This window comes from Sander lucioperca, chromosome 11 (assembly GCF_008315115.2).
Source record: "Sander lucioperca isolate FBNREF2018 chromosome 11, SLUC_FBN_1.2, whole genome shotgun sequence".
Classification (NCBI taxonomy): Eukaryota; Metazoa; Chordata; class Actinopteri; order Perciformes; family Percidae; genus Sander; species Sander lucioperca.
The window spans coordinates 2,983,714-3,272,071 of record NC_050183.1 but is presented as its reverse complement, the minus strand read 5'-3'; the positions used below and the strand labels follow the sequence as shown (position 1 = coordinate 3,272,071).

The window sequence follows — 288,358 nt, the reverse complement described above, 5'->3', positions numbered from 1 at the left end:
CCTCCTCTCAGTCTCCCTCTAATGTGTCTGTTCTGGCTCTTTTCGTTTTTGTCAATCCCTAACTGAGCTGGTAACACTCTCCCACTCTGCTGCTAAACTGCTGATGCATTTTTTCCCATTCACATTGTCTTTTCTAGTTTAATTAACCACGGTAGACGCCTCAGTTCATAGACAAAACTCTCTTCTCTTTGCTTTTAAATTGTGGTGAAAGTTGGTGTTGAGCAATCCCCAGCATTTTTTTTAAAAGCATAGTAACTGACCGGAGTTGGCTTTTAATGATGTCTCCTCGAACTACCCTCATATTTCTCATTAACAGTTTTCAACTAATTCTGTCCAAAGACAATACTCCTCTCCTGCACACAGGCAGAGCAAAAATAATGTCTTCATTTTGTGATGGTACAGTAAATTTGGTTAGATTTTTAAAACATGCCAAACATGTAATATTTTTATGAATTTTTAAAGATCTGAAGAGGCCAGCGGTGTGAGGCAAAGTGGTTGACTAAGTTAGCATAGCAGGACCCACCCTGTTATCTCAGCAAGATGTGGTCAGGGGATCACTTCCAATTAGAGTGGACCTGCCAAAGCAAGTAAACAACCATGCTCCTGGAGGCCTACCATAACTAACTCAATTTGTGCTGGAAGCAGGGCCATTGAATCAGCCACAGGGTATGTTGCAGGCTGTTCCAGGAATAAGTACAGTGTTTAAACTGTTGGTCTTTGTTCTACTTTCCTAAATGGTCTCAGTACAGAATAGGTTAGACCCCTTTTTTTTTGCTTGGTTGGTGTATGTTAAGTATGCACAGACTCATTTGTTCTTGTTACCAGTCTGTACTTTGTACATTGAGAGGGGTGGGCTACGTTGAGCTGATGGATTATGTAATGCTCCAGTGTATGTGTTGTAACTTTAGATGTTAACAATTTGAGAATTTAATGACTCAAGAATATATTAACCAAAAATACATTTGTCTTTAGCGTGTTCTTATTTTACACATCGGTTCCATCTGATGGAAACAGTTTTATTCAGAAGCTGGATGCCAAATTTTCATACGTAAGGATAACTGACCAGGGGCCGGTTCCATAGAGAGATTTTAGACTGGTCTGTAGTGTTATGTCAGTTTTTATGTTGCTCTTAGATTAGTCTAATGCAAGTTTCACAAAAATGAAGACTATTTTAAGGCTAGCCCCATGACTAAGAGCCATGTTCCCATGCTAACAATCGGTGAAAAAGAGAAAAGTATGGCTCATAATTAGTGGTAACAATGTTGTGAAGTGAGTATTAAGAAGGGAAAAAGCTTTTAGAGACAGCCGTTACCTGTTGAAATATTCAGCAGAGATATTGTTAGTTGTTTTGCTTGTCCAAGGAAACTATCCTGTGCCACTACATCTCAGTTCTGCTGCTGCTGGAGTCGGGCCTGTGTGCTTTGAAGCGGTTCATCTGTCAGACTTTTTTTTTTTTTTAAGTCTTAATTTACCCAGACTTAATGGCAAATTAGTCTTACTTAAAGTGGCTATATGTAACTTTTAGTTTGTGTTGAGTCTAGCTGCGCTTTGGACAAAAGTGTTAGTGTTTTTACCACACCTGCTTTTTACGGTGCTTTATTGCCCACTGTATTACCGAGTTAGCATTACCGGGAGGTCATATAGTCGCGATAAATGTTTTGCTCTCAGACAGAAAATCATTAATTTACAATAAGAGAATATGTTACAGATGCATCGTTGCATTTCAAGTGTTGCATACAGTAGTTTAGCCTACTTTGGATGCATCGTGAGCTAAACTGGGTAACAACGTCATCACTGTCACTGTGTCACCAGCCAAAGCATTAAGAGTTTGTTGTAGCAACCAACGTAATAATAGCAAAGATTTATATAGTGCATTTCATAAAACCCATCAACGCTTTACACAAGTACAGGGGGACAAGGGGAAAGAAAATAGTAGGCCAACACAAACACGGACCGAAAAGAAATAAAAACCCTTCACTAAATGGAAGGGGGACTTAATTTAATGTTGGCTACTGACGTACAACCACATCTCGCATTGTAGAGTTATTTTATAAATGAAATAGACATATTACATACTTGAGGGCCAATCCGGGGTGAGTTTGGAATCATTTACAATCCCGCAATTGTCTCCATCTGTTGAAAGCCCGACCGAAGTTGACTCGCGTTTTCGCCTGTCGTCACTTTCCCTTTCCCTTTTAGTTGTTGTTCGTTTAATTTCCTTCTTTTTTGTGATTGTCCTACACCAGTATCAGCCATAACTACAACAGATCACTTAAATAACTAAAAATAAAATTAAAATACAACAATGCCTAGCCTATACAAATAAATCTTCTGCTACCTTTCACCTGGCTGGATATGCTAACACAGGCTTTTCCGGTGTTGCAAAGAAATCTGTGACCCTTCAGAATGTGTTACTGTAATGCCGTCTACCTGCCGTATTCATTCATGTGAATATGCAGGAAAAATCAAACCTGAGCAACGGCACTAATAAAAAGTACGTAAAAATAGCGTTCTCATTTAAGATCATTACATGAAAAATGACTGTTACAGAAACACTAAAAAGTTACATGTAGTCACTTAAAGATAGTCAAGAACTAGACAGCTTGGAGCAGCGGAAGAGTTTAGACGTCTATCTGAAGTCTGACTATTACTTTGATCTAAGCCATTGTCTAAGCATGAAAAACAGTAATACAAGTTGTTTTCATACTACAACGACAGAATGTTAATGTTGAAGTTCATCCAAACTAAGCCCAGTATGCAGTAGCTATACCTCTAACAAGCTCACTTTGGCTGTTTCTTGTGACATTGACATATGGGGGCTGCTGTGGCTGCTGACCTAAAACTGCAGCATGGAGCACACAGTGGAGGGTGATATATTAACGGACTTAAATCAGTTTGAACTGTTTGGCAATAAGATATTTAAGTGTGTCTAAAACAACACCCTTCTTGAGATCTGTGCTGCTTCAGAGTTTCCTCAAATGTCACCCTTCGGATTTCCGATTTTGTTGTCTCATTGGTTTACAGTAAAGTCAGATATTCTGACACAAAATTGAGGAAGTGAAAGAAAGAGAACAAGCACTGGGCAGAACTGGCCTCATCTCAGAGTTTGTCTTATGCTAATGATGAGCAATAATAAATCTCAAAGTGCAGTGGTGAAAAATATATTTCCGAGCAAGTAAAAACATAATAGGGAAGGGGTAAATGAAGTGGTTAGGTGATTCAGCAGTTCTAGGACAATGCCTTTTTGTAGAGGCTTTTAAAACTGCAGATCAGACCTTAGTCTTCAGGCATTGAGGAAAATATTTGACTAGAGGTCTGTGGGATATAAATGTCTTTAGCTCTAAATAAGCTAACCAGTTGCTGGAGAAAATGTTGAGCTGTGTGTCTCAGCCATTCAGTCTCCCAGAGTGTGAAGCAAGGGCTGAACAACAGGTTTTCAGTGCCTGGGCCCCCTGGAGACCGAGTTGACTGAATAGTGAGTAATGAGGATGTGTGGAAAGCATGGCAGGCAGATGCATTTGAGTCATCCATTCTCTTCTGTGCTCTTGCTTGCTTTCAATGGGTGTCGTCTACTGATCTGGCTCACTGGTGCTTGTGACTGTTCATCTGTTCTGTGTGTGTGGTAGTATGACAGTGGGATTGGCTAAGCGAGTTGAAGAGAGGCTCCAAGTTTGAAGAAAGAGTGAATAACAGATTTTAGGGGGTGCTCATGTTTGGCTTATTCTCGGCGTCTCCAGGGTCTTGGAGTTTTTTGTTTTCTTCAGTTTCTTTTTCATTTACCAATCACTGCCTGCCTTGTTTTTTTTTCCAGTCCGTCCCAAACTTCTTTCTAATGGGTTATCTGTGGGTACTTAAGTCCACACACAGTGAGACAAATCACTTCTAGGATAGAAGTTATAAGATATAAGATAATTCAGTTTTACTGTTCTCCAATGAACGTTTCTCTCTTAACTGAGAAGTGAAGGCTAAAAGGTTGTGATACTAAAGCCAGACTGGTACTACATTTTATATTCAGGCTTACGGTATATCATTATACTGTATATCATATATATTTTTTGGGGGATCTCTTGAATTTGATTTTTGATAACCATTAGGATCAAGATGAAAAATAAAGATGTGAAATTGTCAGAAAAGGGCTGCAATGAATGATAATTTTGATTACTGACGGATCTTGCAATTATTATTTTGATTATTCATTGATTATTTTTTTAAGTATTGTTCTAAAATTCTGATAGATTTCCATCACATCTTCCTGAAGGTGAAGTCATTAGATAACCAAGTCAAAAACTCATTTCTTTATCTTGCCCATCGTATCACAAAGAAATGAAGAAAATCCTCACTATCGAGAAGCTAGAACTAGGGATCGTTTGGCATTTTTGCTTGAAAAATGACTTAAACAATGAATTGATAGCACCTTTGTTATCAATAGCACATTTGTTATCAGTATCTATGTTTTTATAGAAAATCTTGTCTTGTCAGGTTGTGAATGTTTAGCACAGCAGTGGATTCACTCTCAAGTGTTTTTCTTTTTTTCTTCCACAAGTTCTCATCAAGTAAGTAAACATGAGCACCACCTGCTCTGAAGGCCAACTAAGGTTATGGATCTAACATCGAGGCAGGCAATGCAAGTTCTTTAGGGTGCTTTTTTTTCCTGTCTTCAGCTGAGAAAGGTGCAGGTTTTGCTAGAACCTACGTTTCCTGCTTTGCTTTGATGTCCGCTTTCATATTCTGTCAAACACTTCCTCTTTTGTCTTCTTCCTCTTCTTTTTCTCGAATCAACTTCATCTCAAGTGTCTCCTCTCGCCAGCGGAGAACCACTCTCTGCCCCCCCACACACCTCCTCCAGTGTCTTACAATGAGCAGGTCTTTGCAAGGAAACGGACGTGAGTCATTGTGGCTGGGTAGACTGATAACGGTTTATTCGCTCATTCGAAACGGCTATACCAAACAGATGGTACCTCAGCTTATCACTCAATCAGGTTTGATTTGTCATACGTGCCCAGAGAGGCCATCCAGAGAGGCCATTATATACTTTATTTTCTAGCTTGCAACAAATAACTTCCTGTAATTATGTGATCATGTTCTAGTGTGTGTATAACTACTACCACTTTTCATAACTCTTTGTTGAACTTCATACTGTTGTGAATCAGACTCTGCTTACTTGATTTCTTTAGCAGAAATGCTGAAAACAATAAAAAGTCAAGTTGTCATTGTGATAATCAGAGGCCTTTCACCCTTTTTGAAGCTTGGCTATTTTAACACTTTCAGTCCTTTTTTATCTTATGTGAACCATCATCAGGCATGTTGACCTCTTGGTTAACACTATGGTGAGGTGTGATGACTGGTTCATTTTGAACTTTCACACTATGATGCCTCTGTCTCATCTGAGTCAGCGTCTAAGTTTAACATGTTAGAACATTTCACCCATATTCGTATCTATCTTACAACAGTCAAACAAAGGTGAAAAAGTGTTAACTGAATGTTAACTGAAGAGGGTCACTTAAAACCACCTATTTAGTTGATATTTATTTTTTATTTTTTATTTAATCTATCAATTCTATTTTTGATTTCTACATTTGGTGCCCCTGTGCGCTGCTCTGCCACTTTGCTACTTTGCTACCATCATATTTTAAGAAACACTTTAAATAAGTGTAAGGGTTAACATGGCATTACCAATTTTGGTATTTGTACAACATTCAATTTTATCGTTATACAATCGGCTATACAATTTTTATACCGAGAAGTGCAGAGAAATGAAATGTGTAATGTTTTTTTTTAATTAAACTAAAGAGACTAGAGAAAAACGGAAGTAACACAGTAGAGATAAAGTGTGATCAGGGTTGCAAAGGGGTGGAAATTTTCCGGTAAATTTCTGGAAACTTTCTGGAAACTTTCCATGGAAAGTTTAGCTGGGGAATTTTGGAAACCTTCCAATTTTGGAAACTTTCATGGGAATTAACGGGAATAAACGGGAATTAATGGGAATTAATGGGAATAAACTGGATTATTAATATCTGGATATTGCTTTTAGCTGGGGAATTTTGGAAACATTCCAATTTTGATTTACTATGGTTAGTGGGCTATACAATTAACACACATAGGTTAATAATAGCAATGGGTTATGTATTACACCCCCCCCCCCCACTAAAAAAAAAGTATTTTAAAAACTAAATGTTGGCAAGTATGTAATAGCCTATGTTGATTACTGCGTGCGTGCATGTCATTGACGAATATAGGGAGGACATTCAACTGAAGTTGCATTAAATCAGGTTGTTTTAACCAAGATTATGCTGCAAGATGGGTTTTTTCAACTACATTTAAGTTCCCTGTTATAGACTAACAGTATTATAACAAGCAATATTAAAAATATCCAGTTTATTCCCGTTAATTCCCATTAATTCCCATGGGAAGTTTCCAACTTTGAAAATTCACGGAATTTTGCAACCCTAAGTGTGATAAATGAATAAGAGGATTTGTTTGGCTCAAAGAATACCCAACAAAGCTAGGCAGAACTGCTTTTTTATGTCCAACCTGTCAAAGATGTTTGGTGCTCTGCGCCATGGATGTATTAAGAGAACAGCGCCCCTCTCTCTGTCAAAACGTGCAGAGGTGAGAACAGAGAAGCTCGCGCTTAGCACTCTCAGGTACAAAAATTTGGCTCCGATTGATTTAACGTGAATCGGTACTTGGTAATCAGACATAATTCGGAGTTGGGTACCCAACCCTAATTGTTACCGTAAGCATAATGTGCACAGTAAAATAATATGTTTTCAGACATTGTTAAGGATTAAATATAAAAAGGAGTATCACCTTAACAGTGATACACATGATAATGTTGTACTACATTCTGGATCTAGGCCCTTGCTCTGCATTATCCTTTTCTCACATACAAAGACCTGTAAAGGGAACCATGGCACTGTACGTGTCCTGTACTAGAGCAAGCTTTAGATCTAGATAAGTTTTACATGAGGGCAGTCGATGTAAAGCTTACAAGACACACCCAATGTACTGTATGTAAAAGGAGTTGCATGTAATTTGTCACAGGAATCTGTTGTGCTTTATCTGCACAGAGATAAATGCAGAGAAACCAGCAATACAACAGCTGGGCTTGGATCAAAGCCAGAGTATGGTATAACAGTTGCAATAACACTTCCATGGTTAGAAGTATGGCTCCTTCTGATGCCATGTTTGATAAAGTGAAGGAGTGTATGGTAATGTTGTAATGTTTTTTGGATAGAAAATGATTTAAAGAGACAAACTGCCCTGCCAAAAGCTGCTAAGAAACCGGCTCATTCTCTCTCTTAGGCCAGAGTGAGAGTGTTTACTAAATGGCATACTAATTCTTGTATGTGCAAGCTTTTCCGTTATAGTCTAGTCATTATAGTGAAAACGGGTAATGTATCTTCCAACTTGAATAAATACAATATAAACATTTCATTGAATGCCTTGTTTTAAAATGGTAGAAAAAAAAAAAAAAAAACTAATCTTCCTATTTAGACACATTATTGTTAATAGGCAAAACTGTAAATTAGAGTGATGAATCAATCACCAGGCTTATTGCTCAGCGCCAGAAAAAGTCACCGGCCAGTGTTATTACACAGCAGCTGACAAGCCGAGACAGAAACAGACCTGAGGGCCAGTATGGCAAAGTTCACTTGGCCAGCGTCACGCTCCAGGAACCAATTCTACACTTTATTTAACCGGCAGAGTCAACGAACTTGAGCCCTTCTGGGTGAAATTGAGCAGATAGGGTGGCTTTGAAGCTCCAGGGTGAGGCTATCAGCTGCCACCCAGCTGAATGAGCCACCCCAGATCCTAAATTATACTGACTCATCGGTACTCACGGTAACAATTATGTGTAACCCGAGCAGAAATTAACACCCTCTGCTTACAAGAATGCTCATATCAGTGTGACATATTTTACTCCTCTTTCACTGCCTTTACCTATTTGCTAGTCTTTGCTGATGTGTTCGAGCCTGCCTTTAACATTGCTAAAGCTTGAGCTGTGATCTTATTTACTGAGGTTTTTTAAGTTGAGTGAGTCATAAACACCCCAGAAACCTCTCTTCTCTGTCCTACCTGCTGTAGCCTCCCATAGGAGAGTAAACAGGGTTGTCTCGTCTAGAGCCCGACCGATATAGGCATTTTCCAAACTATCGGTATCGGCATTTATAATGGCCGATATATGAATATTTAAAAAATAAAATACGACGAAACACCCTTCAACCTTGTTATGAGTGTTGGCGTTGCATAGTTTGTCTACCAGAGGGTGCTCTACAACGTCCCTGTTGGCAACACTCATGTTTAACCCTTTAAATTTCATATCTTCAGTTTGTATTTTTATGCATTTTATCAGAACTTTAATATATTTTGATGTTCCTCTGTTTTGTTGTGATAATAAAACAAACAAGTTTATTTTTAAACTTCTTTAAAAATTATCATTATTTTACTCATAAATAACTACAAATAACTAATCTGTTTATGTTTTGTTACGCGTTTCTGGATTTTAAAAAAATATACAGTATATTGGCCGATATATCGGAATATCAGATTTTTAAATCACCAAATGTTTGTATCGATATCGGCCTTAAAATCCTTTATCGGTCAGGCTCTAGTCTCGTTGGAGGTGGTTAGCTGCACAGCTAGGACTCTGCCTGACTCGCGTGTGGCTGCAGGCTTGGCCCCATGCACAGGGTTATGTCCCTGTTTGTCATTGAGCTTCTTCCTCTCTCTCCCACGGCATCTCCTAATCACTACATTATGAAAAGAACTCCTCCAACTGCTGGGTCACATCTCATCCCTCTGCCTGGCTTCAACCCCAAAACTTTGTATATTTAACTTGATATGAACAAGGAGAGAGTTTTGTATGCATGTCATGAAGATAAAGATATATTTTCACATGTGCATTCAGCAACATCAGAAAGTCAGCTGCATGAAAAAAAAAAACTTCAGGAAAACAACCCGCAGTTCAAAACCCAGTGTTTGCAACGTGTTTAGTCTTTTGTGTCGTGTTGCCTGTCCTTTTATGTTTTTTTTTTTTTAAAGGATTGAATGGGGTTTACAGGCAAAATTCTTCTTGCGGTTCTATTCTCCATCTTGTGCATGTTGTGCCGTGATTGTTAATCTGTCAGAGCCCAGGGATTTGTATTGACATACTTGTTTTCATAAGTTCCTGTTACACAGCAGGGAGTTGGAACATCATCAAACCATTATGTCATTGTTGTCATATTACATGTAACAGAGGAGTTTTTGAATGATCACTTTCTGTTCTGAAAACCTTTTTGTCATCATCAATCAAATTGTGTAATATCCTGAACCTTGGGTACTGCAGAAAGTAGCTCTGTATGTTTGACGTGACAGGGTCTTTATGTGTGATAAAGAGTTACGACACAAACAAAGCTTCTCTATTGACACAAGTTCTGGCTGCTAAATCCCTTCACGTCAAGCACACATCATGAGACTAGGGAATGGCGTCTCAGATCTGACAGTATAGTGTGACTTCAGGCAACCCACCCAATGTGAGACCTAATTTTTGGCACCTATTTGCAGGGTGTTTGCTTAATGTGTAAGGTACTCTAGCCCATTGGTTGATGGCGCTTTTATCCAGATTATCTCACTTTAGAATGACTATATTTATGATCTGAACACCTTTACCACACATTGTTTTTGCTAGGAGCGCAAAATGTCTTTAACTGCAAAGACATCGGTCCTGAAGGTATTTCAAATAAAAACTGCACTCCATAAAAGTGCACAGAACTATTTAAATACTTGATTATTACAGATTCTCAGTCATTGTATGATAAAGTTAGTTGCATCTTATAATAAGTAATGTAATACTATTATTATTTTCATAAGAAGGTATTTTTCATTTAAATGGAACTTGTAAATGTTCCAGTCAAATATGGCAATTAATAATATATACACATTTTACAGTTGCCAGATGAAATAATGACTTATCAAAAACAAAATGTTTACATTGTTATTTCAAATGTTGCTTTGATCACATGTCCTTGCTTAATTATGACATACATTTTACTGGCCTTTATTTGTTCAAAATGCTTAATAGGCAGGCAGAGAGAAGTATCATAATGTTTATTACCCACCCGTTTATTATCCTGCATTGTTACTGTAACCTGTGCAAACTTGCTCTAAAGCGATTTTTAAAGTGAACATTTTTCAACATATCTAGTCAGGTAAATAGACACAGGCAACCTGTTTTACTTTGATAGGTGGGATCAGAAATTACCTCACACTCCCCTAACATCTTGCGGATTTGGAGTGTTATACAGTCAGGCAAATAGTGGACAAGCTGTGGCCTGAGCTGGAGGCACTGCAGGGCTTCTCTCAACAGCAGGGACAACCAATACATTCTGATGCACAGAAAATGCCTGAGGGGTGCACATAAGTTCCCAATATGTTTTCTGGCAAATCTTACTACAGGGCAACAAGAATGTTTATCATTTTGCATATCTACCAAAAAACATTCTGCCTTTTACTTTGAACACACTAAGCAGCTTATTTGATTGTAGTCCCTTATTTGCTAATATTGCGAATATTTGCTTCCATCAACAATGGAATTTCCGACAACTCAACTAGGCCAAATGAGTTAAGGCCGCAATGTGACAGAAGGTGAGCTGTGCTGTGTAAAGACGACTTGAATATGATCATAATTAAAGGATCTGATTATGTACGATAAGGGCTGCCATTACCGATCATTTTTAATATGCAGATTATTTAATCGATATTTGTATACAAATATCTTGTTTTGTCCAACCAAATATGTTGAGTTTACTCTCATATACAACTAAGCAAAGCACCAAATCTTCACATTTGAAAAGCTGGAACCAGTTTGGCGTATTTGCTTGAACTTTTCTTTTTTTATTATTGATTATTTTTTAAGCTCTTTGTCTTCTGTATTATTCAACAAAGACAAGCAGTAAATCATTGTAGAGTATGAACAACACAAGATTAGATAGATTAAACAAACTCTTCTTTCATGGAGGCCAGGCCTGTATGTGATGATGAAATTAGGTGATGCATGAATTTATATGAAGGGTAAAATGCAGTGAGTATGGCACTACCAGTCATAGTGATCAGGAAGCAATTTCTCACCATTAGCAATTCAATTTTATTTATAGTATCAAATCGTAACAAGAGTTATCTCGAGACACTTTACAGATAGAGTAGGTCTTAGACCACACTCTATAATTTACAAAGCCCCAACAATTCCAATAGTTCCCCCAAGAGCAAGCATTAGCAGTGGCTATTGCGACAGTGGCGAGGAAAAACTCCCTTTTTAGGAAGAAACCTCGGCAGACCCATACTCTTGGTGGGCTGTGTCTGATGGTTGGGGTTATGACCCCAACTCCCGCTCCCATCCAGCTCCGGTCAGTGTACTTCATACGCACATCAAATCTATCACCAAATCTGCCTTTTTTCATCTTAAAAACATCTCCAGACTCTGGCCGTCACTCTCTGACTCTGTGGCAGAAACCCTCATATGGTTTCATGAAAGGGGCATCATGTCTTTGGCGATAAACTCCGTTACTGCTTGAGTAATTTCCTCGTTCCGTTTTAAAGTACGTTCATATTGAGTTAACGTTACGTTTTCAAACATTTCGGTGAGTGATGCCTGTCGGGTGGTATTTTGCTTACTTGACAAACTGGTGTTCAGCATTTTAGCCATGCAACTGTCTTAGATGGCTTTGTGTTTTTTTTAAAGTGCTGATACAGGTTTGTAGTGTTACCCCGTGAGGTAGCAACATTAGCAAGACAGGTTTTGCACAATACCTGAAGCTGCGCATCATCTTTTTTTTTAAACCAAAATAGTCCCACACGAGTGACCTACTGTTCCTATTTGGGACAAAAGTTTCTGTCGAGAAATATATAGAAATAAATAGTATAGTTGATGCTTTCTCTGCGGAGTGCAGACTGCTTTGCTCTCGCGAGTCACATGACCAAATAGCAGCCTTTGCGATTAGGAAATCGCGTTTTAACATATCGCAATATTATTGCAAATGCGATTATTCGTTCAGCCCTAGACTTAATGACTGCATTGGTCACAAGCTGTATGAAATATGACAAGTCCATGTTCATTAATGTATACATTTATTGGGTCAGATCTGTATTTGTGTTGTCAAACTCAAACCTTTCCATATTTTTTTTTCACGTCTCCCCCAGACATATTTAAGTTGCTTTTTTCAGTTGTTCATCTGACAGAACTGATGTACTTCAATTTTAGTCAGTGCTGTTACAGTTGCATTTCTCCTCTTTACTCATACTTTACCTGCATGACCCAAAGCATCTTTTGTCACCTCAAGTCTTTTTTTAATTTAATGTACGCATTTTAAGGACATGATTGTGTGTTGAGGTGTAGGCTCTGTCAAATGATTATTAATGTACAGTGGTACTGTGACTGAACGAAGGACTGCAGCTGCTTTAACTGTTTGCTGGTGTAGACATTTTGTTTGTCTTGTTATCTCTTAAAAAAAGTAATGCCTACTCATGAGATGGTTTTGAAACCTGGTCTGTAACTCCATTCTATACTGGTCTGTGCACAGCACACATTATAAAGAGACGATGTTTGGTGGGCCCTTTAAAGTGCTGTGTACAGCATACTACTGCATGCTACATAAAGCACTGAAAAACACACTTCACACACACATCCTACAATTCCGGCTGCAGAGGGTGAAGAAGGTTGCTGAAGAGCTTTCAGGTGAGGTGACACGCATACCTTTTCCCTGTCTCCACTTTCATGATTTTGAATTGCTGCTTTTCTCTCAGCTTCTTTTAAGATATCTCTACTTGGCTCATCTCTGCCTGATGAACTGGTCATGCATACAAAATTCTCACCCTGTCCCAATAAAACCAGGTATTTTGGCTCTCCCAGAGAGCTGAGCTCACAGCTGCTGTGTTGATGTACTGTATGTTGTTTGTTAGCTCTTTAATCTGCAGCAGTGTCTAAATACCTCACCAGTTCATGAGGAAACTCGAAGGTCCTGAGCTGCTGTTTGTGGGGTGTGGCGCAGATAAATCTGTCATGGGCTCAGCTATAAAAACTCGGCTGCAAATCATAGTTGACAATTGCCAATACAGTAGTGGATGGTTAACCATGCTTTTCTCGTTACGTAATTTTTTTTTATCCTGCCTGCTTTTGTTTTTCAGTCCTTAAGGGTGTCATATATAGTGAAACTGTCCACTTTACGGTTTTGTAGACCACCCCTGCTTTTATTGTATGACAAGCCTTTCATACAAAGTTTTACATTTAGGGTAACCCAGCTTCAGCATGGCTTGTCCGATTTGAGAGCCGTTATGTGATACCTCACCTTGTTTCCATTTTTGTTTGTAGCCAGTGGTGTTACCAGAATGTTGTTTTGGTTTGAAATGCATGCTCTCCTTCTCAGTTTAATGAAAAGCTTTGAATTGAATTGGCCCATCAAAGCATTAAATGCAGATTGGTGTAGAGCAAATGTCACAAGTGAAAACATTTTTTTTGGACATGCCATGCATGCTGAAAATGTAATGGTACTTGAAGGCACTTTGACAAATAGTAATTCAAGTAACTAAAGTTTATTTACAGACACAAAGACACAAGACCAAGGCTTAAACCACAGACAGTATATGACTAATAAATAAAACCGAGAGCAAAACAATAGAATCAAACTAGACAAGGCTACATTTTCTGAAGAATACTTCCGTGTCCTCTGAGTGAAGTTGAAGTATTTTGCATCTTAAAATAAATCGGTCTGTGTTTTTGTAGTTAAGCTTATTTGACTGTTTTTAAACTCGGACATCCAGGACTGAGATTTGTTACCAGGTTATATCATTAACATCCTCTGCAAGCAATTACCTGAATGCTGATATTTGATGTGGTTTGTAATTTTATCACCCCTCAGGAAAACCGCCCCTGTTTGGAGTTCACTTTCTCTTCTACAAATCAGTCTGGCCAAGTAGTTGTAGAGTAGTAGTTCATTCATGAACGTTAATAGCTGATGGGGAAAGTTAACTTCCTGTCCAGATCATTCCCGATTGGTGGTGACCTTTGACATTGTTTACTGCAGATGAACGACAATTTCACACAATATCCCATGATTTAAAAGTGTGTTAGTTGCACACTTTTAAAATATGCAATCTGCGATAACGTTGTTGAAAATAGCGATAACGATATTACTTGTGATAAACAAACAGATATTAAAGTGTACTCAGTTCTGCTGCTTTCAGTATTTAGCTAAAGTACAACAAATTGTTACATTTATAACAAATGAAAGGAAATTATTTCCAACATTTTATATATATATATATATATATATATATATATATATATACACACACACACACACACATGGTTTGAGTAATTTTTTAAGACAAAAGTAAAAAAAATGTATTCCAGCTTCTTAAATATGAATATTTTCTAGTTTCTTCTTTCCTCTGTGACCTTACACTGAATATCTTTGAGTTGTGGAAAAAACAAGACATTTGATAACGTCATCTTGGGATTTTGGGAAACACTGATCCACATTTTTCACCATATTCTGACCTTTTAGAGACCAAACAACTAATCGATTAATTGAGAAAAAAATCAACAGATTAATCTACTATGAAAATAATCGTTAGTTGCAGCCCTAGTGAAAACGTATTAGTTTAACATCTATCTAAAACAAACAATCATGTATTAAACTCAAGTTTAGACTACATGGGGGTTACTAGGGCTGCAGCTACAGTTCTTTTAGTAATGGAGTATTCTACCAATTATTCCAAATATTAATCAAGTATCAGATAAGAAATACTTTTGCTTTTTAGTAAACAGCAATAGTAAATATACAAAAGAGAGGTTTCCTTTTTAGAAAAAGCAACATTTTTATTGCCTAAATTGCATACAAAAACAGGGATAGATGCTAATATCTTTAACCACTGGCCGCATGGGCCGCAAAGCCCCTTATTCTGTTGGGAAAAGTACATTTTTGGTGGCCCAAATCTTTTTCGCTCCCTTCCCCTTCATGCCTCTGGCTCATTACGCTGGATATGCAAAAGAGCTGTTCACTAAACCCAGGAAAATGTGACTACAAAAGGGCTATTCAACTATAGCTAGTGTTCTGGGGGACACATTTTCAGAAGACTAAAACCGAGTGAGGAGAAAGAACAGACATCACCGGCATGGTCCGATGACGTCATTCACGTGCATATATACTGCTCCAACAGTTAGACTACAAACTGACAGCTTTCCTTTTAGCTTGTTTGTAAAACATCGCTATTTGCAGAGTAGCATGCTGTAGTTGTGTAAAACAGCCTGGTGGACGAGAGCAGCAGACGTTAAAGTTACCTTGTGTTGGGATCGTTCCGTGGAATGGATGAGTAGACCGGATGTTTTCTCATGAGATGATGTAGCATTGACGCCCTGCTATTGTGGTACGCTACGTTTTACAATAGACACACTGTACAGAGTTTTGGGGGTTTTTTTGCAGCTTAAAATGATCTCAAACGTTGTTTTCTCTTGCCTGTTCCTTCTCCTAGCCCCTCACTATTTTTGCTCTCTTCCTTCGTTTTTAATCCGCGCCATCAGTCTTGTGCCTACAGCGGCCTGTTGTGCGCTAGTAATAATCACCCGTGTGGAAACACTGGGAGCGGTACAACGTTAGTTACATTTATTAAACAAAGCTTCCAAGCAAAGAATTTTGCATTGAGGATTTGTAGTAATCAAATTATTTGAGTCACTTGAGGAATTGTTTAAGCCCTAGGGGTTACAAGTGATTGAAACTGATAATGAGAACACTTTGTCCAATTGTAAGTCTATCTTTGCATTTTGGTTTCTAGTTTAGGGAATTAATTGCCCAAAACACCTGGCTGATTGCCATTATTCTTTTTCTGGGTTTTACAGATGCACCCAGATTTTTATAGCACCAAACAAACATTTTGCATTATTTCAACAATAATACATTTATTATTATTATTATTATTATTATTATTATTATTATTATTATTATTATTATTATTATTATTATTATTTTAATATACTTGAGTCTATACTAGAGTCAGCTAGAAATAATCCTCTATGGATGAATTGTACAGATGTTATTGCCACATCTTACAGCAGATCTGTTAATTAAACCAGATGTTGGTAGGGGTTTTAAATGGTAAGAAATTGATACAGGATGGACATGAAAGTGATTGGCTGTAATGCAACTAGTCAGAGATGCAATGGTTTTAGACATAGTAAATATGGCCATAGTGCGCTTGGTCTTCATGGTGATCGTGTCATTCCTGCAAAGAGCTGGGCAATCTGGATCGTATCATCATTTCCTCTGACCTCTCAGTGTGGTCCAGGATCTTCCTCTACGCTCATTCACAATCTCTTTCCCTCTCAAAGCACAGTTTCTTTCCCTCATGTCTCTCTCTCCCGGCATACATGTTTCCTTTCCTTTCCTTTACTCATGTTTCTCTTGTCTCTGTTTCCTCCCCCATTTAAACGCAGGAACCCGTCCACTGCTTTCTACCAGGCTTTCCGGCCTAGCAGGTTACGAGGGTCAAAGCCTGTCAACGATAGGTATGAGCTCGGGTGTGTTTACGTGTGTGTGTGTGTGTGTCTGTTTGTTTGTGTGTGTGTGGGTGTGTGTGGCCTGGACTGGCTGACTAAACCAGATCCTGCAACCCTGCGCACCTTGCAAGAAAATGTCCATTTTGACTCATTGTTTAGCTGTTTGAGTCTTGTAGCGTCATTTTTCTGAAAACACGCCAGTTACTCTGTCATCAATTTCCACAGGAGTCCTAATTTGTTTTTAATTGACATTCTCAGTTCCACTTGCACTGTTTGTAAGTTAAAGTCAGATGTTATTGTAGTTCCCACCTGATCACAGCTGCATTAAGTCTTTAGACTCAAAATAAACATTTTTTATTTGATGAAAAACAATTAAAAAAGTAAAATTATAGTTTTTAAGATGAGGATTTCACCTTGTGGTGGATAAGCCTTGGTTAAAAAAACATTAAGTTGAAATAATTTCTTTGGACTTGGGGAGATTTAGTAAGTAAGAATAATTTAAATAGCAAGCAAGTAAACACCAAACAGAGAGACAAAACAAAGAATAAGTGTCTCATTATATTTTAAATCCTGTGTCGTACACATTTCTGCTGTAACAACAAGCATAAAGTGCTTGAGGAAAAAACTAAACATACTGAAGAATCACCACATGAAGATTGTAGGTAGTTGCAAAAACATTCTGCTCTCAGCAGATCAGCAGCAGCTTCATTGTTATATTCAAAAACAAATGCATCGTTATCTCTACTTTTGAGACCAACTACTGAATGAAATGACATGTCAAGCTGGACATTTCCGCAGCTGCGAGTGTGTAATGCATGGTGAAAGCATGGCACTGTAGGAAGCGCCTGGGCTTTGTGACACTTGCTATGACACTTGGAGCGCCTACGTTCTGCCAGTTCGAGGATCCGGTGCTCGAGTTTCTCTTGCCCCTATGACGTGTTCGGCACAGTGCCAGGGGGTTTCAGCACTGCAAATAGCTAGGGATGTAATGGTGCATAGTGAATCACTTAAATATTGATTTAAATGTGTAAAGATTACAACCGGTTGACCGCGATGCAATTTTTAAACATCCTAGGGCGTGACACTAGTTAACATACAGCAGGTAACGTTAGCCTACCCTAGCTGGCTTAAAGTCTGCGGCTAAAGACACAGAGGAGACTACTAGCTGCACTTTCAGACAGCATGGACACACGTCGCTGTTGTGGATAAACAACAGTGACGGGACTTGTGTTGTGTTTGGGTCTGGCTCCGTAAGCTTGTGTTGCGTTCAATGTTTTTGTAAAATACCCTTTCAGCCATCTAGTGTTTCTTCTTTTTGTCGTTTTAACAGCAAACGACTGGTGAAAAAAGTTATTGTTACTACATTTTAAATAAGTCATTTACATTTAACCAGATGGTCTTAGCAAAAAACAAGCCTTTCTTTAATCTTTCATTTTTTATTTATTTAAGATAAAATACTATTTCAGTTGTACTTTTGATTAGAGGACACATCTGCTGTTTTGCACGGTTTATATAAATAAAGGAATATTTTTCAGTAATTTCATTCTGTTAAAAGAAATCGTGAGAAAATCGTATCGTGAACTTAAAATCAAATCAGATCGTTACATCCCTACAAATAGCATATCACAGTGAGATAACATGACAGAGGTTGTGTTGTATTATGTCACATTATCTGAAGTCTGTTTTGTATTCTCGGATTTGGATTGGATTCATTGACACGGGGAAGTGGAAAACTATTAGTGGAGAAACAATTAGTACATTTATAGATAACCTGCAACAATTGTAGTCATTTTTCAAGCTTATATGCAAAAGCTTTGCTGCTTCCAGGTTCTCTGATGTTAGAATTTGCTGCTTTTCTTTGTTTTATATTACTGTAAATTGAATTAAATTGATTTTTGGACTGGTTTGACAAACGTGCCATTTAAAGATAGCTTTAGGAAATTATGGTGGGCATTTTCACAGTTTTTATAGACTTAACAAATAACTGAGAAATATATTGTCAGATTAATCAGTAATGAAATAAATTGTTAGTTGCAGCCTCAGGGAATATGACTCAACATTCCTCAATAATTAAGGATGTTATACAGACAGGGAGTGACATTCACTTCTTTGCAAAGATAACAATACGGAGAAAACGCTGCTACAAAATTATATTTGATTTAATAGCTGCACGGATTTCGGAGATCATGCCAACTATGAAAAAGGAATCACTTTACTACTTGTTGGTCGTAAAAAGTTTGAATTGGACAAAAAAAATGGGGTAAAAAGATTGACTGACTGACTGACTGACTGACTGATGTGAAAGGGGAGAGAGAGGGGGTAATGACATGCAGCAAAGGGCCACAGGTCGGAGTCGAACCCGGGCCCGCTGTGTCGAGGAGTAAACCTCTATACGTGGGCGCCCGCTCTACTAATGGCGTTTTTCCAATACATGGTACCTGCTCGACTAGCCTCAACTCTACTCGCCTCGACTCGACGCACTGTGTGTCCGTTTTCCGTTGCAGATTTTAGTACCGCCTCAGCGTGGCTGGTTGTCATAGTGGCGCCGCAGTAAACTGCCGTGACCTAACGCGACACACAGAACGTCGAAGGTGTGTTGTTGTTGCCACAGCCAGAAGACACATTTTGTTTCAAATGAAGCTGGAGACAGCAAAAAAAAAAACACAGCTGGCTAAACTATTGAAATTGTGCGCGTTTGTTCAGGACACTCTCCTCTGTCGCTTTCACGTCACCTTTTTGTATCGCCTCAGCTCGCTTGGAACCTCGACTGAGGTGGTACTAAAAAAAGTACCTGTTAGCAGGTACCAGGTACTTTTTTTCGTAATAGAAAACCAAAAAAGACGAGTAGAGTCGAGGCGAGTCGAGCAGGTACCATGTAATGGAAAAGCGCCACAACTGAGCTATCTGGGCGCCCTCACATACAAATATGTTTTATGCAGTTATGCTACCTCCATACAGGAGCAACCGCCATTGCTCCACAAAAAGCCATCTTAAAAATGTGGCTCTCTTTCTCCTCATCCTAGTCCGCGTTATCATCTGCTCACAAATTTGCAGGCTTCCACTGCACATGAACTTATAAATGAAACCATAAATGCTGACTTCATTGGCTTCCATGTATACTTCCGTACGACAGCGCGCTGCATGTGACATCCTTGTTATTGTCCTTTTGCGCATGCGGGTCAGTTCAGTACCCTGAACTGTTCACACTGGCATCTGAAATGGGCCACATTTAATAAATAATATGAACAGCCAAACAAAATTAGATCGGAGCAATAAATCAGAATTGAGCACTTAGGCTAACTAAGGTTATCAATGGATTTTTAATTATTCTAAAACATGCAAGTACCTGTTGACACATCCGTACTATAGGAATGAATACCAGTTGGTTTTGAGTTGGTAATAAATACATTTGTGGTTTGAGTGCAAAAAACAGCTTTTTGTTCCCATGTGCTGTCTCATCGAGGCTGTTTGAGGTCCTGACTCCCTGCCATGGATAGTTAAATTGCTACCAACAAACAGCAGCAAACAAACTTTGAAGTTAAGGTGGCAGCATTTCTATGTCTAAGAACATGTGGTTGGCTTGTCAAGTCATACAATTATATGATAATGATCAAAGAACTCCAAGGCAACAGTTCCCAGTTTGGATTCAAGGACGTTGGAATTCCATTGAGCATTGGCAGGAAAATTAGAGTCATTTTCATTTTGGAGTTTTACTTAATAAGCCAGTGGGATGTGTTGTTCTAGCTAGAGGATTCACTCAGCTAGATTTTTCCAAGTGTAATAAACCTATAATACCTTTTCAGCCCGTGGTTGTTCCTGGGACCAAACTGGTCTCTCATCTAAATTGTTAATCAATTGTTATTTCACAGTTGTAATCAAAGAGAGATTTGTCATATGTAGTATTTGATGTAATTAACATTGATCACTGCATGATAAAAGGCTAAAGGATAAAATGATTTGTTACAGCTGTTGGCAACTAAACGAAGACAATAAGTGGAAAAGAAGAGACCTTACTGTCACGAGTTCAGAGCTGTTTGTAATGCACTGCAGTGAGCATGTGATGTACCAACGTCCATATGACTATATTCTTCTTCAAAGTGAGCCAATCCGTATGAGATGTGGAAGTTTTTTTTTTTTTTTAAGATTATTTTTTGGGCATTTTCAGCCTTTATTTTGAGAAGAAGACATGAAAGGGGGGAGAGAGAGAGGGGGGAATGACATGCAGCAAAGGGCCGCAGGTCGGATTCGAAACCGGGCCCGCTGTGTCGAGGAGTAAACCTCTATATATGGGCGCCCGCTCTACCAACTGAGCTATCTGGGCGCCCGAGATGTGGATGTTGATGTAAAACAACAGTAGCAGTTGAGCAAGTGTGAGGCGTTGCAGTTGGATAAACGATTCTTTCTATTTCCCATCCAGCTCATGTTTGCCAATGGGCTCTGTGACTAAGAGTTCAGCTTTATTCAAAACTGTTTAACTAACCGCAGGAATACCTGACAAAGTCGCCTCATTCCAGCTACCTTTGTCCTGAGCTAGCCTTCCTGCAAGGTTGGACTTGTTAGAAGTTAATTGCACATAAACAGTTTAAGGGCATTAAGGAGGATTCCTGGAAATTATTGCTTTGTGAAAAAGGTAAAACCTCAGCTGGGCAGCGTACTCTCACATCACTTGTAGTTTTTGCACAACAAGCCGTGTTGTTTGGTGCAAGTTTCTTCTATGTTGTTGTCATCGAACCATGCTTACCTGTTGATCTATCTATAAATCGGGATATCTCTGTGCGTGTGTCCCCACACATGCACAGTACAGCAGCGGTGGTGGGGAGTTGCTGCATTCCTAGAACTAGAAGGCTCATTGATTTGTGATTCACCGGCTACCGGCGTCATATGCCAAAAAGTGGTCATCCGCCAAAAACTGATTGCTGTCTACCCTACATTCAAATACAATCGTATACAGACACATGTTAGATGAACGCCAGGGCTCTTGGGCTCTCCAACGCGTTTTGTTGCCGGCGGTTGCGTACATTTCTCCGTCCATGCTGCACGCTGTTTAAGGCTGATCCCAGCTCCCTTCTTCTCTCGGCCTGGTTTCTCCAGCAGGTTGAACCGGGCTCTCTCCTTTCCCTACCCGGGCCACATCGTTACCTGGAAGTGTGGCGGCTAGATGAAAAAAAGGGGGCATGCCAGATCTCTTGATGAGCCGCAGCCGAGTGGGGGTTAGCGAAGTCTACTATCTTAACGTGACTTTCTCATAACATGACCAAAGTTCACTACCACTGCCACCATGTTATATTCTGGACACTCACGAAGAATCCGGAATATCAGTTTAGTCACCCAACGGGCGATAGTTTATTTACCGTTTTTCTGGCATACAAGTGGGCTCACACACATGGCTGCTCTGATACCTCTAGGTGCAACCTCTAAAACGGTCCATGCTGCAACATGTATACCACAAACGATTCCTGTTTTTACACTGATTGAACCGCGCTTATAGTTAGATAAAGTTGTGGGGAAAAAATACTGGGAACCAAGCAATTGGCCCTTTCTGAACAGACACACACTCCAAATGGGCACTGCACTAGTCTTTACAATGCCACATCTGCTGCAGCACTATGGGCTCAAATACGGGTCAAAGAGATTTAGAGCTTGTTAATAATGTTCAGAATTTCAATCACCCTATCACCCTTTGTACTGTGACAAGACTCTGCATGACAAATTCAAGTTTGTAAACATCCGGGTACAGATTCAAAGCAGAAACTACAAGTATATTTAAAAAAAAAAAAGAAGTACATTTAGTGTGATTGATTTTGGCTGTAAAAACAGGGCCTAAAGTCTTTTATGATGGTAAACTGGATATCTTTTAGGTTTTGGACTGTTGGTCAGACGTCACCTTGAGCTTTGAGAAACTGTGATTGCACAAATTGTATTTTAACATTCTTAAATATTTCTACAACTACAAATTTGTTCTACCCATTCCCAGTCTTAAATTTCCAATGCAGTGGGTTTTTTTTGTACAGGTTTAAAGGCTGATGATTTCTGATCGTCATTTCAATTTTTTTTTATTGCCCTTTATTTGATCCCAAACAGCTCTGCTCAAATCTCCTCTTGTTAATAACGTGACAAACGAGATATTCATTTATTTTAGCCAAACTTAATTATAAGTTACACTCTGCATTTGTAAACATTCCAGGAAAGCAATTTGTTGGTCTGCTGAATGGAATCATTGTGAGACTGTGATTGGTCTCAACGAAAGCCGCAGCAGCCCTTTTACTGCCCTCAGTCCACAATGATCAACTTTATGATTAAGGACAAAAAAGAAACGACAGATTTATATTCCGACTGAGCAAACTTGATTAGTGGCCCCACGCTCAGCCACGGAGAGTTATTTGATCCAGACCAGGTATGCGGCCACTGTTTATGACACAGAAACAAACATTGCATTATTGAAACAAGGCGGAGGAAAGTTGAACGTGGGAGAGCTGCACTCATGATGTGCTGATAGGAGAAAAAAAACGCAGCAGTGAAATTCTTTAATAAAATGATGCTGCTTTTAGAAAATATCACGGGTTCATTCAACATCTGTTATTAAAATAAATAGGCCTTTTTTCTTTGCATAGATTTCAATTAAAATCAATTAAAAACACACAGAAATGCACTGTAATTACTAACAGGCCGTGAAACATATCCTCAGAGAACCTAGCCCAATTCAATTTCAGTGTCTTTCTTAAAAGCACACAACGGTAGGTACATAATTTTGAACGGATTACTCAGCGGTTGTACAGAAGGTCCCCCCCTCCAGCGAAATCACATAACTGCAGAACCTTGATGGACATGACGTGACTTGACATTGTGCAGAGCTCTCATCTCAAACTTAAAGCTTCTGAACACCCATACAGGTGATTTCAGTTATTCTGGCTGATTAGACCTCTGCTCAGGTTGAAGTGGGCCGGAGCTTAGATGGGAATTTATTAGGTCACAAATCTTTTCTACCAATAACAATGATAAGGCTGTCATTTGTCCTGCCCTAACAGGTGCAACAAAGCTAACAGGAGACTCAGGAAGATGTCAGCCAGTCAGTCTACACACACCCACACAGTCCTGGGAAGTGGCCTCATCTACCAGGTTAACTGAAAACACCTGTGTGGGTGTCCAGGGCCTTTAAGGAAACTTCTTTTTAGATACAGGGAGGAATTGATGGATGGCAAAGATTTTTACTGCTTATGCAACAGACCTACTGTCTCATAGACGGCAGTGTATAAAGGCAACATTTTCATCATGTCAACTTTATCTTTGGAAACTGCAGGCATTTGACCTTTATTTACTGAGCACACATGCCCCTTTTTTCAGCATCGTCTGACTTCACACTCAGTCAGTTAAAGTCATTCACACCTGGGAGATGCCTAATATAACCATAGGCGTCTACTGTTCTCCATTAAACATCCCTTCTGGACTAGCACGTTGTCTATCACTGCACGAATAGGCACCTGAATAGTTAATGAAGGGGAGCAAGTTTCGCATTTCACCTCCACCTCAATTTCAATTTCAAACTGTTGACCCTCCAAACCCCATTTCTAATCTTTAAGATCTAAGAAGCTTTAAGCTGTATCTCTGCTGTGTAATTTAAAGTCATGATTGCTCAAGCTTTGCGAAGGCCAGGCAGAAGCCCAAGACAACAACTGAGACATGCATCAGGCCCAGTGTTTTTGCAGCATAGTGCCTAATGACATTAGCCTGACCCAAACCCTGCACTTCAGAGAGGAAGCCCAAATGAGGCTAAGTCCTTGATCCCGTGATAAATGCTCTGCTGAATACAGAGGCTCATTAACGGTGAGGTGCCAGGATTTCCCCATTAAAGCCTCAGAAGTAACGGTTGTACTTTTAACACATTTCAGTGGGTCTTAATCCACACTGAGCCAAACGAGTGGCACAGGCCTAAATCACTCAGGGAGGCAAAGGAAAAAGTAGTGAAATGTGATATGGAGGCACATGGTGCATGCTGAAGATCTGGTTTTAGGCACTGATTATTTAAGGCTTGGGGACCCCTGCCCTGGATCCCCCACTGTGTTTGCATATGTAGTTTGATGGCCACATTAAACTGTGTCTCTGTCATTTATTCAGGAGCTGTAAGGGTGGCTCGGCAACCATTAACGAAACATCCGTTATTTTAGCCTCTAGAAAGGCTAAAATAACAATGTCTTCCATAAGCCATTTAAATTAACAATAATGATGTCTCATGAATTCAGATCTTTTTTTATTTTTTATAATTAAGCCCCTGAGGGCCTTGTTTCCTTCTCATGCTCCCTAACGTCCGGTTCATCCACTAAGTGGTCTGCTAGAGGTGTCCATGTCTTAAGGGAAGACAGGAAGGTGGGTTTTAAATATGTCACGTGGGGATGCAGAACGAGATATTTGTGCACAAGTCTGGGGGTTATGTAACAGGCAAGGGTCAGCATGGGACAGTTCCTTCGGTCTGTTTCCAAGGAAGCTTGGGGGCAGCAGACACACCTTCTCATGACTCTGAGTTAGTGCTGGAAAAATAAAACCTCCATCTCCAGACAAGGGGTATTTGAGGTCTGTCTTATTTTGTTTAGTTTCCATTGTGTCAGTCTGGACCACCCTTTATGTAGACAGCAGGTCCCAACAATACAGCATCTGAAACATGTTCAGAGGCACATATTAACATACGTCCAGCATCCTGCAATTCTCACCATTGTTTAAAGCTTTCCAGTGCAATAGGGACATAAGTGGCTAGTCAAGATTCTTTGTTTTGTGACTTTTTTATTGCAATATGCAAATTTAAGTATGTATGGGGAATTGCATTTAAAGTATCCCTTATGTATTGTTTACCTTGTCAGGTCATTTGTTAGCATCCTGACGAGCATGTTGATGGCATTCAGGTTCCTAGTTTCAGACACCTAGCAATGCAAATTACAATTTTACTTAGCGCTGTTTGTCACAAATGTGGTTTAATAATATACATCTGAGAATACTGGGGGCAGAAAAACAAACATCTGTTGTTTGAATAAAGAAGTCAGGCAGTATGTGACCTTTTTCCATTTTCATCATTCTGTGAGCAACCATGATCTGATTTTATGCTGCACACGGCATGAGTCTGCAAAAGTGAAAGTAGTTGGTTACAACAACTTACTGTGGCTGCTCCTTGTTCCATTCTCAGTAATATTTCAAACTGATCCGCTGTCAAGAAATGCCAGAAAATGATCATTGTCTTGTTTTGTAATTTTTTATGAATGATAGCGGTCAGGGTCAAGCTCACTGACGTACACAATGTATTTTCTTTGACTACCTCAAAATAAAAGTGAGAAAGTTTGTGACCCCGCCGCCATGTTGAAAACAATGGAGCCAATACCAAGCTCGCCCACTAGCCGACTGGCTGGAGCTAACGTTCTCATTTTACAGTTAAACGGTATACTAAAATATGTTTCTACAAACATTTGAGGCGAGAAATAGGCAATGCAGCAACTGAATCTGGATTCATATTTGATCAGTGCTGCCTAGTTTGTCAGTTTGATCAGAGTTCACAAGTAGTTATTGACACTGTTTCACTGTGATTTTGTCACAGATTATCTGTCTCATGTACTACTGTCAGGATATTGACTGTTTCAGCAAATGACAAAAACTTATTTTTTATTAAAGTTACCACCTGAACTTTTAATAGGGGTCCACCCCCAAATACATTACACAGTGTGTACATAACACACTATCGATAAATATCTCACGTAGATCTCTGACGAGGACCTACCAACCTGTCTCCGCCGACCAGAAGTGCTCGCAGACGGGGTTGAGACCGTAAACAAAGTGGGGGGAAGAGAGGAGGACTAACTCCTTATCGGCTATCACTACGCAGCATTTTCCTCGTCAGTGTACAGTCTTTAGCAAACTAAATGGATGAACTTCGGCTGCGGATCACCACTGATAAATGGCTTATGGACTGCACCATCATGATTTTCACGGAAACATGGTAACAACAGCGCCGTGCAACAGCATGTGCATGTTTTGCCATTGGTTAACTTTTACGGACGATAAGTGTGACGCCACGAAAGCGAGACACGCAAGTGTAGATGAAGTTACCCACGGACCCTCCCCCTCACACACATTGGCCGACTCTGGCAGACTCGCTTCCTCCTCGTTTTTCAACATGAAATTTAAAAAACAATGTTGTCAAATTTGCAGGTCGCACATGTGCAAGTAATAGATCTCAAGAGCTTGCACTCAACCCTGTACTTCCTTAGGTCCTCAGCCAGCCACGTGTGAAAGACAGACAGACGGAGACTTGATTGTTTGAAGATTCTTGTGTGACTCTTTTAGTGCAATATGCAAATTTAAGTCTTCATGGGCAATTTAAGTGTGCGTCACCAAATACCGAGTATTTCTTATGTATTGTGTAACTGCTCTCTTGTAATACTAAGGTTTTAGGTCATTTGTTTGGAACATGACGGCTTGTTAATGGTATTTAGGTTACTAGTTTCACACATCACCTCTCGGAACTTAACAAGGAAAGATTTCATTGCAAAACCTGAATCTTGTGTCCCGTTTAAAAAAAAAAAAAAAAATGTTTGTGGTAAGAAATTAGACTTTTGTGTGTGTGTCAGTGTGAAAATTGTACTAAACAGTCTCACCACAAGGTCAATTTAGGAGCAGTCCGGGGCTTTTGATCTTATCCACACAATCTTCCTCAGATTGCCCAATTGTCATGGAAACGTTATGTATTTGTTCAAGTTTCCTTTTTTTTCCCTGAGCACTTGAAGGACCCGTCTGTTTGCTTAAAAATATTAACTTTTTTGTCGCAAGTTGAAATGTAGGAGAAGAGGCGATATCTTCGAAATAAACCACACAACTAAATAGGGTTTAATAACTCCTCAAACTGACATTCCATCAAGTTTTGTGTTTTGTTTTTTACAGTGGAGGAAAACTGGTTTTGAGTGCGGCCATGATGTCATTTATCTAAGGCTACAGCCACACTAATACAATTTTGTTTTAAAACGTATATCGTTTGCTACGTTTACACCTTGTTTCCACACTACTCTGGCGTTCAGAGCCCCTAAAATGGAGACATTTGGATCCTATTTAAGTTTGAAAACTCCGGGGTTGCATTGTAGTCTGGACGGGCAGAAACGGAGAACTTTTGAAAGTCTTATTGGTTAGGTAGGCTTACATACCTTTTGAGTAACTTCCACCTCGTCGTCGGTCAAAGCAAATAAATCCCTGGTCCTACTTTTCGTCAGAAGTATTTTCTGTTTGTTTTTTTGTTACTAATACATCCACGATTTTCAACCTGCAGAGTAACGTTAGACAAACTCCTTCCTGTTTACACCGGCATGTGCTTGCCTAGTGTATGCGAATGGTCATTTGATATGCGTTGTCAGACGTGTTAATATGGACAGAGATCATTTCTGATAAGATGCCTAAATGCTGATAAGAAGAAGCCTAAAAGCCTCTGTTGTTACAGCCCCCACCCTCCTGCTATTGTTTTGAAGTACACTTACCAAGAAGGGGTTATGACTGAAAGGCTGAGGTCTAATTTATTCAGCTGCCTCCCCCTATGGTGAGTGTTGGTATGCTTTGCAACTGGGACGTGTGCCGGTGCATCTGTGACCTAATGAAGAACCATAAGACATCATGTGATACACCTAAAGGGAAGGAGGAGACCACACTTTGCTCCTGCACGTCTCCTGTGATATAGACCCACATAAAGTCAAATTCAGTAATATTCAAAAGTCTGATTCAGTAATATTTACATTTAAGGCATTCAGATTACACCTTTCTCCAGATTAGATTGCAGTGTGTGAGCAGGTATAGGAGCTTGGTGTTAAACAGGAGACATGCTGATGATGGAAGAGGTCACTTTAGTCTGTATCAAACCAAAAGGTGGACTGTTTTGATAACTAGTCCTCAGTAAAGAACTTGACTGTGTCACAGCGTGATGGTGGCTCTGACACAGATGTCTCGGTTTAGAGGCGCTGGCCCCCGGGGCAGGAGGCGTCCAGAGTTGGAATGTGCTTCCTTGTGGTCCTGGACAATTTGTTAGAGGGGGGACGAGTGCATGTGTGCACTGCTGCAGTCTGCAGGGAAGGCCCATGTTGAGGTTAACGCAGCAAGGGGTCCTTGTATAAACCGCCACATGTCTTCCTCCTTGAATAAAATGTACAGTTTGCTTTGTTTTCCTTGGACACCAAATGGCAACAAATTAGTTTTTCGTCTCCCTAACATTTCTTGTAACTCCTTCAGGCTAGGGCTGTGACTGTATGGATTTTTTTCTTACCGTGGTGAAGAAACAGTGTGACAAAGGACGACCTCCTCAGGCAGGTAAACTGGCTGCTTGAGAATCGGCCAATCAGGAGCGTCACTGCGCTTCGCTGCTTGTTGAAGAAGACTGCTGTATCAACGTAGTATGACATATGCACTCCTGTACACTCCTGTAAATGAAATCCAAAAAAAAAATGAAAAAAATGTGGTGAGGATGTCATCACCGTGGGAGTGTCACGTCACCGCTGTGATGCGGTTATCACAGCCCTACTTCAAACTAGATCTTGTCAGTCATTTGACAAGCCAGTTTGATCCAGCCCGTATGCCCCTTGTCTCTGTGATTGATAAAAAACAAACAAAAAACATCCAGCCGAAGCTTGTAGACATTTTTCTCACTCGTCCCAGATGTGCAAATGGAGGGTTGTCTTCTTGCTTTGTTTATAGACCACACAACAGAGCGAGTCGTTCGTTGTGGAATGCAGCTCATTTACCCTGCTATCATCACATCAGTGTGGATCTGTCACGCTATATACATCACCGCCAAACCCATTTTAGATGCTAGATTCAACAAGAATTCCACTGATCTGACATGTTTGTCTGAAGTCTTTATCTGCCTTATGTGTTTCATTCTTCAAGCTTTTCACGCTTCATTTACATTTCTTGTGCACATATTTGACAATTTATCTTTTCCTAACCACTCTTGATATGGAATAATTATATTGAAAGGGCACTGCACAGTCAACACATGGAGAAACATGATTGGAAAAACTCCTCTGGTGGATGAAAACGGTTGTGGAGATACATTTTGAAAGAACTAAATGGCTAATTTGGTTGCAAAAAATGCTGCCAACTCAAGAGTTCCCACTTCATTGACACTTTACGTTTTATATACTTTTACATACCGTTTTTACAACTGTTTACACTGCTGTATATATTTATACTCATCATTATGCATACATTAACTACATTCCTGTTTACATTCAGTTTATTCAATTACAGGTTTTTTTTATATTATAGTAATTTATATATTTTTTTATTTTAACTTGCACTATTTCATGTTTAGATTTTTTTTTACTTGTGCTTTTTTTTTTATATTTGATTAGCATTGTTGGAGGGAGCATGTGATTTAAGATTTTCATTGCCAACGACTGCTTCTGTGTAATTGTTGTGCATTAACTTAAACTTGATTTGTTTACTGTAACATAAAGAAACAGGGACAGACCGACTTCTTTGCCAGTACATGCAAAACACTCTGTCCTTTTTAATTAACGTTTAGTTTTCAATAAGGCGTCCTGTGCCTCTGGGGTCGCAGTGTCTACTTTTTGGCAGACAGTAGCAGTGAATAATGTCATTTGTACGAGTCTTGTTAGAAGTAAATTAGTGGAGGGAGGAGAGAGGAGTGAGAGGCTGAACCCCGCCCCCTTTGTTTCTTCGCCATGTGACCGAGCGGGTTTTAAAACAAGCTCCGCGCCATGCAAACAACAGACAGACACTCGTGTGTTAACACTCAGCGGAGTTGTACTGCTGAAACACTTTGGAGAAACGGAAAACATGCGGTGCAAAAGGATCTACAGTCTGCCCTGCTCGCCGGGAACTTCACCGACATATTCAGGTCGTTTGATGTCATACAGGGCAAGATGCGTCAGGTAATGGACTTTTACACAGCTTACGGTCTCTGTCATGTGTTTGGCTTTCGGATGAGTTAACTTTCACATGTCCTGTGTGTGGTTGTCACAATATTTGGGTGTAAAGTCCTTATGGTCTGCGCATTTGGTTTTATGTTTTGCTTGTGGATCATTTAGGGTCCACATTGTTTAAGTTTATGTGCATTATTATACTTGCAGTTAAATATAAAAACACTTTATGGCAGTTATTTAACTTTCATTCGCGTGCAGCTGAGTGTTTAATGCCACATTGTTGAAATCCAATCCAATCTGCACCATGGCCGTTTCCTCTCGGAGTATTTTGCCATCAGCTGTTTGGTATGCAGGCCACTCGGGGTTGTGGCACACCCAACCCATTTTCCTCTAGTGTGGCATCTGTGTGCTGTATCACCGGGCTACCCCCAACGCTATGGATTACGTGCGCTCCGTCACGCAGTACGAACATAGCTTACTGGAGACTCTACTGAAGCTCTGTGGGTTGTTGTTGGTCACTGTGTGGTCATGCACAATGCTCACCTTTTTATTTTATAATATTTTAAATTAATATGTGATTACTGAAGTTGATGCTTTGAGGGGACCCCCCCCCCTGTATTTTTCCACGTTCAAGCTCCATCACATTTGTTATATAATATTTGTTTCAAAAGACTCAAACAAACGTGAATATATTTTAATATAAACGTTTGTGGATTTAAGATTTTTCCCTCCATATCTGACTAGTTTAACTGTGTGTGTATGCATGTATGTGTGTGTGTGTGTGTGTATGTATATATATATATATATATATATATATATATATAATATATATATATATATATATATATATATATATATATATATATATATATATATTAAAAAAGTGTTTCTCACTAAACTTATCACAAATGAGTTCCAACCACACGATGCTTTGGGCACGTCATGTTCCCTCTCAGGTCCCCGCCGGTCCCAGCTTCATGGCCAGAGCACCGTCTAGCGGCATGTTGGGGTTTGCATCCACATCCGAGCAGGGCGGTGATTGTGCAAGGGAGAGCGTTATCTGTTGAGAAGGATAAAGATTTATTTTCTTTTTCGTGAGGTAAACAGTTAAACCTGGCCTCGTTTTTGTTGTTTAAGGATCTTTGGCTTGGCTTAGTAAGTTGATCGTCTTATGTGTAGCACGTTTTTTTTTCTTTTTTTCTTTGTTTCTTTCCTTAAGAGGGGGGAGGGGAGGGGAACAACATGTTGGGCTGCTAAGAAGTGATTTGGAAACGTTTTAAGAAAATGTGGTGTGGTCGCTTCACATTTCGCCAGAACACGATAAACTGCGTGTTTTTACGGAGAATGGCGAACAATGAGATTTGAATTAAATTTTTAGGGGATCGCTGACGGTGACATTAGCCACACCCGGAATACAAGTCCTGCAGGAGAGGAGACCCACTGCTGTCTCTAATCTGTTTTCACTGCTGGCATGCATAGATAAAATACCACTGCGACTCGCTAAAAATGTCGGTATTTAAACAATATCCGTGGGCATTGTTATCGGGGCTCCAGCTGCTGTTTCTGCACGGAAGATATTGTAATGAATCGTGTTGATGAACAGCGGTTCTTTGTGCATTTTACTTGGTTTAAATGTTTAAAAATCACCTTTTGACAAGTGGTCTTATTTTTTCTTTCCGATCAGACTGATTCATACATGGCAGTCTACACTGTATTTTATTTAGAGTTGAACACTCGGTTTTACACTTGGTCAAGTTTATTTGTGTAGCCACATGTCACATAGTACCTCTCTAAAGTTATAAAACCGTGGCTCTTTGTAGATTTTTAAATGTTCATCTGTGACACTTTATATCAAGTACACTGAAAATAGTAAAGTTATTTATATATATATATATATTTATTATTTTTTTTTCTTTTCATTTATGGTCTCAGTTTTGGTTAAATCTCAAATCAGTTCATCTTGTTCTCTGGTAACAGAGTTGACTGTTAATCTACACATCAGAGAATGTTTTGTTTACTTCCGAAGTACCAGTGAAGTCCTCTTGAGGTCAACTTTGGACCACAGTTGTGCTGTTGGTGAATGTGAAATGAGCTGATCTCATCTAAAACGCGTGGCAGACATGAGATGGATATCTCATGCTAACTCTCTCTCTCTTTGTCTCCACAGTGCATCCGGCGCCAGTGTTGTCGCCATCGATAACAAGATTGAGCAAGCAATGGTGAGTTTTTCACGGATGTTGAAGTTAAAACAAATGTGGTCTGGTTACCCACTATCTCTGCTGAGACAATTAACTTAAAACTCCCTTTTAATAGGGGGCATTTCATGTAATAACCTGTATTCAGTAGGGATGAGGATCGTTCATTTTTTGTGATATTGATACCAAAAAAAGATCACACTTCTTTAAATTTGGAGAGGTTATGTGTTCCTTGTTTGAGGATGGAATCTGCTTAATTTGTGTGCTTATTTTAGTTTCCCTTTTCTCTCTTTCTTTCAGGACTTGGTGAAGAGCCACCTGATGTATGCTGTCCGTGAGGAGGTGGAGGTGTTGAAGGAGCAGATCAAGGAGCTGTACGAGAGGAACTCGGTGTTAGAGCGCGAGAATGCTGTGCTGAAGTCCCTGGCCAACACGGATCAGCTCGGCCAGCTGTCCAGTCAGCTCAACCAGGGCAGCAGCACGTCGCCGACGCTGCAACAGCAATACCCGCTCGTCACAAACAACAACAACAACAACAACACCCCCCCCTTGGCTCACCACGAGGGGAGTCAGAGTGTCCCTCAACAGCCTAACATCACCTCCGCGTGATCCCCGTTCCCTCAGTACACATGCTCAAACACAAACCTCCCATGGGCAGAAACAACTGCTACTGTCCCCTTCATAAAGCAAACGGCCCTGCTCTGCGTTCAATATGCTCCATTTGAGGAAACCTCAGCAACAGCGACATCTGTGTTTGCCACCAAGAGCCATGCTTCAATGTGTGCACGTTGCCGCCACCAGGCTTTGCATTATTAAGACATTACCACCCCTCAAAAAGTCTTATTCTGTCCCGTGGCTGCAAGAAAGCTGAAAAAGGAGGGGCAGGGGGAGCCGGTGCACACCATAAAACTGTATGCTGTTCTTGTGCAGGAGGATGGGGGTCAAAGGGCACAGTGAGATTGATTTGTTGGGGCAACAAGTGGTTGAAGAGGGCGGTGCAACCCTGTGAGGGGCCTGTGACGTGATGAGGGTCCTGTGATATCCAGCAGGGACTGTCCTCCCAGTATCCCCCCAACCCCACATCACTCCAGGGCTGGAAGAGGCCAGAGAGCCGAGGGAGAAGTGAGGGGAAAGGATTCGTCGTCCCTGAGTGGAGGAGGAAGCCGGCGGGTGCCTCGGCTTGAGTGGAGCGAGTCGAGAGCCTCGGGTTGTTATATGCTGCAACAAAAGCTTGTGTTGTTTTCTCAGAGCCACCGTACTTTGACATGAATCATAATACTTTTTTTCATTAGTTCAGTTTTAGTATTTTCATTTATTTATTTCAGGGCTGCTATTTTCATAATGTAAATGAACAATGTCATGGAGATACTTAAAAACAAAAAAACAAAAACAAAACCTTTCTCTTTGGTCTTTTGGTATTTTAGAATCTGTCAGGTATTACATTTGGTAGTCTCTCTTGCAACAAGTAGGCAATAAGTTCCATAATAGAAAATGTATTTCATGAAATAGTGCTAACACTAAAGCCGAGCTTACATTAGGTGAAATCCAGGTTGAATGTATATTTTGTAAAGTGTAAAGTATTAAGAGCATGGAGGGTTTGTACAGGGGAACACCTGTTGTTAAGATGTGATGGGATGTTTGGATAAAGAAAACTATTAATTTACTTTCTTTGTCAAAACAAAAAAGATGAAATTAATTTGGGGGTTTGGTCAGGGGGGTAAAAAGCTGTGAAAATTGTTTGACCTACTTTATAACCAAAGATGCAAAGCTGTGTAAGTCTTCCCCTCCCCCCATTTTTAAATGCACACATATTTTTTCCTACTCTCACTTTCCCTATATTTTTTTGCGCTGTTTTGCATGTTCTGCATGATCTATAATCAAACCACTTTCTTACCTCATGTTTTTATCCACCACTTTTTGTTAAGTTGTCAGTCTGTGAAAGGATTTATGAAAGAGGATTTATGAAAGAGAGAACAATGGGCAGAGAGGGCGGAGTAAGTAGTTGAGATAAGAATATGAAAGAAAATAGAATGACAAGGTGTTGTGTCAGATGGAGGGAAGGGCCTCGAGCACAAAACAGTCAGAAAAGGAGCCCCATGTATTTTTTTCCCATGTAAATGCTGTTGAATTTCATAACAAAAGATTTTGTTACATTGCGGATTTTAATGTATTTAATGAAAGCAGCATTTCGATTTTGATTGTAGTGTACCAACACTTTGCTTACAAAGAAAAATAAATATCTGCAAAAACCAATGGAAACTATAAAACATTTCACACTTTAAAGCTGGATCCCAGTCGATTGTGTGTGTGAGCATATTATGGGATGTCCTGTACGGTCACGTCTTTTGTGCCTCCTGTGCCATCGTCTGCTGTTGTCAGGCGATTTGGTTTCTTTCTCTGTGGCTTAGACCCCAAACCAAAATGCTTGGTAACTGTACAATCAGTCATCTGTCTACAGGATAGACTCTTTGATTTCCTTGTTTTATTTTTCTTTGCAAACAGGCTTATTTCTTTTCTCATTTCTTTCTGTTCTTTCATTTGAAGGAGATGTGTACATGCCAAGTGTACAGTATGAAAGTAATCACTGAGCCTGGGAGAAAATATCTTAACAATGCCCTTGTAATGTGCTGTTCAGACAATTTTAGTTTTCAGTCAAAAATAAATTACTGTTTTATTAAGAGAATGTCTTCATGCTTTTGTTTTATTCCCCCACCAGGAAAACCACTCCTAAAACTTGTTTTGTGAAAAGAATAAGTCTACATCAGTCTACAAAATACTGAACATTTTCCTTTTAATCAGATAATTTCTCTAATCACATGGAAAAACATTTTTAAGCCATAAAAGGTTGTGATCATGCAAACATGTCAATAGTATGTTTTGCATGAGGGCGTCCCGATTCGATTTTACTTTCGGAATCTGGATCTGATAAAACTGTTCGGAGGAAGTTGTTTTTCCAAGATGGAAGTAACGCTTCAAGGACAGATAAAACCTTTCTAAAGAAAGAAGGAAATCTGAACCCTGGTAAAGAGACAGCTGTGAAATACTAAATAACGCCATCCTTCGTCACTCACCACCTACCTGCCATTTCAGACTTAAGTTATCAGTTCATACTTGTTCAAAGACGTGGCAGTTTTCAAAGGAACTCCGTCATGTAACTTCTCCAACCGGTCGAGGCAGATGGCCTCTCATCACAATCAGAATCAGATTTATTGGCCAAGTATACTTACATACACAAGGAATTTGACTTTGGTAGGTGTTAACTCTCTATACATAGACAAATAGTAATATAGAAACATACTGTACAATAGAGACAATATACAGTACATATAGGAACATAATATACAAAAATACAAATAAGATATATCAAGACAAGTACACATGGAGTGGGATGTGGAGTGCAAAAAGTAATAGTGCAAAGTAGTGTGCAAGATGCATATTCTCTCATCCAGAGTCAGATTCTGTTTGAGGTTTCTGGAAGAGGAACGTTTACGTGCTGCTTGTTGCACCAAATGCATGCCCTAGGCCTAATTATTGGGTTTCTGTAAATTATAGTGTGGTCTATACCAACCTTCTTTTTTCTTCTTCCTTCTGTTGATTGATGATTTGACACTATCAATAAAATTTAATTTAATTGAACTTTAATGCATGTGCTGACGTCCACTGACAGCTGATGTCAATTCCAAAAGATCTCAATTCAATTACTACTTTCTAAATCGAGCAAGGGATATGATTTATTATTATTATTATTATTAGGGCCCGAGCGCCGACGGGCCCTATTGAAACTGAAGGAATTATTCATATTCAAAAATTATGCAAATTAATTGCCTTTTTGATGGGGCTGAACATACTCAAAAACTCACCAAAATTGGCGGTCTCAGCAATCCTGGTGAAAATGTACGTATTTTAAGGGTTTTCGGGAATAGGTGCACAAAAATGGCTCTCTAGCGCCCCCTACAAAGTTAAAAAAAATGTAGCCCCTGCAGTACGTTTAATGTAGACTAACGGAACTTGGTACACATATGTAGCATGTCAAGACGTACAAAAAAGCTCATTGGAGCCATACCATAAACCCAACAGGAAGTCCGCCATTTTGAATTGAATGTTCGAAATTAGTGCGATTTTGGCCATTTCCACGTCGTACTTTAATGAACTTCTCCTAGAGATTTCATCCGATCAACTTCAAATTTGGTCTATACCATCTTAAGACCTTAAAGATGAATAGTTATTAAAAGAAAAACTTTTCGTCATAGCCATGGCGGAGCGGCCATTTTGTGCATTTCGCCATCGAAACAGGAAGTGGGTGTAACTTGAGTGTAGATTGTCTAATTGGCTCGAAACTTTTCAGGATTCATAAGAGTCCAACCCTGACAACTTCTACAGGCCGATATTGGTTCAAAGTCATAGCGCCTCCTAGTGGCAACAGGAAGTAGGCCTAAAAGTCAAGGTTCTATATTTTAACAAACTCCTAGAGATTTCATCCGATGGACTTCAAATTTGGTCTGTACCATCTCAACACCTTAAAGATGAAAAGTTATTAAAAGAAAAACTTTTCTTTAAACGGTGTGAGCGTGGCGTGGCGGCCATTTTAAGCATTTATCGATGAATGAAGAAGTTGTTGTAACTTTAGTGTACATTGTCATATCTGCCTGAAATTTCTCACGTTTGACAAGGGTCCAGGCTTGAGGACACCTACAGGCCAAAATTGACTTTTGGTCATAGCGCCCTCCGCTGGCAACAGGAAATCCGCCTTATATGACAAACATCATCCGATTTACATGAAATATAATGTGTGTGTATATATATATATATAATATAATGTGTGGTCTACATGTGATACTGAGCCGCCCCCTATACTGTAACCATGCCCACTTACTCGGGCCACGCCCCCTTTCATAAAATTTGAACCGTTTAAGGTAGACCCTTGTGTGCGGTGTCATTGAACTCAGCAGAGAGTTTATTTTTGATTGGTGATGGTTTGACCCGCCCCCTATACTGTAGCCACGCCCCTTTCATAACTGGTGACCCATTTAAGGTAGAGTGTTATGTGAGGTATCAATGAACTCAGCAGAGACTTCCTTTTTTATTGTTAAAGGTTTGCCCCGACCCCTATGCTTTGGCCATGCCCCTTTTCACAGCTAATGAACTGTATGATGTAGAGTCTTGTGTGAGGTATCATTGAACTCAGCAGGGAGTTCCCTTTTCATTGGTGACAATTTGCAGTGTCTGAGTGCAAATGCAAGGTCGCAAGGAGCGGCATCCGCCAGTAACCCCGACGTGCAAGGAGGTGCGAGGGCCCGTCCAGCGCTGCTTGCAGCTTTAATTATTATTATTACAGTGGCAAGAAAAAGCATGTGAACCTTTTGGAATTTCATTGTTTTTTGAATAAATTTGTCATAAAATGTGATCTGATCTTCATCTAAGTCAAGGGTATTGACAAACATAATGTGTCTAAAATAATAACAAACAAATTCTGACCTTTCATGTCTTTATTGAACACACTCATTCAACATTCAAAATGGCAGTGGAAAAAGTAAGTGAACCCTTAGAATTAATAACTGATTGAACCCCCTGGCAGCAATAACCTCAATATCATAACCAGGTGCTTCCTGTAGCTGTGGATCAGACCTGCACATCGTTGAGGAGGAATCTTAGCCCATTCTTCCTGGCAGACCTGCTTTAGCTCTGTCATAGTCTTTGGACGTCTCATGTGTATGGCCCTCTTCAAGTCAATCCATTGCATCTCTATTGGGTTGAGGTCTGGGCTCTGACTTGGCCACTCCAGAAGGCGGATTTTGTTTTTCTGAAGCCATTCTGTTGTGGACTTGCTCCGGTGTTTTGGGTTGTTGTCCTGTTGCATCACCCACCTTCTACACAGTTTCAGCTGACATACAGACATTCTCACATTACCCTGAAGAATTGTCTGATATATGGGAATTCATCTTCCCCTCAATGATTCCAAGCTGGCCAGGCCCTGATGCAGCAAAGCAGACCCAAATCATGATGTTTCCTCCACCATACTTTACGGTTGGGATGATGTTTTCATGATGATATGCCGTGCCATTTCTACGCCAGATGTTGTGCTGTGGTATTTCCAAATAGTACAATCTTAGTTTCATCAGTCCACAAAACATTTTGCCAATACCACTGTGGAGTGTCAATGTCCTCTTTTGCAAACTTTAGGCGTGCAGCAATGTTCTTTTTAGTAAGCAGTGGTTTCCTTCGTGGTGTCCTGCCGTAGATGCCCTGCTTGTTCAATGTTTTACGTATTGTAGACTCATGAACAGAGATGTTAGCCAGTTCCAATGATGCCTTCAAATCTTTGGCTGTCATTCGGGATTGTGTGTTGACCTCATTGATGAGTCTTCGTTGTGCTCTTGGGGTCATTTTGACTGGGCGCCCACTTCTGGGTAGAGTAGCAACAGTCCCAAAGTGTCTCCATTTGTAGATTGCTTTCCTAACTGTAGACTGGTGAATTTCTAAAGTCTTTGAGATAACTTTGTAACCCTTGCCAAGTTTATGTAAATCAACAATTCTTGATCGTAGATCCTCTGAAAGCTCTTTTTGGCGAGGCATGGCTCACATAAGCGTGTTCTTCTTGTGCATCGCAAACTCCAGAAGTTTGAGGGGTTTTTATCAGTCAAAGTAGCTGTAGTCCGCACCTCCAAACTCATTATCTTAACGAGACTCCAGGTGTGCTAAAACCTGACTCCATTTAGCTTTTTTGAGGTCATTAACTCAAGGGTTCACATACTTTTTCCACAAGCACTATGAGTTTTTTTGGTTGTTCTCAATAAAGACATGAAAGATCAAAAAAATGTTGTGTTATTATTTTACACACATTATGTTTGTCAATATCCTTGACTTAGATGATCAGATCACTATACTTATTCAGAAAACCATGAAATTCCAAAAGGTTCACATACTTTTTCTTGCCACTGTATTATTATACTTCCTCAAGCTTAAATTAGACCATGTTAATGCTTTTTTCTCTTTGCAGGTACTAACTCAGTGTTGTGTTTGGCAAGACTCTGACACGTTTGTCACGACCGTAATCAAACTGTGAGCGTCATCCTTTGCATTTCGACAAAGGGAAAATACGTGCTCTATAATTACTCATCTATGTCTGCCTGGTGTTCAGTTTCATGACAGGTGTGCTGCAACCCGTTCTGAGTCATTCAGTATCTCTTTATGCAGGGATGAAGTTAAAGGTTTGTATAATGGCTTCAGATAATGATCATAAGGAATAACATGTTGTAGCGTCAGAGAAAAGCATTAAATAATCTCTGATCTTTAATGATCTTTGCCAGTGACCAGGAGAAAATGCAACAATATGTATGACCTTATTAATTTCCACCTTTTGTTCCTTTGAAATAAATTGGTCTGTGGACACAAATACTGCCCCAGTTTCAAGTGGGAGTGGAGTTTTGTTTCAAAACAGAAAGCATGCCTCAAAAGGGGTTTTTAAAGAGGAAGAAATATCAGCAATTTTCCAAGGAACTGAGTAATAATCCTATCACTTGCTTGGAAGCAAAGCCTGACTCACTGACCCTTTAAAATATGCTATCTATTATCATAACCTGCATCTGTTTCATACTCCTCATGAATACCTTGAACATTTTTACCTGTAATCGTAAAAATTACAAATTGCTGTGAAAAGGAAATCAAATGAAATGAAAGTTTGGTCAGCACTTATTTGCACAAAGAAAAGAAAACACCAGCTTCTATGAAATGCTGGTTTATATGTTTACACATGCCACCATGTGAATCTAATTTCCTTTTTAGAGTTTCACAAAATTACATGTAATCTGATCATTTAGGTACAAAAAAGGTGAAATGGCCCCTCTGGCTATTTTTTACCCCAGTGTCTGGATTGACTTTTGCGGGGCCTTAGATTTTTTTCTTTCTTCTTTTACCTAATTTTTGTTTTATCATTTCAAAAATCTTGTGAGGAAGCTTTTTCTCAATTGAACATTACACTCCCTGCCGGAAATAAAAGACAGAGAGGTGCCTTGTAGGAGAGAAAGTAAGGAGAGCGACGCTACCTGGCCCAAAGATGGTGCAGGGGAATGTAACTGTAAAGTTGAGCCTTATATAGACTAAAGGCTTTTATGAGTGTTTTCTACACCATAAGTCTTTCTCTGTGTTGGGTATGCTACTTGCTACATGTTTGCTAAACCATCTGAATAGAGTTTTGACTTTCTTGCTGCATGGGACCAAACCACATCATAATTTTGCTGACTCCTTGAAGATATAACATTAAAGAGCAACGAAGAAAAATGCAACGATTGGCACATTGCTACACACTATGAAAAAAACTGGGTCAACTGGCCTCTGCTTATCATGTGTGTTCATGCCACAGCGAGTTACAACTCTGAGTCACAGCTGCTCACATATAGTTACAGTAAAAATGGGATGTTTTCTGTGTCCCTGGGAGCAGATACAGTTCAGTAAATGTAAGACCGTGAATTAAGGGTGAAATCAACATTTCCTCTCCCTGTGACTTATCAACTTATCCTGACATGTCCTGACTCCTGACACTATCAAATATGTGCCAGGAATCAATCACATAAGGATGCTCACCACAATTCATTGTGCACAGTTATTAAGTATAACTTTGTACCTGAGTACTTCCATTTTTTGCTACTTCATACTTCAACTACGTTAAATGGATGCTAAATACACATTTTTACTTACTGGCCTTTTTAAACACACTAATTTCACAATCTGTTATCACTCTGTATTTTGTAAATTGCTGCTTATTGTTGTCGTTGGGATGTGCTTTTTGGGTTTTCTTTCTAATTTTTCTTTTTACATTTTACTGTTCTTTTATACAGCACCTTAATGCTTTTTTTGAACAGCACTTTGGTCAGCTTAAGCTGTGTTTAAATGTGCTCTAGAAATAAACTTTACTTAATCATGCATCAATCTAATAATTACTCTGAAAAGGGCCATTCTGCATAATCTGTACTTCTACTGTTGATACTTGAAGCATATTGTGATCAATACTTTTGTTCTTTTACTTGAGTAAGATTGTGAATGCAGGACTTATTTGTATTTTGTGATATTCTTACTTAAGTAAAGGATCTGAATACCTCTTACACAGGTTCTATGAGGTTGGAATTGGCAAAACCATCTAGATAAAGACATAAAAACCTTACTGTAAGGATTTTAGTATTGCCCTATAGAAATTCAACAATAGTTGAACTTTATACTATTGCACTTGTACTAGCGACACTCATGGGGGGTTTTAACATGTTTTCAGAGAGTAAATATGTTCAGAGATAAGTATGTTGTATGTATGTTAAGTATGTTCACTAAAGAAAATTGTGCAATTATCTGCGTCACCGAAAGAATCTCTAGTGTCATATAATGTCACACAGCACATGAAGGGAAGGAAGAAGTGATTTGTGCTTTGCAGGAATTGCTCACATTGTGTGTGTGTGTGTGTGTGTGTGTGTGTGGACAATTACTCACAATTCGGTCATTTGCAACCACACCCAACAATTATTGGGGATGAGATTTAGAAGTGTAGCACTCTGCACTCTCTTGACTCGCCACTGCCATCAAGTGATAAAAATTATTAATGTCAGCTTGAGTACACGGAATTAACAGACAATTCAAGACTGTGGTGCCGTCATGTGGGTATGATATGAAAGTGATTACTAAGGTGAAGAGCCAAGGGCTGCATGTTTTTATAGCATCCACAGGTTTTATAGCTACTTAATTTATACTAGAAATTAACTCTGAAAGAACAAAAATATATTCTGATCAAAATGTATGTATTTGTTTATTTAACAGGTTATTGACTGTCTAGCTCAATAGCTAAATTCCATAAGAAGTCCCAGGGCAGGCAAATTGAGAAAGTTATGGCATCAAATGTTATGATTCGGGTACAGAAAAATAAACCACATCAGAGAGGGCACCGAGGCAAGCGTGAAGGAATTGAACACAGACTGAGACTTCTCTGCTGGGCATCCTGCTGGCCAGTGCGCAGGCGTCCGACGGAGAACTGGGTGGCCTACGTCGGTTTCCTTAGTGATGTGGGGAGCTGAGGTGTCTTTTCGCCGGGACTTGTCTGGACCCCGGAGTGCCGGTGCCATTCAACCGGTGACTCGTTTTTCCATTACATGGTACCTGCTCGACTCGCCTCGACTCTACTCGCCTTTTTTGGTTTTCCATTACGAAAAAAAGTACCTGGTACCTGCTAACAGGTACTTTTTTTAGTACCTCCTCAGTCGAGGTTCCAAGCGAGCTGAGGCGAGCCGAAAAGGTGACGTGAAAGCGACAGACGGGGGTGTCCTGAACAAACCCGCTATTTTTAAACAGTTTAGCCAGCTTGTCTGTCTGCCGATCTGACACATTCTGCTTTATGATAAATCATGCACAAGTTGAAGGGACTGATGGGATAACATTTCACTGGAATTGTACCTCGTAGGATGATAATGTGAAAAATAAAATGTATTGATTGATTGATCGAATTACATCATCTAGCGGTCATTTCCAAGAACAACCCCACTCAAGTCAATTGTAGTGCAAAAACTTCAAGGATTGTAACGCCCTGCCCTACTAATCAATCTGAGACTATAGCCTCTAGGTATTAAAGTGATAATTCAATTAGATGGATGGCACTGGGACATGATTATATCAAAACTAAGGTGGAGGGTCACTGGTATTGTGCATAATTGATTGCTCACCACTATGTAGTTACACCTGCACCTTACCTGCCACGACAAGAAAGAAGAAAGACAAACATAAAAAGAGTAGCCTACATATTCAGCTTTTTGTAGGCTATTTTATATGAGGGGGTATGTCACATATAAGGCTCGATTTGATTTAATTTGAAGTTTGGGTCAATGGTAATGCCTAAACCCCCACTTTCTCCTAGGAGTTTTAAAGTTGGGAAAATAATTGTATTCTCTGTATGACAGTATAACATATAAATTGTGGATCATCTTGTTCCGGGTCTTTATTGAAGGTATTGCGGCATATAAACTTAGAAACTAATCCAAACGCCGCAGCAGGCTAAGACATGTGAGTTTACACTGAAGACGCGTCACGCTGAACCATTGCACTTGATGGGATGTCTTTATTGATCCATTTCACAAGCTTAGCAAAAACAGCACTTATATGAGGTTCCGATTGTGCCAAAAATAAGGTGACATGCTATCTGTCTATGCTACGTGTCGTCTTCCATGTCTATGTGTCTTATTAACTGTCGTTGTCTATGTCTGTCTGTCTATGCTATGTGTCGTCTTCCATGTCTATGTATCTATTAACTGTCTATGACTCAACTTTTGTCTGTGTCAACTCAACTTACTCCTGTCGTCTGTCCTTGTCATTTGACTGTCCTATTGCTGTGTCAATGCTGCATGTGTCATGACTAGTGTTGTTTCACTCTGTCGTTGCTATGCGCCGTTGCTATGCGTCGTTGCTATGTGTCGTTTCCCTCTGTCGTTACGATGTGTCGTCTTCTCTCTCTTGCTTCGTTGCTTTGTGTTGTTGCTATGGGTCGTTGCTATGCGTCCTTTCCCTCTGTCGTTATTTTATGTTGTTTCCCTCTGTCGTTACTTTATGTTGTTTCCCTCTGTCGTTACTTTATGTTGTTTCCCTCTGTCGTTACTTTATGTTGTTTCACCCTGTCGTTAGCAAGAGCTAACGTTAGCTAGCAAGAGTTCCGGCAGTTGACGTCACACAATCCCAGCATGGACCAGTCAATATCAAAACACGCATCGGAGCTGAGCCAGAGTTAGCTAGCTAGCTACGTTACTAGCTAGTTGCACATATTGTAGATATATAGCTAGCTAGCTAGCTAGATAGATAGATACTTTAGTGATCCCCAAGGGGAAATCATTTGCTGCCTATTTCAATAAACGCCTTGATTCAGCATGGTGAATAGCTGCTGTGCGCCGGGATGCCAGAACCATCGGAAAAAAGACAATGGATAGCATTTTATAGGATTCCTAGCTGAAGATCCCGAGAGAAGAAGTGGCTAAATGGATTGCTTCCATAGAACGTGCTAGAAGCAGACCGAACCAAACCGAGCAATGGGAGCCCACAAACAATGGATTTCGGTTATGCTGTGACCACTTCATATCGGGTAACGTAACAGAAATACCTTATCTATGCTAGCTAGCTAGCGTTAGCTAGCAAACAGGCTAAAACGGTTTGTAACGGTTGAGGCTACTAGGGATACAGCTGCTAGCTAGCTACATTCCTTTCCTTTCTAGCCACAACCATTAGTTATTACGAAAAGGTAAGTTCTACCTCTGCAGTATGGCATGGATTTTGTGTGGATTACAAAGGCTAACGTTAGCTAACCTAAAGGAAGCACTGTATTCATATTTAAATCCTAAAATCTCAGACTATACTGACTGATATTGCACTATTCCTTCCCTCTCTTTTGTATATTTTTTGTAAAATTGTAAATTATATGTGTATATGTTTATACTGTACACTTAACAGTATTTTTTTATATTTCATACTGTCCTTTCTGTTTTTATTCTTTATATGTTAAGTGAGTATTGTACTTTAGAGCAAAGATTAACCAGAGTCAAATTCCTTGTTTGTTTACTCAAACCTGGCCAATAAAGCTGATTCTCATGTTGTTTCTGACAACTCTCTGTCACCTGACTACGTTCCTTCAATCTTCAATCATGTTCCATCCCCGGAGAAGAGAAAAAGAAGAATGAGGTTAGACGTAGTCAACAGAAGACAGAAGAACAAACTTCAAAGAATAGAGAAAGCAGCAAAGCCATCAGCTGCAGCAGTAATGGATGTAACGGATTGTCCTCAAGACAACAGCAAGCGTCCTACTGCAGACCAGGTGAAGGAATCTAACATCAACAAAGAACTTGAAAATGAAAATATTCTGCCTTTTCCCGATGAAAATGACGATTCAGCAACTCCACCATGAGAGAGTAAAAATTGTAAGAAACACATTCAATCTCTTGAGTTGGAATGCCAAGCTCTGATAAATGAATATGTTGTTAAAAGAGAAAATGAATACAACTGCACTGAATGAGAATGGAATACATAAAAAATAATAAATAATAATAAAAATACTGACTGTCTCCTCACCCACACCCGTTCCCGTGATCACATCACTCCCGTCCATCAGAACCTCCACTGGCTCCCTGTTTCCCAACGCATCCAGTTTACAGTCCTCCTCCTCACCCACAAAGCCCTCCATAACCAGGCTCCTTCCTCACAGACCTGCTCCACCACCACAATCCCCCCCATAACCTCCTCTCCCCACCACTCAGAACCACGCACCATACCTGGGGTGACAGAGCTTTCACCATTGCAGCCCCCTCCCTCTGGAACTCCCTACCCATACACATCCGTGACTGTACTGACTCATCAAAACACACCTCTTCAGATACAATAGTCTTATATTTCTCACCTGATAGTTACTGATTTTATTGTTTTTAATTATAATTATAATAATTTTAATAATATGCTTGTTTTATGGTTGGTTTTATTGCTGTTTTTATTGTGCTATATGTGCTGTTTTTACTGTAAAGTGTCTTTGAGTACCATGTAAAGCGCTATATAAATAAAATGTATTATTATTATTATTATTATTCACTACTGACAGTGTTCATTTTGTAGCTCCCTATCTCAAATGTAAGTCCACCCTAACATTATTTCATCAGTACATGCTGGCTTTAATTAAGATGAGAATTAATTTGTCTTTTGATTTTTTTGATTTTGGCGTTGATTTAACCGCTGTTTCAAAGCTTTTCAAACACTGTATTGACGTAATGTATTGCAGATTGGTGCCGATGTGCAACATGCTGTGTAAGCGTATAGTGAAATACTGTGGACTGTTGGTGCAGTGTTGGTGAATGTAAGATGCCTAAACCAAGGAGGATTAATTGTTGTAGGGCGATAATGACTATTAGGCAATAATGACAACAAATAAGTATTACACTAGTTATATTTATTTAATAGCATTTCTTTTTTTTATCATATCACCCCTTGATTTCTTTTCTTCTGCTGTTACAGTTCCCTGTCATGTCACCAAATGTACAACGTTTAGTCTTCTCCCGCTTGTCTTGTCTATTTTTTCTAAATAAAGATTGTGGGCCAACTCCTTTTCTAATCCTCTCACGACTAATTCTTTCTTTTTGGTGAATTGATCACTTTTGTGCAGCTACGACATATCCACTGTTTAGGAATTCTTTCAATGCAAAGGCAAGTTTGGTGAAAATACACTTGAAACTTTGAACTGAACAAAAACCTGACACAGACCAACATGTTCCATACTCCTGGCTCACTGCAGTAGCACCACTGTTGACCATGATTTTGAAATATTGCTGCTGGTTTTGGAGCAGAAAAATACTTGGCAATTAGCTCTGAAATTATACATTTGCTTAAAATCTTCTAGCCGCTGTGGCATCAGGGCTTGCCAGTGTTATCTCTTCTAAAGCAATTACACCTTGCCACATTAATAAGAGCAATCCGAATATCAGGAAAGTTGGCTAAATGTAATCTGGGTTGATTTGAATGGGCTACAGTATAGGCTAATTATAAAATATAAGTATTAATGATGAATCTATAGCGTAGTAGTTATTCAAATTTTTTTCACAGAATACATTGAAATAATAGGTCAACAATGTTCATCATAATGTCCATTGTAACAATATCCCCCAAAAGTCTAAATTTGTTTGTCTCATAACCAGATCTCAATAAATACAGTTTGAGGATTGTTGCCTTAAGTAGTGTTTATTCATCTTCAAAGTTTACTGTACAACTGATGCCAATTTATTTTAAAAGTTACAGTATACAAAACCTGATTAAAAAGTACATTTGTGACTAGATTTTATTTTATTAAAAAAAAAATCTGGTCTTCATAACATATTCTCATTGCAGTCATGGGGGGGGGGATCTGGGGTTGTTCTGTAAAGAATGACAGATATCAGCAGAGGACACATTACAGAGAGGCTCTTAATGAGTCACTGAAGGGAAAAAGACCATGCTAGGAAGTAAGGATCTCACACACAAAAATCTGCTTTGTAAAAATAACTTTTACAGTCAGATGCTTAATATACTGACAGAACTGAAGCAGTCCCATGTTGGCCCCAAGGTGGCGCTCACACCAAAACAGATGTTACCCACCCTTTGCTAAACTAACAAGAAATTGCCACTAACTCAAAAAGTGACAGATGTGTATTGACCACAATCTAACACTCCACCCCTACTTCACCTTTTAAGCTCTACAATGTTTTTGATTTGACAAGTCATTAAAACAGTCAACAAAACCTCAATGTAAAAACCCCCATTCAGTACCATGCCTTAGTGCTGTTTCTTTTGGAAAACTACATCAGTATGTTAAGTAAAGAAAACTACTGCTGTCCCAAACTGCTACATGTGCTTACTTCTGTTTTTTGTTTTTTGTTTACAGATGGTGTATTTCGATAAAGCCTATATATTTGGCATGCATGTTGTCATAATGTTTTTGTTGATAATGTGACATTTAAACACATCATCTAGATTTTACTAGCAGCTACCTTGGGAAGGAACTTGTTGCATTGATGTTGCACCATTTAAACAAGAACAAGGCAGGAATCTGATAATAAGTAGCATGATAACCCGTGCCATCCATCTTTACATCACTTACAGGAGATTTGACACAAATACGAATCATCTCCCTGTTTGAAATATTTATTTTTCACTGAACACGATACATACAGCATAACTGCTTTAGTGTAACATGGGAAGTTATTTTCACAAAGCAGATTTTTGTGTGTGAGATCTTTACTTCCTAGCATGGTTACAAAACAAAGACCAGATTTTCTTTTTAATAGAATAAAATCTAGTCACAAATGTACTTTTTAATCAGGTTTTGTATACTGTAACTTTTAAAATAAATTGGCATCAGTTGTACAGTAAACTTTGAAGATGAATAAACACTACTTAAGGCAACAATCCTCAAACTGTATTTATTGAGATCTGGTTATGAGACAAACAAATTTAGACTTTTGGGGGATATTGTTACAATGGACATTATGATGAACATTGTTGACCTATTATTTCAATGTATTCTGTGAAAAAAATTTGAATAACTACTACGCTATAGATTCATCATTAATACTTATATTTTATAATTAGCCTATACTGTAGCCCATTCAAATCAACCCAGATTACATTTAGCCAACTTTCCTGATATTCGGATTGCTCTTATTAATGTGGCAAGGTGTAATTGCTTTAGAAGAGATAACACTGGCAAGCCCTGATGCCACAGCGGCTAGAAGATTTTAAGCAAATGTATAATTTCAGAGCTAATTGCCAAGTATTTTTCTGCTCCAAAACCAGCAGCAATATTTCAAAATCATGGTCAACAGTGGTGCTACTGCAGTGAGCCAGGAGTATGGAACATGTTGGTCTGTGTCAGGTTTTTGTTCAGTTCAAAGTTTCAAGTGTATTTTCACCAAACTTGCCTTTGCATTGAAAGAATTCCTAAACAGTGGATATGTCGTAGCTGCACAAAAGTGATCAATTCACCAAAAAGAAAGAATTAGTCGTGAGAGGATTAGAAAAGGAGTTGGCCCACAATCTTTATTTAGAAAAAATAGACAAGACAAGCGGGAGAAGACTAAACGTTGTACATTTGGTGACATGACAGGGAACTGTAACAGCAGAAGAAAAGAAATCAAGGGGTGATATGATAAAAAAAAGAAATGCTATTAAATAAATATAACTAGTGTAATACTTATTTGTTGTCATTATTGCCTAATAGTCATTATCGCCCTACAACAATTAATCCTCCTTGGTTTAGGCATCTTACATTCACCAACACTGCACCAACAGTCCACAGTATTTCACTATACGCTTACACAGCATGTTGCACATCGGCACCAATCTGCAATACATTACGTCAATACAGTGTTTGAAAAGCTTTGAAACAGCGGTTAAATCAACGCCAAAATCAAAAAAATCAAAAGACAAATTAATTCTCATCTTAATTAAAGCCAGCATGTACTGATGAAATAATGTTAGGGTGGACTTACATTTGAGATAGGGAGCTACAAAATGAACACTGTCAGTAGTGAATAATAATAATAATAATAATACATTTTATTTATATAGCGCTTTACATGGTACTCAAAGACACTTTACAGTAAAAACAGCACATATAGCACAATAAAAACAGCAATAAAACCAACCATAAAACAAGCATATTATTAAAATTATTATAATTATAATTAAAAACAATAAAATCAGTAACTATCAGGTGAGAAATATAAGACTATTGTATCTGAAGAGGTGTGTTTTGATGAGTCAGTACAGTCACGGATGTGTATGGGTAGGGAGTTCCAGAGGGAGGGGGCTGCAATGGTGAAAGCTCTGTCACCCCAGGTATGGTGCGTGGTTCTGAGTGGTGGGGAGAGGAGGTTATGGGGGGGATTGTGGTGGTGGAGCAGGTCTGTGAGGAAGGAGCCTGGTTATGGAGGGCTTTGTGGGTGAGGAGGAGGACTGTAAACTGGATGCGTTGGGAAACAGGGAGCCAGTGGAGGTTCTGATGGACGGGAGTGATGTGATCACGGGAACGGGTGTGGGTGAGGAGACAGTCAGTATTTTTATTATTATTTATTATTTTTTATGTATTCCATTCTCATTCAGTGCAGTTGTATTCATTTTCTCTTTTAACAACATATTCATTTATCAGAGCTTGGCATTCCAACTCAAGAGATTGAATGTGTTTCTTACAATTTTTACTCTCTCATGGTGGAGTTGCTGAATCGTCATTTTCATCGGGAAAAGGCAGAATATTTTCATTTTCAAGTTCTTTGTTGATGTTAGATTCCTTCACCTGGTCTGCAGTAGGACGCTTGCTGTTGTCTTGAGGACAATCCGTTACATCCATTACTGCTGCAGCTGATGGCTTTGCTGCTTTCTCTATTCTTTGAAGTTTGTTCTTCTGTCTTCTGTTGACTACGTCTAACCTCATTCTTCTTTTTCTCTTCTCCGGGGATGGAACATGATTGAAGATTGAAGGAACGTAGTCAGGTGACAGAGAGTTGTCAGAAACAACATGAGAATCAGCTTTATTGGCCAGGTTTGAGTAAACAAACAAGGAATTTGACTCTGGTTAATCTTTGCTCTAAAGTACAATACTCACTTAACATATAAAGAATAAAAACAGAAAGGACAGTATGAAATATAAAAAATACTGTTAAGTGTACAGTATAAACATATACACATATAATTTACAATTTTACAAAAAATATACAAAAGAGAGGGAAGGAATAGTGCAATATCAGTCAGTATAGTCTGAGATTTTAGGATTTAAATATGAATACAGTGCTTCCTTTAGGTTAGCTAACGTTAGCCTTTGTAATCCACACAAAATCCATGCCATACTGCAGAGGTAGAACTTACCTTTTCGTAATAACTAATGGTTGTGGCTAGAAAGGAAAGGAATGTAGCTAGCTAGCAGCTGTATCCCTAGTAGCCTCAACCGTTACAAACCGTTTTAGCCTGTTTGCTAGCTAACGCTAGCTAGCTAGCATAGATAAGGTATTTCTGTTACGTTACCCGATATGAAGTGGTCACAGCATAACCGAAATCCATTGTTTGTGGGCTCCCATTGCTCGGTTTGGTTCGGTCTGCTTCTAGCACGTTCTATGGAAGCAATCCATTTAGCCACTTCTTCTCTCGGGATCTTCAGCTAGGAATCCTATAAAATGCTATCCATTGTCTTTTTTCCGATGGTTCTGGCATCCCGGCGCACAGCAGCTATTCACCATGCTGAATCAAGGTGTTTATTGAAATAGGCAGCAAATGATTTCCCCTTGGGGATCAATAAAGCATCCATCCATCCAGCCATCCAGCCATCCAGCTCCGATGGGTGGTTTGATATTGACTGGTGCATGCTGGGATCGCGTGACGTCAACTGCCGGAACTCTTGCTAGCTAACGTGAGCTCTTGCTAACGACAGGGTGAAAGAACATAAAGTAACGACAGAGGGAAACGACGCATAGCAACAACACAAAGCAACGAAGCAAGAGAGAGAAGACGACACATCATAACGACAGAGTGAAACGACACATAGTAACGACGCATGCAGCATTGACACAGCAATACGACAGTCAAATGACAAGGACAGACGACAGGAGTAAGTTGAGTTGACACAGACAAAAGTTGAGTCATAGACAGTTAATAGATACATAGACATGGAAGACGACACAGCACAGACAGACAGACATAGACAACGACAGTTAATAAGACACATAGACATGGAAGACGACACATAGCATAGACAGACATAGACAGTTAATAAGACACATAGACATGGAAGACGACGCATAGACAGACAGACATAGACATAGACAGTTAATAAGACACATAGACATGGAAGACGACACGTAGCATAGACAGATAGCATGTTACCTTATTTTTGGCACAATCGGAACATAGAAGACGACATATAGCATAGACAGATAGCATGTTACCTTATTTTTGGCACAATCGGAACATAGAAGACGACATATAGCATAGACAGATAGCATGTCGCCTTATTTTTGGCACAATCGGAACCTCATACACTTACTTGAATTGATGCATTTCATAAGCCGTGCAAAAGGTGACGCATCTTCAGTGTAAACCCACATGTCTTAGCCTGCTGCGGCGTTTGGATTAGTTTCTAAGTTTATATGCCGCAATATTTTGTCAACAGAAAGTTTCTCCACGTGCTCACCCTGCAGCAACCATCCAAACACTCCGCAGCCCCCCACAGGTGAACACACACGCACTAATACAGACACCATACCCCCGGTGACACCCACAGTAACCAACGACGTCACTATGCGCGTGCACATACACAACAGTGCAAGAAAAAGGAGGAAAGATCATAAAAGACTAATCAAACCCAATGTATGGCTCCTACAGAAGGTATACAAGGTTTTCACAGTGAAATATTTCAATTCTCAACATTACATAATATGCTATATTATATTTATATTGTACGTCTATTTTATCAAAGACAAACAATGTCATTACTTAATCACATTATATATTAGTCTGTTGTAGCCTACACTGTTTACATAGGCTATTCTAGACTTGCTGCTATAATTTTGTCTTTAATTGCTTTTGTATATCATTTATGTTTAACTTCTATTTTTATCTCTTTAGTTTTACACATCTCTTATTATTATTATTTTTACTTTCTCTATTCATCTGTAGTTAGGCCTATGTCTGTCCTTGTGCTGCTACTGCTGCTGCAGCAGCAGCAACAACAACAACAACAACAACAACAACAACAACCGACTTTTCAACTCTGGGGATCAATAAAAGCTTATTTTAATTTAGGATCACATCGCATTTCTTCAAAATGAAATACATATTTGGTTACTTTGGAATGAATCATCACTGGGAAATGACGCAAATAAAAAAATATGCGAGTTCAAACAGAGGGCAGCAGTCATAAGTGCAACATTATTTTCTAACAGTAGGTGGCAGCGATGGCTAAGGTTAATTTCAAAGCTCTTTATTTTACCAGCTGCTTCAGAGCTTTTAATAGTTAAGTTTACACATTGCAAGTAATGTAAACGCAGTGATACCCGCCAGCATACTCGCAAAACAACGGAGGTAAATTAACTATGGTCTTATTTGAGAGTTAAAGCACGATTATCGTTAAAAGGGGGCAGGGCAGAGGATAACATCACCGCCCACTTGCTAATGATATCATGCGGCCTCCACTGTTTTGATTCACAGCTCCGACAGGAGGGGCAGAGATGACGGAAGACTGGAAGTCCGGGTAACTTCATCAAGCTACCCTACTACTGCGGTTAAAATTTTGTTTTACGAAATAAGATATTGGAGTTATCGGGGAAACTGGCAGCTTTGTACGGTACTCGACTCCGCCCGGAGGACATGGAGATATCGGCGGAGGGAGAGGCGGAGGAGTGCAGGTGAGTGACACCCGGGGCTGTTTAACGTTACCCGACTGGCTGTGCTAAGAGTGACCGTGATTATACAAACAGCAAAACTAGAAACTGTATCACCGATAACCCACTCGGTAGTTAACGGTAACAAAGACGACCAATAATGTTTTTTTGGAGCGGTAACTCATTTGAGCTGAACCATTGTAATATTGTTGCGTAGCTAACTTTAAAACACTGGTGGATTACTGACGCTGGCGTGCTAGCGGCTAGGCTAGGTTAACCTGGCATGTTAGTGGTTGACCACACCATTTGCTGCGAGGCTTGTCAACCTGTCTAATACCAAAGGTCAACTAATTGACTAATACTGAAAGTTTGGTTGCAGTTAAGCTATTCGTATGCACATTTGTTAGCTATCTGCTAGGACATTCACTAACAGTTAGCTAGCGTTAAGAATGCTAACTGTTAGCTAGCTATCGCCTAGCTAGGTTGTGTTAACAGCTAACGCTAGCTGTCAAATGAAGTTGACATCTGGGAGATGTCGCTGTAATGTGCAGGATAATCATACACTATTATAATACACTAAATTCCATCCATGATTGGGTTTAAAATATTGCCCAATTTAGCAAGCTACATGACTTTTTTTACACAAGCTGACACCCAAAATAACACATTGCATTTGTTGACAACACGATTACTGTGTAATGATTTTAAGCAGCGTCAAGATAAATTTGAGAGAAGGGACAAATGCCTTGATGCTTCTCAAATAGAACACACACACACACACACACACACACACACACACACACACACACACACACACACACACACTTCATCAACTGACGCTATTATCCAAAGCGACTTCCAATAAGTGCATTCAACCATTAGGGTACAAACTCAGCAAGAATCACATAGAAGTACATTAGCGTCAAATACGCTAAACTACAAAGTGCAACGTGTAGGTGCAATTTTCTTTTCGCACACACACAAGCAACTAAACAGAGTTTATCCTTATCCTCAACAACCTCCCTGAGCCTTGTAGAATTTCACTCCATGATGTAAACACACACACACACACACACCACTTGTGTTGCATAAATACAAGTTGCATAAATACATCATGCTTTGCAGTATGTGGAGAATGTTCTCTAACATTCAGCCTCCCTCTTTCCATGTTACATGATTTGATTAGTTAGCCTGGTAACTGAACTCGTGATGCTGCTCGGCACTGCTGCTCTCTATGAGAAAAAGGCTTGTTGTGTTCATAAATGTGCCATTCATAGGTTTCATAGCCTTCACTTTTCACAAACTGCATCTACTTCTCTGCCTGAAATGATGTTTGTGAGTAAATAATAAAATGATCAATTGTGGGTTAGTCAGTTCTGCTACATGACTAAATTGTTCTTGCACAAAACAAAATTGATTTATTTTATACAACAAATTATGTGTGGGTGCTAACTTTTACATCTTATATTGCCTTTAAGCACACTGCACACACTACTTACTAAAGTATAGTATGCTAGATTCAAGATTAGATTAGATTCAGGTGCAAAAAAAGCAGAAAAGTGCAATGCGATATACAAGTATAGACAGGGTTGCATAGGCAGGACATATATATTACAGTATAAGTAGCAGATTACCTGTTATTCTTCTATACTCAAAGAATGCATGCTCAAGTGTGGGTGTCTTCTGATAACAGATTTTTTGGACCCGTTGCTGCAGTTATGTGACTAGTTTTTAATAGCATTCAGTTTGACTGCTGACCAGTGGTGTAGCCCAGAAGTAGTATTTTGGGTGGGCCAGTACAAAAGTGAGTGGGCCATTTTCAAAAAGATGTAGAAGTAGCAAAAAGGACAAACTGAAAAAAAAACAGCAACAATTTTACCTACCACCATACTGCATTACAACGGCAATAGCAGTACTGTCTACAACATGCTCAACCAACAAAGCTCAGTCTAAAAAGTTTGTACACAACAATATAGACAAAAACCTGCCGATTTTAACCTATTCAGACTCAAATATATTTGCACCGGCAGAACCAGCAGCATTGGCTCTGCACAGCACTGTTATAAAATTAACCATTTTATTGCACAAAGTGGCAACTAAACATGAACCCACACAGCAGAGAAGCCGTTTACATGCTGCATGGCATAGAATAGCCTACATCAGACAGAAATCGCACATGTAACGTATCCTTTGTGCATTCATAACAGCATTGTTGCTTCAGGACTATGGTCAGATCATGAGCAGCAAATGTGCTACCAGCAGTCAAAGAAAATCAAAGAATGAAAACTTCCAGCCAAGCATTGTTTGAATTATAAAAGATATAATAAAGTGGCCAGCAAGGCTCCAAATCTTAGACATTGTATCGAGTCCACGGCAGTGACAAGATCAAAGAAAACAAAACTATCAACACTCACAGATAAGTTATCTTCTTACTTAATGTGGGAAAAACACAAACGCGTTTCAGCTAGAAGCCATCATCAGTGTTCACGATTTCTTACTTAATAGGACGGTTACTAGGTTACTTAAAAAATAACGCAAGAAGCATGAAACACGTTTTACTTAATGTTACCTCTGTGAGGGCCAGCACTCAAACCCACTCCTCTCTCTCTCTGATGGACTGTCAGCTCTGCTGGGGAAATGTCTGCACATGCTACAGAAAAGCTCGTCCTTATTTACACTGTATTCCATCCAAGAAAACTGTCCATACCACTGTAAAGAGAAGCCATTGTTGTCGCGGTAACTTTTAACAGTACATTGCTTAACACATCCACGGTACATTGTCTAAAAAGCCAGCTAGCTAACGTTAGCTGCTCATGACAGCCCGGAGAGTCTGCCTGTTGTTACCACAGCAACCACTTACGTTGCGAAGGCTTCCTAATTGTTTGATCCTTATTCTATGGTTTGAACAGTTTTCTTTTAATCAACAGAGAAGACACATTAAACACACACAACTAGTTCTGTTACTATTTCTTTTTTTTTTTTTTTTTACGTACATTTGAACATTTTTCATAACAAAATGTATTTTTGATCAAACTTGTCTAGACGGGCCAGTGAGTAAAGTGGGCGGGCCAGTGCCGCCCTGGCCCATTACTGACTACGCGCCTGGTGCTGACTTAGCGGAAAAAAGAGGAAGTCCTGGATATGAGCCAGTGCTTATGGCTCTTTGGGAATGTGACCTGAGATAATATTGTTTTGTATCCGACACTTTTGGAGCAACAGCTTTCCATAGCTGTATCCTAAAGCTGAAGTTTGACTCCCTAAACTTACACATCTTGAGCACAGGACTTCTAACTTCTAGTTAAAGGAATCAATGGCAATTGGCTCCATAGCAACCAGTATTTGTGGTTTGTAATTTAGGGTATTAACATTGAGATTTTAGGAGGAAATTAACAACTTTAAAACTTTGGATGCACACACATCAGGGCTCTTCTACACAGTTTATAGTTTATAGGGAGGGGTTGGGACAGTCTGTAGGCAATCTGTCTTTTTAGGCTTACGTGTGTTAATACTGCTAACACATTTACTGATAGTCAGCACTCCCAGTTAGTCACCGAGTTCAGATTAAAGCTAGGTTATCTTAACTGCTGAGGACTTGATTTTTAATTTTGGGAAAAGTATTTTTGGTCATGTGAGTAATGATTTAAACCACAACACTGCTAACACCAGCACTTCTTAACCTCCTTCCTAAACCTCCTCCGTCACCCTGTCTCACTCCTTCCTGCTGCCCTGTTTACCTCACAGGAGGGAGCACTGGAAGCTACTGTCCAGCCTGAAGACCACAGTGGAGGGTCTTGTGTCCACCAACAACCCCAACGTGTGGTCACGTTACGGCGGCCTGCAGCGGCTCCACAAGGACATGAACAACATCCTGAGCCATAGGCTGAAAAATGAGCAGGTCAGCACTCAGGAGATCTGACTGATGACACACTCCCTTCTGTATTTATTTATTTATTTGTTGTGAACCAACTACTGATCACTTTCTGTGTGACCTCCAGCCAGCTCTGACAGATTTGCAGGTCAAAGTTAGCTTTTGTTAAACTTTCCTGGAAATCTGCAAGGAAGTCTGTTTGAACATGGAGGAGTAATTGGTTCTAGGTGTTTTCCCATAACCCCACAAAAATTGTACAACAAACTGCAGTATTCATTTGCTCAATATTTCCAGATTACCCATGTTACACCCGTGATATCACTTTCTGCTATGGTGGGAATCTAACTGCAGCTGCAGATGCTAAGACAAATGCTACTGACAACATACATACAGAAGTAATTAAACTTAAGTTACGTTACCAGTGAATGTAACCCTTCTCTTCATCAGCGAGTAAGTTTCTCACTTACCCGCAGGTTGTCAGGAATGGGTGTAATAGGTTTTATCACATGATTTACCAGCGTATAGGGTAATGTTTCTTACATTTTGGCGGTATAGTAAGAATCAGTTGACTTCCTGAAATACAGAGGAAAACTTTGCACTATGAGATGCACTCCATAATGGCTTATTGGGTATATTAAACTGGTATTCTTTGTAACTGAGCCATGCTGTTTTGTCTTGCAGGTGTACTACAAACAGAGAGACTATTGGCCGTTTGTGTGGTGTGTTCGCTACATCAGCCCCCACCTCGCCTCACACGTTGAACAGGTATGACCACTGCTAGCCACATGAAGGGTGTGTGGGTATGTCAATATTTTAAATTTAGTCTGCATCAAATCTCTTGAATTTGTCATGAGAGGGAAGTTTGTGTGAACACATGCCTAAACATTGCTACCTTGCTCGAGGCTGTTTTTTACAGATTTTAATTGTTAACTGCTACATCTCATTTAACAGTGTAAGGTAGGATTATCATGAGCTTTCAGATTGTGAAATTACTTTGCGATCCAGTTTTCATTGTGTTCCCAGAAAACCTTGGTAATATGACCATGTGAAAATATGGTATGCGGCGCTAAAAAATAATTAATAATTTCCCCTAGTGCGATTATTAAAGTATGTCTTCTTCTACCCATAATCTTAAGCAGGTTAAAACTGAAGAAATAATAGTCACTGCTTACCTGTGTCAGCAATTAGGAGTTTACTGATAAGACATTCATCTCGAGTGGGAGCATGGGCAAATGTAATTACAACTATAAAATCAGTTTTTGGATCACTTGTACATGCACAGGACCATAAAGGGAAAAGAAATCACAAAACCTGTAAAGCTGACTGTGTATGAGCCAAAAATGTATTTAACAAAAATGTTACTAAAGTTTCTGCCCTGTTTCCTTTTTTTTTTTTTTTTTTTTGTTGCACAATAGTTTTATTTATTCCTTAATCATGAGTCATGCTGTTGCTTGTTTCAAAAGCTTAAGACAATGCTGAAATAAAAAAAAAAAAACTTCAGGTTCCACATTTACTGCAAGAGAGTGCTGATGTGTTTCAGATCTGTAATTCATATTCTCACACACACAAACAACAAATGATATGCCTCTGCATGTATTCACTGTTATCACGTTTAGGAGAGAATGAACTGCTGATTTACTCCTGAAAGCATAGTAGCCAGGCTGCAAAAATAGCAATGTGTATTATCCATATACAGATGAAGTTTACATTTTGGCATCTGCAGATTTGTTGGTTTGCTCCACCAGCCACTGTGGCAGGAAACTAACCTTCCTTTAACTGATACAATGCATTCAACGTAGCTTGTTGGACAGTGAAAATACTGTAGGTGGTGAATTTGAGAGCTGGTCTGCCTACCAGTCAACAATGGTCCTTTTTTTTTTTTTTTTTTTTTTGTAAAGTTTTTAGTTTGTGCAAAGTAAATACCTGATAGTTCACATTGTCAGATGCCCTCAGAGTCACTACACTTCCTGGATTACCAGTTGTGCTAACTTTTTGTGTGTTGTGGAGAATGGTCCCCTCTGTCAAGTGATAACAGGACTGTGCAACAATAAAGAGACAGAGTAGTTTGAGTCTTATTATGATTAAATCATCATCTGACAGTTGGTTATGGATATATTGTCTGCCGTCTCTTAGTTTTGCGCTGATATGTTTTTTTCTCACTCTTCATTCCACTCACTCTCACGCTCACTCTGTTTAGGCTATCAGGCCTGTCATCTGCATATCACACCTTGTCAGACCTGTCTCTTCACTACTTCCCCCCAATCCTTATTTAGATGAACGGATGTATCATACAAACTGGGCTGCACACTAACAGTATGTTTGGAGTAAATAGAATAAAAATTGGAACAACATCCCACGATACTGGTTGTCGTGTTGAGACAATAATCTGTTTGAGACAAAACATTAAAAAAAATGTTGTTGATGTTCAGATAAATTTTATTTATTTATTTATTTAATGTTTATTTGACAGGGACAAATGCATAGAACATTGCTTTATAAAGAATACAAAGTAGATGCCATGCATACAGATTTATAGCCTAATAGACTAATTTGCAACCCCTGTCACTGGTTAGGCTTTTAAAATTAAAACAGAAATTACAGAGTAATAATTTAAAAATGTATAACTATTAAAATACATACAATAAATACATCCCATACATGAAATAAAACATGGACTTAAATGAATGTAGAAATCACTATAAAACAGAGTCTAGACACATTTAACAATACAAGAACACAAAATTGTGCATATGTCTGTGCATGCTAACATATGCAACATTATGTTGTATCTTGTACAGTCAGTGTTCACAGTCGTTTCAGTTTCAGCCATTGCTTTAAATGTGTATTAAAAACCTTGAGTTCTGTCAATGTTTTAATTTCTGATGGTAAAGCGTTCCACAATTTTATGCCTCTTACTGAAAAAAATGTTGTTATAAAATAGCGTTTGTCATGTCACTCTGCTTTTTGCACCCCTGTCAACCTCTTTCCCATCTACCTCTCCCTTCACTATATGACCCCGTTTCACATTTCTTAATTTCTTTTGCCCCCTCTCTGTCCGTTCACAGTTCAGTCACCTGGAGCCGGTGCTGAGCAGCGCGATGCAGAGTGCTGGTGAGAGCTACAAGGCTGAGCGTTGGCTTCTTCACAGCTTACAGGTTCACATGCTTTCGGCTCAGCTCCGACCTCTGCTCCGACATCTGGGGCATACACGTAAATACTATAATGGTGAGTTTTAATGTTCACAATGAGTTCAGTTAATGGTTCAGTTTAATTTAAAAGACGGTGATGTGAAGTGTAAACTAAAGTAAGAAGCAGCTAAATAAACGTCTTTGTTCCCCAATTCTCTTTGTCTGTTCCTGTCCTTTTCTGTGACTTCCTCTCCTCACTTTTCTCTTTGTGTCTTCACTTATGTTCCACTAAATAATTATCTCTCATCATTTTCTCTTTGTGTCCCTCATTGTTTCTCTCTCCTTCTCTCGGTCTGTCTGTCTCTGCCTTTCAGACGATGCCTTTCTGCTGAGCGAGCCTCATGTGATCGCCATGTTCCAGTGTCTGGAAGCAGTAGAGCAGAATAACCCCAAACTGCTGGCCCAAGTAGACACTGTCGGGGTGGGTCTCGTGAAATGACCTCAGTAAAGTCTGTCTACTTTGCTGCATTTACATCCATTATCATTTTGTTGTTAATCTTTTGTTCATCGTCTATTTATTAGTTTTTGGTTCATGACATTATGTAATGTTGATCTCTATTTTAGAGATTGATCTCTGTTTTTGACAATGTTTTTACCTGTTTTCATCCATTATGTTTTATCACTGTAAGTATGCCAAAAACAGATTTAAAAATTCACTCTGTTTGGGTCTAGAATTATGCGGCTATTTAATGGTACTCGGCTGTTAGAGGGCCAGTCAAAACTGAGAGTGACTTTAAAACAAAGGAAATTTTTAAGGAGGACATTTGGGACGAAGCCTTAAATATTTTATCCTTCCCTTTTCACCCTCCAGCTGTCCCCTCTGAAGGGCCCACCATGTCTGGGCCTATTGAAGAGCCAGAGCCTGTGTGTGTTGCCAGGGGTTGGTGGTGCTTGGAGGAACGCTGACTCGGCTCCCAGAGGAGAATCTCTAAATCGCAGACTCACCACCTCTAACTGCTCCCTCCGAGAAGCAGTCACCACTAGCAACAACTCTGGGAACACTACGGGAGTCGAATCCCAAAACAGCAAAAGCACAAGTGAGGAAAGGGCGGAGAGTGACAAGTGTATGTGGGGTTTGTTTATGTTATGCTTTTATTGAGGGTTTTCCTTTTGATTCAGCAGTTCTCATAAGACTCAACTAAATGTGCTGTAATAATAACGCTCAAGGAAGGCAGACAGCTTGCAGGTGATCTGTTTGGGTTTCAGTCGGGTAATTTGTGTCTTTTACAAAAAGATTCACATTAAAGAGCCCCTATCATACTCTACAAGAATAGGTTTACATGCTTTGATGTTAAAAAAAACATTATGCTTCTCATACTGCCCATTGCTGCAGCACCTCTGCCTGAAACACTAGGCTCGTTCGAGATGAACTGCGCCTCGCCTGTAAAGTGGACGAGAGCAGCCGGGGGCGGTGACAAAAATCCGCTGTCAAGTCGGACAGTTAACAGCCGTTTCCTGCAGCCTTCAGGCTGAACAGGAAGTCACAGAAACACTCACATCCTGTTAGGTCCTATTTTAATAAAATGTTATTAGACCCATATATCAGCTTGTAGGCTACACAGACTCCAGTAGTTTTTATTATGACAGAGTAGCTGTTAAAATGCTTTACATGCGATCTGTTGGCTGATTTTAATTAGGGCTGAACGATTAATTGCATTTTCGATAATATCGCGATATGTTAAAACGCGATTTCCTAATCGCAAAGGCTGCGATTTGGTCACATGACTCGCGAGAGCAATCAGTCTGCACTCCGTAGAGAAAGCATCAACTAGCATGCTAACGCTACACCGTACCTTGAGCTGATTTCTGTCATTCAAACAACTCTGAGTTGTAGTTTAAAACTTTTACAGCCATTTTAATAAAATGAAGGGTTTTATTCGGGCTTGAGTCTATACATGCAGTTAATGGATACAGGCACGCAGAACTCAAGGCTCGATTGGCAACGATTAGCTCTGATTAGCGGTTAGCTCTGATTAGCGGTTAGCTCTGATTAGCGGTTAGCTCCGTTATAAAGATATGTGTGGAGGAGCTGCCACTGAGAGGGGTAACAACCAGACTGATAAATGACGTTCGGGGAGCTTTCACAGCAGCGTGGCCGCGGTGTTTCGACGGTTTTATTAGTACAGTTAATCCCACGGCAAGAACACCAGCAACTAGCTAACGCAACGATAGCCTCTCTGAACAAGTGCACACGGCAGCACGCAACTTCACGAGGGGGAGGGGCTGGAGGCAGCTCCTCTCTGTGCACTGTAAAAAATTACGTGTGTGTGTGTGTGTGTGTGTGTGTGTGTTATATTTTTACTTATTTAACTGTCTAGTGTGTAATTGTGTGTTCATACTATACATTATTATATTATTCTTTGTTGAATAATACAGAAGACAAAGAGCTTAAAAAAATAATCGAATATCGAATCGTAATTGCAATATTTGGGAAAAAAATCGCAATTAGATTATTTTCAAAAATCGTTCAGCCCTAATTTTAATTAACACTAGATGATCCGTAATCTGAACGGATTTAGTCTCTCTGACTTCTAAACGTAACTATCAGCCACACAACATGTGGTTTGTACAGAATAAGCCTTTAATGACAAATAGCAGTTAAAATCCCTCCAATTCAAAATCAATAAAAAGTTTATATAAAACGTCATAATGTTGAGTTGATACTGAACCAGTCAGCTGTTAGATCAGCTGAGAGCCAGGCGTTTCCCATCATGCCCTGGGCCTTGCAGTCGGTGAAAAGCAACTGCGCTGCCTGCGTCTCAAACCTGCGGCTGCCTTGATCTCGTGAGGTTATCGTTGCCCACGTGTGCATGACGTCAGAGCAGGTCAGGATCAAGTCGGACACAAATCTAACCGGCATGCATTGGGCGGCGATCGCCGGTGATCGATTCTGCGCAGACCTGGATCATCTCGAACGAGCCTACTCTGTCTGAGCTCTTGGCTTGCCTACCTGAAAAGCTGTGTCTGCTCTGATTGGTCAGCTGGCCCTCTCTGTTGTGATTGGTCAACCTAATTCAAACAAGCCACTGGGCAGGCTATGCTTGCTCAGGCAGCACCTATTGGCAGCACATATGAAAAACTGGGCTGGCATTCTCAACCAGTGACATCAATAATTGAGGAATTTCAAATAGGAATGTGTTCGAGGCGTTTCAGGCAGTTGAGAAAAAGCGCTGTCTGTGGGAGAGAGAGCTCCATTTGGAGTACAATGTTTTTTTTGTACTTTATACATTTATTACATTCACAAAAAACTATACAACACACCAAAAGACAGGATAAATCCACAAAAAGCATAATGGGGGCTCTTTAAGTAATGCATTTCAGTATCATGAATTTGTATCAATCTTTGGTCCATTGAAAATAAGTATAGGAGTTAGAAAGCAGTATTCCCTGAAGTGGAAAATGTGTATTTATGACAACAGGGATTAATGGTAGGTTGACATGGAGCACATGAACTTTGTTACAATATTTTGCCACATCTGGGTTTGTTTGTTGATTTTAGGAATTTTAGCAAACCGTTTCGTCTTGGACCAGACTGAATGTATCTGTCTTTATTTAGGAGGATTTTGTAGTTGTACATTGAGTGAAGCAAATGAAGAGTAGATGGTCACTATTCTGTAATCGGTACACACAGTAATATGGGGGGTGGTGTTAGGAGATGGCACTATAAATGCGCTACAGTTTGTATGTGATCTGATTTTACCATACAGAGGACTGATTGTTTGTGGACAAGGTCAGTTATTGAAAAATGTGTTGATACAGCTTCAAAAACTAAATGTCCTGAACTGGCTGTGCTCACTAAATTGGATAAAGCGGTTTCTGAGTGTTTTTTTTCTAAAGGTATTTCAACATTATTGTTACTTTTTTGGACTTTTTTAGAAACAATCTGTAAGATAGGCTTTATCCATTTCACATGAGCAAAGCTTGAGCAAGTGAAAGGGGGATAACAGAGGAGCAGACCTGTGGTCTTGTGTCTCAATCCATCTACCTTATCTACTTGTTCTGTTGCAGACACTACCTCTCCAGCCAGCAGCCCTGGAGCTCCCTGGATATGTGTGTCCCAGCCGGGGGAAAGCGAGCGGGGTGTGACACCCAATCCTGGCTCTGTCTCAGTCCATTGCATCTCCCTCACAGAGTCTCCCTTGTCCACCACCTTTCAGCCTGAGGCCGGGGACTCTGGTGAAGGCGAATATGACGATGGTCCGGAGTACTTGGCTATTGGTAATCTAGGGCAGCGCAGCCGCTGTGACTCTCAAAGCTCCACCCACAGCAGTGAGCAGGGCGTCCCCCTGGAGCAGTCCATGCACCAGAGTTCCATAGCCCCGCCCCCACCCAGACGCTCATCTTTCTCAGAGGGTCAGAGGGGGGCGGGGCGGGGGTCCCGAGCACACACCCGCTCGTTTTCTGACACAGGAGTCAATCAGAAACTCAGGAACGGTAAGAAACTTGGAGGTAACTCATGCTAGTTCAAGTTGTGTTGTGCACATCCACGTAATTGCTGATGCAGGACAAAAAGTGAATGTTCAAATTGGGTTGTGGGCCGTAACGTGGTGTGTCTTATTTGCACTATTAAAGTTTTTATTCCGGAGCATTAAGCTGTTGTGCGGACTTTACCTTCTTTGAACATTGCTTTGTGCTGCCTGCATGTTTACAGATTAAAACCTATTATGGTTCGCACTACTTGTAGTAATCAGTTGAAATCTGCTTTGGTGGCATGGGATTTTTGGGGGGAGTTTATTAGGCCGGTTACACACTGCCTGCGTGGCGTAAGCGTGGCGTTCCTGTTGCGTGTCAGCTGCGTGGCGGCTGCGTGCATTTTTCTATGTCTTTACACACCAGAAATGTGTCTGACGCGGCTGCTGCTGATGCTAGCCTTGTCTGTACACATGTATGTTTCCCATTGATACAATGATACCATGTAAAATACCATGTTAAACATAAATATAGACTGATTTGATTACAGCAAAGACAATGTCGGCAGAATTGACGGCAAAATAGGCTACAGGATATTTCGTTCTGTATTGACAGGTGCAATATTATTTTTAATTACATTTATATCTGCATTTATATCAAAACCTAGATACTTTCAAACATCAACATGTCATTTATTAATATGCATTAGTGTCAAAATGACATATAAACATCTTTTCCTATTCTATTTCGCCTGGAAACGCTTCCAACACGCTTGCGAAAAAAAGGCATCGGTCCTATTTCTAGCATGCACGCGTTTTCGGCGCGGCTCGAGCTGCGCCTGAGACGTGCTTGTCACGCAGGCAGTGTGTAAGCTCTAACCTGTTAACATGGGAGCCAAAATATAAACGGACACGCCACGCAGTTGACACGCTTGCGTGACGCATCCAAGGTGTATAAGGCTTTAGGCTTACATTTGAATAATTTCCAGAATTCAGTTGCTTTAGACTATAGTGAGGCTTCAGTTTACTGCAGATGATGAAAACATACATACCTGATTAACAATTCCTTTTTTTGCACAATGTTTGCATAAAATGAAGGTGTGATTCAGATGGGGTTTATTTGTAGCTCTGTGGCGAGGCCACACTCTTTTTCAGAAGGTGCACACTTCCTGTCTAAAGGTTTTAAACGCTTCCAAATTAACATCTTTATTCTCTCTGCTCTCTATTTCCCCTTCTTGGCTTGAGGTAACTTTCTGTCCTTCTGCTCTATCTCTCTCTTTTTACCGTTTGTGCGAAGGAGGGGGCCATCGAAAAATCACCATAATAATAGAAGATCCGGTAGCAGGTTGGCAGTGCAGTTCCACTGTGCTCCATCATTATATCCCACCCCTCTTTCCTTTTTTTTTTTTTTTGCTCTGCATGCTGATGAACTCTCTCCATCCCTCTCATTTCAAATCTTGCCTTCAGCTCCTCATATATTTTTTTTTGTTCTTTGATGTTTTTTAAACTGTTTTGGTTTGTGTTACTCAGGACATATTGATGTGATGAGGCCATGACCGCTTTCAGTGTTAGTTTTTGCTCATGCACACATCTTTCATGACTGAACAGTGTTTTGTTGAAAATATTATGGAAGTTATATGTAAACTGTGTGTAAACATATTCATGTCATTATAGTTATGCTAGTATTGGCAAAGCAGTTGTTTTCCTGTGTGTTGCATGTACAAGATTTGTACATAGAAGTGTATCACTTCTGTCACTGATTTTTTTTCTGAATCTGTACATCCCTAATTCAAGTCATTATACTGACAAAGGGCAGCAGTCATGTTTTTGTTTCTGCATGCAATACAATGAACCATTTCCATACATTTTATTGATTGTTTTAAAGAAAAACAGAATAGCTTTTAACCTGCTTTTTGTATGAATGGTGATGCAAGTTCCCATACATTTCAAAGGATACAGTGTTTACTTTAGTGACTCTGGCATTAGGTGATAAAAGCCCTTAACATATACATGTACATGTCTCTTAGAATCAGCAGTTGATGATTGCTGTGTAAAGAACTACAGCCCTTTCTCACCTCAGCGCAAGGATGCCAGCACCCCTAGTTCCCTCTACATGGAGTCTCGTGAGTTTTCTGTTTGCAATACTTTAAAATGTGCTTTTACTTATTTTTTAAGATTTCTTTTGGGCATTTTAGGCCTTTATTTCAACAGGACAGATGAAGACATGAAAGGGGAGAGAGAGGGGGGAATGACATGCAGCAAAGGGCCGCAGGTCAGAGTCGAACCCACGGCGTTGCGTCAAGGAGTAAACCTCTATATATGTGCGCCTGCTGCTCTACCAACTGAGCTAACCCGGCCACTAGCTAACCCTGCTTTTACATTTACGTCGTAGCTACTGTTGCACATAAAAGGAGTGCATAAGTGTAGAAACAAATGTTGCTCTTAACCTGTGATTGATAGATGTTTAAGAAAGACTTGAGCCAAAGAAAGTCCACTGCAAATTTAAATATGGGAGGAAGTTGGACAGGAAAGCTGACATGGAATTTTGAAGAAAATTTTTTTTTCAGTTCCTGAATTTGAATGTTGCGAGTGAGTCAGCCGATCCATAAACGTGACACTCTGGACCTGAACAGGAAGGTCATAGAAAGGTTGATTAGGTGTGTGTATGTGTTTTTGGAATGTTATGGTTTAGACAATAAAATATCCTGATAGCATGCAGTTGGCTTTTGGCAAGCTAAGAGCATTTTATTTTGTTCAGTTTTTACCAGGTGCTTTTGAGACATTTATTTTAAAAGCTTAAACGGATGACCTTAAATAAAACAGAAACACACCTAAGTGGAGAAAATACATTGTTAAATACTAAATATACTGTTTCTATTTTGTGTATTGGTGTCATGTATTTTTTGTGTTCATGTTTTGGTCTCTTCAGACGGGTCCCAGTACAGCAGCAGCGTTACAGATGGGATGTTCAGGAAGCCGTCAGAGGGTCAGAGCCTCATCAGCTACCTGTCGGAGCAGGACTTTGGCAGCTGTGCTGACCTTGAGAAGGTCAGAGTCCATTTGAACGCATGACTTATATCTGACTGGTGCTGATTGATCAATTAGTCCGTCATTAATTTAGTCAATTAGTGATTATATATTATATAATCACACAAATTGATGCAGTTCAAAGTGCTTTACAAATTCCAAAACTCTGTACTAAAATTTAGCAAAAGCTGTGATAAATTTAAGGTTTAGAAAAAGTCCAGCGTTGAACTTATTATGTTGCGTTACTGAAAAGATAGAATTAGTCTCCTCCTCTGATTGATTGATCATTTTCTCTGTGCTCTGTAGGAGAATGCTCATTTCAGCATTTCAGAGTCCCTTATCGCTGCCATCGAGCTGATGAAGTACAACCTGCGGCGTCAGGAGGAGGAGGGCGAGGAGGAGGGAGACAGCGACTGTGAGATTCAGCAACTCAAACAGAAGATCCGCCTGCGGAGGCAGCTGATCCGACGCAGCCGCCTGCCGCCCTGCGCAACCTCCCAGCACCGTAAGGCAACATTAGTAGTGGGGAGCTGTAAAATGGGAAAGTAGTCCCTTGTACGAACACATGATGTTGCAATTTTCTTTTGCAAGTTTCTTTTCTTCATATAATTCTTAATTGACTAAGATATTTTAGTTGTATATTAGCCATTTTATGGTCTTCTAATGGTAAACATGCTTTTAGTTACTAAACATTACTTTAAAATGATTCATTTTTTTGCATCTCAGTAACTTTCACAAATGTACTTTTGTTTCTTCAATAAGCACTAGATTATAGATGTGCTCTAATTCAATTCAATTTTATTTATAGTATCAAATCATAACAAGAGTTATCTCGAGACACTTTACAGATAGAGTAGGTCTAGACCACACTCTGTAGTTTACGAAGCCCCAACTATTACAGTGGTTGCCTCAAGAGCAAGCAGTAGCTATTGCGACAGTGGCAAGGAAAAACTCCCTTTTTTGTTAGGAAGAAACCTCGGACAGACCCAGACTCTTGGTAGGCGGTGTCTGACGGCACCGGTTGGGGGTGTGGTGAATGGTGGCAATAATAGTCATAATAAAGATAGTGAAACAGTGACTACAATGGTAGTCGTAGTAGTTCATGTTATAGTAGGGCACAGCAGGGCGTTACGGGGTGTGGTGTGGCACAGCAGCCTGGGTGCACGCGGTTGGACGCAGCAGGACGCAGTCGGACACTGCGGGGAATCGCAGAGCGTAGCAGGGTGTAGTAAGTCCATAGCGTCAGCTGCACCCAGGACCCCGGTGTAGGTGCCACCCAATTCCAAGGCAATGTTCTGGGTGAAGAAGAAGCATAGGGACTCTGGGGAGAAAACTCCCCAGAGCTAGGTTAGTAACAAGCATTTCTGGGACTAAGATGCACACAAAAGGAGACAAGTGAAAAGGGAGAAGAGGGAGCAGCTCATTGTGTCCTTGGAAGGAAGGAACTTCCGACAGCAGTCTAGAGTTATAATAGCGTAACTAAGAGAGGGAGGCTAAAGAGAGGGGCCCTGGACCGGGCTCGTACTCTCCCCTGCCGGAACGGGCTGTACTTCCTGCCTCCCTTTACTCTACTACGCTGCAACTCCTCACTCCCTAACTATAAGCTTTATCAAAGATGATGGTTTTCAGTTTATTCTTAAATGTGGCGACGGTGTCTGCCCCCCGAACCCAAGTTGGGAGCTGGTTCCACAGGAGAGGAGCCTGGTAACTGAAGGCTCTGGCTCCCATTCTACTTTTAGAGACTCTAGGAACCACAAGTAGCTCTGAGTTCTGGGAGCGCAGTGCTCTAGTGGGACAATAAGGTACTAAGAGCTCTTCTATGTATGATGGTGCTTGACCATTTAGTGCTTTGTAGGTCAGGAGAAGGATTTTAAATTCAATCCTGGATTTTACAGGAAGCCAATGCAGAGAAGCTAATACAGGAGAAGAAACAGAACACGTGCTGCAGCATTCTGGATCAGCTGGAGGGTCTTGAGGGACTTATTTGAGCAGCCTGATGGTAAAGAATTACAGTAGTCCAGCCGGGAAGTAACGAATGCATGGACTAGTTTTTCAGCATCGTTTTGCGAGAGGATGTTCCTGATTTTGGCAATGTTACGGAGATGGAAAAAGGCTGTTCTTGAGGTTTGTTTTAAGTGGGCGTTAAAGGATATATCCTGGTCAAAAATGACTCCTAGATTTCTGACAGTAGTGCTGGAGGCCAGGGCAATACCATCTAGGGTAGCTATATCTTTAGATAATGAAGTTCGGTGGTGCTTGGGTCCCAGCACAATAACTTCCGTTTTGTTTGAGTTTAACATCAGAAAATTGTGGGTCATCCAGGATTTTATATCTTTAATGCACGCTTGAAGTTTAGCTAACTGACCGCTTTCGTCTGGCTTAATTGACAGATATAATTGGGTGTCGTCTGCGTAACAGTGAAAGTTAATTGAGTGTTTCCTAATGATATTGCCTAGAGGAAGCATATATAAAGAGAATAGAATTGGTCCAAGCACTGAGCCTTGAGGAACACCATGGCTAACTTTAGCGTATTTGGATGGTTTATCGTTAATATTAACAAATTGGGATCGCTCAGAAAAATAGGACTTAAACCAGCTTAGTGTGATTCCTTTAATGCCAACTAAATGTTCCAGTCTCTATAAGAGGATGGTATGGTCAATAGTGTCGAATGCAGCACTAAGATCTAATAAGACAAGTACGGAGACAAGTCCTTTGTCAGCAGCAGTTAGAAGGTCGTTAGTGATTTTCACCGGTGCCGTCTCTGTGCTATGATGCTTTCTAAATCCTGACTGAAAGTCTTCAAATAGACTATTTCTATGCAGAAAGTCACACAATTGATTAGCGACTACCTTCTCAAGGATTTTGGAGAGAAAGGGGAGGTTAGATATAGGTCTATAGTTGGCTAAGACCTCAGGATCGAGGGTGGGTTTTTTCAGAATAGGTTTTATCACAGCTACTTTAAAAGACTGCGGTACGTGACCTGTTAATAAGGACATATTGATCGTATCTAGTAATGTGGTGTTGACCACGGGTAGTGCTTCTTTAAGTAGCCTCGTTGGAATGGGGTCTAAGAGACAGGTAGTTGGCTTAGCTGAAGAGACCCTTAACATTAATTGTTGGAGGTCTAAAGGATAAAAGCCGTCTAAATAAGTATCAGGTCTTATCGTTCTCTCTAGCCCTCCTGCGCCCAATGGTGAGCCGTTAGAAGCTGTGGGCAGGTGATGAATTTTTTCTCTAATTGTTATAATTTTATCATTAAAGAAGGTCATGAAGTCATCACTGCTCAGAGCTATAGGAATAGATGGCTCAACAGAGCTGTGACTCTTTGTCAGCCTGGCTACAGTGCTGAAAAGAAACTTTGGGTTGTTCTTATTTTCTTCTATTAGTATTGAGTAATAGTCCGAGCTGGCATTTCTGAGGGCCCTCCTATAATTTTTTAGACTATCTTGCCAATTCTTCCAGTTTGGTGGAACGCCATTTGCTTTCAAGTTTTCGTGAGATTTGTTTTAATTTGCGAGTTTGGGAGTTATACCAAGGTGCTAGTTTCCTTTGCACCGCCACCTTCTTTTTGATAGGAGCAACCGAGTCTAAAGTAGTCCGTAGGCAGGCCGCAGCAGCGTCTACAAAGTTATCAAATTGGGAGGGACTAAAGTTAACATAACGGTCCTCTGTTATATTAAGGCATGACATTGAGTTAAATGCTGTTGGAATATCTTCCTTAAATTTAGCTATAGCACTGTCAGATAAGCATCTAGTGTAGAAACTTTTATTTAATTTCGTATAGTCTGGTAGTAGGAATTCGAAAGTTATTAAAAAATGGTCTGATAATAAAGGATTCTGCGGAAATACTATTAAATCGTCAATTTTGATGCCATTTTCTAGCACAAGGTCAAGGGTGTGGTTAAAACAGTGCGTGGCCTTATGCACACTCTGACTGAAACCAATTGAATCTAGCAGTGAATTGAAAGCAGTACTAAGGCTGTTGCTGTCAACGTCCACATGGATATTAAAATCACCTACAATAAGTACTTTGTCTGATTGAAGGACTACATGATAAAAACTCTGAGAATTCAGATAAAAACTCAGAATATGGACCTGGTGCTCGGTAAACAACAACAAATATAATTGGCTGTACTGTTTTCCATGTTGGGTGTTGAAGATTAAGAACAAGGCTTTCAAACGAGTTATAATTTAGTTTAGGATTAATTAACAAATATGGCTGCAACTCCCCCTCCTCGGCCTGAGCCTCGTGGAATTTGGGTATTATTATGATTGGGAGGAGTGGCTTCGTTTAAACTAACATATTCGTCATGGCCCAGCCAGGTTTCGGTGAGGCAGAATAAATCAATGTGGTTATCTGATATCAATTCCTTTACCAATAGTGCTTTCGATGACAGAGATCTAATATTTAATAATCCACATTTGATTTTCCTATTCTGTTCTATCGTTGCAGTGGTTGTTTTAATTCCAATTAGGTTGTTTAGTATAGCACCTCTTTTGTTAGTGTTTTGTTTAATCGGTCTCAGTCGGGGGACAGACACGGTGGTTATGGGATTATGAATGGGTGATTGCTCTGAAGGGAGCACAGAGGGGCGTGTAGCGCTGTATCTCTGATTATTGATTTTGGGAGAGTGTCTGGTCAGTGTGCTTGTGAGAGTGTTTACGGGATGCAAACAGTCAATCAGAGGTCTGGGTATGCAGGGCGTGGTGCAAATTTCCACGTAGCATCTGGCTTCCGCGTGTATTGGGATGAATCCCATCCCTGCTGAACAGGGAGCCACGTTCCCAAAACAGATTGAAGTTGTCAATAAAACCTATCTTGTGAATGCTGCATGTGAGCTGGAGCCAGGTGTTAAGGGAGAGCAGTCTACTAAAGAGGCATGATCCGCGACGTAGAGATGGAAGTGGGCCCGAAATAAAAACCGACTTCCCAGTGCTTTTTAAAGCCACAATGAGAGTGGGAAAGTCTCGCCTTGTGCGCCCACACTCCTGAATCCGAGTGGACATGTCGTTATGTCCACAATGGACCACGATGCGTTTGATAGAGGTTCGGAAATGAGGGTATCAGGTCCACAACTTTAGCCAGGATGTCTGCAACTTTGGCTCCAGGAAAACAGTGTGTGACAGCATTATGAAACCGTAGGTCTCTAGTGATGGAGTCCCCAATAATTACTGTGATTAGAGGGAAGAGCGGACGAGGAGTGGGGGTGTGTGGATGGCCGGTGACGGGAGCAAAACAGTCAGTGTCGGTTTCAGATGGGCAGGGAAAAGAAGAGGAAGATTGCTTACCGTTCGGTTGTGGAGATTGTTTTTGAGGAACGTTGTCATTTGGCCAATCCAGGCAGTGTAGACCACCGGACCGTCTGACTACCGCATCCCTCAGAAGCTACGACTCGTCCCCGCCGACTGCTGTCGCTTGTGGATGACCTGTCTGTGTCTGTCTGTGTATTTTAAGGTCCGTTAGTTAATACAATCCATAAAATGAAATTTATTTATTATAATTATATATATTTCTCTTCATCTGGGACATCCTGGGATCTGTAATGTTCTTGCAAAAGCTTGCAAATTTACATGACAACTTGTCAGCTCATAATTGCTGGGATGAGAACATTTTGACGTATTTGAACAATTTGAATCTGAAGTTTTTCTTCTTGCTCAGTAGATTATTCTCACTGCATCACAGTGTCATTTGCTACTGTAGGAGCCATGTTTCTTTTCAATTTGATTTTGTGTTCAAGTGCAATTTGCTCCCGAGCACTAGATGGTGTGTTGTTTAGGCCGAGACGCCACAGGTTAATTAAGTTCATGTCCCTAACCACAGGTGTTGCTGATTAGAAAGAGGCAAACAGTTGTTGACTTAATTGTAGTGACTATAAACTATACTTATAACTATACTTAGCCGATACTCGCTGCTAATTGACGTAAGTTGTTTAGACGTGAGCTCAGAAAAACTTGACTTTATATCATAGTGTGTTTATTTTCTTACCAGTGTCCACATTCAATAATGTCCGCCACTTTCAATAAGTTAAAATGAAAACATGGCTCCTACAGCTACTGCTGATTTCTGCCTTTTTATTTCTGCCTCATTCTTTTGTTTTGTCTCTCGTCTCCTTCCTCTTCTGCAGTTTTCCACTCCACTGACAGCGGATGCTCCCGGAGGAGCTCTCAGGACTCCTGTGAGGGCCTGTCTGACTCCGGCTCAGCTGAGGAGGTGGAGGAGTGTGAACTACGAGGTAGAGAGAGGGAATGAGGGAACACCAGGAAAGATTAACAGTATTTGTTTTTGAGTGTCACAATTTTCTTATCAGTGTGAACAAACTTCCTAAACCAGGCATATGACTGCACATTTTGTGTATTTGTCAGTTCAGCTAGCATCTTTTTACTTGATAATAGACAAGCTACACCAAAATATTCACACGTACAATGGAAGTATTGATTTTTTTTAATCATTTGAAATATGTAGGAAGCCTCTGAATAATTCATCAATGGTCTGCATGAATGAGATTTTCTGTTCCAATCATAATTCATAACTTCATCACTACATTTGCTTCATGTTGCTCACCAAGCATGTCACGTTTCATGATCACGGACCATAAACTTGGAAGTCTGAATGATAGTCTGTAAAATGTTTTTATTAGTTTTGCTATTTATACAGACTTTAGAGTCATGTGAGTCGTCATGATAATTTGATATGGATGTTTGGTCTGGAAAAGCTTCTGGTATATTCCAGTCAGTGTTCACGAAGTCATTTAGCAACATTTTCCTCCTGAATTATTATTTTTATTTATTATTTAATTGGTTTAGATGTCAATTGCTGTTTTGTGTAACAAATAGTAACAGCAAGAGACTAATCACTTACACACAGAAATATCCCAACATGTATTGCTTTGATACTGTTAACATGGATTGTGGGATTGCATATGTTCATGTACTTTATGAATTGTTTTGACTGTGTTTGTGTATAACTGCACTTTTCAGTACTGCTGTTTGAGCATACAACATTTATTGTATCTTGTAGCTGTATAACTGCATGAGTTCCACATGTACTGTGTCGGTTCAATTTGCCTGTGACACTGACATGCAGCTCTGTGGAGTGTTAAAATTTTTTGTGCTTGTGGTGACCGTTGTGCTGAGTGTTAGTTTCTGTCTCTCAGATGGCTGTGAGGGTCAGTCCCTGTTGGCGGTGTCTCAGAACGGCCTCTCCCTGTCACTCGCCTCCCTCTTCTCAGGTATCTGCAGGCTGCTCGGGTGGGCGAGGCTCCACAGCTACAAAAAAGACAGTTTACTGTAGCGGCGCTCCTCTGAGAGAAAGCTGATGGCTCCACTCCAAACTGAGAATTTCTTCCTTTAATCCCTCCTCTTAAACTGGATGGCGCTTCAACCATAACCATTTACAGTTTATAGCTTATTTCTTGTCTTTACATAATCATACTTTCTGATTCTGTTCAAATCTTCCAGTGAACACAACTGTCATTAACTTCCTAAAGTTAATGACACTTTAGGAATCAACCTCAAAAATACCCAAACTATGTACTTTCCAAATTACTGACATCTACTTTGTGGATATAGATTCTTATTTCTTAGTAAATCCATGGACTGGCAGCTTTCACTTTTGATTCTGCATGGCTGTATGTACTTGCACTTGAGGTCACGCAGTACCAGCCTGAAGGAAGTACTACACTATGCAAAGGCATGACTAAAGAATCTTTTTTTAACATTTAATTTTGGGTTGACAATGAACAATATTAATAACAAAACTTCTAAAAGTTGGAAATAAACTACTTTTTACTCTGTACCAGGCCGTTTAAACTGCTGTCAATAAGTTTGTATGCTTTGTTGTACTGCGGTGGCCACGTTAAGATAAAAACATGTATGGCTCTCAGTATCCTACAAAATGTACTGCAAGTTTTCAGCTTGGAGTCGAGCCAGCTGCCTCCTCACCTCAGCTGAATAGTGCTCTTGGCGGTTTGTGTTGGTGCTTGTTGTTCAGTGCTTCAGGGATTTGTTGGACAAATGTGCCTGTACCTGTTGAGTTTAGGGAGGCTCATAGGAGAAGACGAGCGAGTAAAGAAGTGATATTCTTTGGCGACTAACTATTCCTCTATCCATCCACCCCATTATTCATTATCTCCAAAGCGACTCCAGTCAGAATAAGATGTGATTTCTGTCACATACACATCCTTTTCACCTTGTTGTTCCTTTTTTAAGTTTGAAGTAAACCCAATATTAATTGTCTCTTTTGTGACAGCTTATATCATACGGCATATTGCATACAGCATGTTTTAGTACTGGCAAAGTGATAATTTTATCAAGGGCACAGGCTGTTTTGTCTGAGGCCCATTATGAACACGACTGCTCCTAAAAATAGTTGGACAATATATCAATATAATATCAAACATTGATACAGTAAAAGACCAGCTATTGCTTTTGGATTTGGGATATGGTAAAATTGTGATATTGATAACAATATTGTGTTTTCCTGGACTGCATTAAGTGGTATTTTTTTCTGAACATTAAATGCATCTATCTGTCCTAATAATCCCAAATGATTTATTCTTAATTGCATCCTTTAACCAAAATATCTTACCCTAATTTAACCCAAATCCTTAAACCTAATCAGAATCCAAAATAATTGAACTACAACTGAAATCACATGTGTGATTACATTTTAATACTGATGAGATGAAAATTAAATTTTGGTAGTACTGTAACAGAAAATCCGCTGTCATAGTATTTATGTGATGTGAGAAGTCAATCACCATGCCTGTGCTTTTTGCTTGTGCCGCTGATAAAAATCATGCTGTGTTTCACTTTGCAGTATCAAACTGTAAGCACAAATTAAGCCGGATATTTTATCAGTTTTTTTTTTACAACGGGGCTTTTGTTGAATCCTGCAGATGACTAACTTGCTCTATCCTGCTCATGCTCAAATTTGACTGACTGTAACCCAGAGGGGTTACAGTCTAACCAGTGTTTTATTTGAATAATCAAGAATGCTGCACTTATGACAGAATGATGCTGTTATAGTCAACCAAGAATTCATGCAGGCAGTCTCCTGTTCTACCAAACCCATACTGCTTACAGCAATGTCTTTGCTTACATGTTGTTTGTGAAGTGTTACTATAATATATGGCAGTAATGCTCTACTTTTGAAACTTTCTGGCTTTCCTGCATGCTACCCGCTAAATTGCATTTAAAACTCTCTCACTCTCTTTCTCTAAACATTGAACGCTGCTTAGCTGTAGTAACTGTAGTAAATAGTGTCATGGTGAGAAGTTAACACAATCCACCAGCTAACTGTTTTTTTTTTTTAAACTAAATTTATTGGAAATAAATTCAATTCTACAAATCTTAAAGGTCCCATGACATGGTGCTCTTTGGGGGGGCAGGCAAGGTGGGGGGTGGGGGTGTGGCCTTGATGAACTGCCACTTTGCTCGTTTGAAAGCCATGATGTCTCTCTCTCATGGGTGGGCCAAATTCTCTGGGCGGGCAAAGTAGAGAAAGGGGAGGTAAACTTGCTCCTTATGACCTCATAAGGAGCAAGATTCCAGATCGGCCCATCTGAGCTTTCATTTTCTGAAAGGCAGAGCAGGATACCCAGGGCTCGGTTTACACCTATCACCATTTCTAGCCACTGGGGGACCATAGGCAGGCTGGGGGAACACATTAATTTTAAAAAACCTCATAAAGTGAAATTTTCATGCCATGGGACCTTTAAAAGTTTAGCTGCCTGGTGGATAAAAACGTGTATAACTGGTACACTGCTTCTGAGTGGTCAAATCTCTTTTATTTCACTGTTGCCTTATTGTCTTCCAGATGCAGACATCAAGCGCAGGGTAAGCTCCAGCAGCAGGTCTTTTCTCAGCTCAGAGTCCATGTAAGTAACACAGCCACTTCCTTTTTCCATTGTTCCTCTTAATAATAATAATAATAATAATGTCATTTTTCTGAATCTTAATAATTGAATGCTGTTGAATGTTACTTGAATTACTCACAGAAAAAAACAACACATTGGTTAAAAAAACTCCAAGGTCCTTACCAGGGACTCATTCATTTTAACGGTAATATCCCCACAGTGGGGATTTTTATGACCGCTCTGTGGATTAGCGGCAAACAGAAAAAACGTATTCATAAAATATCTTTTTGTATTTTCAGCTCTCCATCCTTCCTCCAGTCTAACTCGGCTGAGTCAGTAGCCATGGGTTTACTCAGGCAATTTGAGGGCATGCAGCTTCCTGCAGCCTCGGAGCTCGACTGGCTGGTCCCAGAACACGACGCTCCACAGAAGGTACAACATCTTCATGCAGTTCTTTGCAGAATAGCAGTTCTCCACACATGTCACTCAACATACAATAATTAATATCATTTAAAAACATATTTGCTCAATCCAAGCTGCTGCCCATCCCTGATTCTCTGCCGATCTCGCCTGATGATGGCGAACACGCAGACATCTACAAGCTGAGGATTCGGGTCCGAGGCAACCTGGAGTGGGCGCCGCCCCGACCGCAGATCATCTTCAACATTCATTCCACCCCCAAGTGAGTCCACACCAGGTTTTCCCTGCCCTCACAGACTTTTTCACTTTCTTTTTGTTCTTTTTTCTTTTAGTTCATTCTTAAATACATTTGTTGTTTTCATCTTTTTCATGACACACCCACCTAGTTATTTCTAAATGTGTAGGTTAGACCACTGTCCCTGCTCTTTGTGGTTTAAAATGTATGTTTCTTACACGTTTTCTATCCCTGTCAGGAGGAAGATAGTTGTGGCTAAACAGAACTACCGCTGCGCTGGCTGTGGCACCCGCATCGACCCAGGTATGACCAGCAAACCGCAGAAATACTTGATTTAAGTTTTAACATGCATTTGGAGAGATTTCCATCAATCAAACTGTATCAAAAACACACACATTCACAGTTTCAGTTGTTGTTGCAACTATAAGACTTGTTTTTCCACTTGATCAGCTGGCCGAAAACTGTGTTTTCCTGTGCCATTTCCCCTTAATATATAAAAATTATGCTTTTACTTTTTGTTCTCAGACACAGAATCATTCCATATGCTTACCTCTACCCCACTTGTGTCTCTGCTGTCTGTCCACACTTAAGATTATATCAAGCGACTGCGTTACTGTGAATACCTCGGCCGTTACTTCTGCCAGTGTTGCCATGAGAACGCGCAGGCGGTGGTTCCCGGACGAGTGCTGAGGAAGTGGGACTTTAGCAAGTACTATGTCAGCAACTTTGCCCGGGACCTGCTGAGCAAGATTACTGGTGACCCACTGTTCAACCCCAATGACATAAACAGTGGCCTGTACAAGAAGATCAAAGCTCTGGAGGCTGTCAGGGTAAGCACAGAGGCAGCAGTGGGATGGGAAATTGGGCATTTCTCTGTTTTAGTTTTACCAGTAACTAGTGGTAACCCCACCATAATAACCATGCTTGTTTGTAAAGTTCTGTTAAAAATTAGCTAAACAGCCAATGAGGACCAGAATGTTTGCTGAGCATTACGTCTTTTAATTGTAAAATAGCAAACTTGTGACAGATTTTGCTGCTTAAAATGCACCAGAGAGCCATTTATGTTCTTGACATCAAACAGTTAGGTGATACTGAAAAAGGCACATCCTTTTATACGTGATTAGGCAGAATCGTGCTCAAAGAGCATTAAAACATTTTCATGGAGCGATAAAATGGCACAGAATTGTTTTTAAAGGTGTATCAAGGCAGCTTATACCTACTGGAAAATAGAAAGAGGTGAAATTTGATGCTTGCTAATGCTCACATCAGTCAGCTGGCAGGGACACTGGATATTAAACCTTTAACAGCACAGATGCTGTAACTGGAAACTGGAACTTGGCCTTCTTGTTCCTTCTGCCATCGTGTATTAAACTGTATGGCTGTGTGTTTTTGTCAGTCTATGTTAAAGTAACAAGATCATGTTTTCTCCAATTTGGTATTGTTTAGGTTTTGAGGGTGCAGCTGTTTCATATGAAAAATCTCTTCAAGACCTGTCGCTTTGCTAAAGAGTAAGAATTATACACTTGTTTTAGTTTCACAATAATACGAAAAACAAAATTATTAACTATTCTCCCTGCAAAGACAGACAGTCATTGTGTGTGTCTGTGTGTCTGTCTCTGTGTGTGTGTCTGTGTCTGTGTGTCTCTCAGGGTGTTGGACCAGTTCGACAGCCTGCCAGGTCACCTCACAGAGGACCTTCACCTCTTCTCCCTCAGTGACCTCACTGCTGTGCGCAACGGGGAACTGGCTCCCCGAATGAAAGAGCTGCTTAAACTTGGTACCACGCACGTAGCTGGCTGTGTGGTAAGAAAATCATGTGCCTTCTCTTTTAACATAGACAGTTTATCCAGTTCATTTATTGCAGTGATAAAACGTGCAAGTTTTAATATGTAGTGGGCTATCATACAGTACGAGAAACTGTTGTAATGTCAACAAATAACCCCAGATTCCCACCTTAATCAAATATCTGTTTTTTCGGACACACTTTTTTTCTTCTGTCTCCCCCAGCTTTGCCAGGCGAAGGGCTTCGTGTGCGAGTTTTGCGGCAACGACAAAGACATCATCTTCCCCTTCCAGCTGAACAAGTGCCAGCGCTGCGAAGGTGAGCCCTCTCTGCTGGTGGCAGGCCTGGGTGGCCTAATAGCCCTCCGCCCCTTCATTCCACTTACCTGGAGAGACTGGAAGATCTCCAAACCTCGTAGACTGGCAAGGGCCCTCGCCAAAGACAGGAGAGAGGGGGAGGGAGGGGAGGAAGGTTTAGGGCTAGGTGAGGATCAGGGGGTCAAGAGTGGAGTGCAAGAAGAAAGGGGTGACTTAACATGGGAGAGACAAAGAAGAGGGGAAACATTTCAAGCTTTTGCTCCTGGAAAATTGGTGAAAGCTTTCTCCAGGAGTAAAGGCAACAAGGATAAGCAGGAGATGACGGGAGGGACAGAGTCAGAGAGGGAGGAAGAGATGAAGTGTGGTGAAAGTGGAGAACAGGGAGGAAATGGTCAACATGGGGGAGAATACAACAAAGAGATTGCAAAGAGTAAGGAAAGGGGAAATGTGCATGCAAGAAGGGAAAAGGTGAACTTATTAAAGGTTCTTCACATAGACAGACTAAATAACCAATCAAAAGGAGACAGAAGAGATAGTGACAGCGAAACATGCAGCAGCAATGAAAGTCTAGATGTGGGACAAGAGAGGAAAGGACGTTGGAAGGTATCAGGGTTAGCGAGTCTTGCCAAGGGTTTCTCAAAAAAAGAGCTAGAGGTTGAAGGGAAGACAGAAGTGAAAGAGGAAGAGTCTAAAGAGAAAGAAACAGGATCTGAGGAAGAAGGAAAAGCCAGCAGGCAGGCCAAGGAGAATGATGACATTTCAGACAGAAGCCAAACGGAGGCAGCAGAGAGAGAAAAATCTGGTGCTGAAAACGTTGAGAAACGTACACTTATGAATGTGTTAAAACCCCATCGGCTGTCAGCTGTTTTCTCCAGAGGGAGGAGCAAAGCAGAGGAGGATAGAAGTGGGGAGAGTGATGGGAAAGGAGAGATGCATACTGAGGAAGAAGGCCAACATGAACCAGCCTTCATAACCCAAACTACCTGGAGAGGTCGTAAAACTCGCAAAGCCAGGAGAGAAAACAGAGGCAGGAAGATTAGGGAAGGGACAGAAAAGGAAGGCAAGACAGAAGGTGGAGCGAGTGCAGAGACAAATGATGTAGATTATTGTACTGAGAGAGGTGGAGGACAAGACTAAGAGCAATATAAGGCTAAGAGATAACAGTATTTCAAGCTGCTAAGGAATGCTGTATTCTTAAATGATCAGACCAAGTCACATTAGAATCAGCCAAGTTACTAGCCTGGGAAAACCCTGACGAACTTCTGGTAAATTTGAGATTTGCTCTGCAAGTCATTCTGGCCAAGAGCCCATTCAAGCCCATTTCCAATTTTTCCAAATCAAGGCACCAATCACAACCGTTGAGGCAAGCTTTACACAATGACGATAGCGCAGCAACGGCGAGCAGCTTTTTGTTTACATTCAACATGACGGCTACCGAACCCGTTGATGCCGCTGTCGCTGCTACGTCGCTGGGTCTGATTGGTTGAAGGACTATCCAATGCGCCCAGAGGCATTTGAGCGGCGTCCGTTGGTGACGCCCCTTTGGAAATGAGCTGCGAATGAAGCTTGCCCAGACCCACTCTGTTACAACTGAGAAGGGTCTGGTGTCAACCAGGCTACCAAGTTACTGTACACACTTACTCACTATTTGATGGATCTGCTGGATAAAACAGTGGCTTGTATTTGTCCAGATATTGACTGATTGATAACCGTTTATTGAGGGCTTCAGGATTATTTAACCTCTTCTAATCATATAAAGTAAATATAGTTTTTGTAGGTTTACGTAGGTTTTATTTTGTCAGAATCCACTCGTTTTTGGCGTTGTTTATAGTCTGTAGATTTTAAATACTTCCTTGTAGGGCTGCACCTACAATCCTGAACATTTTTGGCAGATTTGACTTTTTTGTTCACTGATTTAACATGTTATATCTTGTTAGTTTTATCCTTCCAAGAACCAAAGTATTAAAACATATTTCTTGACTTGGTGCAGTGACTTCCTCCTGGCTGTAGCTTCATATTTAGCAGACCGATATGAGAGTGGTATTGTTCTTTTCGTCTTACTCTCGATTTCCCCAAGTATTTTACTGTTGTAAGAACTGTAAACTCGGCTCAATCGGATGTATTGTACTGTCCTACCTCTATATTTCTGCCTCACTTTAATCTGACTTTTCACCACCTTTCAACCGACTTGTGGTTTGAAACATTTTGTACACTTCTTCTGATCTCATTTGGCACATTTTGGCAAGTCCTTTGCACTAAAGTGGTGTTGGTATTTCTTTGCTTTGGTTCTGATGTTTGCGCAGTTGCACAACTGATGGAGGGTAGATTATCTGGCAGCTATTTGGTGGTGGATGTCTTTTGGCTTTGATCCCAGAGGTGTTGGGATACATGATGGCTGATAACTGAAGCTGTCATCAGTGGTCCAGTTTCCTTCTCTTTAGCTCTGAGCTCTCAACTGCTTTTTTCTAGGCTACAGGGATGACCAACAATACCAAAGTGGTGTATTACTCATAAACGTTTACTTTTTATTTACTTTTTCGTTTTTATTTACTTTTTCGTTTATTTCAGTGTGCTTTGGTCAAGAATCCCTCTGAGCCAATGGGAGTTTTTATCCCCAACAAACACTACTTCAGCTGATTTCACTAATCAGTTCATCTCCCTGTGCGAAATCAGTGAAGTGTTACATTTAAATGTAGACTCTTTCTCCAGTTTAGAGGAAATGTTTTTATTTAGATTTTTGTTGAAGGAAGAATGTCTCATTATTGTGAGGTGACTACATGTTTAAGAATGAATGTGTAATTTATTCTTTTAGTTGCTATTATTTAAGCTTCATCTTTATGTAAACATGAAATAAACACAATTTCTTTAAGTTGATTTGCCTTTCATTTGATCTTATCTTTCAATATATAATTCTTTGGAAACCAAAATAATTTCAGTGAAATCATTGCAGTCTTAACTATCTGTTAAGACATTGAAGAGTTTTAAAGCACTGGTGGAAGAATAGCATGTGTCTGAACTGGTTTAGGGTGTGGTGTGTGTCTCCCAGTGTATCAGCCATCTAACATGCCTCCTTCCTCCTCCCTTCTGCCATGCTGCCTGTAACTTCTGTGTCTTTTATACTCCCCTGCCTCCGTCGGGTCTGATTGTGATTGGCTGTTCTGTTGAGACATCACTTCTCATTATCAGCAAACTGGTTTAACTGGTTTAACGTTTATGCAGCCTTATGTGGTTCAGCCGAAGGGAGCTGCTCTCTGTGAATACTGTTAATCTTCTTTTGTGCTGTAATTGCTTTGAAGTGTTAACATCTCTGACTCCTGTTTTTGTGATGTTCCCCCTTTACAGAATGTCATGCCTGTTACCATCGCAGCTGCTTCCGGACGGGTAAAGACTGTCCTCGATGTCGGCGGCTGGCAGAGCGGAGAGAGAGGATGGCGCGCAAAAACATGGAGGAACAAGAAGACGAGGGAGGTGGGCCCTAGTGCTGCTCACAGAAGAAACTCTAAGACAAAAGAAGAGCACAATGCAATCCCGATTGTAGTCACTGACCACCTCTTTCCGTTCCAGTCCTCTCAGACCTGGGTGACAATACAGCGAACAAATGTTTTGATCTCTAGAGATTGCCAGGTGTGCGAGTTTTTACTACATCAGGGCATCAGTTGTTTTTGGAAAATCTGTTGATTTAAATGCATTTAGTGTAAGCTAAGCCCCTTTCACACACGCACTTGGAGTCGATTTTCCGTGAAAATGTTGTGTGTATGTGTTTCTAATCAGGATTTCCTTAAGGAAACATGGTTTTAAAAATATTCCAACATTTTTTTTCATTACCTTGAGATTTGTTCATCCTCAAAATTGAATTCCTAAATAATTGTTTAATGACATTTCCTTGCACATAAGAAACTTTGACTTTGGTGACTACTAGTGGTAGTATCAAAAAAGACATTGTGACAGGTGTGTGACAAAAGTGTGCGAAAAGGGCTTGAGATTCATTAAATGTCTTGGCACTTTGTTCCTCTGTGGTAAAACTAATATATTTGGGATTTAGGTAGATCAGGAAAACTAGTATTTAAAACGACTATTGTAACCAGGTTTGATATTTCTCCTTGCTACAATTGCAGATTCTGGCAACTGCTTCAACTCTGTTAATTTTATTGGCTACTGGCTTAGCTGAAGTTTGTTTTTGTGACCTAAAATAGCAGGATCTATTTAAAAAAAAAAAAATCAAATGGCAAGTAAAAAGACTTTTTTTTTTTTTTTATTTGAAATTATGGAAGATACTTAACTAATCCTTTCATTTCCCCGCTCCTTACTGTCCTGTTTTTAAGATTTTAGCCATGCGTATGTGCCTCTGGGACCAATGAACTTAGACTGGTAGAGCTAGTGGAGTTACATTGGAAAGTTGAGTTTATAGAACTGGAGTTTCGTGTGTGTGTGTGTGTGTGTGTGTGTGTGTGTGTGTGTGTGTGTGTGTGTGTGTGTGTGTGTGTGTGTGTGTGTGTGTGTGTGTGTGTGTGTGTGTGTGTGTGTGTGTGTGTGTGTGTGTGTGTGTGTGTGTGTGTGTGTGTGTGTGTGTGTGTGTGTGTGTGTGTGTCCATGCACAAATGGTTTGCACCAGCCTAATCAGCACTTGTTTTCTAACGTAAGTTTTGGAATAATAGAGAGTCGAGTTAATTGCACTGTTCTGTCTGTTGTTGTTGTGGTGGTGTGTGTGGGGTTGGGACGTCACTCTTTGGGTATTTTTCTGATGTTCGTTGTAAGAACATGAATCTTCACTGTGAAATGTTTCTTTTATGAAGCTCCTGTCACCTGGGTTGCACTACATGGTTTCAGTCCAAAATAAAAGAAGCACAATTTAATGAGTAATACTCTTAACATGCAGCAAAATAATTCTCAATGTGTTAATCACTTCTTGTACTCAAATTCTTCATACTTAAATGGGGTTTCTCCTCCAACAGATCTTAGTTTACAGTGGTTCCCAACCTTATTTGCACTTTAAAGAATATTAGGTTCTTGGAAAATATGTAGCTGGGCCCAGTAGCTGGTTAGCTTATGTTAGCATATCACACATCTAGCCTGGCTCTGTAAAAAATCTGCATAGCAGCTCTGCTAAAGCTCAGTAGTTGAACCAAATTTATTTATTTGAAGGATTTTTAGAGCCCCCCCAAAATAAAAAGTATTCAGTATTTCACAGGAATAAAACAGAAATTGTGTGGAAGCCAGACAAAAATGAGAAAACTTTACATAACAATTTTTTTCTATCTTTCTTTCTGGCACTTTTAATCATTTGGTGACCCATCAGGTTTGTCTTGGGACCCCTAAAGTCTGGAAACCACTTGTCTAGTATACATTTTAAAGACTTCACTTGTTACGGCTTTACTGGACTTTTTTGGACTGGAATTTTTATTTTTCTTGAGGCTGGGGGGGGGGTGTATAATCTATGAAGTTAATATCATAGTTAATGATAGGTATAAAGTTGTGGGAAAAATATGCAACCCACTCATTTTATCAAAACGTTTACCCTGGATTAGTACCCTGGAAGTACAATTTTGTGTACCAATCTATTAATGGATTAGTCTCCAGAGTACTTATCAACATCAACAGGCTTTGCTTTATGTGTATGATCCCTCACGAGGTAACCACTCTCCTGAGATACTACTTAAAGCAAATCATGTGATATTCATTCCCCTACGGCCTTACGGACGAGTATTAAAGAGATAAGCTGCCCCTGTGTCTTTAGTTTGAACCAGGCGGTTTTTAAAGAAAACACTGAACTCTTTAGCTCACTGCTCCTAAACGAAGTGACCGATCAACCCCACTGAAAAGCCTCCTCAACTCAGCAGATGGTTTGTCTTTGGACTGCCTTTAACATAGAGGTGTGCGGAGGTTTAAAGTGCACTACAGATTAAAGTGTCTATTATTAAAAATTATTGGTATTATAATTATTGTTTGTGTCAATTTTTCTTTGTTCTGAAAGTATGTTGACAATAAAATACTGGCCAGACTGTTGAGTTATTTTTTTGTGTGCTGATAGAAAAGTTGAGTCAAAAAGATTAAGCTAATTAACGCTAAGCTGAAGTAGGGCCACAATTAACAATTATTTTTATTCAGAGCCGAATGGGACTTCTTGAACAGCCCAAAAGAGAATTTAGTTTATTTTAATGTAAAATGTGGAAATGTTCCAAATACACACATTTGAGAACCTGGAACCACTGGATGTTTGGCATTTTTGTTTGAAAAACAAGTTAAACAGCTAATTGATTATTACAAAAGTTGCAGATTAATTGACCAATCATTTTATCTCTAAACTGAAGGTCGTTGAAAAAGACTACATTTAGATTTTTTCTTCATTCAACTAAGCTGCCAGTTCAGTTAATCATAATATGCTATTTGGCACAATCTATTGTATAGATATATCTGATATATAACTGATCAAGTACTTCTCAGTTTTAATAAAATGTGAGGAACAAAAACAGTATGTTATCTTCAGTAACCACTACATATGCAATGAGTGTGCAGTAAGGTAGCGCTGACTTTGTCGTCAAAACATGCTGAACAAGAAAAAAAAATATTCCCACCCTCTTTCTATTGTGTACACTTAAAAGTCTTTAAAATGTCTTAAATATAATATTTGAAAATTAAGGCCTTAAAAGTCTTAAATTTCTTTAGAAAGTCTTAAATTTCTTTCACAAAGTTCTAACATTTCAATTGTCCTTTCATAATATTAAATGACTCCTTCATTGTTTAGTCACAAAGCATGTATGTGTTGAGTACCACACTATATGTATTAAGTTCAAGTACTTGGTAAACAATTAGTTTTATAGCCTAAAATCCTTTCTGATATTCCATTATATCCTACATACTTCTGCCAGTATGTTCATGAAGTTGGTATTAGATTTCATTCTAAATGGTATTAAAAGAGGTCTTAAAAAGTCTTAAATTTAACTTGTGGAAACCTGGGGGTACCTTGTGTGTAAAATAAAATGTATTAATTTAGCACTTGAATTGTAGTATTACAAGTACAAAGTATCAGAAAATGGAAATACTCAAATACCTCAAAACTCCAACCATCAATCGATGGCACCATCTAGTGGATATATATGACAATATTTCAATAGAACTTCAACCTCAAACATTTTTATTCATCATGAACTAATGATTAAATGGCCTAAATATCATTATAAAAACATAAAGTGCAGGAAATCAAAGTTTGCCTACTATCTGCGAAACTTTTATAGTGGCTTGTTTTAAGACCAGTTAAAAAAAACATCATATTACTGCTGTTTTTACCATATATACATTGTAGACAATGATGTGGATGATTTAGGGTTTGTAGTATACATGTTATAATGAGAGGCAACCTACAGTATACAGTTATGATTTCAGAAACAATTGAAAAAAAGAGATTTTTTTTTAGGTTGTAGCCTTGTCACCATTAAACATGGTTATAATGCACATTTAGTTCCCTCATTAAAACAAGTTTGTTTGTGTTTGTGTTAATTCTCAAACTCGTATCTTAAATTGCAATATTGCAAATGTGTTTAGACCTGCACTTTTACTACTATTATTTAAAAAGCCTTCATGAACAATTACCTGCCCCGTAACATTTGATCCTCACAAATACTGTAAATAAATAAAAATGGACAAGACATGCACACACATATACATATTGCATTTGGATCTAGATCACTAACACACCTAGGACAGCACAGGACTTGTTGTTCCACACCTCCGGTAACCACTCACCCATCTTATTTTTTAACACCTCCACCTGTGGGAGCTTCAGTCTGTTCTGTTCTCCAGCATTATGTGCTCTGCTGTTGAACCATGGGCAATTTTTGGTGTTATGCTGTTATTAAAACTCCATAATCAGTAGAGAAATATCAGATTAAAGAAAAAAAAAATTTCTTTCAACCAAACTGACACCAAAAAGATAATGTGGATTTTTCCCAAAAACGTCTGGAAAAGCTTCCAAAACATTGGGAAAAGTGACAAAAATGTCAAAAAAGACAACCAAAACATTGGGAAAAAAGTTTTTATTTCAAATTTTGACACAGAAAAACAAAACGTTGCATGGTCGACGGGAAGGCAACACAAGGGTTAAAAACATTTGTTTAGCAACTTTCACCACCATTTTGGTTGGTGTTAGACAGTAGTCAATGCAAGGAGAAATGAAAGCATGTAAAGCTAAAACCCCATCTGTATATATAAAAATTCATGTTCTTCAAATCTCTGACAAATACAACTCTCAAGATCCAGAAACTTACATTGTGTTCCTTGATAGAGTTATCAACATGTGCCACATCTCAGAATACAGCATATAAACTGCTGATATGTCAATCATGCGTATAACCCTCTGGTTAAATCATGCTGCATAATGTTTGCTCCAGAGACATATGATGGTAATGAAGCTGACAGCGATGAAGACAATGTACAAGCCAAACAGCAGACGGTCGATCACTATCCCGATCATTTGCCATTCCTGCGAGGTTTTGCTCCCCTGGAAGTGTTTGTCTACCTGGAGGCGTATGGCCAGGAGATCTCTGCTCAGCTTCCTCAGTTCATCCAGGGACGGCTCTGGGGGGGGTTTCACTGGCGGTGTATCACCAAAGACGCGCTGAAGATGAATCGCTGAGATTTCGGTGTTGCTGGAATTCTTTGCTGGTTCTGTCAAAAAAAAAGGGACAAGCTTGTTTGAATTCTATTTACTCACACACAAATAGGATTCAAAATTGGTGTGATGCCAATATAATATTGGCATCTATAATCTTTAGTACATTTATTGTCACTATTTGTAACCTTTCAAGCCCACTGTGTCATGGTCCTGCTCTGTGGCCATTGGTCTAGTGCAGGGGTCTTCAAGGTTTTTTAAGCCAAGGACCCCTTAAGCAAAAGAAAGACGGCGCAGGGACCCCCTACTACATATATTGTTTCAAATTAAGTTGCATATTAAGCTGGGCCTACAATAACATGTAGGGCGGCCTAAAGCCTTTATAAATACCTATTTAGTGCATAGAATACTATGCTATTAAAATAATAATTGTTGGCATGGTTTTATAAATCATGTTTTAATGTAAAACATACATGTGGCACAGTGAATCCTTGGTAAACTGAATTAACTGTATCTGTGGATCTTAGTGACTATCTTACCTATGGGTCAGTAATCAGTGGGGTTGATTCACAAATTGTGAGGCGGATTTATATTTATATTTGCTAATACTATTGCAAATAATATGTTGGATTCATATTAAGGTATTTTAATTTTCTTGGAAACTTTAAAAAAAAATTAATAATTTGGCGGTCCCTTTGCAGTAATTCTGAGGACCCCCTGTTGAAGATCTCTGGTCTAGTGCGACAGTTTCTTTATTTGTCTTTATTTCAGTGTCTTATTTCTTGAAAGTTTGGGGTCTTCTGTTCATGTTCCTTGTTTTATTCATTGTGTTATTTTGAGTTGTCTGCGCTTTCCATGGTGTTCCTTATGTGTTTCTGTAGCCCTGCATGTTTCCCTTGTACACCTGTTTGTGTCTAGCCTCGTCAGCATGCCTTGTGTTGCCAGTCCTCGTTGTCTGTTACCAAATCAGTGTTTCCCTCGTTAATCCTGTTTCCTGTCCACTCACAGCTGTGCCTCGTCTTCTGATTAGCTCCATGTGTATTTTTACCTGTCTGTTCTTTGTCAGTTTGTGTGTCGTAAATCTTTTGCTACTTCTCTTGTTCTATCTTAGTTTTCCAGTTTGTATTCCTTGGAGAATAAATAGGTTGACCTTTCTGCTGCCTTTGACACAGTGAACCATCAGATCCTCATTTCGACACTCCAGGATCTGGGTGTCTCAGGCTCTGCGCTCTCTTTGCTCACATTTTACCTGACAGACCGAACCTACCGGGTAACTTGGAGAGGATCTACCTCAGAACCTTGCCCACTCAAAACTGGGATTCCTCAGGGATCAGTCCTGGGTCCCCTCCTCTTCTCTCTGTACACCAACCCTCTCAGTCATTCAGTCACACAGCTTTTCTTATCACAGCTATGCAGATGACACCCAACTAATTCTCTCCTTTCCGGAGTCTGAAACTCAGGTAGCAGCACGTATCTCGGCCTCTCTGACTGACATTTCTTCTTGGATGTCCACACACCATCTGAAACTCAACCTTGACAAGACTGAGCTCCTTTTCCTTCCAGGGAAAGGCTCTCCTACCCAAGACCTGAATATAACAATTGACAACTCTGTGGTAGTCCCCACCCAGACTGCTAGAAACCTGGGTGTGACACTTGACGACCAACTCTCCTTCACTGCCAACATCGCTGCAACTACCCGATCATGTAGATACATGCTGCATAACATCAGAAGGATACGTCCCCTTCTAATGCAGAAGGCGGCTCAGGTTCTGGTTCAGGCTCTAGTTATCTCACGTCTAGACTACTGGAACTCCTTCCTGATTGGCCTGCCTGCATGTGCCATCCGACCCCTGCAGCTCATACAGAACGCAGCAGCTCGACTTGTCTTCAACCTCCCCAAGTTCTCTCACACTACACCGCCCCTCCGCTCTCTTCACTGGTTACCAGTTGCTGCCCGCATCCGCTTCAAGACACTAGTACTTGCATACAGGGCCACGAACGGATCAGCACAAGCATACATCCAGGACATGGTCAAACCATATACCCCAACCCGCCCGCTCCGCTCTGCATCAGCCAACCTGCTTGCTGCCCCCTCACAGCGAGGGAGAACTAATCACTCAACGAAATCCCGAGTGTTTGCTGTCCAGACTCCTAAATGGTGGAATGAACTATTGACATCAGGATGGCCAAAAGCCTACGCATCTTCCGCCGAAGGCTAAAAACACATCTCTTCCGACTACACCTTGGATAAAGAAGAAGAAAAAAAATGTTTTTCTTGATGCTGCACTTTCATATGGCTCTTTGTATTATTACCTATTTAAAGCTAATGTACTTGCACTTACTACTTGTTGTCTGGAGTTTGCACCTTCAAGGTTGAACGCACTTAATTGTAAGTCGCTTTGGATAAAAGCGTCAGTTAAATGACATGTAATGTAATGTAAAGTTTGGTCTCTAGTTCCTGTTATTGTCCTGCCTGATTTTGGGTCCAAACCTTCACCAACCCTGACACACTGTGCAGGACATAGCCTACCTCAGATCACCAACACCCTGAGTCAGATGTAACCAAGTATTGTGATTGAGAGGACTTTAGTTGGTCAAAGGAAACAGAACTTGCCAGGCAAAGAGACCCAGCTCTAAAGGTTGAAAAATAGAGTTAGAGAGAGGAAAGGTCATCTTTTAAAGGTGCTCTTCCACACTTGCATTTTTTTTAAATATCTTAGGTCCACATGTGTTTGTGTTATGTCATGAATGTGAAAATGAACTGATACCTCCTCTGTCAGCTCTAGCCACTGAAAAGAAATAAACGGAGAAATCAGGCCAATTACAAAAGCTGGTCAGTCTGACGTGGTGTTGCCTGAGCTCATTATTATTCATGAGCTCGCACAGTTGCACTGGATAAAGGATGCTGGTAGCCAGGCTCTCATTGGCTAGCTGTTAGATAATCAGAGTCAAGCAGCTTAGCTCGTTGAATATTAATAAGAACTGGCACAAATTGAGCTGAGTCTTCCTGCAGGCTTTCTATAACACGCTAGAATGGCTTGAAACAAGGTTTTTCCACAAAAAATGTTACAGAGTCCATGGTAGAACTTCAGACATTACCACAAAGTAATGAAATACGTGTGGCAGGGCACCTTTAAATAAAACTTTAGTTGACAAAGATAAAGCACTTTTGACAGGCCTGGTATTTCATATAAATAGTATTAGTGTATATAGTTTATAAGTAGTCCTATCAATTATTTTGTCCATTAAATGTCACTTGGTGCTACAAAGGATCTCTCCACCAACTACCTGCAAACTGGGGGTCAAACTAAATAAACTTGTCAACTCTCAACTCAACTCTTGTCAAACTTTTCATGTCTTTTAGTTAATGTTTATTGATAATAATAATATACCTCTAAGAGATGGGTTGAGGAAGACAGTGGTTTGGTTGCTCTTTTTCTTCCGAGGGAGAAAAACGACAACAGCTAGATATCGTAGCATAAGGACACTGAGCCAGCGAGGCACCGCACTGTACTGGCTGGAGCTGCACTGGATATTAGTGATCAACACCGTCTCCAACAGGCTGCCCACCATTAGAGCGAGGCTGATGGAGAAGAAAACGTCTGCAGGAAACAAAAACAGGGAGGATTCAGCACACCTTTCATTAAGTATGCTGTTTCTTTTACATGCCAATAACCGTTTTAACCATCTTCAGTCATATCCTAGTTATAATCTTATTTAGGAAATGCTGTTTACATTGAAGCCTGAGAAACCAGAGGCCTGTACTACGAAGCAAGATTTGGCGTTAACGAGCTAACTTCAGGTTCAACCCAGGGTTTTCTGTATCACGAAGGTGGATCACTTGTTACCGGGTTCAATCGCCGTGGTAACTTATGCTGAACACCTAACCTGGTCGGGAGCAGGTTAAATTGGAGATCAGAGATCAACTGGTGTAAAAGCACCGCCTACTGACCAATCAATACTCGACTGATAACGGCGTCACCGTTCTTAGAAGATCAGGCGGAGCTCGGTGGGCGGAGAGAGAGAGAGGGAGAGGGGGAGAGGGGGAGAAAGGGGTGCGCACATAAAAGTTAAAGCATTTAGAGACCGACAACTCTGTTAGCATTCCCTGATGTGTATATTTATGAAATACATAGATTGTAATGGGAGGGAATTACATATCGGCTCAGCTTCTTGAGCCGTGTGTTGCCAATGCGCACATCAGTTTGAATTATGTTTTTATATATTTTATTTGCTCTCACGATGGCTTCCCACTGCCAAGGTTGCAACTGAAATAATAGGCTAAACGACAGTTTATGTAAAGTACAAGTGTAATTATGGTCAGATCTTGGGCCTGACTGATGGGGAAGTGATATTGATAAGCGGTGTGATTTACGCATCTACAGCGTCGGCTATTTTTTTTGCCAGCTTTCCTCCTGCAGCAGCGACTGTATTGCGTTTTGCCTGCAAAACCGTGTCTGTGTTATTCATATTCATGTAGAATTATAGTTTGCTCTTCTTATGTAAAATATGCGGCTCTGGTAGATGTTTGCGATTGGTCGTGGTGCGCAAACACCGCCTCTTTTATGTGAACGCGCGCGTCTCTAGATTGGAAAAATCTGGGTTGACTGAACTAGTTGATAACCAGCGTCGTGATACAGCTTATGCGGGACCGCGGTTGTTAGGTTAGGTGAAGCCGGGTAAATGAAATAAATCCAGGACATGTTGATCTCGCCTCGTAGTACAGGCCTCTGTTATTCATCTCCTTGTATACATAATCTGCATGGAGGTGTCTTTGAACCACAACCATATCTAAGTAAACACTTAAGTGTTTTCAGGGTGGAACCCAGTGGCAGGTTGGCATTCTGGTTGTAGAGCTGCTGTGGAAGATCCAGTTTCTGAGAGCACAAACATATCCCCATCACCATTGGGAACAAATTAGAATTTTAATTTAGAATTACATTTTTGGACTTTAATTCGTGATGGACATCGGGGATAATGATATCCCCGCTAAGCATAAGTCAGACTGAATCTAAAAATTGTCATCACATATCATATATATGCGTGTTCAGATTTGACTGAGCTATGAATTGTGATGCAACTTGCGGCAATAGTCCATATCCAGAAATTTAAACAACAAACACTTTCCTCCCTTGTACCATTGAGTTGTTCAGTTGCCTACAGTATGTGTGTGTGTGTGTGTGTGTGTGTGTGTGTGTGTGTGTGTGTGTGTGTGTGTGTAAACTGAGCAGCTCATAAGAGCTTCAGGAGCATATGTGCAGCAATGCATTTTATAAAGATACATGCATGTTCCTTCAACCTTCTCTGAAATAAAATCAGTAACAATATCACAGGTGTCATTCACTGATGAGAGGTGTTGTCTCCCCAGTGACAGGCAGCAGGTCATTCATGATGAGCAGGAAGACGGTGTAGCCCAGGATGAGGGTCATCTTGAAGGAGGACCGGTCCACAGTCTGAAGAGGCAGCAGGAAGCTGAAGAGGTCCACTGTGATGAGGAAGCAGCTGGGGATCAACAGGTTCACCACATAGCGCATCGGCCTACGTCTCAGAATGATCTTGGGAAAAGACACAGGTACAAGGCCTCAACATTTTAGTCAGACTTATAGTCAGGGCATTTATCTTCATTTCTTTCTGAACTCGGATGCAAAAAGAATTATCTTGTCACATTGAAAGTGTGTTATCCTGCAATTTTTTTTTAGAGGGATGTGTATGGCATTTTAAAAGCCAGAAAAATAAAAAATCTGTCCAAGCCATGAGTCCAAGCCCCCCAGTGCACTACCCTTTCAGAAAACATGTTTGGATTATTTAGATAATTCCTCTTTTATCTACTGTATTAAGTAAACTGTTCAATTATGTATATAAAATTAAAGCTGCAAGCAGCGTTGGACGGTCCCTCGCACCTCCTTGCACGTCAGGGTTACTGGCGGACGCCACTCCTTGCGGCTGTGCGTTTGCATGGCACTCAGACACTGCAAATCGTCACCAATGAAAAGGGAACTCTCAGCTGAGTTCAGTGACACCTCACACAAGACTCTACGTAATACAGTTAATTAGCTGTGAAACAGGGCGTGGTTAAAGCATAGGGGGCGGGCCAAACCATGACCAATATAAAAGGAAGTCTCTGCTGAGTTCAGTGATACCGCACACAAGACTCTACCTTAAATGGGTCACCAGTTATGAAAGGGGGCGTGGCTGAAGCATAGGGGGCGGGCCAAACCATCAGCAATGAAGAAGGAACTCTCTGCTGAGTTCAATGACACCTCACACAAGACTCTACCTTAAACGGCTGGACCCTTGTCAAACGTGAGAAATTTCGGGCAGATATGACAATGTACACTAAAGTTACAATAACTTCTTCATTCATTGATAAATGTTCAAAATGGCCAACTAAAATTAGTTGGCTAAAATTACCACTAGGGGGTGCTATGACTTTGAGCCAATATCGGCATGTAGATGTCGTCAGGGTTGGACTCTTATGAATCCTGAAAAGTTTCGAGCCAATTGGACAATGTACACTCAAGTTGCACCCACTTCCTTTTTCGATGGCGAAACACACACAATGGCCGCCCCGCCACGGCCATGCCCTATGACGAAAAGTTTTTCTTTTAATAACTTTTCATCTTTAAGGTCTTAAGATGGCACAGACCAAATTTGACATTGATCGGATGAAATCTGAAATCCTCTAGGAGGAGTTCGTTATAGTACGACATGTGGAAATGGCCAAAATCGCACAAATTTCGAACTTTCAATTCAAAATGGCGGACTTCCTGTTGGGTTTAGGGTATGGCTCCAATGAGCTTTTTTGTACATCTTGACATGCTACATATGTGTAGCACATTTTGTTAGTCTATGTTAAACGTACTGCAGGGGCTCTTTTTTTTTTATTTTGTAGGGGGCGCTATCGAGCCATTTTTGTGCGCCTATTCCCGAAACCCTTAAAATACATACATTTTCACCAGGCTCGATCAGCCGACAATTTTGGTGAGTTTTTGAGTATGTTAAGCCCCTCAAAATCGCATAGGGGGCGGGCCAAACCATCAGCAATGAAGGAAAGGAATTATTATTACACCAAATGAATTGGCTTTTTGAGGGGCTTAACATATGCTAAAACTCACCAAAATTGGCGGTCGCATCATGTCTGGTAAATATTTACGTATTTTAAGGGTTTCGGGGATAGGCGCACAAAAATGGCTCACTAGCGCCCCCTACAAAGTGAAATAAATTGAACCCCTGCAGTGCGTTTAACGTAGACTCACGAAAGTTGGTACACGTATGTAACATGTCAAGATGTACAAAAAATATAATTGGAGCCATACCCTAAACCAAACAGGAAGTCCGCCATTTTGATTTCAAAGTTCGAAATTAGTGAGATTTTGGCCATTTCCACATGTCGTACTTTAACGAACTCCTCCTAGAGATTTCATCCGATGAACTTCAAATTCAGTCTGTGCCATCTTAAGACATGAAAGATGAAAATTTGTGAAAAGAAAAACTTTTCGTCATAAGGCGTGGCCGTGGCGGGGCGGCCATTTTGTGCGTTTCACCATCGAAACAGGAAGTGGGTGTAACTCAAGTGTACATTGTCCAATGGGCTCGAAACTTTTCAGGATTTATAAGACTCTAACTCTGAGGACATGTACCCGACAAAATTGACTCAAAGTCATAGCGCCCCCTAGTGGCAACAGGAAGTAGGCCTAGAAGTCAAGTTGCTATACTTTAACGAACTCCTCCTAGAGATTTCATCCGATGGACTTCAAACTTGGTCGGTACCATCTCAACACCTTAAAGATGAAAAGTTATTAGAAGAAAAACTTTTCGTCAAACGGTGTGGGCGTGGCATGGCGGCCATTTTGAGTATTTAGCGATGAACAAAGAAGTTGTTGTAACTTGAGTGTACGTTGTATCTGCCCGAAATCTCTCACGATTGACAAGGGTCGAGGCCTGAGGACATCTACAGGCCAATATTGACTTTTGGTCATAGTGCCCCCCACTGGCAACAGGAAATGCGCCTTATATGACAAACATCATCCGATTTATATGAAACTTAAAATGTGTGGTCGACATGTGGTACTGAGCCGCCCTGTATACTTTAACCACACCCACTTACTCAGACCACGCCCCTTTCATAACATTTGAACCGTTTAAGGTAGACCCTTGTGTGAGGTATCATTGAACTCAGCAGAGACTTCCTTTTTCAGTGGTCAGGATTTGCCCCGCCCCCTATGCTTTAGCCACGCCCCTTTCATAACTGGTGAACTATTTAAGGTAGAGTCTTGCGTGAGGTGTCATTGAACTCAGCAGAGAGTTCCTTCTTCATTGGTGATGGTTTAACCTGCCCCTTATGCTTAAGCCACGCCCCCTTTCATAACTGGTGACCCGTTTAAGGTAGAGTCTTATGTGAGTTATCAATGAACTCAGCAGAGACTTTCTTCTTTAATGGTGATGGTTTGGCCCGCCCCCTATGCTTAAGCCACGCCCCCTTTCATAACATTTTAACCGTTTAAGGTAGACCCTTGTGTGAAGTATCATTGAACTCAGCAGAGAGTTCCTTATTCATTGGTGATGGTTTGTTTTACCCCCCTATGCTTAAGCCACTTGATATTTGTGTGTGCTCTTTATAGACACTATTCTCCAACAAACAAAAGAAAATGAAGTTTTTCTCACAGCTGGAAAAAATTCAAAATTATTGTGGATGATGATGAAACTGCTAAAGGAACACAATACAAACATAGATTATTTTTTTAGCTTTCTCATTGATGAATTTAATTAGCAGTTTCATTCTTCAGTTGCAGTTTGATTGACATCCGACGGCGCGCATATTGTGTCATTTCCTGTTTGTATAAAATGGTTAAGTATGTTAATACTTCTATACTCACAGCTACATCTGTATACTATGATTACTCTATACTGTATGCACGCAGCATGGTGGAGAATTATGTTCAGCTATAACAATTCAAAATAAGTGATCATAATATATAATTAGAAAAGTTAAAAGTGCTTACATAGTATTTGATCTCAGAGTAGCTTCCATCATCTAACGCCAAGGTAGAAGGAGCTACACTGATACCTGCGAGCTCCCACTCCCCATTGGTCTGCAACACATCTTGGGACTCCTTTAGGATCTGTTCAGGCGTGGGGCCTTGAATCATCCTTATGTCCGTAGCTTGAATAACATTTAATTGTACAGTTTTATTTGGAGTTATTAGATGCCACACATTATATTATGTCAATATCCATCCACACACACACACACACACACACACACACACACACACACACACACACACACACTATTTCAACACTTCAAAGGGCTTTTAACAGTTGAATTTACAAAGCTACATTGTATATGAGTTGGCCTCCGCCAGGGCTGCGCTTTGTCACCAATCCTGTTTGTAGTATTTATGGACAGGATATCGAGGCGTAGTCGGGGTGGAGAGGGGTTGCAGTTCGGTGGGCTGGGGATCTCATCGCTGCTTTTTGCAGATGATGTGGTCCTGATGGCATCATCGGCCTGTGACCTTCAGCACTCACTGGATCGGTTCGCAGCCGAGTGTGAAGCGGCTGGGATGAGGATCAGCACCTCTAAATCGGAGGCCATGGTTCTCAGCAGGAAACCGATGGAGTGCCTTCTCCAGGTAGGGAATGAGTCCTTACCCCAAGTGAAGGAGTTCAAGTACCTTGGAGTCTTGTTCGCGAGTGAGGGAACAATGGAGCGGGAGATTGGTCGGAGAATCGGCGCAGCGGGTGCGGTATTACATTCAATTTATCGCACCGTTGTGACGAAAAGAGAGCTGAGCCAGAAGGCAAAGCTCTCGATCTACCGGTCAGTTTTCGTTCCTACCCTCACCTATGGTCATGAAGGTTGGGTCATGACCGAAAGAACGAGATCCAGGGTACAAGCGGCCGAAATGGGTTTCCTCAGGAGGGTGGCTGGCGTCTCCCTTAGAGATAGGGTGAGAAGCTCAGTCATCCGTGAGGAGCTCGGAGTAGAGCCGCTGCTCCTTCGCGTCGAAAGGAGCCAGTTGAGGTGGTTCGGGCATCTGGTAAGGATGCCCCCTGGGCGCCTCCCTAGGGAGGTGTTCCAGGCACGTCCAGCTGGGAGGAGGCCTCGGGGAAGACCCAGGACTAGGTGGAGGGATTATATCTCCAACCTGGCCTGGGAACGCCTTGGGATCCCCCAGTCGGAGCTGGTTAATGTGGCTCGGGAAAGGGAAGTTTGGGGTCCCCTGCTGGAGCTGCTACCCCCGCGACCCGAGACCGGATAAGCGGACGAAGATGGACATTGTATCCTGTGATGTTTTTTTAAGTCACGCAGTTCAAAGATCAGACTTTTTAAGACCTGTATTTTATATTTAAGCAGGCTTACCAAAGTGTAGATATGGTCCAAATGTCAGAGAGCAGTTCTGGATATCAAAGGGAAAAGTGTAGATTACTAATCGGCAGGAGCTGACCACTCTGAGTGGCTTATCATCAAATACATGACCTGTGTTGTGTAAGTACACATAGGGAGTTTTGGGAGCTTTGTCTTCATCCATGCTGAAAAAAATAAATTGAAAAAAATGTTTAAAACTAGTAAATAACAAATTAATCCAAGGCATTTTAAAAGGAGCGAGGAATACAAAGACAATATCACTCTCATACAGTTTCATTGTTTATTAAAGGGGTGATAAAGGGTAGTTTTATTCCTAACATTATTCTATCAACACAGACCTTTACATCGATAGTCTGGTGTTATAATTTATTTGCCTCGGGTGTACTGTGAAGTGTTTAAGATTGTTTTTAGTAGCAGGCTAGCAGATACTGTTGACTTGCGCTAGCCTAGCACCAGTGAACTCTGCAACTGGAAGGACTGGATGAAAAGTGTTGAAAACGGTCTCCACTGATAAATAACACACTGGCTAACTTGGAAATGAGGTCCTATGTCCTATGTCCAAAATTCTGAACCACCCCTTTAAGGTCTCCTAATAGTAACATTGGTTGGGCTGAAAATGGCCCGGGTGCTGTTCTATGCTCCCTAAAGCAACACTGTGAAATGGCTTTAGAATGAATGAGAGGTTTTCTGCCATATAAGGTATGCTCATGAATATTTAGATAAGCTGTGCGCTGATTGGTTGCATACGCACAGACACAGAGCTGCCCTGCAGCACACACACACAGACACACCGCTGCGCACCGCACGCACACACACCCACGCACACACATACACACACACTGTCTGTTAACGTTACCGATAGACTTCCAATTCGCCCGTTTTCAGCAGCAGTTTCAAATTGTGAGATTTGCATAGGAAAGGGATGTCAATGGGACTTTGAGGTACTATGGGCCTATTTTACTGTCGTAATTCAACTATGACAAGATAAACTCGGTTTTGCATTCTGTCACCCCTTTAAAAGTTGTATTGTGTTTGAATAAAATGAGTTGGTCTTTTTAGAGGTATACTAAAATATAATCAATTTAAGCATAAAATGGACTAGAAGGAGCTTAAAGTAGATTCCTTTAAACTCCAAAGTATCAAACACCTGTGATACTGTACCTACATGGAGGTTTACCTCTCTGCTCTCAGGTTTACAGCGTAAACAGCGCAAGATTGCTTTCCAAGTGCTGACATTTCAGGTTTTTATTTTTCTAAAAGGCTCTTTTCTCTGATTTGGACAATAATAACTTTCTAACTAACTTACTACTCTGCGATGTTGATGTCTGGGACCCAAAGTTGTTCTCGAGGGACAGAGACTCTTGTAGTTCCACATTCCTCCTCATCCCAGCTCAGTCCCTCTATGTTCCACTCCTACATTAAACAAAACAACACAGATGTGATGTATGGCAACCATTTCAGCTATGTCACACAAGGCAAGGCAAGGCAGCTTTATTTGTATAGCACATTTCAGCAACAGGGCAATTCAAAGTGCTTTACATGAAAACAGATTAAAAAATTTAAGAGCAATTAAAACAGTTAAATATATAAAAGCAGATAAAATAGGAATTTCTCTTTATATGCTTATATAGATTGTCATACAGTGTCAACAATGCAACTTCAGTATAAGAAATGAACAGTTATTTAAAGAAAGGCAACATCAAAAAGATAGGTCTTCAGCCTTGATTTAAAAGAACTGAGAGTTGCGGCAGACCTGCAGTTTTCTGGGAGTTTGTTCCAGATATGTGGAGCATAAAAACTGAACGCTGCTTCCCCCTGTTTAGTTCTAACTCCGGGGACAACAAGCAGACCTGTCCCAGACAACCTGAGAGGTCTGGGTGGTTCATACTGATCAGATCAGAAATATATTTTGGCCCTAAACTGTTTAGTGATTTATAAACCAGCAAAAGTATTTTGAAATCAATTCTTTGAGGCACTGGAAGCCAGTGTAGAGACTTCAGTACTGGAGTGGTGATCCACTTTCTTGGTCTTAGTGAGGACTCGAGCAGCAGCAACAACAAAGAAAAATATCCCAAAAACCATCACCAACCGTCACCATCATTTTAGGAAGAAAAAAATACAAGAGGTTTTGCACAAAAATTATTTCGTCACAAGTTAATGAACAATAACAAGTCAATGAACTTTTGGTTTATTCCAGTTTAGAAACTTTTAGTCTGTATCCTTGACGTTCTACTTCTGGGATTGCTCCGGTGCCGCAGGAAATTCTGCCGGATGCATGTATTTTCGCCAATTTCCGTTTCCTTCTGCTTTCTTTTTTGTTGGAATTTTAATGGATTTATTTAATTTTGTGGATTTATGAGGACTATGGTTAACTGATCCTCAGATCTCTGCAGGGTAAACTGAAACAGCTAGCTAGACTATCTGTCTAATCTGAGTTTTCTCTAGCATGACTATTTTCCAGTAGCTCTGTCCGGTGCTTGGCACCGCCTAAGACGATTGTGATTGGTTTAAAGAAATGCAATGGCAAATGGTCCAGCAAAGTGAGACGAAGAAAATTTAAACAAGTAGACATGCATGTTTCATTTTAAATTATTAGAGAAATCATACAACAAATATCTGACTTTGGTGCCCCCCAGTGGTAAATTAAAAAAAGATACATCTCCTAACCTTGGGTGTGCTTATTTTGCTACAAACAAAAACAATCACAATTTGAAATGTGCTATAATCACATAGGAAATCTGCACATAATGGATGTAAGTAGTCAAACACTTCCAAATGTATTGATGCTTTTGTCAGTGCTCTGAGGAACTTACCAGAACTTGCCATAAGAGTGTTGTTAGGGTTTGGGATTTTTCATCCTGTAGGTGAGACATGTTTTAAGCCAGTAATACAGATTGATTATGAATTTGAATCAATGAATGTTGAACTTAAATTAAAAAGTTATGCATGCTCATGTGCAGGCATGACTATGTGTTTTTGTAGACTCACCACTCCTATAATTCCCACCACAGTGATACCAATAGTTATGTTAACTGTACTTGAAAAGCTTTTCACAGGTCGCACTAGTTTTTTAGGGAATACATTCTTCTCAAGGACATCAACCAAGGATTCAGGAGTTGGGCTGGTGCAGTTCAATGATGCCACAAAACCTGTGTTTAAAGAGAAAGTACAAAACAAAATTTGTGAGATAGCTCATATAAATGCACATGGAAGTATTTAGTCCCAGTTCTTTTATTGGTATAGACACAGAAGCATTGCGGATCTTTCTTCGTCTGCTGTACAATTTGAAGATGGCAGGGAAGTCAAGAATGGCTGTTGTTGCAATAGCTTTTTGAGTGAAATTAATTATCCTGTTTGTTTTTTTTTTCATGACAACAGGCTAATCATATTGAAAAAACAAAAGGTCATTATTGCATTGAGTGGGTGCACTTGATTGTCCATGGCTGGGTGGATCATGGTCACCACATAGACTCCTCTTACCTTCTTAAAATAGAGTATGAAAAGATAATAAACATGTGACCCAGAGGTAATGAGAAAAAATTAAATTACGTGGCTTTTCTTGGCTTCAGTAGTTTGGTAGGAGAAAATATTCTAGGGCTTCAGTCACTAAATTGCCTCTGAATACATCTGAAAATAAAATAATAAGGGTTCTAAGTTGTAACTAATTGCTTTATTAATTGTTAATAAACACCAGCCAGATAGTTTGTCCACAACCTGGCAACCCAAGCATTGTTCCTATTAATTACTTACAACTGGTCTATCAACTATTAGTAAATAACACATTCATTATAGCTTACCTTTGCATGCATAATAAAGGCATAAAAATCCCCCAAAATAAAATAAGTAAAGCCATTAACAACTTATAAATTGTTTATTAGATAGTTAGTAGGGTACTGGTTTTTAATCAGATTGCTTTGATAATCTTTTAATAACCAAAATAAACGTTTAAATAAAATAATGCAATTTAAGAAAACTGTTGGCATATATTAATCTGTTTGTTCAAACCAGTATATTTTAAATAAGTCTTTATCATTATTGATTATTTAAAACAGGTTCCCTACTGTACAGCACCAGCTTTTAACAGATCGTAGTCTTTGCCTATTTTGTGGATAGTCAAAATGTCTCCCCACCTTACCTTGAAGCAGCATGAAACAAATGAAGATGAGCTCAGCGGCCTTTATATCTGTCATTTTCAGGCTGTTAATCCTTTTTCATGACATGTGCCTCAGATTAAAAAACAAAAATGTTAGCAGTCTGCTCGATGAGATTGAGCTGTTCTGCTGAAGCAACATTAATTTATCACTAATTAAATGAAATGTTTGACCTCCTTCTGAGGCTAATATTGACTCTAGAATATTGTAGACTGTAGCATGACTTACTGTAAGCATTTGGGGTATTCCCAGTTGCTTGCAGAGATCCACTCATCTGATGTCTGTGTTTGCATAATGAATGTTTGGATTGTACAACAGGCTTTTGAATCATCTTCATGAGGATCAGATGTGTCAACAATTTATATTCGTGACAGCTGAGGCCAAGTCAAACACAGCAGTATGCACTTGACTAGTTGTGTCAATTTGCCTACTGGGGAACTGCACAAAAAGTATGCTTTGCTTAGTTATGCATGCACACATTTCTTAATTAGCACTACAGCTCAGGCTGATGGGAATGTCATGAGTTTTGCAGGTTTCTTTTATTATACACTATTGTAAATCAAATTTTTGACCTGATGATTGTACAAGATGAAATGTTATTACAATTAATCTTGAGGGGGCACATAGGCCATATGTCTGCAACAAATTTCATGGCAATACATGCAATAGTAGAGAGTTGTTGAGTTTCACTCAAAACCACAAATTTAAGGAATTACCAAAGTCTACATTGTCTGGGAACCATGAATGTCTGAACAAAATGTTGTACCAATCAAACCAGTAGATTGTGAGATATTTACAAGAAAAAAGTTTGACCTGCTGGTGGCGCAAGAGAGGATCATCAAAGTCTTTACGATTCATCAGCTGTGGATCATGAATGTCTGTACAAAGTTCCATGAGAATCCGTCCAATAGTAGAGATATTTTAGCCTGGGCCAAGGTGGTGGAGCACCGTCCAACAGACAGCCATTAGCAAATACTGGAGTCATATTTCTGTCTTGCATTATTTAGCATGGAGCATACAGGTTGAATAACAGAAGCCTGAGAATCGAACCCTGGGGGACTCCACTCAGATTTATGATCACCATGGCAACCACATAGCCTCTGCTTTAGAGATGTGACCTAAAACCAACTGAACACAGTACCAAATAACCCTACCACACTAGAAGTGGAAGCCGGCAGAACCCCTCTGAGGGCCGGGCAGGTGAAGGGGCAGCTGGGCTGGAGCCAGGCGACAGGTCCGCTGTGCAGGAGCTAGGCCAAGGGTCCGCTGTGCCAGTGTCCGCAAACAAGGTAACTGGAACAGTGACAGGCAACAAGGCAATAGGATCAGGAGTCGGTGAGTCCGCCGACAGGGTAACTGGAACAGCAACAAGCAACAAAGCCACAGGATTAGGAGTTGGCGGGTCCGCCAGGCTGGAGCCAGGTGACAGGGCAACTGGAGCAGGGTCCTGAGGCGGGACAGATGGACCAGGGATCAGCAAGGCAACAGGAACATGAGTTGGCCGAGATGCCAGCTGGGGCTCTGGAAAGCTGCACATCAGCTGGGGTACTGGAAGATTGGTCAGCTGAGGTTCTGTAAAACTGGTCAGCTGAGACTTGAGGCCGCTGCACAGCACAGGCTCGGGGCCGCTGCACAGCATGAGTCAAGAACAAAGATCCTGTAGCCAAAATGCTAGCAGACCGAGCAACAGGCAGGCTGGTGGGTGCTAGCTGGCACTGAGGTAGGCCAGGGATCTGATTAGGAGCATTTGTGGAACTAACAGGCTTGGATGAACTCAACCCATTAGCAGGTGGAGGAGCTGGAGTGGAAATGAAGCGGATAGCCCAGTTAGGAACAGAATCCTTTAACCAAGGTTTTTCTGACACCTTCACACAGGCTAACGACAAAATTGCCTCCTTCTGGCAATCATTGGTAGTCTCCTTCCACATGGCTTTAAGCTCCACCAGGTCACAAATAAGATCACACAGTTCATCAGAAAGAGTCTGCTGGGTCCATTGTCTTGGTATGTTTGGAGTAGCAAACTGTTAGAAAAAAAACTGGGAACCCACCGGAAAAAGATGCCTCTCTGCTGGGTCCAAGTGGTCAGGACATTCTGTCACAGAATCAGAGAATGTCGGACCCAAATGCAGAGACAGACACGTAGTGTTGAGCTTGAGGATTTAATAAACAATAATCCATACAGAAAGAGTCCTGAAGATAGCAGGCAAAATACAAAAACAGGAACAGGCAGAATCCCCAAAACAGGGACAGTGACTAGAGTGACTAGTACATGACTAGAGTCTCTCAAAATCTGACAAAAATCTTTTAAACCTTCCTTTGTTGATCTGAAATGAAGACAGATTCAGCAACTGCATGGCCTATTTCTCGCTTAAAATGTTTTCAGAAACACGTTTCGGTGAACTATTTTAGTACAATATGAGATCGTATTCTGAACAAGCCGCCATGACAGTCTGTCTTTGAAATTCCGGAGAAACCAGACCCACGTGACGCGTTCGTCCAATTAGCTGCTGGTTTTCAATTTTGGGCGACAATACAGATTAGCGCCGCCTGCTGTTATGGAGACGTATTACGTCTCGTCGCTTTGGTGTGTTCCGAGGCACTTTTTTGACCAATTTGGGGAGACTGATCAGCCCAACTGCCTTTTCTGCCAACGTTTGGCCATTGGCTCTGTGTGTCTGGGCCTTAAAGTGGATGGATGAAATAGGGGAGAGACTGCGTGAAGAGGATTGGAGTCAGGGGTACATAAAACAACAAACTCAAAATATTGGAAGGAATTTGCATGGAAAGTATATACCAGATTTTTCATTACGCCAAATGTTCTTAGTAAAATTAATAGCACTAGGAAATCACACTGCTGGAGAAATTGTAATGAAGAGAAGGCAAATCACTAATTTTTTTATCTGCTCTATGTTAAAATCATTCTGGCAACTGGTTATAATGGCAATAAAAAGAACACTAAATCTGAAAGAAACTATTAATCCAACATAAATAATCCTAGAAAAATCACCACCTGAGCTAAAACAAGAGACGGACCAGTATTTATATAGAATTTTCAGAATTACAGCCATGAAGCAGATAACAAGAAACTGGCTGAAGCCATTAATATCAACAGTCCAGAAATGGAAAGAAACAATGCATTAAATTTCAGATGGAGAGAATAACATACAAAATTAGAAATGAAGAATTTGAGTATGAAAGACGCTGGGCTAAATGGATACAATATAAAGCCAACAACTAAAACAGGAAAGAAGCAGGGCCGGTTTGGAAAAGAAAAACATAACTCGACATGCATAGTTAAACGCACCTAAGAGGAGTCAATATGCGCACAAACACACACACACACACACACACACACACACACACACACACACACACACACACACACACACACACACACACACACATACAAATATGAATAACAGTGGATTGAAATTGTAGATGTGTACCAATTATTGTTATGTAAAAATATTTAGTTATTCATTCATGCACGTCCTTGCTTTTTCTGAGTGTTTTTGGTAGACTAACAATATGATAAATGACTGAATGAACTAAGTTATTGTGTTTTAAGTTAAAGCAGCCATATTATGCTCATTTTCAGGTTCATAATTGTATTTTAAGGTTGTACCAGAATAGGTTTACATGGTTTAATTTTCAAAAAACACCATATTTGTGTTGTACTGCAGTGCTCTCTCTCACTGCTGCAGATCCTCTTTTCAGCTGGTCTCTGTTTTAGATACAGAGTGAGACCTCTTTTCTTCTTCTTCTTCTGTACTATCTTTGATTGCACTGCACATGCCCAGTAGCTCAGATGTAGATCATGTCAGCTAGCTAGCTCCATAGACAGTAAAAGAAAGGCTGTTTCTACAACTTTGGTCAGTTACAAGGCAGGATTAGCTGGGAGACTTCTAAATGAGGGTGCACATGTAAGTAGTTCTTTTGTAGATTATGGTGAACTTGTGTGTGTTGTAGCAGTGCTTTGCTATTGAGAACGAGGTAGCATGCTAGCATTAGCATGCTAGCATTAGCCATAGCGTTAGCATGCTAACGCTACGAGCTAATGGTTGCGGTTAGCCTGCTTGTTTCGGCTTGTGACGTCACAAGCCGTGCCGATTTTGAACAGCTCACCTAGAGACTGAAGGCAGGACACATTCAGAAACCGTATCTCACTCTAAACAGCATGGGTGGATTTTTTCAAAGTTTGTATGTGTGTGGAAGCACCAGAGACACAACATAACACCCCAAATCCCAGAAAAAGTGATTTTTTCATAATATGGGCACTTTAAGTTATTGTCTGGGTTAACCTTTTTATTTTTTTTATGTACACAAATCAACTTCTATGTTTCTTAGGTAAAATTTTGGGAGTGTATGCATATATTGTATGTGTATACATATATATGTATAGATGTATGATTAGAAGTGTATAGGGGTGCAGATGTATGTGTATGTTTTTTTTTGTTTTTTTTCCGCTATGAGGGTTGCTTTTGTTATTTTATTATTATTATTATCAGCACTGGGTGGACTACATAGATACATACATATCAAAAAAAAAATTGCAATGATATGATAATGGTACTGCTTTTGTACGGTAATAGATTGTTAATTAAGTGAAGGAATTGCAATAAAAGTATAAAAAAAAGTCTGCCCGCCGCTTCAGCTCCTCCTTTGGCAGGCAGGCGCAGAACTGGCAGGAGGCCTGTGGGGTGAGCGCCAGTCCGGCACGGATGGGGCCGAGGCACGCCTCACAGCTGGGGTTGAGATCCGTGGACAGGATGTAGCCGGTCCAACAACCGGTACACAGGCGAACACCACTGGATGTGGAAGTCTTCATACTGCTTGTCGCTGAAGAAAAACTGGGAGCAGATCTATGGTTTTGCAGCTGTGATATACAGTAACTGCGGACGTAATAGAGGCCCGTGCAGAGCACAAGGGCGCGAAAGAAATCTTCATGACTGCGCATGCGCAAAGGGATAAACCCAATAGCAACAGCTCTTAGAGGGCGAATCTTGTACAAAATAAAACATGAATCTTCACTGTTGTTGTTTCGTTTATGAAGCTCCTGTCACCTGGGTTGCACTACATGGTTAAAGGGTTTCAGTCCAAAATAAAAGAGGCACAATTTAATGAGTAATACTCTTAATATGCAGCAAAAGAATTCTCAAAATGCGTTAATCACCTCTTCTTCTTCTTCATACTTAAATGGGGTTTCTCCTCCAACAGATCTTAGTTTACAGTGGTTCCCAACCTAATTGGCACTTTAAAGAATATTAGGTTCTTGGAAAATATGTAGCTGGGCCCAGCAGCTGGTTAGCTTATGTTAGCATAGCATAGAGACTGGAATCAGAGAGAAACATCTAGCCTGGCTTGATGGCTCTGCTAAAGCTCACTAATTGACACAGTAGTTGAACCAAATTTATTTATTTGAAGAATTTTTAGAGCCCCCCAAAATAAAAAGTATTCAGTATTTCACAGGAATAAAACAGAAATTGTGGGGAAGCCAGAAAGAAAATGAGAAAACTTTACACAACATTTTTTTTATCATCATCTTTCTTTCTGGCACTTTTAATCATTTTGTGACCCATCAGGTTGTTCTTGGTCAAGGTCAAAGTCAAGGTAAACTTTATTATCCCACAAGGGGAAATTCACGTGCCCTTGTCACAACATATTCTCTAAACATATAGACACCACAGACAAACCAATAAACATGTATAGAGAATAACAATACTACAGGAATGACAATGACAGAAGTCGACAATAACAATACAAAAAATAAACAATACTACACAAATGACAAAGACAATCCGACATCTGACGTTTACGAAACAAAAATTCTCTTAAAAAAGAGAAAAAGACTAATATTATCAGGTAGCTAAAAATTTAAACAAAAAAAATAATAACTAGGAGTGGTTGTCAAAAAAAAATTGAGATCTACCATCCAGTTAAAGTGCCAGTGCAGGATTAAAGTGCTTGCGATGTGCTTGGTCATTATACAGTCTGATTGCTGTAGGCACAAATGATTTATTGTACCTTTCTGTTCTAATTCTCTGTTGTGAAATTCTACCAGTTGACCTAGTGCTTCTCATAAATTTATGATGAAGAGGGTGAGTGGGGTCATTAAGGATTTGGTCAGTCTTTTTTAAGATAAGCTCATTGTACAGCTGAGCTGCCGACACCTGGTCAAGTCCGATGATCTTAATGGCCATCTTGATAATGCCCGGCTGCAGTCTCTTTTGGTCCTTAACATGCATGTTGCCAAACACGCAGATAAGGCTGAAAGACAGAACACTCTGGAGGATATTTTTATAAAACATTACGAGGATGTGTCTGTCTAATCTAAAAGTGTTTAGTTTCCTAAGGAAAAACATCTGGTCATCTGGTGCATTTTCTTAGTTTTATTCAGTGCACATTCATTAAAAGTTAATTTAAAATCAATTTCAACTCCCAAATATTTGTAGGTTGAGACTCTCTCTACTAGTTCACCATTGATCTTAGAAGGGGGTCTATAATTCTATTTTTGCTAAAACCTATGACCATCTCTTTTGTTTTCTTCACATTTATTTCAAGAAAATTATCAGAACGCCACTGAGTGAAACCCTGTAATTCCCTCTGGAATTCATTCACAGAAGAAATGTCAGATTTTAAAAAGCCAACCAGTGCTGTGTCGTCAGCATATTTAAAATAAGTGTGGGCTGAAGAGGAGGCTTGACAATTATTGGTGTACAATGTGTATAGAATAGGCGACAGAACGCACCCTTGTGGTGCCCCTGTGTTTATAGTTTTTAAGGATGATATACATGAGTTAAATCTGACTTGCTGACTGCGGTCCGTCAAGAAGTTATAGATCCATAAGATCAATCGGGGATTTACTCCCAAATGCACCAATTTTCTCACCAGCAGGTGGGGTTGGATTGTGTTAAAAGCGCTGCTGAAATCAATGAACACAATCTTGACCAGGCTCTTAGCATGCTCAAGGTGTTCAGGAGTGCTGTTAATCAAAGATAACAGCGCATCCTCAACACCTCTCTCTGCACGATAAGCAATTGATTTTGGTCTAAAAGAGGTGAAACCTCACGGAGAAGTTGTTTAAAAATTATTTTTTCAAAACATTTCATAACTGTAAATGTAAGGGCACATTATTGAGTTCTTTAGGTCCATTGTTTTTAGGCACAGGCACTATTAGGGATTTTTTTTCCATAAACTGGGAACAACACCAGTATCTAGTGACAGCTGAAACAACCTGTGGAAGGGCTGTGCCAGCTGATCAGCACACACCTTTAGTGTCCAACAGCTGATTCCATCAGGTCCACAAGTTTTACTGGGATTTACACGTCTAAAATAAGATTTGACATCATCCATCTAAGAGATGTTAATATCCATACCCTTCATGTCTCTTACTGCTGTAATGGTCTCATTCTGTTCTGCTTTAAAATCATGTGTCAAATCTACATTAAAAATCGTTTAATTGATTTGCCATGTTAAAGTCATTCTGTGCTACCATAGGGTGCTTCTTGGGCTTGTATCCTGTGATAGATTGGACTCCCTGCCAGGCTCTCCTAACATCATTTTTAAAAAAGCTTTCTAACTTATGTTTGAATGCTGCTTTGCAGTCATTGATCTTGCTTTTGATCTTTTTCTCTTCTCTACTTCCTCCTGATTTAAACAGACATTTTTTTCTCATTAAGGAGTTGCTTAATGGGGACCCCTAAAGTCTGGAAACCACTTGTCTAGTATACATTTTAAAGACCTCACTTCTTACGGCTTAACTGGACTTTAATTTTTATTTTTCTTGAGGCATGTTTTACTTCTAGGGTTCAATCTAACTTAGCACAAAAAGTAAATAAATCTTATACTGTTGGAAAGCCTGTTTAATTCCCATTTGAAAAATGGTCCCCCATTTGTAAGGAACATGCATTTGTGGGATGAGGAGCAGTGCTGAGTATGTGGGTTGTGCCCATGAAAAACCTGATTGGCAGCACCTGTGAGCATGGGCCCTACTACTGTAAGTACAGCTACAGTCAGTAAGTGTCTACTCCAAGAATCGGCATGCCGCGTTTGACTGATCTGGATAGGGCCCTTGCGATAGGGCAACTTCAAGCTGGTGTTCCGCAAAACCAAGTTGCGGCATTATTTGGAGTGAGCCCTAGTACCATCTCCTAACTGAAGGCCAAGTTCCATATAACGGGGGATGTCAAAGACAGGCTGTGAAGTGGGCGTCCCAAGAAGACGACACCCCAAGAAGACCATTTCCTCACCCTGTCAGCACTTAGGTGCCGTAGGTTGTCTTCTACAGATTTGCAGTCAAGGTTTGCAGGACGATATGGCCGACGGCTCTCTGCCCAGACAATCCGGAACACACTGCACACAACCAATCTCCGGTCTCATAGGGCTGCCAGGAGTCCTGCCATGACTGCCCTTCACCGTCAGCCTCGTTTGCGCTGGTGTCGGCAACACGGGCACTGGAACCTGAACATGTGGAGGAACGTTATGTTCAGTAATGAGTCCAGATTCTGCCTACGGCAGTTGGATCGTAGGGTCAAAGTGTGGAGAAGACCCGGAGAACGCTATGCTGATTGCTGCACCGATAGAGTAACACCTTTTGGTGGAGGCAGTGTGATGGTGTGGGGCGGCATCTCCCTCACTGGAAAAACAAGGCTTGTCATCATTGGAGGCAATCTCAATGCAGAGAGATATAGAGATGAGATTCTGCAACCAGTGGCAATCCCATATCTCCACAGTCTGGGACCGAACTCTATCCTCCAAGATGACAATGCTCGCCCCAACAGGAGTGGAGAGGATGGAATGGCCTGCCAGCAGTCCTGACCTCAACCCTATTGAACACTTGTGGGATCAGCTTGGGCGTGCTGTTCGTGCCAGAGTGACCAACACAACCACGTTGGCTGACTTGCGACAAATGCTGGTTGAAGAATGGGTTGCCATCCCACAGCAGTGTATGACCAGGCTGGTGACCAGCATGAGGAGGAGGTGCCAGGCTGTTGTGGCTGTGTATGGTTCTTCCACACGCTACTGAGGATACTGTTTGTGAAATTAATACATTGTTAAATTGCCAATATGTCTTGTTTCTTTAAACTTCAATCATCCAATCCACCAAACACCAAATGAGTCAATGGCAGAATAAGCTGTTTGGCATTGGCAGAGAAGATTTGGCAAATTTTTCATGGGCGCAACCCACATACTCAGCGCTGCTGCTCATCCCACAAATGCATGTTCCTTACAAATGGGGCACCATTTGAAAGGGAACTAAACAGGCATTCCAACGGTAAAAGATTTATTGCCAAAAAGCATTGTTACCACAGAGAAATAATCTACCAAACACAAATTTCCTTTCTTTTTGTGCTAAGTTTATTTAGTGGCCCCCTTATATTAGTAGTATGTTGGGGGAAAAATGATCTATGAAGTTAATGTCATAGTTAATGATAGGTAGAAAGTTGTGGGAAAACAATATGCAACCCACTCATTTTATCAAAACGTTTACCCTGGATTTCAGTCCCAAGTACAATTTTATGTGTACCAATCTATTAATGGATTAGTCTCCAGAGTACTTATAGCTAGTGAGACCACTAGATGGTGCTCTCTGTTTAACAAAGGGTTGAAAGCACACTGAATTGCCGTTCCTCGAGCCTTTTACTTTAAACCAAGAGTGCCATCTAGTGTTGACAATAAATACAACTAATGGTTCATGAAGCTTCATTTGGACATTACGACTTATACCCTCATCAACAGGCTTTGCTTTATTTGTATGATCCCTCACGAGGTAAACACTCTCCTGAGACACTACTTAAAGCAAATCATGTGATATTCATTTCCTTACGGCCTTACGGACGAGTATTAAAGAGATAAGCTGCCCCTGTGTCTTTAGTTTGAACCAGGCGGTTTTTAAAGAAAACACTGAACTCTTTAGCTCACTGCTCCTAAACGAAGTGACCGATCAACCCCACTGAAAAGCCTCCTCAACTCAGCAGATGGTTTGTCTTTGGACTGCCTTTAACATAGAGGTATTTATTTTAATGTAAAATGTGGAAATGTGCCAAAATCTGGAACCACTGGATGTTTGGCATTTTTGTTTGAAAAACAAGTTAAACAGCTAATTGATTATTACAAAAGTTGCAGATTAATTGACCAATCATTTTAGCTCTAAACTGAAGGTCGTTGAACACTGAAAAAAGTCTAACATTGCTGTTGTTCGTTTAATGTGTATTTTCTCGTTGAAATAGCTGAAAATTATTAGTTTTTTCATTTAAAGTAAACGTTCTAGTTTATGATTATGGTTGAATCCATTTTCTTTATATGGATACAATATAAATTGGCAGCGGGACATTAAACTGAATTTATTCATTTGATCAGAGCATTTTTATTAGATCTGTTGAAATTCTCGAGAAGCCAAACCCACGACACGCGTTCGTCCAATCAGCTGCCAGTCAGGGGCGTGGCGCATCAACCATGGATGTATGACGTCGCGACACCGCGCTTCAGTCGTGTCAGACATATGGATCTCTACCGTAAGGCTCACATCTGAATTATAAAATGTATGTCCTGATAACCATGGGTACTGCATGATGTCTTAGGAGTTGTGCTACTATTCACAGCTCCATGATTTGTCTTCTGATGACATCAATAGTCTTGTTTTGGGTGTTTAGCTGAAGCAGACTGTTTCTCTTAATACATTTGAAACAGATGTTTAATGTTATCAATTTATTAAACAATAAATATAAATGTGTTCTAAAGGAAAGTGTTCTGAGTAGTCACTGATCAAAATGTATTAAAATCATTTTTTTCAAGTTTGATTTACTATACGTTTGAAATAATGACAACCGTTAGTTTTTTATTTGAGACAACCTAAAATAATTAATTTACTTGGATGTATAAATAATTAGTTTGACCCAACCTTTAAAAAGTGGTTGCTTGGCGTTAAACTTTTCAGGTTAAACTAAACTAAATTATTTACTTTGAGTCAATGTCAACTATTTCGTGTGATTGATTACTTCAATTTTTTTAAGTTGATCCAAGTTTTTTTTTTTCAGTGAAAAAGACTACATTTTGATTTTTTTCTTCATTCAACTAAGCTGCCAGTTCACTTAATCATAATATGCTATTTGGCACAATCTATTGTATAGATATATCTGATATATAACTGATCAAGTACTTCTCAGTTTTAATAAGATGTGAGGAACAAAAACAGTATATTATCTTCAGTAACCAGTCCTTCCAGAAAAATGCGGAGTTTTTTTGTGATTGTTGCGGGCAAAAATCCTTGATTATGCGGTACGTTTTCTTAAAAAATGCGATGGAATATGCAGGATATTTATGCAATTTTATGCAATAAAATTGCGGGAACTTGCAAAAATTGCGGGAACTTGCAAAAATTGCGGGAACTTGCAAAAATTGCGGGAACTTGCAAAAACTGCGGTTTCATCATGGCTTCATCACGGAGTTTGCAACTTTTCGATGATGTTCACGTCGCGTAATTACGTCACTTCATAAACGGCTGCTCTTGTGTGAAGTAAACGCAACATTTTGCAACTCTCTGCTAAGATATATGTGACTTTTTTGCAACGAAAATGCAGGGATTATGAAATCATGCAAGTCCCGCATATTTTGCGCGGAAATCGGCAATTTATGCGGCAAAAGTGCGACGTATTTGAAAAAAATGCGGCCCCCGCATAAATATGCGGACTTTGGCTGATTATGCATTGAATTATGCGATCGCATAATCACGTTTTTCTGAGTAACCACTACATATGCAATGAGTGTGCAGTAAGGCAGCGCTGACTTTGTCGTCAAAACATGCTGAACAACAAGAAAAAAAAATATTTCCACCCTCTTTCTATTGTGTACAGGGTACCCGCGGGGTCTTAAAAGGCTTTAATTTCTTTAGAAAGTCTTAAATTTTGTTCACAAAGGTTTAAGATTTCAATTGTCCTTTCATAAAATGAAATGACTCCTTCATTTTTTTGTCACAAAGCATGTATGAGTACCACACTATATGTTGTGTTAAGTTCAAGTACTTGGTAAACAATTAGTTTTATAGCCTAAAATCCTTTCTGATATTCCATTATATCCTACATACTTTTGCCAGTATGTTCATGAAGTTGGTATTAGATTTCATTATAAATGGTATTAAAGGAGGTCTTAAAAAGTCTTAAATTTAACTTGTGGAAACCTGGGGGTACCTTGTGTGTAAAATAAAATGTATTAATTTAGCATGGTGATGGAAGAAGTACTTAGATCGTTTACTGAAGTAAAAATAACAGAGAAATACTCTGTTAAAAGTAAAGGTCATGCATAACTGAAATAGAGTATAAGCATCCAAAATTCCTATTTCAGAATAATGTGCATTATATAATTGGATCAATAAAGTCTTATCTTAATCTATATTTTGTATTATTAATTTGATTCTGCAAAGTTAAAGAAGTTATCAAATAAATTTAGTGGAGTAAAAAGTAAAAAATGTGCTTCTGAATTGTAGTATTACAAGTATAAAGTATCAGAAAATGGAAATAGTCAAATACCTCAAACCTCCAACCATCAATTGATGGCACCATCTAGTGGATATATATGACAATATTTCAATAGAACTTCAACCTCAAAGATTTTTATTTATCATGAACTAATGATTAAATGGCCTAAATATCATTATAAAAACATAAAGTGCAGGGAAATAAAAGTTTGCATACTATCTGCAAACATTTTATAGTGGCTTGTTTTAAGACCAGTTAAAAAAAAATCGTATTACTGCTGTTTTTACAATGAAATATATACATTGTAGACAATGATCTGGATGATTTAGGGTTTGTAGTATACATGTTATAATGAGAGGCAACCTACAGTATACAGTTATGATTTCAGAAACAATTGAAAAAAGATTTTTTTTTAGGTTGTAGCCTTGTCACCATTAAACATGGTTATAATGCGCATTTAAGTCCCTCATTAAAACAAGTTTGTTGGTGTATTTTAATAGAAACCTCAAACAAATGAAGGAAGTTCACAAACTTGTATCTTAAATTGCAATATTGCAAATGTGTTTAGACCTGCACTTTTACTACTATTATTTTAAAAGCCTTCATGAACAATTACCTGCCCCGTAACATTTGATCCTCACAAATACTGTAAATAAATAAAAATGGACAAAACATTTTACACACATATACATGTTGTTGCATTTGGATCTAGATCACTAACACACCTGGGCTGCAGATGCCCAGGTACAAACCGGGAGAAAATGGAAAGCTGAGGAGGAGGTTGACCTAGCAATGAGAAGGCTGCAACACCGGGAGGTGGTTGGCAGAGTGCAGGAAGGTTGGGCAGGCCTCGGTTGGGGACAGGCCCCCCTCTTCTGGTCGAATGCATCCAAAGAAGAGAGGAAGGCCATGGTGGCAGCAGAGGTGATGAGAGCTGAGCACGAGAGACTTACCATCAAAGCGGTGTCCCAGGGCCAGCAGGGAAGTTGGCTGTTGTGGGAAGGCCTTCTAGACCGCTGTCTTGGTCTAACCTGTGGAAGACTCCACAGGCCAGGCTAAGTTTTCTGGTCAGAGCGGCATATGACACCTTACCTTGCCCCCGCAACCTCCACCGTTGGATGGGTATTGAGGAATCTGGCCTCTTGTGTAACGCTACCAACGCGAGCTTCCAACACATCATGACAGGCTGCAAGACAGCTTTGGCACAAAGGCGCTACAGGTGGAGGCATGACCTGGTTGGTGCTGAAGAAGCTTACTGAGGTGGTGGAGACATGCAGGCAGGAAGCAAACAGCAGGCCCCCTGCCCTAATCACACATTCCATCCAGTTTGCGAGTGCTGGGGAGAGGGGTAACACCCACCGCCTGAAGGACCCAGCAAGACTCCTCACACCAGGCAAGGGATGGACACTAGCAGTCGACCTTGGGTAGCAGCTCCATTTCCCCAGGGAGATAGTGGAAACATCCTTGCATCCAGACCTTGTGATGTGTTCCACTGCTTGCAAGACTGTCCTGATGGTGGAACTCACAGTCATGGGAAGGAGGGCTTGAAGTTGCCCATGAACAGAAGCGGGCCAAATATGCTGACCTGGCTGCAGAGTGCAGGGAGGCTGGTTGGAGGGCAGTCTCATACCCTGTGGAGGTGGGGTGCAGGGGGTTTGTGGGCTCTTCAACCTCTAGTCTGCTCCGCGACATGGGTGCAACAGGACCAAGGCACCGGAAAGACGTGAAAGAGCTGGCAGAAGAGGCAGAAAGAGGCTGGGAGAAATCCCTGCCATCGCTCCGCCACCATGAGATGTACTGGGGTTAAAGGAGCGAAACATCCGTCACTGGTGGTCCCCTGCTGATGACCCATAAATGCCCTCCATAGTGTTCTCCAACATGTGCACTTTAAGTACACCTTAATCTCTTAGGCGACTGTGGAGGTGCGTCAGGCAGAAATGCCCAGCAGGTTTCACCACCTACCTGTATTCTAAGATTGTTGCATTTAGATATGGATCACCAGGGGCGATTCTAGGATCAGACCTTTAGGGGGGCTCAGCCCCTAATGAGAATGTGACACGGATACAGTGCCTTGCAAAAGTGTTAACCCTCCCCTGCTTCAGCCCCCCTAAAAAGGGTCTAAAATCGCCACTGTAGATCACACACCTAGGACAGCACAGGACTTGTTGTTCCACACCTCCGGTAAACACTCACCCATTTTATTTTTTAACACCTCCACCTATGGGAGCTTCAGTCTGTTCTGTTCTCCAGCATTGTGTGTTCTGCTGTTGAACCATGGACACTTTTTGGTTTTATGCTGTTATTAAAACTCCATAATCAGTAGAGAAATATCAGATTTAAAGCACAAACACAGTTAGGCCCTACAGGTGGTTTATTACAAGTTAGTTGTTCTTTTCCCCTGTGAATGCTGACTGGCTTTTTAAAAGACATTTCAATGTTTACAGCCACCATGTGCATATTCTTTAGTGCATGTTTTTAAGATTGACTGTCCATCCATCCATCCATCTTCGTCCGCTTATCCGGTGTCGGGTCGCGGGGGGAGCAGCTCCAGCAGGGGACCCCACACTTCCCTTTCCCGAGCCACATTAACCAGCTCCGACTGGGGGATCCCGAGGCGTTCCCAGGCCAGGTTGGAAATATAATCCCTCCACCTAGTCCTGGGTCTTCCCCGAGGCCTCCTCCCAGCTGGATGTGCCTGGAACACCTCCCTAGGGAGGCGCCCAGGGGGCATCCTTACCAGATGCCCAAACCACCTCAACTGGCTCCTTTTGACGCGAAGGAGCAGCGGCTCTTTCCCTACCTGGAGAAGGCACTCCATCGGTTTCCTGCTGAGAACCATGGCCTCAGATTTAGAGGTGCTGATCCTCATCCCAGCCGCTTCACACTCGGCTGCGAACCGATCCAGTGAGTGCTGAAGGTCACAGGCCGATGATGCCATCAGGACCACATCATCCGCAAAAAGCAGCGATGAGATTCCTGGGGAATCTCATCGCTGCCGAACTGCAACCCCTCTCCACCCCGACTACGCCTCGATATCCTGTCCATAAATATTACAAACAGGATTGGTGACAAAGCGCAGCCCTGGCGGAGGCCAACCCTCACCTGAAACGAGTCCGACTTACTGCTGAGAACCCGGACACAGCTCTCGCTTTGGTCGTACAGAGATTGGATGGCCCTGAGAAGAGACCCCCTCACCCCATACTCCCGCAGCACCTCCCACAGTATCTCCCGGGGGACCCGGTCATACGCCTTCTCCAAATCCACAAAACACACGTAGACCGGTTGGGCATACTCCCAGGCTCCCTCCAGGATCCTTGCGAGAGTAAAGATCTGGTCCATTGTTCCACGACCAGGACGGAATCCACATTGTTCCTCTTCAATCTGAGGTTCGACTATCGGCCGAACCCTCCTTTCCAGCACCTTGGAGTAGACTTTACCTGGGAGGCTGAGAAGTGTGATACCCCTGTAATTGGCACACACCCTCTGGTCCCCCTTTTTGAAAAGGGGGACCACCACCCCGGTCTGCCACTCCTTAGGCACCGTCCCAGACTTCCACGCAATGTTGAAGAGGCGTGTCAACCAAGACAGCCCCTCCACACCCAGAGCCTTGAGCATTTCTGGACGGATCTCATCAATCCCAGGGGCTTTGCCACTGTGGAGTTGTTTGACTACATCAGTGACTTCCGCCTGGGAAATTGACATCAATCCCCCATCATCCTCCAGGTCTGCCTCTAATATAGAGGGCGTATTAGTCGGATTCAGGAGTTCCTCAAAGTGCTCCTTCCACCGCCCTATTACCTCCTCAGTCGAGGTCAACAGCGTCCCATCTTTACTGTACACAGCTTGGATGGTTCCCCGCTTCCCCCTCCTGAGGTGGTGAACGGTTTTCCAGAAGCACCTTGGTGCCGACCGAAAGTCCTTCTCCATGTCTTCTCCAAACTTTTCCCACACCCGCTGCTTTGCCTCTTTCACGGCAAAGGCTGCAGCCCTTCGGGTCCTTCGGTACCTTGCAACTGCCTCCGGAGTCCTCTGGGATAACATATCCCAGAAAGACTCCTTCTTCAGTCGGACGGCTTCCCTGACCACCGGTGTCCACCACGGTGTTCGTGGGTTACCGCCCCTTGAGGCACCTAAGACCCTAAGACCACATCCTCGCCGCAGCATCAGCAATGGAAACTTTGAACATTGTCCACTCGGGTTCAATGCCCCCAGCCTCCACAGGGATGCACGAAAAGCTCCGCCGGAGGTGTGAGTTGAAAGTCTGTCGGACAGGGGCCTCCTCCAGACGTTCCCAATTTACCCGCACTACCCGTTTGGGCTTACCAGGTCTGTCCAGAGTCTTCCCCCACCCTCTGACCCAACTCACCACCAGATGGTGATCGGTTGACAGCTCTGCCCCTCTCTTCACCCGAGTGTCCAAAACATACGGCCTCAGATCAGATGAAACAATTATAAAATCGATCATTGACCTTTGGCCTCAGGTGCTCTGGTACCAAGTACACTTATGAGCATCCCTATGTTCAAACATGGTGTTCGTTATAGACAATCCATGACTAGCACAGAAGTCCAACAACAAACAACCACACTGGTTTAGATCAGGGAGGCCGTTCCTCCCAATCACGCCTCTCCATGTGTCTCCATCATTGCCCACGTGCGCGTTGGAGTCCCCCAGCAGGACTATGGAGTCCCCCACTGGAGCCCCATGCAGGACTCCATTCAAGGTCTCCAAGAAGGCCGAATACTCCGAACTCTTGTTTGGTGCATATGCACAAACAACAGTCAGAGTTTTCCCCCCCACAACCCGCAGGCGTAGGGAGGCGACCCTCTCGTCCACCGGGGTAAACTCCAATGTAGCGGCGCTCAGCCGGGGGCTTGTGAGTATCCCCACACCCGCCCGGCGCCTCACACCCTGGGCAACTCCGGAGAAGAAAAGAGTCCAACCCCTATCCAGGAGTATGGTTCCAGAACCGAGACTGTGCGTAGAGGTAAGCCCCACCAGATCTAACCGGTAGCGCTCCACCTCCCGCACAAGTTCCGGCTCCTTCCCCCACAGAGAGGTGACGTTCCACGTCCCCAGAGCCAGCGTCTGCTGCCCGGGTCTGCCACCCATGTGGCAGCGCACCCGACCCCAGCGGTTCCTCCCACAGGTGGTGGGCCCATGGGTTGGAGAGATGGATGCCACGTAGCTTTTTCGGGCTGTGCCCGGCCGGGCTCCGTGGCAAACCCGGCCACCAGACGCTCGGTGACGAGCCCTCCATCTGGGCCTGGCTCCAGACGGGGGCCCCGGGCTTCCTCCGGGCAGGGTCACTCCATCTCTACCTCGTTTTTTCATGGGTTTTTTTGACTGTTTAGTCCTAATTTAATTATGCAATAATATGTAATAATATGTAGGCCTACTGCTTGGTGTAGAACAGGGCTATGTATAGCCAAAGAGAAATCGGTGTGATGGTCATATTATCAGAATTTAAAACAACAATCTTCTACCAAATGACAAACATTCTTCTTCATTACCAGCAGGCCAACTGCTTTTTCTTTTTTATTAGCCATGCAGCCATGTGGTTTTGAGTGAAACTCAAACATCTCTCAATAACTGCTGGATGGATAGTGATACGATTTGGTGCAAACATTCACGTCCCCCTCAGGGTGAATTGTAAGAACTTTGGTGAATCCTTAACTCTTTATCTAATGTTATCATCAAGTCAAAATTTTCCATGACCAAATATTTGCTAAACTAATGACATCAGCCTCAGCTTTACATTGTGTGTGTGTGTGTTTAGTGTTAATTAGCTGTTAGCATGCTATCCTCCTAAACTAAGATGGTGAACATGTTGTACATTACCTGCTGAACCTCAGCATGTTAGCATTGTCATTGTAAGCATGTTAGCATGCTGACATTAGCATTTAGCTCTAAGCACCGAGTACAGTACACCTCACAGAGCCGCTATGTGGTTGTACACTCTTAAAAACATTTGTTTAGCAATTTTCACCACCATTTTGGAGAGAGGAGAAATGAAGGCATGAAAAGCTAAAACCCCATCTGTATATGAAAATTCATGTTCTTCAAATCTCTGACAAATACAACTCTCAAGATCCAGAAACTTACATTGTGTTCCTTGATAGAGTTATCAACATGTGCCACATCTCAGAATACAGCATATAAACTGCTGATATGTCAATCATGCGTATAACCCTCTGGTTAAATCATGCTGCATAATGTTTGCTCCAGAGACATATGATGGTGATGAAGCTGACAGCGATGAAGACAATGTACAAGCCAAACAGCAGACGGTCGATCACTATCCCGATCATTTGCCATTCCTGCGAGGTTTCGCTCCCCTGGAAGTGTTTGTCTACCTGGAGGCGTATGGCCAGGAGATCTCTGCTCAGCTTCCTCAGTTCATCCAGGGCCGGCTCTGGGGGGGGTTTCACTGGCGGTGTATCACCAAAGACGCGCTGAAGATGAATCGCTGAGATGTCGGTGTTGCTGGAATTCTTTGCTGGTTTTGTCAAGAAAAAGGGACAAGCTTGTTTGAATTCTATTTACTCATCATGTAAAACTTATACTGCCTGAAAATGTCAAAAATCTAAATTGCACCTAGATTATGAAATGGCCATGAGAAATAGTTATTTCTTATTGGCTGGCAGGGGCTCATTAAAATTATCATCAGGACTTTGGTTGACAAAGATAAAGCACTTTTGACAGGCCTGGTATTTCATATATACAGTATTAGTGTATATAGTTTTCACAAGTAGTCCTATCAATTATTTAGTCCATTAAATGTCACTTGGTGCTACAAAGGATCTCACCACCAACTCCCTGTAAACTGGGGGGGGGTCAAACTAAATAACTTGTCTTGTCAAACTTTTCATGTATTTTAGTTAATGTTAATTGATAATAATAATATACCTCCAAGAGATGGGTTGAGGAAGACAGTGTGTTGGCTGCTCTTTTTCTTCCTGGGGAGAAAAACGACAACAGCTAGATATCGTAGCACGAGGATACTGAGCCAGTGAGGCACCGCACTGTACTGGCTGGAGCCGCACTGGATATTAGTGATCAACACCGTCTCCAACAGGCTGCCCACCATCAGAGCGAGGCTGATGGAGAAGAAAACGTCTGGAGGAAACAAAAACAGGGAGGATTCAGCACACCTTTCACACCATTAAGTATACTGTTTCTTTTACATGCATGCCAGTAACCGTTTTAACCATCTTCAGTCATATCCTAGTTATAATCTTATTTAGGAAATGCTGTTTACATTGAAGCCTGAGAAACCTGTTATTCGTCCCCTTGTATACATAATTCTGACAGTTTTCTGATAATCTGCATGGGGGTGTCTTTGAACCACAACCACTAAAGTGTTTTTATACAGGGTGGAACCCAGTGGCAGGTTGGCATTCTGGTTGTAGAGCTGCTGTGGAAGATCCAGTTTCTGAGAGCACAAATACATCCCCATCACCCCTGGGCACAAATTAGAATTTAAATTTAGAATTACATTTTTGAACTTTAATTTGTGATGGACAACAGGGATAATGATATCCCCGCTAAGCATAAGTCAGACTGAATCTAAAAATGATCATCACATATCATATATATGCGTGTTCAGATTTGACTGAGCTATGAATTGTGATGCATCTTGCAGCAATAGTCCATATCCAGAAATTTAAACAACAAACACTTTCCTCCCTTGTACCACTGAGTTGTTCAGTTGCCTACAGTATGTGTGTGTGTGTGTGTGTGTGTGTAAACTGAGCAGCTCATAAGAGCTTCAGGAGCATATGTGCAGCAATGCATTTTATAAAGATACATGCATGTTCCTTCAACCTTCTCTGAAATAAAATCAGTAACAATATCACAGGTGTCATTCACTGATGAGAGGTGTTGTCTCCCCAGTGACAGGCAGCAGGTCATTCATGATGAGCAGGAAGACGGTGTAGCCCAGGATGAGGGTCATCTTGAAGGAGGACCGGTCCACAGTCTGAAGAGGCAGCAGGAAGCTGAAGAGGTCCACTGTGATGAGGAAGCAGCTGGGGATCAACAGGTTCACCACATAGAGCACTGGCCTACGTCTCAGAATGATCTTGGGAAAAGACACAGGTACAAGGCCTCAACATTTTAGTCAGACTTATAGTCAGGGCATTTATCTTCATTTCTTTCTGAACTCGGATGCAAAAAGAATTATCTTCTCACATTGAAAGTGTGTTATCCTGCAAACATTTTTTAGAGGGATGTGTATGGCATTTTAAAAGCCAGAATAATAAAAAAAATCTGTCCAAGCCATGAGTCCAAGCCCCGCAGTGCACTACCCTTTCAGAAAACATGTTTGGATTATTTAGACAATTCCTCTTTTATCTACTGTATTAAGTCAACTGTTCAATTATGTATATACAATAATAAAATAAATCAAACAGGGGACATGGCCTCATTGCCCTTAATTGCAGCTATTGCCCTGAATACAGCCAAACATTCAATTAAGTTGTTCTCATTGACATATGTTTCTGTAAAACAGAGTATGTAGTGTGTTCACTCTAGTGACATAAGAAGGTAATCAAAACAGTGTGTTAAGAAACACTTGATGTTTGTGTGTGCTCTTTATGGACACTATTCTCCAACAAACAAAAGAAAATGAAGTTTTTCTCACAGCTGGAAAAAAATCAAAAATATTGATTGTGTGAGTGATGAAACTGCTAAAGAAACACAATACAAAAACATTTTGGATTATTTTTTAGCTTTCTCATTGCTGAATTTAATTAGCAGTTTCATTCTTCAGTTTCAGTTTGATTGACATCCGACGGCGCACATATTGTGTCATTTCCTATTTGTATAAAATGGTTAAGTATGTTAATACTTCTATACTCACAGCTACATCTGTGTACTATGATTACTCTATACTGTATGCACGCAGCTTGGTGGAGAATTATGTTCAGCTATAACAATTCAAAATAAGTGATCATAATGTATAATTAGAATAGTTAAAAGTGCTTACATAGTATTTGATCTCAGAGTAGCTTCCCTCATGTAACGCCAAGGTAGAAGGAGCTACACTGATACCTGTGAGCTCCCACTCCCCATTGGTCTGCAACACATCTTGGGACTGATTTAGGATCTCTTCAGACGTGAGGCCTTGAATCATCCTTATGTCCGTAGCTTGAATAACATTTAATTGTACAGTTTGGTTTGGAGTTATTAGATGCCACAAATGAAGTTTTGTGTTAATATCCATCCACACACACAATATTTCAACACTTCAAAGAACAGTTGAATTTACAAAGCTACATTGTATTCTGTGGTGTTTTTTTGAAGTCACACAGTTCAAAGATCAGACTTTTTAAGACCTGTATTTTATATTTAAGCAGGCTTACCAAAGTGTAGATATGGTCCAAATGTCAGAGAGCAGTTTTGTATATCAAAGGGAAAAGTGTAGATTACTAATCGGCAGGAGCTGACCACTCTGAGTGGCTTATCATCAAATACATGACCTGTGTTGTATAAGTACACATAGGGAGTTTTGGGAGCTTTGTCTTCATCCATGCTGAAAAAAAAATAAATAGAAAAAAATGTTTATAACTAGTAATTAATGAATTAATCCAAGGTATTTTAAAAGGAGCGATGAATACAAAGACAAGAAGGTATATATCATTCTCAGACAGTTCATTGTTTATTACAATTTGTATGAGTTGGTCTTTTTATAGGTATACTAAAATATAATCAATTTTAGCATAAAATGGACTAAAAGTAGTTTAAAGTAGATTCCTTTAAACTCTAAAGTATCAAATAACTGTGATACTGTACCTACATGGAGGTTTACCTCTCTGCTCTCAGGTTTACAGCGTAAACAGCGCAAGATTGCTTTCCAAGTGCTGACATTTCAGGTTTTTATTTTTCTAAAAGGCTCTTTTCTCTGATTTGGACAATAATAACTTTCTAACTAACTTACTACTCTGCGATGTTGATGTCTGGGACCCAAAGTTGTTCTCGAGGGACAGAGACTCTTGTAGTTCCACATTCCTCCTCATCCCAGCTCAGTCCCTCTATGTTCCACTCCTACATTAAACAAAACAACACAGATGTGATGTATGGCAACCATTTCAGCTATGTCACACGACAAAGAAAAATATCCCAAAAACCATCACCAACCGTCACCATCATTTTAGGAAATTAACAATAACAAGTCAATGAACTTTAGGTTTATTCCAGTTTAGAAACTTTTAGTCTATATCCTTGACGTTCTTCTTCCAGGAAATTCTGCCGGATGCATGTATTTTCGCCGATTTCCGTTTCCTTCCGCTTTATTTTTTGTTGGAATTTTAAACTCCGGTGGATTTATGAGGACTATGGTTAACTGATCCTCAGATCTCTGCAGGGTAAACTGAAACAGCTAGCTAGACTATCTGTCCAATCTGAGTTTTCTCTAGCATGACTATTTTCCAGCGGCTCCGTCCGGTGCTTGGCAGACGATTGTGATTGGTTTAAAGAAATGCAATGGCAAATGGTCCAGCAAAGCGAGACTATCCATCCATCCATCCATCCATCTTCGTCCGCTTATCCGGTATCGGGTCGCAGGGGTAGCGGCTCCAGCAGGGGACCCCAAACTTCCCTTTCCCGAGCCACATTAACCAGCTCCGACTGGGGGATCCCGAGGCGTTCCCAGGCCAGGTTGGAGATATAATCCCTCCACCTAGTCCTGGGTCTTCCCCGAGGCCTCCTCCCAGTTGGACGTGCCTAGAACACCTCCCTAGGGATGCGCCCAGGGGGCATCCTTACCAGATGCCCGAACCACCTCAACTGGCTCCTTTCGACGCAAAGGAGCAGCGGCTCTACTCCGAGCTCCTCACGGATGACTGTGCTTCTCACCCTATCTCTAAGGGAGACGCCAGCCACCCTCCTGAGGAAACCCATTTCGACCGCTTGTACCCTGGATCTTGTTCTTTCGGTCATGGCCAAAGTGAGACTAAGAAAATTTAAACAAGTAGACATGCATGTTTAATTTTAAATTATTAGAGAAATCATACAACAAATATCTGACTCTGGTGCCCCCCAGTGGTAAATTAAAAAAGATACATCTCCTAACCTTGGGTGTGCTTATTTTGCTACAAACAAAAACTAATGCAATTGCAATTTGAAATGTGCTATAATCACATAGAAAATCTGCACATAATGGATGTAAGTAGTCAAACACTTCCAAATGTATTGATGCTTTTGTCAGTGCTCTGAGGAACTTACCAGAACTTGCCATAAGAGTGTTGTTAGGGTTTGGGATTTTTCATCCTGTAGGTGAGACATGTTTTAAGCCAGTAATACAGATTGATTTTGAATTTGAATCAATTATTGTTGAACTTAAATTAAAAGGTTATGTATGCTTATGTGCAGGCATGAATATGTGTTTTTGTAGACTCACCACTCCTATAATTCCCACCACAGTGATATCAATGGTTATGTTAACTGTACTTGAAAAGCTTTTCACAGGTCGCACTAGTTTTTTAGGGAATACATTCTTCTCAAGGACATCAACCAAGGATTCAGGAGTTGGGCTGGTGCAGTTCAATGATGCCACAAAACCTGTGTAGTACAAAACAAAATTTGTGAGATAGCTCATATAAATGCACATGGAAGTATTTAGTCCCAGTTCTTTTATTGGTATGGACACAGAAGTATTGCAGATCTTTCTTCGTCTGCTGTACAATTTGAAGATGGCAGGGAAGTCAAGAATGGCTGTTGTTGCAATAGCATTTTGAGTGAAATTAATTATCCTGGTTTTTTTTTCATGACAACAGGCTCATTATATTGAAAAAACAAAACATCATTATTGCATTGAGTGGGTGCACTTGATTGTTTGTGGCTGGGTGGATCATGGTCACCACATACATACCTCTTACCACATACATACCTCTTACCTTCTTAAAATAGAGTATGAAAAGATAATAAACATGTGACCCAGAGGTAATGAGAAAAAAATAAAATTACTATGACGGTGGCTTTTCTCGGCTTCGATAGTTTGGTAGGAGAAAAATGCACATATTCTAGGGCTTCAGTCACTAAATTGCCTCTGAATACATCTGAAAATAAAATAAGGATTTTAAGTTGTAACTAATTGCTTTATTAATTGTTAATAAACACCAGCCAGATAGTTTGTCCACAACCTGGCAACCCAAGCATTGTTCCTATTAATTACTTACAACTATAATAAAGGCATAAAAATCCCCCGAAATAAAATAAGTAAAGCAATTAACAACTTATAAATTGTTTATAAATGGTGCTTTATTAAATAGGTAGTAGGGTACTGTTTTTAAATCAGATTGCTTTGATAATCTTTTAATAACCAAAATAAACTTTTAAATCAAATAATGCAATTTAAGAAAACTGTTAGCATATATTAATCTGTTTGTTCAAACCAGTACATTTTAAATAAGTCTTTATCATTATTGATTATTTAAAACAGGTTCCCACTGTACAGCACCAGCTTTTAACAGATCGTAGTCTTTGACTATTTTGTGGATAGTCAAAATGTCTCCCCACCTTACCTTGAAGCAGCATGAAACAAATGAAGATGAGCTCAGCGGCCTTTATATCTGTCATTTTCAGGCTGTTAATCCTTTTTCATGACATGTGCCTCAGATTAAAAAACAAAAATGCTAGCAGTCTGCTCGATGAGATTGCGCTGTTCTGCTGAAGCAACATTAATTTATCACTAATTAAATGAAATGTTTGACCTCCTTCTGAGGCTAATATTGACTCTAGAATATTGTAGACTGTAGCATGACTTATTGTAAGCCTTTGGGGTATTCCCAGTTGCTTGCAGAGATCCACTCATCTGATGTCTGTGTTTGCATAATGAATGTTTGGATTGTACAACAGGCTTTTGAATCATCTTCATGAGGATCAGATGTGTCAACAACTTGTATTCGTGACAGCTGAGGCCAAGGCAAACACAGCAGTATGCACTTGACTATTTTTTGTGTCAATTTGCCTACTGGGGAACTGCACAAAAAGTATGCTTTGCTTAGTTATGCATGCACACATTTCTTAATTAGCACTACAGCTCAGGCTGATGGGAATGTCATGAGTTTTGCAGGTTTCTTTTATTATACACTATTGTAAATCAAATTTTTGACCTGATGATTGTACAAGATAAAAGGTAATTACAATTAATCTTGAGGGGGCACATAGGCCATATGTCTGCAACAAATTTTCATGGCAATACATGCAATAGAAGAGAGTTGTTGAGTTTCACTCAAAACCACAAATGTCAACCTCATGGTGGCGCTAGAGGAAAAATTAGGGAATCACCAAAGTCTACATTGTCTGGGAACCATGAATGTCTAAACAAAATGTTGTGCCAATCAAACCAGTAGATTGTGAGATATTTTACAAGGGAAAAGTTTGACCTGCTGGTGGCGCAAGAGAGGATCATCAAAGTCTTTACGATTCATCAGCTGTGGCTCATGAATGTCTGTACAAAGTTCCGTGACAATCCGTCCAAAAGTAGAGATATTTTAGCCTGGGCCAAGGTGGTGGAGCACCGTCCAACAGATGGACATTAGCAAATACTGCAGTCATATTTCTCTTACATTATTTAGCATGGAGCATACAGGTTGAATAACAGAAGCCTGAGAATCGAACCCTGGGGGACTCCACTCAGATTTATGATCACCAATAGCAACCATATAGCCCCTGCTTTAGAGATTTAACCTAAAACCAACTGAACACTGTACCAAATAACCCTACCACACTAGAAGTGGAAGCTGTTTTGGGGATGGAAGCCAGATTGGCTTTTGTCCATCAGGCTATTTACATTCAAGAAGTTGATGAACAAAAACATCTTTCTCAATAATTTTCCCAATAAAATTAGTATTCAATAGAGTCAGAAAACATACGTTACAGAAACATTAAGTAATATGTGTTGCCCAAGGCTTTGCCCCGCCTTTTTATACAGATTGCATTTTAATAATTTGCTACTTAAACATCCTATGAACTGTCACTGAATTTATCTTAGGTCTGGCGGATGCAGATGCACTACATGCAGATGATGACCAGGGCGTAACATAAAATGAGCAGCAGATAGATCCGGAAGAGCAGTAAGTTGAGGTGTCTGCTGTTGTTATGGTGTGTGGTTGTTGGGACGTCACTCTTTGGGCATTTTTCTGATGTCCGTTGTAAGAACCTTCACCTTCACCATCACCTCTTGTACTCAAATTCTTCATACTTAAATGGTGTTTCTCCTCCAACAGATCTTAGTTTACAGTGGTTCCCAACATTATTGGCACTTTAAAGAATATTAGGTTCTTGTAAAATATGTAGCTGGGCCCAGCAGCTGGTTAGCTTATATTAGCATAGCATAGAGACTGGAAACAGAGGGACACATCTAGCCTGGCTCTGTAAAAAATCTGCATAGCAGCTCCGCTAAAGCTCACTAATTGACACAGTAGTTGAACCAAATTTATTTATTTGAAGGATGTTTAGAGGCCCCCAAAATAAAACGTATTCAGTATTTCATAGCAATAAAACAGAAATTGTGGGGAAGCCAGAAAAAAAATTGGAAAACTTTACATAACAATTTTTTCTAACTTTTTTTCTGGCACTTTTAATCATTTGGTGACCCATCAGGTTTGTCTTGGGACCCCTAAAGTCTGGAGACCACTTGTCTAGTATACAGTTTAAAGACCTCACTTGTTACGGCTTAACTGGACTTTATTTTTATTTCTCTTGAGACTGGTTTTACTTCTAGGGTTTAATCTATTTAGTAGCCCTGTAGAGAGTTATATTAACCACCAGCAGTGTTGTAATGTAACAAAGTACAAATACTTCACTACTGTACTTAAGTAGAATTTTCAAGTATCTGTACTTTACTTTGTTATTTATATTTCCGGAAACTTTTACTTTTACTCCACTACAGTTTCTAAATAAAATGTATACTTTTACTCCACTACATTTCCCCTAAGCATCTTAGTTACTCGTTACTACAAAATAAAATCAGAAGTAATTTGTTACACTGGAAAAAAAGCAGGTTGGGCAAATCATTGCTCCTAAATTGCCAAGATAATGCACGCTCCATTCCAATTGGTGACCTAATGCCTGTTTGTTGCCAAGCGGTAAAAAAAATAAAAAAATAAAAACCATAGGCCAAAACTTAAGAAGAAGAGGAGGAAGCATAATGACTGATAGTGTCATGGAAGCACCTGGTGCAGGCTCTGCTGCCATGGTAACAGACGATGATCACCCCGACGACAGTGGTGATGAAGATAACATTACACACCTTTGGCCATAAAGTTCATAATCAAAGTTTTTTTAATTTTTGCTTTTACTTCTAATACTTAAGTACATTTAATATCAGAAAATTATTTTTGATGCTTAAGTACAGTAAATATTAAATACTTTAAGACTTTTATTCAAGTAATATTCTAAAAGGATACTTTTACTTCTACCAAAGTCATTTTCTGGTAAGATACTTGTACTTTTACTCAAGTATTGCTTTCAAGTACTTTATACAAGACTGACCACCAGAGTATGTTGATTTTTTCTTCATTCAACTAAGCTGCCAGTTCACTTAATCATAATATGCTATTTGGCACAATCTAGTATATAGACATATCTGATACATAACTGATGAAGTACTTCTCAATTTTAATAAGATGTGAGGAACAAAAACAGTATATTATCTTCAGTAACCACTACATATGCACTGAGTGTGCAGTAAGACAGCGCTGACTTTGTTGTCAAAACATCCTGAATAACAAGAAAAAAACCCTTTTTCACTCTCTTTCTATTGTGTACAGGATACCCGCGGGGTCCTATGTCTTAAAAATGTCATAAATATAATATTTGAAAAATAAGGCCTTAAAAGTCCTAAATTTCTTTAGAAAGTCTTTCATTTTGTTTGCAAAGTTCTAACATTTCAATTGTCCTTTCTTTTCTTAATAAATGACTCCTTCATTGTTTAGTCATAAAGCATATGTATTGAGTACCACACTATATGTTGTATTAAATTCAAGTACTTGGTAAACAATTAGTTTTATAGCCTAAAATCCTTTCTGATATTCCATTATATCCTACATACTTTTGCCAGTATGTTCATGAAGTTGGTATTAGATTTCATTCTAAATGGTATTAAAGGAGGTCTTAAAAAGGGTTAAATTTAACTTGTGGAAACCTGGGGGTTCCTTGTGTGTAAAATAAAATGTATTAATTTAGCATGGTGATGGAAGAGGTACTCAGATTGTTTACTGAAGTAAAAATAACAGAGAAATACTCATGTCATGCATAACTGAAATAGAGTATAAGCATCCAAAATTCCTATTTCAGAATAATGTGCATTATATAATTGGATCAATAAAGTCTTATCTTAAAGGAGAATTCCAGTCGATTTCAACACGTATCTCTGTTGTTTGTAAATTTGGAGTGCTGTCAGTAGTGAGAAAAACAAAAACAATCGGTGTTGCCAAAGCCTGTCTACGGAAAGCCTTTTCACTCCCTATTTAGCCCCATTGTACCAAATTTGGTTGCAGTTCCACCAGAGTTCCACTGGGGGTGATCGCAGGCGAATGCAAATTGAATGGGACCCTATGGAGCTAGATGGCTAAATTTGTCTCTTTCGCCTGATTGTCGTTGAGAAATCTCAGATTTGATTGTAGGTTTTGCAAGTTCAACATGGATTATAGGTTGAAAGTTGAATGAACGAGTACTTATGTCCTTTCGATTTCTTACAGGTTGAGCATTCTGCTAATGAATGCTGATTGGTCAGTGAAGGACTGATTACGACCAGAGATCCCGCTTGACGGCATCCGAAGCGGAACCAGAATGTCAGAGTGAATATTTCGGCGTGGTCTTTAAAACATTAGCAAACCTCTTTCAAGCATGTGTATTGACAGGGGAGAGCCTAACCTGTTAGCTGTGTTGTTGATACCTTGAGAGAACAATGGAAGTGACTCAGAGCTTGCCGTAAAACAGTATCTCCGGCTGTACGATGTGTATGACGTCATTGACATTTTAAAAGGCTTTTTAGAACAAAAAAGAAAAGCGAATTTAAAAAAATTTAACACCCAGCAGTGTGTATTTTCTTTGCCTCCCTTTTCGAATGCAACATTCTATTCATACTAGACAAACAATTATATCCTGAGAAAAGTGAATTTTAAAGGGTATAGCTCCATATACTCCCATTCATTCTGCACTTGTCTGTGAGCGCCCTATAGTGGAACCAGAGGGGAACTGCAACCAGTTCAGAAGCCGGAAGTATCGAGAGAGTGGAACTTCTTCCCTTATTCGAAATTCTTTGGTGTTGCCTACACCGTGTTATCCTCCTGCTAGCGTTAGCACCCATGAGGCTGAAACTGGGCAAGTTTTAAATGTGCTTTTAGCCTCTTAACATGTTCGAAATACCATTACAAGTGCCTACCCATGTGAAGTGATTCCTTTCGAGTGAACACAGTGTATCTGACTGCAGTAGATGTGAAAGAAATGCCTAAATGTTGTGCTAATTCAGCTCTGTTTAGTTCCGGTGTTGAGACGGCAAGACTGCAGAGTTTACAAACTACAACACCAAAAAGAGATACAAAAATATTTTAAAAAAATAGGCATATGCTTATTTTTTTAAAAGTAAGTGCTGTAGTACAACTAGCAGGAGACAAGTTATAATTGAGGTAAGTTTGGAGACACTACCTTATTTAATAAATATTTTTGTATCTCTTTTCGGTGTTGTAGTTTGTAGACGGTCCCTAAGCACTCTTGCCTTCTCAACACCGGAATTAAACAGAGCTAAATTAGCACAACATTTATGTATTTCTTTCACATCTACTGCAGTCAGATTCACTGTGTTCACTTGGAAGGAATCACTTCACATGGGTGGGCATTTGTAATGACATTTCGAACATGTTAAGAGGCTAAAAGCACGGTTAAAATTTGCCCGGTTTCAGCCTCATGGGTGCTAACGCTAGCAGGAGGATAACACGGTGTAGGCAGCACCGATTGTTTTCGTTTTTCTCGCTACTGACAGCACTCCAAATTTACAAACAATAGAGCTATGTGTTGAAATCGACTGGAATTCTCCTTTAATCTATATTTTGTATTATAAATCTGATTCTGCAAAGTTAAAGAAGTTATCAAATAAATGTATGGATTAAAAAGTAAAAAATGTGCCTCTGAATTGTAGTATAAGTGAAGTACAAAGTATCAGAAAATGGAAATACTCAAATACCTCAGTACCTCAAACCTCAATCGATGGCACCATATAGTGGATATATATATATATATATATGACAATATTTCAATAGAACTTCAACCTCAAACATTTTTATTCATCATAATGATTAAATGGCCTAAATATCATTATACAAACATAAAGTTCAGGAAATCAAAGTTTGCCTACTGACTGCAACACTTCTATAGTGGCTTGTTTTAAGACCAGTTAAAAAAAAATCATATTACTGCTGTTTTTACAATGAAATATATACATTGTAGACAATTAATCTGGATGATTTAGGGTTTGTAGTATACATGTTATAATGAGAGGCAACCTACAGTATACAGTTATGATTTCAGAAACAATTGAAAAAAAGATTTTTTTTTAGGTTGTAGCCTTGTCACCATTAAACATGGTTATAATGCACATTTAGTTCCCTCATTAAAACAAGTTTGTTGGTGTATTTTAATAGAATTGTACAATTGTGAGTGCGACAGAACGGACCCAAAAGCAAGGCTCAGAGACAAAGAGGGTTTATTGGGATTTAGGAGAGAAGTGAGGGAGAAGGGGATGAGGGGAGGTGGACACCAGGGACCAGGGTGAAGGCACGAGGGCTGAGGCTGGGGAAGGAGCGGGAGCTCTGGGAGGACGGGGAGGCCGAGAAGTCCGAGGAGGAGGGGGCCCGAGTAGCAAAGGAGCCGAAGAGGGGAAGGCTGGAAGCGAGAGCGGAGACGGAATGAGCGGGGAGCTGCGAGGAGGGGACCGGGTGGGTAGGCCAGCTGACTGGAGACAACAGAGCGGGGTGAAGCTGATGGCTGTGGAAAACAAACACAGAGAGAGGGGTTCAGACGGATGGACAGACACAGGCAAAATACAGGAGATTTGAGGAGCTTGTAACGTGCGTCACCAGGGTGGCTGAAACAACGACCAAGCGAGGACAACCCAGTGGATCCGGGGTTTAAGTACTGGTCTTGATTGGAGCTGATGGAGAGGCGATGATGAGATGACGAGCAGGGGTCCGTTTCAGGTAGAAGGTTTAACAAACTCTGAGTCTAACCCTGATGTCTGAGTTGATTTACCCTGAGATGAGAATCTCTGAGTTTTCGGTTCCAGAACAGCTGATATGAGTTGGTTCAATCAACTCCGAGTATGTCACGCGCGTGCACCACCACAATAAAAAGGCAGCATGAATGGAGCCATGATACTACGATTCACCATGGCAACAACCACAAACAAACTGGTCGGCGGAAATACTCATGCGCACATACAGCGAGTTTGAACATATATTTCGTTAAAAAAGCAAGACAGCGGCTGCTGCTGCAACAGAGAGAGAATTGTTGTGGGAGAAAATTGCTGCTCGAGTCAATGCATAAGCATTGACAATGCATTCATTTCATATTTAATCACAGTTAACTTATAATATTACTGGTGAAAACTGGAATTGTATTACACCTATAGGGCCTAATTTCATTTGGGTGCAATCCTGCGGGCGAAAAAGTAAGCTACTACTACATCCCATTCTGAGGCTGCAGGACCATGATCATAACAGAACTATAATGTATAATAATTTTTTTTTTTTTATTGCTCTCACTGGTTTGTGTCCAGGGAACACTACAAAAAACGTTTAAAAAACGTTTCAGAGCGGGTCACACTTTTCTGACGGCTACAGTGGCTTTACTATTACAGTATGATCTGCATCACCAAAAAAGAAAACTGCCGTTTGCAAAAAACGTAATGCGACACAAAGAATCTGCTGGGATGTTAAAGCATGTCCACGATGGTTGATGTTAGTGATATGAGGACGGATAAAGTATCTACATATCTAATGGACTGTGAAAAAATACCTCTCAAATCGGTTATGTAGAAATGAAAATACATTTAATCGGGAGTCAATATCATCTCCCGACGTAAACTCTGTGAAGTAATACAGCTTTTTCAACAACGGGATCGTCGACAAAAGGACATGACATGTTTGAGAACAAAACGTTTTCTGCCTAACATAAACCAATACGTTTTTTTATTCATGCAGATAACAAACTGCATTAAAATGCGCCTGATACAGACTGAATGAATGAATGAGGAAACGAGAGAGAAGAAACCTCGAGTTTCTTGAAGAAAACCTGCTCCTGACCAGGTTAGGTTCACAGACTCAGTTACCATAGTAACTGACTCTGAGGTTAAGTTACCTCTCTTTCTGAAACAGAAAACCCAGAGTTTCCCTCATCTCAGGGTTAACAAACTCAGAGTTTTCACTAAACCTGCTTTCTGAAACGGACCTCAGCTTTCTGAAACGGATCCCAGGTGTGGGACGTCAAGTGGCCGGTGCAGGCAGGGGGGAAGGGAAAACAAGGGAGAAACAGAGAGAGGTAGGGAAAACAGAGAAAATGGCAGGAAACCCAATGGGAAACAAGACAGAAAACAAAACAGAAAATTCACAGCCAGCCGGCCCCAACCATCACACAAATACTGTAAATAAATACAAATGGACAAAAACTGATTCTTGGGAATTTGGATAAATGTTTTAATTTTGAAAATAAAAAGTTAATTAAATTACAAAATCTGAAGGTATATCATTATAGACCAAGGTCTTGGCTGTTCAGCAATGTAGGACCGGTGCAAATGCCTCATTTTGTATTTTTTTCATAAAATAGACGTTTTTTCCAGTTATTACTTTGTTTTTGTCAACACCGTCAGACACAGCAAATTATTTTTTATTTATTTGGCCTAATATGTATTTAGAGTTTTTAAATCATTATCTGGCATTCTTAGTACACATACATATGCTGTTAAATGTTGAATATTCACTTTTGTTCATTTTTTATACTGTTTCACATGTACTCCTTTAAAAGATCTAACATCATACGTTTACTTTAAGTCTAAATAGAAAAAGGAATGTTTTTTTATTTAACAAACATATTTTTGTATTAAACGGTGGTAACACTAATCTAGTAACAGTGGCCTCATTACAACATACAATTCCAAAATTTGTACCACACAAGTCAATGGCTTCTTGCTTAACAACTTTATTTAACTATTGGGTCCTAAAAATAACAATCCTGAATATGCATATCATGTCAAAACTAGGTTTTTGTCACCACCAACAGGTCTGACGGTGGTGACAAAAACCTCCAAATGGTCCTCAACAGAGGCTAGAATATAATTGTTGATCACAATAAATACGGGCTCACGGCCGTGAGGATATCCATGAAAACCTGACGGTGGTGACGTCTGACGGTGGTGACAAAAACCTACTCTTTCATGTGATATGCATGAGTTGTTCACATTAGCCATCTTGTTTCCCCTCTGTTGCTAGCTAATTCAGACCCATGTGGGACACATTTTGAGCAACCACAAAATAATAGTAAATATTGTTAAAAACTCAGTTTGTAGTTTTTAATACATAGTACAATGTACTCTTTCATGTGGTAAAGATATTATTCAATTCAATTATTACTTTTTGTTTTTTTAATCAAGTTGAAATCATTATCTCCTATCTGAGGACAACTGATTTTGTAGGCAATAGGCGAGCATATAATCATTAAATTAATAAAAATGAAAAATAAACCTATAAAAGAACCTTACATATGTGCAAAGGACCCCCTGATTATAACCTTGATTCTTTTAATTCATGAAAATGTTATTAATTTCCAAAACAATTAGCACTTTTCTTAGTGGGACACAAAGTTTCAAGAATCAGTGATACATATTGTTGCATTTGGATCTAGATCACTAACACACCTAGGACAGCACAGGACTTGTTGTTCCACACCTCCGGTAACCACTCACCCATCTTATTTTTTAACACCTCCACCTGTGGGAGCTTCAGTCTGTTCTGTTCTCCAGCATTATGTGCTCTGCTGTTGAACCATGGGCAATTTTTGGTTTTATGCTGTTATTAAAACTTCATAATCAGTAGAGAAATATCAGATTTAAAGCACAAACACAGTTAGGCCCTACAAGTGGTTTATAACAAGTTAGTTGTTCTTTTCCACTATGAATGCTGACTGGCTTTTTAAAAGACATTTCAATGTTTACAGCCACCATGTGCATATTCTTTAGTGCATGTTTTTAAGATTGACTGTTTATCCCTAATTTAATTATGCAATAACATATGTAGGCCTACTGCTTGGTGTAGAACAGGGCTATGTATAGCCAAAGAGATCCTAAGCTGTATTAGATTTAATACAAATGACATTGAAAATAAATCAGTGTGATGGTCATGTTATCAGAATTTAAAACTACAACTTCTACCAAATGACAAACATTCTTCTTCATTACCAGCAGGCCAACTTTTTTATTAGCCATGCAGCCACATGGTTTTGAGTGAAACTCAAACATCTCTCAATAACTTTTGGATGGAGAGCTATACAAATTGGTGCAAACATTCATTTCCTCCTCAGGATGAATTGTAAGAACTTTGATGAATCCTTAACTCTTTATCTAATGTCATCATCAAGTCAAAATTTCCCATGACCAAATATTTGCTAAACTAATAACATCAGCCTCAGCTTTACATTGTGTTTAGTGCTAATTGAAGTTTAATCCTCCTAAACTAAGATGGTGAACATGTTGGACATTACCTGCTAAACCTCAGCATGTTAGTATTGTCATTGTGAGCATGTCAGCATGCTGACATTAGCATTTAGCTCTAAGCACCGAGTACAGTACACCTCACCTAGCCACTATATGGTTGTACACTCTTAAAAACATTTGTTTAGCAACTTTCGCCACCATTTTGGTTGGTGGTAGACAGTAGTCAATGCAAAGAGAAATGAAGGCATGTGAAGCTAAAACCCCATCTGTAAATATAAAAATGAATGTTCTTCAAATCTCTGACAAATACAACTCTCAAGATCCAGAAACTTACATTGTGTTCCTTGATAGAGTTATCAACATGTGCCACATCTCAGAATACAGCATATAAGCCGCTGATATCTCATCATGCATAAGTCTCTGGTTAAATCATGCTGCATAATGTTTGCGTATGGCCAGGAGATCTCTGCTCAGCTTCCTCAGTTCATCCAGGGCCTGGTCTGGGGGGGGTTTCACTGGCGGTGTATCACCAAAGACGCGCTGAAGATGAATCTCTGAGATGTCGGTGTTGCTGGAATTCTTTGCTGGTTTTGTCAAAAAAAAGGGACAAGCTTGTTTGAATTCTATTTACTCATAATGTAAAACTTACGTTGGCTGAAAATGTCAAAAATCTAAATTGCACCTAGATTATTAAATGGCCATGATAAATAGTTATTTCTTATTGGCTGGCAGGGGCTCATTAAAATTATCATCAGGACACCTCAAACATATAGTTTCAGTGCATAGGGTAAGCATAAACGATGGCTAATCATGGCAGCAATACTTTCAATACATTCCTAACCAAGGGGTACTTCTGCAGTTACCAGGGGTTAACTGTTAAAATGTAATAATAAACTGTATACTTGTCGAGGCGGAAAATAGGCACACAATTAGGATTCATAATTGGTGTGATGCCAATCTTTATTACATTTACTGTCACAATTTTTAACCTTTCAAGTCCACTGTGTCATGGTCCTGCTCTGTGGCCATTGGTCTAGTGCAGGGGTCTTCAAGGTTTTTTAAGCCAAGGACCCCTTAAGTAAAAGAAAGACGGAGCAGGGACCCCCTACTGCATATATTGTTTCAAATTAAGTTGCATATTAAGCTGGGCCTACAATAACGTGTACGGCAGCCTAAAGCCTTTATACAAACCTATTTAGTGCATAGAATACTATGCTATTAAAATAATAATTGTTGGCATGGTTTTATAAATCCTGTTTTAATGTAAAACATACATGTGGCACAGTGAATGCTTAGTTAACTGAATTAACTTTATCTGTGGATCTTAGTGACTACTTTACCTATGGGCCAGTAAGCCTATCATCAGTGGGGTTGATTCACAAATGATGAGGCGGATTTATATTTGCTAATACTGCTATTGAATAATGCTATTGAAAATAATATGTTGGATTCATATAGATAGATAGATGGATAGATACTTTATTGATCCCCAAAAATCAATTAAGGTATCAATTAAAGATATTAAGGTATTTTAATTTTCTTGGAAACTTTCAAAAAATTAACAACAATTTGGCGGCCCCTTTGCAGTAATTCTGAGGACCCCCTGTTGAAGATCTCTGGTCTAGTGCGACAGTTTCTTTATTTGTCTTTATTTCAGTGTCTTATTTCTTGAAAGTTTGGGGTTTTCTGTTCACGTTCCTTGTTTTATTCATTGTGTTATTTTGAGTTGTCTGTGCTTTCCATGGTGTTCCTTATGTGTTTCTGTAGTCCTGCATGTTTCCCTTGTACACCTGTTTGTGTCTAGCCTCGTCAGCATGCCTGGTGTTGCCAGTCCTCGTTGTCTGTTACCAAATCAGTGTTTCCCTCGTTAATCCTGTTTCCTGCCCACTCACATCTGTGCCACGTCTTCTGATTAGCTCCATGTGTATTTTTACCTGTCTGTTCTTTGTCAGTTTGTGTGTCGTAAGTCTTTTGTTGCTTCTCTTGTTCTATCTTAGTTTTCCAGTTTGTATTCCTTGGAGAATAACTAGTTTGGTCTTTAGTTCCTGTTATTGTCCTGCCTGCTTTTGGGTCCAGACCTTCACCAACCCTGACACACTGTGCAGGACATAGCCTACCTCAGATCCCCAACTCCCTGAGTCAGATGTAACCAAGTATTGTGATTGAGAGGACTTTAGTTGGTCAAAGGAAGCAGAACTTGTCAGGCAAAGAGACCCAGCTCTAAAGGTAGACAACTCGAGTTAGAGAGAGGAAAGGTCATCTTTTAAATAAAACTTTGGTTGACAAAGATAAAGCACTTTTGACAGGCCTGGTATTTAATATATACAGTATTAGTGTATATAGTTTTCACAAGTAGTCCTGTCAATTATTTAGTCCATTAAATGTCACTTGGTGCTACAAAGGATCTCACCACCAACTCCCTGTAAACTGGGGGGGGGGGGTCAAACTAAATAACTTGTCTTGTCAAACTTTTCATGTATTTTAGTTAATGTTAATTGATAATAATAATATACCTCTAAGAGATGGGTTGAGGAAGACAGTGGTTTGGTTGCTCTTTTTCTTTTGAGGAAGAAAAACGACAACAGCTAGATATTGTAGCACGAGGACACTGAGCCAGTGAGGCACCGCACTGTACTGGCTGGAGCCGCACTGGATATTAGTGATCAACACCGTCTCCAACAGGCTGCCCACCATCAGAGCGAGGCTGATGGAGAAGAAAACGTCTGCAGGAAACAAAAACAGGGAGGATTCAGCACACCTTTCATTAACTATACTCTTTCTTTACATGCATGCCAGTAACTGTTTTAACCATCTTCAGTCATATCCTAGTTATAATCTTATTTAGGAAATGCTGTTTACATTGAAGCCTGAGAAACCTGTTATTCATCCCCTTGTATACATAATTCTAACAGTTTTCGGGATTCCGATAATCTGCATGGAGGTGTCTTTGAACCACAACCATATCTAAGTAAACACTAAAGTGTTTTCAGGGTGGAACCCAGTGGCAGGTTGGCATTCTGGTTGTAGAGCTGCTGTGGAAGATCCAGTTTCTCAGAGCACAAATACATCCCCATCACCCCTGGGCACAAATTAGAATTTAAATGTAGAATTACATTTTTGGACTTTTAGTCGTGATGGACATCGGGGATAATGATATCCCCGCTAAGCGTAAGTCAGACTGAATCTAAAAATTATCATCACATATCATATATGTGTGTTCAGATTTGAGATATGAATTGTGATGCAACTTGCGGCAATATCCAGAAATTTAAACAACAAACACTTTCCTCCCTTGTACCATTGAGTTGTTCAGTTGCCTACAGTACAGTATTTGTGTGTGTGTGTGTGTGTGTGTGTGTGTGTGTGTGTGTGTGTGTGTGTGTGTGTAAACTGAGCAGCTCATAAGAGCTTTAGGAGCATATGTGCAGCAATGCATTTTATAAAGACAAATGCATGTTCCTTCAACCTTCTCTGAAATAAAATCAGTAACAATATCACAGGTGTCATTCACTGATGAGAGGTGTTGTCTCCCCAGTGACAGGCAGCAGGTCATTCATGATGAGCAGGAAGACGGTGTAGCCCAGGATGAGGGTCATCTTGAAGGAGGACCGGTCCACAGTCTGAAGAGGCAGCAGGAAGCTGAAGAGGTCCACTGTGATGAGGAAGCAGCTGGGGATCAGCAGGTTCACCACATAGAGCACTGGCCTACGTCTCAGAATGATCTTGGGAAAGACGCAGGTACAAGGTCTCTACATTTTAGTCAGACTTATAGTCAGGTTCATTTATCTTCATTTCTTCATCATATTTTTTTAGAGGGATGTGTATGGCATTTTAAAAGCCAGAATAATAAAACATCTGTCCAAGCCATGAGTACACTGCCCTTTCAGAAAACATGTTTGAATTATTTAGACAATTTCTCTTTTATCTACTGTATTAAGTCAACCGTTCAATTATGTATATAAAATAATAAAATAAATCAAACAGGGGACATGGCCTCATTGCCCTTAATTGCAGCTATTGCCCTGAATACAGCCAAACATTCAATTAAGTTGTTCTCATTGACATATGTTTCTGTAAAACAGAGTATGTAGTGTGTTCACTCTAGTGACATAAGAAGGTAATCAAAACAGTGTGTTAAGAAACACTTGATGTTTGTGTGTGCTCTTTATGGACACTATTCTCCAACAAACAAAAGAAAATGAAGTTTTTCTCACAGCTGGAAAAAAATCAAAAATATTGATTGTGTGAGTGATGAAACTGCTAAAGAAACACAATACAAAAACATTTTGGATTATTTTTTAGCTTTCTCATTGCTGAATTTAATTAGCAATTTAATTCTTCAGTTTCAGTTTGATTGACATCCGACGGCGCACATATTGTGTCATTTCCTATTTGTATAAAATGGTTAAGTATGTTAATACTTCTATACTCACAGCTACATCTGTGTACTATGATTACTCTATACTGTATGCACGCAGCTTGGTGGAGAATTATGTTCAGCTATAACAATTCAAAATAAGTGATCATAATGTATAATTAGAATAGTTAAAAGTGCTTACATAGTATTTGATCTCAGAGTAGCTTCCCTCATGTAACGCCAAGGTAGAAGGAGCTACACTGATACCTGTGAGCTCCCACTCCCCATTGGTCTGCAACACATCTTGGGACTGATTTAGGATCTCTTCAGACGTGAGGCCTTGAATCATCCTTATGTCCGTAGCTTGAATAACATTTAATTGTACAGTTTGGTTTGGAGTTATTAGATGCCACAAATGAAGTTTTGTGTTAATATCCATCCACACACACAATATTTCAACACTTCAAAGGGCTTTTAACAGTTGAATTTACAAAGCTACATTGTATCCTGTGGTGTTTTTTTTAAGTCACACAGTTCAAATCAGACTTTTTAAGACCTGTATTTTATATTTAAGCAGGCTTACCAAAGTGTAGATATGGTCCAAATGTCAGAGAGCAGTTCTGGATATCAAAGGGAAAAGTGTAGATTACTAATCGGCAGGAGCTGACCACTCTGAGTGGCTTATCATCAAATACATGACCTGTGTTGTATAAGTACACATAGGGAGTTTTGGGAGCTTTGTCTTCATCCATGCTGAAAAAAATATATAGAAAAAAATGTTTAAAACTAGGAATTAATGAATTAATCCAAGGTATTTTAAAAGGAGCGAGGAATACAAAGACAAGAAGGTATATATCATTCTCAGACAGTTAATTGTTTACTAAAATTTTTGTTACATGTTTGAATAAAATCAGAATCAGAATCAGAATCAGAATCAGAAAGGGCTTTATTGCCAAGTACGTTGCACATACGAGGAATTTGTCATGGTGTTGTTGGAGCATGTCACACATACAAATATAAGAAGGATAAAAAGAATATAAACAATATAAGTATAAACATATGCACACAGTATGTATTAATAACAATAAAATTAAATTAAATAAATAGTAAAATAAGTTAAACAGTAGTAAAAAGGAACGGTACAGAGTAGGTACAGAGTAGGTACAGTAGGTACAGAGTATTTACAGTGGGGTGTGGAGAGAGTCAGGATGGATTCCGGGCCTTGTTAATAAGGCTAGTGGCGGAGGGGAAAAAACTGTTTATGTGGCGCGAGGTTTTGGTCCTGATGGACCTCATCCTCCTGCCAGAGGGGAGTGGCTCAAAGAGCTTGTGTCCGGGGTGGGAGGGGTCAGCCACAATCTTTCCAGCATGCTTCAGAGTCCTGGTGGCGTATAGGTCCTGGAGCGGCGGCAGATTGCAGCCAATCACCTTCTCAGCTGACCGAATGACATGCTGCAGCCTGCCCTTGTCCTTGGCAGTGGCAGCAGCGTACCAGATGGTGATGGAGGATGTGAGGATGGACTCAATGATGGCTGTGTAGAAGTGCACCATCATTGATGAGTGACCAATGAGTTGGTCTTTTTATAGGTATACTCAAAAATAATACATTTAAGCTTAAAGTAGATTCCTTTAAACTCCAAAGTATCAAATAACTGTGATACTGTACCTACATGGAGGTTTACCTCTCTGCTCTCAGGTTTACAGCGTAAACAGCGCAAGATTGCTTTCCAAGTGCTGACATTTCAGGTTTTTATTTTTCTAAAAGGCTCTTTTCTCTGATTTGGACAATAATAACTTTCTAACTAACTTACTACTCTGCGATGTTGATGTCTGGGACCCAAAGTTGTTCTCGAGGGACAGAGACTCTTGTAGTTCCACATTCCTCCTCATCCCAGCTCAGTCCCTCTATGTTCCACTCCTACATTAAACAAAACAACACAGATGTGATGTATGGCAACCATTTCAGCTATGTCACACGACAAAGAAAAATATCCCAAAAACCATCACCAACCATCACCATCATTTTAGGAAATTAACAATAACAAGTCAATGAACTTTTGGTTTATTCCAGTTTAGAAACTTTTAGTCTATATCCCTGACGTTCTTCTTCCAGGAAATTTCGCGGGATGCATGTATTTTTGCTGATTTCCGTTTCCTTTCGCCTTCTTTTTTGTTGGAATTTTAAACTCCGGTGGATTTATGAGGACTATGGTTAACTGATCCTCAGATCTCTGCAGGGTAAACTGAAACAGCTAGCTAGACTATCTGTCCAATCTGAGTTTTCTCTAGCATGACTATTTTCCAGTGACTCCGTCCGGTGCTTGGCACCGCCTAAGACAATTGTGATTGGTTTAAAGAAATGCAATGGCAAATGGTCTGGCAAAGTGAGACTAAGAAAATATAAACAAGTAGACATGCATGTTTCATTTTAAATTATTAGAGAAATCATACAACAAATATCTGACTTTGGTGCCCCCCAGTGGTAAATTAAAAAAAGATACATCTCCTAACCGTGTGCTTATTTTGCTTCAAACAAAAACTAATGCAATCACAATTTGATAGGTGCTATAATCACACACATTATCTCCACATAATGGATGTAAGTAGTCAAACACTTCCAAATGTACTGATGCTTTTGTCAGTGCTCTGAGGAACTTACCAGAACTTGCCATACGAGTGTTGTTAGGGTTTGGGATTTTTCATCCTGTAGGTGAGACATGTTTTAAGCCAGTAATACAGATTGATTATGAATTTGAATCAATGAATGTTGAACTTAAATTAAAAAGTTATGCATGCTCATGTGCATGTGTTTTTGTAGACTCACCACTCCTATAATTCCCACCACAGTGATACCAATGGTTATGTTAACTGTACTTGAAAAGCTTTTCACAGGTCGCACTAGTTTTTTAGGGAATACATTCTTCTCAAGTGCATCAACCAAGGATTCAGGAGTTGGGCTGGTGCAGTTCAATGATGCCACAAAACCTGTGTTTAAAGAGAAAGTAGAAAACAAAATTTGTGAGATAGCTCATATAAATGCACATGGAAGTATTTAGTCTGACTGTCACTAACCCCCACCCCCTTCCCCAACCATCTTGTCAGTGATTGGCTGGAATGTGGTTTGTTGTATTTTGGTACACAGCCTGGGGCCCGTTTCAGGAAGGAGGTTTAACAAACTCTGAGTCTAACCCTGATCTCTGAGTTGATTTACCCTGATATGGGAAACTCTGAGTTTTAGGTTCCAGAACAGCTGATTTGAGTTGGTTCAATCAACTCGGAGTAGGTTGACTCGGAGTTAAGCGTGCGCACCATCACTATAAAAAGGCAGCATGAATGGAGCCATGATACTACGATTCACCATGGCAACAACCACAAACATCTGGTCGGCGGAAATACTCATGCGCACATACAGCGAGTTTGAACATATATTTCGTTAAAAAAGCTGCGGTTGCTGTAAAAGCGAATTTGCGTGTGAGAAAATAGCTGCAAGAGTAAATGCGTAAGTTCCAATATAGTGTATTATCATATTTAATCATAAGTATAATATATATTATATATTCATTTAGGTGCAATCCTGTGGACGAAAACGTCCTAGGCCTACTAATCCCATTCTGAGGCTGCAGCACCATCATTAACAGAATTATAATTCATAATCTTTTATTTAAAAGGGTTTACATCATTCACCTGCAATCCTGTGGAACTCATTTTTAATGGCTCTTAATGGTTTGTTTCCAGGGAACACTACAAAAACGGTTAAAAAAAGTTTCAGAGTGAGTCACATTCTTCTAATGGCACTTTGCTACAGTGGCTTTACTAATATGCTCCACATCACCAATGTTGTAAAGAAAACTGCAGTTTGCAAGAAAACATAATGTGACAGAAATAATCTGCTGGGATGTAAGAGCATGTCGACGATGGGTGACGTTAGTGATATGAGGACGGATAAGGTTATGTAGGCTACATAACTGATAGACTGGGAAGAAAAATTATACTGCTCAAATAGGTAGGTTAGTATCTGGAAATTAAAATGCATCTACAGTCGGGGCCTTACACAACATGACACGTGACCGCACACCGCCCCCACCCCTCTTCCATGCAGTTGCTAGTAGCCAAGGAGGACACGGAGTATTAAAAAAACATAATGGACTCTTCAGAAGAGTTAATTATCTTCACTCGAGTTTCTGTCCGCGAAAGTCCCTGGACAACACCATTTTCTGAACATAGCAGTACTGAGAAATACAGAGAGTTTTGTGGAGCTGATAGTCTTAATTAGCTTTGTAGCAACTTATTTGGCAATGGCATGAATGCAACGGATGTTCATTAATATCAAAAAGTTAATTTGTCTATTTTTTGGATAGTAAAAATGTCTCCCCACCTTACCTTGAAGCAGCATGAAACAAATGAAGATGAGCTCAGTGGGCTTTACATCTGTCATTTTCAGTCTCTTAATCCTTTTTCATGAAATGAAAAAAAATGTGCCTCAGATTACAAAAGAAAATTGTTAGCAGTCTGCTCGATGAGATTGAGCTGTTCTGCTGAAGCAACATTAAAGGTGCACTGTGAGTTCCTACATGATGTCACTTCTGTTGACGTTCAAAGTAAATACCAAACTAAACCGAGCAAGCTCGCCCCTCCCCCCATGTTTTCGTAACTGTCATGACTAACTGACTAACTGTCACTAACCCCCACCCCCTTCCCCAACCATCTTGTCAGTGATTGGCTGGAATGTGGTTTGTTGTATTTTGTTGCACAGCCTGGGGCCCGTTTCAGGAAGGAGGTTTAACAAACTCTGAGTTTAAAGGCCGTTACAGACCAACCAGACGGCCGACCGTTGGACAGTTGGACTGATCAGTCTCCCCGAGTTGGTAAAAAAAATGCCTCTGAGCACACCAAAGCAACGAGACGTAATACGTCTCCATAACAGCAGGCGGCGCTAATCTGTATTGTCGCCCAAAAAATGAAAACCGGCAGCTGATTGGACGAACGTGTCACGTGGGTCTGGCTGCTGCTTCCGGAGTTTTGATTTTTCAACCGGCATTCAGAATACGATCACATATTGTACTAAAATAGTTCACCGGAAACGTGTTTCCGAAAACATTTTAAGTGAGAAATAGGCCATGCAGTTGCTGAATCTGTCTTCGTTTCAGATTGACAAAGATTTTTGTCAGATTTTGAGAGGCTTAGTCACGGTCAACATGCTTGCCATTTCTGGGTGAGTCCCGACTGCCCTGTCTCCGACTGAGCATGTCAGGTCGGCCAAAATGAAGGCCGACAGCTCCTCCAATGGACCACGGCACGGAACACACCAAAACAGACTCGAGTCACTGACCTCGCCAGACTGTCCAACGGCCGATTATCGGCCCGGTGTGTAGCTGCCTTAACCCTAACTCTGAGTTGATTTACCCTGAGATGGGAAACTCTGAGTTTTTGGTTCCAGAACAGCTGATTTTGATTAAAACCTGTGGAACTCATTTTTAATGGCTCTTACTAGTTTATGTCCAGGGAACACTATAAAAACGTTTAAAAAACGTTTCAGAGTGAGTCACATTCTTCTGACGGCACTTTGCTATACAGTGACTTTACTAATATGCTCCGCATCACCAATGTTTGCAAGAAAACGTAATGTGACACAAATAATCTGCTGGGATGTAAGAGCATGTCCACGATGGGTGACGTTAGTGATATGAGGACGGAAAAGGTTATGTAGGCTACATAACTGATAGACTGGGAAGAAGAATGATACCGCTCAAATAGGTAGGTTAGTATCTGGAAATGAAAATGCATCTATAGTCGGGGCCTCAATATCATATCCCGACATATGTTTAACTCCCTACGAAGTAAAACAGCTTCTTCATCGGAATCGTTGACAAAAGGAAATTCAAGATTCAAGATTCAGAATCCTTTATTCATCCCACAATGGGGAAATTCACACTGTTGCAGCAGCAAGGGATAAGAGGAAAAGTAAAAGACACACATTAACATACAATAATAAATATAATTAAAGAGAGTAAATATTAAAATAGTAAAAAAAGTATTTACAATAATTGCACAGTCACATGTTTTATTGCACTTTTATCAGCCCTGGTGTGTGTGATTTGTCCATGTGGTCTACTGGGAGCAGTGCTGATTGTAGAGTCTGACAGCAGCAGGCAGGAAAGACCTGCGGTATCTCTCCGTGACGCAGCGTGGGTGCAGCAGCTTGTCACTGAAGGATTTAAATGTCATGTTTTGAGAAAAAAAATTTTTTTATACTCTGCCTAACACAGTTAATAAACCAACCCTGTTTTTTTATTCATGCATATAACAAACTGCGCTAAAATGCGCCTGCTACAGACTGAATGAATGAATGAGGAAATGAAAGAGAGCTGTGTCAGAGGGAGGAGACTGAGAGAAACTCGAGATTTATTGAAGAAAACCTGCTCCTGACCAGGTTAGGTTCACAGGCTCAGTTACCATAGTAACTGAGTCTGAGGTTAAGTTACCTCTCTTTCTGAAACGGGCTGGAGTTACCCCTCTCTCTCAGGTTTGATTAACTTCCCTTTCTGAAACAGAAAATCCAGTTTCCCTCATCTCAGGGTTAACAAACTCAGACTTTTCACTAAACCTGCTTTCTGAAATGGACCCCTGTGCCCCTAGTGTTTGTTTGACGTTAACGACCCCTCCGTTGTCTCCCGAGACCGGGCTTTTTCACAGTGTATTCAGGGGGCAGGCAGCTAGCGGATCAAGGAGAGATGACTACCATTTGAGACAAAAATGAAATCACGCTGAAACCATGCAGGAACTCGATCTAGATAGTGCAGTCCTGCATGGTTTCAGCTGTGCACCAAAATACAACAAACCACATTCCAGCCGATCACAGACAAGATGGTTGGGGGTTAGTGACAGTTAGTCATGACAGTTATGGAAACATGGGGGGAGGGGCAAACTTGCTCTGTTTTGTTTATTTACTTTGAACGTCAAAAGAAGTGACCTCATGCAGGAACTCATAGTGCACCTTTAATTTATCACTAATTAAATGAATGGTTGACGTCCTCCAGAGGCTAATATTGACTCTAGAATATGGTAGACTGTAGCATGACTTACTGTAAGCATTTGGGGTATTTCCAGTTGCTTGCAGAGATCCACTCATCTGATGTCTGTGTTTGCATAATTAATGTTTGGATTGTACAACAGGTTTTGAATCATCTTCATGAGGATCAGATGTGTCAACAATTTATATTCGTCACAGCTGAGGCCAAGGCAAACACAACAGTATGCACTTGACTAGTTTTTGTGTCAATTTGCCTACTGGGGAACTGCACAAAAAGTATGCTTTGCTTAGTTATGCATGCACACATTTCTTAATTAGCACTACAGCTCAGGCTGATGGGAATGTCATGAGTTTTGCAGGTTTCTTTTATTATACACTATTGTAAATCAAATTTTGACCTGATGATTGTACAAGATTGTTACAATTAATCTTGAGGGGGCACATAGGCCATATGTCTGCAATAAATGTCATGGCAATACATGCAATAGTAGAGAGTTGTTGAGTTTCACTCACAACCACAAATGTCAACTTCATGGTGGTGCTAGAGGAAAAAATAGGGAATCACCAAAGTCTACATTGTCTGGGAACCATGAATGTCTAAACAAAATGTTGTGCCAATCAATCCAGTAGACTGTGAGATATTAATAAATTTTGACCTGCTGGTGGCGCAAGAGAGGATCATCAAAGTCATTACGATTCATCAGGTATGGATCATGAATGTCTGTACAAAGTTCCATGACAATCTGTCCAATAGTAGAGATATTTCAGCCTGGGCCAAGGTGGTGGAGCACCGTCCAACAGATGGACATTAGCAAATACTGGAGTCATATTTCTGTCTTACATTATTTAGCATGGAGCATACAGGTTGAATAACAGAAGCCTGAGAATCGAACCCTGGGGGACTCCACTCAGATTTATGATCACCAATGGCAACCATATAGCACCTGCTTTGGAGATGTGACCTAAAACCAATTGAGCACAGTACCAAATAACCCTACCACACTAGAAATGGATGCTGTGTTGGGGGTGGAAGCCAGATTGGCTTTTGTCCATCAGGCTATTTACATTTAAGTGGTTGATGAACAAAAACATATTTCTCAATAATTTTCCCAATAAAATTAATATTCAATAGAGTCAGAAAACAAACGTTACAGAAACATTAAGTAATATGTGTTGCCCAAGGCTTTGCTTCGCCTTCCAGTTATACAGATTGCATTTTAGTAATTTGCTACTTAAACATCCTATGAACTGTCCCTGAATTTATCCTAGGTCTGGCGGATCCAGATGCACCACATGCAGATGATGACCAGGGCGTAACATGAAATGAGCAGCAGATAGATCCGGAAGAGCAGTAAGTCAAGAACATATCCTACATGGCACCACTGGCCCTGCAGCTCGCTCTCTTTCTGCAGCGAGGTGAGGTGGGCACGAAGGTCGCTGAGGTATTGACAGATCTGTTGCAGTTCAGGCAGAGCAGCTGCACCTGGCATGGGAACAGCAAAAGGAGGGCTCACAGTTTACACCCAGTGACTGCAAGCTGTAGCTGTTAAGAGTAATGAGCAAAAACAATTATTAGAAAATGGATCAGCTAGCTTTAGTTAGACAGAGCTAGCAAAGTGTTTACCTTAACTTGACTGTGATTGATTGGTTATAGTCTGTAGAAAGTGTTATTATCAATTTATTTCCTTACCTGACATTAATAGATTCATACTTTTTGTTTTGAATAGATGGCTGCTAGTATTTTTGAGATCAGGCCGCTGCGGAGCTCTAGTTGGCAAAAGTAATGGCAAAGTAGTATTTGTCATTTACTAAGTTTGATTACCTCCATTGCTGGTTGGGTGCTGGGCAGGTGACTGGCTGGCTGGTTGGATGATACATGACTCTGGAACGCCATTTGAATTTTCAGGTTTATCCTTCTGTGGTAAATAAGGGGGCTGGATGTCCTCTGGAAAACGGTAGCAGATGAGGTTTCCTATGTGTTTGAGGACAACCACCCTCACCCAGTTTGGAACCTCTTTATATTTCATGGTGCTGTGGTGGAGGACATTGGTAATGATGACTGTCTCCAGTAGACTGATGACCATGAGGGCCAGACACACTGAGAAATAGATACCTAGATTGAAGGATAGATTGAGAGATCGAAGGATACACATAAAGAGATAAAACATCTTTACTCAGTAGCAGAAGACCAAAATACTGTATATCTGCAGGGCGTTGACAGTTGTTGACTCGTGATTTCTGAATGTTTTATAAAATGAATTCGTAGCTCCCAACATCATCTTGAAAACAAAAATATGTCAATGTTTTTTTGTTTTTTTTTAAACATTTTTTTTGGGCATTTTTAGGCCTTTATTGACAGGACAGCTGAAGAAATGAAAGGGGAGAGAGAGGGGGAATGACATGCAGCAAAGGGCCGGAGGTCGGAGTCGAACCCAGGCCTGCTGCGTAGAGGAGTAAACCTCTATATATGGGCGCCTGCTCTACCAACTGAGCTATCCAGGCACCCGGGTCACAAGGATTTTGAGATATACAAATTGAGCTATTGACCACAACATGTAAAAACAACATCTGAAAAATGTAAGCCAATTCTTTTGTATTCTTCCATTTTAGTAGTTTCTGTCGCTCCCTTGAGGAATTCTAAGTAATGACAACAAAACTGTCGGCACGTCCACATGACACAAGCCTTACGTGACCGCGCACCGCCCCCACCCCTCCTCCATGCAGTTGCCAGTAGCCAAGGAGGACACGGAGAATTTTCAAAAACAGATTATTCATTAATATCGAAAAGCTTTAATTAGCTGTTGCATCTTCAGACAGTTGAGCAGTTGTGTAGCTAATCTTTGCAAAAGCAAAAAGAAAAAACTCAACACTGCAATAAAAAAATGTTGCCACTTGGGGGCAGCGAAACAAGCTGAAAACACAAAACTGACATGTCATTTTACAAGAGTTGTAATTGGGAAAATGTTGGCAAACAGATTACTTTTTATACATTTACAGACACGAGCGATTCCCTTTTCAAATTACACAGTCCTTTAATCGAATCATTTAACTAAAAATATTGATAAGTGCAGCTTTAGGCGTGGGAACAGTTAACAAATTCAAACCATGGATTACCATGGTGTTAGTGATGGTGGACCCTATAACCCAGGCTATGATAGTGCTTGAGTTATGTCACCGCTACATGTCTGACCTATGATGGGCGTGCCGTTTGCTGTGCTTGGCAGCAGATCGTTCATGATGAGCAGGAAGACGGTGTAGCCCAGAATGAGGGTCATCTTAAAGGAGGCACGGTCGACACTATGGGGGGGCAGGTAAAAGGACAGGATGTCGATGAGCATGAGGAAGGAGCTGGGGATCAGCAGGTTGACCACGTAGAGCATTGGCTGTCGCTTTATGACCACCTAGTGAACAAAAAAAATCATGGTAGGCTACTTATCACAACAAATATCAAACTAACTTTACTATCTAAGGAGGGAAATATGTATTTAAAAGATAACATTTAACAGTGCCAATACATGCACCAAGAGTTGTTATTCTTGAGGAAACCATTGGTACTTTTGCATTGTTAATTCTGTGTTAAAGCTGCAATAACTAATTTGGCCACTTGGGTGCAAAAAAGTTGTGAACACAGTATGGACATATCACATTTTGAGTTGATATGGCAAAATTTGCATACTGTCTGTGTCCATCTGATGAATGTAAATCCAATATTCACTCTCCTAGGTCTTTTTCTGTATCTACCAACTCTTAAAATATCTGTCTCTTTAGCGGCTTAATCCTCCACTATGTTCACAATCTAGTCCCTGACTGTGTCTGTCTGCTGTTTGGGGCAGAACAGGTAGTGGGCAATGTTTTTTTTTTCTGAAAACGACGCTATGAGAGCAGTGTGAGTGAACCAGAACACCAGCTGCAGGCCAGTCAGCCAGCATTTTAAAAACGGCTGTTATATTTGTACACATAAGAGTGTTAAACTCAGTGTGAACTGGTTTCCCTCACCCAGAACGTGATGATGTCCCACTCGTCGACCCCAAACTTGAGGATGGAGGTCTCTCCCAGTATGTCCACCAGCTCCCACTCTCCACTGGCTTCCAGGTAACGCTTTGAGTTTTCAGACATCTGCTTAAAAGTCAGGGCTGGAGTGATCCTCACATCCCTTACTGTGAAAGGGAAAAACACAATGATAAAAGGAAAAGTAGCCGGACTGTTCAACAGGACAATCTAAGCTAACCTAAATAAATAAGTTAGCTAAATGTGATAACTGATGTATTACATAATGATTTATATTTTTGTTCTATTTTTCATTTTTCATTTATTTTGTTTCCTGCATAAGATCCCAAAAGTGCAACAGACTGTGGTTGCATTTTCTGACCCACTATTGAGCAAGCTTTGGGTTCTGTAAGTACAGTAAGCCAAGGACTGGTTGAGTTGTGTAAATTAAGAAGTTAAGAAGCCTTTTATTACTGGTGTGCATGTAGGAGCCAAATGTAAATGTGCAGTTCTGCACATCAAAAGGAAAACTGAAGATCTCCAGGTTGCAGGCTGAGACGAGCCGAAGCATCCTGTCCCAGCGGATACGGCCTGTGTGGTTGAGGTAGACGTAAGGGCACGCTTGGGAAACATCATCATCCACACTGGGAGGGTTGGAGGAGTCAGGATGAAGTAAAAGAAATAAAGAGGAACAGGTTTAAGATTCAGATATTTAAATGAGTCCCACTGGGAAACAAAAATATTCATTATTGTTTTTACAATTCATACAATTTTCTGCTTTCTCAGCTTTGCATGCTGTATTGTCAGACATGTTTTAACAGGGAAACAATTTGACACTGCAACAAAATGAGTTGGAAATATCCCAAACCAGTCTGAGCAGAATTAACTTATCCCACTCCTTCCCCCTACTTTCTGGTATATGGTTGATCCTGGAACTCTGTACCCTGAACACTCATATTTTGGACCAGCCATTTTTGACTATGTATCAACTTCTTGGATATGTCCATCCCAGATCTGATGGACATCACTGTCTCTATCTAAGACCGTGGCAATGTTTGTTTCTTCAACACAAGGGTTGACATAATGTCCAGAGGAGGAAAAAGGCCCTTGAGGCAAATTTATCATATGTGATATTGATTGATTGATTAATAAAACTGATTTGACCACAGCCTGTGGTAACTCTTCGGCATCATTTTGACTATCAATAATTGAATAGCAGAATGCTTTGCCTCAAGGGAGAAAAGGCCCTGTTGATTGTGGAAAGTCCTGAGGACTAGTGATGCACCTCCCCAGGGAGATAATACATTTGTGCACCCGGTGTAGCCTTTGGGACTGATGCATGTGCTAACACCTCAGGGAACGATGATGCAGCTGGTTCACAAGATCAAGACACAGCAGTTATTATTTTAGTATTGCCGGATGGTCAGTGGACCAGCTTGTATCTGGACATAGTTTAGATGGGGTTGAGGTTCTTTGGCAGTTACCAGATGTGCCCTGAACTTCTAGTTTGTGCGACCCTTACAGATCCATAAAAAAAACAACAAAAAAAACGTTAGAGCTGGAGAACTTACAACTCATACACGATGATGTCTGGACACCACAGCTCCCTCACAGGGAGAGAAATCCTGCTGACGCCGTCACACTCATCAGGGTCCCAAACCAGAAACTCGTGTTGCCAGTACTGCAGTGAATTAATCAGAAATACTGTGTTGTTAAACTTTTAAAGATCTTAAAGTGAAAATATCTGCTTGCCTGCCATTTTATAATCTCTGTATGTGGTCCTGCTGTAGTTACAGGCACATGATACATCCAATTGCAATACATTTATTGACAGGTTATTATATCTTTCTATGTTACTTACCAGTCTCAGCCACAAGAAAGTAGTGAGTATTTGGGTTTTCTCATTCTGAAATACAGTAGACAACAGGTAAACCTCATGTGAAGCTGATTGCTACATCTTAAACCATAGAGTTAAGTCTAAAAATGCAATGTTTTATAAAAATGCATATATTATTAATTGTAATATGGATTGCAGCGATGAATGTTTGCCTGAATGTAGGCAATTTTATTATAGCTAACATCTGCATTTAAGTTCCCTTACATTTCCTATGTTGGCTATAGTGTATAGAGGTGCTCTTAATATTTTTCTTAGATGGCTAACTGACAAACTCACCACCCCCAGGACAGCATACAGGGTGAAGGAGATGTTAGCTATGGTGGGATTGCTGAGGTTCACTGCTGGCCTGAAGTTTTTCAGGTCAAACACAGCCTGCATGGACTCATAGGTTGGACCGCTGTGGCCTTCTTTACACGACAGTTTACTATAACATAGAGACACTGACGAGAGAGAGGACGTTTATAAAAACGCTTGACTGTTGATTAAATTACACCTTAACTACACATTTAAATGATTTTGAGAAATGAAGAGCTGCTTTCTAATTATAAAGCTATACTAAACCATGTGAAACAAAATGCTGTGCAATTACAGAACTGCTTACACTTGGTTTAAATGCAACAAAACTATGACAGTTTTTGTTAACTGCTAAGTTACTAAACAGAATATTATTGCAGACATAAATATCACAGACAAAACTAAAAATCAGAATTATTTGGACATATATACATTTTGAGTAACAATTGTATCATTAAATCAATATCTTAACATTACTTTGAGTAATTATATTATATTGCATAGGACAAATGAGGTCACAATTGCATCCTGAAATTACTTAAAGATGTTCTTGAAACACAATGTAGCATAATGACTTACATTTGTGGAAAGATGTCTTTACTTTGTTTTCAACACTACACATGATTTATCACAAATGTGAAATATAGGATAGATAAATGACAGATTCATGTTTTTCTCATATGCAAGGAATTTAAATGTTCCTGGGCAAAACAGAAACAATGACATTGCACTGTAAGGATAATTTAAACTTAAAACGGACAGGATAAACTACTACATTAATTGTAACAAAATAATAACAGTACTGCTTATTATTCACATGAGGAGAAAGAGGAACCTTTCAGTTGCAGAGCTAAACATGGGTTAGTCTGGAAAATATAACACATAACTACAAACAATAAAATAGTGAATACAATTATTACCTGAGATTAAGAGTAAACCTGAGATGATGCTGATACTCTGCTGAGACGGACTCATGATGATGTTTCTGATGGACCAGATATCCTCCACAACCACCGATCTGATCAGGTGTAAAGCAAAGAGAGCTCCTACTCGCAGTGTTAATGCACAAACACATGTTGTTTTTGCCACTTAGCAGGATATTGAAATGACTAACGTTTATTCTCTGGAGACTTACCCTGATCTTAACCAGAACCACTACATGCCTAACCCCAGCCCATAACATAACCCTAACAAAAACTAAAAACCAATGTATATCACAAAAATGTAGTGGTTTACCTTTTGCCTACCCAAATGTTAAATGAGTCCCCATTAATTGACTGTGTGACCAGTTTTGTCCCCGCAACATGAGTAATACGTATTGAAACGCACTCAAGTAGATTTTCAAACTTTTATGTTGCAAACAAGCAAACAGACAAGGTACTTATATCCTTTTGAGGACATTCAACAATCATGAATAGAAATAAGTGACTAGAAATACAAAAGACAAAACTGTGGTACATGCAGATGGATGATGAACATACACATACAACAATTGTTCCACTCTTCTGGGAAGCACTCAACCATTTTATTTTTCAACCCCTCCACCTATGGGAGTTAGAATGTGTTACATTTATGCTGTTATAGAACATATAGAACATACTGTCACAAAGTGTGTCTCAGTCCTGTCTTTTCCTCCCTTCAGCCACATTCTCACTTCCCCAGCTCTTGTCATTGCCATTCTCCATCAATCCAACAGATGTCCTCAGACGTTCCCACCTGTCCCAGTCCCACCCACTCTCTCATTCACCTGCTCATCCGATTTCACTTTTCCTCATCAACCTTGCAGTATATAACCTGCACATTTCCATTCATTCTGTTTTCTTATTTATTTTTTTTATCTCTGCTTTCGTTTACCTAACATTTGTCTTCTCCTTGCCGGGTAATTGCCTTATCATCTGATATGATCTGATTGAGTTTTATTGCCAGTTATTCCTCCAGTGGTACCACCAGCAACAACAATTATTAAAGCCTATACAGACAGAGCCACAGCAGGTTCACCAGAGAGATAGGGAGGTGCTTTCCATTAAGCTAACATGGCTTCTTGCTTCCCTTGTGTCTCTTCAATAACCTTATAGTTTGCGAAACTATATATATATTACAAATATATGTAAATATATGTCTTAGCAAAAATGAACTTAGAATAGAAAATTAAACCTTTTTGGCTTATAAAGATAAAATAAAAGTTGCAAGGAATGTTTTCATGATCAATTCCCGATTCAGATTTTACATGTAATATTCTTTATTTTATGAATAAATTAGTCTGCAATCTACAAAACAGTATCATAAACACACACAGGAAATACAAGAATCATTCCACACCTCCAGTAACCACTCACCCATTTTATTTTTCAACACCTCCACCAATGGGAATTAAAATGTGTTTCATTCTAGGCAAAGAGGTGGAGTGTGGGTGGAGTTGAGGCAAGCCAAATAAGCCAACAGTCAGTGCCTGTGATGGCAGCCATCTGTTGCTCAAAGCGACATGGGCCTTAATATAATTTAAACTGGTAATTATAAAATAAATCACATCGTACAGTTGTCATGAACAGGGAAATTAGCTATAGACCAGTTTTTGTACCAGGCTGTTTATTTCTGCTTTTAAGTTGGGCATTTTAACATGGGGGTCTATGGGGACTGACTCCCTTTTGGAGCCAGCCTCAAGTGGCCATTCGATGAACTGTATTTGGCACTTTCGCGCCGGTTTAATTTTTGAGTTTCCCATTACGATCGATCTTAGAAGTTAGGACAATGTGTTTCACTTTCTGAAAATGGGTAGGCTACTAGACACTCGCTACAGGTATATTTCACTTTTGTTGGTTGGACACAGCATTCAAAGATGGCCCCTTCTCCCCCGCTCAATGAGCCTGAGCGAGAGAGAGAGAGAGAGAGAGAGAGAGAGAGAGAGAGAGAGAGAGAGAGAGAGAGAAGGCAGTGGTGGTTAAGTGAGCTAGAGAGAGAAGTAAATCAGAGTAATGACAGATTATTTTCTGATTATTTTGTGGTTGTTTTTCTTTTATAGCACAGATACACAGCACCACAACCCTGCGGAAAGGTGCCCCATTGCTGGATTTTGTGTGAATGCAGAAGCTCATCCTGTTGCTGCATGTGTCAAACAGACACTCAGGCCGACACTGAAGCACATAAAAACACACACAGTGATGTAACAACCCGTTTGCCACTTTGTATCATACAGATGATAAAGGGTGCCTTGTGTGAGAGGCGTGAGAAAGTGGCAGTATTTGACGACCTGGGAATGAGAAACGGCTGCACATCTGCACGTTGTTATTACCAGGGGGTTACACACCAACGTTGGGCCCAAAGGTTCTTTGCTGACGCCCATAAACGTACCGCACAGAGCAAAATAAGAAGAAAAGGGAAGATACAGGCAGAGGGCAGGATTGAGAGGGATTACTGTTGTATGAGTCTATATATTGTTTCTCAACAAAATCCTGCATAATAAACCTTTAATCTAAGACCATCACTTTGTAACCTCAAGAGGTAAAAACGAATTTCACGATCATCTTAGCCTTAAGTGTTTTTTTGTGGAAATGATGCCCTGGAGCTAGACTCAGGACAAAGTGCAAATAGACACATGATAAACACATGATTGTGTCCTGTTCACTAGAAACCTAGAGGGATTGCTGTAGGTACAATTGTTTTTTGAAGTATGCAAATATTTGTTGCTTGACTGACAATGCAAGAGAAGAATAAACAGGAGTTTTTAAAATTCCTCAGCTAATCATTTCAGAGCCTCAGTGCCTTAAAACATAACTGTTAACAAAATCATGTTAAACAAAAGAAAAGAAATACCCAAAACATTAACATGAATTGTGAAAGGGGAACAGTTCAGAGGAGAGGTGTGATACACATTGCTTTCAAATGCAAAATTCAACCAACCTTCCCATTTCCTTATGCTTAGCAATTGACAAGGAATATGAGAAAGCACGTTAACAAATAGCAATTCAGAAACAAACTCAAAAGCAAAATTAGGATTTGTTGTATGACTGCACCCAGATAATGATGATGGTAAAGAAGCTGACTGATATGAATAGGATGTAGAAGCTGAACAGCAGGCGGTCTATGATGAAACCCACCTGGATCCACTCCTCTGAGCTCTGGCTTTTGCCCAGCTGCTGCTCCACCTGTAGGCGGATGACCTGGAGTTCCCTGCCCAGGCTCCTCAGCTCCTGCAGGGCCTTGTCCTCATCCAGCGGCCCCTTCTGTTCTGGAGTCTCGCTGTCCTCTGCCACCAGAGAGGAGACTTTCATTTCTGTTGCACAGGAGATGAAGGGAGGAGGTGATGACAACTGTGACTGTTACATTATACTATATTAACCTGTGGCAAGATTTTCTGCACAATGACTGCTTGAATAGTTTCACCTGCATAAAACCACATCCCAAATCTCACATACTACCTTGTGCAGAAGGATTTTGGATGACTGTGCTGTCTAGATCTCTGGGCTTTGGAGGAAACCGTACAAGGTGGCCGAGGATGTGAAGAACAAACACTCTGACCCAGTGAGGGACTGGGGAGTAGCGAGCGGAGCCACACAGCAGGTTTGTGATGAGTATAGTCTCCAGTAGACTTGCCACCATCAGAGCCAGGCACAGACACAGGAACACATCTGGGATAACAATAGTAAGTGCTTTTTAAAAATCCTTTTTTGCAAAGCTGTTTCACGGACAAATACAAGTATAATCCAGGCAGAAACATCCAAGAATTAAAGGCCATTGAAATCTACTATTATCACATTGATAATACAATTAATATGGCAAAATGTGCCAGCAAACAATTGCGTTTTACTCGTCAGGCAGCTATCATTCATTTCTAGTCGTGTTCCTGTCCTTCTGATAAATGTAAGTCCAATATTCACTAACCTTATAGCTCTGTTTTAATCTCCACTAACGTCCAAGGGAAATATTTGTCTCTTTAGCTGCTAAATTCTCCACTATGTTCACCAGCTAGTTGCTAACTTTGTCTGTCTGGTGTTTGGTACTGGCCAGGTAGTGTACACTGGGTTTTTAGAGTTTTTCACTGAAAACAGCTGGCTGCTATGGCTGAAAACGACAGCAGTGAGAATGAACCAAAAATGGTATATTTGCAGACCGTGGAACCAAAACAAAGACTTGTAAGATGTTAGAACACTCAGGAAACTGCAGAGTTAATGATTATAATTATGATTTATAATTTCTTCAGGAGGGTCCATCCAATTTAAACCCAAACCTGAAACTGGAAGCCAACACTACATTTATTCAGGAACTATAATAATATATGATACAGCATTTAATTTTCAGTATGTTGTGCTACAAGTGACTCTTGCAGTAGTAGGAGGTATTGTCAACTGACTTATGAGAGGTATGGTGTTTCCGGTAATAGGCAGCAGGTTATTCATGATGAGCAGGAAGACGGTGTAGCCCAGGATGAGGGTCATCTTGAAGGCGGACCGGTCCACAGTCTGGGGAGGCAGCAGGAAGCTGAAGAGGTCCACTGTGATGAGGAAGCAGCTGGGGATCAGCAGGTTCACCACATAGAGGGTGGCTCGGCGCCTCACTGACACCTAGTGTAACAGATATACAGCAGCTGGTAAACCTCAGTTAGATTTGTAGATTACAGCTGTGATTGACTTGTGAATTAATTATATGACATAACATCACTCTTTAGCTCTGTGTTTTCCCCCATTTTACACAGCCTGAGTGAATAGACTTAATATGTGGAGGTTTTTCAAGTATAAATATGGCTCTAAGAAGTTTTGTTAAGTTGAAATATCTTTTTAGTCAAGATTTGATAAAAGAATTACAAAAAACTGCAAATACCTGTAGACAATCATCACAATTAAAAACATCTAGAAAGTAAAGTTACTACTTAAAACATCCTAAAAACACAGACTTTACATTTTACCACATCATACAATACTGTACTGTCAATTGTTGAGGTAAAAAAAACTAACATTTGGTTTAATGCCTGTAATTATAATGGTTTTACAGACAGTATTTCTGTTCATATGACTGTGTAATGATGGACATGCATCTGTTAATTCTATTAACGCAAACTGTTAATAGCTCATATTATAATCTGTGATGGATTACAATTTTAAATGTTTTATTTAACCTTAATAAAATGTGTCATCTTCTCTTTATATATTAAAATATTTGGTGAAAGACTTTCCAAAACATTTTCCAATCCTGTTCCTCCTCCTGTATCTTCCTCCTCATCTCTCTTGTTGTGCACGTAAAACAAAACATTACGACAAGGTTACAGTCTACAGTATTTCCTTACATAGAAGCGAATCTCTTGGTACAGTCCGACCTCAGCTGGTAGTATGAATGTCTTCGTTGTGAGTCCAACTAGTTCCCACTCACCCTTAGTTGTCATCACTTCTTTAGAGAATCTAAATATATCCTCTGCAGTTGATGAGAGGTCAATTGGCATAGCAGCCACTGAAAGGAAAATATGACTCAGTCAATGTTTTTGTGCATTTTATTTTAGCTTATTTTGTGCATTGTATTTCATTCACAATTACATTAATTACAAAAAAGCCTATGTGCACCACGTAATGTACAGAATTTTTATTAAAAAAGATGAAACAAACATATCAATCTGTATTGTCTCAAGTATTGTGTAAATTCATGAAAAAACAAGATTTGAATCAGTTTCTGCTTACTAGAGAGTAAGTAGGAGTTGAAGCTTAAACAGCAGGTCTGGGTGTCAAATGGAAACGTATAGATGTTGAGCCTGCAGGAGCTGATCACTTTGACAGGCTGTTCATCAAACACGAAGCCATTAGAAAACAGATAGCTGTATGGGACAAATGGAGCTGAGTTCTTCTCCATACTACAGGATAGAATAGAAAGAAAAAGAAAATGCATAGAAGCCGGTAAATATGATTGGTAATATCTACTTTCTGTGTAAGAATACCAATGGCTATATTTGTAAAATATATTCAGTTCAGTAAAGGCCTTCTCAGTAAAAACAAACAAAAACAAAGTAAATATATACAGATTTTAGTGAATTAATTAAGAAAACTAAGGAAGCAAAAGTTTCAAGTTAAACAAATATGTATGAAGTTTTTGTTTTGTCTTAAAAGATGACCCAATTTATTTTGGCTCTGTGCTAAAACACTGAATTTATAATTTAACAATGACTTTCTGACAACAACATAAAATCACCAGTACACCTCTTATGTGGCGGGCAATCTAGGTCAGGCCAGTGAAATGTATAAAGTAGATCCACAGCTATGGCTGCACTGCTCTACAGAGGAGATGCTACTTACAATTCATTGATGACCATATCTGGTACCCAGAGCAGATTCCTTGGAATTGTAATCCATGAAGAACCGCACTCTTCTGGGTCCCACCTGACAAACTCATTTCTCCATTTCTGCAATGCGAATCAGACAGTACAATACATAAGTACCTGGCTACATAACAGTATAAAACTACAGCTTTCAGGCAATACAGTATCTAGTGGAAATATTATAGTTCTTTAGATTTGACTACTGCAACAGCAGTATGTCTTTGTTATTATTTTTTAGCCAATAATAACTTACAGTATTTGATTTTTTTTTGGAAGATTACAATGTATCTCGTGTTCTGTGACTGGTATACAGTAAGAAAACTGCCCAAAATTAAAACCATGATTTAAAAGTTTTTTTAATTCTCAAGCCTGGAGAGAGATGAACAACTATATTATTTCTAGTAAAGTTTATTGTGAAGGAAATACTTACTAATTTTTGCCAGATATACGTTTTCAGGACCTGGGCCTTTTCATCCTACAACAGAACCAACATTCAGTTGTATGCATTCCTTCTTTACAGACATTTTGTGAAAAGACCATATAGAAACAAAAATGATCCTGTTGGCTGACATAACCAAAGTAGAGTTGTGTGCAAAATGACAGAAATATGTTGTACTTAAAAAAATGTAATGAATAAGTTGATAGGAGTAGATTACACTTTACACTTAAAAGCAATTGAATATGACCTAATAGTAAATTAGTTTGAGGTAAGTGTAGCCTTACCACCCCCAAAATGCCAAACAGGGTGAAGTCAATGCTGACATTGGTGGGGGTTGACACATTCATGACAGGTCGAATGGATCTCATGTTGAAGACTGGTTCGAGTGCCTCCAGCAGGGAAGGTGGGTCAGGTCGAGAGCAGTTCAGCATGATGGAACTGCACGGAGCTAACAAGGAAAACATAAAAAGCGAAAGCCCGAGAAGCAAGTGAGAAATAAAAAAACACTCTGCTCCAGTTTTTAAGACTGATCTAATTTGTTTTCTCTTCTGTTTATGACTTGATTTTTTTTTTGCCAGGTTAAGACTTTCTAAGTACCTTAACTTATAAATCTGTTAAATGTGGGAAAAAAAAAAAGTTTTGCCAGGAATCATTTATCTAAGTAGCTATTTTTTCATGTAATACTCATTTGGTCACAAGAGGCTGAAGTGCACCACTACCCCATGTTCTAGCGCTTATTAACAACATTTCTAGCCAAAAGAAAGACATGACAGTAATGTTACATAACTTGCTAACACACACTATATGTGTCTAGTGTTTAGAGTACATGGATCCATTAAAACTAAACTGGAAGGAAACATGAATGCTTTAGTCCTATTTAGAACATGAGGTAATGGTGCACTTCAGACTCTGAATTTCTGGCTGAAATGAGTGTTACAATACAAACAGAAAAATGATCCTGACAAAACCTCTTTTTTTTTCACCTGATCTTAAGTCATAAATACAGGAGAGTAAACAATTTAGATCAGACATAGAAAATAGATCACCAGAATTTTTTTCTTCTCGCTTGCCTCTCAGGGCTTCTTTAGATATTAGATCAAATCTTCTGATAAAATGACTAATGACGTTCAATAAATATACATTTTTCCTTTACTTGATTGTACACAGTTGCCTCAGTTTGCTAAATCATTACAATGCCTCAATGAACTCAAAACCTTTTGACTTCCTTTATATGAAACTAAACTGAAGGGACTGACTTAAATCATAACTCTTGGAAATCAATAGGAATCATGATATTTATATATATATATATATATATATATATATATATATATATATATATATATATATATATATATATATATATATACAGTATATACACACTGTATCAAACTATATGAGCTGTACTTACCATGCATGAGCACAGAGATGAAGATGAATAGAACCTTAGAAGGCTTGACTTTCAGCGGGCAGCACTAAAAACATTAACATTGGGTCAAAATTGGTTGTTAGTTTGAGTGTGCTGGTAGTTTGGGCTGTTGTGTAAAGTTGTCTACACACATTTTGCGGGTGAAATACAGACATGATCTAGATAAGTAGAAATGTAAAAAATAAAATATAAAATAAATTTGTTTGTTAATGTAAGTGCTCTTAAAGTCCTACATCTAGAGGTAGGTTCATTTAAAATGTGGCATGCCTGAAAAGCCCTGAATCCCACAAAGTCCCAACAGAAGGAAACCATCAGAAAATATTAGTTAAATATCTTTTATTTACCACCCAAAAGGGAAAGTGTGAAATGTCAAGGTTGTCAACATCAGTGGGAAATCAATTAGTGCGGATTTGCAGATTTTAATTTTACAAAACACGTAAATGTGATAAAAAAAAAAACATATTGGAAAGAGTTTTTTTTAGAAGTTCAGTGTAGAACTGATTTATTATGTTATGGTAAGTGGGTGCATGCATTTTATAGAGTTTGGATACAAGATATGGCCGAAAGTATCAAGATTTATGTTGGGTGGGCCCATTGGTTTTATTGGACATCTTGATGCAGCAGCATTGAGTGATATTTTAGACTTTGTGGCACAGAAAGCTCAGATCAGTGCCTGACATCACCAATCACTGCAGCAATGAGTAAAAACCTTTTGATTGTATGTCCACGTACTTTTGGCCATGCAGTGTACCCTTTTTAGTGTACCCAATGTTTTGTTCACTCTGTGTGTGACTAAACAAGTGTTTGCTGCTTTGATTTTTAAAATGTGTTTAGTTACTTATTTAATAATTTTAGAGATATTGTTTGCGTAATATGAATAATAGAATATAGGATTCAAAACTGGCATTAAAATGAATGAATAAATAGGAAAACAATTGGAACATGATTATCATGTTTGAAATAAATGTCAATCGAAAACTGAATGAGATTTTCTTAAGTAATTTTATTTTGTATACAATGGTTTTCCTCCATTTTAGAGTGGCACAATATAACACAAAAGTCTTAGAACTACATCTAATTAATGTAGTAGAGTTATTTTAATGTCCAATATAATTATATAAGATAATATAACCATAATACAATAACTTTAGAGTATGTAATGTCTTGGCTCCAAACAAAACAACAAATCTATCATGTATTGATAACAAATCAACAAACGTTTGAGTCAATAGCTACATGAATGGAGCCCATTAAAACAGACAGCAGATGTCTACTGACTGTACGAGTTTACCCAGATAATGATGATGGTAAAGAAGCTGACTGATATGAAGAGGATGTAGAGGCCGAACAGCAGGCGGTCTATGATGAAACCCACCTGGATCCACTCCTCCGAGCTCTGGCTTCCACCCAGCTGCTGCTCCACCTGAAGGCGGACGGCCTGGAGGTCTCTGCTCAGGCTCCTCAGCTCCTGCAGGGCCTTGTTCTCCACCGCTGGCCCCCTCTCCTCTGCTTTTTGCTGTGCCACCACAGCGTTGGGTTTCATGTCTAGTTTTCAAGGAAGAAAAGATTGAAATTTAAAAATGATCATTACATTCACTCCTTCAATGTGGTGTATTTATATAAACAATCATGGTAATCCATCTGATTCACTCTGTATATTCAGTAATTTTCTGTAATCTTTCATTGCTAAATTTCGTACGCATGTATTAAACCACCTAAATCTCTTAGTTCTTTAGTCTTCTGAGGCAGGCAAATGAGGCGGCCCAAAATTTGCAGAACAAGCACTTGGATCCAGCGAGGAACGGGAGAGAAGTCAGCAGAGCCACACAGCAGGTTGGTAATGAGGATGGTCTCCAGTAGACTGGTCACCATCAGAGCCAGGCAGACAGAGAAGAACACATCTGGCAGAGAGAGACAGGGTAGAGGTTTGCACTGTCAGAATGTGTTTACTGTATATTCATTATGCTTGTCAAACATAGAAACCACTCTGTACCCTTTCTGGAAATGCATATGTAAATTATTTGTAAATCTGAACATCATTTGCCCACATTATCTGTTTATGGAATGGGGCATGGAAATCAAAATTGCAGCCAATTTTAATACTTAATACTTACTTTAATACTTGTCCACACTACCTGCCCCAAAGCCCCATGTGCTTAAGATCTTTGAAAGCATGAGTTTTTCTGCAATGTAACATGTTTCAGTAAATACAGTGAGTCTGAATAACACTGACTTATGATGGGCGCCCGGAGAGCTCAGTTGGTAGAGTGGGCGCCCATATATAGAGGTTTACTCCTCGACGCAGTGGGCCTGGGTTCGACTCGGACCTGCAGCCCTTTGATGCATGTCATTCGCCCCTCTCGCTCCCCTTTCATTTCTTCAGCTGTCCTGTCAATAAAGGCCTAAAAAATGCCCAAAAAATCATCTTTAAAAAACAAACAAAAAAACACTGACTTATGAGAGGTATGGTGTTTCCGGTAATAGGCAGCAGGTCATTCATGATGAGCAGGAAGACAGTGTAGCCCAGGATGAGGGTCATCTTGAAGGTGGACCGGTCCACAGTCTGGGGAGGCAGCAGGAAGCTGAAGAGGTCCACTGTGATGAGGAAGCAGCTGGGGATCAGCAGGTTCACCACATAGAGGGTGGCCCGGCGTCTAATTCTGATCTGCATAGGGAAGAAACAAAACACTTGGCCAGGTAACTTTTCTGTGAACATTTGAAAACTGTCTGAGCTTTTAAATTTTTTGCTCTGAAATAATGTTTTCATAACTTTGTCCACATACAGTATTGTTATTGTAACTGCTCAATTAGGATTTCAATAGGACTGATATTTCTAAGAGTGTTGGACAAATGCAAGTCATTTCACAACAGGTTTGCTTGCTTCCAACCTGATTACATTACATTACTCTTACAATCTGAGACTGGAATGCAATTTAAGGTCTATTTATTGCAATTTACAGACATTACAATCAACCTACATGAAATGAAAGCTCATCAATGTAATCACTATCGTTAAGGACATGGCTGTATTTGTGGGTGGTGATATCCAGCAGCTCCCACTCCCCCATGGTGGTCATCACCTCCTTGGAGTACTCTGTGATGTCCTCTGGACTTTTCCCCAGGAAAATCTTTATGTCCATCGCTGGGGAGAGAAGATTAGAGAAATATATTATCCTGTAAAGTCAAGGCAAAAACAAACTTTATTAAATACATGATTATTATCATTTTTTTTCCTTTGGTAAGTGGCCATAGTATCACAAAAAATGCACTCTAAGTGTCCCTAAATAGAAGTTGGTATCAGGACAAAGAGAACTTACTGCCTCTAACATTTAAATTCCATGGACACTTATGTTCAAACTGACATACAGAAGTCTTCAAAGGAAACGAGACAACTGGTAAAGTGCCTTACCTAAGTGGATGTAGGAGCTGAAAGTCATAGTGCAGTTCTGTACATCGAAGGGGAAGGTGTAGATATCGAGGTTACAGGAGCTGACAACTCTGACTGGTTGAGCATCATGCACCAGACCGTCACTATACAGATACACATACGGGACAAAGGGGGCTGTGTTTTCATCCATACTGCAAGAAAGGAACAAGCACAGAAGTTACGAATTAAATGTCTACAATATGAGACCTTTAATTTAATTTAAATTTAACCTAAATTTGTCAAAAAAAAAAACAACAACAACAAATGAATCCTTCGAACAAGTATTGCCTGTTTAGTCAAAACCTGATGTTGTCCTTTATTACAATGTACATGGGCACTGCTGTTTATTTTGAATCAATCCCACATAACACTGTCCTGCTGCTGGAAATACTCTCTAGAGCACCAAACGTGTATTGTTCCTAATAGTCATAGAAAATGTTGTATTGTATCGCTAACATGGTTTATTCACCACACACACACACACACACACACACACACACACACACACACACACACACACACACACACACTAATAGTATATATATATACTCACAATTCATTAATTACAATATCTGGCACCCAAAACTTCTCTCTGGGAAGAGATATCACGTTGGTGCCGCACTTGATTGGGTCCCAGCTGACAAACTCGTTCATCCACCGCTAAAAAAACAACAAAACTGTTGTCAGTGCACCGAGCAGGTACGGTATAAGTAATAATCACATCATTCACAAAACATAATCCTGCATATATCCCTATATCACTGACTGAGACATTACGTAAAATGGATTGATTGCAGTACTTACATAAGTTAGCCAAAGGTAAGTGAGCAAGAGTTGAGCCTTTTCATCCTTGAAGAGACGAGAATAGCTGCTTTTAGGCACAAAAAACACGATAACGCCTCCTGATATATAAAATGACTTGTGAGTGATTTGCCTAATGTACTTTACATCTGAATAGTTTTTATTCTAAGATAAGTGACACATAGTCATGCAAAATAAGCAATGGCACAAACTTATCTACAAAGAACTGAAACATACCACTCCTATTATCGCATACATGGTAAAGTCTGTGGTGATGTTGGTGCAAGTGGTCATGTTCATGACGGGTCGTATGGAGCTCAGGTTGAAGAATGGAGTCAGAGCCTCCAGCAGGGCTGGTTGGTTGGGCTGAGAACAGTTTAGCTTGATGGCACTGCACGCAGCTAACAAGACGATTAAAAAATGAAAAGTCCAATCACTGGGATTTTGATGAACTTATTTCCAGTTCAATGCACATTACAAATTATTTAAATTATCCAGTATTTGGCTTACAACATTGCACATACATTATACATTGTGTACATGTAATACACGTTCTCCTGCACTTTTTGATTCTATTCATCCTTATATTTTTTGACACCATACAGTATAAACATGCAATGCTTTCCAAAAGGCTTACCTGGTATAAGAACGAGAAACGTGACCACAGTGGGCCTGGCTGATGGAGGGAGAGACTAGAATGAAACAAATATGATAATAATTGTTTCAATTTAAACAACTAAAACATTAAAAACCATTGATTATTTATTATTTAAGAAAGGGTTATCAGAAAGTATTTATTATAACTAATGTTTAGGCTCAGAAATAACACTTCACAACATACAGAATATGAACCAGGAGAATATTCTTTACCTTCAGTGTAGTATCCTTGAGTGCCATGATTTCTACAGTTGTCAGATAAGAGCAGTTTCTTCACTATCAGTTGTCTGACAAGCACACAGAATAATCATCACCTGCTTTATGGGAACATTTTCTTTTAGTTGTCACTTGCATGAACAGGATAGTCATCTATCCATAAAAAACCATTGCCAGACAGCTAAGGCATACTCACCACCTACCTGGCAAATTCACTCTTGCAAGACTAACTTCAGCCTTTTGTGACTTTGTGATATACAAAGTGCCACTGTACACCAAGCGTGATGTGGACAAACCCCTGGCAAATGATGTGGGAAATGGAAAAAAAACTGCACGGCAGCTACTTTCCCTGTAGGTGGTTTTGTACAAAACAAAGATGAACCACAGTTAATGTATTGTACCACAGTGTGTGACTTGCAGATGCTAAGGACTGACCACAGCAGCATCAGCGTCACACCTGCTGGTCATACACAAATAAACAGTGGATGGCCTGTGAGAAACATGTGTCCTCTGGTGTCACCCCAGACCTCCTGCCAGCCAACCTTTTTTCATTTTATATTAATGTTGTCCGTCAAAAATAACAAGGTTAACACAAAATGCTTCTGCAAACCAACCTTTCTGTATATTATAATATGGCTGTTCAACAAGTTGTCACAATGTGGTACTCTAACAATCTCTTTGTTGACTACACATGTACAAAAATAGTCAATGTAAGCCTCGTACATTGAAATTGTAACTATTGTGAAGGACACTGCTGAATTTATTGAAACTTTGAGGCTATTGTGGTGATGTTTAGTCACACAGACAGTCATGGCCTTTTCTTTGAACTTTGAACCTTTTCTGTGTGCCATAGACACTTTACCACCCAGCTGTTACCATCCATGAAAAAAGAATAACCATATAGCCTATGCAAAATATCAAATTTTCTAAAATCCTCACCTTTACCTGTCCAAATATTATATTTTATATTTAAGTGTTGTAGGCTGTTACTGTTACGGATCAGTTTATATCAGTGACTCCTTTATACATACTTTTAAGTGTCAAAATGTATCCTGCCCTCTCCCTTAATGTCCATAATTCAACATGTAAAGACATGAATGGCATATTCACAAACTTTGTATGAAAAAAAAGACACCATCATCTAAAAAAAGTGGTGCTCTCTGGTTCTAAGGATAAAGGTGGATATGAACATCTGGACTTCTGGGACTTGAATTACACCTTTAAGGTGAAATGGTCAATAGATTGAAGAGCACCAGACTCATCATGGTACTTTATCCCAAATAACATAACTTTTTATTGAAATGTAACTACAATATTACAAAGTTTCCATTCTTTAAACTATTCTGAATTGAAACTGATATGTACTGAGTCTCTTAAATTGGTAACAAATAAGAAAGGCAACTAATATCTACCCAGAACTATTTAATGAAGAACACTTGCTGTCGCCACTTTTAGTGAAGTCTGTCACTTTTCATTTATTTATTTTTTGTTTAAATTATTATTTTCCTGTTTATTTTACCTTTACAGTATATTATGCTGATTGTATTTGTATTTGTATAATGTATGTTTACGAACTGAGATGACTGACTGTAAATTTAATTATTCTCCTCTCATTTTGTGTCATATTTACACATTACATAATACATAAATAAGACCAATTTATTTGAAAACAGATAATACCCACACTACAAATCACAAATCCATTCAGATTTTTGTTTGTATGTGCTTTATTCATCTATCACGTTTCTGATTGTAAACAGGCTTGTTTAATGCTTTGTGCAGACCAATTCATATTTTAAAGACAATGAACTGCCAACAAGAATAAATATGAAAGCTTAAATGCACTTGATTATATATACAGTATATATATAATCATATACATCATATATATAAATATATGATAAAGGGCACAATACAATGAAACAGAATAACAGGAGGAAAAGTCTTATAATGTTTTGCTAATATGAGCTAACAAATAATAATAATTCTTTTAAGTTATTAACAAGGCTGGCTTAAAAGCCACACAAGCTCAATTCCTTGTACAGATGCCTAACATGCAGGCCTCACAATGATCAGGCTCATGGGGACTTTTGACATCCAGGCTAATAAAAGGCCTGTGTCCTTTGTCCAGGTGTTCATGGTAGCATTTGATTCTTATCTTCTTCACCAGATTCTCCAGGAGGATGTCGATGTTCTCTGAGGGGATGCTGGGCTTCTCCATTGGAGCTCCGCTGCACTGCTTGCAATTCTGACGGAAGGGCCTCACCTTGACAATGCCATGCCCAGATGTTAGGCGCATGTGAAAGACCACCATCACCCGGTTGGAAGGCCAGCCTCTTCCACACTTGGTGCATTTGAACCTTGAAAATGACATAGGATACAATTAAGTCTAAGAAAGAAAGTATGAACTGGCCCTTTAACAAAATGTCACTCATTCATTCAAACGTTGCCAGTCTAAAATCTATGGTCCTACCAATAACATTATTTTGTTTCTCAATATAACTCTAACGTTACAATAACCCAATTTTTGTCACACTGGACATTGCATTAATTTATTATAATTTCCTTAACCTTAACCTAATCCTTATCCTTACCCTAAAATGTAAAGCTTTGCATTGTGGGAACAAGTTTTTGTCTCCAAATCACAAAGATACTTTGTCCACACAACTTAAAGGTTCTATATATGTCATGTAGAACTACTAGACGTTGCACTAGAGCACCAAAAGACAGGGAAGTTTGATTTACAACCAACAGAGAGTGTGACTATCACTCCACCAACACTTTAGATAGCAATCAGTTTGTTCAAAACTTCATATATAAAACATTACAGTGGTACAAGTGCGTATAAATACACACAAATCCATCAACTAAACTATAAGTTGTATTAACCTAAGTAACAAATAGATAACAATAGATAATATACAGTGATTAACAGTTACGTCCAGCACACTGACCTTGCACATGTGTTCCTGATGTACTGCTCCCAGCCTGGGTTTGGGCAGTCAGGTACAATAATTTCATCAAACTCCAGACGCCAGGCGTCTCCTTGTTTAAGATCTTTTGTTTTCATCTGGAAGATACATGTCCACTCTGGCTGTGCCATCCTGTCAGTGCCAGTGTTGCTGGTGGTTGAGGAAGCGACAGACACGGACAGCTGATCCGCACAGTATACAAACAGCTTGTGAGAATGACTCATCATGACTATAGAGTCTGGGGAAAATGAAACTTAAAAGTGTAAACCTGGTTTCCTTAAGTTTCAGTTCTAGTTTTATAATATGAATAGAATGAGAAATGGCAAGTTTGTTTTTAAGGGGCAGTTGTTAAGCATATAAAACATTCGTCACTAGAATTGCTGGATAGCCTGTTTATACACAGAAATAAAGAGAGGGAAAGCCCATGCAATGAACATGTAACTTACTTGTTTGTGTTTGGGGGCGCCCTGCTAGCTCAACCGGGTTGAGCATGCGCCCATGTACATAGGGTATGGAAAGCCAAAATATGGAAAGCCAAAAGGGTCAGTCCTTGCTGTAGCGGGCCGGGTTAGATTCTGACCCTCTGCCCTTTGCTTCATGTCATCCCTCTCTCTCTCCCACTTTCCTGTCTTAAGCCGTCCTATACAATAAAGGCAAAAAAAGCACAAAAAATAATCTTTAAAAAAAGAATTGTGTCGGTTTGGGTGAAAGTCTTTTAATTTACTAATATATCACACACATAAGATATGTGTGGATTAACTCCCAAGTGAAGGACTGCAAGATAAATGAAACTGAAACGTTTTCCAGTTGTAGTGATGCAACACTGCCACTTGCTGGTATTATGCTGCCTTGTCTTCTATGTCTTCTGTCTTGCAGGAGATGAAAACTAATATATTATACTATAACTTTATTCAAACAGATGGCCTAATTTTGCAGAAGTAATTTTACTTTACTGTAATTGATCCACTCTCATAATTTCCACATAGAGAAATGGATATACAGTCACTCCTCAAACATTTCTACCTTCTCCTGTGCATGATTCGATTTAAACTTAAACTCCCATTTTAACTTCTGTTCTGTTTGTCATTAGAAACAAGAGATTAAAAGTATTTACCAGATTGATTGTGCAATGAATCATTCTTATACATAGCCAATATCATGACTGCCCTCACTGTTTACACATTATCTTGAGTCACATTCAGCTATTAGTGAAGGAACTACAAGTGCAAATAAACGGTGCTTAACATTGCTGGTTTTATGTATACGTATGTACAATATCCCACTTTTCTAAAATATTTGTCTGCACGTTCAAATATGTTTTTGTAAATGTTATGTTTTAGTGAATCATTCATACAAATAATAAATAAATTAGACCAATTTAATTGAAAACACAAAATACCCACACCATAAATCACAAATACATTTAGTTTATTGCTTGCATAAGCTTTGATTATCTAACACATTTCTGCTTAAGAGAAGGCTTGTTTAATGCTTTTGAAAAGACAAAATAACATTTTAAAGAAAATTGATAACAGGAAAAAACCAACAAGAATAAATCATTTATGAAAGCTTACATGCACTTTATCATATAAAAAAGATGCAAGCAATACAATGTAACAGAATGACAGGAGGGAAAGTCTAATACAACTGACGCTTTGCTAATAGTACTTTGTCTTTGGACAGATGCCTTGCATACAGGCCTCACAATGTGCAGGCTCATGGGGACTTTTGGCATCAAAGCTTCTAAAGGACTTTTTCTTTCTGCCCAGGTCTTCATTGTAGCATTTGATTCTTATCTTCTCCACCAGATTCTGCAGGAGGGGTTTGATGTTCTCTGAGAAGATGCTTGGCTTCTCCATCGGAGCGTCGCTGCAAATCTTACAGTTTTGACGGGAGGGCCTCACCTTGACAACGCCCTGCCCGTATTCCAGGCGCATGCTGCAGACCACCATCACCTTGTTGGAAGACCAGCGTCTTCCACACTTGCTGCAGTTGAACCTTTAACAAAATGACAAGTAAAACTCAAGTATTAGCTATAGAAACATTTGGAAGCAGAATAATCTTTGTTCTGACATTTTTGCAAGACTTATGGTTCTTTGGCCTCATCAACTGAGGTCAAACTCTACCAATGACATTATTTCTCCGTCAATATAACTATAACTCTATAACCCAGCTTCTGTCACACTAGTCATGGCATTAACTTACATTGATACCCTGAACTCTAACCTGACCATTACCCAAACCTAACCTTAACCCAAAACAAATCTAAATATAGTGGTTTACATTGTGGGGACCAGTTTTTCCCCCCCAAAATACACACGAGTAAGTCACCATATTTAATGTGACCATGTGATTTTTGTCCACACAACTTATACAATGCATGTACATAGACATACACTCAAACCTTAATAAACCTAAACTAAAATTTACAGTATATTAACCTGGCATGTACCATACTGTGTATACAATCCAATTACTGTTTTTAACATTAGTCCATCACACTGACCGTGCACTTGTGTAAACAATAGACTTCTTCCAGCCCGGTAGTTGGCGGTTAGGCACAATGCTTTCATCAAACTCCAGACGCCAGGAGTTTTTAAGATTCTTTGCTGTAATCTGGAAGATACTTGTCCACTCTGGCTCTGCCATCCTGTCAGTTCCAGTGATGCTGGTGGATCAAGAAGATACAAAACACGGACAGCTGTTCTGCACTGTATACAAACAACGTGTGAGAATGAGTCATCATGCCTAGGTTGAGAGACCATAAGTCTATCAATACAGAGTTAATGGGAAATGAAACTTAAAAGTGTACACCTGGTTTCCTTAAGTTTTGGGTGTAGTTTTGATCTCTTCAAAGCACTCACTAGTGAAGGACTGCAAAAGAAATGAAACTGAAACAATTTCCAGTGGTATTCATGCAACACTGCCCTGTCTTCTTTGTCTTTTATCTTGCAGGGGATTAAGAATAATATTTACTATATATTTTTTAAATACATGGCATGATTTTGCAGAAGTAATTTTACGTTACTGAAAGTGATCCACTGTCATCATTGTTTCCATGTGAACGATCACTCCTAAAATATCTACCTCCTTCTAGTGTGCATGGTTCCATTTCAACTATAAGTCAAATTTTAACTTCTGTTCTTTCTGAAAATGTATCATTAGAAACAAGAGATTAAAAGTGTTTATCAGGCTTGATTGTGCAATAAATCATTTTTTTTATTTTTTATTTGATGCCAATATCATGGCTACCCTCGCTGTTTACACATCCTGCGTAACATTCAGCTATTAGTGAAGGAACTACAAGAGTCAGTGGTGTTTAACACTAAACAATTAACTCATAAACCTTTAATCTCTTCCAGGAGAAGCACATAGACACTTGTCAGTGGCTCATTAAACAAACCAATGCAAATATTAAGATCTAACGGCTCATTTCCCATCATTTGCAGTTTTAATGTTAGATCAGAGAGTAATTCAATTACTGGTATTGTAATTTGTATATCATCAAGGGCCTGTAGATAATGATCAATACTAAATGTAATAAATCACACCATGTTCAACAATTAGCTGCAATAACATTAGACAATTGATCTGGAATTCAAAATGAGTTCCTTTAATTGTTCTTATATATCTTCATATTTTAAACAGAATTATTGGTTTGTGTTGTTTGACTCGCTGGTGCAGTTCGGCTCTGCATTTAACTACTCGTGTTAAATTGGTAAAAATCTTGATGCAGATAGTTTAAGTTGGCCTATATGAGATACCTGATAAAATACTTGTGGATTTTAATAGGTACAGTGTAATGTGGAAATACTTTACTTTTTCCTTTTAGTTTTGTGTGATTTAAATCTAACCTTTATATCTTAGCAAAAACAAGCAAGAATGAGAGTGAGCATGGTGAGAATGTGCCAGGATAGTGCTATTCCTATGCTATCAAAGCTGGAGACCGATCTTTAAAACCAGAAAGTAGTCAATTTGCTTCTGAAATCAGTGCACTTTGTGCTTCTTTTCTCAGGTAAGTGCAGCCAAATGAGATGTTCTGATTTGGCTGCAGTTGATGAGGCCTTGTCTTGAAAGCAGGAGTTCAGCAATCATGATGAAGATGGTTAGTGAATTGGCTCCATGTGTTACATTTTTGGATACCAACCCTGGACTGATACCAGTGCATGTGGAAGTTAAGGCTAGGAGAAATGAAAACGGCTTTACTAGAATCTGATATAGATAAACGTAAAACAAATTATAAATAAGTGGTTTAAGTAGCCTACGCCATGAAGTTAGGTAAACGATGCCAGTACAAATGTATTTACCGTACTCTTATTTTGAAACCGGAAAATAGGAAATTACGTCGCTATGGTAACGGATGAAACTCTGCAACGATTAGCTAGCTTGTTAGCAAGTCGGACTTCTTTATTTCCTCTTGCTTGTTGTATATCATATTGTTTTACCTAGCTTGCTAGCGTTACGTTATTGACATGCGATGGAGGGGTCCGATACATACCTCATACGACCTAATCATCAGTACAAGTGAGTTGGTCAAAGTGGTTAAATATGACTTATTACGGGTGAAGTTAGCTTTTAGCCAGCGAGTTTATTGCTAACTTAGCTAGATATGTTTTGTTCGCTCAGGTAGCCACTATTTAGTAGTTTTTTAGTGTAACTAGCTAACTAAACGTGTTGTGCCATTTTAACATGAACTGTTAAGATTGGCGCCAATGTAACGTAGATAACGTGGCTATGTTTTTTTTTTTGGTGTCAATACTGTAGTTAGCTAGGTAATGGCTGTAGGACAATGTGACAATATGGTCCAATGTGAAGGGAAATGTCTCCAGTCACCAGCCTAATGTTGGTGACGTTAAATGATAAGTCGTAACGTTAATGCACTTGTCTGCTTCACTGTTTACCTAGGGTTAGAAGGCACTCAATTTAAAACAAACATCTAAAATTAGAATATAAAGTACGTACTTATGTATAAGATTAAGAATATAAAATATAGGCTACAGAATGTAAAACACGTTACTCAAATATAGTGTGGGCCATTAATAAAAAAGTAGAACCATCAGATTTCTACAGCTCTGTGACCCATACTGTACTGAGAGAGGGTGATCAGTCTTGGCCACTGTGGCCTGTGGGAGCTGATCGAAGTTAATCTCCTGCCTTGTTGCTCACTGTTTAATCATTCAGGTTTAAGTCAGCCATTGTGAAGGAGTGCATTCGTGAAATTGTGAGGGAGCGACTGTCTGGGATGCTGTATGATTCAGAGGAAGTCTCAGAGCTGTCCCGTTCACTGGCAGACGATATTAAGGACAAAGTGAAGAGTGAGTGACTGATGCTTTCTCCATTTCTTATTTTATAACTCCAAAGGATAGAACATTCAAGTACTGTTGTAAATACAGTAAATATTTGTTAATTCACAAACTGATGTAGGCAGAATACACAGCAAGCAAAATGATCCTCCAACAAAATAGAACTAAACAAAATTAGATTGTGAAAAAGTAATGATTGAACCTTTTGGGGTAACCTAGATTGCTTTGGAAATGTATCATAAGAAGTTTTAAACATTCATTATCCTCCTGATTGTCAAAGCTACACTACATACTGAAGATGATCTGCCAATTATGAAACTTGATTTTGCTGCCAGAACTATGCTGAATCTCTTGGAGAAGGAAACCAAGTGCAATGTGAACTAAATACAAAAGCTAGCCAAAAGATTAAAGCTGAATAAAATGGTTTAAAACAAAATTTTTGTCATTACAAATATAGTCAACAAAATAACATGTCTTTATTAAAACAAGTCCTACTAGTTAACTGTTTTATCTAAGTAAATGCTACACAGTAAGTGTAGCATATTAGTACCCATCCCTGTATTGTCCCTGCATAATGTTGCACAGTTACTGATATACACTATTACATCTCATTTCTCTTCTTTAACAGATGCAGGGTTTGACAGATATAAGCTTGTTGTGCAGGTGGTCATTGGAGAACAACGAGGACAAGGAGTCAAGTGAGTGATTATTTGCTAGTAGTAAACAAAGAAACAGCTGTTACATTTTATAAAACTACGCTATTTTAGTGGGGATATTATCTCTAACTTTGGCTCTTCTTACCATCAACCTTTCATTTTTAACTCATCAGTGATAAACAGAAAATTTAAGCAAATTAGAGGATGTTGAGTTTGTATTGTGCACTTCAGGGATGCTCAAGCCGCAATATAAGCCACAAGACCAGGGATGCAATAACAGCACACTATATGTTCATTATTTTCACAGAATCTCTAGCAGTATAAGCACACTTTCCTTACCTCTCTGCTGTCCTGAAGTTACATTTTGCTTAAATTTTAGTATTTTTTTAATCGCAAAAATCTTTACAACTGAGTGGCAATAACAACACAATAACTTTAACTTTAGTGTATTTAAAAGTAAGAACAAGATATTTTAAAATTCCAAGAACATTTTTCCATTCAGTGACTCAGTGAGCCGACAGCATTATTTAAAGGAACGCGCCGACTTATTGGGAATTTAGCTCATTCACCGTAACCCCCAGAGTTAGACAAGTCGATACATACCCTTCTCATCTCTGTGCGTGCTGTAAGGCTGTCTGACGGCTCCAGCGGCATCAGGCCAGCACATAACATGCAGGTGAATGGTTCCAGTAATCCTACTGCTTCGAATAAGTGACAAAATAACGCCAACATGTTCCTATTTACATGTTGTGATTTGTGGAGTCACAGCGTGTACAAAAAACAACGTAACATGAGACACAGCCATCTTCTAACCGTAAACAAACCGGGAACTATATTCTCAGGCGGAAGAATATAGTACTTGGGCGGAATGATTTGCTTTGCAGCAAGCCTGTCTGAGAATATAGTTCCCGGTTTGTTTACGGTTAGAAGATGGCTGTGTCTCATGTTACATTGTTTTTTGTACACGCTGTGACTCTACAAATCACAACATGTAAATAGGAACATGTTGGCGTTATTTTGTCACTTTTGTCACAATTCGGAACAGTAGGATTAGTGGAACCATTCACCTGCATGTTCTGTGCTAGGCTAAGCTACCGGTGGAGCTGTCAGACAGCATTACAGCACGCATGGAGATGAGAAGGGTATGTATGGACTTGTCTAACTCTGGGGGATACGGTGAATAAGCTAAAGTCCCAATAAGTCAGCGTGTTCCTTTAACTCGTATTTCCTGATGTTTAGCCTTCTTTTTTTGCTGTGCGATTATGGTTTTAAAATGGCATTATTCTAGCAACATTTCAGTGGAAGTAGCTAGTAGCTAATATTTACTCTTCACATTTTTATCATCAATGTTAATGTTAGTAAATAAATACCCTGCTAAATTAATAAATTGGTGACTTAAAATGTAGTGGTTATGAAGGTAGTTTGAGGTAAAGTTAGATAAATCAATACCACAATGTTTGATTTTGATCAGCGCTGTCAGATATGTATTGACTCAACTAATGTTTGTGTCTGTAGTTTAGTAGTGTTTTATTAGATTGATTTATATTAATAGGTGTTATTAATATATTGCCTACCTCTTGTATGTAAATAAAGCTCTCAAAAATACCAGAGTTGGAACCTCCCTCTGACTCAGTGTCAACAAAAATGTTATATAGTAAATATCATAGAAAATAGTGTTGATTTAAAGGGCATTTTGCATTACGTTGTAAAAGGTTTTTTAAGTAGTAGTTTAGACCTTTAAAAATTAATCCATGACCTTCTCATGTGTTTTACCAGGATGTCTTCAAGGTGTTTGTGGGATGCTGACACAGACAACTATGCAGAAGATGTTTTCATGAACGTAGGTGTCTTTGTTCTGTTCACTTAAATGTCGGGGGGGAGAGACTTCTCAAAAAGCTCTTTTTTTTTCTCCAATAAACTGTGTTTTACCTTTGGGTACAGGACAGCTTGTTCTGTGTGGTGGCAGTTTTCGGAAGCTATTACTACTGAGGACAAGAGGATGGACGACAATTCTTTCACATGAAAGATGTGAGCTGAACATCCAAATGAGACGGCTCACCGTCAACACTTCGGATCCACAGTGCGTTGATCTGAAGTAACTCTAAATGTATTTGGTGCAACAAGACAGAGGACATTCAGTATAGAAGTGATGGATATCTGTGCTGATACAGTAGCGATGTTACAATGAAGGACTTCAACAGGGTTTACTGACTTGGCAAGATGATTATTGAAGACTGAGGCCTCTTAGAAAAGTTACCTGTTGTTCACTTTGAAGGGTTAACAGATTAAACATGTCCCCACCAATATTTCTAGAAACATTTAATGTCTATTCAGCAGACCTGCTAGATTAGTAGAATGCTTGTAATCACAACTGAATGTACTGCAGTACAGTGCGTATTTGTACTACACTTTGGGTGCTTGACTTAGCACAGCAGCTACAGTAGAGGTCAGTATTTGTCTCTGATTGTCAACTTCATGACAGGTTATTACTGTCGAGATGAGTAGAAAGCAACACGCACACTACTTGCTTTATCTCCTTTGTGGTGCAGGGAATTAATTCCCCCAAAGTTTAATTAAAACAAATCAATCTGCATTTTGTCTTTGTTGTCTTTGTTTTTTTTTTCACATGGCCATCATACATATTTCATGCATGAAGGACTTGGGCCTGGCATGAAAATGAGGACAATATCTGTCACACATACAAAGAACAGCTTTTTTAATGGTTTTTCCCTCAGAAATATAAAATTTTGGTTAAATATGTTATTCCTTTTGAAGCAGTAGTGTGATGTTGCACGACGGACATTTGTATTATTTTTTACAATTGTAATAAAATAGCGTTGCTTTTATACATGGTGATGGTTTTGCTTTAAACATGTATTGGACTTATTTATGATTGCAGTACAGCTTGGAATCAGGTATGGTAGTGATTACAAAACAAAAGGATGTAGGAAAGATTATACAGTAGTGATTGTGCTCGAGGCAGCTAATTGAAAGCTTCTTGCTATTGCCATTTATTCATTAGCCCCATTTGGGAATTGCGCTATCTAAGTGAGAGGACCACAAAGTCATCCTCACTGCTTGACGCCTGTCCCGTATTGCTAAGTTTTCCGCAACAAAGAGAATAATGAAACACTTTGGACTCAGTGTGCAAGGTGTATTGGCAGGTTAAAACATGTTGGCCTTACACACTCAGGCAGCCAAAAGCTACATGCCTAAGTGTCTGGGTGAAAGAGTAAAGCCTGATTACAGTTCTGCGGAGGCTCCATGCAGAGCTTTCCCCGTAGCCTAAGTAAGTGGCCTGATACTTGTGTGCTGGTGTGTGCGTCGAGCCGGCGTGTGTGTGTGTGTGGGGAGTGGGTGATAGAGCGAGGGAGAAGTGAGAGAGTGACTGTGATTAGCTTTGTAGCAAGTACCGCCTCTAGAGTCATAGTGAAAGAAACAAAGTGTCCCCCCTGTGTTTTCTGACCAAGGTGGGAAATCTGTAGCACGAAAAGTTAACCCTCTCCTTGATTTCATGTTGTTTATGGAGAAGGAGAACCAGGAAATGAGTCAGGGGAAATGCAACGCTACCAAGCAACGGCCGAGCGACATGCTCGACGTGTAGTTACATTTTTCGAAAGGTGCACGTCAGGCACCTCCTTAGAGTAAATCTATTTTAGCTACTTTCTCTTCAGGGTTAAAATTAATTTGTTGACCTTTTCGCCAACTGAGGCTTTCACCAGAAAATACTATATTATATTCTTTATAATATATACTTGTTTTAAATGATCACCATCAATTTATTTCATCAGAATCCACTGTAAGTAGGTCTATTCATACAGATTATAGATCTAGTGAAAAGGCATTTCACATCAGTGGATCTTTGGAGCACACCAGACGGCCAGTAACACAGCCCATCAAACTGATCATCATCACATGGCACCAAAAGATGAAAAGACAGAGTTTGATGTTGAGAATCTTTGTTTTATTAAGAATATATTAGGGCTTAAAGAGTTGTTTTGTGGCATGTTTGCCTCAAAAATGTCTCAGTCCATTGCATTCTGTTGTAGGTTTGCATGCTTTTGCTCATTTCACAGATGTATGGCTTCTATAAGCCTCAATATTATTTTCAAACACACTTTCCCTTTAACTACAGTATTTGCAACTTTTATCTGCCTAACAAAGATAATTGAGTAAAACGTGGAACTCTTCTTCTCTGTAATTTGTTGATGAAATTGAGACTTCAATTAGGCAGGAGGTCATTTTCAGATTCATGTTTTTGTAATTACCCTTGGGTCTCGTCAATGGATTTCAATAAACCAGCTCCCAGCTGTAAAACTATATGCTTTTCCAACTAGATATAAAGACTAAAGAGACAGAAGTGAGCAGAAGTGATCAAGCTTAGCTGAATCAATTAGTCAAATAACTCATACATACTCAGAACACATGCCAAAGTAGGTTTTGCCGCTCTATTTCTGGTTGCAAAGCACAGCTGGGTTGTGAGTGTAACTTCTAGAAGCTGAAATACATCACAAATCTGTTTTGACAATGGTATTTTCAACTCAAATATTCATTTTTTTGCAGCAGTTTGTAGTAATAAGTGATAGTGTACAAAATATTATCAGCTGCTGCAAAACCACATCCTGAGTTCCCCAAATTAGTCATCAGACTTTCAAACTTCTCTACCCTGTCTGGTAATACCATTCTGCTCTAACCTCGTGTTCTGACTAGCCAAAAGTCAGAGCTGAAGAACCAGTTCTAACACGTTCGCTAACGGTCTGGTGGTGACCCCAAAGTTCAGCCTGACCGCCACACTGTGGAAAATAACTAGCTGAGGAAACCGAGTTCCTCTGGCCCAGGAGAACCACTGCCATAACCTTCCGTCATCATTTCCCTGCAGGCAGTGTCCCTGTCCAGTCATCCGTCAAGCCATCCATCCGAGTAGGTCAAAACTTTGTTTGCCTGTAAACCGGGTTGATACTCTCTGGGTTTGGTAGGGAGGATTTAGGGATATCAGGGCCTTTGTGGTATAATCTCCCTTAGATCTCTGCTGTGCCGTGTTGTCTGACTGTCAAATACCACGTGTTTGCTTTTAACATGTTAATCATCTATTAGTTTTCATCCAATCCATTTGTTCATTTATTTATACTTATTTTGATTTGGTATGGTGTATCTTTAGTAGTTAAATAGATTCTTAATTTATCAAGAACCTGATTACGTTATTTTGTGTGATTTGAAGTATATTACGCCACTGTTACCAAAGTTATGAATTTAGGCCAAGCAGCAGACCTTCAGCTTATGAGACTGAATTAAGGCATGGTCTATAATCTTCTCTCCCAACTTATTCTCTTTTGAATATTAAACAAATTATTATTATTATTATTATTCTATGATGAATTAAATTAAGTTAATTAATTAACCACCCATTTACACTACAACAGTTTGGTTTCTGGCTGTCTGAACTGCTGGAGTAGCTTCTGTGTCTCTTTTCATCTGTGGGCAAATGCTTGTTACTAACCTAGCTCTGGGGAGCTTGTTCCCCGGAGCCCTTATGTTTACTCGCCCCGCACTTTTCCTTGGATTAGGTTGGCACCTAAATCATGGTTGCAGCTGCTACACCCTGCTATGCCCTGCTACGCCCTGCTATGCCACGCAGTGCCCTGCTACGCTCTGCTACGTCCAGCTACGCCCCTATGCCATGAACTACTACAACGACTACTATTTCTAGTCATAGTTCCATTATCTTTATTGTGACTATAATTGCCTCTGTTCATCATACCCCCAACCGGCACCGTCAGACACCTGCCCAGCAAGAGCCTGGGTCTGTCCGAGGTTTCTCCCTAAAAGGAAGTTTTCCTCACCACTCGAGGTTTCTGCCTAAAAGGGAGTTTTTCCTCGCTACTGTCGCACTAACTGCTTGCTCTTGTGGGAATTACTGGAATTGTTGGGTCTTTGTAAATTATATAGTGTGGTCTAGACCTACTCTATCTGTAAAGTTTCTCGAGATAACTCTTGTTATGATTTGATACTATAAATTAAATTAAATTGAAAATTGAATTGAATTGCATCTGATCAGACTTTCCCTTTCAGCATGATGATCATCACAACATAATTTACCATCACATTTATCATTTTGAATTACTGTCTAACTGCAATGTGACTTAAAGGTGCTCTAAGCAATGTTGGATGACGTTACTTCTTGTTGACGTTCGAAGTATTGTCAAACAAGCTCGCCCCTCCCTCCTCCTTATCCCGTCCCCTCCCCCTCCCTTCCGCGCACTAATACATCCATGGCACTAACCCCCCAACCCCCACCCCCAAATCCTTCTTGTCGGTTATTGGCTGGAACACTCTTTGTTATGTTTCGTGGTGCAGGTTGGCCAGTTTGTTTTTGTTGCCTTATTTGGAGCCTGGGCTGTGTACAGAGACCGCGTTTTTTTACAGTGTGTTCAGTGGACAGACAGCTCGCGGATAGTGAGGAGCTGTTTGCTGTATGTGACAAAAAAATGTTGTAGCCTAAAAAACGCATCACATCGCTTAGAGCACCTTTAAGTTGAGGACATACCTGAAAACATGGCAGACAATTGTCAGAAACCGGGACGAACATGTTTACTAGCCACAGTTTCCTGTTTTTTTCCGGAGTAATCAGGCTAGTGTAATCAGATTTTTCATAATCAAGATATACATTAACATGTTTAAAAAAAAAATTAAACAATATAAATTGTAGGTTTTGGTTAACCTTCAAAAAGTTGCAGAGTAGTTTTAAAAAGGCAAATAATTCCTTCTGCAAAGTAAGATGACAGTTTAGATGAGTAAATAACAGATATAAAAAGTATGAAAAGTGAGTCCACCTAACCTTAGTGGAAATCTTAAAATACTAATCAGCGCAACTGGGACTTGCTTCTTTTCGTACTCTGTCTGTCTTGTCAAAAAAAGCCTACAGTTTAAGGCAACGTGAAATTAGCTTGACAGTGTATGGATGTCTTTCTTTTTCATTGCTCACTCAACAGTGCAATGGTAATCAACCTCCCTCTCAGTGGATTTTTTTTATTTATAAATCAGCTCTAATTCCCGGTGTGCAGGATTTGCGTCAAGGCAGTGATTAGCACATTTCCAGGCTGGCTATTAAGAACTGGTGGTTAGTATAATTAGGGATGTATAATAGGTGAAAAATAATAATTGCTTGCAGTTTGGGTGTTCTCCTTTCAGTGTGTATAAAACACTCTTCTTTTCCAGCAATAAAAGAGGATATTTACTTCAGCTCACCATGACTAAATTAATTGAATGGATGAGCTGCTTAAATATGAAGAGGCATCATGGTCTAAATTGATGTATCACTTTTAATTACTTAAAACCAAACACGTCTGAGTGTCACATTACTCTCACAGGACCCTCTTGGATGCCTTCACAGCTACCTTTTCTAATTGACTCCCACTGAGATTGAACATCAGTGTGTTATCAAAGACATTTAAAGGGTCTTACTCAGGATATGTGGCACTGCAGTAATTGTCTACAGCCTGAGTGAAAAATAATAATTGGTTGCAGTTTGGGTTCTCATCTTAATATGTATAAAGCACTTTTTATTTCCAACAATGAAATGGATAATCTTGCCAACATTTTCAGTAATGTTTCAGTATTTAAGTAAGACAGAAAAATTACTCCTTTTATTTTCTCATTCACTGATTATTGTGTACATACCCTTCGTAGGAATGTATTCATTGTTCAGTGTCAGATTTCACCCATGGATAGTACCACTGCAACACTATTTCAATTTCAGGCTTTAATTACATACTATGAAGTAATTCTTATTCACTTATAGAGCTACAATGGGAAGGTTTGTCTTGTTGCTGAAAGTGAATTGTGTTGTGCAGTCATTCATAGCCAAAGTAAATGGGTTTACATCGGTATACTTTGTCTATAATGGAAATCATGGTGAGAATGTTTGAAGTGGAAATGGCTTTGTTTGATGTGTGTTACTGAAAAGAACATTACTGAGCAATTCTTCGAAATGAGTAGGAGAAAACACAATCAGTTTTTCTGTCATCTGAAGTGCACTTTGGAAAGATCAAACACCGCTTCCCTTTAATGTGTATTTAAGAGAGAATTGTGCAAATAATGTGTGATTGTGCTGTCTGTTGGATTTAGTGTCAGAAATGTGCATGTTAACAGCGGATTGTGTCAGCAGAGAAAGGGTGAACGTAAAAAGAATGAAGTGCAGTACATTAGTTTAAATAAAGAGCAACAGTTTCTTACCAAAATAATATTTTAAAGGAATGTTTTGCATATTAATACGGTCAGTCTTTAAATTTTCTAAGAATACATTTTTTTTTTTAGTAACTGGTAATAGATATTTTTCTCAGGTGGCCTAAATAAATACTTGTCACTTAATTGAGTCACAATATGAAGCATCACTGCTTTTTGATCTGTCACTTGTGCTTGCTGATGTTCGGCACAATGCCATCTTAAATTGAATAAAACTGAGTTTGCTTTTTATTCATTAAAATATGTGTCTCATAATGGACATTGGCAGTTGTTATGCAAATGATTCTCAACATAAAGCAACTCAGTAGACAACCTTGATTTGCGTTTGTCAGGCTAAAATGAAGTGCAGAAAACTCAACCATTGCAGGGATGCCTGCAATGGCCTTTGCATCGAAACAAGCAGACAAAGGTGGAAAGCTTCTGCATGAGTGTTTTTCTCATTTGCTTTGCCGGAGTGGATGCCAATTCGCTTAACATTCTCTCAGCACAATGTGAGGAGGCACTGTGTTGTTGTAGATGGACCTGTGGAGGACACAGGGGACAACGCATGTTTGTCTTCACCTTTGAGTTCATTTGAGATGTTATTTAGTTTCTAAAACAACATCATTTGATGAATGTCAGTAACCGGAGACAAGAGTCACATACAGTACTGATGGGCTCTCCAGTATTTGGAAGTGTGCTCTTGATTTGCAAGGCAGTTAATAATGTGATAATGAATGAAAAGACTTTAAAAACTTGTAAATGCAATAAAAGCTGCTGGTGATTATGTAGTACCTTGCATTCCTGGATTAAGTAGTCCGGCAAAAGTAGGCCCATGGTGTTAAGATATCAGAGAGAAAAAGCAAAAGCAACAAAGCATAACTGTCAGGCAGTGTTAGTCAAATGTATTTAACATGAATTAAACAGACTCAGTGTCTGGTTTTGTCCTTTTTACTCATGTTATCAAGTTACAGCACACTTCTCTATTTTTCCTTTATTGTACACGCAGGGATTATGATTCTCATTAATTCAGCTGATGGATTGTTAATGACATTTTGTTTAAGGTCTGAGCAGGGGCAGTTTCAGATGCTTGCTTTTGAACAATTCGACAAGACACACAGATCGTGTTGAGGGAAAGAACTTGTTAGCTTCACACTGAAATGTTATAAGTAGGACAGAACAAATTGACTCATTTCATGATTCAAAGAGATCTCTTCTGTTTTGTGACCCCATGCATGAGACATTATGGCACCTTAGCTTCAGTCTGCCCTTCTTTTTGCCTCTGTCTTTTCCCCCCCAATTACCCCAATAAGATGGCACACCAATTATCGAGTGCCATCTTTGTTGAAAATTCTCTGACATCAAGACACAGTGACGACGGTGCCCAAAAATATATAACTTGCACAATGGTGATATTTTTCACCTTGTTTTCATTTGAGAGCTCAGACACATTCAACAGGGTTGTTTCAGCTATCTGAGGTTATGTTCTTATGTGACAACATAATTTCACCTCAGATTTAAGCTCTTGTTTGCACACTTCCAGATGGGTCCAAGTGAAGGCTTTGTCTGCATTTACAATCTGCTGATGGACTCTGTTGAAAGCTGTGCCTGTGCATTGATGAGGCCTTATTTTTCGATCTTCGCCTCCCCCTCAGGGGAGAGTTGGCTATGAGATGATCACTGGCTATTATTTACTGGAGGAGTATTTCAGTGGTAATATTGCTCCCAGATTTTTAGCGATGCCTAATCTATCTTGGCAACTAGTCCAAGGGTTTCAAGCATCTGACATGATTCAAGTCATGTATGACTTGTGGTTTCCTTTTAAACAGTTTATAGGCATTTGAGAGAAATGTTGTTTTCTGATATACTGTGTGTGTATATATTATACACTGTATTGATAATTTTGTGAAGTTTGTTTTTTGTATTGATTAATTAGAGGTGTTGGTGGTGGATTTTTTTTTGCCGTTGGACAGAACCACACTTGCTGTTTTCCTGTTTCCAGCCTTTTGTGTTAAAATAATCTGGCTGCTGGCTGTAGCTTTATATTTACAAATGAGCGTGGTATTGATCTTCTTTTCTGACTCTCTGCTAGAATTCGAATATGCATATTTCCCCAAAATGTCAGTTAAACTGAAGTGTAAAATTTGCTAATTAAGTACATTTAAAATGTAAAGCTTTAGTGCGTAACTTTTTGATATTAATGAACGTCCATTACATTCAAGCCATTGCCAAATAACTTGCTAGAAAGCTGATTAAGACTATCAGCTCCACACAACTCTCTCTGTATTTCTCAGTATGGCTATGTTCAGAAGATTGTGTCGTCCGGTGACTTTCCCACGCAGAAACTCGAGTGAAGATTATTACCTCTTCTGAAGAGTCCATCATGTTTTTTTAATCCTCCGTGTCCTCCTTGGCTACTAGCAACTGCGTGGAGGAGGGGTTGGGGCGCGTGCATGATCACGGAAGGCTGTATCATGTGGACGAACCGACAGTGTTGTTGTCATTACTTAGAATTCCTCATGGGGGCGACAGAAACTACGCACCATAGCTTTAAGTTATTTTGCTAAATGCAAATTTAGAGATCAGCGCTAAGGCAGTCAGATAATACTCACGCCATGTTCATTGTGCAAGGTGAATAAAAGAATGTGGAAGATTAAGTGTTTCCTTTTATCTTCAAGATGCATATTGTAAGTGGACCTCTAACCACTCTATGATTTCACATTCAAGGTACAGAATTTTAATTGAGAGGGAGCTGAACCGCTCACGTAGCCAAAATGTGAAATTTGAAGCCTTGAGAAGCTTGGAGCCAATCACAGCAAGCTACAGCCTCCAATGAAGTGCTGTCATTATTAATCTGACCGGGGGGAAGAACAAAATGCACGGCGCCTTCAAGATGGATTATGTCATGTAAATGTCCTACATGTGCCATCATTTGTGCTGGGGGTGGGTGAGGGACATGTGCAATAGTACCCTGAATGAAATATTTATAAGTAGATGTGCACCACAATAAGTGTGCTTTGTGTGTTAGCTTATGGTAAAGGTGGATACATCAGCAGTGTACATGTTAAATTATCAGATGAATCGTGAAAAGTTTTCATTTTTTTATTTTGTTACTACAACTTTATGATTATCATTGCTCTTTCTGCAATTACTTCGTACACTGAAATGTAATGCCCTCATAAATTTCCATTGTGTACGATATACCAGGAAAAGGAATGCCTCGATTTACGGCACAAAAGTAAGAGGATATCGCTTGAGTTCCGCCTATACTTATGAAGGTAATAAAATAACACGGAGGCTCTATAGTCTGAACCAAGACGGCAAACTCTTTATTTTCTCCCACATTGTCAACAGCAGCGCATTACAGTTTCACAGAGAAATAAATTAACATCTGCAACCAAGATTATAGGTTTTCCTGATGTTAGCATGTAGCTACATATACATGTAGCAATGTACTGTATGTAATGTAAACTCTGCAGCAACATGCCTGAAGCAGATGACCAAATATAGCACTGGCATGGATTGAGGTATCCTGATGGACAATGCAGCCTCTAGGGCAGAGATATTCAACAGTGGGTCTGAGACCCCTAGGGGGTCCTCAGAGTTGCTGCAGGGGGACCACCAAATTATTGTTGATAGTTAAAAAATAATAAAATCATATTTGTAAAGATTTTTTTCATTTTTACCTATACACAACATTGATGATAGGCTTACGTGCCTATAGGTATAGCCACAGATACAATTAAGCTTAAGGATTCACTGTGCCACATTCTAGCATTAAAACATGATGTACTGTATATGAATATGTCAACAATTATGATTTTAATAGCTTAGTATTGTATGCACCATAAAAAAGGTATGTTTGAAGGATTTAGGCCACCCTACAAGTTATTGTAGGCCCAGTTTAATATGCAATATATATTGTATGTTCATATTTTATACAATATATGTAGTAAAGGGTCCCAGCTTAATCTCTTTTTCAACTGAGGGGCCCTTGGCCTAAACAACTTTGAAGACCCCTGCTCTAGGGGATGCAATGGGCTTTACACTAGTTTTGTTAGAATATGGGTAATGCACAGTAGATCTAAACTGTAAATCAATATATAGCAGGTTTGTTTTTGCATACATAACTGTCAGGTTAGCCAATACAGTAGCCTATACATACTATACAATATATATAACCTGAACGTGTAGTCCATCATATTGTTTAAAAGCATTTGAAAGCCGTTTTTGGCAGCATTTCCCACATCATACAAAACTCAATGCAATCTAGACAAATGCTACAAATGATTTTTTGCTTTTTGTTTGTAACAAAAAATACAAAGGCTGCTTCATATTATAAATTAATTTCAAGTCATATTATTTTTCTATAGCGATGGACAACATTTCAGCATTTCACACTGAATAATATAAAGCATTAAGACATTTAGCAGAAATTACTAACAACCAACAAACGATACTTTAAACAGTAAGCTACACAGGGCTGACAACATGGCAATACAGTATACATAACATATATTCTTACAGAACAAGTGATAACAATCTTTGACATTTATAGTACAAATCATTTAATCAAATAATTACGGTACATACAGTACAGTGTAGCTTACATCGTGGACGATTACAGTAGTAGTATCACAAATAAAATAAGACATTCACTTTTGCACAATCTTATATCGATCATTAACCTTTTTCCTTTTTAAGATTTTTTATAATCCTGTCTTTTTTGTTTTTTTTTGTGTATCCAGAAACTTCAGTTTATTGATACTTTACACCATTGTCTTATACATATGCTTACTGTTTTTATAATACAAGTATATAAAAGTTTTCAACCGCTTTGTGGCTTGGACCAACTTTTGTATTCATTGATCCACCCTATTTCATCTCAATTTATAAATCCCAGGATTTTTGTAAACTGTATCATCTAAACATATTTTTCAAAACTGACTGAAGTGCCTAAAACAAATTAGTTTTAATTTAAATTGCTGTCATTTATTGGACAGTGGATGTTGCAAATTTAAGATGACATTCTAGTGTACATTCCCAAGCCTGCCCAGGTGTGTTTGAAAACGTTCAGTATTTGACTTATGAAGTTTTCATAAGCAGCATTGTAACACTTAAAGGCCCTGACACACCAACCCGATAATCGGCCGTTGGACAGTCTGGCGAGGTCAGTGACTCGAGTCTGTTCGGTGTGTTCCGTGCTGTCGTCCGTCGGAGGGGCCGTCGGCCTTCATTTAGGCCGACCTGACTTGCTGGGTCGGAGGGCAGGCAGTCGGACTCAATGACCAATCTAACTGGTGTAGTGCTAAGCCGGAAACGAGGAGCGGGATGAGTGACGGACGCCTCTCAAAATCTGACGAAAATCTTTTAAACTGACCTTTGTTGATCTGAAATGAAGAACTGTATGGCCTATTTCTCGCTTAAAATGTTTTCAGAAACACGTTTCGATACAAGATCGTATTTCGAACAAGCCGCCATTATGGAGAAGTAAGACCCACGTGATGCGTTCGTCATTTCCAGTTTAAATTTTTTGGGTGACAATACAGCTGCTGTTATGGAGACGTATTACGTCTCGCGCACGCGCAGAACGTACGCTCAAGTCGGCGTCGCTTCGGTGTGTTCCAAGGCACTTTTTGGACCTCGGGGAGCCGACTGATCAGTCCAACTGCCTTTTCTGCCGACGGTCGGCCGTCGGGTTGGTGTGTCAGAGTGTCTTCAGCTTTTTCTGCACTTCTTCCACTATTTTAGGTATTTAGCTGATGCACCTGTTTAATGTGGATGTTGATGACAGTTGATGGATGCATGGGCATGGTGTTTCGAACCACCATGCCATACTACCAACAATACAGTATGTCCCCCTTCACATACCCTTTAAGTTTTTAACACGAAAAACAGGTTTCATTTTTCATCCTCACATCTCCTTCTTCTGCCTCGGCTTCAACAACAGCGGCTCCGTTGCTAAGCGGCACATCACTCAGGGTGCTGCGGAGCGTCACCCGGGTGACACTGAGCGAGTGTTTTCTGGGAGTGATGTGATGTGGCCGATGGCACATGACCTCCTTGAACATTTCTCTAAAGCGTGTTGACATGAGGTTGTACAGGATTGGGTTGACTGCTGAGCTAAGGTAGAAAAACACTCCGGAGATGATGTGCACGTACTGGAAGATTTCCAGCTGGTAGTCAGTCCAGTCAATGATAAAACTCCACATGAGACGGTCAGTGTGAAACGGGGCCCAGCAGATCCCAAACACCACCACTAAAACGACTGGAAAAACAGCAAGCGAGAGGAAGAGACAATGGGGAACATGGGTAGAGGAGATTTTAAAAGCAGTACACTGATTGATGTTGCCAACGTGCTCTCTCTGCTCTCAATGACATTGTTCCTCTTTAGGCTGTCTTGCAATGATGCAAAAAAATATCTGTCCTGGGCGCACAGCCTTTGATTTACATAAGTGTTCCCAATACTTATCCCTCCTACTGGTTTTGTGGTGGCCCTCATAAAAGAGCTTAACTGCTGGATTAAACACCGGACATGACTTGAATGCATCATCAGAAACTGAAAGCAAAATAAAAACGATGCTTAAAGATTATAGGAGGAGTGAGTGCTCGCTCAGTGCTCGCTGAAGGTTGTGTTTATTTAAAACACTCCCTGCAAGCTCCTTCAAACTTTTACATTAGAGATTTAGGTTTAAATTGTCTGTACTAAATTCACTGCTAAATCTTAATTGGTGCAGCTTGTTAGGGCTGAATGCCCACTTCAGCAATTGTCTCTAACAAGCAAATATTGATGCAGTTCCATTTCCAAGGAAGTTAGTTTGTCAAAGTTTGATTTTCATTTAAACAAGGCTTGTTACATCCATGAATAATTTATTTGTAAAATGGCAGTAAACAAAAAGGAAATATCCTTACTACTTGACCTTTTTTCGAGTATTGGACAAACTTGCAAACGTGAGAATTGGTTGAAATAGCATACATTTTCCACAAATCCATGCAAGGGGTTAGACTATTTCAAGGCTATACTACACATATATGAATCATCTGTAGATATCCCCTTCTCACAGATATAAACATGATCCTATACCTAACTGGACAAATGCACTAGGCATTGGGTTGTCACTGGTCTTGTCTTCCAGTTTTAAAACAGGAAAATCTATCAAACTACTCACTGAAATCAGTTATTGACATTTGAGGTAAAAAACTGGCCTTGCTGTTACTGAAACATGCTTTATTCTATAACATATGACTATCTCCAGTAAGCATCCAATGTAGTACAGTATACGGCATGACTTTGACTATTAATATAGGGAGTTGTGGGAGGTTTTAAAAAGATTATGTGGTATTGTAGTGTTTACAAATTATTTATATGATACTTTACAGTATTTTACAGTACACTTTCACAGACTTAATTTCCTGTATTTACCTTTATTTGTCCAGAAAGATTGTTTAGTTGAACAGCCAAATTCATGCACTTATACACGTTTCATCCCAGGAGCCGACAGAAATTCCCTACAGCTCATCAGCAGCTGTTTATGGTGTCATCATCAAAAGAAGTTACAGACTGTTGGTATTTGAACTGCATTCCTTCTCTGTGCTTCTCTGACCTTTCAGCTTCCAACCTTTGTAGCCATATTGATGACAATCTTCGTGGATTACTCTGACATTTTTAACGATAGAAAACAGGATTCTAAATGTTACGTACTTTATGTACTGTTATGTACTTTCTTGACTAAACATTGCCCGAAATAAGGATGTGATAACCCCAGAGGTGTATTGATGTCTCTGAGAAGAATTCTAGACACAACCTTAAGTAGACGACTGAAATTTTTATCTCAACATCTGCACCTGTGCATCCAGGCATTTAAATTTCATAGCATTATATACAGTAGATCAGAAGGTGATAAATACCTCAATGTTATGCACCATGAAAGACATTCACCTCTACATTTCACTGCTTTCACCTTCACCTCTAAGTGATACAAAAGCACATGTGGGCTACGTCATTAGGCTTATATGAGAGTCTGTGTCAAACCCTGTTATACAGTAGTATGCAGTGTCCACAGAAAATATCTACAAAATGTTCAAGTCTAAAATCTTCATTTGTTTATTCCCAATGATACAAATGGATTCAGCAGCTGCATCTTATTAAAGTGTTATTTCAGGAGTAACACTGTAATTACATAGGGCTGCCGCGATTAGTTTGCATAATCGATGACGTCAACACTGAAATTGCGTCGACATCAATATTTTAAATCGGCGCATGTTTTTTTTTTAACACTTCAATTAATTATAACAAATGTTTTTCTATAGTATCACTACGTAATTTCTGCGTCATGACGTCAGTCGTGTTTGGCTCCAGTCATTGGCTCAGAGCCAAAGAGAGCTGGAGTGTCTCCCGTCAACGCTACAGTTTTAGAAAATTGCAGCTGTCCAACTCGGTTCAGAATATTTCTGCCGTTATCTTAAGAGACAGCTTGGATTTTTTGAAGTGGGGTTGTATGAGGTAGGCTACTTATCCAAAGTCAGTGTATTATCTACAGTAGATGGCAGTCGGCATGCCCCCAGTTTGGAGAAGCAGACAGGAGGACTGGCACAGAAGCTAAGCAATGTACTATGTGGACGGGGGGTGCAGAAAAAGCATATTTTAGCCACCTAAAAAAAGGCCCATTTAAAAAAAACATTAATTGTTGTTTTTGTTTTGTTAAAGTGTATGCTATATTTTGAATATTTTAATCATTTAATCATCATTTAATCAAATCATTTAACTTGCCGTTAGACAGTGGGAGGAACTGAAGCCATTCTATTCTCTTGTTAACGGCACCAGACTCCATTGCCAAAAACGTTTACATTTCCTATTTAATATGGCCTAATATAAAATGAAACAGAGATTTGTATGTAGGGAGCCAACAGAAAGTCAGCTGGCTTAGCCAGAAGTAGTTTTAAACATACATCCATGATAAGAAGTGGCACATCTTTCACAAGGAGCACTATGGGATTCCAGCTGGCAGGGATTTGTTTCAAGATAGTGCCCCTTATATCACAAAGAAAGTTGCTCATCTAATCTTTAAAAACTCTTAAATATTGGTTTTGGCCTAAAAATACAACTATCGATTGGGCTCTTTGTCCCATGAACAGGTTTGCTTACAGGTGAGCTCTGGGTAAGATTAAAGAAGACTTGTTTGATACTCACACAACATTTTAGTGACCTGCCGGCGACGTGCCTTCTGCTGCTGTGATCGGACACTACAGAAGCTGTCCTGTCCAAAGCCCGTCTTTGCCTCCAGTGTCTGACGCATCTTCTCTCGCTTCAGCTGCAACCCAATAAGCATGTAGAGAGCGCTGATGGTGAGCATGGGCAGCATGAAAAATAGCAAGGTGGTCATCTGGATGGTCAGGTTGTACATCCAGCGTGGTTTTACCAGCGTACATATCGCTGAGTCAGGGATCTCCACGGTTATGTTACCAGCAGGGCTAGTAGAGCGACTGTGCAGGACGGCAATCCCATGCAGACTTGTGTTCGGCAAAGCACACAACACCGACACACCCCACACTGTAAGTATGACCCGCTTGGCATGGGTGCGTGTTACAACATACTTTGCGCGTAGCGGGTGAACCACAGCAATGTAACGCTCCACGCTCAGCGCTGTCACGTTGAGGATAGAGGCCAAGCAAACAGTCTCGAATATAAACGTTTTGAAGTAGCAGCCGCCCTTCCCCAGGAGGAAGGGGTAGTTCTGCCACAGCTCATACAGCTCTAATGGCATGCCGAGCAGCAGCACCAGCAGGTCTGACACCGCCAGGCTGAACAAGTAGTAGTTTGTTGGCGTCCACATCACTTTGTTGCGTGCAATGACAGTGCATGTCAGCACATTCCCCACCACACCTACCAAGAAGATGACCAGGTAGATGTGGCAGATGGGAAGGAACACAGATGATCGACGAGGCCCCAGATATTTCTCCAGGTACTCTTCCTCTGTCAGACATGCATCATCCAGATCAATGTGGCTTCTGTTCATGCCAGAGGTCAAATTGACACACTTTTCCCCAGGAGGACAAAGCCAGCCATCTTTTTCAGCCATTAGATCAAAAGAGCAGTTGTAAGCTGACATCCTGGCAAAGTAATCAAACTCGTTATCTGAGAAAAAAAAAGACGAAACAGACATCAGTATGCCTTAGTTTTGAACACACATGAGAATAAAGTTAAAAGTAATGCCATTTATACAAAATAGATTTCTAGTAATAGTTGAACAGGAATCAAAGTTGTGTTGATTACTGCAAATGCAAATTGAAAATGTGTCAGCACAAATGAGGAAGGAGTTGCTTCACATCTTGACATTTATCTCTCTTCACTTCGTTTCCTGACCATTTTCCCAAACTCTGAATTAGATTAGCCCTGTAATAGTCTGGCGACTTGTCAAGGGTGTATGCCGCCCCTCCCCTAATGTCAGCTGGAATTGGCTCAAGTCCCTCTCAACCCTGAATAGGATAAGCGGTTACAGACAATAGATGGATGGATGAATTAGATTAGCTATGACTGCTGTTTCTGCCAATACATTTTGAATTTACTTCTGACAGTGAACAGAAGACTGAGTGATTGAATAAGCTTGTCATCTGCTTCCTGCCCTTGAAGAATAACTCAAAGTCTTCACAAGCTTTGCCTCGGTTCTTCCGTGAACACAAATATGCAGACTATTCTTGAAACTAATAGCAAAGTAACCATCAGAGGAATAATTTTGTTGATGCCAGCCAGTTCTCTGTAAAATACAGTAAGTATTTTTGTATTATCAATGTATGAAATCACTACATTTATGGCGCTTACCCACTGCTAGTACCAGCTCTACTCGGCTCGGCTCGACTCGGCTGTGCCCTGTCCTCCTTTTTCCATTGCAGATTTAGTACTGCCTCATGCGTGAGGCGAGCGTGGCTGCCGTGACCTAACGCAACACACACACAGAACGTCAAAGGTGTGTTGTTTTTGATTCTCGGCATTTGGTTGTTGCCCAGTGTTGGGTGTAAAGTAGAAAAAGTAGTTACGTTACGCGTTACAGTAGCGTAACTACTTTTTCTGGTAAAAAGTAGTGTAACGCGCTACTACTGAAAATTTGGTAACGAAACATAGTTCCTTTTTCAATTCGGCGCAACGTTACTTTTCCCAGGGACAGATTTGACAGTGACACTGCCTTCTCAGCTGCACGCTCACAAGCTCCACACGGGACGTGACCAAAGGGGTAAGCTTCGCTTCAGAGCTTGAACCTTCTATGGCGCCATTTTGATGCTACAGAGCAATCACCCGAGGTTAGCATTCCATTGAATGCCATTCATTTTGACGCCACTTTGACAGCGAATAACTTTACATCTGAAGCGTTTAAAGACTTTATTTGTCCATTGTTTATTTCTAAAGAAACACAACAATGTATAAAAGGCTCCATTACCTTGTACCTCACGTTGTGGCTCCATAGTAGACGTTTTTGTAAAAATAGGCTAACGATTGTGTCCTAACCACGCGACTTACTGTCGCATAGTAGAAGAATTACCGTATAGTACAGGAGAAGCTCGCAGGCAGTTTCGACTTATATTAGCTGTTTAAGTTTAATTACTAATGTTAACTAGCATTTTAGTTAGCAATAATTAGCCTGTGTCCATGTTATCTCCTTACATATACCTACGCTCTCCGTCTCTGCAAGATTGGGAATGATTTAGATTTCTCTTGGCACAGCTACCAGAAGACTTACAACTTTCAGACAGGTTGCTCACGTCACATTTACGTCGTTTCTCTCAGTTGGAGGCTGCGCAGTAACGCTCAGAGCTCACTGGAAAAGTGCTTCTAATATCCTTCACTGGTCTCCGTCCAGAGCAACAGGATCTGTTAGTCCATTCTTATATACTGTCTATGGACGTGACAGAGGCTGGTAGCAGAGTAATCATGGCAAGCGAAAAGCAGCCAAAGCTAACTTTTGAGAGCGTTTTAAGCTTCGTAGCTTTTTGCTGGACGGCGCTCTGAGCCAGACAGACACAAAGCTGACAACCTCACAGATGGATGCGGTGGTGATGGCCTCATACATACACGCAGCAGACCGCTGTGGACCTGTGTCAGTTGCACAGACACGCAAGGATTTCCAGAAAAGAGGCTGCATGTGTCTACGACAATGCACGGACCATCGTGGCTGCGAGACCGGTACAAGTCGATACAGACATTACATAGTATACACTAACACCGTGTAACGCCGATGACCTGCTGATGTGCATTCAACCTGAGCTGGACTCGTTCATAATGAATCAGCCGTCACTCTGTGAGTAGAGAATCCAGTCTGCAGTGTACTTCAGACACTTCACTGATAAAACAGAGATTGGCTTTATGGTCAAAGATAGTTTTTGTATAATTTACTTTTAAAAGTAACATAAAAGTAACGAGTAAAGTAAAAAGTTATTTCCATAGGGGGTAACTAAGTAAAGTAACGGATTACTTTTTTAAGAAGTAACAAGTAATGAGCAAACCTTTTAAAAGTAACTTCCCCAACACTGCTGTTGCCACAGCCAGAAGACAAATTTTGTTTCAAGAGAAGCTGGAGGCAGCAAAAAAAACACCGCTGGCTAAACTATTTAAAAATGGCGGGTTTGTTCAGGACACCTCCGTCTGTCGCTAGCAGTGATGACGCAGTGATTAGTGACGATTCTCTCCGACAAATCAGTAGTCTGCAGGTTTTCACATCACCTTCTAGCGGGTGAGTTTGTGGAGCATTTAGCTGCTAAAGTAGTGCCAAATATTTTTTGCTGGGAGTTGGTGGAGACCAAAGCATAGCTTAAAGGAGAATAAATATTAGACTTACATTTAAGAAAGATCAGTTATCACTAGGGCTGTCAAACGATTAATTTTTTTTAATCGCGATTAATCACTGAATTTCTATAGTTAATCGCGATTAATCCCTTATTTTATCACATGATTAAAATTCTATTATTTTGCTGTTTTTAAGTACATATTAACAATGGAAAGCAATTCTTACCAGTGTATCTTAATTGGGAATCAAATGAATGCAAAGAAAGTTACTTTATGAACTTTACTTTAAGATTTGTATTTGTTATTATTTATTTACTGTAAACAAAAGAAAAATGTGTGAATCTGTCATTATTGCACAATTCCTCCAAGTACCTAACTAATGAACTAAAAATCCCTATCCATACCAGAGTCAATATAGTGTTTAGTAACTCCTAAATAATGTTGATTACTCACTGACGTCCAGTGATCACCGGTTAATGAGACAGCATTTGCAGCACCTTGCAGCTGTTCCAGTTGGGCTGCTTTCTCCGTGTGGTACAGGCTCTGTATGCGTGAAAACTACTGTCCCCCTCGACGACAATGAGACGGGTCAGAACATGCCAACTGTAGTACGTCTTTAAGACCCAAGTCCTCTACGATGCTGACAGGTCTGCAGTTAGTTGCCACCCGTTTCGCAAGAGCTGTAGTAATTTTTTTGGATTTGGTTTCATCCACAGGTCTGCAAGTAGCTCTCCAAAATACTGCTTTGCCTGAGTGGGTAGCATGCTAGTGGGTAGCATCAACCTGAGTCACGTTAATTAGCTCGTAGGTGGTAGCTCAAGCTTGACGTGCTAAGGGTGATATTTCAATTTGGCTGTACACAATGTGCATATATGGCTTTCGATTTGTCTACTGAGCCGTCCGGGAGTTTTGGAAAATAAAAAGCACCATTCAGAACTGTGTTGCTGCTGACTTTCTCCATCATGCCTGCAGCATGCAGCAGGAGGAAGTATCGCAGCTTGATGATAAGTAACGGTGCAGCAAAGGGTCAAAATAGTAGCCTGTTAGGCACGACGCGAAGCTGAGTGAAGTGTAAAATAAATGAATAAATGCCAGCATGCGATAAAAAAAAATTAACACGTTATGCTCGGCCCTTAATAGCATCGCGATTAACGTTAATGCTGACAGCATTATTATCACATATCATCATAGATCACAAATACATAGTTCTATTTTTTATTTTTTTTTCATTTTCTGTTTAGTTTTCTATATTGTTGGAAAAACAAATTATCGTGGGTGAATACACATTTGGTAAATATTTACAGTGCCTGTTTTTATGGTAATGAAGGAACATGTCAGAGGACTGGGCTATTGTATATCAGGCTTCATGTACACATGATCAGTTTATTGTTAGTTTTGGTCTTTGCATGGGATTTATTGACAATGAAAAAATATGGAATATCACTATTCTGAGTTTGTTTTCCAATTGGGAAGGGGGGTTTATGTGCTAGACTATTTATTTGCCAGGACTGGTTGCCAGGTAACCAGCGATTCCAGGAAAGTACCATTCCCAGCCAAGATATACTGATTAAACACCAGTTAAGGTGTTATTTGGTGAGCTTTAGAGGTGTTAGTAGGTGGATTTTGTTACCTCGAGACAGAACCAAGCTAGCTTTCTTTAACCTTAAGGCGACTGCTTGTGCATTTCAGTGGCAGGGACAAAAGAGCAGATTCTCATAGATAGCAGTATGTCCTTGAGATGTACTGTACCTGCTGTTCAAAGGAACACATATCAGAGAGCAGTGACTCATCCTATTAAATCTTTGGAGGCTTTTGAAGTTCCGGTTGAAGGAAGTCATTTGGTAATAATTATATCCCAGGGTAAAGGGCTTTATAGGAACTTGGACAAGATGAAAGTTAAACACATCTGTTATGTTGATGATCCCATCAATAAATGACTAATATCAAAGCATTTTTGATATATTATTGTATAAATTATTATTTCATAGAACATGAAATACATTTGATTATGCTTACAGAGAAACTTCTTTGGCTTCTGTTAGACTTGAGCTGACGTAGGAGGAAAAGGAATGGAAATGTAATGTGGAATTATAGCTGAATGTAAAATCAAGTGTCAAGTGAGAGCTGGATAATGATAAAGACCGAAAAGTAACTTTCCTGCCAGTTTAATGACTGACTGTTGATGTTAAGCAGGAAAACACTAAATGTATTTCTCCATACATTTACATATATATCAGTCAGAGGTCTTTTCTTTCTCCAACAAAGAGTTACTGTTTTATGTATAGGATGCATTTTGTGTCTAGTGTCTCCTCCTGAGATCCTCTGTGGAGAAAATAACAATAAGGCCTTTATTTCAAACACCATGCATGCAGTATAGTTGAGTCCTAATGTACTGTGGAAAGCACATCCTTCTAGTGATGTAAAATACATGGGGATGTGACCAACAGAATACATTTTCTGTCTTTTCAAAATGCGGGGGAATTGCAGTAAACATGTTTTATGGCAGTAAGGGAGGTACGTGATCAAATTTATAAAGATGTAATGTTTGTGTTCTTGAGTTTTTATTTATTTATGAGGGTCTTAACTATGTTATATTAAGATTTTAGATGTGTATGTTATTTTAAGCCTTTCAAAATACACTTTTACATACACATAACATACACATGTCCTTTTTGTGGGACAGAGGGAAATTATTTAGGAAGAGTCAGATATAGATTATTTGTCTAACCCTAACACACACACACACACACACACACACACACACACACACACACACAGAAAGTGAGTTTGATACACTATCTGCAGTAAAGCATGTTGTCAGTGTACAGTGGCAACACATCTACTGCATTACAACGAATTGCATACCATAAACCATTTCCCTGTGGCTTTAAAGTACAGCCACTACTGTGTCATAAATTCCTTCTTTTATCAAGATGGTTTCTTTTTTTATTACGGTATATTAGCATCTTCTACAAATTAAAAGCTCAGGGTCAAGCTTGGGGTGTAGGATGCAAGAGCATATTAACATTATGTCCAGTGCATATTGCTTATGTATGTGTGTGCTTATTATGTATACATTTCTTATGTATGCATATTGCATACATAAGAAAAATATAGCATGCTTATTAAAAAATAGATCTATTACTGTAATAATTATTTCAGTCCTGCAGGATACAGGCTCTACAATGGATTTGATATATTTATGGATGACACATCATATCTTCCTCATGAGCATTCTTCAAGTCGTGCATCTCTAATATTCTAGTTCAAAAGTCTCAGCAACATTGCTTTTGATTCATTGCAATATTCTCATGCTAAACACATTTTTCATGTCTTTTGATGCTTGTAAAGTTACGTTAATTGCCATGCCTGAGAGTCGTGACTTGTTTTTGCACAAAATGAGTGAAACGAAGTCACAGCACACGTTGCTCCAAAACTAACTAAAGAAATTGGCTGTCTGTTAAGGATTTCAAACTGTTTTATTTGATCACCTGGCTAACAGGTGATCAAATAAGAGAAATGGAAATTCCCCAGTTTATGTGGTAGTTTATACTTTATTGATCTCCAGTGGGAAATGTATCTGCTTTTGAATGTCATGATTTAAAGCCAGTGGGTAGCTACAAAGCTCACTTGTACAGTAAAGCCTCTGTGTATCAAATAACTACATGCAATGTTGAATACATCCTGCAGTGGATGTAGTAAAATGCAGGACTTTTAGAGTGGCTCTGTCTTTACAAGTCCTGCCTAGAGTATATAATTCATTACAAACAGTGCAGTACGCCAATCCAGTGACTAGAAGCAGCTTTGGCACTGGGGTAACTACAAAACTTAGAGGCATGCGTGATAGCAGCTTTCACTCTGACACATAATTCATGTCTACAACTGGTAACCTGGCAAGTCAGGTACAGTTCTCGTGCCAGAAGTGCAGACATTGTTATGTTTTTCTCTTTCTTCATAATAATGCCATGAATAATCCACGTTGCAAATCCAAATCATGTGCCTTAGCGAAAAGTGAAAGTTACAGTAAATAACAACCATCTTTTACACTGAAGTCAACGTGACACTGCTTCTATAGTCAAAAATGTATTCCTGGGGCCGCCTGGTAGCTCACCTGGTTGAACATGTGCCCAATATACGAAGGCTCAGTTCTTAACACAGTGGCCTGGGTTTGACTCCCACCTACGGCCCGTTGCTGCATGTCATCCCCTCTCTATCCCCCTGCTCTACTGCCAAATCTTCAGCTATACTAAATAAAGGCAAAAAAGCCAAACTATTATCCAAAGAAATTATTGTGTAAATGTGTTTAAGTGCATGAATGCTTGCTTCTGCTTACTTTTACTCGCTTACGTTTCTACGTAGTCAAGTGTAGTCTGTGGGAATTGTGCAAAACCTGAATGTGGAGTTTCTCAGAAGCACCTCTCACAAGTAATTTTAAGAAATCACTTTAATAACCGCAGACATTGTGATCCATCACCTGATGCACTGATGAGACAGACCATCTCTGTCTATCATTAGCATGCTGTACCTTTCGTGACTTCATTTGATATTTATGCTCCTCTTAAAATTATGACTCCAAGATGATGTGCTTCTCTGGTCACTGTCATTTTCTTTTTATTTGTACAGTTATACTCAATTATTCAGATTTGGTATTGCTTCAAAGTTAAAAGCTGAAGGAGGAAAGAGAGTCAAGGAGAGATATATACTGTACATACTACATACTATCTTATTTACATTGTATTCATTTTGGCGGAATGAGCCACCAGGACACTGAGTAAGTTTGTATTTAGAAAGGCATAATTAAAAATAATTTTGGTTTTCAACAGAACAGCATTTGTTCTTATTCTTGCATAGATTCTGTACTCTAATAATGACATTTCAGGGGTTTTACTTCAATGAAATTAAAGTAATTTCACCCCACAATCCTGTTATGCTCAACTTGGCAGTAGCTAAAGATACCACTTTGGTAAATCAAGATGAAAGAGTAGACAAATTATATTGTGGCCCCAGTTGTAGCCTCAGTGTAGCCTAAGCAAATATTTTGTTGGTTTCACGCAATATTAGAGTAACAGACATTTCCAATAATGTACTCTGTCCCTGATATAAAACATCAATTAATCAAGTTATTTAGTTATAACGGAATGTTATAATACAATGCTAATATACTATCAATATTCACACACAGTATATTTTCACTGTTTAGTGAGCCACTGAATGTTCATTCTATTATTGGCTTATAATAATAAAAGAATATAAAGTCTTGTTTTATGTGATGATATTTAATTTTAAAATGTTATTGACATTGTAAAAACCAACCCTAGCATTGGAAGTTAAAATGAAAAAAGGTGAATTACAAAATAATTTGGTTGATACAATGGTACAATATGTTACCCACCAAGATATATGTTCTCTATATTTTTGAGGCACTGAATCATAAAGTGATTTTTATAATCGATAATGGCTATACAATACAATAACTTATCTCATGATAAGTCACTGTGATAAATACCTTTCCAAAGAGCGTAAATCTGCTTACCTCAAACGTGTTCCCTCGTTGTTATTCCCTGGTTTAAACGCAGATCAGTGTCTTGAGTGGAGTGTGAACAATGTGCTGCTCTCTCATTCCACTCTCCTCCTGGTCTGTCGCTGTCTCCTCAAGCCTCACTCACGATCACACACATATATGAGGGGCCGTCAGGGACATTATTCAGAATTACCTCTCACAAACACATGTGAAATGCTCGAACATACACTACTGAAACACTCTCACATAAACAACTGGAAGATTATTTGCTCGCACACACTACTGAAAAGCTCTCACACATACAAGTGAAATGCACTTATATACACCACTGAAAAGCTCTCACACATACAAGTGAAACGCTCTTATATACACTACTGAAAAGCTCACACATACAAGTGAAACGCTCTTACATACACAACAGTGAAATACAGTCACTCTTTGCATCGTCTAGCTGTATTTTAACCGGACCTGTCTGGCCGCAGTTTCTCCGTTGTTTGTAAAACTCTCCTCCGCTCCGTTAACCAACGTCTAGCTATTTGTTGTGCTAACGGCTAGTTAGCCTGTCTGCTAGCGGGGAGGTGACGCGGACCCCTTAGGATGTTTGCCTCCTTGGAATTCTTTTCTATATTTTGGCAGTAGTAACGGAGTATCCACAGCTTGTGTGTGGGGAGTGAAGAGGGATCGGTTTTTGGAGAGGGCCTCCGTCAACGTTGCTACTAGCTAAACTAGCAAGCTACACGATGCCCCCCCTCAGCTGTACACCTGGCTGCGACTCGTACCTCCTGTTCAGCCAGAAGATAGTGGATCTTGAAGCCAGAATAGCGACTCTCCACCAGATCAAGGTGAATGAACAGTTCCTTGACACCATTATCATTGGAAGTTCCCCTCACACACACACTAATGTCGGATGTCTTGATTCCACTCTGCCCTGCACTACTCTCACCCCACCACGCACTAATACAACCTCTGTCCCTGTCGTCTCTCCTCGGCTTCTGCCGAGAACCAAGTCAACTCTGCTGACCAGCTCCACTCCACACCAGCCTGAGCCATGGCGTATAAGCAAGCACCACAGCAGGCGGTCAGGACAACGCTCAGGCCCAGCCCAACCTATACGACTAGAAAATCGCTACACCATACGACTAGAAAATTGCTACACCATTCTGATGAACGATGAGGAGTTCCCTCTGCGCTGCGGAAACCCTTCTCTGCCTCGTCCCCACGCCGCTCATCCTGGCCCATCCACACAGTCGGCGCGCCCCCCTTCAGACCCAACAACTTCCACGCTGGTCATCGGAAGCTCCATGGTCAGGGACCTCTACATTCCCCCTACACCTAGCGGTCCGTCCAAGGTCTACTGCTTCCCTGGTGCCAAGGTCCGTGACATCCAGCACAAACTTCCCAGCATCCTCGCCTGCCACGCTAAGGTCGACAACATCATCGTGCATGTGGGCACAAATGACACCAGAGAGAGATGGTTGACAGCACTTCGAAAAGACTTCACCACTCTCATCACCACCGTGATGGGCACAGGAAAACGGATCGTCATCTCTAGGCCTCTACCTACCTACAGAAAGGGTGCTGAAAGATGGTCCAGACTGTTCTGGCTCCACACCTGGCTGAAACCCCACTGCGCTTCCCTGGGCATTCCCTATGTCGACAACTTCAACTTGTTCTGGGAGAGGCCCAGCCTGCTGAAACATGATGGTCTCCACCCAAACCGACATGGAGCCAGGCTGCTATCTGACAACATAACAACCACACTGAAAGTTAAGTATTGACATTCTGTTGAAAATATCACAGATTCATGCCCCCCAGGTATTGATCCTAATGGCACTTTACAAGTGAATGAATCTGAAAATGTTTTCTGCAGGGTAACATGTAGTACTAGTACTATTCCAGTTATAATCAACAATAGACCATACAAAGTGTTGAATCCCCTAAGTAATAAGAAGTTGACTGCAAACATAGTCAATTTAGCATCCAGTTCACGTCAGCCACAACCTGCCCCAAAAAACGAGACAGTGTCTGTAACTCGACTCAGATCAGTTAAATCACAGGTAACCAAAAGAGGGGCAATACTTAACAACCTAATTGGAATTACAACTACCACTGCAATGATAGAACAGGATAGGAAAATTAGATGCGGTCTACTAAATATCAGATCTCTGTCTTCTAAAGCAATACTAGTAAACAAATTGATATCCGATAATCAAATTGATCTATTCTGTCTAACTGAAACATGGCTGGGCCATGAAGAGTATGTCAGTCTAAATGAAGCCACTCCTCCCACTCATATTAATACTCAAATTCCTAGAGGCTCAGGCCGAGGAGGGGGAGTTGCAGCCATATTTGACTCAAACCTGTTAATTAATCCTAAACCTAAACTAAATTATAACTCTTTTGAAAATCTCGTTCTTAATCTTCAGCATCCAACATGGAAAACAGTACAGCCTATTATATTTGTTGTTGTCTACCGAGCACCAGGTCCATATTCTGAATTTTTATCGGAATTCTCAGAGTTTTTATCATGTCTAGTCCTAAAATCAGACAAAGTACTTATTGTAGGTGATTTTAATATCCATGTGGACGTTGACAGCAATAGCCTTAGTACTGCTTTCAACTCACTACTAGATTCAATTGGTTTCAGTCAGAGTGTGCACGCACTGTTTTAACCACACCCTTGACCTTGTGCTGGCATATGGCATCAAAATTGAAGACGTAATAGTATTCCCGCAAAATCCTTTATTATCAGACCACTTTTTAATAACTTTCGAATTCTTACTACCCGACTATACGAAATTAGATAAAAGCTTCTACACTAGAAGCCTATCTGACAGTGCTATAGCTAAATTTAAGGAAGATATTCCAACAGCACTAAACTCATTACCGTGCCGTAATATAACAGAGGATCTTTATGTAAACTTTAGTCCCTCTCAAATTGATAATTTCGTAGACGGTGCTACGGCCTGCCTACGTACTACTTTAGACACTGTTGCTCCCCTTAAAAGAAGATGATGAAGCAAACTAGCACCTTGGTATAACTCCCAAACTTGTAAATTAAAGCAAATCTCGCGCAAATTTGAAAGTAAATGGCATTCCACCAAACTGGAAGAATCTCGTTTAGACTGGCAAGACAGTCTGAAAACCTATAGGAAGACCCTAAGAAAGGCCAGATCAGACTATTATTCATCACTAATAGAAGAAAATAAGAACAACCCAAGGTTTCTTTTCAGCACTGTAGCCAGGCTGACAGATAGCCACAGCTCTATTGAGCCATCTATTCCTATAGCTCTGAGTAGTGATGACTTCATGAGTTTCTTTAACGATAAAATTATAACAATTAGAGATACTATTCATCACCTCTTGCCCCCAACCTCTAAGGGGTCACCTTTAACTGACAGACTGCTAGAAAGAACGACTAGACCTGACATATACTTAGATTGCTTTTATCCTATAAACCCTCAACAATTAATGCTAAAGGTCTCTTCAGCAAAGCCATCTACCTGTCTCTTGGACCCCATCCCAACGAGGCTACTTAAAGAAGCGTTACCCGTGGTTAACACTTCATTGCTAGATATGATAAATATGTCTTTATTGACAGGTTATGTACCGCAGTCATTTAAAGTAGCTGTGATAAAACCTCTACTGAAAAAACCCACCCTCGATCCTGAGGTCTTAGCCAACTATAGACCTATATCTAACCTTCCCTTTCTCTCCAAGATCCTTGAGAAAGTAGTCGCTAATCAGTTATGTGATTTTCTACATAGCAATAGGTCTGCCCACCAAGAGTCTGGGTCTGTCGAGGTTTCTTCCTAAAAGGGAGTTTTTCCTCGCCACTGTCGCAATAGCCACTGCTAATGCTTGCTCTTGGGGGAACTATTGGAATTGTTGGGGCTTTGTAAATTATAGAGTGTGGTCTAGACCTACTCTATCTGTAAAGTGTCTCGAGATAACTCTTGTTATGATTTGATACTATAAATAAAATTGAATTGAATTGAATTGAATTACTGAAAAGCTCTCACACATACAAGTGAAACGCTCTCATATATACTACTGAAACGCTCTCACACATACAAGTGAAACGCTCTCATATACACTACTGAAACGCTCTCACACATACAAGTGAAACGCTCTCATAAACACTACTGAAACGCTCTCACACATACAAGTGAAACGCTCTTACATACACTACTGAAAAGAACTAACTACCGAAGAGGTTTATTTTTTATTTATTTTTTTTTGGGGGGGGGGAGGGTGCGATCCGAGACCTCCGTGCCTTAACAACCGTTATCTACCGGACCGTGGATTTCGGTGCCTTATGCCTGCTCTTCTCTCTGATGCTCCACAAACGGACGTTAGAGGCAACTGAAACATCGCCGCACGGGACGCTAGTTAACACTACACTCGACAGCAGCTAACGTTAGCCTACCGTTAGCTTGCAGCTGGAGTAAACATGGTTACAATGCTGACAGCTAAACGGTGTAAAAGTTTGTCTGTATGTCACTGTGTAGGATTCCAACAACAGTCTGCTGCTGCCACTGTCTGAAAAACAACAGAGCCTCGCCAGCCTCGTGGTGCATTCAAAGTTGTTGTAAAATACCCTTTTCCCATTCAGTAGTTGTTTAACAGGACTTTACTGGTGAAATAAGTTATTGTTATTACATTTTTTATAAATCATTTAATTTTGACCCTGTGGCCTTCGCCGACTGTCGTTTTGTGCTCCTTTTTTTTTTTTTTTAGATCAACTTTTTGTTTTATATTTTTGAAAAGACAAATACAATTGAACAAGCTGCTCCTTTTCAAAATCACACCTATGAATAATAATGTTGTAATTCCAGACATAGATGTAATTATTAATGAGACCACAATGAACATTCAACAAGTGAACCCACTTGAAAATGATGGGAACCATGGAATAGATGTTTTCTTTTCACTTCTGCACTTTCTTCAGTGAATAACATGGGAGTTATGTTAAGGTTTGTTAAATGTTTTCTTCACTTTAATTAAGACAAATTAAAGTTTTGTTAAAACATTGTAAAACATTTTATGAAAAATAAATGAACATGATAAACATTTGTTCAAAGGAACGAACATTCAAAGACAGGACAAAAGAGACAAACAGAGACTTAAACAGACAGACACATCAGAGAGGCAAACAGATTGATAGACAAATAAGAGACAGAAAGTGAGTCACAGAAAGGGATACAGAGCATATGTTCAGCTTAATTGTTTAAATTGTAACTGTCGAAACAAGTATATGTTAAAAGAAAGTTTGGTAAGAATATGAAACATGCCGTTAAAAATAAATGTAATTAAAGCTGTAAGCAGCGATGGACGGGACCTCGCTCCTCTGCGCGCATCGGGGTTACCGGCGGTCGCCGCTCCTTGCGACTGTGCATTTGCGCGGCACTCAGACACCGCAAATTGTCACCAGTGAAAAGGGAACTCCCTGCTGAGTTCAATGATACCTCACACAAGACTCTACCTTAAACGGTTCAAATGTTATGAAAGGGGGTGTGGCCTGCATAACTGGGCGTGGTTAAATTATAGGGGGCGGCTCAGTACCACATGTAGACCACACATTATAAGTTTCATGTAAATCAGATGATGTTTGTCATATAAGGCTTATTTCCTGTTGCCAGCGGGGGGCACTATGACCAAAAGTCAACATTAGCCTCTAGATGTCCTCAGGCCTGGACTCTTGTTGGTTGTTGGAAATTTCAAGCAGATATGACAATGTACACTGTAGTTACAGCCATTTTCTTGTTCATCGCTAAACACTCAAAATGGCTGCCATGCCACGCCCACACCGTTTGACAAAAAGGTTTTCTTTTAATAACTTTTCATCTTTAAGGTGTTGAGATGGTACAGGCCAAATTTGAAGTCCATCGGATGAAATCTCTAGGAGGAGTTTGTTAAAGTATAGCACCTTAACTTTTAGGCCTACTTCCTATTGCCACAAGGGGGCGCTATGACTTTGAGTCAATTTTGTCAGGAAAATGTCCTCTTATGAATCCTGAAAGCCAACTGGACAATGTACACTCAAGTTACACCCACTTCCTGTTTTGATGGCGAAACGCACAAAATGGCCGCCCCGCCACAGCCACGCCCTATGACAAAATTTTTTTCTTTTAACAACTTTTCATCTTTAACATCTTAAGATGGCAAAGACCAAATTTGAAGTTGATCGGATGAAATCTCTAGGAGGAGTTCGTTAAAGTACAACATGTGGAAATGGCCAAAATCGCACTAATTTCGAACTTTCAATTCAAAATGGCAGACTTCCTGTTGGGTTTAGGGTATGGCTCCTATTTTCTGTGTGTCTTGACATGATACATATGTGTACCAAGTTTCGTGAGTCTACGTTAAATGTACTGCAGGGGCTCAATTTTTGTAATTTTGTAGGGGGCGCTAGCGAGCCATTTTTGTGCGCCTATTCCCGAAACCCTTAAAATACGTACATTTTCACCAGACTTGATGTGACCACCAAATTTGGTGAGTTTTTGAATATGTTAAGCCCCTGAAAAAGCCAATTCATTTGCCGGGAAAATAATAATTCCTTCAGTTCCAATAGGGCCTTCGCCGCTGTCGGCGCTCGGGCCCTAAATATGTTTTAAAACATAGGCTGACTGAGTCAACTGAATTGTGGTGAAACTATATAAAATACATAATATGAAAATAATAACTGTCTTGTTTTAAACTTTTTTCAGAAAGCAGAAAGGTAGAGACAAACAGAGAAAGTGAGACACAGACAGAAAAAGTTTTCAGAGCATGACATGTTCATGCCCTGCCAAACCCATATGTGTTTCCTAATGCAAAGTCAAACTTCTCCTTGAACAGTTGGTAAGACACATGTAGTGGCAACTTGATGCAGTTAACACGTGTTGGCAAGAGGGAACATTGATGTAGAGAAGCCATCATCTCCTTTGTGAATGAACTGGACAGAAGGAGTTGGGGAAAAGCCGATAGGTGGTACCACAGATGCTCCAGTTGTGATGGCCAATATCTTCTCTAGTTTGGATGGCCCTTCTTCTTCTGTAAAAACAAAAATATTATCAGTGGTAGTTGGTCCAATTAATGTGTATGTGAATCATCTCTAAAGCAATTAACATCAGCTGATACTGAATAAATTGGCCAGTAAGCGTATTTCACTTCTCAAAACCAAAGCGTATAAAAAATCTTTTTATAATTTATAACAGGTCTTTCATCTTTCAACATTCGCAGGTTGCTTTGTGATAATGTTACGACTACCAAGAGAATAAAATAAAAAGAATGATACTAAAAAAACAGATGCATCCGTTTATTTGACCATTAAACCATTAATTACCTTCTGCATCTTGGAGATAGTCCCTCCAGAAAGTAACGACCATCTCCTCAGCAGCTCTCTTGTTGCTCCCTTCTGGAGAGAGACGAATGCTGAAAAGATCATCCACCTGGTCAGCAGTCATTGTGTTCGGCTCATAGCAGAATAGGGGTCGAAAGCTGTCGTCGTATTTAGTCCAGAACCCCAAGAGTTTTCAGTCCTTCACAGAATCTGTACAAACAACATGGAATAATTGTACAATCCATAATTCAATTGTACACTGTCAAATTGTCCCTTGGTTTTTTATAATAGATTTTGTGAAGCTAGTCTTACACCTTGTTGGTCAATGGTTAAAATTATTACTCCTTTTGAGATTGATCTGACTGTACAACAACTAACACTGAATACCTTTGAAATGGATGTGGATGACCTGAAACATGACAATGTCTTGTACCAACAGATCCCTGTCTCTTATCGACCGCATAGGCCTCAGACATCCTGCATTGGCCAAGTAGTCAAACAAAGGTGCATTTGACTTCTCAAGGTCCTCAAGGGTTGTACTTTCAGAAATCTAGCATCACAAGAAGCAGCAAGATGGCTTGTTATGGAAGTTTCCTATTAGTCATTTAACTTATTAGTACAAACCCAGACACTAGTGGTCTGCATACTACAGAATGCCTAGAGGTCCCCTAACAATTCATGGCAGTGCAGGTTTTTTTCCCCACACATTGCTACAATGTGATAAATAAGAAGGAAAATATGCTTTGCTGTCGACACTTGTCCGTTGAATAGTGGTGGCATTCAAACTACAACATATGGAAAAAGTGGGCTGATACTCCTTTTCAAAATGGAAAACAACAAGAGAACCTTTTAATGTAAACTAATTCTAATGCAGTATAACATTCAAAAGCTATCAACTGACCTTTTTGACTTTTGCAGGCAACAGTTCTGTGTCAGCTATGTCTTCTAGTTTTGGATTTGCTGAACCATTGACCAGAAGACAAAATACTGTTGGCGAGAGGAAGTTTGGTGGTGGACCGCCATATACCAAGCTCACTGCAATGGCTTTGTCAGCAATGTAGTACCAGTCCTCTCTTAGAGCTGCAAAACAATGGCATAGAAGGAAAAACAATATTGATAAATACCACATTTCGGCAAACAAAAACTGGCTGTCAATTACAGGCCGGGTCTCGAATGATGACCGGGGCCATGGTTGACACAAACAAATAAAAGCTAGGTCTAAAACATGAGTGGAGAAGTGAGCTGCAATATAATATGCATGCCAAGGATGATGTACATTTCCAATAACTTAATGTAATAAATTCAGCAATATAATTTTGCTTGGTCCAGGGTGAAAAATACTGACTTTTCCTTTTCAGTGTAACTATCCAAATTCAGTCACTGTGGATGCATTTCTTAGCAAAACTGGATTGTATAGTACCATACATGCTCCACAAGATGACAGTAGCCAAATTTCAAGGGCCATATGGGAACGTTGCAAGTCAAAGTTTTCCACAACACATTGCTGCAAATGTTTCATGAAACTGTAGAGGGAGTTTAATTGAAAACAGATACAGAAAGTGCTGAGTTTGAATTTACCACATAATGCAGTAACTGTAACAGGGCAAACTCTTGCGAAAGGCTACGGACGGTTCCTATCCAACAATTCCAGCGTTGCTATGGTACTGATAAACAAACCTGCTAATGCTAATTAGTTAGCTAGCAACAGACATCGAGCTCTTGACATTACACCGCTATATCACATTTAACCGACGTGACATGTTAACGTCCTGGGCAACTTTTCTCCACGCAGCAGCCTTTCTTTTTATATCTGTATAAGAGAGGTCATAGAGAATCGTACATTCAGACACTTATCAGTCGTTCTAGTCTCTCTGTCATTTTTGTGAGTCGCTTACGAAGCTTTTCAACAGTGTAGTACGATGTCCGCTGGGGCGTATTGCGTATTACGGAGCTGATTTCAAGATGTGAAGGCGCCGTTAGGCTGGACAGTCCGGCTGCAGGCGCAGCCTTAAGCCTGACACTCATTTGTCCTCCTTTTGAGAAAATAACAAAAAGGTCCGCCTTTAGACACATTACCTTGTTAGTTTAATACTTATTGGCTAAAAATGTGTGTCAAAAAGCTGTGTCAAAATAAGTAATTTCATTGGTTACATTTTTGTGTTGTGACCTATCAACACATGGCTAATTTTAATATTCAAATGAGCCATGTGTTGATTAGCCACAACACACGCTCACCGCAGTTGCTACCACCAGGCTGTCAATCAAGCTCTCAGCGACAGAGAACGTAACGTTAACTAACGTTGGTTGTTGGACTGAAATTCTGAAAATGCTCATACTTATATGTATAGGCAAAGCCTAGGCAAAGCCTATACATCTGAAACAGAAGGTGCTGTATTTTTTTTACCCATTATCTATCCAGATAAAAACATTAAGAACAGTTTCTGTATGATGTTTATTACACCTATGCAATCTGAATTGGAAGGGCATGTTGTCATGAGCTGTATCTTGTATATTTATTATTAGCTATGTGGTATGTGTATGCACCTTTATGTAATCTGGTGGAAAAGATAACATAAGATATTCCTTTATTTGTCCCACAATGGGAAAATTCCAATGTTACAGCAGCAAAGTGGATAGAGAAAAAAAACAGTATAAAAACAGTAAGAGTAGGAAAATAATAAATAAAAAATAAAAACACTATGTACAAGAGAAAAAAACAGTAAGAATCCACAAACAACAGATAACACAAATAGTAGCAGCAGCAGCAGTTGCACATGGGCAATAGATTGCACAGTGAATATGGAATGGTATTGCACAGTAATTATTGCACATTGTTATTATATATAAATATTATTATATATAATATAATATATATTCATTAATTATTATTATTGATGACGAGAATTTTAACTGGGATAATACCAAACAAATATCTGTTTGCGTGTCCCTGTGTATGCAAAGTGTCCTCCTTTTTGATGTGAAGGAAATGGCCAGCCTAGTGTCCTGGTGGAAGCGGCATTAAAACATGAAATAAAACACAAAAACTCTCTCAAACAACATCATTAGAGAGGGCAGGACTTCAGAGAGTTACAGTGAAAAAATAAGAATGAACAAAAAGAGAATAAAAGTTAAGAAGTTAAAAAAAGCAAACTCAAAGGCTGAAGTAACATAACAGGCAGCATGCAGCTTTTGCGCACGCGCACTACTGATCATCTTAATGTATATATATAAAAGCGTTTCACTTGTATGTGTGAGAGCTTTTCAGTAGTGTATATAAGAGCATTTCACTTGTATGTGTGAGAGCGTTTCACTTGTATGTGTGAGAGCTTTTCAGTAGTGTATATAAGAGCATTTCACTTGTATGTGTGAGAGCGTTTCACTTGTATGTGTGAGAGCTTTTCAGTAGTGTATATAAGAGCGTTTCACTTGTATGTGTGAGAGCTTTTCAGTAGTGTGTGCGAGCGAATAATCTTCCAGTTGTTTATGTGAGAGTGTTTCAGTAGTGTATGTAAGAGCATTTCACATGTGTTTGTGAGAGGTAATTCTGAATAATGTCCCTGACGGCCCCTCATACACATACATTGCTCTCTCTCTCTCGCTCTCTCTCTCTCTCTCTCTCTCTCTCTCTCATTCTCCCTCATCTCCATCCTTTCTGGTGGCTGGACAGAGGCGGAGCACAAAACTTCAGTCGGACAGCCTGGGGGCAGAGTTGACGGATGGAGCCCCTGGAGGACCACCAGATTGGAGGGCTGCTGGGCAGAGCAGGTCTGGAAGGCGACCAGGAGGTCCAGAGCAGCTGAAGAGGATGGGCAGGAGGACGGGCAGACGGGCAGGGCAGCTCTAGCAGGCGACCTGAAGGTCACGGACGTAGGAGGGACCCCTCTGGAAGACTTACACGGGACCCCTCTGGAGAGCGGCCTGGGTTCTTGAGGTCAGGAAAGGGAGCTGGTAACTGATGACTTAGCTGTAGATCAGACCAGTAAAGAGCTGAGCAAAGACCAGCAACAGGACAGCAGAGTGGAAGGTCTGGCTGTGTTTTCTGCAGAGACGGCCGAGTGGGGTTCAGGCAGCACTTTGGTGTGGACAGCTAACTGTGGCACTGGGCAGCTGAAATTTTGCTGCGCTAAACTGCTGGGAGAGCCATTAATGTCAGGAGCCATGGGGACCACGCCTTTCTCTGGCGACTCTACAATACCCACTGAAAATAGCAAGGATGAACACTGGGCATTAGGGCAGCTTCTCAACTTTTCCGTAGACAACTAAGAAATCCAGGGATCAGGACAAGCAGGCGGCAAACCAGCCGGATCAGGGATGGTAGCCGCAAGCCGCATCAGTACAAGTAGGCAGAATCTAGCAGGCATAGTGGTTGCTAGCATGCCAGAGTGAAGACTGAAGGCTAGCAGGCCAGGAGTTAGCGGATGTGAATGGATTTATGTGGACCTGGCTATATCTCAGTGCCTCATGGATTGGGACAATGGCACTATAGTGACTAATAGCTGGGAACAGCATGCATAGGTGGCCAAGGGCAGTTGCTTTTTCTGGCGATAGGTCGTTGGGGTATGCCCAAGGCGCTAACTTTTGCAGCATTGACAAATAGACTAATTTATCTCACACGCAATTAAGAACTTTGTTTGATTCTGCTGGCTATCTGAAACAGTTTAGAGACTAATCGACTCTTACTCCTTCATTTACAGTAGTTCTCCTGGGATGTAGGCAGCAGTGTTTGGTAGTGTGGCAGTTGCAGCTGCTATCAGTAGGTAATTAGTGCCCATGTCTGTTTATCTTTCCACCAGTGGGTCTGTTAACTGCATTTTTCAGTTGCTTAATGAACATGCCAGTATGCACAACCCCTTACCTATATCCACAGAAGATAGTAAACAAGTCCTGTAGATTAACATTAGCAAGATGAAGAAGCTGATGGTGGACTTTTGCAGGACTAAGCCTCCTCTGACCCCTGTATCCATCCAAGGGGATGATGTTGAGGTGGTTCACTTCTATAAATACCTTGGAGTGCACCTGGACGACGGCTAGAGTGGGCTGGAAACACAGAGGCCCTCTACAAGAAGGGCCAGAGCCGGCTCTACTTCCTGCGGAGGCTCACAGGTTTCAATATCTGCAAAAGGATGCTGCAGATATTCTACCAGTCTGTAGTGGTCAGCGCAATCTGCTACTGTGTGCTGGGGGCAAGAGATGCTAACAAGCTCAACAAGCTAATGTTTGGAGGAGGAGTTGAGTTGGAGTGTGTGGAGGCAGTTACAGAGAAGAAGATGCTTTTTAAGTTGGTTAGCACCCTGAATACGTCTCCCACCCCCTCCACGACATGCTGGTTGAGAAGAGAAGCATCTTCAGCCAAAGACTCATACCCCCAAAGTGTTTCACCAAGCGACACCGAATTCCTACTGCTGGCCATCAAACTTAAACTTATGCCCATTCTGTTGCAGAGTAGACATCAGTGGACTGGGAGGCTGCTGAAATCCTTCTGCACTCTATGACTGGACTCACAATTACATTTTCTGTAACTCTGACAAAGTGCAACACTTACACGCACCTTATTATTACCTATCTATCTATCTATCTATCTATCTATCTATCTATCTATCTATCTATCTATCTATCTATCTCTATCTGGCATTTAATAGTGTTTTCGAGATAATTTCACAATAGGCTCTGAGACAATTCTTTATAAACTGAATAAAGCAACATGTGTACAAGAACAACAAAACAGAGACCCACTCTTACAAAAACATTGCTCCATTGGGCTACTAGTGGTCAAAAACCTGTGTGTAACAGCCACTAAAGTTAAAAGCCACTGGAGACCTGCATCTAGGCAGGTAATCTGACAAAATAATGTCCCCACTGTATCGCTATCAGTAAACTATGCCAAGGTGTTGTCGGGCTACTCAACCTCCAAAGCCAGAGTGCACTCGCTTTAGTGTAACTGCTTAGCGGTCAGCAGCTGATTGTATTTTTCAGCTTTTTGGAGGGATTTTTAATTTTACTTGCCTTGAATGACAATGGAATTGCTTGAATAACTATACCAGCACTCTACACCAGCAGTAAATAATAAGTTAAAGGCTTCTAGGCAGAAGGTAGATGTGTCCATATCAGGTACTTGCCCAAAGTTAGATTTGAATTTTGAAATATTATTGCCCAGAAGCTGTCATTTTCCCACCCAACTGTCAGGTTGAACTTGTTAACATAAAACTAATCAATCAAATCTGATCTTATTACTTTTTTTATGGTTCAGGTCATTAAAGTGCCCTTGTTACTCATTAACTCTGTATTCAGAGCCTCTGAAGACAACTCGTTATTGATATAAAGCATGTTTTTAGAACAAAATACTGCAATCGTATACAAAGTCCGTGGGGTAGGGAAATTATTTTATTTCATTCCAATTTTCAATCCAATTTTAATTAAGACAGAAAGAATTTGCCTCCAGTCTCTGATTAATTAAAACACAGAAGCCTGAGGCAAAATGATTTCATGAGAGAGCTCCCAGTTTACTGAACTGTGTATGAAACAGACTTCTTTAAATCTATTCCAGTTGTCACACAGCCTCATAGAGCCTGATTGCCTATTCAGTGATCAGCTTGACAATGGGACGTTCTTTTATTACCTGGCATGTTTCATGAACTGAGAGTGAATGATTTAATACCACGCAGGTATCACATAGCCTTTCTGCTTTTCATGAATGATAAATCTCTGCTGAGCAGATGTTTACGACTGATGCATGTTAATAGATGATCACACTGACCTTTTGACACACACACACACACACACACAAGCATTTGGAGAGAACAATTACAAGTAAAAGTGACACTGGTGTGGTTAATGATACAAAAATCTGTGTTACATGTTATTTTTAGGGCTGTCAAAATAACGTGTTAATTTTGATTAATTAATCTGAGAAAAAATAACGCGTTAAAAAAAATAACGCAGATTAATCCATTCTATATTGATGTTTGACCTGGAGCCGTTCTAGCCACCATTGGACTGTAAAATGAAGGAGGGAGACGAGAATGTGCTGCCTGGATCATTAATTGGAACATTTACTTGTAAAAATCTTCTTCCTGCTAACCCTGGCTACCGAAATCTGGTGCCACTGATATGTCTGCGCTTCTCTCTGATGCTCTGAAACAGACGATAGCCTACAGGCAACACAAATACCGCTGCACGTGACGCTAGTTAACACTATACTCGACAGCAGCTAACGTTAGCCTACCGCTAGCTAGTAGCTGGATTAAAAACGGTTCAAATGCTGACAGCTAACGCTAAACGGTGTAAAGTTTGACTGTGTTTTATTGTAGAGGATTCAACACCGGTATGTAACAATCTGCAGCTGCCGTCGGAAAAACAACACAGACGTTCAATGAAACTGGTAAACTACAGGCTCGTGGTGCATTTGAAGTTATTGTAAATGTCCTTTTCCCATCTGGTGGTTGTTTTTGTCGTTCAACAGCAATTTACTAGTGAAATAAGTTATTGTTATTGTTATACATTATTATTAAATAATTTAATTTTGACCATATGGCCTTAGCAATAAACAAGCCGTTCTTTAATGTCACCAACTGTTGTTTAGTACCCTTTTTTTTTCTTTTCTTTTTTTACTTTCTTAAAAAGTATCGGTTCAGGCACCGTTAATTATGTATGCGATTAATTTCGATTAATTAATCACAGAGTATGTAATTAATTAGATTACATTTTTTAATCGATTGACAGCCCTAGTTATTTTTCATGAAATTCTTTTGGTATAATTTCACCAATTGAGAGAGATACTAGAATAATGGCAATGTGCAAAATGGAGCTCATACTGCTTATTGTGACAGGAACATGAAGTTGTTAGCACAAATGCCATTGTCAGAACTGCCAATGCTGCTGCTGACTGCTACTCACTGACTAGCAGACATTCAAATTCCTGCACATAAGCTGACTGAGGACAATTTCTATACTAAAGGCAGGCACACATCACATGATCACTAAGTAGGTGACATACTGAGCTGGATTGTCAGATTTCTTGTTTTTGGGCACTGTGGTGTCAGTGTTGGTTCAGTTATTGCCGTGACAGTTTGATAGCTTGTCCTTTCAATGAAATTCATTATTTCTGACATTGTTTCACCAACGGCTGGCTGAGATGCCTGGAGGTTTGAGGTTGTAAGGCCAATCTCAACAGCTGATGTTTCTGTCAAGAGTTCTTAAAGTTGCATGAAGCAGGTTCACCATTGGTGGCTTTTAAAGCAACACTAAAGCACTTTTCCCGCTTCGGTCTCCCTACAGGTTGGAAGCCGAATTTGTCCATTACCGCTGTCGTAGTGTCTCATTATGTCTCATTCGAACAGAATGACACCTGATACAGATCCACTACCTGATCTGGCAAACTTGCATAGTGTGGTTATAGCTGATAGAGGGCCGCAAAGCGAATGCAGAAGTGCCGTTCATCCTGTTACGAGTTCATGAACCACTAAAACGGTTTTGGAAACACTATTTTAAGGTACATTATTTTGGTGCAAGTTTGCCAGATCGGGTAGCGGATCTGTAGTTCGAATGAGACATAATGAGACATTACGACAGCGGTAATGGACAAATTCCGCTTCCAACCTGTAGGGGGACTGAAGTGGGAAAAGTACTTTAGTGTTGCTTTAATGGCAAATTCCACAAATAATGTAACATGCCAGTAAATCCCTATTACGTCCTCACTTTGTTTCACAGTGGACAAGACAAACATTGGCCCCTGCTAAACAGGCCTATAGGGTGGTGACTATTTTGACTGTAATCACAAAATTTGAACAGTTAGCATCAATAAAATCAATAAAATAATTAGACATGGAATCACACCAGCCGCAATGCCATATCGGGCCAGGGGTGTAAAGCGCGTGTGTGTGTGTGTGTGTGTGTGTGTGGTTGGGGGGGGTCGGGGGGTCCCTGGGCGGAGTTAATCAGTGCAACTGGGAGCATGTGGCCAGTCTCTCAGGAGTTTTTAAGATCTGGCTGTCCCAGCTCACTCTCTCTCCATTCTCCTGGCACCAGGTTCTTGTTTGGTTGGCTTCGGCCATGTTACTTTAGGTTTTACACTGTACAACACCCTTCACTCATCACCTAACCACTCATCCATCTGCTGACACATTGATAACACTGATTGACTTTCCTCATAACTCAAGTAGCTATGCTTTTTGTAGGTAAAGCAATAAACTTTCAGTTTAAAAACTGTGTATCTCCCGTTTATTGTCAAGGCTCATGACAACTATTCAAAATATCTAGGCCTATGAGATTTATTTTGAAGAGGATGATATAGTACAAGGAAATAATGTGTGGACGTGCAGTGGCCTGTGGAAGTTAGACTTTTATCAGAGGGTGTGTTTTATAGAAGCAGTGTTGCAGCTGAAGGCTATACTTTTCTCTGTTAAAGGGTTTTTATGGGGGAGTTTTTCCTTATCAGATGCAAGGGTCAAAGAACAGTGTGTCGTAGGATTGTACAGCCTTCTGAGACAAATTTCTGATTTGTTAAATTGGCATATAAAATTGAAATTGAACTGATTGAATTATATGAGAGCTGGCTGTTTGATGTAAATCTCAGTGGATTGTTGTCTGCTGACCAGCAATGAGCAGTTACTGGAATTGCTGGTGTTGCTGTGAAAGACTTGTCTGCTAATTTCTGTGTGTGTGGATGAGGGAAAGGGAAGAAGAATGTTTTCTGAGGCATACTACCTGTCATTAATAGTTTACAGATAAAGAATAATATGTCACAAATCATAACAACACGATAATCAGTGACCATGAACTGCAGATGTTTTTTTTTTATTTTTTAGAAATGATTGACAGTGGTTTTTAATTCATGCAGCTACTATTGTGACAATATGGAACATGTTATTTCAGCTAGAGAAATAACTACTTTATAGTTATGACACAACATTTCCGTACCAGCAGGTGGTATTTTAATGCTGCATGATGATCATGATGATGTTTTGATAAACAACCAACTAAAGCAAATGAACACATGCTGTATACGTATGTACAGTATCAGACGGAGTTTATTACAAAGTAGGTTTTTACATACAAAGAATTTGCCTTGGTGTTTGGTGCATACAAATAATACAATACAACTACAAATAAACAATAAAGCAAGTACTGAAACATTCAAAAACATAAATATAGAATAGAAAAATTACCATAAAATATGAAAGCGATAGACTACTGTTAAAACACCATAACAAATACTATAACTCATACGTGTATGAGTATGAGTGCAGCTACGGAACATTTGACTCAACACATAATTTATCAGTCCAGCTGTAGTAAAAAAGGCACTAATTTGGCGATTGAAGAGAAAATAATTCTGATTGCTGGGAAATGACAAGGACAAAGAGGCACAGCAGGAAGAAGAACCTAATGGACGTGGGATAACAGGTTTGACAGGTATGATGTAGGCAGTTTGGGTGGCTGTAAAAGACCTGATAAAATCATTGCTCAGACAAAAATCCACATAAAAAAACACTTTTAGACATCTGAGCACGTATGTCTGTTTTCTATTAAATGTTCAAAAAGCATTAAAGGTGACCATATTTAAACTCTTATTTCTTAGCGCCTTAATAGGTGACACGGATAGGGGTTTGCTGAGTAATGCACTACAGATAGATTTTGCCGCATTTCTTTATATTAGTAATGATGATAAGTGACTGTATCATCAATTTGTAACAACCGTCTTTAATATTAGTAGTATATTATTAGCAGTATTTATCATAATTGTTGGCAAAAGTCTGAGGACTTGACACAAAGAACATAAAATGCACCTGGTAACTTTTGCTCTGTGGCAGTATTTATAAGTTTAACATTGGTATTCAAAGGTCTTCAGCCTCTATCAATCATGAGAGCACAGTGGAGCCTTGTGCTGTCCAATCTGAGTTTTAACTATGCAGGTAACGTGAGGTGGGTGGCAAATAGCAATTTTTTTTATTACAGTTCTCCAAATAATGGCTCAATATGATTGACATCAGTGTGGGACAAACAACATTCTAACTGGTGTTGTAACACAAATTACCTTACAAATACCTTATAGAAAGGTCCTTAACTAACAAGACTAATGCTGTATCTCAATTCTGATACTTCCGTTATTACACTTGATTACACTATGTACTCACTTGTGAAATCTGTAAAGTTCAACAGGGTAGTGTTGTCTCAAATGATGATCGCAACATTTGACCGCTTCATCTTCTTCTTTTTCGAATGGTGAATTGCAACCAGGCAAGCATTACTGCAACTTATTGAGCTCGCCAAAATATATACTAGCTTGTTTTCTAACTATCTGACTACAGTATAGTTCGGTGTTCGTCGTTTCAATCGCAACCACTGCAGCTACCTCGCCTGCTGTTCTGTATTGAGTTACTGTTTACTGACTAGAAGTCGCTGAGGACCACAAGATATTGTTCTGAATGTTTGAAAAATAAATTTAGAAGAAGAACAATACAGTTCAGTTCATGCTAGTATCTCGCTCTCTTCCTTTCGGCTGTGTAAATTACTTAAACTTATACCTCAGGGTTTCCCGCAGCACTTTGCAGTTCGGGCGGCCGCCTAAGCTGGGGAACCCTACCGCCTTAACTAGGTCGTCAAAAAAAAAATCCGCTGCACAAAAGGCCGTCAAGTGCATCTCGGACAATAGCGCGGACGCGCTTCACACCGCAGGCGGGCACGCGCGCCATACGGCCGAAATGAGAGAAAGAATAAGAGACGTGGTCCATCGCTGTCTGGAGGATAACTAGCCAGTTGATATCTCGCGTGTGTCCGTGAGAACAATCGCCATTTCACCGTCGCGTGTGCGTCGGAGTTTGTCAACAAATGTGCGGCAGCTGGGGCATGCCCGGGCAGAGACGGGGTGATGGACTTACTGGAGTGTTGGCATACGGTGGGCAGAGAACATTTATATACGTTTCTCTGTCCTGTTCTTCACATCAATGAGGCTTTCTTCTCTTGTTTCAACGAAGTGAATACATGACAAAGTGACTAGAACTATCCATCATCTCTCGCGCGTGGATTCTCAACGTCCCGGCTGTTGCCCGGTCTTTGAGACACAGCCGTTGTCCGTTTTTTTTTAATCACTACACGCGGTTCACACGGTTAGTTAGCGTAGTTACACACAGTGAAATTACGTGTCCTGTTTTTATTTCACGCATACTATCTGCTGGAGTGTGTGAAGCTATGGGCTGAGCTCTGTTATCTCAGCGCAGTTTTGGAGAAGAGTTGTCGGGCAAAGTGGAAGAGTGCGTGTTACGGAGGATAATGGGAGCAACGCCAGTAAAACGGTTATAGCACTTTTTTGGAAAATAGTTTAATGAGCTTAAAATTGCACATTGCAACTGTTATTTTGAAAAGCTGGTTATTTATTAATGATTTATTATTATTTAAATTTAATATTTAGTGTAGTGTGTACTACACTAACACTGAAAAAAAAAAAAAAAAAAAAAAAAATATATATATATATATATATATAAATATAAGGTCAGTAAAACATCAGGGATTGGCTTTAAATTAGTCACGCAAAACTACTAAAGCATATCTTGGCATGTTTCTACCGTTCCACCAGTAGAATACAATCTAAGCCATCCCGAAAATGAATGTGGACAGTTCCAAATTTAAAATATTTGTTTTTCTACATTATCATAAGTAGAATTAAAAGTGACCTTTAACAAAAATAAAACATCAAAAAAATTATTATATGATCAGTCATCAACCTTTTTATTCAAATTCATCTGAAAAGATTAGAGACTATAGGTGAATCAGTCACACCACAAACAAAGGCCAAGTTGGCAAAAACGGGTGTACTTTCTTAAGAAGAAACTTTGCAAAACAAGTTTTACACAGGGCCCCCAAAAAGCTAGAAACGGATCTGCTAGCTGGTGTTTCAAAAAGTTGGAGGAGCTGCTGGACAACATGCACCTGCCATGGGGGAGATGCGCGGTATGTTGCCATGGATAACATCTGATAAAGAGATCTATTTGCAGCCTTAATCCCATAGGGGATGAAGAGGAGAAAGTAAGTAACGTTAAGTGGTAACGTCAGTGACATGATTTGAGCTATTGCAGAGTTTTGACTCTTAACATAATGTTATAACGTTATCGTCAGCTCACTCACTGTTAATGCAAACGACGACTGCTGTCTCGTGAGATAGCATTAACTGTAACTTACCATTAAACAGGCTAATATTGGCTAACTGGTCCAATAAACGTTAACAATAAACAAACAATAAAGATCACTGGCAATCTTACTGACTCAGTTTTAATTCCCTGTTGGAGCTGCAAAGGCTTGCGGTTCAAGTTTTCCTGGTGGTTGTTTACTTGATGTAATGTAAAAAATTGCAGCAGCATCCCACCACAGAACGCTGTTGTCATTGTACATCACTCTGACTGTCAATAATCGCGGCGACCGGCATCTGTTTTCACGTTTCTAGCTATGTGCTGTGTGTGTGCGCGAAATCGTGCGTTTACTGTATGTTTGTCAAGGAGGTTTAATAAGAACTGTGCGTGCTACACAGAACGTGCTGTCAGTTTCATTTTCATCGCTGTTCATTTTAAGTTAGCAGGGTTTTTTCTTTTAACTATTGTCCCAAAATTGATTTTCATCGTCCCCAACCCTTTTTGTTTCTTCCCCGGGACAACGGGAGGTGCTTAATCTCGAGCCCAGAGTGGAAAACTGTGACACCATTGACAGGACTGTGTATCGCGTCACCTTCATGCATAAGATAAACAAAACAGGGACCCACTCAGGGAAAAACAGCTCCATAGCACTGCTTGAGGTCCAAAACTCCACAGGGAACCTTTAGTATCAAAATTATCTCAACTGGTAAACAATGTTCACAGATGGACACAGGTTTTCTTTTGCATGTTCTACAAATGTAAGAGTTTCTCAGATTTTTTTCACGTGTCATTTCTTCTAAAGTTAAGCCTTTCCTCAACAGGCACGATCTAGAAAAGGCAATTCATGCCTTTATTAGTTCTAGGTTGGATTATTGTAATGCTCTTTACGTTGGTCTGAATCAGACCTCCATCTCACGTCTTCAACTTGTGCAAAATGCAGCTGCTTGCTTTTTAACAAACACATCTAGACGTGCACATATCACTCCTGTTCTCTACACCCTTCATTGGCTCCCTGCACTGAAAAAAGTGATTCTGAGCATTTGTAGATATAACATAAATTAAATCTGTGAAATTAACAATACAAATCTCAGTTTGTATCTTTACATGAAAATGTATCGTTTGAAATTCATCTGCATTTGTTCATAATACAATAAAATTGTGTTTTTTTTCATTTACATGCGTTATTTAGTTATCCCAGTCGATCTTCTCACTCAACACTCAACATACAATAAGCTTGTTTCATTTACGCTGTTCCGTAATACTGCGAACTGGCACGCAGTCACGCACACCCGTTCCCTCCTGATTGAACAGCAGACCGCATTTCCAGAGGCTGAGTTTATGGTTGAGTCGGCTGAACGTTAAGGTAAGAATAAAGTTTGCCTGATATCTATATCAGGTCTACTGTCATCGTCTTTTCGTTTAATTTGAAGATTAGCAAGTGGCTTTCCTCAAGGCCTGCTAGCGTATTAGCAGCTAGCCAACTAGCTGCTAATACACGTCAAAATCGTTATTTTTAAAATACTAAGAAGGCTCCACGCAACATGACACGTTGCTTGTAGGGTCCCTACACATGAACTTGTGTTGTATGTGTACCCTGGATTTATTTAAAATGATGTAAAGATAACGTATCTGTTTGACGGCAAACAAACCATGTAGTTAAACAGGCTAGAAAAGTTAGCCTATCGTTATCAGCTAACTCACGTCAGCATAGCCATTTGCTGTTACTGAGAAAGCAAACAATTAAAACAAAACATTAATATCAAGTTTTATGTCTTATCTAAGACTACAGGCTGTTAATACATTTGTTGTACTTGGAAGTAGCCTACCACAGCAATAGCTAGTTTGAGAAGCTAAGAGCAGGAAAAATATTCAGTGCAACTTTTGAGATGTTAAAATCTCACAAGCCACTGTTCAGATCATAATGGAGAGTGGAGCTTCTCTATGAGTACCAGAAGAGAGACGATAACAAACTCATTAATGAGAACATGGGAAAAACCTTCTCACTGCGTCGAAATTATGTAATCCTCCAACCACCTGTGATCGACCTTAAAGCTCGATGGCCTGCCTTGTTTGAGTGTTCCCAAGTATGTTGAACATTTTGATCACGTCTTCTCAAATACACGGTGTTTTTTGGCAAAGTTTCAAAGTGAATTTTGCTATTTTGAATTAATCATTATTTCATTGTTTGATAGAATCACTGCCATTATCCTGTAACCTATGTGACACTTTCTGAAGTGAAAGATAAATATATTTACCTGATGAGGCTGCCAGATTGAAAGCTATTCTTACCTGATTACCTGTGGAAAAAAATATTCAGTATTCTTACACTTCCGGTGCAGCATCCCTAATCACTTAAATGTCGATTTCAGTGTAGTCTTTAAATTTATTTTTCTATGTCTTATTCTGTTTCTCTTGCCCATGTGTATCTGTCTCATTATGTTTCTACATCTCCATGTCTTGTCTACATCTCTTGGTCTCTCTCAGATTGAGGAGGAATTCCGCAGGGTCACACTGAAGCCACTGCAGTCCACATTCCTGGGCAAGTTGGACCAATACACATCCACTGTTGAGCCTGTACAGGAGGAATGGTGGAGCCGTTGGGAAGAAACTTGATGAGACCCTTGACGTGTTAAATGAGGCATGTATTTACAACAGTGTAGTAGTAGTTAGTTTTATGTAGCTGCTTTCTGACGTCTGTAATCTCCTGTTTTATATTAATCTCATATTTCTCATATTAATGAGTAATCTAATTTCATATTTTTGTAGGACAGCAACATTGAGTCCCGAAGAGAAGTTGTGATCAGAGGCCTCAAACTCTACCTTGGTGGAAACACTGGAGAGTTAATCAAGGACTACCAGGTAAAAAAAGTAATACTATGCTGTGGCTTTGATTCAAAGCCCTGCCAATATGAGACAAGTTTGTGCAAAAATAGCTGTTTGCTGATAATTTGACAAGATTTTTAGGAGATTTTAAATAATGTGCCTATGTAGAAATGGGATTTGATTTGATTCATTTAATTGTATTAAAATGCCTTGCACATGAAGGACACTAAGTACAATCAAGGATAAAAACTTCCAGGACTTATTTCCATTGTAGTACTCATAATAGCTACAATACTACTCAAAACTATCACATAACAATCGGATCCTCTGTTTGGAGAGAGAACAAAGAGTTATGCATCCTTCACATTGCTATACAATAAATATGTTTTATTCTCTCTGGTGTATTTCACAGGTTTTCAATGACGACGATGCTGCTGCCGTCCAAGAAGCTCTTACTATATTTGTCCTCGGCATCTTTGTTGTCAGCAATCCCAGGGATGGTCTCCCCAAGCAAGCTGGAATAGCCGTTGAGGGAGCAGAAGTCCTTTTTGGTATCCCAGATGTGGCACATGCTTGCACCTATCTGATGGGCCTTATCTATGCCTTGGAACTAAGGTACCCTAATAAACTGAAATACACATTTGCGGCCTTTCAGAAGATCTTCCTAGAGCTGGAGGATGCGAACAAAACAATTTCCTCCGAAGTCCTTGATCTCAAGGTCTGTTTGCATGCTTAAAAGCTATACAGATGGTGTTGAAGGTGTAGGATTTGAGTGAGCTCACTCTTATCAAGTTTTACAGAGTTTTACACAGTTCCTCTGAGGTTCTCCCAATGCACTCTCAGGTTACACTGCTCGTTTTTTTATTCTATGATGTTGGGAAATAATTAATTTGATAGAGTTTAATGGGCTGGCGCATGCTTTATTATGTTACAGTGGTGCTCGTAAGTTTATGAACCCATGCTAAAGTTGACTAAAAAGAGGAATAAAAAATAATCTTTTGGAAATTGATCTTAATGCCTTAATTTAAAAAAATGAGGGAAAATTCAACCTTTAAGGACACCAATTTTCTTTGAATGAATAATGTGTCTAAATAAATTAAATAAATGTTCTTCCTTAAAATACAGGGGGCATAAGTGAGTACACCTCTATGTTAAATTCCCATAGAGGCAGGCAGATTTTTATTTTTAAAGGCCAGTTATTTCATGGATCCAGGATACTATGCATCCTGATAAACTTCCCTTGGCCTTTGGAATTAAAATAGCCCCACATCATCACATCCCCTTCACCATACCTAGAGATTGGCATGGGTTACTTTACATAAGATCATCTCTCAATGCAAATCAAACCAGCTATTAGGCTAACTGAAATAAAACCATGCCAATCTCTAGGTATAGTGAAGGGTATCTTCAAAGTCAACTTTAGCATGGGTTCATAAACTTATGAGCACAACTGTATATGTATTGTGAATTTTATCTGTTCTTTGCACTTTAAATGGCACACATAATTCAGCTCCAGCTGGAGTAAAGCATTTAAAGTAACCTGAACTCTATTTTTCAGTGTTTCATGTACTGCCACAAGAGGCAGATAAACATGTAGAACTGTACATTTCTTCACTACAGTTTTGAAATTTGAAAGCTGTTGGATTTTGGTGTGTGTTTTTGCCTCGTCAATGTATCTGAATGTAGCTGTGGATTTGAATGTAGCCGTTTAAAAGCTAGGATTTAATTTTGTTATGGTGTTCTAACCCTCTAAGAAAGACTGTCAGTGGGGTTCTGATAGCATGTCCTGTGCTGATGACATTGATCCCTTCAGCGTTCATGACTCTGTGGAATGGAGTTTTTATTTTATTGTCAAATAAATTTGTTTATTTGAGCTAAACGACTTCCAAGTCTTGTTTTGGGTTAAGATGCATAATTATACCTGAGATTGTTTGACTCATGTGGGTGTTGTTCATACTATCCAATGTTGGGGTTGCAACCAATGATTTAATCTGTCGATTTTCTTGATAAATCGATTTGTAGTTTGGTCCATACAATGTAAGACAATGGTTAAAAATCAATCACTCTTTCCCAAAGCCCAAGACGCAACCTAAAATGTCTTGTTTTGTCCTGATCATCAAATTGTCCTAATTGCTGATGATTAATTTAGTTGTTAGCAACTAATTGATCAATCAACTAATCGTTGCAGCTCCTGTCTTTTTATCAGTATGGTCAACATTTGGCTCCATGGCAGCATATCTTGACATGTGATAAGAGGATTGTGATTTCTAACACATAGATGACACATACTAAACTTTTTAAGTAGACCAAGCATGATACAAAATTTTGTGCCTGATCTACTTTAAAAAGGTAAGGCAACTTTTTGCATCAGATTATTATGTAGATAAAGCAAGGCTAGTCTTTGCATAGGCTACTTAATTTCTTGAATATAAGAAATGAGTTTTTGAAGTATAGTCTACTTAATTTAGTAAGTAAAGTCAACTTAATTTAGTAAGTCTACTTAACTTTGCAAGTTCAGTCATTTGCAAAACTGAGTTGACTTTACTTGAAAAAGTAAGTTGACATTACTTGATAAATTAATGTTGACTTTACTTCCAAAACTCATTTCCTATACACAAGAAATTAAGTAGCCTATACAAAGACTAGCCTTGCTTTATTTACATAATAATCTGATGCAAAAAGTTGCCTTACCTTTTTTAAGTAGATCAGGCGCAAAAGTTTTATCAGTGTGTGCGTTTTAGAATCGATTTTAAGATTTTATTGTTTGCTTTCAAGGCCTTAAATGGTCTGGCCCCGGAGTATTTGTCCGAAATTTTTACTTTGCGGGAGCACAACCGGTCATTGCGGTCTTCAAACCAGCGACTTTTAGAAGTGCCAAGGTCTAGATATAAACGGTGGGGTGACCAGGCTTTTGCAGTTGCTGCCCCGAGACTCTGGAACAAGTTACCCCCTGATATCCGCACTATTACAGATGTAGCTCTTTTTAGGTCCAAACTTAAAACGTATCTGTTTAGTCTGGCTTTTAATACGTAGCAGTGGTGTGACAATTTCATTCTTCTGTTTCTCTGTAACTATTTCTGATTTTACATGTTCTTTCTTTATATTGTATGATATGTGTTTTTATTCTTGGTTTCGATGTTGAGCACTTTGGATACCTGCTGGTTGCTGTAAAGTGCTATATAAATAAAGTTTGATTGATTGAAGTTTGATTACTCCTGAGACAGAAAGACAATTCTGCTTATAACAAATGCAGAGGGACAAATACCAAACCCTTTACAAATGTGGGAGGGAAAAGAGAAAAAAGAAATGAACACACTTTTCACTAAAATAGTTGAATTTGTTTTTAACCTTTATTCTGGCAATCACGGAACATGATCCATGGTGTTGACTATCCTTGATTACTGGAGGATATTGATATGCAGTACTAACTGTTTTTACTGCATAAATTGTAGGAGCTGACAGGATTACATTTAACAAAAATTGTATTGTATATGATTTCACGTGACAATTTGATTGATTGATTGATTGATTGATTGATTTATAATGGTGACTCTCAAGAGTGTCTGTTTCACAGCGGCTCATGGGACATTTTCTCAAGTCATAAGCATGCGAGGGCAGGTTGTGTGATGACGACAAGCTAAAGGCCATATCATAAATATGAGCAGGATGGCAGATGGAGGCTACAAAAACACAATGCATTTTAATGTTTACCTTTTTTCCCCTGAGAGGACATGTTGTGTACAAGGGAGGTGAAATGCAAGGCATGTTGATTTCTATAAAAATAATCATATTTTAAATGTAAAGCTGCATTAATACAGTAGATTGTATTTGCCACTTGGGCATCACAGGCTGTAAACACAACTATGACATATTATCGCTGACTTTGTCAGCAGGTTGGTGCTGGGCAGGTACAGTAGTCTGCAGGGGGATTAAGATGGCTTTTTCACTAAAATATCTTCCTGAAAATGATGTTTCTGAGAGAAAATCAAAGAGAAAATCAGAACAATGAGCTAACGCTAAATTGCTCTGTAGCGCTAAAGGGGGCTAAGTAGTAATTCATTTAGACAGCACTTTCACAATTGAGCTGTTGTTAATACTACAAAATGTTGCTTAATGCTGGTTTAAAGGATTGATCCAAAAGACGTGTCTTTGTGGCAGCCTATGAGGACTGGTGATCACATTAGGTATCTTTTCATAATAAACGTCCCAGAATTCCATTAAAAATAACACAAATTGTATTAACGTGGGACAAATTCTCAGTGTTGTCACCTAGCATCCTAGCACCTAGCTACCATAGTTAAGGGTGGAAGCAATGCACTGCCAAATATATTTTTTTTCTTCATAAATGACGCCTGCCTCTGTTTCACATATTATAAAAGCAACTATTGGCAACATTTTGATCTAGTGACTTGATATACATTCCTCCTGTACTGCAAAGGAAATAAAAAAGGATTACAATTAATTCATAAATGTAGCAAGCGGCTACCGATGTGTGCACACTTCTCATTCATGTCAATACACTTAACGCTCAAGTTTATTTCTGTCTATTTGTCAAGTGGGAACTACAGCACATCCTGCTGCAGGTTTCATTTGACCATAAAATGGCTTAAGTGACAAAGACACAAGGCCAATATGTGTTTTTTTTTGGCATCGTCCTGTAAAACAATCAGGGATGATAGAAATCATGTTGTGTACAATAAGACTTAATTGATTCATATTTAGTTAAAATGTTAATTTAAACTCATTGTAATATGCATTTTTTAAGCAAATTCAAATGCTCTTTTTTAGTAGTAGTCCCTTCTTCTGGAGGTTTCTCCGCTTCTACAGCTCTTTATATTGCAGATGTTCATTAATAAATTATGTTTATTGACATTTAACTCTGGTTTCAGTAGCAATCTATTCTTGCAGTGTTGTACACCTTTTCGTATGTGTAGTTTGCAAGACTGAAAATAGTTGATTTCTTGCCTGCCAACATGACGGCAGTTTGAGGCTAAGATGTCCACTTCAAGAACATAATGTTAGAGGTTAAATTTCTCAGAGCTATGAGTGATTGTTTTAGCCACCAGTATACACTGTCTATCTTTACTAAGCATCCTTCAGTCATTGTTTTATAACCTTCTCCAGATTGTGCATTTCTCTTGACAGTCTGCACACGTCTGTAGCCAAATGGTTGTTCACAGCATCAGTGTTTGCAAATGGAAACCCACTGACAAACTGACAAAGACTAATCTTGGACGGTTGAGTTTAAAATCATTGCTTAACTAATGATCTGAAATTTAGCATCCGGTATGTTGTTGCATCTCCACTTTGGTGTTTTCCCTCATGCAAAGTGGTGACTTCTGCTCCCCATTAGGTTATCTGTTATTCTTTATATTTAAGCAGCTGCCCAGTCTTTAATGCGATCCCACAGAGCCACAACTGTATGTCCTGATCTCACCTTCTTGAATAACACAGCCCTTTTTTTTTTACATTTGTGATTCTCTTTGCCTCCTTCATTTCTCTCAACAGCTCAAAAGGCCTTTTCTGAATCTCTCTTGGGGGCAAAGACCTTTGCATGATCTCGTTGAGACAACTTAATGCATTCTCACTCCTATTTGCTCCTTTCGCAAATCAAAACAAAAGTGTTCAGGCAGAGAGCCCATTTGTGGAGTTTGTTAAGAGGTAATGACCCGTGGATCTTGACCTCAACTACCTAAGGATAATGTGCTAAGTGGCTCCAGGCTATATGAAAAACCTCAAGTCTTAAAAAATCTGTGACATCTTTTAAATCACTTCTCGAAACTAATCTTTAAAAAAACCCTTTTATTCAACATGTCTTATATTTTTTTAATGTTTTTTTGTTACATTACATTAAGGTATTTTATTTTCCTTCAAATTTGTATTGTTATAATTGACTGGTTTTGTTAAATTGCAGTCCTAAAAATAACATCAAGCGTAATCTCATTTTACAAAAAGTAAAATAGAGCATACTAATTTATTTTTTCTTTCAAACTTGACCCAGACAAGTAATTTGTAAGTGATCCTCACAATTCACATTTATAGCTTTTGATTTTTTAATTTGAATCGATTTTATACACTGAAGTCCGCTAGGCTTCCGCTAACATCATCCTCATGTTTTGATGGTTGAAAGGGAAACATTACAACAATAAAGAATGGTTATTAATATATTTATCATACAAGCAGCACTTAAAGTTGTGAAATGTATGCCACTGGCAATCAATTGATCGTGCCTTCTCCATCAGGGCGCCTCGGCTTTGGACGACCTGCCCGAGGAGATAAGGCTTACTGAATCAGTGACTTCTTTTAAATCGCTTCTTAAAACACACTTTTATAGACTTGCTTTCATGTGATGCCGTCTTATAGCGTCTTTCTCATTGTCTCTTTTTCCCTATCACCTGTTAATTTCATTTTGTTGATTGAATCGTGATTTTTTTTCTGTCCTTTAGAGCTGCCCCATCTTGCCGTTTTTACTATTACAATGTTGTGTATTTATGGGTATGTGTATTGATTTGATGTGTATATATGTGTATTGATTTTTATGCTGTGCTTTTATTTCCACTGGCAAAGCACTTTGTAAACTATTGTTTTTAAAGGTGTAACAAATAAAGTTACTATTAAAGTTATTATAATGAACCCCCCAAACCCCGACATACAGTCAATCCATCCATAAAGTCACTAATTGTGACATTCTTTAGTGCTCTTCTCGTATTTATTGCTGTAGGAAAGAAACTGAGTTCCCTTTAAAGAATAAAAATGTTGCTTCCTCTCGTCTACAGCTACATATAAAAGGCAAGATACTAGTTATGTATCATACTGCAGTACCTGCAACATATTCTCACTGTACAAACAGTTGTCTGAAAAACATGTCACATTGTTCCACCGATTGCTTCTCTATAGAAGAACACCACGATTTATGTTATGATCTATGTGAAATTAAAAACATGAAATGCTTAAAACCTTGGCATGTTTTCTGATATTCCAAAGCTTAATAACACCAACAAAATAATATTTTTTCTCTCTTCTTCAAGCTAAACATCCAATAACTCTGTCTTTTGGAAAAATTCAAATAGACCTTCGGTGGTAAGAAAAAATAAGAAGAAAAAAATAACCTTTGCTATCAAACAAAAGCCTGAAACATTTTTTTTTTAATAAAATATGGGGGGAATAATAAGGTGTGAACTTTATAAGTTAATATAAAAGATGTGACAAGATAGTGTGAAACCTTTTTGGTATACCAGCTTTGTAACTCATTGTTAAGACTCAACCATTTCACATGTTATATGCCTCTTATATCTATTTAATTCATTTTGAATTATTTGTGATTTATTATTTTATTTATTTTTGTTTAGGCTTCTTATTTACTTGGTTCATTACAAAAAAATATATGTGATATTATATAATTATCACTGTTTTATACTTTATTTCTGGGTATTATTTGGAGAGGGAGATGGGGTGGGATTAGGGTAAATGGGTTGATACATCTGTATTTGTCTAGATGTGCTGAAAAACAATGCAGGTCCTGCCTTAAGGCCACGTCCATTGATTTATGCTTTTCATTTCAGATGCTGCATAGACATGATTAGCTGCATATTGCCTACAGGATTCAGTCCAATCATCTTGATTTCCTAGCTCTGCATCTATCAGGGGTCCCACTTCTTCTTGAGTCTAGTAAATATGGCCTACTTTTGATCTTTTTAAAGAAATAGCTGTTTGTCATATACTTGAAATCCACAAGTAGCTATCATAGGCTAGCTCCATCTGACAGGCAGTAACAAAAGCAGCTCCAATATTGGTTGACCAGCTGACATTTTTCCTTTGTCTCTCCTGTCGGAGTTGTGGGAATGCTTTGTGACAGGTGGCCTAAGATGACTGCAGATGCCTTTCTGGCCGCTGAACCTAGGGCTCCAGCTGCACAAGCAGTCAGCACCATGTGGGAGCTATGATAAGAAAATATGTAAGAACAGAAAATTATCACCCAACTGCAGTTTCACTTAGCTCTACTGAGTGAGGCATTTGACAGCTCAACGCATTCTCATGAACGGGTTCGTACGATATTAGCGATATCAGCGGCAGTTCAATCAGGAGAGACTTCATTAGCAAATATTAACATATTTATTGTATCGACAAACGGGAATCATATAATCTCTGGAGATTGAACTCCATCGAAACCATAGGATATGTCATAAAGGGTAGATGAACCCAAACATATCCCCCAAAAAATGACAACTAGTGAAGAAGACTAGTCGGCATATACATACCACATGAGACACACGAATCTGTGGAACGAACGAGAAAGCAAAGTTATACAATTGAAGTAATTAACAAAACCAGAAAGATTAGGCTATTGCCCACCACCATGAAAATAAAAATCGGCTAAGCCCGAAGCAAATTAAATCTCGGCAATCGCCGGTATAAGCAAAACAAAACCTCGGCATACGACCGGCGCAAAATAACAAAGATAAATAATAATTTGGTGCCCACCGAATGCAAAACCAAACCTCGGCATACGACCGGCGCAAAATAATAAACAGATGGAATCTTGGCCAATATCCATAGCCATCAGACCTGTGAATAAAAACGAAATAAGAAAGGCAAATAAAATGTCGCCGAGAGTCGTAACCGAACCTCGGCGAGTGCCGGAGCAAAACAAAACCTCAGCCGTCAGGCCGGAAAAATAAGAAAGGCAAATAAATATCTGCCACGGGAACAGTGGCGAAATAAAATGCAAAACAAGAAAGGAAAAATAAAATCTGCAAAGGGATGGGGAAAAATAAAAACAAACAAAAATATGTAACATGGCACACAGCTGTTTGCAACAAAATGCAATAACTCGGCAATCAAGCCGGTGCAAGATGCAAACTCGCATTTATTATGGCCCTGAAGCCTGATGAAAACACGGCCAATGCCGATAAAAATCACATCTCATCAGTGACCGATGCGAGTAAATACGGAAGGACAGAACAGAATGTCATATAAAACACCACCACCAGTTATATGCATGCATACCCACCATTAAGGTTTCAGGGATCTCTAGTTCGAGAATGTTAGCGACATCCGACGGATGTAGCATGTGAATGCAGAGGACAACCATTGACCAAGCTGTTGTAGAGAAGTATTGGATAGGCTATGCCCTGACTAGCAGCAGTTGTAGCAGCCACTATCCTAAACGAATGCCCCGAATATGCTGGGGTAACATATTACTATATGAGGACTAATTTCAAATGCTGATTAAACCAACAACTATGCATAAAGAAAACCCAGGAATAAGAAATAGGTGAGATTGAGTAAGGGTGTGGCCTACCTGACAAATATCCAATCAATAGTTTTAACTGGACAGTACTGTGAGTCTGTCCTCGCCATGACGATAGACAGGCAATAATCATGAGAAAAGGTTAAAGGGGATACCATTAGAAACACATAATAAAGCATAAGTATGCTAAGCAAACTCAATACATTTTCAGAGTGGACACAGCTAAGCCCTTCCTCATATAAGGCAAGCCGAGTCTAATAAGAATGAAAGGGAATTTTTGATTTAATAAATAGCCAACTCTGTGAGAGAAGGAAGCACTACTGGTACCGGGCTGGCTGCCGGGCAGATGCTCCAAATGGTCTGAAATGAAAACGAGACAAGCATTAGCCACAGAGTTATAATGCCTAGGGCGTAGCGAGCAGTAATAATAAAATTGTGAGTGACTGCGGACCAGGTGATTCTTCATCAAAAGGCATTATATTGTACATGAAGAGCGCCCTCTATTATTAATGTCAACGACACTGATTATCACCCATGACAGAAATCCACTTCCGGTCTATGACAGCCCCAGACGCGCGAAGCTATAGCAACGGGCAAATTCATAAAGTGCAATGAAAACAGCAGGTGAGAAAGTGAAAGGCCTGTGGCCAGCAAACCACTGCCCTTGAAAATAATCCCCAAAACCCTGCGGAAGGGGCTGAAGCTGTGAAAAAACTTAGCAGGCATCGGCAGATATCTAGAAACAATGAATTAGAAGATCAGACATAAGAACTGCAATCAGGATCAAAAGTGATGGAAGAAGGGGTCGAGACAACCATGATACAGCAAGGTCACGTGACCATGATACTACTTATATCAAGCTGATTTTGAGAAGTCATGAGTGAGACTACACACGGTGAATGAAACCTGACCCACTGCCGAAGACAGCCATGACCGAAAAGTGAGAAAACACCGTGATAATGAAACCAGACCTACCACTGGTTCCATGCATCACCTACCCGATAGCCAGACATCTGTGAAATGCATACTGCATCACACGTACGGTACTACGTTGAAAGTTTGAGATTTCTGTGCAACTGATAAAATAGGCTACAGGCAGTCACAACATGTGCATGCCCAGCTAGGTGAGACATGAAATCTATTGAAAGACCTCAGTGCTTTGACAGGTGTGTGTGAACATGTAACTCTGATAAAAAGAAGGTGACAACCCATTTAAGCTCCTGAAAACAATTAATACAATCCATATTTCATCCTAAAAGAGACAGGAAGCCAGCGGAGCGTGGCCAAAGCGCGAGTGCAGCCTGTTTGATAAACCAAATACCACCAATAAAATAGTAGAATAGCCAGCAACGATGATAGACGTTTTGTACACAAATACGATATTGCCAATACCATCCATATGCGACAAGGGGCTGACAATAAGGACTTAACAGTCCACAGTGCTCCTCCGATTAATAGCACCCCTGCTATCTGTAGAAGAAACCTACCTAAAATACAACGCTCGAAAGCACATTAGTGAACTAGTGGATACGCTGTGTCCTATAACCAAAACAAATAAAAAATGCTCTTACCATGTTACCTTGTATTGATAAACCACTTACCAGACAATGAATATACGCTACTTGCCATAATGAGCATAAGCCACACAGCAATATGTATGCAGGCAGCAGATGCAATAAATATGATATTCAATGCCGAAAACATCCTTCATGCACGCTGCTTGAAATCAGCAATGAACTACTGATATGATAGGAAGACAAATCACCACTGCGTGTCATTTCCCCAACAGAAAAAGAAAAAATGCCCCTGCCCAGTTCAGACAAAAATTAGAGCAGCCTAAAACAATCCCCACTGGCTGACTCCAAACAATTACCGTAATTAAACCATAGACTGTATATAAGAATGGATCAACAGATCCCGTTGCTCTGGGCGGAGACCATAGACTGTATAATATTAATGGCGGAGACCAGTGAAGGCCAATAGAAGCACTTATCTGGTGATGGCTAGGGTTACTGCGCAGCCTCCAACTGAGAGAGATGACGTAAATGTGCCGTGAGCAACCTGTCTGAAAGTTGTAAGTCTTAGCTGTGCCAAGAGAAACCTCAATCATTCCCATTCTTGCAGAGACGAAGAGCGTAGGTATATGTAAGGAGATAACATGGGCACAGGCTAATTATTGCTAACTAAAATGCTAGTTAACATTAGTAATTAAACTTAAACAGCTAATGTAAGTCCAAACTGCCTGCGAGCTTCTCCTGTACTATACGGTAATTCCTCTACTATGCGACAGTAAGTCCGGTGGTTATGACACAATCGTTAGCCTATTTTTACAAAAACGTCTGCTGCGGAGCCATAACGTGAGGTACAAGGTAATGGAGCCTTTTATACATTGTCGTGTTTCTTTAGAAATAAACAATGGACAAATAGTCTTAAAACGCTTCAGATGTAAAGATATTCGCTGTCAAAGTGGCGCCAAAATGAATGGCAGTCAATGGAATGCTAACGGGAGGTGATGGCTTTGTAGCATTAAAATGCGCCATAGGAGGTTCGCGGTCCGAGGAGAGGCTTACCCCCGTGAATTAAACCCCCCAAGACAGGGAAAACACGACTAAACCAGATGTTTAGACAGCGCCATGGAACAATAGCACCGACCCTTATTTAACGTGGGCGGCATCATGAATGAACAAAACGCAGCACAAGGAGACAACTTAACTTAGCGTGCGATGGTCCAGCTGATTCAAAACGCCGGTTCCTCTCCTTGGGAACCACCCCCGGCCGACGTCCTTGTGTCGGGCGCAACCCGGTGCTGTGCAGGTCGGAGCAGTGTAGAGTGGCGATTAGACGCTGACGACCGAGATACCACCCCCCGAACTGGAGGCGTGTGTGAGCAGCCGACTTGCTGGGACCGACGCTGGGACCGCATAAAGTTCTGTCAAGTCACTACCGTAGTAGCCCGGTTGATCCCCCCTGAGCAGTAAACACTTGCTTGACGGGAACGAGTGCTAGAAAAGAGTTGTAGTTTGTTTTTTTCTGAGAAAGACATCAGCTGTCAGCACCATGAGAACGTACGTGAACAAACAATGAAGTGAATTCCAAACGCACTCTATTCCTGAAACGACAAGTGACAACCGCAGAGGAGAGAGCAGATTTAAAGCAGGATGTCATGCTGTGATAGCCTCGTGACAAATGCCTCTGATTGGTTTAACTAACGACACAGCTGAATCTGATTGACTACTGACAAGTGACATGTCAAGAAACAGCTGATCAACTAGGAGTGATGAAAAAGGAATATGAAGTCTTCCTGTAAGAACTTACACTGAGCTACATTAGTGGAGTATAGCTGACAAAGGGTTACTGGAAGCCAGCTACAGGGCAACGCGAGATGACGGTCCTTTCAGGGGCTGTGGAAGTTAAGGTTAGCCGACAAAAAGTGAGCATCATGCGGCGACGACAGTTAAGTTTAGGCATCAAAACGACTAGTTCAGTTCAGAAAAAAGATTATGGTTTGGGTTAAAACACCCCCAAAGAACGGACACTTGTTTCCTGGGTAAAATACTTTTGTTTTCCAGAGGAAGCGAACTCCGCTCCCCAGCTTAAAAGCGCTGTATTTTATGACCCATAAATCCACCCCGACCACCTTCCTACGCTGTCCACAGCGCAGTCAATATATCAAAACAATGTGGAATACATACAAATTACAGTGCATTACTTTCGTAGTATAACAGTATATGTATGAATGGTTCATGAGATGAATAGCTACGAAGCATGAGTGTTTTTCTCAGACGTAGGTGGAGACCAAAAGCAGAGCTAAAAGCAGAGTGAATTGTGGGTATGAGTTTTGTGGCTGAGCTCAGGACAGTGAGCAAATGTCAGAATACTGACTGCAACTCACATTATTTGTTAAATGATTCACAAAAGATGAAATAATTAAAATTAGAAACAAATCAAAAGACAGACGCAACTGGATTCATTACTTTAAATGTTACAGTTGCACTGGCCTGTCTGCACAAAATCTGCCAACTGATGCTTTTTTTTCTTTTGCTATTTTGCTTGTGTGAACAAGCCAATTTTATTTAAAAAATACTGCCAGTCATTGTGATCAGGAACAAACAAGAGCAGGATCACACGGCTTCACTGACTGAAGCAATGTGACAAGCACCTGTCGTAGTTACTTCTGTCTGTTCTGTCTAATTTGCTCTTTAGAAGAAGAGAGAAAAAAAGCGCTGCTTAATCTGTTTGTATTCCAGGTCAGCATGATTGGCCTATGTATCTGTCCTTTTACAATAGTGAATATCTGTTATCAAATTCCTCATTCACTAAAATAATAAGTAAATATTAGAAATTGTGTTGTTTATAGCTATTTGAAAGAAGAGAAGAAAAAAACAGAAAGGAACAGATGTAACAAATCTTACACTTGCACACTTACACTGCATTCTTTTTTCTTTGTGCAACTGACTCTGTTTAACACATGGGCACACACTCCAAACCGCTTTCAATTAATGTTCTCCACCCCTGCACTACTTATGTAGCTCAGCGTAAAGTCTTTCAGGAAGACCTAACACTAATCACTGCGCTCTTCCTAAATCAAATCAGCTGTTTAGGGGCGTTCACCTTTCAGTTAAACCCATCAGAATTGGCCATGAATGTCAAGAGCCAATCACAGCTCTACAACCCTGCTTTAAATCTGTTTCTCTCCCTGCTGCTGTTAGTTGTCATTTCAGGAAGCGTGCAAACCTCCACCTCCAGTCATCGTCGCCCACGGCACCCTGGGTTTTCCTCCTGCAGGACGCTCCGTCGACTCCTTCGGGCTCCTTCGGGCTCCTTCGCCGCCACCACCAGTGTCTAGACTCCGTCGGGGGATTGTCTTGGTTTCCCTACCCCGTTATAAATTATTTTATAACTATGGAGTCTAATCGCCAAAGACTCAGTACATTTTATCATGCTCATTGTGTAAAATAAATCTTTGCATATCTGCAAACCAGTCTCTCCTGATTGAAATGCAATAAGAAGCTAATCTTGTCTGTCTGTGTTTTAAGTGGTTGCATGTTTATATACAAAAGGAGCTTTACACAAAACCAACCTCCAAGAGCTGAATATAGCCCACATTTGATATAGTCTTAATTTGGTGTGTAGCACACCAAAGTCAACTTTAATCAAATAAAACCCAGGAAATAGTGGCTAATGAAAATGCTGCTTGATTAACTTTGGTAAACCACTAGCCATAGTGGCTGGTGAGCCCTTAATGTATGCAATAATAAAAAATACATATTACATATCAATCAATATCACTGTATGGTGTAAAACATGCCAGATTTAAGGCTCAAATTGATTTCCATCTGTTGTTCCTGGAATGAACATGTTAAGATAACACACTAACATTTAATGTAGTGTTTACATCGTAGACTACCAATAACGTTAGCTATTAGTTGTTAGCAAGCTATTAACTTTACTCAGTTGTAGCTGCCTTAGCATGAGGATGTAAATAAACACAAAATGCCACTAATTATCCTACTGTAATAAACTAAGTTCTGTACGCTAGGTTGAACATATTTGACATTATCTGAGGTAACATAGAAAGCAACTTACCCTTCAGCGATTGACATTATCAGCAGTGTGGACAATGGGCTTGCCTAGTCGAAGCAGGTCTCAGAAGTCAACTACCTGCAATCGGCTATGTTACCCAATCACTGAACGAAAAAGTGATGCCCTAACTGAAGATCTGCCTTGATGAGAGGACTGACGGATTGCATTTTCAAATTAAAGTTGAGACCAAGAGCGTGGTGACATTAACGTTAATGCAATGACTGGGGGCGCATTTTCACCTATTGCATTTGAACATTGTCCACTGTAGAGCAGGTTAAATCATTGAAAATGAAAATTCAAATGTAGTTTATTATTTTATTTTCAAATGGTTAGAAATTGCATTATAATTTGAATTGTGACTTAAATATTACTTGCATAAATGTAAAATAAGGCTGCATTGTTTATATTGCATTTACATTTTAATATTGTCCACTGTAGAGCAAGTTAAGTATTTGAAAATAAATAAATAAATAAATAACAAATGTCAAATAGAGTTTTCAAATTGTTGTAAAATTGCATTATCATTAAACATGGTCATAAAATGACAATACAAGTATGTGAAAAGGAAAATTTGATTATTGCATTTTAGTTAAAATGTTTACTTAAAAACATACATTTTTGGAAAATGATTGTGAAATAAAATTTTAATTGTCAAATTTACATTATCATTTTAATTAAGTCCCCTATAGGCTTCCATACTTTTTTTAAATACTTTATTGCAATGTTCTTTCACCCTCTTCCAGATAATCGTCAACATTTCTGAGTCCATTGCACATTTCGTTTTTACACATGTACAAAGAAAGTCCCCTATAGGCTTCCGAGAAGGGTCCAGCTGCGGCTTGCGGCCGCTCACGCCACGCCCCCGTCCGCTCACGACACGTCCGACTTACAGCTTCATATTGCCAGTGAGTACCAGGTAAGCTACTGATAATAGTTATTTAGCCCGGCTTGTTTAAAATTAATATTAGGCTACTATCTACAGCTATTGATGTTGATGATAGCTTATAGTTAACAGGGTGTGTTAAAAGTATGCTAAAGTTAGCTGTGTCAGTGTATGCTAACGTTAGCTTAGCCTGTCAGAGTTAAGCTAACTCTGACAGTTAGTGTGTGTGTGTGTGTGTGTGTGTGTGTGTGTGTGTGTGTGTGTGTGTGTGTGTGTGTGTTTGAGTGAGGTACTTCAGATGATTATAGTTTTTATTAAATGAAATATGACAGAGTTTCAGAAACACTACAAAGTGACATAGTCACTTTAATGTAATTTGAGTTATTGAGAATTGGCTACATTCAAAAGTTAAAGCTTCTTTTACTAACATTGTGTTGTAGATATCATTTCTTCCTCTTCTCTTCAGTCTGTTCTGCCAGAGCACAATGATCCTCAGTTGGTACCGACCTGTGATTCACAGTACAAGTGTCCCCTTTGTGAAAAGAAGGGAGACTTGTGTAAGCTGGTCCCTCATTTACAGGGCCACAAGCCAAACACAGTTAAACATGCAGGTATTTTTTTTTGAAAAACATACAATGTGATATTAAATATCTCATGTTTTATTGAAATAACTGACTGCAAATTTTGGTATCGCCTCATAACTGTGGTGAACAGTGAATGAAATTTAAGACCTACACATTAAAGTACAGCAAAATGCAGTGTCACAATAGTAGTTGTAAAGTTAATAAATGTATTCAAATTGAATAAAAGCAACACAGAGTAATATAATAATAGTAAAATAATAATGCGGTCTGGCATATCTGGCTTCATTATTATTGCTACATGACATTTCACAACATCATTACTGCATTGTCAGATGTATTTTAAACATCAGAAGAAACAGAACTGATTACTTTGTATGTACACCCTGACACATGCTCCCCAGGACATTTACTTTGTCATTGAACTTTTAACAAATAGCTCTGAGCATCTGAAAAAGGAAAATTAGATTTATGTAACAAATAAATAATACAATTACTATTCTTTTTATGTAACAAAGGGGTGTGAAAAAATAATTTAATACGTACTTGCTGCATTTATTTACTCTCTTTTTCTCTTTTAGTGCTTCAATCTAGAGAGAGCCTTCTACTCAGATGTACTCTATTGCGACCAGCCCAGGAAAAGGAGAACACACACAGACAGTAGTTGCATTACCAGGACCTACCCATGCAACAAACACAGCTGCTGTCACCCACCTTTTTGTGTCCTCCAATAAGCTGGGACTTTGCTGTGACCCTAGAGACACCCTGAGCTATGTGTGCACCAAACGTTGTGTCAATCCATCCAGTAGATTTTGAAATATTTGGATAAGTGAAAACTTTAAGAGAGACGGGAATTTCTGAGAGAAGAACAGGTTCATCTTCTCAGACCAGAGGTCAACCCGAAGAGAGATGGTGAAAAAGATTGTTCATTGATCACCAGGGTACCAAAAACTCTAAAATACTTACATAAGGTTGTTCGGAACACAACAATTACTCTCACAAAATAAGGAGGGTTTGATGGAGAACAGATGAATAAGATGAAGAAAAACTACAAGAAGGCAAATCCCTACCCAGCCCCATTCATGTCAATCTAACATGTCCTCTCATATATATTTACATCCACATCTTCATGGTTGACTCAGTGTTCAGCACTTTTACTGCAGGAATGTTCTTGTTTCAAACCAGCGGGGGTCTTTCTGTGTTCAGCAGCATGTGTTTGCATGTGGTTGTGTTTACTTACAGTACAGTCACGATCTCTCCCATGTCCGTGTGGGTTTCCTTCCTTCCTCCCACAGTCCAGACATGTTGAACAGGTGAAACATTGAAGCTAAACAGTCTGTAGCTGTGAAGCCTATCCGGCTTCACTTCTCTTCTCCTAAATAGTGTTATAGCTCATTAGTATATAAGTCAAAACGTTATCACAATATAATTATATTATGTTTATTACTGTGATTTCACCAGTGCATAATCATCAGAATCAGAGGATTCGGTCCTTCCCCTTCATTTATTTATTATCCTAGTTGTGCACAACATATTATCTTGTGCAAAACAAGAATAGACAGGTACAGGAACGGATTTACCTACAGTATGTACCTTTGGAGCCTAATAATTACAGTAAACTAACCAATTATTATCATCTCCAGGAGCCTGGTTGACTGAAACGTTTTTACAGCAGAATGAGAATAAACCCAAAGTTATATTATTTAGTCCAAAGCATAAAACCTATCTGCTTTATTTTGTCTTGTCAAGTAGTTTTAATCAGGCAGTCCTGCCTTATTTCCTGACTCTTAACAATTTTCTGTGTTTGACCTAGAGAAAGTTAACAGGCTCTGTCTATTGACTCTCTATTGATTGATATTCTTTCTAACTTCACCTTAAAAAAACACTCTTACTTGTTGGCTTTTAACTGTGCCAAACATGTTCTTCTAAGCCTTACTGTAAGTAATCTGCTGTTTGTGACATACATACCATATGTTTTGATTTTGTTTTTGAATAAAATGTTATTAGCAACAAATTATCTCATTCAAGTCAATTTTATTTATAGTATAAAATAACAAGAGTTATCTCAAGACACTTTACAGATAGAGTAGGTCTAGACCACATTCTATAATTTACAAAGACCAACAATTCCAGTAATTCCCCCAAGAGCAAGCATTTAGTGTGACAGTAGCGAGGAAAAACTCCCTTAACTAAGGCATTGTCCCCTGTTTCTTTCCCATTGCCAAATAATCCTGTTATTTCCTTCCTCCTGTCATCAATATCTTATTCTTCCTCCACTTCTGACCCCACATCTTTAAAACAAAGTCAAATGCATACATTTCCAAGCATCTATGCAGTGGTGAGAGGGATTGAAATTATACTACGGATATAGATTTTTTTTAAATACATATTTGAAGTTTTGTTGTTTGTATTATAAATTAGCAAATAAAAAAAAACTAATCCAATACAACATGAACTGATGATTGTTGTTTGCAGTTCAATGTATTATGTATTAGCAAATTAAAAAAACGAATCCAATACAATATGAACTGACATTCTATAGTTCCACCCCAAACTGGCTTTTATTTTGAAGGCGAAGAAAATAAGGGGCGTGGCGTGAGCGGGGGCGTGGCGTGAGCGGACGCAAGCTGCAGCTGGACCATATTGTGCAAAACCTTCGCCATTAGATATAACTGTTTATGAAGATAATCAGGTTCAGGTCCGAGTTCACGTGTACAGTAGTTTAACGCTAACGGAGGACACACCACATAACGTTGATCTATCATTCCCTGGTGTTTTTTTCACAGTGAGGTAGGTTTACTGACGTGAATAATGTATGCTATTAGGAGTTTTGGCTGTTGATTCATGTATGTATTTATAGCGTACCATCCAGTGTGTTGAATACAAGAGCGTCACTTACCAAGCTATTTTAGGGCGTTTTCACACCTGAAAGTCCTAACCAAGGTCCGGACCAAGGTTCATGTTTTTGTTGCATTGTATACATTTGATCCGGTACGTTTTGGTTTCACACTGCAGTTATGCAAGCGCACCAATGCTGCTGTTGGTGCTGTCATCTTTAGGACAGGAATACCGGTTTAGCTACTTTACGGAGGAATAAACACACATGTTCATCTTTTGGTGTATCAACCAAGCCCCCAGGAAGAGCGCCGAGTTTTTCCATTACATGGTACCTGCTCGACTCGCCTCGACTCGACTCGACACACTGTGAGCTGAAGCCATGGATGAGCTCTGTTCACGAAACTGCAGGCTAACAGCTAGCTAGCGCTAGTTAGTAGGGAGCTAGCTAGTAGCACAACATAATTATTAAATCTCCTTGGTTGTCTAGCTAAATACATCTATCGTTTATTTAGCTAAGCATAGGGAACAACGAAGACACAGTGTTTAACGTTAGTGAATATTTTAGACAATGAAAACGGCGAGTTCATGAGTTCGCCAATTGTAAGAGACACGACAGAGAAGCTCATGAACGCGCATATTGCTACCGGTTGCTACGACAACGCAAACAAATTGTTGCTAGTGCGCATGCCCATCGTGAGCCAACCAGCGTTATGGGCCAACAATGCGGAAGAGCCGAGCTCCATGCAAGGGAGTAAGCTTTGTCACTGCCCGATGTGAGTCGAGTGCAGATGTGAGTCGCGCATGCGTCACTTTGCGACAAGTAGCCTACAAGATGCTAACGGATTTTTGAGCTAACGCACAGTCTATGAGCTAACGTTAGCAATCAAACAATCATAGATAGCTAAAACGTTTTTGAAATGACTGCTGCTGCTGGCTACAAGTTAGCAATCAAACCCAGTAAAGGCTGTCACTTAATGGCGTTTTGAGCTAACGTTAGCAATCAAACAGTCATAGATAGCCAAAACGTTTTTGAAATGACTGCTAGCTAAAAGTTAGCAATGAAACACAACAAAGTCTGTCACTTGAATGGCATTTTGAGCTAACGTTAGCAACCAAACAGTCATAGATAGCTACAACGTTTTTGAAATGATTACCATCTTCTGTTATTGTATGTAAAGAGAAACATTTATTATTTTATAGATTTCACAAATTTCAGTATGACGCGTTATGCCGTAAACAGTTTAAATCTGAGCATGCGCGACTCACATCTGCACTCGACTCACATCGGGCAGTGACAAGCTTCGCTCCAGAGCTCGAATCTCCTATGGCGCCATTTTGATGCTACAAAGCGATCACCCGACGTTAGCATCCCATTGACTGCCATTCATTTTGGCGTCACTTTGACAGCGAATAACTTTACATCTGAAGCGTTTAAAGATTTTATTTGTCCATTGTTTATTTCTAAAGAAACACGATACGTTTTTGTAAAAATAGGCTAACGATTGTGTCATAACCACGCGACTTACTGTCGCATAGTAGAGGAATTACCGTATAGTACAGGAGAAGCTTGCAGGCAGTTTGGACTTACATTAGCTGTTTAAGTGTAATTACTAATGTTAACTAGCATTTTAGTTAGCAATAATTAGCCTGTGTCCACGTTATCTCCTTACATATACCTACGCTCTCCGTCTCTGCAAGATTCGGAATGATTGAGATTTGTCTTGGCACAGCTACCAGAAGACTCACAACTTTCAGACATGTTGCTCACGTCACATTTACGTTGTTTCTCTCAGTTGGAGGCTGCGCAGTAACGCTCAGCGCTCACCGGAAAAGTGCTTCTAAAGGCCTTCACTGGTCTCCGTCCAGAGCAACGGGATCTGTTGGTCCATTCTTATATACAGTCTATGGCTCCATGTTTGCTTTATGCGCTTTTGAGCACTCTCATTGGAATGTACGGGGCTTCCCGCCGAACACTGTATCCAGTTCTCTTAATACATCCATGGTATCAACCAGAACGGGGGAATGTCCTCTCTTCTTTTTATTCTGCACATGCGCAGTTGTACATCTCTCATAGGGCATGACTGTACCAGTGTAAGAACACAATTTAACAACATATTAGTCTATATGTTAACACCCCCACTTGCTCTTATACTGTACAAGTCGTATTCAACCTAAACTTTATCAACACATTGAGCTTACAGTTATACATCTCACAAATGTCGGTTTATATTCCAAACATATAACCCAAGAATTTTTCATTTCTGTACTTCGTTACAGGTTTAGTCAAAACATCTGCAACCATGTCTGCCGTTGGACAATATTCAATACTTATTTTACCATCACTGAGTGCAGATCGAATGAAATGATATCTGATGTCAACATGTTTACATCTCTGACGACATACTGGGTTCTTTGACAGAGCAATTGCACCTTGGTTATCTTCAAAGATTGTTACTGGTGCATATTGGCACTCACTATCCATCTCGCCCAATAACTGTACAAGGTACAAACTTTCTTGTGTAGTAGCAGCCAGTGCCATGTACTCTGCTTCACATGTAGATAAAGCTACTGTTGGCTGCTTCTTAGACCACCATGAAACAACAGGTCCACATTTAGTTAAACTAAAACAATACCCTGTTATGCTTCGTCTCTCACTTTGATCTGCTGCCCAATCAGCGTCATTATATGCTACAAGATTGAGTTTTTCCACCCCTTTTTTGTAACACAACTCCTGATTCATTGTCCCCTTTAAGTACCTCAACACATGTTTAGCGGTTATCCAGTGTTGCTCTTTTGGTTCTGATAGGTATTGTGACAGCTTGCTGACGATCCAACTGATATCCGGTCTTGTACATGTCATCACATGTATCAAGCTGCCTATCACTTCACAATACCTTTTTGAATCAATAGGTTCACCATCACCATCAAAGTTTTGTTTTTGTTCACATGGTGTTGACCTTGTTTTACAGTCTGACATACCAAACCTTTCCAGTATCTTGATTATGTACCTTGTTTGGTTCATCTTTATTTTCCCTTCACTTTGTGTAAAATCAATGCCTAGGAAATGTTTAAGCCTCCCAAGATCTTTCATCTTAAATTTTTCACTTAACATTTCTTTTACACTTGTGAGTGAGTCACTATCACTAGCAGCGATAATTAGATCATCGACCCAAATTATCAAAATGATCCTTTCTGTTGCAGTTTGTTTGTTATAAACGCAGTGATCAGCTGGGTTCTGTGTAAAACCATTTTCACTAAGGTGATCATGCAACATTTTGTTCCAGTTCCTTCCTGACTGTTTCAGGCCGTATAGTGACTTGTTCAGTTTGCAGACTAGTTGCTCATGTGTATCTGACCTGACTTCAAAACCTTCTGGTTGCTCCATGTACACTTCACAGTCAATAGGAGCATGTAGATATGCTGTTTTGACATCCATCTGATGTAACTCTAAGTCATACTGAGCTGCTAGCTGCATCAAACAGCGTACTGATGTCATATTTGCAGTTGGAGAAAAAGTCTCCTTATAGTCTATTCCTGCCACTTGACTATACCCCTTTGCAACATATCTTGCCTTGTATGTCTCAGTCTCATCTGAATTGTTTTTGACCGCATAGACCCACCTGCCCCCCACTGTATTTTTACCCTCTGGCAGCATGGTCAATGTGAATGTATCATTTTCCCTAAGGAAATCCATCTCCTCCTTCATAGCAGTAGCCCAAATCTCTGATTTTGGTGAAGTCATTGCTTCTTTGAAGGTTTGTGGTGCATTACACATTACTCTGTAGCAGTAGTCAACAGTAGGTGATATCTGGTCATCACACTTCACTTTACACTCATAGTTTTTTAAGTACTGAGGTTTCTTCCTCGCTCTGTCTGGATAGCGTGGACTCAGACTATTTTCGCTCTCTTGTCTCAGCGTGTCTGTGTGACTCTCTGAAGTCTCGATTTGCACATCTTGTGTCTCTTCGGAATTTTGATCTGCCTTCTTGGCTTTTGGCATGGGGGATTCAAATCTCTTCCCATGAAGATCATTACTCATTTCCAAATCTGTCTGAGTTTGGCGTTCGACTACACTTTTTGTAATGAACTTGACTAATCTGTTTTTAAGAACTTTTCCAGTGTCTGGGTAGTAGACCACGTATGCTGGGCTATTTTTATCATACCTGACAAAAATACCCTTTTCACATCTTGAGTCCAACTTTTTTCTTGTTCTGTCTGTATGCATAGCAAACAGATCCAAATTCTTTCATCTTTGAAAGATCAGGTTTTCTCCCAGTAAACATGTAGTGTGGAGTCTGTCCTACACGCTTATTATAACACCTATTGCAAATTACTGCAGCAGTCATTACAGCATATGTCCACAAGTTCTTTGGTAGATTGCTCTCAAGCAGCATGCATCTTGCCATTTCAAACAGTGTTCTCCAGTTTCTCTCAGCGGTCCCATTTTGATGGGGTGAGTAAGGGGCTGAAGTTTCATGTCTTATGGTATTCTTACTGAGCAGTGACTGGAACTCTTTGGCTGTGAACTCTGTGCCATTATCTGACCTGACACACTTTATTTTCACATAAGGGGCCACATCAGCAATAAACTTCTCAGTAGCTTTTACAGTATCACTCTTTGCTTTTAGGAAATACACAAAAACTGCCCCTGAATAATCATCCGTAAATGCTAGAGTGTATCTGAACCCATCTTTTGCCTCTGGCTCAATAGGGCCAGCCAAATCAGTGTGCACAAGCTCAAGTGCCGCTTTTGCCTTTTCATCAGGCTCTCTGTTTCTGCTCTGGACGAATTTCCCCTGTGTGCAGATTTCACAGTTTAGGGTAGATTTGTCAATCTTACCTGTGATTTTCATTCCCTCTGTCACATTTTCTAACTTTGACACATCCTCAAAATTACAGTGGCCAAGAATTTTGTGCCATGTGTGAATATCATAGCACCCATAACATCTATCATCACTTTCATCACTTACAGTGTTAAGATAGTAAAGTCTATCGTACTCCTCGATGTCAAAAGTGGTACCGTTCTTGTGGATGAGCTTGTTACATCCCTGTCGAAAGTTGACTGAAGCTCCGTTGGCTGTCATCATCATCATAGCTTTATTTGTATAGCGCCTTTCATACACAGAGTGCAGCTCAAAGCGCTTTACATCCAAAACATTCAACACAACTCTCGCAGGAGCACATTTAAAGCACGCAAACAGTATATTTGCACTGTTGCACTGGTATTTTGCTTATTAGTTGACTGAATAATAATAATAATCACATACATAACATAACATAGCAGGGACAGATACAGCATGACATGAAGGAGAGGAGAGGGAAAAAAAAGCAACTCTCAGACTATCCTCATAAAGATAAGAACAGTGTGGGAACAGGAAAAAACACCTCAGCACATAGCACACAAGCAGTACATTTGCACTGCTGAACATAACATAACATAACATAAATGTACAGTTACACATTTAGCGGCGAAGGCGTGGGACTGGGGAGAGGGTAGGTTGGGGGAGTTTGGCCTGCTGAGAAACGCACAGCCCGGCAGTCCCACTAGTGTCCCAGTCCGCAGAATGTTATAGCGATAACACAGCACGTTGCCGTGGTGACACCCTTGAACAGTCCAGAACCGATACGACAATCAGCAGGCAGTGGGGAAGACGGGGGAGGAACCAAGAGAGTCTTGCTTGCAGAGCCCCAACAGGGTGACTGTTTGTTCCAAGAAACGGCCTTGGCAAGGCCGTTCAGGATAAGGGAGCCGAAAGATTAAATTTGTTTTGTCTACACGAATGGCTGCTCTAATTTAGACATACATTCTATTGTTCAACTGTTCAACTGGTCAATTTTTCTTTCCAAATCCATGACCTTCCTCATGATGGTATCCAAGCCGCGGGTCATTACCATGTTGTTTTCCATCACGCGATTAATAGTTCCAGTTTGCGAACTGATCGCTTTTTCGACAGCTTCAGTCAGGCCAGGCAGCTTCCTTGGGCTTTGGACAGCTACCAAAGTCTTTCCAATTTTTCGATAAACCAGAGCGAAGCATCCTCCAATCAGCAACATTCCAGTTATCAGGGTTCCAAATAGGTAGATATCCTCAACGTCCTCCACGGAAAGAGCAGAGAGACACACGACACGCCATTTCTCCCAGCCGTCCATCGTATACCCCGCAGCAAACGTCCCATCAGGACATGCTGGCTCACCCGAACCAGTGCTCCTCCTCGAGAATACAGTGTCAATTGCTTTGAGAGACCAGTTAATCAATTCCATGATTTTTAGGTATTTGTAGAGCCTTGCAGGGAGAGTCTCTAAAAAGTTAACAACAGACAACACAAGACAAGATAGCAAGCAGGGTAGGCCTGGGAGGGAGAGGGAGAAAAAAAGCGACCGCCTTCGCTGAGAGCTGGAAAAGAAAGGTCAGTGTGCACAAGCTCAAGTGCCGCTTTTGCCTTTTCATCAGGCTCTCTGTTTCTGCTCTGGACGAATTTCCCCTGTGTGCAGATTTCACAGTTTAGGGTAGATTTGTCAATCTTACCTGTGATTTTCATTCCCTCTGTCACATTTTCTAACTTTGACACATCCTCAAAATTACAGTGGCCAAGAATTTTGTGCCATGTGTGAATATCATAGCACCCATAACATCTATCATCACTTTCATCACTTACAGTGTTAAGATAGTAAAGTCTATCGTACTCCTCGATGTCAAAAGTGGTACCGTTCTTGTGGATGAGCTTGTTACATCCCTGTCGAAAGTTGACTGAAGCTCTGTTGGCTGTCGCTGCTTTAACAGAGAAAATGTCCTGTGGAAACGAGGGCACGTACAGCGCCAATTCGGCGTAGGCTTCTTCATTTTTCTCTCCGTCTGCTTCATCTTCATCCTCGCTCAATATGGCGGCCTTTAGCCCTAGCAAACGCAAGTGCCCCAAAAACTTTGTCTCCCATAACTCGTAGTATTTTTCATCTCCGTCGAAACATAATCTATTCCATCGGCTTCCATGTTCCCTTCTGGGCCCATAACCTGTTGGTGCTGTCATCTTTAGGACAGGAATACCGGTTTAGCTACTTAACGGAGGAATAAACACACATGTTCATCTTTTGGTGTATCAACCAGAACGGGGTAATGTCCTCTCTTCTTTTTATTCTGCACATGCGCAGTTGTACATCTCTCATAGGGCATGACTGTACCAGTGTAAGAACACAATTTAACAACATATTAGTCTATATGTTAACAGCTGCGTACATGCCACCTGGGAATATCAGGGACCGCCCCCGTGATTACGTTGTTTTTCCGGCTGCCAGCGTTCACATGGTCGTGATCATTGACATATATAAAATGGACCAACAGATCCCGTTGCTCTGGACGGAGACCAGTGAAGGCCATTATAAGCACTTTTCCCGGTGATGGCTAGCATTACTGCGCAGCCTCCAACTGAGCTCGAAGACGTAAATGTGACGTGGGCAACCTGTCTGAAAGTTGTAAGTCTTCTGGTAGCTGTGCCAAGAGAAATCTCAATCATTCCCAATCTTGCAGAGACGAAGAGCGTGGGTATATGTAAGGAGATAACATGGGCACAAGCAAATTTTTGCTAACTACAATGCTAGTTAACTTTAGTAATTACACTTAAACAGCTAATGTGAGACGAAACTGCCTGCGCGCTTCTCCTGTACTATACAGTAATTTCTCTTCTGTGCGACAGTAAGTCGCGTGGTTATGACACAATCGTTAGCCTATTTTTATAAAAACGTCTGCTACGGAGCCATAACGTGAGATACAAGGTAATGGAGCCTTTTATACATTGTTGTGTTTCTTTAGAAATAAACAATGGACAAATAGAGTCTTTAAACGCTTTAGATGTAAAGTTATTCACTGTCAAAGTGGCGCCCAAATGAATGGCAGTCAATGGAATGCTAACGGGAGGTGATGGCTTGGTAGCATCAAAATGGCGTTTTGATAGAGTGGTCTTGCAAGCAACCCTGTATAGTGTCACCATAATAGGTAGAATGGTCATTTGAATGATAGTGACTTTGGCAGAAGTGGTGAAAGTGGAGCGGTTTCTGTAAAGGAAGCCGAGTTTGGCCTTGACCTTAGATTGCAAAAGGTATTCAAATCCTACACGTTGCACCCGGTGAGAGAGATAATTGGAAAACCAAACCAGTGAGTGATCAGTGACAACAATGCTGCTAAGTCTGTGTTTGAGTGTGTTGTGGTCCACGGAGTCAAAAGCTTTGGCAAGGTCAATAAACATAGCAGCGCAGTGTTGTTTGGTATCTAATTTGGATGTAATGTCATTGAGTACCTTTTGTAGTAGCTGTAACACAATTACACCCAGATCGAAAGCCAGACTGTGTCCCGGAGATGATACCGTTCACATTAAGATGTTTGGAACTTTCCCATCCCCAGCAGTGGTGCAGTAGTTGTTTTTAAGTGGAGCTCAAACTTATGTATGTATATATATATATATATATTTATATTTATATGTGTGTATATATATATATAAAAAAAAGAGAGAGAGAGAGAAGTTGGGCTGCAACCAATTAAATTTTTCCATTTTAGTGATCATTCAGTGTAGGCCTATACTAAATCAGAAAAAAGGGACAGATGGCCATCACAGGTTCCCAGAGCCTAAGAAGTCGTATTTTTATTAGCTTTTATCAAAGACATGATAAAACTGCAAATCCTCACATTGGAGAAGCTGGACTTTTCACATCTGTGTCGTTTTTTTTCAATAAATTATTTTAAAGTCATGGAATAATGAAATTGTTAATTAATCGACTGCTGATCGAAAAACAATTATGAATTTACAAACCACTTCAGCACTATTAAGGGGAATCACACAACATTAGTCATAAAATAATAATAGCAAAAAATATTTATATTATTCCTAAAGAGGCATGGAGTGTGCTAACACCCCTTTTGGCATTTTCAGACTAAAATTTGTATTTTCAATTGTTATAAATTTACAATAGGTTACTGTGATGCTTTTGTTTCATGAATATCAGCAATAATGTCATCGAAGCATGCCAAGCCCAACTTCAGCCAGTCTCAGGTGGTTGAGATAGTGAAGAGGGTCTTCAGGCTGACGCCTTCAGAAATCCGCTCTCTGCAGAGCTACGATGACCAGAATGTCTATGTGGCGGATATCGAGGGTGGCGAGTACGTCCTGAAGATAATGAATTCAGAAGACAGTAAGAACTCTGCCCTGATTGAGATGCAGAACTATGCAATGACCGTCCTGCACCAGCATGGACTCCCTGCCCAAACAGCCCTGCCCACTGCCTCCGGACAGCTCATGAGCCTGGAAGAAGTAGGTATGAGACCAGTCACACAGGTCACACCTGATGAATAATGTCATATAACACTCAAAAAGGGAAATGTCCTCTAATTTGGCTGCAAAGATAGATTGTACTGTACACATCATAGGCCATCAGAAAATTGAGCATTATTATAGGCGAGCGTATCTTGTAGTGTACAGCAGCACACATACTGCAGCTGCAGTTTTTATATGCATATTGTATGCAATTAAACAATAACTGGTGCATAGATCTGTCAGCTTCAATTTAAATTGACACTTGACAGTAACAAATCCACAGGATTCTCCATCTGTGAGTGTGTTTGCTCATGCTGACATGGGCGTACATTTAATCTAACAGTTTGAGGGGGGACAATAATTGCAATTTTTGAAGGGGGCACGTATAATACAGCCAGAATTATACTTGTATGGGATATGTGTTGTTGTGGAACTCCAGTAAGTAGGTTGGCAATGCTTTAATTCACTTTAAACATTGGATGAAGTGATTATTTTCTCTAATACAGATAATGCTGAGTCATAAATAAATTAGTCATGACAAAATATGAGCATAAGGGACTGTTAGTTATTTATTTAAGGGGCCACCGGAGGAGTTTTGGGACCTTTAGGCTAAAAAGACTTGACCCTCCTCTCGCCAGTAATAATTTTTCTATGACCCTCCAAAATGATTTGAAAAAGAGGCATAACCCTCCCCTTATGTGCTAGTTTGCGCTTAGCAAAGAAGTACAGATGCCATTTGATTTTTTACAGCTATGACATACACAAGTTAACCTCTGCATTCTCATCTTACACATCACACTCCTCTGTTATGGTGTGGTGGCCATTTCAGTAGATTTACTCACTAACATTGTTGTGGAAACACAATAAGCATGGAAACTAAATGCACACTTCCTGCATTACTGCATTACTTCAAATACTAAGTTACTCCTCTAGTAAACTAGTATTCACATGAAATAAAACAATAAAACATTGAGACCATTCAGCAAAGGACAATGGGAAATAACAAATTCAACACTGGTTGCTATGGACTCGTCACTAGGCTTCCTCAGTCATTGTATATTTTAGCACATAGGTAAAGCTGCCGAAGCTGAACATTATATTCCAAAACATATGTTTATTTTTAAAGCAGATTTTACATTACATTGTAACAATTTAACAATTCGCCCTTATGAAATCCAATCGCGGCACAGCTGTCTTGGAACGCAATAGACAGACGCTTAAATTCAACTAAAATGTAACGTGAACAATCAGTGTTCGACCTACAGTCTGTTGAGATGCCTCTCCAAACGCAGAAACAAAGCGCAGTCACACCATAAAACATTAAGACACGTTGAGAAAAAAGATCCGTATCTTGCCGTCATCCAATGACACGGAAAAAAAAGTAATCCACAGAGATAAGTAGATCCACAAAAAGGTAAATGACACGGTGTATCCAGCAAGGCCGATACGAGCGTCACATTCACCAGCCAGCTCCAAACAGGTGAACAAGGCCGCTGCACTTCGCCGTTTAAACAAAGTGGAATAAACGTATAAAAGTCCAAATCTACACAAAACCCACAATCAATTAGTAAGCTGACATCACATGTATATACATGGCATTTAGGAAACCTTTATTGCAAGGTTGGCACGGCAAGATGTCCAGACTAGTGCAACAGTAATTTTCGTTTTTTGCGTCCTGCTGCTCCCATCGTCAGCCAGGTAATATTTTTTTTACTAAAGCAGTATATAAAATCTGATGTATTACCTACCACCATTCAGTTGTTTTGTGTTATTTAAGATATTTATAAAATATCTGGTCATTCCAGATGTAATTATTCCACTCATTTTTTAAACAATGCAGTGCTCCCCCTGCCCCCCAGCAAACTCATGGGTCAGACCCATCTGGTAGTGAAGGAGGGCCGAGACTAAGAGCTAAATGAAAAAATATGCACCAAACAAGCCACTTATTTTCCTCCGGTGGTCCATTCCATAAATACCGAAAGGTCCCTAACCAATGTATTTTTCCAAGATTCCGCTATGTTAGCCAGTCCCTCCAGGATTTCGCGGCCTTTTTTTGAGATTGTTGCGGCCCAAAATGCCTGTTTTCGCAAGAGCTTTTGTAAAAAAGTTGCAATGTCTTTTGTATGTTTGTTACAATGAAGTTGCAGGAGACAGTGAAACTTGCAAAATAAGTTGCGATTTTTTTTTTTTTTGTATAGTTATTTAAAAATAAAAAGGTTGTTTTGGGGAGAATAAAACTACTCTAGGCTGAGATTTCCTAGTAACCTTACCAAAAAGGCTCAGGATGCTGCAAATGTTGGTATAATATGAAAATGGCTGGTGGATTTAAGACAAAAAATTATAAATTATTGAATGAATCAAATTTGAACATATCAGTCAGTGGCTTGTTTATCATTACATTGTTAGTTAATTTCCTATCCTGGGCTGGGCCACACATTCATACAGTTTGATAAAGTACTTATTGGACTTTAACTTATCATCCGACGCACTTACAATAACGAGCGCTGCGCTCGTTATTGTGTTGTTTGTGTGTGTTTGTGTGTGTGTGTGTGCGCGCGTCAGTCACGGGGGGAACGGAGCAGCAGCCCCACCCGCCGCAGAGAGCCGACAGTCAGGATTGAAACGGCAGCAACTTCAGCGACTTTTAAATCGTTACAGCGTACATTGATGTTAAAATGTATACAGGTTGCAGGACGGTCTGAAATGTTTTGCACGGTCTTTCGCTGTACGTTTAGTTGGTAAATGTGAGATGTTCAAGTCACACACGTCTCGTCTTCATATCACAAACAAGGAAATGATCAACCCGTTCTCACTCCCGCTTGTTCATTGGCTCTCAGAGTGCACGTGGGACTGCTGGGATTGGTTGAAGTCGCGGGAAACTTCAGGTTATTGGTCAAATTTGTGGAAAAGTTGCAGTGATTGGTCAAAATTGCGAGTCGCACCAAGCTCGCGGTGATTGGTTGAATTTGCATGAATTGGCGCGATCGCGAAATCCTGGAGGGACTGGTTAGTGATTATAATGTTACCTAGCTTGTTGAATAGCTTGTTGGATACTAAGTCACCCACTACAACTAACACGACGATAAGCCTATGTGTGAACTGATATTAGGCTAATATTGTAGATCCACTGTTGTGATGGGTTTTGCTCGAAATTATGTTAAGTGGGCTTGCTGCAGTTGAATATCTACGTATGGGAAGTACGTTTTGGTGCACTGGCTGTTACATTAATCCTGTCTTTATCTTTGGCAGATTGTGGCTATGGCTGTCAGAAGTACCTGGTGCGGCTGCTGACTTATTTGCCTGGAATCACTATTTCCAAGGTTCCTTTAACACCACAGTTACTCTATGAAACCGGCAAGACGGCAGCCAGAATGGACAAAATCCTACAAGAGGTATAATGATAACACCCCTGTGAAACTTTAGTTTAGATCATTACTTACTACATTCATTACTTTAATTTATAATACCAAGAAATCTGAATTCCTGAATTGTTGTGACAACAACGCGCGGCACTATGTGAAAGTCACTTCTCAAGACAAACCTTTAAGATTGTTTTATGAAATTCTCTTAAGTGACAATATCTACCACTACTGGTGTTGTTTTGAATTGGAGTTCTTTAGTATCTAGTATTTAGAATCTAATTAAGACATGGATATATGATGAAGGATTAGCCCTTTACTGCTACATTATATTTTGTTGTGTATATTTCTGTTCCCTGTTGTGTATATTTTTGTTGTGTATAGTTCTGTTGGTTCCCTGTTGTGTATATTTCTGTTTCCTGTTTTATTTTGATAGTCTGTTTTCTGTCTTGTCTGGTCTAGTTTTGCTTTCTGTGTTTTCCCGCCTGTGTGATTGTCTAATGTGCTCCACCTGTTCCCCAGCCCTGCTGTCACCTGTCCCGTGTTTGCTCGTTACCTAGTTTATTTAGCCTCTGTGTTCCCTTTGTCTCTTGTCTGATCGTTTTGTGTGTATTTGTGTTTGTTCCTGTCGTGTCTCCCCGCATCAGTTCAAGTCGGTTCTGTGCTTCCTGAATTTCCTTTTGTCTCAAGCTCCTAGTTTTGTACTTCTCTTGTTCTGTTGGATTCTCGGTTCTTGTTTTCTGGAAGAAGTTTTTGCCTGCTGCAGCTCTCAGGACTCTCTTTGTTGATGAGTTTTTTTTGTTCTTTTGGTCAAAAGAAATCTTCAGCTCAAACTTTCTCCTGCCTGCCTGCTCTCTGCGTTTGGGTCCTATTATTCCCTGCCACATAACACATTAAGCATGAAGCTGGACATCTAGAACTGCTAAGCTTTGCTAAGCAAAACATGTTTAACTATCCTACTTATACTTCTGTCTTGTTTTTCTTGTTTTGTCTTGAGTTTTCTTTTTCTTGTCTTCTCTCAGTATTGTTTTTTTTCCCTAGATGGAGCACCCTCATCTTGGCGTGCTGCAGAGAGAGAACTTCATATGGAGTCTGTCAAATGTTCCACTCCTAAACGCATACATCAATTTATTAGATGGAGATCCTCTTGAGGAGGCTGTGAAGTCTGTCATTCATCAGTACAAGACCTCTGTGGTCCCTAATCGCTCCAATTTCCGCAAGTGTGAGTATGATATTTACTTTTAAACATTTGGATAAGGGAGCTGGTAAGTACAAGCACTCTTCTACTCACCTCCCTTGTCACAGCTCGTTGGCACCTTGTATAGTATTCATTAGTGATAATGTATTTTGGTTCCCATAAACAATATTTTCTTTTTCTTTTCTAAGGCATTAACCATGGTGACTTCAATGACCTCAATGTGCTTGTACAACCTGACGAGAGTGACGGCCACAGGATTTCTGGCATCCTTGACTTTGGGGACATGAACAGTGGCTACTACATCTATGAGCTAGCCATCGCTATCATGTACATGATGACGGAGCACCCTACACCCATAGAGGTGGGTGGACCTGTCCTCGCGGGCTGGGAAAGTGTCCTTCCCCTTAACGAGGCAGAGAAAGATTGTCTTTATGTGCTGGTGCTGTCCCGCTTCTGCCAGTCGTTGGTTTTAGCTCGTCACTCTGTGATCTTGCATCCTGAAAATGCAGAGTATCTGATGATTACATCTAGGAAGGGCGTCCACATTTTCCATCAACTCTGGGAGCTTGGAAAGGAGCAGGTAGAGAAGGTGTGGTTTCAGAGTGCAGCTCAATTCAGTGACAGGAAGTGAGAAATATGTAAGGTAAGCCATTCACAAATTTTGACGCACAACAGGGTGAATAAAATCGATAGATTTTGTTTTCACAGCAAAAGAACACATTTTACTCTTGAGATTCAGACATTTTGGTGTTGAAATACAGCAGTGGGGGGGATGCTTGGCACGTTGTAAACCAACCAATCAGCGCGCAGCTTATATAAATATTCATGAGCATACCATATAAGGGAGAAAACCTCTTGATTCAGTTTTGGGCTGTTTGACAGGGTTGCATTAGTGCTAATAGAACAGCACCTGGGCCATTTTCACCCCAACCAATGTTACATACCCTATTAGGAGACCTTAAGGAACAGTGTGAAATACCCTATATAATCATTCTATCACCCCTTTAAGAAACTAACTACAAACTGCATGTACCTTGTTTTATCAGGGGTGTGATTCTTCCGGATAAATCCGGAAATCCAGCTTTTCCGACCTGAAAATGAAGATCTCGTAAATCATTTTTTTTTTGTGTGGGGGCGGGGGGTCGCAAGGCACGGGTCGGGGGTGTTGGTAAACACAATGACCGATCACTGTTTTTTGTGCCTCTGATTCATGTCTTCATAGCACTCTGCAAGTGGTCCATTAATGACCCTTCGCTAAGCCACGCCCGAAAACCACCACAGGCCAATCGTGGCTTAGCAACCGTAACTAGGCGCGGGAGGTCTGTCAAGCTTTCGAGTGAGGGAAACACCGTACGCCGAAGCGTTGTGCAAACCCGATACCGGTATCCTAAAAGTTTGGACGGGGTGGTGGAATTTTTCCCTTCCCGAAACCTAAAACGCAAGGGGAGAAAGGCCGGGCGTGGATCAAGCAGTGTGGGAGGCCCCATTCACAACTAGCTAAATGTCGACAGTATTAACAAAAACACATACGTTTGCTCCAAGGCAAGAACACGCTAATGTTAGCTAGCTAGCTAACTCAGCACAGCATTTCTTGGAAATAATGACGGCTCTTTGTTCATAATGCATCTATTTGAATGTAAAATAAAGACAATTCCGGCGCAAAACGAACCTAGGGGTTAAATAACAGATGTGTACCCACTCTGTCCTCTCTGGGACATGTTAAAGAAGCTAGCGCGGACCGCTGATTAGCTTACCACGCTAGTATTTGGGGCACAGGGAATGTAAAAACAAATCGCTATTTATACCACTAAAAAGGCTCAAAATATCACCACACTTCAACGGTAGCATAATGAGGGTCCCTAAATGTTAACCGAAGCATTGAGAACTTTGTAAGTGTTCGGACAGTTTATTAAAAAGAGATTATAAAGACAGTCGCGTTCTCGTATACAGGGGGCCACCATCTTGGGAGCTACGGTCTTTCTGCCCTGAAAACTAGCGCTGTAAGCTAATCAGCGGTCCGCGCTAGCTTGTTTCAAGCTCCAAACACATTTGATTAGCATGAAAACATGTCCCAGAGAGCGATCGAGTGGGTACACATCTGTTATTTACCCATCCTTTAGATGATTAACGGCAAGACGGAGGCTCACTGACATACTTTAAAATATATTTCAGCATTTATTAATCGCTAAAAATAAGCAGGAGAATGTTATCATTGCAAAGTGTTCAAGCTAATGTCTTGTGTTTATTCCACAGGATTTATGGATAAGCTGTTTGATTTATAATTATTAGATTATTTTCAAATGTCACTTACCCTGCTGTGCATCAACATAGCTGTTCCTCAAGTTGTGTGTTTCCCATTTGAATGATCAGCGTATGAGGCGGCTCACATTACTGCATGACCTATAGGCTTTAGCTTCAATTTTGATGAAATTATTCTCTAATCGGTTGCATATGATGTGGATATATCCCTCGAAACCATACTGCAGTCCCTTTGTCGCCAAAAATTACTAATTATCTCCTTGGGAATGTCTGACACCGGTGCATACATACTGTAACAGATGGGCCAGGCACGAAAGCTTGACAGGTGTAGCAACAGTAACTAAGGAGGGCGGGACTTAGCGAAGGGTCAATTTGTCACGATGTAACTTCATTCAGAGCAGAGCTCCACCAAAGAGCCTGCAATCGTTGTGGAAGGTTATTTGAATAAGAATTTTTGACGTGTGGGGGCGAACTCTTCTTACATACCTGCAAACTAGCTTTTTAGCTTTTTTTTTTGGGGGGGTGCGATCCGAGACCTCCGTGCCTTAACGACCGTTATCTACCAGACCGTGGATTTTGGTGCCTTATACCTGCTCTTCTCTCTGATGCGCCACAAACGGACATTGGAGGCAACTGAAACATCGCCGCACGGGACGCTAGTTAACACTACACTCAACAGCAGCTAACGTTAGCCTACTGTTAGCTAACAGCTGGAGTAAACACGGTTAAAATGCTGAAAGCTTGTTTGTCAGTATGTCACTGTGTAGGATTCCGACAACAGTCTGCTGCTGCCACTGTCTGAAAAACAACAGAGCCTCGCCTCGCCAGCCTCGTGGTGCATTCAGTTGTTGTAAAATACCCTTTTGCCATCCAGTAGTTGTTTAACAGGAATATACTGGTGAAATAAGTTATTACATTTTTTATAAATCATAAAATTTTGACCCTGTGGCCTTAGCAATAAAAACGCCGACTGTCGTTTTGTGCTTTTTTTAGATCAATTTTTTATTGTTTTATATTTTTGAAAAGACAAATACAATTGAACAAGGTGCTCCTTTTCAAAATCAAAAATGATGAAATTATTACTTTCATTGAATTTGAGGTGTTTCATTCAATTTTATAGCATGTCGCAGCGTCATGGGTGCGGCGTATATTTTCCTGCTTTTTTGTCCTTTGCCAGTCACACCTATGTTTATAAAGTCTTTAATTTCTTTTTCTCAATTGCAAAACTGTAAACATTATGTGCATATGTGCAATCACAACAATAATGTATACTGTTCAGCACAATAGTTTTACCTGCAAAAACCCCCTGGCATGTTGAAATAATAAATGCATTTTTTTAAACCGAAAAGGAGTTTTTTTTTTTTTTTTATTCATCATTGCTCAAACCAAGGCAGTCAAAAGGCTAAGCAATTCAGAAATAAATATTCATATTCATCCAAAACAAAAGTCCTTTGTAGCCACCACAAAAAATGTTATTTGGTAAAATTACAAAAAGTAGGCTATGTATCAGCATACAGAGTTTTTGCTGCACCTCCATCTTTGTCTCTTGTTACCACATACTGTACCTATGACGCGGTCCAGTTGGTCAGTTAGGACAAGACAAACGACTTCTCATTGGTGGTTTATTAAAGCTGGAATAATAATAGAAACTTGTATACAAGGATTCTTCTGGTTTGATAAGCCAGTCAGTGGATTTTGCTGTTACTGTCTCCTCGCCCCAAAAAGAATAGAGTTCAAAAGTCACAGTTCAATACATGAACAATGTGCAGGCTATTGTGATTGGATAATACAAAATACTAAGGCGGGAGGCAACTGTGGTTTAGACTTTGGTGCTTCCTGGTTGGTGCACAGGCTGGTCCCAGCCTCTTGGCACTCGATCCATCCAATGGTAGAGGTCAACACCCGGTTTTCCCCGGGTATTGTTCACTTGTCTAGCAGAGGGTGTCAGTTTACTTCAAGAGGAATTCAAACTATTTCTAACTACCCCCTCCCCTTCATGTGTGAGATTTTATCAGGAACAGCCATTCTTTTAAGATGACTTTTCTCTACAGGATTTGTAAATATTCAACAGCACATAGGCGTGTCCACGCCTCTTAGTGCATCCTCAGTCCAAGGTTTCTCCATCGCCATGATCACCTTGTGAACTCTCACCCAGTTAGAAATATCTAACCTAATATACCCTTCCCCCCCCAGGAAACCTTACTTTTTTTAAAGATTCTTTTTTGGGCTTGTCCGCCTTTAATTGATAGGACAGCTAGGTGAGAAAGGGGGAGAGAGAAAGACATGCAGGAAATCATCACAGGTTGGCTTCGAAACCTGGACCTCTGTCGAGGCATAAACCTCTCAGTATATGCTCTCTCTCTCTCTCTCTCTCTCTCTCTCTCTCTCTCTCTCTCTCTCTCTCTCTCTCTCTCTCTCTCTCTCTCTCTCTCTCTCTCTCTCTCTCTCTCTCTCTCTCTCTCTGCCATTATATTTAAAGAGTCATAACTGATTATTATACATGATATAGGAAGACATTATAAATTGTCTTTTAATCAGGGCCTTGGCGTAGCCTTATTTAGTTGAAACTAGGCACTTAGCATGTTAACTTTTTTTATTTCTTCACACCTACCAGTTTGAACTTATGTTGTATACCTTTGTTTGTTTTTGTCCCCTTTGTTTTTGTCATTTATTTTTTTCTTACTTTATATAACCTCTTTTGGCCGTTTTGTGTTCCTGTGCTAAACACAATTTAAAAAAAAAAAAAAAAATGCTAGTGTGAAATTAGTCTGGTTTGACTAGCTCCTACTCAAAGATAGAAGCTTTCTCTCACATTTTCTGCTGCAAGACGATGGGTAAGCTGCACATATTATTTATTAAATGACTGGAGAAGAAAACGTCCATTTAAAATCTCAGATATATCTAAACCTGGTCAGTTTCACGGACAGGGCTTAGATTAAGACAGGAGTAGCCTAAATGTATTACTATTACATCTCTACAGAGTATGATGGTTTGTTTCATATTTCTTAGGCATTCTGTGGCTCATTTATTAACATAAATGTCCCGTTTTGCAATCAGTGTTTGTCTGAAGCCAACATGAAACAGTTCATAGACTGGACAGTTTTGAACCAGTGATTTATGAACAGTTGTCAGTTAAATATTTGAGCTCGCTCAAGTACTGCAAAAGGCTGTCGAGAGGCTGTAAAAGGGTGAAAAAATAACCTGACAGTATTAAGGCTTAACTTATTTGAAATATGTAATTTTCTGAAAGATGTTAAACAATGATTTCTTTATTACTCGTTAGAAATAATATTGATCATAATCTTTGGAACCCGAATGCTTTATAACATCTAAACATAAAAAGACATGCTCACAAGTGTATTGTATCGCTGGCTGGCAGAGAGCAAACAAAAACCCCAAAGTACAACTCGAGACAGCAAGTTAAGAGTAAGTCCAAAATCTTTAATCTATACAACAGGCAAAAGGTCAGAATCAGGTCGGCAAAAATAGAGGAGGCAGACTTAACCAGGCAAAGGGCAGGGTGCGCGAGGAATCAAAGTCCAGGAAAAAAGGCAGTTTCAGGGTGGCAAACATGTAGTACTGGAAAGCATGTGAGCTACTGTAGTAGGAGGAGCAGGGCATGGCTGATTCTGAAATAACAAGGCAGTTACTGTAGTAACATAGAAAACCAGGCAGCGGGGAGGAATGAGCGAGTAAGTGATCAGGAGGAGGGATTTGTTACATGTATATCCATCAGGGGCGTAGGAATGAGTTTAACATTGGGGGGGACACATATCGGAAACCTGACAGATCCGTTAATGGTTTGAACAGAAATGTCATAAATTAACTACACTGCAAAACATTCACCAACATACTTTATTCTACTAAAAAGATACATTTGTAAAGATAAAGGAAAACACATTTTGAATGGCAGTAATTCGCTGATAAATATCAAATCAATTATTTAATTGCAGGCCTAATCATCCAGTTTTGTAGATTAATAAATAAGATATTGATCAACATTAGAATTCAAATTTTCTGAATAAATTTTCTTTTCTTAGTTGTATCTTATGCCTCAATGAACAGACACAGATACGTGCAAAGGTTAAGGTGAAAGGCAAAAACAGCATCAAGAATTTTAACATATAAACCAACTTATTTTTACTGTTGAGTGTGATATCCTTCCACATTTCCACTAATTAACTGGTGTGCGAAGGTAAAGGTAAACGAAAGACATTAGAATGGATGTAATGAACTGATAAATATCAATTCCTCTGTAGTTTTCTGTTACAAATAAAAGTTGGATAGCACTGTACAGCCCTACATTCAATAATTTGCGTGCTGTGATTTTTTTTCAGTGTCAAACATGTGCCGTGGCATACAAAAGGTTGAAAAACACTGGCCTAGGCAAAAGAGCCAATGTTTTTTCCTCCTGTCATTTGCAGCCACAAATATATAACACCTACCTGCAGCCCTGCAGTGCTGGCTCTCCCTGCATCACCCTCACCAGTGTCACCACTGTTAGTTTCCAGCTGAACTTCATCTGATCTCTAATATGAAAGCAGGGGAGATGGATAAGGTATAGAAAAATACTGATGGGAATCTCATGAACAAGCGAAAAACACACAGACAAACTCCTTTCTAGATGTGGGAGATGTGTGACGTTGCTCGTTTTCAAGTTACATGGGTTAAGTTAATAGAAAAATCATGTTCTTTTACAATCATCTTAAATACTGTTTTTAGTGTCAAATCGCTTTTGTCCATTACATTACTGGAAAGTCCGCCATATTTTCGCCAGCCAACGTTGGCTAGTAACGTTAATAGTAACAACGTTTACCTAGCAAGAGTGTACTAGTTAGATGTTGAATCACATCAGCTTAACATCAACAAGTCTAACATTAGACAGAACATATAATTATCCTCCTGGACAAAATTATTACCGACTCACATTTCCTTTCTTTCTTTTCTTCCCAATGAGAAAGAAATCACTTAAACTGATCTGCTGCTGTCTTTTAATCTTAACCTCTGACGACCTGTCGCCAGCTTCAGACTCCCGCTTCCCAAACAGTCTGAGCAGTTGAGGGGGCAGGCCGGTGACAAGTCGCTCTGTTGCGCTTTCAAAATAAAAGCATGCGAGTTAAAGATTTCAAAATCAAATATTTTTCTCCTCCGCTGTATAATTTTTGGGTGGGACAAATGCGACTGTCTCCAATATTGGAGGGGACACGTCCCACCCGTCCCCCCCGGTTCCTACGCCCTTGATATCCATCTTTGTGTTGATCAGAAACATAAAGCAGTACAGAACATAACACTCAGAGACATAACAAAAGAAGTGTAAAAAAATACTCCCCAAAACACAAATGTTAAGTAACAAAGTAAATAACATAAAATCAAAGCAGAATGACCTGAAAAAAAAATCATAATTCTTCTATTCTACAAAGAGTAGAGAGATACATTAAGTCTACTGTATGTTTACACTTGGCGTCTTTTTTGACAAGAAAAAGTTGACTAGGGCACTTTTGTAGTAGAAAAAAATCTGGCAGGGTTTTGGTTCCAAAAATCTGCCGAGAACGTCTTTTGTTGCTATAACAACAGCTACTGCTAAGAGCGCTATGGGGAGCACTGCTAATGTTAGATAAAACAAAGCGGTGGAGCGAGCTAGAGAAAGAACAGAGAGAGACAGCGGTGCTACTAACGTTACATAAACCAAAGCGAGTTCCCTGTACAGGGTGCACCCAGTCATACTGTATAACTCGCTGTGCTCCGACTCCATTTTTTATTGTTATGAAAACGACAGGTCTGGCTACTCCGCTTGTTATTGGTCGGCTGTCAAAAAGGCGCTTGACGTAGGGCATTTCTTTCAGAAAAGTTGAACTTTTTTCAACTTCAAAAAGATGCCCACAGCTGTTTAAAAAAAACGCTCACAACTTTTTTGTAAAACAGACGCTGACAGCTTCAAAAAAGACGGCAAGTGTAAACGTAGCCTAAGTCAGTATACAGCAAAGGGTCCTATCAGACTTGCATCCGCCTCTGCAAAGCTTCCTTCTGCCTGTTATTCTTTTGAATTGAACCACGTATGACTGACAAAATCAAAAATGTGTTTCTGGTTCTGGTGTGAACTTTGGCAGATTTACAAGCCACAGTTTAAAAAGTTTGTGCAAAATTGTGTTGTGATTTAATCTTATGTGCAGAAATTGCCATAGCTGTTGATCCAAGGCCAACGCTCACCCTGCAGCAAGCAACAGAACTGACGCTGCAACTTTATGGAGTGACCATGACTGAGATCTCCACCCTGCCTAGTTATATTGATCAGAACTTCCTTGTGGTGGACGAGGAGGGTACCAAGTACGTCCTGAAGATCATGAATTCAGAAGACAGTAAGAATGCCACCCTGCTGGAGGTGCAGACCCTTGCCACGTTCTTTCTACGCCAGCATGGAGTTCCTGCTCAGACAGTCGTGCACACCATCACGGGGCAGCTCATGAGTATGGAGGAAATAGGTAACAGCAAAATATGTCTGCAGTTCATTTTAATAAAATTTCTCATAGCATGAGTCATAATAATAAAGACAATAGTGTGAATCTCAAGCACATGCAGCAAAAAGTGGGTGGTTAAAACTAACAGTGTGTCTATTTGCACCCCCGGCACGAATAGCCTAGGCCACACAGCTGAGCTATTCACACCCTGTGACGTAACAACAAAAACACGTTGCTTGTGTGTCATGGCCGACATTCATCTTCCTTGAAAGCAGAAACTGGCATATTAAGAAAGTTTTGTCTCTAAAGTTTATAACAATTGAATTTCTAGCAGAAAATTTTAAAAGTTTGTTAGTTAGTACTTGTTTTTTGTATCCAGTATGGTTACCTAGCAAACAAGGCTTAAAGATTGGATAATTTGTATGCCATTGCGCAAGTCAGGGCCCGCCCCCCAGGTTGAGAACCACGCAAGCGTATGTATCAACATCTCTTTGAAGTGTGCGAAATATTGGACACTGCAGCGATTTTATTTAGGCCACAGAGAAACATTCCAAAAAGGTGTAATCCATGAGTAGTATGGATAACTGTGTGTAAATATAGGGTAGCCTACACCAGAGTACGACTATCATCCACTTCTAATTTATACACTGGTATGAATAGCATACATTGATAATCATACCCTGTAACAACAAACGTGCACGCCCAGAAAATTGGCGGACAGACGCTTTTATCCAAAGTGACATACATATAAAAACACCCATTTATATAAAATTATAATTACTTAAGTAAAGAATAGATGTGAATACAAATAAAGATAATACAAAATAAACCCTCTGTTGCTGCGGCAACGGATAAAGATAGTCTGTGAGACTGTGACAAACAGCAATCATAAAAATAAGATTGATCTTATGATATTTCTGTCTAGATGAAACTGTCATCAATCATCAAAAGAATTTGTACCAGACAGGGTATTAATAGAACACATTGCTGTGTGCACCGGGGTACGAATAGCATTCACTTTTAATTGTACCAGGGGTGCAAATAGCCTCACCCTTAAACTAATGATCTCACCAAGAGAATACATAGCTGAATCTCTGTTGGTTTAGAAATCAGGGCTCATGCACTGATGGCTTTATTAGGGCAGTCAGGGAAAGAAACAATCAAATAAGAAAAAAAGAAGCTAAGCATGCAGACTCGTCAAGGTTACTCGCCAGTAAGTTCTCAAATGATCAACTGCTTATATGTAATATTTTATGTCACTGATTCTAGTTTAAATTATTGTGTTCTTTTAAATCAGTGTTTCCGCTGGGTCTAAAAGAGTCTAAAATTTCACAATCAAAATTGAAGGCCTTAAAAAGTCTTAAATTCGCTAATTCATTAAAAAGTGTTGTGCTCTAAGTCTTAAATCATTTTAAACCAGTCTTAATTTTCCTACAGCAATGTAACGCTACCTCTAATGCTCATTGAAATGTTCCCACTGTGCTTTAGAATGTGCTTTTTTTTTTTTTTTTTTTATTCCGTGGTAGTAGTAGTAATTCTTTGTGTCTCTAGTCCAAATATAATTCACTGTATTACGACTACAAATGAGACCAACATACAACTTATTTTGCAGCCAATCTAGACACCAGTCCTGTAATGCCAGTGAGGAAATCGGGGAATTGTTTCAGACAATGTTTCCGGACTCTGACATCTGACTTTGTTTTTGATGTTGTGATATACAGTAGATCTTAAATTTCATTCATAATGGTCTTAAATGTGACTTGGTGAAACCCTTTAAATACAGGAACACTAGTTTAGAGACGGTGACGTTTAGGGAGTTTAGGATGAAGCTTCAAGATTCATTTTAGGCGTAAGATTATGTTTAGACATAAAATTATAGATGTTATAAAATAGTATTTTCCAACATTAACTGCTGGAGTTACAGTTTGAAAGAGCTTGAGGAAGGGTTTAAAAACTGGTCAGAAAGCCCTGGCACACTGTTTTGTCTCAACATGTTATGTCTTTAGTGACACTTTTATCAAAACTAAAATACAATACAAAATCTAAACAGCATCATGCAGAAAGAGGCCTAATGGAGTTTTCTTGCTAAGCAAATGTGTAAATTGTAGGGCTGTCAAAATCACGCGTTAATTTCGATTAATTAACCTGAGAAAAAAATAACGCGGATTAATCCATTCCATATTGACGTTTGACCCGGAGCCGTTCTAGAAGAGAATGTGCTGCCTGGATCATTAACTGGAACATTTACTTGTAAAAATCTTCTTCCTGCCAACCCTGGCTACCGAAATCTGGTGCCACTGATATGTCTGCACTTCTCTCTGGTGCTCTGAAGACGATACAGGTAACACAAACACCGCTGCATGTGACGCTAGTTAACACTATACTCGACAGCAGCTAACGTTAGCCTACCGCTAGCTAGTAGCTGGATTAAACACGGTTACAATGCTGACAGCTAACGCTGAAAGGTGTAAAGTTTGACTGTGTTTTACTGTAGAGGACTGTGACTCAACAGCGGGATGTAACAATCTGCAGCTGCAGAGCTGCCGTGGAAAAACAACACAGACGGTGCGTTCAATGAAACTGGTAAACTACAGCTTCGTGGTGCATTTGAAGTTATTGTAAATGTCCTCGTTGGTTGTTTTTGTCGTTCAACAGCAATTTACTAGTGAAATAAGTTATTGTTATTGTTATACATTATTATTAAATCATTTCATTTTGACCATATGGCCTTAGCAATAAACAAGCCGTTCTTTAATGTCACCAACTGTTGTTTAGTACCCTTTTTTCTTTTCTTTTTTTACTTTCTTAAAAAGTATCGGTTCAGGCACCGTTAATTATGTATGCAATTAATTTCGATTAATTAATCACGGAGTCTGTAATTAATTAGATTAATTTTTTTAATCGATTGACAGCCCTAGTAAATTTGAATTAAAGGACACGTTACCTTTACTCCACACAAACGTACAGCTATGGTGTCATTTGAGGATGCGTGAGATTGTGTAACTCATTGCGCGGGCAATGGCATGAAGAATTTCAGTTAGGTGGCCGGTTTGGCTTAGTGGTAGAGCAGGTGCACATATACTGAGAGGTTTATGCCTTGACGCAGAGGTCCAGGGTTAGAATCCGACCTGTGACAATATCCTGCATGTCTTCCCCCTCTCTCTCCCCTTTTCTCACCTAGCTGTCCTGTCAAAAATGAAAGGCAGAAAATCCCCAAAAAATAATCTTAAAAAAAAAAAAAAAAAGAATGTAGCGTTACTGGATTAGAAAGGCGTGGACTATAAAGGGACTATGATAATGGGAAGTTCAAAATGTATTGTTTTATACAGTAGTAGTTCTTATATTGGTTGTAATTAATAAAGAAGTTTTTAATAACAAAAGTTTTAAACTTTGAATCTACGTAGTGATGTCTGGGATGTGCTTTTGCTATGTCTGGCTGGTTTTCTTCTCTGCTGTAGTCAGGACTCTCTTGCAAAAGAGATCTTGATCTCAGTGAGATTACCTGATTAAACAAAAGTTATAATAGAAACCAACATCACTAGCTTTGGTGTGAATTATCCAAGAGAAAACACAGGCAAGGCCTTTTGTCCGTTAATAAACAGTATTACATTAATCTTTCAAGTTAAACCAGACCATTTAGAATTATGACTGAAAATGTTTCTGTTTTGAAACCTTATTAGACTGTGGACATGGTGCTCAGACCTACTGTGTGAGGTTGCTGGCCTATCTCCAAGGAAAAACCATTGCAGAATCTCCAGTCACAAGACAAGATCTTTATAATGTCGGCAAGTTGGCTGCCTTCGTGGATAAGACATTGCAACAAGTAAGTTCAAATGCCAAAAATTTCAGCTAATAGATATTTTGGCTTATTCACGAGATCTCCCCTCACCTCATGCAGCTGTTGTGCTTATGGAAGAGTATTCTTTAGAGCTACTGTAGGGAGAGTGAATATTGGACAACATGTTAGTCAACTTTCAGGCTGTTCTCATGAACCATTCGTACATATAGCTACAAAAAGTAATGCACTGTAATTTGTTTGTATACCACGTATTTATTGCTGTATGCGCCACATTGACTGCAACTGTATATGTTCCGTGGAGGACGTTGGGGTGGATGGGTGTTTGATAAAACACAGGGCTTTCAAGCAGGGGACTGGAGTTCGTGAGTATGTGTCCTGGGAGAAGGTAAAGGGAAAACACAAGACTTTCACCAAGGAAACAAGTGCTTACATCCTGGGAGTACTACTTAAGAGGACTTAACTGTCATCGCCTCATGAATGTCACCTTTTGTCGGCTAAACTCAACTGCAATGGCCACTAAAAGTGCCGTCACCTTGCAGTGCACTGTACGCGGCTCACAGTAACCTTTTCTCTGCTAAATTTAGCTGTAAAGGCCACTAAACTTAACTGTCATGTGACCGGTCGTCACGTGACCAGCCGGCAGATATCCTACAAATTGCTGTGCATTATTTTTCGTACGATATCATACAAACCCATTCATGAGAATGGATTGCAACTTTATAGGGCTGTAATATGTCAGACTAATTATACGGATTATTGCAGTTTTAAAGTATCAAAAAGTTGGGATAAAAAATAGCATGCAAAAATATCTAATATTAAAAACATTGTAATTTTTTTCAGCTGGTATCTCCAAATTTGGATGTCTTACAAAAAATGGATGGGTTGCTTTGGAGTTTATCCAACATTCCTCTCACAGAGGGCTACCTATCAGTGATGGATGGAGATCCCCTGCAGGATGTGGTCAGAGCAGTCATTGAACAGTATAAGTTGCACGTGCAGCCCAAAATCAGCTCATTCCGAAAAGGTAATACAGAAGTCTACATACATCATGTTCTGTATTTCTTTGGTTTGCTATCATACTCTGTTTATGATTCTGCTTGTTAAATGATGTTGCTGTGTAACTTTAAACCGGATGAGTGCTAATCTAGCCGATTATCATTAGGAACGATGTCCCTGTTGGACAATTCCACGACTCACAGTTTACAACAAATGACAATGTTCAGTGACAATGCAGGACGTAGTGTGGCCTTTAGAGGCATAAAATAAAGGTTTGGAGTTAATGGTGAACAGGCATGTAGCGAGTACAACTTCCATGTGCAAGACTGGAGTTTATCTTCTGTAACCATTTAACCATTATTTTAACCACATCTTCCCATAACCTTAAAACGGCTATATTCAATATGTTTGGCCATGCTAGAGGCATAACCTTAGAGATGATAATGTCCAACTGTCCATCTGTTGTTCCACCACTTTGACCCAGAGTAAAATATGTCAACATGTACTGGACGGATTGAAATGGCATTTTGTACAGGCATTAATGGTCCCCAAAGGATGAATCCTAATGGCTGTGGTAATCCCCTGACATTTCTTTTCTCTAGCACCACCATGAGGTTGAAATTTCACACAATCGTGTCCCCCTTTTGATGAATTGTAACTTTCATTTGTTAGTCCCTTCACCTTTAATCTAGCGCCACCATCTGGTCAAAATGTAAATTTTACATTTACATCAGTTTAGTTAATGACATTGTCATTGTCCTTAGCTGTTGTTCGTGTTTGGTACTAATTAGCAAATGTTAGCATGTAACAAGCTAAACTAAAACGTGTTATCATGTACCTCAAAACACAGCTATACATTAGTACAAAACCGCAATACCATCAAATCTTAACTATTCCGTATTTGCCATGTGCAGAGATCATAGAACATAAACAAACATTTATATTCATTGAATATAATCTGGGGTTTGGCATAATCACCCAATATAAACATCGCTTGTCTGGCGATATGGCTGGCCAATTTCTCCTCCCTGTATAAATTAAGCGATGTTATTGAGTGTATAAATTCATCTTTTTTAAAGTTGAATGGACCAGGGCAAATCCAACAGAGAATACCAGAGCTTAATACCCCTACTCTATGCTAACAGATCAGAAATCACTGGCTGGAATTTGGCTTGCCTGCACCAAATTCTACATCAAGTGCAATTACCTCAAATAACACAGTTTAACATTTAAAGGCACAAATGTACTAAGTGTTGCTGTGGTGACTTTTACAGGAATATTACATGGAGACATGAATGACCAAAACATCCTTGTCACACCTGTAGACAACGGGCATCATGAGGTGTCAGGCGTGCTGGACTTTTCTATGCTCATGAATGATTGCTATGTATTTGAAGTGGCAATAATAATTGCGTACATGATGCTGGAGAACCCCAGTCCTTTGGATGTAGGTGGAGCAGTGTTAGCAGGCTGGGAGAGCATTATGGTGCTCAATGAAGATGAAAGGGATTCCCTCTTCCTGCTGGTGCTTGGTCGGTTGTGCCAGTCTCTGGTTTATGGGCGGTACAATGCCAAAAAAAACCCAGACAACAAATATATCCTGATTACAGCCAAAAATGGGACTCAGCTGCTAAATAAACTTTGGGAGCTGGGCAAGAAAGAAGTAGAAAGGAAATGGTTTAAAGATGCCAGCACATTTTCTGTCAGTTAGTTAAAAACCACAGATGTTCATCAATGGATGAGAGTCAGAATCAAAACCCAATATACGTACAATAAACATATTAAAATGGAATACTCAATAAAGCAAAGTAGTGATACAGTCAAGAACATAAATACAAAATAGATACATTACAATAAAAAGTATGTTAAAAGACACTAACAAATATGTACAAGATATCTCTTAGAAAGGGAGAGAGGGAAGGCTGTATGGTTCAATGCAGGATGTGCAAAAATATTAATCAGGGGATGTGCAAAAGTTCACAGTATGTATACTATGTACAATGGTCAGGGATAATAGTCCAGGGTGTGTGTAAATGTAAGGTCTACCGGCTATGGATGGGGGATTAAAAGTCTATCAGACTGTCAGTCAGGGTCCCGGGCCTTGTTGATGAGGCCCACTGCAGTCGGGAAGAAACTGTTCTTGTGGCTTGAGGTTTTGGTCCTGATGGACCGCAGCCACCTGCCAGAGGAGTGTTTCAAAATGTTTTTTGTCTGTGGTGGGAGGGACAATAACGATTTGCAGTAACAAAGAATATCTGAATTGTAACTTTTTACAGTTTTTAAAAAAATAAATTCTTACTTTGGATTGTCACCATATTTGACTCAACACATTTTTTGGTACCACAATCTCAACAGGCACCCTTTAATTGCAATGAATGGCTAAGTAAATAATTTACCAAATGCAATAAATTTACCAAAATAGATGGGTAATGGGCCATTAATGCAAACAACTCTAGTTGGTTTACATCCTCCTCTAGCATGACACTTTGTTGTCATTAGGATCCCATTCATTGGACCAATATTAACAATGAATTAACATTTACAACTACAGACAAGGTGGATTTATGTCGGAACATTATATTTATGCCCTACTATTAACTTTTATAATTGCAGAATACTTACAAACATTTGCCTCTGGCTTATTTGAATTGAAAAAAATATTTCTTAATGGATTATCAAAATGTATAACCACATTGGTACCAAGTAGAAACACACAGCTATGATACCGTTTAGATTTTTTTTAACTTATTTATTGTATTTCCATCTTCTGCTACTTTGTGCTTCTACTGCATTACATTTCAAATGGAAATATTGTACTATTTACTCACCACTATATTAATTCAATAGCTACATTTACTATTTTTTTTTTTACAAGTAATTGACATGAGAAATCCCAAATCCAATATATTTTTACAAATTAAAGTATCTAACAGTATATATAGTTGTTAAAATAAGCTCCACCTCGACCTGCTATAGCATTCAAATACTACTCACATTTAATGCATCAGTAATAACAATTCAATAATATATGCAAAATTATAACATTTGTAGAGCAGAATGAGTACTATTAATGCTTTAGTACATTTTACTGAAAGTACCTTTCTAATACTGCACATTTACTTAGGAACAGTTTTAAATTCAGGACTTTTACTTAAAAATGAGTATTTTTAAATTGTGGTTACACAAATAAAGCATCTGGATACTTTTTCTGCACCTGCAACTGCTGTACCAGAGACAAAGATAAAGCTATTAAAAATGTAAAAAAAAATTACATGCTCCAATATAGAACCAAACACATGTATAAACATGTTGCTCCATGCATAAAAAAAGAAAAATTAATAAATGGTACTACATGAAGTTGAAATTTAAATGAAATGTATGCACAGGGATTGGATATTCAGGGAATTGATGTTAATAATAGCAAGCAATAACTTGCCTCCCCTCTGTAAAGCCTGACACATGAAAAAATAACCAGAAAATTCATTTTTTTTGGAATTTAGATGTTTATTAAACCTTTTTACAAAATCCCAATTTTTTTTTTGCCATATTATTTTGTTTATGATATATTTTTTGTATCATGTTTGATACATTGGGGGTTTTGGGCAACGTTTTGCTCACAACAATGTTAATTTTAGGTACAAAAATTTGTTGTTTTTGGGACCTCAACTTCCATGCTTGTATGGGCTACACTTTCATCTTGATAGTCTTCCTCATCACTGCTATCTGAACTTCCATTATCATGCATAGCCTTAGGAGTCCATTCCTCCTCCTCCTCCTCATCATCATCCCCTAACTACTCCATGTAACTTGAATTGCCATCTACTATCATGCTTTTGACATTTTTAATGTACTTCTTCTTCCTCTAGTCTTTTTGACATCTAAAAATACACAAATTGGTCGATATAGCATAGCGATTATGTTATTGTTATTTTGAAAATACCCAAAATGTATTTTAAGATGGCATTTTAGTCATTAATTGGATTAATTAAATCATCAAAATAGTGTGTGTTTGTATAGTGGTAGGCATGATGTAGATTACATTACAAAAATGTGACTTGAAAGTTCAGGGATAAAGCACCTTAAATACCTGCAGTATCAAATTTGATACACACATTTTTAACACAATTTAACTGTAATATAAATAATGAAGCTTTAAGTAATTATGCATTGTTTCAATAAAGAAGATATTTATTTTAAAAAATGAGTAATATAAATGTTATTCTTACTGTAACTATATGAAAATTAGCAACTTGTTCCCTGCCAAAAGTATGTGGAGTATTTAATGACAGCAGCCATTTTGAAAAGGTGAAAAAAGCCCTTCCACTGCTTGTAGTGGAATGATAAGCCACTAGAGGGCAGAATACATGTATCATATTATATACAACAGGTGTTATGTTATATAAAATTATTGATCAACTTGATGAGATAGAGGTTTCACAAACTTGCGTAGCAAATATGATACAAATGGTTTTACAGGGTTAAGAAAATTTGCTGTGGACGTTCAGAAAGCTGTAGTGCTAAAAAAGAGAGTGCTGAACACTAGATGGAGACATTATCCTACTTATCCCCTTTTCTGAATTAGTCTTCCAGAGTCACATTCAGGTTTAAAAACGGTTTAATTCTAATTTGAGCCAACTTCAATCATTTCCTCTGACAGTCCTCAGAGTTATAGAGGGACCTCATAGTATCTTGTGTTGACACTATACAATATGTAGTCGGTGGAAGAGATAACTGTGAAAATATGCCCAAAACAAAATAACTTTGAGTTAAATATTAACATTGTAGTGTGAGTAAGAAGATGCTTAAAAAGCTTATTTTCACAATCGAGACAGAATAAATGAAGAAACCATGGTTCGTGAGACAAGATCTGGCTCTGAGTTTAATACCAATCCCAACACTTCTAGTAAACCAGATGATGCAGCTCAGAGAAAAATGCACAACTGCAGAATACATTTTCAAAATAGCAGGAATTTCACCGTATATTACCTTCAAATGCTGCTGTGCTCCGAATAACTCAGCCAAAGCCGTGTGTGAACACTCCCAGTCCCAACACCATCACACTTCACACACACACCCACATACACACACTCGTCTACCTTTCTATATTTCAACCTCCCACCTCAAAGGCACCATCTGCCCTCTGCCCCCGCACCAGCTAGCAATATGTACCTCCAGTCATGCAGAAAAAGTCACAGTGTGCGTCTGTGAATGTCTGCCTGTGTTCACGTTTGTTCTCCGTCTGTTTCACCATAGTTCACAGGCATTCAAGCACAGCGAGCCCGAAGAGGCATATATCTTAACTTCTGCACTGTTTTCCTTATAAGCCACAGTTCCTCCTCCCTCTCTTCTACCTTTTCTCTTTTTGTCTTTGTAATACTTTAAATACATGTTCCACAAATTATAGCTGAAATACAAAAGCAACACTCAAAGGACTTAGCTTAATACACAACCCCACTTATCAGTACCATTAATACTCTTGGCATTTCAGAACAGAGCGCTGGGTCTACACTGTAGCTTTACTGTAAACATCACAGTAAATAATACAGCAAAGACATCTAATTCACACTCCAAAGACCACAAATTTGCAGGCTTTTAAAGTCAGAATTTACTGTTTCTAAAAGAAATGTGCTGCACTTATGTCGGGCCTCCTGAATGATTTTCCTTTTTCTTTATTTTAGGCTACCTATGAGGCTATATGTATACTGTATATTATTTTTCAAACAAAAGTCAACAAGGTGCAGTACAGTGAAAAAACATGGCAAAAAACAATAAATAAAAAGCAAAATGACTAATTATAAAAGCCTTGAAGGCATTATTATGGATATTATATTCATTGTTTTTAAATTATTATGCAATTTAAAAAAAAAAAAAGCACAGCATTTTTTAGCATTTTCTTAGATGATACAATTACTAAAAAAGTGAAAAAGCTGCATTTCTGCCTCCCTGTCATTTGAACTGTCCACTTGCCGATCATAAACCAGCTTCTGCAACGACGAGCTCAGCGTTACTGATTTCCATCTAAATATATTAAATACTAAATATATGATATGTCTGGGTTATTTGTCAGACGTTTTTGGACTTGGAGTGAAAACATCTTCTGGAATCCAAGGTTTTAAGAGAGCAGCGTATTGTTAATGTGATACTACTGTGTGTGTGTGTGTGTGTGTGTGTGTGTGTGTATGCGTGTGTCTTACACTGCATATACTGTACAGAACTATGCATCATTTTGGAAGCAGGGCCATTTCTCTGGCCTTATGACTAATGTCCACGTGGCACCTGCATCGGATTCCAGCTCCATTGTGGCTGCTGGAGACAATCAGCTGTCATTCTTTTGTCCATCTTTTAGCTGTGATCACCTATAGCCTACTGTGTTTTAATATAGCCAAATTCATGATTTAGTTATTCTCATTTACACAGTTTTCTGTTTTTGTTTTGTGTATATATATGTACAATATGGCTAATAAGGATTCTAGACATTCCAAATATACAGTACAAACCCAAATTCCACTGTTTTGATTTGTTCTTACTAAAAACAACTATTAGTCTCTATCTTCAGGTACATCAGACGCACAGCTCTTGGCCGTCTTGCCAGGCCTTCGCAGCTGCCAAGCCGACCTGTTAACCTGACTAATTCACTTCATGGATCCCTGACAGACTCTCCTGTAATGCATATTAGCGTTTTACCCAGATGATCTAAAGTAGCTAAGATGTCAGGGTGTGATACTAGGCTAATGGGTCTCTCTCTCTGTTAACTAATGTTTTTCATCTGTTATGTTAGTTGACAGTTTGGCAAGGTTCTGAACTCACAGGTTTTACACAAAAAATGTGTGTCTATTATTTAATGATGTAGCACTTTATGCAGGCAGTTAACTAACATTTATTGAATAGCTTTGCATACTTAGATGCCATTATCACCAAGAAGCGAGACTTAATTTTTATACATTGCAAATTATTATCAGTATTGAGAAATGCTGTATTTTCTTTCAATTAAGTGCTGTCATTTGTATTCAAAAGAAAGCATATTTTAAGGATAAAGTCACCTCTAAAGTGTGATAACTTTCTAACAGAGGCATAATCACAACAGCATGCAGCCACTAAAATCGTGCCAAAACAAAAGGGAGGCTCCACACAATTGGGAGTAAAGCTGAAAAGGAGACACAGGACTCAATTAGTAAACTGTTGTGGTAGCTCAGTGGCTTCCCCAGTCTTATCAGTTTGTTTCAGAGTTGCTGGGCTTTGCAGATGGATGCTGGATCAGTCTTCTATCATAAAGTGTTTCCCATCAGACCTTCAAAACTAACCAATGGGAGAGCAAAAGAAAGCCATCAGCATGAATTCATGAAGACTTTCCGCACATTCCCACATGTTGCTTTTCAGTGGACGTCTCTGCATTCGCTGTAACACGCATCATGGCAGCCTATCTGCACGGAACAGGTGGGAAGCTCAGTGGCCTCTCAGAGCTCCAACATTAGGGAGGCACTTAGAGAGGAGTGGCTAATCGATTGGACGGACTGGATTTACTGAGATGAAATACGGTGACTGCGGAAGCAAAGTAGGAACAGTCTGTGTGTTTGTGTGTGTGTGTGTGTGTGTAGTTTGTGTAGTTTTGTGCAGTGTGTGCTTACATGAGTAGAAAATACAAACGTTTTTGTTGTATGGACTGAAAGTATGACCAACATTCTAGGAGAACAGAAGATTTTTCAAGATTGTTAATATACTGCAGATGATTGCATTAATTCACTAGCCTTTTTTAAAAATATTAACATAAAACTTTCAAATGACTAACAAATTTTATACCATTAGACCACAAGGAGAGAAAACTTCTCAGCTAACAGCACTACACAAGCAATGAATGTTTTCTTAAAAAAATTCCAATTTCTGTCATCTACCAACATCCTCACACTCACTACCAACCATGAGAAAGCAGGGGAAATATCACAAAGGTATTTAAAGAAACTTTTTTTTAATTAAAAATTAAATGTTTTCAGTTTAACTCAAATGATGTAGTAAACATCTTCCTTCTAGCAACATGAAGGTAAAACTTGCACTTACTTTTCAGTGATATAAGTGAGCTTGGTGTACTTTTCTTAACTTGTTCTGTCCTGTGATTCACATTATTGACACTGTCTGACTTGATGGTGTTCCAACCCGGATCCACCCACACAGCATCTGTATAGCTGAACTCAGAAAGTCTGACACTTAAAGATAGTAAACACCTCCACATGCCCCACAGTCATAAAATGGACATATAACTCTCCAGTCAACTCTTGTCAACTCCACGTCATGAAAAATTCAACTATTACTGCAGCACTGGAAGATTTGCTGAACATGTGGTACTAAAATGTGTTGCAGTAAAACAATCTTCTAGAAATATTTGATAACTTTATTGACCAAGATCTGATAACAAACTTTGTGCTTTTTGATTCTTTGGCAGTTTTAGCTTGAAAGAAGCCAACAGCTCTCTAATGGCAAGCCTCAACAACAAAGATATTTAATTTAGTGAGGACTCCAAACTATAAGAAACATGAAAAAGTGTTTGTTGTTGGTTTCTATCAGTAGCAAGAAATGGATAATGCAAACTCAGGCTGGACATACACTGGACTATCGGTGTAAATAGAAAGTTTACATGGAAGGTGATATATTTATTCAGCTGGTATACTTAGATTTGTGTATCCAAATTCATGACTGGACCTAAAAAAAAATTCAGTGCTTTTTTGACCGGGGATTTTGCCACATTTGATACGCATAGTTCTTGACTTAGATGGTAAAGATACAAAAGTGGAACCTCTTAGATATAGATACTGTATGAGGGGAAAAGCCTGCATAATAACTAGCTTACCATAGTACCTGAAGTAGCAATTTTTTAGCATTGTTCAGCATACAGAATCCAGATGTTTTCCCGGAGACATGGAAGACAGGAGACAGTTTTTTTTATATACAACAAGTTGCTTGCTGGAATAATATAATATAATAAATAATAAATATTAATAAAGAGTAATTATTTATTATTACAGGGAAAATATTTGTTGAATGATTGATTTTCAAGGTTTTACAATATCATAAAATAACTTACAGTCACATAAGTAGAAAATAGTTTTTGCTGACCTCTGGTGGTTTAGCTTCTCACCATGCTGCAGTGATGAACAAGCGTTCTCCAGACATCACTGTCGGGTTTGGTTAATAAAGTACCTTTCTGACCACACCCAACTATAATCAGCGGTGCAACAGACCTGATTTTCACCAGCCATATGATGCATCTACAGTGCATTACCAGGCAAGGCTGTTGATAGAGGGAAAATTGTCCAGATTGTTAGAGTGTAAGTGAGCTGCACAGAAGACAAATACACCCTGTGTGAGGCTACTTGCATGCCCCGCCAAGCACTACTATTTTTTCTCTGTGTCTGATGCTGACATTATGCACAGCACAGCTCAAGGTGACATGTTCAACTCCGAGTGTCACGGCCAGTGACCCAAAACCTGAGGCGTCCAACAAAATGTGAGATTGGAAGAGACACACGTCTACTACCAACAAGGACAAAAGCAGGCTGGGAGTGAGACAGAAAGTAGGAGAGTGAAAGACAGATGTACCATCCTGTAACCTCCAGAATTTCAGGTCATTAACCAGCTTGTCTCAGGCAGTTTTAGCCAGACTACAGAGGAGGAGAGAGGCCTCTTTAACTCGCTACATTTCTGCTTATACTGAAATCCTGTGGCATTTGCAGAGTTGTACTGCAGGTCACAGAAAGTTAATTTGGTGAGAGAAAAGTGGCAAGAAGTAGTTTTTCATTGCCACTATGTTTACATGCACACAAACAACTATTAAATACATTTATCAAGGTTAAGTTTAGTAAAGGCATTAACATGGTTAGTGACCTGAATCCTTCTCTGTACCTAAAAAAGCATCAATACTACAGTACAAATTTACTGTCACAAGTATGTCCTGGATTTTTACTTTAAAAAAGTACATTATTATCTTGTTGTATGGAAATAAAGTGTATAAGTGCAAGAAATAAAGTGTATAAGTGCAAGAACTACATTATATACTGGGCGCAACCATCTATCACAAATAACTTTATATTGGAGGCTGATGACATGTTTTCAATATAAGATCTTAACCTGCAAAGTAATTGATAGCTAGTAGGGCTGAACAATTAATCACAATTTTATCGAAATCGCAATACGGACTAGTGCAATATCAAACTCGCAGTAGGCACTGTATTTGTTAAAGTCAAAATGCCCATTCTAAAATAAATATTCTGGTGCTGCAAAAATGTCCCGGCCAACAAATTTACGACTTACGAAAAACTCTTTGTTTTGACTTTGACTTTGTTTGGACAGCTCCTCGCAAAATATTACGCCTGAATTTTTTATTATATTTTTGTAATAAAATGAGAATAATGTTGCAAAAATAATCATTTCCTCCAATATCATGAATCTTATCGCAATTTCAATAATAGTCCAAATAATTGCAATTAGATATTTTTTCCAAATCGTTCAGCTCTAATAGCTAGCTCTCAATGTAGTTGGGTAAAAAGTTAAATTTTTCCTTAAGAAATATTGTGGAGTAGAAATGTACAGTTGAATAAAATTAAATTACCGTTAAATTGTATTTAGGAGAGTAGATGTCTTTAGCTGCTTTCCACCAGTGCTTCCCCAATATCCCACGTTTACATGGGTCGCTTGTACTTCCAGTGTGAGTTTGGAAATGTGTGTAAGCCTACAGGCTAATAAAACAGTAAATGCAATGAGGAAATGAAGGGACTTTGTTGGTGTTTGTTGCTCTGATTAATCTAATTAAGCTCTAATGTGTTGCTGTATTGTAACAGCTGTTTCTTTGTCACCACACAAAAGGCAACTTTTAATTTTCCTCCACCTCGAGCTATTCCGCTTTCTTATTAAACACATCACTTTGCATCTGGTTTACGTCGTGAGGTAAGCGGTGAGTACGCAGAATCAAAACACCACGTGGTAACCAAATGAAATAATCAACAGGAAAAAGGTATTTCAAAACAACCGAGCGCCTAATCCAGTTATGTTTTAATACAATCTAACTTTTCTAAGATGTTAACATCACAATTAATCAAACTGTGTGTGTGTGTGTGTGTGTGTGTGGGTGTGTGTGTGTGTGTGTGTGTGTGTGTGTGTGTGTGTGTGTGTGTGTGCGCAGGGGCGGATTGGCCATCTGGCATTTCTGGCAAATGCCAGAGGGGCCGGACCATTTTTTTAACTGTGGGCCTGTCAAATGTATTGTTGTGTAATATTAAGCATTTGGCCAGTCGGCAACGGCCTGGTCCCGAGATGGGCCGCCCGACCCAATCACAGGTTACTTAAATTGGGACGTTCAGTCAAAATCAAGCACGTCACCTTCAAACGGGATCTCTGTTTGCAGGGTTCCAGCTGTACTGGACCCTCCCGGTGATCATGCTGCACTGGGGGACCAGCTGCGCAGTGAGAAGCCGCTGCTGATGGGTGCAGAGCTCTGCGGGAACTCCGACTGCTGTCTGTCCACACGGCTGTCTGACGGCATCAGTATTAAATTGAGACAGTTTAATTCCCGGTTAAAAACGTCTCATCGCGTTAAATAGTAGTCTAATTGGGTACAGTTGGTTTTAACGCCTGATGCGAAGTGTAGGCCTATAGGAGTACACATGAAAACCCTGAACAAGCAGCGTCGTTCTGCTCTGTCTTTCTGCTGTGCCCCATTCACGTAATGTCACGTTTTACACTATGAAGGTTAAACTCTGCAATTAATCCGCGGTTCACATGTATGTATGAACTGTGGTGGTCCGTTACACTGTAGGCTATATTCAACATCACTGATTAAGTAGCCTAAGTCAATCCTACATTTTTCAACTTGGAAGCAAAACATGCTCCTTGGGGAAAAGAAGTGACCATAAAGCCCTGTTCATCCTTGGTAAACAACTGGACTTTGGGGTCAAGTGTTGTTGTATCCCGGATGTGAAAGCCCCCTTACTAGACTACTGAATATAATAATATTCCATTATATTTTGTATTTTGAATTGTTACCTGCCACCAGAATTTTGTGATTTCCTTGCAATAAATATTGACATTTTTACCATAAATTGGTGCCTAAAAATGTATCAGAATGCAGGAATTGAAGTCTTTTACCCTCAAAATTTCCTGGAGGAGGCCCCCCAGTCCCCCCTGCTTTATGTGTTCCCCCAAAGACCAATTCTGAGCAAGGAAAAACCCTGAGTTAGAGAAATAAAACAGATGAAAAGATGGAGAACCAGACAGACAATATGTACAGTGTCAACAGAGAGACACACGGACAATCGAACAGACAGACAGTGACAACAAAGAACGACATACTGTAGAGAATGACAGCATACAAACGGCATAAACAGGCAGTATGTGTTTTTTAAAAAGTA

The 288,358-nt window shown here is 39.7% G+C and overlaps 14 protein-coding genes and 1 long non-coding RNA gene across 28 annotated transcripts in view; 6 read left to right on the top strand and 9 right to left on the bottom strand.

Moving 5' to 3' along the window:
- tsc22d2 (TSC22 domain family 2) overlaps positions 1 to 35,301 on the top strand; it is a 42,422-nt gene extending 7,121 nt beyond the window's left edge. For 2 of the 3 annotated variants that reach the window (XM_031307171.2, XM_031307169.2), the window contains 3 exons: positions 16,469 to 16,540; positions 32,594 to 32,645; positions 32,922 to 35,301. In XM_031307171.2, the coding sequence (XP_031163031.1) occupies positions 16,469 to 16,540; positions 32,594 to 32,645; positions 32,922 to 33,230 (433 nt within the window). In that variant the 3' untranslated portion in view covers positions 33,231 to 35,301. The remainder of the gene's footprint in view (positions 1 to 16,468; positions 16,541 to 32,593; positions 32,646 to 32,921) is intronic. The other variant, XM_031307172.2, reaches the window with a different exon arrangement.
- Positions 35,302 to 53,123: 17,822 nt separating this feature from the next.
- On the top strand, positions 53,124 to 86,615 carry rubcn (rubicon autophagy regulator). 6 transcript variants are annotated; one of them, XM_036007220.1, is made up of 22 exons: positions 53,125 to 53,536; positions 57,254 to 57,407; positions 58,062 to 58,145; positions 60,446 to 60,605; positions 60,883 to 60,989; positions 61,380 to 61,632; positions 64,577 to 65,002; positions 66,275 to 66,322; positions 67,005 to 67,100; positions 67,907 to 68,025; positions 68,311 to 68,509; positions 74,130 to 74,237; positions 75,159 to 75,233; positions 77,822 to 77,882; positions 78,161 to 78,293; positions 78,398 to 78,543; positions 78,755 to 78,819; positions 79,108 to 79,346; positions 79,963 to 80,024; positions 80,166 to 80,319; positions 80,524 to 80,617; positions 83,959 to 86,615. In XM_036007220.1, the coding sequence occupies exons 1-22, from the start codon at positions 53,499 to 53,501 to the stop codon at positions 84,093 to 84,095; spliced, it is 2,958 nt and encodes a 985-aa protein (XP_035863113.1). In that variant the 5' UTR covers positions 53,125 to 53,498; the 3' UTR covers positions 84,096 to 86,615. The 6 variants fall into 6 exon arrangements, with proteins under 6 accessions (XP_035863118.1, XP_035863113.1, XP_035863115.1 ...); XM_036007221.1 differs by having other exon boundaries at positions 53,127 to 53,536; positions 61,380 to 61,605; XM_036007225.1 differs by lacking the exon at positions 75,159 to 75,233 and having other exon boundaries at positions 53,124 to 53,536.
- A 2,055-nt stretch (positions 86,616 to 88,670) lies between these two features.
- Positions 88,671 to 104,017, bottom strand: LOC116055222 (5-hydroxytryptamine receptor 3A-like). 2 transcript variants are annotated; one of them, XM_036007226.1, is made up of 9 exons: positions 103,729 to 104,017; positions 102,582 to 102,742; positions 102,407 to 102,451; positions 100,900 to 101,006; positions 99,588 to 99,757; positions 98,224 to 98,384; positions 94,566 to 94,776; positions 92,614 to 92,823; positions 88,671 to 89,277 (listed from the first exon to the last, which is right to left on the bottom strand). In XM_036007226.1, exons 1-9 carry the CDS (start codon positions 103,781 to 103,783, stop codon positions 88,976 to 88,978), a joined length of 1,422 nt encoding a protein of 473 aa, XP_035863119.1. In that variant the 5' UTR covers positions 103,784 to 104,017; the 3' UTR covers positions 88,671 to 88,975. The 2 variants fall into 2 exon arrangements, with proteins under 2 accessions (XP_035863119.1, XP_035863120.1); XM_036007227.1 differs by having other exon boundaries at positions 88,671 to 89,271.
- Positions 90,218 to 94,699, top strand: LOC118496249. Its single transcript, XR_004898780.1, has 4 exons — positions 90,218 to 90,365; positions 91,665 to 91,860; positions 92,668 to 92,868; positions 94,590 to 94,699. It is a non-coding gene; the product is annotated as an uncharacterized LOC118496249 (long non-coding RNA).
- Positions 104,018 to 121,646: 17,629 nt separating the features above from the next.
- On the bottom strand, positions 121,647 to 147,862 carry LOC116055183. The gene is made up of 22 exons (XM_036007390.1): positions 147,661 to 147,862; positions 146,105 to 146,265; positions 145,940 to 145,984; positions 145,092 to 145,198; positions 143,864 to 144,033; positions 143,483 to 143,643; positions 142,435 to 142,645; positions 141,437 to 141,646; positions 139,373 to 139,507; positions 134,979 to 135,173; positions 133,097 to 133,118; positions 128,740 to 128,810; positions 127,617 to 127,777; positions 127,442 to 127,486; positions 126,156 to 126,262; positions 125,581 to 125,750; positions 125,205 to 125,365; positions 124,088 to 124,298; positions 123,125 to 123,334; positions 122,246 to 122,714; positions 122,032 to 122,037; positions 121,647 to 121,831 (listed from the first exon to the last, which is right to left on the bottom strand). The coding sequence occupies exons 1-20, from the start codon at positions 147,713 to 147,715 to the stop codon at positions 122,419 to 122,421; spliced, it is 2,904 nt and encodes a 967-aa protein (XP_035863283.1). The 5' UTR covers positions 147,716 to 147,862; the 3' UTR covers positions 121,647 to 121,831; positions 122,032 to 122,037; positions 122,246 to 122,418.
- A 3,713-nt stretch (positions 147,863 to 151,575) lies between these two features.
- Positions 151,576 to 160,393, bottom strand: LOC116055184 (5-hydroxytryptamine receptor 3A-like). Its single transcript, XM_036007360.1, has 9 exons — positions 160,386 to 160,393; positions 156,471 to 156,618; positions 156,159 to 156,203; positions 155,869 to 155,978; positions 154,772 to 154,941; positions 154,307 to 154,467; positions 153,501 to 153,711; positions 152,133 to 152,423; positions 151,576 to 151,793 (listed from the first exon to the last, which is right to left on the bottom strand). Exons 1-9 carry the CDS (start codon positions 160,391 to 160,393, stop codon positions 151,576 to 151,578), a joined length of 1,362 nt encoding a protein of 453 aa, XP_035863253.1.
- On the bottom strand, positions 159,974 to 164,829 carry LOC116055185 (5-hydroxytryptamine receptor 3E-like). The gene is made up of 8 exons (XM_036007663.1): positions 164,545 to 164,829; positions 164,213 to 164,257; positions 163,760 to 163,866; positions 163,151 to 163,320; positions 162,766 to 162,926; positions 161,836 to 162,046; positions 160,904 to 161,113; positions 159,974 to 160,758 (listed from the first exon to the last, which is right to left on the bottom strand). Exons 1-8 carry the CDS (start codon positions 164,683 to 164,685, stop codon positions 160,475 to 160,477), a joined length of 1,329 nt encoding a protein of 442 aa, XP_035863556.1. The 5' UTR covers positions 164,686 to 164,829; the 3' UTR covers positions 159,974 to 160,474.
- A 1,861-nt stretch (positions 164,830 to 166,690) lies between these two features.
- Positions 166,691 to 167,264, bottom strand: LOC116055489 (5-hydroxytryptamine receptor 3A). Its single transcript, XM_031307506.1, has one exon. The coding sequence runs from the start codon at positions 167,191 to 167,193 to the stop codon at positions 166,921 to 166,923; it is 273 nt and encodes a 90-aa protein (XP_031163366.1). The 5' UTR covers positions 167,194 to 167,264; the 3' UTR covers positions 166,691 to 166,920.
- An 8-nt stretch (positions 167,265 to 167,272) lies between these two features.
- On the bottom strand, positions 167,273 to 170,983 carry LOC118496278 (5-hydroxytryptamine receptor 3A-like). Its single transcript, XM_036007359.1, has 9 exons — positions 170,749 to 170,983; positions 170,516 to 170,570; positions 170,116 to 170,279; positions 169,882 to 169,926; positions 169,631 to 169,737; positions 169,060 to 169,229; positions 168,658 to 168,792; positions 168,105 to 168,356; positions 167,273 to 167,551 (listed from the first exon to the last, which is right to left on the bottom strand). The coding sequence occupies exons 1-9, from the start codon at positions 170,773 to 170,775 to the stop codon at positions 167,337 to 167,339; spliced, it is 1,170 nt and encodes a 389-aa protein (XP_035863252.1). The 5' UTR covers positions 170,776 to 170,983; the 3' UTR covers positions 167,273 to 167,336.
- Positions 170,984 to 172,679: 1,696 nt separating this feature from the next.
- LOC116055388 (receptor-transporting protein 3-like) lies at positions 172,680 to 173,972 on the bottom strand. Its single transcript, XM_031307367.2, has 2 exons — positions 173,706 to 173,972; positions 172,680 to 173,111 (listed from the first exon to the last, which is right to left on the bottom strand). The coding sequence occupies exons 1-2, from the start codon at positions 173,948 to 173,950 to the stop codon at positions 172,781 to 172,783; spliced, it is 576 nt and encodes a 191-aa protein (XP_031163227.1). The 5' UTR covers positions 173,951 to 173,972; the 3' UTR covers positions 172,680 to 172,780.
- A 1,162-nt stretch (positions 173,973 to 175,134) lies between these two features.
- Positions 175,135 to 176,502, bottom strand: LOC116055389 (receptor-transporting protein 3-like). Its single transcript, XM_031307368.2, has 2 exons — positions 176,230 to 176,502; positions 175,135 to 175,721 (listed from the first exon to the last, which is right to left on the bottom strand). Exons 1-2 carry the CDS (start codon positions 176,370 to 176,372, stop codon positions 175,382 to 175,384), a joined length of 483 nt encoding a protein of 160 aa, XP_031163228.1. The 5' UTR covers positions 176,373 to 176,502; the 3' UTR covers positions 175,135 to 175,381.
- Positions 176,503 to 178,003: 1,501 nt separating this feature from the next.
- Positions 178,004 to 182,528, top strand: tctex1d2 (Tctex1 domain containing 2). Of its 2 annotated transcripts, XR_004898845.1 has the most exons (6): positions 178,004 to 178,247; positions 178,905 to 179,038; positions 179,655 to 179,724; positions 181,459 to 181,522; positions 181,624 to 181,905; positions 181,998 to 182,528. XR_004898845.1 is itself a non-coding variant. In XM_031307369.2 (5 exons), exons 1-5 carry the CDS (start codon positions 178,201 to 178,203, stop codon positions 181,669 to 181,671), a joined length of 363 nt encoding a protein of 120 aa, XP_031163229.1. In that variant the 5' UTR covers positions 178,004 to 178,200; the 3' UTR covers positions 181,672 to 182,528. The 2 variants fall into 2 exon arrangements, 1 of the variants encoding a protein (XP_031163229.1); XM_031307369.2 differs by having other exon boundaries at positions 181,624 to 182,528.
- Positions 182,529 to 193,610: 11,082 nt separating this feature from the next.
- On the bottom strand, positions 193,611 to 206,350 carry nmur1a (neuromedin U receptor 1a). Its single transcript, XM_031307499.1, has 3 exons — positions 206,211 to 206,350; positions 197,093 to 198,037; positions 193,611 to 194,170 (listed from the first exon to the last, which is right to left on the bottom strand). Exons 2-3 carry the CDS (start codon positions 198,009 to 198,011, stop codon positions 193,785 to 193,787), a joined length of 1,305 nt encoding a protein of 434 aa, XP_031163359.1. The 5' UTR covers positions 198,012 to 198,037; positions 206,211 to 206,350; the 3' UTR covers positions 193,611 to 193,784.
- Positions 206,351 to 248,441: 42,091 nt separating this feature from the next.
- Positions 248,442 to 263,494, top strand: hykk.2 (hydroxylysine kinase, tandem duplicate 2). 4 transcript variants are annotated; one of them, XM_031307481.1, is made up of 6 exons: positions 248,444 to 248,553; positions 257,577 to 257,901; positions 261,150 to 261,292; positions 262,301 to 262,481; positions 262,646 to 263,099; positions 263,134 to 263,494. In XM_031307481.1, exons 2-5 carry the CDS (start codon positions 257,598 to 257,600, stop codon positions 263,086 to 263,088), a joined length of 1,071 nt encoding a protein of 356 aa, XP_031163341.1. In that variant the 5' UTR covers positions 248,444 to 248,553; positions 257,577 to 257,597; the 3' UTR covers positions 263,089 to 263,099; positions 263,134 to 263,494. The 4 variants fall into 4 exon arrangements, with proteins under 4 accessions (XP_035863509.1, XP_031163341.1, XP_035863507.1 ...); XM_036007614.1 differs by having other exon boundaries at positions 262,646 to 263,104; positions 263,139 to 263,494; XM_036007616.1 differs by having other exon boundaries at positions 248,442 to 248,553; positions 257,593 to 257,901; positions 262,646 to 263,494.
- Positions 263,495 to 267,382: 3,888 nt separating this feature from the next.
- LOC116055186 (hydroxylysine kinase-like) lies at positions 267,383 to 278,277 on the top strand. Of its 2 annotated transcripts, none has more exons than XM_036007676.1 (5): positions 267,383 to 267,550; positions 270,996 to 271,195; positions 274,852 to 274,994; positions 275,811 to 275,994; positions 277,241 to 278,277. In XM_036007676.1, the coding sequence occupies exons 2-5, from the start codon at positions 271,057 to 271,059 to the stop codon at positions 277,675 to 277,677; spliced, it is 903 nt and encodes a 300-aa protein (XP_035863569.1). In that variant the 5' UTR covers positions 267,383 to 267,550; positions 270,996 to 271,056; the 3' UTR covers positions 277,678 to 278,277. The 2 variants fall into 2 exon arrangements, with proteins under 2 accessions (XP_035863569.1, XP_035863568.1); XM_036007675.1 differs by having other exon boundaries at positions 270,887 to 271,195.
- Positions 278,278 to 288,358: the final 10,081 nt, after the last annotated feature.

Bases quoted from the DNA above. Each gene is read 5' to 3' on its own strand.
- LOC116055222 (XM_036007226.1), bottom strand. From the start codon at position 103,783: ATGACAGATATAAAGGCCGCTGAGCTCATCTTCATTTGTTTCATGCTG. The intron at 102,452-102,581 runs GTGAGTCTACAA...TCTCACCTACAG, and splicing joins TGGTGGGAATTATAGGAGTG to GATGAAAAATCCCAAACCCT. The intron at 94,777-98,223 runs GTAAGCACTTTT...TCTTTTCCCAAG, and splicing joins ACTCTGAGATCAAATACTAT to ATCATTCTGAGACGTAGGCC.
- LOC116055389 (XM_031307368.2), bottom strand. From the start codon at position 176,372: ATGGCAGAGCCAGAGTGGACAAGTATCTTCCAGATTACAGCAAAGAAT. The intron at 175,722-176,229 runs GTCAGTGTGATG...ATTTTGTTAAAG, and splicing joins ATTGTTTACACAAGTGCACG to GTTCAACTGCAGCAAGTGTG.
- rubcn (XM_036007220.1), top strand. From the start codon at position 53,499: ATGGAGATATCGGCGGAGGGAGAGGCGGAGGAGTGCAG. The intron at 58,146-60,445 runs GTATGACCACTG...GTCCGTTCACAG, and splicing joins TCGCCTCACACGTTGAACAG to TTCAGTCACCTGGAGCCGGT. The intron at 66,323-67,004 runs GTTGGCAGTGCA...CATGTCTCTTAG, and splicing joins AATAGAAGATCCGGTAGCAG to AATCAGCAGTTGATGATTGC.
- LOC116055489 (XM_031307506.1), bottom strand. From the start codon at position 167,193: ATGAAACCCAACGCTGTGGTGGCACAGCAAAAAGCAGAGGAGAGGGGG.
- LOC116055186 (XM_036007675.1), top strand. The intron at 271,196-274,851 runs GTAACAGCAAAA...AAACCTTATTAG, and splicing joins CATGAGTATGGAGGAAATAG to ACTGTGGACATGGTGCTCAG. The intron at 275,995-277,240 runs GTAATACAGAAG...TGACTTTTACAG, and splicing joins AATCAGCTCATTCCGAAAAG to GAATATTACATGGAGACATG.
- tctex1d2 (XM_031307369.2), top strand. From the start codon at position 178,201: ATGGAGGGGTCCGATACATACCTCATACGACCTAATCATCAGTACAA. The intron at 178,248-178,904 runs GTGAGTTGGTCA...TTAATCATTCAG, and splicing joins CGACCTAATCATCAGTACAA to GTTTAAGTCAGCCATTGTGA. The intron at 179,725-181,458 runs GTGAGTGATTAT...GTGTTTTACCAG, and splicing joins CAACGAGGACAAGGAGTCAA to GATGTCTTCAAGGTGTTTGT.
- hykk.2 (XM_036007616.1), top strand. From the start codon at position 257,598: ATGTCATCGAAGCATGCCAAGCCCAACTTCAGCCAGTCTCAGGTGGTT. The intron at 257,902-261,149 runs GTATGAGACCAG...TATCTTTGGCAG, and splicing joins CATGAGCCTGGAAGAAGTAG to ATTGTGGCTATGGCTGTCAG. The intron at 261,293-262,300 runs GTATAATGATAA...TTTTTTCCCTAG, and splicing joins TGGACAAAATCCTACAAGAG to ATGGAGCACCCTCATCTTGG.
- LOC116055184 (XM_036007360.1), bottom strand. The intron at 156,204-156,470 runs GTGAGTTTGTCA...ACTGTATTTCAG, and splicing joins TGTATGCTGTCCTGGGGGTG to AATGAGAAAACCCAAATACT. The intron at 152,424-153,500 runs GTCAGACATGTA...CCTTCAATCTAG, and splicing joins AAACGGCACGCCCATCATAG to GTATCTATTTCTCAGTGTGT.
- LOC116055183 (XM_036007390.1), bottom strand. From the start codon at position 147,715: ATGACAGATGTAAAGCCCACTGAGCTCATCTTCATTTGTTTCATGCTG. The intron at 127,778-128,739 runs GTAAGGTGGGGA...TGTACTACACAG, and splicing joins TTGTTTCATGCTGCTTCAAG to GTTTTGTGGCATCATTGAAC. The intron at 125,751-126,155 runs GTAAGTTAGTTA...TTTTTTTTTCAG, and splicing joins GACATCAACATCGCAGAGTA to CATGGATGAAGACAAAGCTC.
- LOC116055185 (XM_036007663.1), bottom strand. From the start codon at position 164,685: ATGTTTTCCTTGTTAGCTCCGTGCAGTTCCATCATGCTGAACTGCTCT. The intron at 163,867-164,212 runs GTAAGTATTTCC...TTCGCATTGCAG, and splicing joins CGTATATCTGGCAAAAATTA to AAATGGAGAAATGAGTTTGT. The intron at 162,927-163,150 runs GTAAGCAGAAAC...TTTTCCTTTCAG, and splicing joins CAACTCCTACTTACTCTCTA to TGGCTGCTATGCCAATTGAC.
- LOC116055388 (XM_031307367.2), bottom strand. From the start codon at position 173,950: ATGATGAGTCATTCTCACAAGCTGTTTGTATACTGTGCGGATCAGCTG. The intron at 173,112-173,705 runs GTCAGTGTGCTG...GTCATTTTCAAG, and splicing joins ATCAGGAACACATGTGCAAG to GTTCAAATGCACCAAGTGTG.
- nmur1a (XM_031307499.1), bottom strand. From the start codon at position 198,011: ATGTCAGCTTACAACTGCTCTTTTGATCTAATGGCTGAAAAAGATGGC. The intron at 194,171-197,092 runs GTGAGTATCAAA...CTGTTTTTCCAG, and splicing joins GCAGGTCACTAAAATGTTGT to TCGTTTTAGTGGTGGTGTTT.
- LOC118496278 (XM_036007359.1), bottom strand. From the start codon at position 170,775: ATGGCACTCAAGGATACTACACTGAAG. The intron at 169,927-170,115 runs GTATGTTTCAGT...CGTCTCTTCAAG, and splicing joins TGTATGCGATAATAGGAGTG to GATGAAAAGGCTCAACTCTT. The intron at 168,357-168,657 runs GTGATTACATTG...AAATGTTCACAG, and splicing joins CAGCCATGTCCTTAACGATA to AAAAGTTACCTGGCCAAGTG.